Raw genomic sequence first — 288,358 nt, forward strand, 5'->3', positions numbered from 1 at the left:
ATCTGTTATTTGAATGGATTGGCCAAGATCAAAGACAAGGACAAGAGCACTCTGACTTTTGTTCTTCCCTATTGTATAAGTTAGGTGCAACAAGAAGAGATCCTTAGTAGAACACTCAGAATGATGAAAGAGAGGAGATCCGAGACTTGTGGGGAAAACAACCGCACTGAACATCCATTCATCACCATTTTCTCAGCACCCACTGTGGAGAGTCCTACCCGTGGCTACAGAGGAATGGCCCAAGATGGAAAACTGGCCTGGCAATGCCTTCAGCTACCAGAAGGATGTTACTATACGTAGTGGCAGAGTTGCAAGGCCCTTCAGATCACCAACCGTCCTCCTAATTTCAAAGAAATTACCAGCAGGTAATTTCAAAGAAAAGGGAATAGAGGCCCTGAAAGGTGGGGAGACTTAAATAATACTGCGACAGATTCAGGACAGAGCAAGAGTTGGATAAGAAGAAATGGGCTTCCTCTATTGCGGGAAAGATAAGAGCATTCAGTTACACAGCAGGAAAGCTGACCCCAGAGACTGACCAGAATAGAGAACTAAGAGCATGACACTCTCAGCCCTGTAAAGTTGTAGAAATAAGATGATAATGATGATGATAATGGTTATTACCAAATGTTGAGCAACTATTCAGTAACAGCACAAATTGTGTGTTCATCGGCTAACTGTTAATTAAACGGTGTTAACTGTTTTGCATGCGTGGTTACCTCATTTAATCTTTCCACAACACCTTGCAAGATGGCTATGAAGAAGAGCAGAGCTCAGATAGGATATGCAACTTATCCAGCATCTCAGAGCTTAAGGGATACCAGTTGGGACCACAGACCTCTACTTCAGACAGATTCCTGCAGGCAGCCACCAGCAACAGATGCTGCTAAGGGCCCTTCTGGTTCTGTGGTTGTATGTTTTTAGAATATCCAAGTCACAGCCATGAGAAGTTTTATCTTTCATCAGTGAAGTCAATTCACTTGGTAATATAGAGTTTTGAACTACGAAAACTATTATTATCAAAAATAATTACCACAGTCACTTTGGAGAAAGAACAGGTTCACATACCAAATCTTTGGTGAATTTGGGTCTGATATTTTCTATTTTCTTTTCTTTTTTTTTTTTAAATTTATTTATTATTATTATACTTTAAGTTGTAGGGTACATGTGCATAACGTGCAGGTTTGTTACATATGTATACTTGTGCCTTGTTGGTGTGCTGCACCCATCAACTCGTCATTTACATCAGGTATAACTCCCAATGCAATCCCTCCCCCCTCCCCCCTCCCCATGATAGGCCCCGGTGTGTGATGTTCCCCTTCCTGAGTCCAAGTGATCTCATTGTTCAGTTCCCACCTATGAGTGAGAACATGCGGTGTTTGGTTTTCTGTTCTTGTGATAGTTTGCTAAGAATGATAGTTTCCAGCTGCATCCATGTCCCTACAAAGGACACAAACTCACCTTTTTTTATGGCTGCATAGTATTCCATGGTGTATATGTGCCACATTTTCTTAATCCAATCTGTCACTGATGGACATTTGGGTTGATTCCAAGTATTTTTTTATTTTCTAGAGACAGGGTCTCATTATGTTGCTCAGGCTGGTCTCTAACTCCTGGGCTTAAGTGATCCTGCCACCTTGGCTCACAGGTAGCTGGGACTATAGGTATGCACCACCATGCCCGACTTGGATCTGGCATTGATTGTTTCTGTGTTACCATAAACTTGCAGAAATCCTTGCTTTTCCACAAGGTAATGACAGCAGCACTTCCCCCTTGCACTTTTCTAGCACAGTGTAATGAAATGCAATAGAAACCACAGGAAATACTGTGGTCAGGTTTTGAATCTGAGCTACCACCCTCAACCCGAACACTGTGACAAAGGTACTGTGAATTTTTTTAAAAAAAGAGGGCGACATAGTAAGGAGGTCCTGGTCTTTTTTTAGTGTAAAATCAGCCTGGGCATGATAAGAAACACCACTGGAGGAAGACTGCGGTACCTGACTCATGGCTGTTGGTTACCAATGCCTCCACTTAAACCCAAACTAAGAAAAAACCAGGGGGACCTTACCTAGGAGATCCTCTCAGCTCCCAGAAGCAGTCTGATGGAAAAGGGATGTGATAGGAGGCCTGCCCTTGTGAGAACTGGCATTTCCTACGCTTGGCATTTTATTTGACTCCAAGTTAGGTGACAAGCAGACCTTAAGTGCCTTCTGTTTTCAGAGACAAGTAGAGATTGCATAAGATCTCCACATCTCATCCCTGGATGGTTAAAGTACTGATTGCTCTCTCATTTCAGCAGGAAGTGAAGTAAGACCACCTGCACTTCTGTAAATTGCCAAGGAAGCTTGCAAAAGATACACTATGAACCCAAAATAAGTTCATACAGAAAGGAAATGTGAATGAATAACAGTAGAAAGATATATGGTTTGTTGGATACATTTTATGTAGATATGTGCTATATGCATCATCTAATATGATCTTCTCAATGACCTTATGTGGTAAGTGCCATGATGATGCCTCATTTTACAGATGGAAAAAATAGAGATGTGAGAGAGGTAAGTGTTGTGCACAAGGACACAGACATGCATATGTACACAGGGGACTAAACTAGGACTCAGCTGTCTGTCTTGTCAGACACTTGTGGGCATCTCCATCACCCCATCTCTTCCCCCACACACAAGGCGACTTTTCAAAATAACCTATTCACGTGTTCTAATTCACTTCCCTTTCTTGTAAGCATTTAAGTTTTCAGTAAAAGTTAAAAAGTCTGTCAACGATTTTCTTTTTTTGGATAATCCCACATTTACCTGTGCTACCTACAGTACCAAGAATCCCTCTTTTCTCCTTCCATAGTAAAAATAGAAGACAGAAGAGTATTTTCTAATTAATCCCAACTCTTCTGCGATAGAAAAGTGGCCCCAAAGAAATTGAAAGGAAAATAAAATTGAAAGTTAGAAGGTTTTGAGATTTGATAGGAACACGTTTTGATATTACATTGGAGTGGGTCACTGGGAAAACTGATCCATGACTTTTTAGTGAAGCTAGAAGCAAGACATGGCTTGTCCTGGTCTGGAGGTTCTGTGCCAGCCACCCCAGGGAAGGTGGACCCTTATTAGTGGATCACCTCACTCGGCCTGATTGGCAGCCCAGGTTCCAAGGCTACAGCCTAACAGTTTCCCGTAATTGTCAAAGAGCAAATGGCCACATCTAAGCTGGAAATGGTTGCACGAGATATTTTAGGGTAAACCTTAAGATTACTTTGAAAAATCAATTAAAACATCCAAAAACACACACACACACACACAAACCCTCTCTATACTATATTTTTTATAGACAGAAATGGCATATTCATGAACACAGCCCATGGAAGCAGTTTCAGATTTGGGATGAGAGACAGCCAACAGGCAGAGAGGTCTAACAAACATTTGCTGAGAGTGGCAGGCACTTCCGAGGTTGTCTTTACTCTCACAGGATTCTCCTCATCACCCTGAAATAACACTTATTCCTGCCACCATTTTGAAATTGTCGCCATCAGAAAGGTTAAGTGCTTAGTCCAGGGTCACGCTACTGGTTAATGGCTAAGTTAGGAGTTGAACCCTAGTCTCTCTAACTCCCAAATCCGACCTCTTTCCACTGTGTGAGCTTGGTCTCTGAATACTCGGTGGGTAAAGAAGTCCTGGACACGGTTCACTCTTCCTCCCAGTGGTTGTGGTCTGGATGCAGCTTCCAGGAGACTGCACAAGCTGCTCCCGGAAGCGGACTCCCTCCCAATTTCCACCCCTCCCCGCAACACCCCGGCCCAGGGAATGAGTGAAAATCAGTTGCTATTCCTCTTCTTATTCCCGCACCTGGGCTCGATTTGTTGCCAGGATTAGAGCACGCAAGCTCAGTGCTCTCAGTTGGACACTAGGGGGCGCCCGAGGCTCACAAAATCCCTGGGATCCCAGTGAGCGTCCCGCAGCCCCTGTTTGGTCATGTTAATAGGAAAGGAATAAACATGGTCCGTCCTCTAAGAAGTTTCACTTACATGGACCAAAATCTACCATGGTTTGAAAGAAACCTGGTTAAATTACTGGGACTATCCAGTAGGCAAGCTGTTTTAGACAACCTAAAGCCAACATACTTTTAGTTCAGTACTATGAGAATACTGAACGTATACAAGGACAGGTCCCCATCGTCTGATGGAAAACCGCCATCCTCGCAGCCCAGCCATTGCTAACGTCTAGGATAACCCGGAGTAACCAGAACACAGTTGATCAATGATAAACGAAATAAAAAGCCAAGTGATCAAAAATACTCCAAGGTATACAAGAAAAATAGCCCCCATATCCAAAGCACTGCTCATCTCCCGCACCTCAGCATTTGTTCACCTTTGTGGAGAGGGAACAGGCATGGGTGAAGTTGGCCACTTGGAGAAGCTGTTGTTTGTTGCACCCAGGAAGCCCAGAGAGCAGCAGAAAGAAGGGGCCGCGTGCTCTCATTTGGTGAAGCCTGGGACAGAGGCCCCAGGTGCCCGCCTCTGCGCTGAGGCCTTTCAAAGCTGTGCTCTTGGCAACAGCCTTTGAAATAACTGGGTGCTGGCAACACAGGCTTGGCATTAATATGCAAATAAGAATACTCCAGGCTCCCACTTCATGCTTTTGGATCGTTTAAAAAATCTAGCCGCTTACCATGACTAACATAAAATAAAGGGGGAAGAAAAAGTGGTACGACCTTCGCTTGGTTTCTCCCACCGACCTCCTTGTGCTGGAGCCAAAGAACTTTTCAAACCAGAGAGGGGGCTGGGGTCTCAACGAGGAGCGGGGACCGCTAAGGGCTAAGGATATTTTCACCTCCCCTCTCTAACAAAAGCTTTGGGATGAATAATAGGCACTACTCAGCTCCGTCAATCAACCTCAGTTGCTCTATTTTCACTGCTACTGAGATGTATAAAAAGCTAAAGTTTGCTACAAAGCCCCCATCGAGGCATTCAGGAAATCCCGGGGAGGCTTACTGCGGGGATGACTGCGAGCTTGCCAGGCGGCGATTGTGCCTCCTTCCTGCCGCTCTGCCTTCCGTGCCTCTTCCTTTGTTTGTCTGCTCCCCTGAGATGGGCCTGCAAGGAGACGCCCCAGAGGCAAGCACATATCTATAATAAGATGTGACAGCGAGTTTGGGGAATTTGCTGGCTATACATCATTATAAAAACGAATTCTGCATCATTACCCGTTGCTTTTCTGAGACACGAACGTGAGTGGTAAGGCTCTCCTATCCCTAGCGCTCTGAGGACAAGGGCAAGCACAGAGCAGGTGTTGACTGGCCAGGCTGCTGGCAAAGTGCCCTGCCAGTGGGAGAGGGACAATCTCCAATACAACCTGAATCAGCTGTCAAACTAAGCCTACTACAAACAGCTGAATGGTGAAGAAACAAACAACACTTGTTGAAGTCCTTAGAAGATGAATTACACCTGTTTCAACATTCCTGGCACCCTCTCAGAGGAATCAGAGTTCATGGGCATTTCTTTGCCTCGGTATCCTCAGACAGCAGGGGACTTCAAGCTTTTGCTGTAGAGATAGTGCCATGAGATGAAGAGCTGGAAACAGAGGAGAGACTATATTTTAACTGATAGCACTGAACCAGGAAGAGGTAGCTTTGCATCAAATGCAATGGGATGACCACACTAACGTGGATTTAAAAGAAATCCTCCCAGGTTCCACCTCTGCAGGCTGGTAAACAATGACCTCCATGTCGCCAGTCCACATTCACTCACCCGCACTCTCCATCTCCCAGCCCTTTATTCTCCTGCTTCTGATCTCTGGCCTTGCCCTTAGTAGAAGACACAAACATGCACCTGCTGCTTCTGTGGACGCTACCCCTTGATGGGGTTCAGGACATGCTACATCATGTCAATATGGCATCTTATGAGCACAGGGGTTCACACCTGTAATCCCAGCACTTTGGGAGGCCAAGGTGGGAGGATCACGTGAGCCCCAGAATTTGAGACTAGCCTCAGCAACAGAATGAGACCCTGTCTCTAGAAAAAAAAATTAAAAATCAGCCAGGCATGGGGGCATGCACCTATAGTCCCAGTTACTTGGGAGGCTGAGGCAAGAGGATCCCTTGAGCCCAGGAGTATGAGGCTGCAGGGAGGCCCAGGGACCAAAGGTGACCTTCCCAGGGACACAGTACCAGAGCAATACTGGAGCAGCAAGGTCTTCAGCCCCATGGGCCAAGGCTGTTTCCTGATTGAGCAGATGAGCCCATGGGTTAACTACCCTTGGCCTTTGTCCTTTCTCCCTGTTCTTGCAGATGAGCTGAGTCATCTCAGTGCCTCGGCTCCTTCACTGAACAGGTACTACAACCCCGGAGAAGTAGTGTTATCGGCATCCCATTTTATAGAGGAAGGAACTGAGGCATAAAACAGTCTGTCCAAGATCACACTGTGAATAAGAGGCAGAGGACTGAATAAGGAGGCTTCAGTGCAGAGTCACGTCTCTGCAACGTGCTCCACGCTGCTTCTGGGCCATCTCTGCGATTCAAGGCATGACACAATGGGAAGAGCCCCATACTAAGGCATAGGAAACCTAAGTCTTAGTCCCAGTTGGCCAGAGATTAGTGATGTGATCTCACCAAGTTGCCTGTCTTTGTATTTCTTAAATGAGAGATGGAATTAGATCAGTGGTTTTAACTGTTTCATATAAGACCCATTTTTGTCAATTCCATAGGGTACCCACACTGTGAAAACTATCATTTGTCAAAAGAATTGCATTTATTGAGTAATAATTACTTTGTTTTCCTTTTTTTCATGTGATTGTAAGTAGTTTATTTTGTTAGGAGTCAGATCTTATTTTCCCACAAGTTAACATAAGTTCATGAATTACATGCAACCAAAAGTCCTTGCCATTAACCCATGCAGCTTTGTAATTGGCTTTTTTTTTTTACTTTTAAGTTCAAGGGTACATGTGCAGGTTTTTTACATAGGTAAACCTGTGTCATGGGGGTTTGTTGTATGGATTATTGCATTTGTTTTCCATCTTTAACTAAGTCAAACGAGAGGTATCAGTTTCAGCAAGGTCCTTTCTAACTCCTTTTTCTAGATTCTACTCTCTGTTTTCTGCATCACATGATTGATTACTTTTCTTTCTTCATCCTAGCCATCATATCTTTTCTAATAAGTCTACCTGTTTACTTGGTTTTGTCTAACTAGACCTCTAGAAAGTCAACTTCTATATGGGCCAGGAATTCACCTGCCTATCCATCTCTGTATCGTCAGGGTCTAGCATCAAGTATGTCTTAATTTGTTGAACTAAAGATTAAACTGGCTGACTGGTATTGATGAGCCTGTTCGCTCCTGCTATTAAATGGTAAACACATCATTTCAATCTGGCTTTTTCAAGTATTGAAAATAACTTGAAGAACTCCAGTTCTGCTTTTTAAGTCTGGACACTCCATGTTGGAAATGACCAGATGGAATGACCTCTAGGCTCTCATCTGTTTCTGAAATTTCATGGTCCAGTGGTTTCTTTTGCAAAGCTGACTGGGGAGATTCTGTGAAGACTGGGCGCTAGATAGCGTTCTTCCCCACAGAAGCAGTTCATAGGGAGTTGAGGATTCTCAGGTGCCATCTGGCTCCAGACACGGTGATACTTAACTGCACTCACAATGCAGAGACTTCTAGGCAGCAAAACTTCTCTCCCTTGCTGGTAAAAAGTCAACTTCCTGTGCCATTGCTAACCTACACCCTTTCTACTCAGTTAATATACAGATTATAGAAGTGTATGATTTTCTTTTCACCCTCTCATTCAGAGAAAGATGCTTGGATATGTCCCTTTATGAAGTTAAACATTAGTTTTGTAAGACTTCGCAAATGTTCTGGAAAGCTATGCATGTAGCTGTAAAGATGAGAGGAAGGCAGGATGGGGCAAAAACAAGGGCTGAATTGTGGTGCAATTGCTGCGGAGGCCTCAACCAATCCCATAGGACACTCTGAAGCTGGGAATGATCCTTCCGAGTTGTCCCAAACTGACAGGAAGATCAAGCCATTGACTCACCACAACAGCCTGGCCTTGGCCCTGATCGTCCCTGTAACCTCAAGTGAAGCAGAGTCCTGGCTGAGGGCAAGTCCATCGAGGAGCACAGCTGTGAACTCTCCGCTGCTGGGAGATGGGAACACAGGCCCTGGAGAGGAATCCAGAAAGAGCATCGTGGTATGTCTCTAAATTTCATCTGTTGCTGCTATCATGTTCTAGCATGCTTGATTTGTGAGAATTGAACAGAACAATTTGCTGAGCCAGGACTGTGTTGCATTTAGCAAAAGATGAATTAAACTACAAATAAAAATGACCTGGCCCTCCATGAGCCAGGTTTTCTAACAGAGCAACCACTCCAAAAAGTAAGCACTAGAGGAGTGAAAAGTCCCTCAGAATTTCCAACTGTTGGAAGAACTGGAACAAGGTCAGAAAGGAGTAGGTGATGGCACAGGTAGCTGGGGTCTAGAAGACAGTGAAGACATGATACTTACAAGATGGACAGAGACGGTAATCGGGCCTCCAAGAACAATTGATGAAAACTGAATATACAGCCTTAAAATAAAATGTGGACCTAAATACCCAGAAGCACCCACTCTGAAAGATTTTTAACAAAAATTAATATGAATGGAATTAAGAGTTCTAATGGAGTGGTAGACCAAGAGCCGTATCAGTGCTAGCAAAATGGCAGAATTCATATAGCATCAAAGTGGTTCTGCTGGTGTGAGTTGACTGAAGGATACAAAATAAATTTTAAAAATCAGAGATACAAAGTTGTTCTGCAAGAGCTTTAGCACCTAATGATGTCTAAAGAAAATATGAAACCCCCTCAGTCACCTGAAGGACACTGTTATAGCAGTTAATCAAAAAGTAAAACCACGGGACCTTCACCTCTTCCCTCATTCAATTGAAGCAGTCTTCATTTTCCACAGTAGTAAATTTTCTAGGTACATCTTATAGACCTGAAAGTACTGAAAAGAAAGTTTCCATTCAAAGGAAATTTATCTTAAGATACTAGAAATGATACTAATTTTTTGTCCATTTGAAATATATAAGTTGTGCTATAACAAATCATCATGTCAAGTGTAACCACTGTCCACGTAGTTGAACTTCTGGGATCAAGAAAATATATTTAAATTGATTCCCGTCATAACTGATGGGACACATCTAACTCAACTGTAAAAGGACACATCACACAATCACCTTGCTGCTGATAACATGGCCTGGGGTCTCTGCCTTCTCCCACTGCCCCCGCTCCTTCCCCCTGCAACAGCCCTCCAGCCTGGGGCGTGGCTTGTTAGAGTAGACGTGATGATATAGGGTTGCAGCCTGTGGAACTACTGCTGGGTATGCGGGGTACTTTGCCTGCATCCCTGGTTTTTTCATTTAAGCCTTAAATGATGCCTCTTCTAAGCCATCCTCTTGTCCCCACACTCCTCCATTCCCACCCTTGGCCAAAGCATAGATTGTAACCCCTCCACTTCCCTCTGAGATTGGCCTATGGTGAGGACAGGGTTATCTCCGTATCTTCTCTCTCCCACTTTATCCAGGGGTGCTGTTTTTTCTTCCCCCTCCTCAAGTCCCTTTTTGCACTGTCACCACCCAATACTTTCCATGACATTTCCTTGCTTTGGCCAGAAGCCAGGTAAAGTTGGAACAAGTCTCTTACCTGCCTTGTTTAGTTTTGGAACTGCATTTATTCACTTGCCACCAGCCTGGGAAGTAAATATTAGGTCCTCAGCTCTGCCACCCTCTGCTATCATCATCAGCTGATGAGTTTTTTTGGCTCAGATTTTGATAAGAAAAGAACAGTCAACCAGGGTTACTCAGACCTGCCAGCTCTCAGTCTTTGGTGGCTAAACTTGGAGAAAGGCCTCATGAAGACACTTGTAAGCACACATGATCCCTCTGAATTGCTTTCTTTTCCTTTAATTTCTTCTTCAACTTTTAAAGATTGTAGAAGTTTTAAACAGGGCTCTCATCTGGACATCCTTTCAATCCACTGGAGTCTAGTGTGGAATCTGGCAGCTGGAACATAAAGAACCTTGAATTAAGCACATCCTTTGGTTTTGGTAGTGCTGTGTCTCAAGATCCTCAGCAGGGATTAGGAAAGAACTCAGTGTGCACAGCAGAACCTGGAAATTGGTGGGCTTGACTTCCTGGCAAAGTGCTGCATTTTTCCACTTTCTGTTCAGGACCACTAAACGCTGAAATGTGGATGCCTACCAAAATAAAAGAAATTCATTGTGTACTGAAATAAAACAAAGAGCCCCACAGGAAGGTTTCCTAACATTCCTCTCTCTCTGTCTCCTCCCATCAGTTACCTTCTTTCTTTTTCTTGTCCTCTTCTCTGTTAGTTTTATTCTTAAGCTCGGCTGTCAGAGGCAGCCTTTAACGGATGTGTGATTGGGCCTTTCAGGCCCCCTAGAGAAGAAGGCTGAGGGGACAGGGAGGGATGAGGCTTGGATGATAAGTGAGGAAAGGAAGAGGGGAACTTAGAGGGATGGAGGGATGGGAAGGAGGGGAAGTCCTCTTTTTGAGTCAATAGAGTCAGAATCCTTTTGCTGACCAGAAACACACATGTGATGGCTGTTTTAAGTGGAAGGAAATGATCCAGTCTTCTGAGGATACAGAATTTAAAGCTGAGCGACGTGGTACCCTAAGTTCTGTATTGCAGAAAAGGAGGCATTCTGATCTTGCAGATGAAAGGGGCATTTCTCTGATATCAAACGTTAGCACAAGAAATGTGTCCTGGGTTATTTCCATTTGTCTTTACAGACCAGTGAGTCACCTGAAGACTTAAACTTACGTTCAATGCTAGAAAGGTCAGGGGTTGTTGAAATTGTGCTGGCCCTGACTCCATGAGCTTGCTTTTCAGACCTTATAGGAAACTTGCCCACCCCCCGTTAGATGGTCTCTACTTACTTCTTCAACTCATTGACTAGTGAGCATTGCATGTCTCATGCTGAAATGCAAAGTGGAATTTATTTGTTTTCTTTTTTTTGTGTGTGTAAAATATACCAATTATTTAGATTCCAGGGAATAGCCATTGAAGAAATCTATTGTAAATGTTTTATTTCAAGACAGACTTATTTTTGCAATTGTTACCAGATGGAAGGTCTTGACTGTGAGTTGTCCGGGTTCTTAGCACATTGAACAAAGAACTGAACAAAACGCACAAAGCAACAAAAGAACGAAGTAACAAAAGCACAGATTTATTAAAGCAAAAGTACTTTCCACAGAGTAGGAGCCTGTAGGAGCTCTTGTAGGAGCGGGCTCCAGCAAGTGGTTCAAGAACTCCCCCACCCATTAGGATTTTTATTAAGATATGTATTAATTTTTATTAAGCTTGGTAATGCCCCTAGGTGCCCTTTAGAGGCCTCCAGTTGGTCACACCGAAGGATTGGCCTGTGACCAATCAGTGGCTGAAGTGGAGACTTGGCTCATGGTCAATTAGAGGCTGAAGTGGAAACTTCTGTCTTGTTATCACAGGAGCTAGGATGCATGCTGCATGCTGCTTAATGCTGCCTAGAAGTGGCTACACCTGCTGTTCTTTTGCTTATGCCTTAACCCTTGGTTAGCCTAATTCCCAATTCTCTTGCCTCACAACGACTCACTCCTTGACAATTACCTTTCAAGGAGGCATGAGAAAACCTCTAATTAGATCCATGGAGGCTGTGGTCATAAAGAAAGCCCCCAATTCACACACAACCCATGAGTCTCAGCCTTCCTGCCCATCTTCACCCTTCCCTCAGCTTGGGGGAGATCTAGGATCCCTTGAGAAACTATAAATGAAGAAGACAAAGAGGAATAAGTTAAGGAAATCAAGAACAAGTTGGGACCACTAAGCCCACCTTTTTGACCCCATCTGTGTTGGGGGTTGGGAGTTGTGGAGCTCTGGCTCCCAGGTGATCAGGCCTTGTGGTAAGGACAAGGGCTCCAACATTGCAGAGAGCCTGGCATGGAGTCCTAGTCTTATAACTTAACCTGCCACGTTCTTGGGGTATGTTATTTAATCTCTTGGCACCTAAGTTATTTTACTGAATAAAATGGAGATATGACAGTACTAGCTCTGAAGCTTAGTATGAGAACTAAAGGAAATAACGTATTCAAATGCAAGCTCCACAAGATTAGAGACATTTATTTCATTTGCACTATAACCCCTAATGCCCACACCAGTATTCTTGGTGCTCAAATATTTGTTGAGTGAGTGATATAGGTAAACCACTTAGCATAGAGCCGGAGCACAACCCATGCTCACAGCAACATAATGTTTTGCCAGAGATGCTTGCTGCACTCTGCTTCTAACCCAATCCGACATCCACCAACAGTTCTTGTATTTGGCTCTCTCATGCAGATTTGTGCAGGGGAACTGTGAGATTATGGTGGTGGTTAGAGACTTAAGGTTGGTGCTTGGAGCCTACTGAGGAGTGGGCCCAGCATGGGTGGGGTGCCAAGCTGATGAATTTCACACAGCAGGGATCCTGGAATGTTTGAGGAGAGGCCGCTGGGTGCTGGTAAAGGGGTCCACTGGGGAGCTGGCAGGAAGCCGAAGATCCAGCATGCTTGGTTTGTTTCAGGAACTTTCCCAGGACTGGCCCAAGACCCAGGAAAGGAGGACGTTTTCTTTTTCTTTTTTCTGTATTCTTTTCCCTCCTGATTGTCTGACTTTCTGTTGCCAAACCTCAGAACCTAGCCTCATACAATGAATTCTACAGCTGGGCCACATTTTGGATTGGATGGGCTCTTGTTAGCTGGAGAGAGATCTGAACTATAAGTTGACACATTGTTTCTATGAGAAATTCATTCTTAATGCCAAACAGATGATTAATGGCCCAGGTCTCAGAATGAAATCCATTCTGTCCTCTGTCCTGGAATCCAGACAAATCAGGGCTTGTCTTGGTGTATGTGTGGGAGGGGCACTAGGGAGTTCTGTCTGCATAATAAAGACCTCATAGGACCCCCAAAGAAGAGTCAAGGTAGACTATGAGACAGACAGCCCCAATGCAAAAAATTCTTAAACAGACTGGAGGGGTGCAAAGGAAGGCCAAGGATACATTAGCTCCACAACACTGCAAAAAGTTTTCTAGCAGGGGAAGAGCTCTACTGAAGAGTGTGTGTGTATGCACTGGCTTGTCTGAAGACACTCTATTGAGAGCAGCCCTCTAAGTATTGTTCAGATTCCCTCCCAGGAAGCTCTTAAGGAATCCAGTGGCATGGTCCCAGGGAAAGAAGGATACGAAACCAGCAGAAAAGGCTGAGGAAAGATGTGTAGCACTAGTTAAACCCAGAGAGGGAAGTCCCCTTTCAGTCATCTCGTCAAAGATTTACCATGCTAGTGGAAGGGTTCTCTCACCTCACCAAGAGCAGCAACTTTGACATGTCAGTATTGGGGATGGGGAGAAGACTGACCATTCAGCAGCCAAGGACTGACCTGGTCACCCAAGGGGAGGAGCCCACAAGTAGTGAGCCAGGACTATGGGTGCCCACAGCCTCCTCACTGCCAGGAGGACCCAGAATGCCCACCCCACCAATACCACCTGAATGCAACACTCTTAGCTTGTATGATTTGGGAGAACTGCAGCTATTCTTATAAAAACACTTCTAGAGAGGGGCTTCAAGATGGCTGACTAGAAGCATTTCATACCCACCTCCTGCACTTAGAAGAACCAAAATAGTATATAGACAGTCACACTTCAAATACATTATCCCAGAGAGAATGATAGAATTCAACAGATAAGTGACAGGAAACATCAAAAGCAGGGAAAAAGAAGGGAGAGAGGCAGCCTGCCTGGCCAGGGCAAGTAAGATGAATGTGCGTTCCCCCACTGCCAACCCAGGCTGTAGTCACTGAAGATGACTACACCGTCTTCAGTGGCAGTGCCTTAGCATGGATGCTGCCATTCCTCACCTGAGCACTCCACCTAGGACTTGAGGATCACCCTGGCTCTCACCTTTGGGAGGTCTGAGCACAAGCTCAGCCAATGTGGCTTCGCCCATCCCCAACTCCAGGATAGAGCAAACAGCCCAGGGTTCTGGGGATTGCCCAACCCAACCCACCACCTTGAGAACCTGAACACTCCTCCCAGGGACGTGAGGTTGGACCTAAACTCCTGGCACTACCACCTCAGCTGGTGCTGACCAGCAAAGGCCATCTGCAGGCCTGGAGACTGGCCTGCCCAGTCCGTTGGAGCCACCACCAACATCAATGCATACTGCCTGTGACCCAGAGAATCACCTTACTTCTGCTACTGCTATCACCTATGCCATGTCAGCTGTCCGATGTGCCTGAGAACCCACCCACTCACCTGGTCCATCATTGCCACTACTGGCATCGAAGCAAGCCACTTGGAAACCTAAGAATTGACCCACCAGTAACCATGAACACAGACACCATTGTATACCACCTTGGGCCAAAAAATATAGGCATACTCAGCCCACCACTGCCACCACTGTGGCCTGAATATTGGCACACTTGGCATGCTAGTCCCCAACACAACTTCACCACAGCCTCCAGTAATAACCACACCCTAACTCACTACAGAAAGCACAGATACTCCCATGCTGTTTACAGTCCAAGAAATCATACAGAGACTACCCTACTGCATGCACTCAGAATCAAAGCCACAGTATCCTACCCAACCAACACCATAGATATAACTTCAGAAAAAGTCGTCCCCTGCAAAAGTAAATTCAAAAATGAGACGAAACAACTGTTACACCAACCATTACATCAGATATCAACATAAGGACCCAGGAAACATGAAAAAGCAAGAAAACATGACACCTCCAGAGGAACACAATAATCCTCTAGCAATAGATTTTAATCAAAAAGAAATTTTTGAAATTCCTGATAAATAATTTTAAACATTGATTTAAAGAAGCTCAGTGAGATACAAGAGAATTCTGAAAAACAATATTAAAAAAATCAGAAAACAATTCAGGATATGAATGAGAAATTTAACAAAGAAATAGATATTTTTTGAACCAAATAGAAATTCTGGAAGTAAAAAATTCATTGAAGGAAATACAAAAGCTCTCGATACATTTGAAAGCTTCAACAGTATACTAGATCAGGCAGAAGAAAGAATCTCATTATCTCAGAATCCCTTTTGAAATAATCCAGTTAGGCAAAAAAAAAAAAAAAATTAAAAGAATTAACAAAGTCTTTGTGACATTTGGGACAACATAAAGCAATTGAATATTTGCATTATTGGTATCCTCAAGGGCAAAGTGACAAAGGATTAGAAAACCTATTTAATGAATAGATGAAAACTTCTCAAGTCTAGCGAGAGATTTGGTCATTCAGATACAGCAGACTCAGTAATCCCCAAAAAGACACAATGCAAAATGGTCTTCTCAATGGCACATTATACTCAGTCTGTTTAGTGTCAAAGGTAAAGAGTGAATCTTAAATACAGCAAGAGAAAACCATCTAGCAACCTATAAAAGAACCCTCAGCAGACTAACAGCAGATATCTCAGCAGAAACCTAACAGGCCAGAAGAGAATGGGATGGCATACCCAAAGTGCTGAAAGAAAAAAACAAAACAAAACAAAAACCTGCCAGCCAAGGATATAATTTCCAGCAAAATTGCACTTCATAAATGAAGAAGAAATAAAGTCTTTCCCACACAAGCAAATGCTGAGAGAATTTATTTACCACTAGACTGAACTGGGCCTACAAGAAATACTCAAGGGAGTTCTAAATCTGGAGTGAAAAAAACAACATTTACCATCATGGAAACACACAAACATATAAAACTCACTGGTAAAGTAATCACATGAAGGAGGAAGAAAAAGGACTCAAATCGTACCACTACGGAAATTCACCAGACCACAATGACAATCAACATGAGAAAAAGTAAAGAACAAAGAATATTTACAACAACCAGAAAACAACTAACAATATGACAGGAATGAACAGAGCTTCACATATCAATAATAATTTTGAACATAAACAAATTAAATTAAATTCTGAAAATATAACGGCTGAATGGATTAAAAAACATGATCCAACTCACCATACCAGTAAAGACACATATAGACTGAAAGTAAAGGGATGGAAAGACATATTCCATGCAAACAGAAATCAAAAGCAAGCAGGAGTAGTTATATCAGATAAAACAGACCTTAAGTCGAGAACAGTAAAAAACTGAAACAAAAATAAAAAACATAGGAGGTCATTATATGTTGATAAAGGGATCAATCCAGCAAGAGGGCATAACAATTCTAAATAGATATGCAGCCAGCACTGGAGCACCCAGATTCATGAAGCAAATATTACTAGATATAAAGAGATAGAGTGCAGTACAATAATAGTGGGGGATTTCAACACCCCACTCTCAGTATTAAACAGATCATTTAGACAGAAAGTCAACAAAGAAGCATTAAATGTGAACTGGACTTTAGACCAAATGGATCTAACAGACATTTACAGAACATTCTATTCAATAATTTCAGAATATACTACAATCTTTTCATCAATATGTGGAACATTCTTCAGCATAGACCATATGTTACTCTACAAAACAAGTATCAACAAATTCTGAAAAATCAAAATTATATCAAGTATCTTCTCAGAGTGCAATGGAGTAAAACTAGAAATCAATACCAAGAGGAATTTTGGAAACTATACAAATACATGGGAATTAAATAACATGCTCCTGAATGACAATCAGGTAAATAAAGAAATTAAGAAGGAAATAAAAACATTTCTTGAAACACATGAAAACGGAAACACAACATACCGAAATCTGTGGGACACAGCAAAAGCAGTGTTAAAAGAGAAGTTTATAGCATTAAATGCCTATATCGAAAAGGTAAAAAAATTACAAACTAACAACCTAACAATGCACCTAAAGGAATTAGAAAAGGAAGAATAAACCAAACCCCAAATGAACAGAAGAAAATAAATAATAAAGATCAGAACAGAACTAAATGAAATAGAGGTTTAAAGAAATACAAATCATTAACAAAACAAAAGTTGCTCTTCAAAAAATATAAACAAAATGAATAAACCACTGGCAAGACTAACCAAGAAAAGACCCAAATACACAAAATCAGAAATGAAAAAGAAGACATTACAACTGATACCATAGAAATACAAAAGATCGTCAGAAATTATTATGAACAACTATATGCTGACAAATTGGAAAATCTAGGAAATAGATAAGTTCCTGGAAACATGCTATCTACCCAGATTGAATCAGGAAGAAACAGAAAACCTGAGCAGACCAATAAAAAGTAGCAAGATTGAATCCATAATAAAAAGTCTCCCAACAAAGAAAAGTCCAGGACTGGATAGATTCACAGCTGAATTCTACCCAAGGTACAAAGAACTAATACCAATCCCTCTGAAATGATTCCAAAAAAGAGGGAACGCTCCCTAATTCATTCTATAAGGCCAGCATTACCCTGATCCCCAAACCAGACAAGGACATAATAAAAAAAAGAAAACCACAGACCAATACCCCTGATGAACACAGATGCAGAAATCCTCAACAAAACACTAGCAAACTGAATCCAATACTATGTTAAAAAGATAATACACCAAGATCGAGTGGGATTTACACTAGGGATGCAAGGATGGTTCAACACTTGAAAATCGATAAACATGATACATCACTTTAACATAATGAAGAACAAAACCATATGATCATCTCAATAGATGCAAAAAAAAAAAAGGTTGGATAAAATTCAACATCCCTTCAGAATGAAGACTCTCAACAAACTAGGAATACCTCAAAATAATAAAAAACATATATCATAAATCCACAGATAACATTGTGCTGAATGGAAAAAAGTTGAAAGAATTTTCTGTAAGAACCGAAACAAGATAAGTATGCCCACTTTTAACCAATTCAGCATAGTACTGGAAGTCTTAGCCAGAGCAATCTGGCAAGAGAAAGAAATAAAAGGCATCCAAATTGTAAAAGAGGAAGTCAAATTGTCCATCTTGTATCCAGAAGAATCTAAAGACTCCACCAAAAAACTCCTAGGTTTGATAAATGAATTTAGCCAAGTAGCAGGATAGAAAATTAATGTACAAAAATCAGTAGCATTTCTATATACCAATAATGAGCTAGCTGAGAAAAAAAAAAAAATCAAGACGGCAATAGCTACAAAAAAAAAAAAAAAAAAAAAAAAAAAAAAAAAAAAAAAGGACCTAGGAATAAATTTAACCAAGGAGGTGAAAGAGCTCTACAAGAAAAACTACAAAACACTGATGAAAGAAGTTGAAGAGGACACAAACAAATGAAAAAATATTCCCTGCCTATGGATTGGAAGAATTAATATTGTTAAAATGACTATATTGTCCAAAGCAATCTGCAGAATCAGCACAATCCCCATCAAAATACCAACACCATTCTTCACAGAATTAGAAAAAAACCTTCACAAATGGAACCAAATGGAACCAAAAAGAAGAGCTCGAATAGCCAAGACAATCCTGAGCAAAAAGAACAAAGTTGGAGGCATTACACTACCTGACTACAAAGGTACAGTAACCAAAATAGCACATTGGTATAAAAATAGACACCTAGACCAATAGAATGGAATAGAGAACCCAAAAATAAAGCCACATATTTAACAGCCAATTGATCTTTGACAAAGCTAACAAGAACCTACACAGGGGAAAGGACACCCTCTTCAATAAATGGTGCTGGGAAAATTGGTAGCTGCATGCAGAAGAAAAAAATTGGACCCTTATCGTTCACCATATACAAAAATCAACTGAAAATGGATTAAACGCTTAAAAGTAAGACCCAAAATTATAAAAATACTAGAAAAAATACCTAGGGGAAACTCTCCTGGACTTTCTTATAGGCAAAGAATTTATGACTAAGACCTCAAAAGAACAGGCAACAAAACCAAAAATAGACAAATGGGACTATAATAAACTAAAAAGATTCTGCACAGCAAAGGAAACAATCAACAAAATGAAGAGACCACCTGTTAAATGGAAGAAAATTTTTGCAAACTATTCACTTGACAGGGGACTCATATCCAGAATATATACAACAAACTCAAACAACTCCTCAGGATCCTTGGAAGAATCCGGGAAAGGTATATTTATTTCAGCGGTGGCTCAGTTCCCTGTGCTGTGATGTGAATATGCACTTCCATCTTCTCAACCTTTTCCGATTTCTATGCACAGGAATATTTACTGCCCTTCCTATCACCTTCAAATGACAGTAAAGCAAGACCAAACTTTTTATCATCTGCTCTTCAGCCTCATCATAGACAAGATATGTGTGAATCCTTTCTAAGGCCCAGACACAATCTTGTTCACCTCCGTAACCTCCTCCAGTAAAAAAGAAAGATCAGCCATTTCTATTTCGAATCATCATTTTCAACCAAGGCTCTTCATTAAATCACCCAAGGAACTTTTTTAAACACACAAATGGCTGTTCCATTTTCCCCTTCCTTCATAAATTATGATAATCATGGCTTCCATCAATTGAGGGTATATTTTATGCTAGGTGTCGGGTTACACTCTATATACACTTCCATATTGGGGTCTCACAACCGAGCCCCTTATTTTATAGAGGCAGCAGCTGCGGCTCAGAGAGATTAACAGTGGGAAGACGGTCCACAGCCTACGCTTAAAGGAGCTGGCTGGGAAATCGTCCTCTTGAACAAATTACTGTTAGGGGAACACTAGTTATTAGAGAAACAGGAATATGCACTCCCTGCTCTGCCTTAGCCATGGACAGCATTCAAGGACTGGCTATACTGGTGGTTACCTGGGACTCTGATATCTACTCATTTCTGGAGAGTTGTTTCCTATAACTTATCCCAGACTATCATGGACACAAACAAAATGAATGCAGAGGCTTGATTTCCAATCAAATTGCTCTGGATTCAGTTCCGGGAAGGAGTGGTACAGAACTGGTATGACTAAGAGCACTCAAAGCCTCAAGCTTTTTACACAGCAAAATACAACTGATTCATGACCGGGGCTTATGAAGCACACAGAAAACATCTGATAAAATACACATTTATTAGAAATTTTTCAGCAGCATTATTTCCAGTTGTTTATCTAATCAAAGTACATTTCCAAGTAATTACAATCAGTACTCAAAATATGAGCAACAAATATTTTGAGAACTCTGGAATAAAATAATCAGTAGTATATGTTTCATTCATCCATCCATCCATCCATTCATTCATTGTTCAACAAATGTGCAATATTAGCACAGAGAGTCAGGAATGCTATTTGCTATGGGAAAGTGTGTATTCCTGCCATGGTTCCTACTGTGCAGACTATACCCACTATTTAAGAGAAGAGCTGGAAGCTGGGCACAGTGGCTTACGCCCATAATCCCAACTACTCAGGAGACTGAGCTGGGAGGATTACTTGAGCCCAGGACTTCAAGATCAGCCTGGGCAACATAGCAAGACTCCATCTCTTTAAAAAAAAAAAACAAAACAAAACAAACAAACAAAGAAAAGATCTGGACTGTACAGTACATTCTAATATGAAGGTACACATTTCACCAAAGGGCCTAATAAAAAGCTTAAAAAGAATGGTTTCCCTTTCTATTCAGGTTCAACTTAAGAAATAAATAGTGATTATAATGATATTTTCATAGAAACAAAAACCCAGTTGAGGCTTTGCTTAACTGGTATTTTTTTTTTTTTTTTTTTTTTGCACCTTATTTTATGAAGACACAGATTTGGTTTCAGAAATTCAGCTACTGAGCTCCAGCTACTGGGGCAGGTGACCACCTTGAATGAGAAATTGCTCCAAGGTCCATCAAGCAGAAGAGCTCATTTAATTAACTACAAACTCAATGCAGGACACTGGCACTTAATGATATGGGATTTCCTCATAGACATCACAAATACAAATGTTGCCTTGGCAGCTAGTGAGAGAACACACATGAAACGAGTGTTCTGATTAGACAATCCCAACACACAGAAGGGCCAAACTGAATTGCTTTGTCTACCTTCTGTATTATCTGAGGAGTCTACAGTCGAGTCCAGATGTCTATACAACACATAGGGGCCCCTATCAAAATACCCATTAATCAAATTGACATGTAATATTGAACATTAATTAAGTGCTAATGTGTAAAAATGGACCCAAGAGCAGGGCCTGGACTCCTTTCCTAGATAATTTGATAGGAAATACGAGCAGTGCCTCTTCTTTAGACACAGCTAAAGGTCCCAAGTCAATTCCTTTTCTCGCTAGATCATTTACTATAATGATCACCACCCAAATCAGCAGACACCTTTATTAGCAAATTTGGTAACAGGATAATTTTTCCAAAATTTACAAATATACAATATATTTATAGTATTACCTTCAGACAACTTCAGTGCAAAGATATACATATAGTACATTGTGATAATTATTTGTAAAAATATGAGACGGCATAAGTAAAAAAAGACACACAGGATATTTCCAACTACAGGCAAACAGGGAAAAATATATTTTTTCATAAAGTACTGAATGTTAACTTTTTTCATCTGTTTGTAAAAAATATATGTGCAAAAGTGTGTTTCTAATTATTCCCTAAATAGCTGGTATAGCTATACTTCAGAGTCTTCTTTAACAAGATTTGCAGTGTCTTTAAAAGTGTCTTCTGTTGCGGAATAGGTTGGAGTTGGGTCTCTTCTCGAAGGAGGCTTAGGCTTAGCAGGGAGCGAAGGTGATGGAGGTGGGGTCGCAGCAACAGTTTCCTTTTGTTCGTTCTCCATCTAAGAACACAGCGTAACAGGAATCAGCCATTTATTATCCCAAGGTCAACATACATGGTTTTTCATAAAGAAGACTATTTGTGGCCACTCTGCTTAGAATAATCTAAGTGTGTGTCCAATTTGACCAATCACATAATTTCTAAGAAAAAATGTCTGTGCTAAGAAAAATTGTTAAAAATTACCTGTGCATAGATTGGATTTTCAAAGTTGGTAGTTTGTTTAGTTTTTCGTTTGAAGAGATTCCATTTTGTCACCTAAATAAAAAGGGGAAAACAAAAACCTCTCAGTAATGGTATGATTTTGTGGGTTTCTTTTCCTCCCGTCTCAATTTTAAAGTTTCTTCTTACTGAAGGGTAAAGCAATTTGGGACCTGGAACCATGATTCAGCCCATGTGGTAAATCGTTCAATTCCTCCTGTGGTCCCTGAACAGTAACTGAAACTCTCCGGGCTCTTTTCATCCAATGGTTTTAAATACTTCTTTGATTTTAAATTTATATATTACAGAATTTGTGCCATAGTATCTACAAGCTGATCACATGGTTACCTCAGTACAGAGAGAACACATAAAACAGACACACACAAGATGCATCTGGAGAAAAAGAGATTTCTGGGGCTGCTTGAAAATTGGGTGTGGATGGCGAACCCAAACTATAACTCTTATTCCCTAAAGTAACATTCTTTGGTCAACTCAAGAGTATCCCTTCTCCCTTCACCATTCCCTCCTGTATCATAATAATAATAATAACAAAAACATCTAATATTTATTGAGTGCTTACTCTAAGCGTTTTACAAGTTTCTGATTTTTTTTTAAGAAACCCCAGAGGTAGGTACACTTATTATCCTATATTTGCTGAGTCATGGCAAGATTATACAACTGAATTGCAGGTAGAAGGGCAGGTAATGATTACTCAGCGGACCCAGGGGCCCATAAACTGGAGAACCCAAAGAGAATCACGCTGGACCATGGTGCGTGGCCCACGCCTGACTGAAAAGTTGCCTGTCGTGCTGACTGCCAGACAAGGGAACAGACAGCCTACTCTCAACAGGAGCCGAGGCAGCCCGCAGGTTTTATGGGGTGTCTCTCACTCTGTGAAAGCAGGGGACCAGCCTGTGGAGGAGTGGGGAACACAGGGCTACAGAAGTAGAAGAGGTCTTCACTTTAACCCACATTCAAGTGAGTTCCTGCTTTGTACATAGTGTCCCCAAGGGGAACAGGAAGACATTCAGGTCAGAGCCCTGCCTCTGGGCCCTTACAGTTAAGTGGGGCGGGCCAAAATCTCTTAGATGTCATTGCTTCAAAATGAAATGGCTAACTTGGAGTTAAGCAATTACTAACAGGAGAAAAGGAATAGTGACTTTTTTTTTTTCTGTCTCCTTGGGGGATCCTATGCATATCAATGTAACTTTTGGAAAATGATAGAACTGAATTTTTTTTTTTTTAATTTTTTGAGATGAAGTCTTGCTCTGTCACCCAGGCTGGAGTGCAGTGGCGCAGTCTCGGCTCACGGCAACCTTTGCCTCCCAGGTTCAAGCAATTCTCCTGACTCAGCCTCCTGAGTAGCTGGGACTACAGGCATGTGCCACCACACCCAGCTAATTTTTGCATTTTTAGTAGATACGGGGTTTCACTGTGTTGGCCAGGCTGGTCTTGAACTCCTGATGTCGTGATCCACCTGCCTCGGCCTCCCAAAGTGTTGGGATTACAGGCGTAAGCCACCGTGCCCAGCCCGTGTTTTTAATTGTTAGTCTTTTAACATATTTATGGATGAAAGACACATTTGTGAGACTCTGGCATGTTCAAATCAACCTAGGTGATCTCACCCAAGCACCTCTACTGCTTTTAAGTCATGCTGGCTATTATCTCAGTGCCCATGACACAAGAAATACAGTAAGATCCCTGGACGTATCATGGAAGACACATTTTAGAGGGTCTCAGCCTCACTAATGTAAAAAAGTAAGAGGAGGAACCAAGGTATTACAAAGGGAAAGAGAAATATTACAAAGGGAAAGAGAAAGAAAGGACTACAATTGGTGAAGATCTGCTCTCCTTTGAAAGATCCTGTCAGTATACATTTTGTTTCTGATACCAGACATGCAGGTCAGAGGTAACAGACATGCAGGCAGAGGTTTCAGCCTCCCCACCGCAGTCACCTTCCTGCACCAGCTGGGGAAAATCTCTATTTAGTGAAGAAGATCACTAGACTAGAGATGGACTGAGAAAAAATGTTGAAAATACAAAATAAATCTGGCACTAGCTTGAGGTTGACTCAGGCTTGGAGGACCAAATATATGACATTCAAGTATCCATGTGTCTGTGGAAAGTTAATCTTCAAAATCCATTTTTAATACAGCTTAAAGAAAAAATGTTTAGTCCCTTGAAAAATATGAGACTGAAAATTCCTTTCTAGACAATATTTATGTATGTCTGTGAGTGTATGTGTGTGTGTGTGTGACATGAGAAGAAGAAATAAGGGAATTTGAGAAGGCATACAGAAACCTTATAGAGACTCTTCTCAGCATCAATTTAGCTCAAATTTTATTTTGATTTAAATGAGCAGAACAGAAACCAATGTTTAAGGTGACAGTGAGACTGCCAAGTTATCCAGATATCAGTGTTTATAGATTATGAAATTTGAGAAATAAAGATTGTATAAAATGGTAAAATTTCCAACTACTCTTAGACTTTCATTTCTTTACATTACTTCACAAAATTGGTCATAGGATCTTAGAATAGAGACATTCCAGATCCTAGTGGTTCTCAACTAAGAGTGAGTACACATGTGTTGGGGGACGGGAGGTGATTTATGGGGTCACAATGAATTAGGGAAGACACTACCGGAATTTAGTGGACAGGAACCAGAAATACTGAAATTTCCTGAGTGCATAGGACAGTTTTGTAGCACAAAGAAGTGTCCCACTCAATATGCCAATAGTGCCCCCAGTGAGAACTATTATTGAGGACTGTAGCCCCAGAGGTAAAACAGTTTGTCCAGATGCAAACAGCAATATTGAGATAGCTGCATATGCATTCAGTAAAACAAATGATACACATTAATACAGAGTTTAATATCAAATATATTTATTGAATTTTTTCCTGGAGAACAAATAGTGTACCAATTGCAAAGGACCTGCAGGCATGTTTAAGAAGCTCCATTTACTGGCATTTTTTTCTTTCAGTCTCCAGTATTAAACACCATGCCTGACACATCGAGAGCAATAACTTTAGTTAGATGATTGGTTGGCCAATAATTAATAGATGGATGATGAATGGGCAGAGTATGTAAATTCGTGCCATCTAGTGGTAAAGATCTGTAATAGCAGGAGCGGGAAGAACAGCTTAAAGGAATAAAGATGCATGCTGTAGAGAAATCACGACACACAGAGAAGAACCTTTCATCTGTATCTTTGACACAGTGAAATCTTTATTCATACCGAGTCTATTTCTCAACTTAAATGTCCCTGGTCTGAAGGTACTGGATCCAGAAGTCTACTTGTTCTTCTTTGTGACATGTTCTCCCATGTTACAAGGAACATTATTCCCAACTCAATGTTAGAATGTAGCTTTATTTGGTGGAAAGTTTTTCAATCTATGATTTTTTAAAAAATTATGTTTATTAACTGTCAACACATCTTGGGATCTTTGATCATGTCAGAGTCTCCCTTGTTTGCTTAAGGTTAATAACAACCCAGCCATCCCAAAGTTTTTCCAAATCCCACATTATTTCAGGAGTCAGCAACTTACCTGAGTTCCATCAGCAGCTGGGGAAGTTGGGCTTGTCTCTGGAACTATCTCAGAAGGGTTTATGGGACTCCCATAATTCTTATTATCCACATTTCCAGATACAGTCACCTGTGGACATATTAAAGGCCTTTACCCAATTTTGAAAGAATTCAGTAGCAAATAAATTTGCTGTAAAGTTTGTACGAACTCTGGCTCTTTTTGCCATCTTGTTCTCCCACAGACATCATCAGGCACCATTTTTATTGCATGACCCAGAGGCCAGGACTAAACATCACTCCCACCGCCCCAAAATCAAGAGCAGCAACCACTAAGTTACCTCATACCTTAGTCCTGGGAGGCAAATACAGCCCTCACTGGTCCCACTCTCACTTACTACTAGCAATTTCTACTGTATTCTCTATGCCTTCTTACTCCCACTGTTGACCAAATTTTTGGATAAAGATACTCTAGTTATATACTGGAAGCCAAATCCTAGAAGAACAGCAAGAATAATTCCCCAACCTCACTGATGAACTGAGAATCCTATCTTTGGATCTTAATAATTTCTTTGAATATTAATAAATCCTATCTTTGGAAATTAAGATTTCATAGTACTACTAAAAAGAGGCTGAATTTTTGAAAAGATGAGAATAATAGAATTAATAATCTTCTATGCATTTTTCTATAACATTCATACAATTCCAAGGTTCCCTTTTAAGACCAAATTACCATGAATATATAATAAACTACAAGGCAGACAATTCACTCCTTTTCCTATATTTTCATATTCATTACTTGTTTATTCTCAAACTTGGATATGCATTTGTATACATGGCCTCGTTTTATTTTAAGTGAAGATGTCAAATGAAATGTCATATGTCTTTTATCATGTGATTAAAGTTTTCATGTCTGTTTATCAAAGGATCAGGGAAAATGCTTTCAAGATTTAAACATTTCCGATCTTAAAATCACAAAATATTTGTAAAATAAACATTTCTAGCTTCTGTATTAAAATGTGCCATATCTCGAGTCCAAAAGGAGCATAGGTGTTGACAATGACAGTTATTCATTGTCACTAAGGCCATAGTTGTGACAAAGGAGACACATGTTCGCAGTTGACAAGCACTAGAAGTGGTGCTGCGGCTATTGATGCAGACCTTATGAAAAGTTATTCCCTTCACCTATATTTCTATTTCATCTCCCAGCTCTTCTTAAAGATGACTGAGTGACAAGGCTGCAACAAGGAAGTTTAGATATCTGCCCATCAACTCTAGAGACCTTTGTACTTTTCAGGAAAGTATCACAATAGCAAACATAAGAGGTCCCTCTCCCTTTAATCCACCTCAACCCACACGCTTGGGATGGCAGCAAGAACCAGAAAGTGGGCCCAGTCCCCAAATTCCTGTATAATGACCTGACAATTCTCTACTCATTCATTTCACAAGTATTTGTAGAGAAGCTGTGGTGCTTCAGGCACTGTGTTTACCAGGCTCCTGAAGGGACTCAGACCTCTCTTGCTCTGACACCACTCAGAATGAAAGGTTCTTGGTCAGCAGCCCCGGCATGGTTGCCAAACCTCCACCACTTGCAACAGAACAGGATTCTGATTGTTTTCAGGTCTTATGTCCTTGGTCCTGTTGCTACAGACAGGGCAGCTGCAGCACGGACCACTCACTATGCTTCCTTCCATTTGGAGGGAAGGTTAGGAAAATCCTAAGAAGACATAACTCAATAGATTAACATCCAGCGACAGCAGTAACTGAAGGAAAAGACTGTATGGTTTCTCACCTGGGTTGGCTGAACCACTTTGACAGCACTGTCTCTGACTGAGTACATTGGGTTTTCAAATATTATGGGCTGCTTCCCCATTTCCATGACAAAGTCTTCACTCTAATGGCACAGAGAGAGAAAGAGAGATTACACCATACTAATCTGGTTCACACACAAAGAAAGGTGCCTTCCTCACACCTGGAGGTATGCTAGGTGCTATGCCAAAGTTACCCAAAAGAGAACTTGCAAAAAAAAAAAAAAAAAAAAAGCCAGCAAAACACAAGGCCGTCATATGGCAAATTGTTATGCAAAGTAACATAACATGCACTCATTTACCAACTCAAGGAAACAGAAACATTTTTCTTATATCCAAATTCTGTTAAATAACTCACTTGGGAATTGGGTCTGGGCAACAGAGAAAAGGATAATGGTGGAAGAAGAAAAGAAGAATAAGGAGAGAGGGGAGGGAAAAAGAATGGATAGTATTATATTTTCAGAGAAGGAAAAAAATGAAAGATTTGAAGGAGACACAAAATTCTGAAAGTGGTTTCCCAATACTGATTACAGAAAGCCCCCTCAGCGCCAAGACTGTGGAAGCCCCCTCACAAAGTATTTCATTTGGTCCTCCCAGGAGGTATTATTGTACCTATTTTACCAACAGGGACAATGAGGGTCAGAGATACCAAGCTCCATGTCTGTTTTCACATACTTAGTATGTGGCAGAGCCGGGGTCTGGACCAATGCCAACTCTAAAATCACTGTTTATTTCATCACTGTACATTGGCAGAAAAATATAGGACACTAGGAAAAATATAGTTCCCTACTCCTTTTAAACATATAAAATGTCATCAAATAAAAACAAAATATCATGTCTTCCCCACACACCACCCTCAAAAAAACCAGAAAGCTCTTCAATATTCAAGTTAAACTTAAGACTGTTCATGATTCCAATTCAACAGCGTGGCTTAGAGCAGGGGGTAAATTCCAATTTTATTACCAATGTTTTTAGACACCTTTCAGCAACAAGCCTAATGTTTCCTAACTTGGTTTGTGTAGTGCAGACTTTATTCTGAGAGGCCTACTGCTGTACTTCAGTCTTCTCTAGGTGAATTTTATTCTTTATAAAAAGTATTTATTCTATAAATGACAACCTTCAAATAATCATTTTGAAACCATACTCACCATTGCCATTGACCTGTCAATAGAAGTCTCAGGTCCAAAACCAGACACTCCAATATCCATGTTAAGATCTGCCCCTGATCTGAAGGTCACCCCATTCCCATTTTCAGAGGGCTTGACAAGACTGCTTAAGCTGGAAAGAAGCAACCAAAATAGTGTCTTGTTATTTAAAACAACAACAGCAGCAGCAACAAAAACAACAAATACAACCTTTCGTAATATTACCCTTTCCTCCACATTGCTAAATCTTCCTTAAATGTAATGCTCAATTCCCACTCTGAATTTACACTGTCAAATATGGTAGTAAGTTCCCTTAGCTACCTGGAAACGTTAAAGCACATTCCTGAACCATGAGATCTAAAAGAAAAAGAGTCCAGCACATAGAAGGATAAAGCCTGGGCCATCACACAGCTGCCTTTTCGCTTCTCTCTGACCTGAACACCTACCAGTAGGCACAACCATTTGGACTACAAAACACAGCTTGTCACTCAGGCTTTAGAGAAGCATTTGACTAAAGTTGTGATTTGAAGTGACTGCTTTACATCCTCACTACTTTTTGTTTCTGTGGAATAGGTGAACTGCGTATTGTGCTTTTTTAACTTAGAAAGAAAACGAAGTCCTTCCCATGGCTTCCTGTGAATTACTTAGGCTTCAAACATCAATGTTCCCCATAATGAAACTGACCTTGGCAGCTTGGGCAGAGCAGGCAAAAGGGAGCCGGTTCTCCTATAGTGGAAGAATCCGGCAATTGCCAGAGCTCCAATTATGACGATCAAGAGGATTGTCAACAGCACAGCTACTGCGGCTATAGAAGAAGAGAGCAGAGAGCACATCAACACACGGGAGCCCGCAATCCTGGCAGAAACTGGGGGCTAGAAGCACTCCTTCAAAGACTGAGTTAAGTGGAAAAACTGTGACAGCATTCAGTGTAGGGGCTATGAGTAATTTCCAGGTTGCTCACATTCTTAAAACTTACTTGTTCCTGGAGAGATGCCTTTGGAAAATGCCATTTCACAATATTTTCCGGTGTAGCCGCTAGGACACCTGAAAGGAAAAACAAAATCATTCACTAGCGGTTACGTTCTTAGGCTTCTATTGCATTTTTCTGAGCGCATCCTGAAGTAGAGAGCTTTGACTGCATAAATTACGTGTTGAACAGACAATGTATCCTGCATGACTTTTGTTTATTCTGCCAAGAGAAGACAAGCAGAAAGAATAGTGCTCTGATTTTAGAAATTCACTTTTAATGGAGTAGCTGTGGCACTGATGGGGTGAGTCTGGTCACGAAAACCTATTGGTGTCTAATCTATGCAATGCTTCCTTAGAGAGTACAAATGGAAACCATGGTTATGTTTTTTTCTTTTATATGCTTTCATTAAATGCTTTTTAAAGACATCTATTTATCTTGCTCCATGTTAAGAGTTTTCTCAACACAGTCATCTTCTTTCCGAATCTTCATCCCAGTCTTTCTGCTCATTATGAGTGCCTTGTACTAAGGCAGCCCTGCAGACAGCTCTTCTCCCACAGCCCTGTTGTAATTAACAATACCAGGTGAGTTGGAAAATGCTGCTGCCATTTCTCTAACTCCTTGCTCCTCAAAGTGTGGTCCAAGACCCTGTGGCCTCACCCAAAGCTTCTTAGAAATGCAGAATCTGTGTGCATGAGAACGGAGATCTTGAACCAGATCTCCACGGGATTCCTACGCACATTCTAGCTAAAGAAGCACTGCCTCAGTTCTCTGTGGACTCCCTCGAGGGAAGGCAAGCTGGTTAAAATGTAAGAATTAGTGAACTGGTGAGGTTCTTGTATTTGTTTTCCTGGCTACTTTAAGGTCTCGAATTTCCCCAGAAGAGGCAAGGCCTATAGCTGGGACCTCAACATTCAGACTTACTTGCATTTGGGGAGGTCAGTCTCATCAAAATAGCAATTTCCTCCGTGCATGCACCTGCATGGGGGAGGCAGGTTGATAGGCAGTTCGATGGCTGCAGGAAGGGAAAGCCATGCAAGTGTTAGTCAGCTGTACTCAGCAGAGTGCCCACACCATGCAATCCGGCCCGGGTTAGGGTTGGGAGGAAGGGTGGGCCAGCCAGCCAATTAGTCTCCCTGTCAAAGCTTACCTTCCCCCTAAGTCCAGTGAATTTCCTTAAGGTCTTGGAGAGTAACATACATTTAGTGGAAAGAAAGGGGGCAGTTTATAGATTTTTTCCCAAAAAACAATGGAGAGGTACTAGACTCTGGAGCACATATATGAATAGTTACAAGAACCTAGTGGTAAAATAATCTCTTAAAATGTTCACATTCTCATTTGAAGTTTTCAGAATTCTCCATGAATCCAGTTAAAACCAAGAGTTTAATGTAGGCCCACCTGGAAACTTCAACTAAAGGCACCAAAGCGTAGTAATTGATCAGTCAACAGGCAGTCACATAGCTACACATAAAGAGATATTTGATAGGCAACTAGCTAGAGAGCTCCTGAGTTTTCAAGTCCTCCCAAACTGCCCTTACTCCAGGTCCCTGCTCCCAGCTAGGCCCATACATACTCCCAGGATATGCCTGATGGGGTATTAGTGCTTCAGTGTCTTATATGTTGAAGGTGCTTAATAAGTATAGGTCACATGTGTATATTATTTAAAGAGTCTGGATACCCTCCTGGCTCAGTCCTTCAATCTGAGTCTCTACTTAATGTTCACTGTATCAGACAGGTCTTCCCTGAATGCTATCTAAAGGAGAATCCCCACCCAATCCATCCTCATCCCTCTTCCCCTGCCATCCTTTTCTCCATAGTACCACCTGACCTACTATATATTTATTGACTTCTCTATTTATTGTCCTCTTAGAATGTAAACTCAATACACACAGGGGGTTTGTCTGTTTTGTTCACTTCTGTTACCTCTAGCACTTAGAACAGTGCCTGAAACATAGCTGGCACTCAAGAAATCTCACTGGACTAATTGCTTAATTATTATACCAAACTGAAGCCCTATATGGAATGATTGCCATCATTCGTGTGCTTACTTCGGTTAAAGTTCTTTAAAACAAGAATCTTGATAAAATCTGCTTGGCAAAAAGTTTAAATGGGAAAAGTAGTAGATGAGCTGACAACCAGGACCACACTGCTCCTACGATGTGAAATTGCATTAAGCGGCAAAACAATCTATCAACAGCATAGAACAAATCTCATAAGCCTGAAATTGTCATTTTGTTCCAAATATTGCTCGAAATATTGGATTCCTACCAATATTTCCCCAGTAGCGTTGGGATGAGTGCAAGAGTAGGGGAAGAGGGGAGACAAGAAGCAGTTTTTTTCTCCCTGGATTCATTCCCTAAACCCACCAACTTTTCAGCCTATTTGGAATGAATCAAACGGTGGTTCCTGGTCTAACTGCCTGCTCCCCCTGGTGGTAGAAGGTGGTTAAGCGTTTTCCTTTCCCCATCAGCTAAAACTGGGGGAAGTCCCCAAGGATGTGAGCCATAAAATGGGCCACTAGTGAATTGCAGGATGACTTTTTCACAGGTTTTTCCAGCACCAGATGCTAGTTAGGGACACTAGTTGTTCCCGCCTGGCTTATTAACTCCTTAAAAGCGTCACTGAAAAAAGTCTTGCCAAGAATAGATCACCCACACATTTGGGACGAGAATTAAACCACAGCTTCCTCAGGCTGGTCTTCATCTCCTTATAACATAAAGCACTTTTCAAAAGGTAGCCCTTTTTCAGTTGTCAAAACTGAACATGGTTCTCTACCCTGAGGAGCTCCAGTTAAGGTTGAGTGGATTCTGGGGCAACGGGAATCCAGCTTGAGGTAGAGGTCTTATAAAAAGTCACTCTTCAAAATGTTTTTACAAAACAACACAGCAATAGATTTAGGGGCACTGGATCTATATTTCTACAGATCTTAGCAAATAACTCTCAGCAGTCACTGGAACATGGTTCTGTTTGCCCCCTAAGTTCCACTCAGCTCTGTTTATACCTCCCACATCCCTTATCCCTCCTTCCAGCCATCCCTACTCTGCTGCAAGGACCCAGCATACAGAGATTCTTCAGACTCCTGAGGGCAGCAGAGGAGGGCTCCCAGGCCCCTGTGGCTGCTCGGGCAGTGCTCCTACCTGCATCACACTCAGTGGTACTCCCCTCTATAAAGCTGGAGCCTTGGGGACAGGCACAGCTGTATCCTCCAGGTCTCAGAAGGCAGAGGTGGCTGCAGATCTGTTTGCAAAGATTGGGCACTGGAAAGCAGGTGAGAACAGCAGTTAGGTCCTGACAGAATGAATAACCTGACTACAGACATACCCAGCAACTGGAAGTGGCTCTGCCAGGTGACAGCAGAGCCTAGGCAGCATCCCAACACCTCTAGTCCACGTGTCAGCTGGCTACTCACCCTCATTTACACTATCATCTCTGCCACCACACTGCAGTGGGATAGTCCCTCTCTGGGCCCTCCGGCCAATTTCTGTACCACTCACATTTTCTATTGGCATCACTTATCTTCTCTGCTGCCCTGAGAGGTTTGGAAGGTGGGTATCTGGTTCACTGCCTAACCTGAAAATCTACTCAGTGCTAAACAACTTGAGATGGTTCCAAAGACCAGTGAGATCCACATATTATATCAAGATTTGTCACCACCCAAATCAGGATAGATCATAACAGATGGTCTATCCAAAGTATATTGGATGTGATTTCCACCCCAACCCTCCAAGGAGACATTTCTTCTGGGTTTCAGTTACCTTAATTGCAAGAAAAGGGAATTTAGAGCAATGATTCCTCAGAATCACCTGGGAACTATTCAAAACTATTGATGCCAGGCCGGGCGTGGTGGTTGCCAGGCTGGGCGTGGTGGTTCCCACGCCTGTAATCCCACCACTTTGGGAGGCTGAGGTGGGCGGATCATGAGGTCAGGAGATCAAGACCATCCTGGCTGACATGGTGAAACTCCGTCTCTACTAAAAATACAAAATTATTAGCCGGGCGTGGCGGCGGGCGCCTGTAGTCCCAGCTGCTCGGGAGGCTGAGACAGGAGAATGGTGTGAACCTGGGAGGTGGAGCTTGCAGTGAGCCGAGATTGCTACTGCACTCCAGCCTGGGCCATGGAGTGAGACTCCGTCTCAAAAAAAAAAAAAAAAAAGAGAAAAGAAAAATTACTGATGCCCATTCACAGAGATTTAGATTTAAATTGGTCTGGGATAGAGCTCAAGTATTACCATTAAAAGCTCCCCAGGTAAGTCTAGAATCTTATTATTTCTACCTTAGCATATATTATGATTTATCCAAGGGTTGTACTGGAGTGGATAATCTTTACATTCCTTCTCAGACTAACATTCTGTGATCCTGATGGTCCGTCATTCAAGATGTAACCATAGACAAAGCATAGCTATAAGTTAATAAGACATTTTCCAAAAGCCTCCATCAATATCTATCTCATTACCATTTTGTCAGCCCTCCAGAGTGGAGCTTTTCAAATTGGAATGTGCTACCAGTCACCTGGGGAATCTTGCTAAAATGCAGATTCTGATTCAGAAGGTCTGGGGTGGGCCTGAGAGACTGCATTTCTAGCCAGCTCCCATAGGATCCCAAGGCTCCTGGCCCATGACTCACACTCTGAGTAGCAAAGGACTAGAGCAGTGGTTCTCAAAATGTGGTCGCTGAACCAGCAGCATCAACGTCACAGGAGAACTTGTTAGAAATGCAAATTCTTAGGCCACCTCAGGCATATTGCATCAGAAGTCCAACAGATGGGGCCCACGAATCTATGTTTAACAAGCTCTCCAGATAATTCTGAGGCATGCTCAAATTTCAGAACTCTTGGTTCAAACAAGATGCTCTTCTAGCACAGCTGCGCTGGGGCTGTACTCCCCACCCCCACCCCCACTCCACCAGCACTTTCCAAAGGGGCTGCCCTTCTCTGAGCATCAGCTGGCTGAGATGCTTTTCCTTCAGGGGCAGCCTCCAGACTTTCCTCCGCCTTCTCCTCAGGGTCCAGAGGTGGTAGGGAGGGGAGATGGCCTTTCCAGATGTACTGTGCCTTCCTCTCCTACCTTTAAAATGGCCAAGTGTGAAAGCTGCAAGGGCACTTAGGGCACAAAAGCTATTCTATTGGTAGGGTCTGGAGTGTTCTGGAGTATTCTGGAGAGAGGTGGTACTACTTCCAAAACAAGGGAGCCATGCCCTAGAAAAGGCATTTGCCACCCCTGTCATCTCATGGGGGTCTCAGCTCTGAGTTGCAATTTTTCAAGGCTGATTAGGGTCTCAAAATATCAGCAGACTCAAGACAACCCCGGACTCCACCCATGACTCACATGTGGGGACAGGAAGGGAGTGATTTGTCAAAGGCCACATATCCATAGCATTTAACCTGGGACTTTGGCATACTGAACACTGGGCCAAGACAGCAAGATGCTGAGTTTTGGGTTGGATAGAGTTGAACCTAAAAATTATTTCATTTCTGAGATTAAAACTCACCCATTTTTTATGTGACTTAGGCACACAAGTTACTAAATCTGTCTCGGCCTTAGTGTCTTTACTTGGGATGAGAATAAAACGTCTTTATAAGGTTTAGGAGGTCTTTATAAGGTAACTGAAGTAACAGATGTCTGAATTAACACTGAAGAGAGAATCTGACATAAGAACTTAGTAAAAGGCTATTTCCTTTCCTCACTTCCCTTTGCCTTTCATCTTGCTCCATACACTGCTGAAGGACGAATTAGCGCACAGGTAACCCGAGGAAGCAGGGCCCAGAACTAGGAAAGTGAGACAGAGAGGTACGGGTAGGAAGGCACATGACTGGCTTAGCCTTGCAATGGGAAAGATAAGATTTTTGATGCCTATGAAACCCATTTTGTGACTTGTTAACCCAACTCACACTTAGCGGGGGACTGATGTCTGCTGGATTCTGTGGCCTAGAAGTACATATCCATAACTCCAAACAACAATGAAGGCTAATACATTTTTACTTATCTGCTGGTAGTTTGCATAATTTCATTTGACCTCCAATTTTATCTTTCTTTGGTTAAAATGGTCAAAATGCTCCTCTCCCCTAGCACACGTACATATACACATACCCCTTTCATGCACCAAGAGATTAGCCTGTTGTTATCTACTGCCATCTTCCAGCAACATAGCCATTATTTTGAAATAAGGTTTCCAAGTAATGAGGAGCATCTTATACCAAAGTTGGTGATTACCTGACTTATTGTATCTGAGTTGATGAAAGATTCGAACTTGAGTGAGCCAAGGGTTCACTACCAGCGTTTTCTCTTTCTTTCCTTGCCCAAATTTATTTTGTTTCCATACTTCTCCCTTTTCCTTAGATATCCAGTATAACTGGTCTTCAAAGATGTCCAGGCTGTAAGGGTTCATTGCTGCTTACCCACAGGGGAAAAACAAAACAAAAGGTTATTGAAAACAAAACACCCACTACACCCTACCACCACTTCTAGATGTGACGTCATTCTGTTTGAATTACTCCCTCACACAATGCCTTGAAGCTCTGGGAATATTCAGGCTGATTTTAGATACATGGGACTATGAAAGTGTGCTGCACTAGGAGGTCAAGAAGATAGTAATTAAACCACATTGATGTATATACCACCCAACACCAATCATAGGGCCCTAGCTCACTATCAAGGGACTGATTTTATTGCATTTTTGGAAAACAATTTACATGGCAAGATTTTATGTTTTCTTTTGAACATAAGACATCTATCTGACCAAATAGGAAAAATGTGGTATGTGCTGGGTCATTGCAATTCTGCACAGTCTGAACAACAACAACAACAACAAAAATGTTCCTCTCCTTCTAGATATTTACAGTTGTGCATACTGGGCAATCTAGTAAAGTGAAAATGAATGTGTCCAGAAGCGGTTAGACATGAATTAACATTGGTACACATGAAACCACCTCTACTGGGGCAACCTAACAGGAAACTCAGTTATTTCAATATCTTCTCCTGAGAAGCATTTTTTTTAAGTTGTATAAAAAAAAAAAAGGATTTAATTATTGCTAATGAACTCATCTGCATTTAATTCAGCAGGTGGGAGTTGGTGGGGGTGGAGGGGTGGTATCTAAAAAACTATATAAGCCATTTCCTAAGAGCAGGGCTCCTTCTTGAGAAAACAGGTAAAGACATTAGAAATATGTTAATTAGTAATTTAATATATTACATTCTAACTCATTTCTAACCTTCCTTTGCAATGACTCTCCTATCAGTTCCATCATATTTTATGGTTTCAATAACGTCCTCCTTGAAGTCACTCCAGTAGATTCGGTCATTGTTCAAATAATCGATAGAAAGGCCAGTTGGCCAACCAAGGTCCTCGAAAACCAGGATGTTGCGGTCCTCTCCATTCATCCAGGCAGACTCAATTTTAGGTTCCTTTCCCCAGTCAGTCCAGAACATAAGCCTATAACAGAAGATTTCTTCATTGTAGCATCTCACCTGGTGGGACTTCTCCACTACGGCAGAGCACAGGGCATTACCTACAGGGAAACCAACTGTTTATCTCAGGGACCTGGGCGCTCAGTGACACCAGTTTCGTATTTTACAGAAGATGGGGAGCAAAAATAGCGGCACAAGAGCATGCGTGATTTATCCTTCTTGAAAACTGCAACTCCTTAATAGAAAATTGGCCAAAGGATGGATATTCAGACCCTTTAAAATGCATTATGAAAGCTGTTTACTCTTCAAGAAATATTATTGAAGGCCTACTGTGTGAGAGGCACTGTTCTGTGTTTGGGATCTATCAGAGGACAAAACATACAAAGATTTCTATCTTCATGTAGCTACTCTGTTGCCCAGGCTGGAATGCAGTGGCACAATCATGGCTCACTACACTCCTGGGCTCAAGCAATCCTCTCACCTCAGCCTCCTGAGTAGCTAGGACTACAGGCGTGTGCCACCATGCCTGGCTAGTTTTTTGTATTTTTAGTAGAGATGTGGTTTCCCCAATGTTGCCCAGGCTGGTCTTGAACTCCTGGACTCAAGCAATCTGCCCGCCTCAGCCTCCCAAAGTGTTGGGATTACGGGAGTGAGCCACCACACTCGGCAACTCTTTTTAAATGTGTATTTTGCATCCAATTAATAATTAATTGTAGAGCAAGGGTGTATGTAAGCAAAGATGATCTGACATTGAAGAATTACCTAGACCAGGGATTACATGATTTCAAATACCTGGAGAGGAACAGTTATGTAAGATGAATGAGGAGAGATCCTGGTTGTAAATATCAAGTGATGGGGAGAGCAACACCCTGTGTCAGTGCCCAGGAAGGCAGACCTACGCAGTGTAATCTGCTCCTCTGATTTCCAAAGCAACAAATACAGATTTTATTTCTTTTCTTAAATTTTAAATGTCAGCACTATATTAAAAAAAAAAAAAAATCTTAAAGCTCCTTGTTGTCGGCCGGTCGCGGTGGCTCAAGCCTGTAATCTCAGCACTTTGGGAGGCCGAGACGGGTGGATCACGAGGTCAGGAGATCGAGACCATCCTGGCTAACACGGTGAAACGCCGTCTCTACTAAAAAAATACAAAAAACTAGCCGGGCGAGGTGGCGGGCGCCTGTAGTCCCAGCTACTCGGGAGGCTGAGGCAGGAGAATGGCGTAAACCCGGGAGGCGGAGCTTGCAGTGAGCTGAGATCCGGCCACTGCACTCCAGCCTCGGCGACAGAGCGAGACTCCATCTCAAAAAAAAAAAAAAAAGCTCCGTGTTGTCCCAGCCAAATATGTTCTATGGGCCATATTTGGCCCACCAGCCGCTGCTTTTCAGTCTCTAGTCTAAACCAGTCATCAGGCACAGACCAAGTTTTAAATTCTACTGAGGAATGCATGGATTTTAGACAAACTGGGCTCTGGAAAAAATGCAGCCAGGGGCCTTTAAAGTCTCAACAACAGGTAAATACCACCTTGTTTGGTTTTCATTAAAAAGGACACACATGTGAAAGAAGCTAGTCACAAAGAACCACATACTGCAGGATTCCATTTGTAGGAAATGTCCAGAATAGGCAAATCTATAGAGACAGAGAGCAGATTAGCAGTTACTGAGGGCAGGAAAATGGTGGCTCAGAGGAACAGGGTTTCTTTGTAGGGTGATGAGAATGCTTTAAAACTGATTGTGATGATGCATATACAACTCTGCATATACTAAAAGTCAGTGAATTGTACACTTTAAATGGGTAAGTTGTATCATACCATACATACCATATGTGAATTATATTTTAATAAAACTGTTTTTTTAAAGATAATAAGCCAGGCATGGTGCTGTGCAAGTAGAAGGCTGAGGCAGGGGACTGCTTGAGCCCAGGATTTTGAGGCTGCAGTGAGCTATGATCATGCCACTGCACTCCAGTCCGGGTGACAGAGCAAGACCCTGTCTATATAAATAAATTAATTAATTCAATTTCATTTAAAAGTATTAAATACTCAAAACTAAGAAAACAAAAGGTAGGGAATGGAATGGAAAAAACACACAAAAGATACACAGAATGATTTTTGTCTCCTCCATGACTTCGTTTATGCTATTCCCTGAGCTTCTGAACAACCAGCCTGGCTCCTTTGCCTATGTGTACCCAAGACATCTATCCAGATTCCACGTCAGTCCCACTTTCTCTAGGAAGTGGCCCTTCTCACTCTCACCCACACTGACCTCACATGTCACATACTTTATCACCGGTTATACTAGCAGTGGATCCCAACCTGCAACATTCAATTCAGTGCTACTTTCTCCATAGAGCTTCCCCGGACCCTTGTAAGGTAGGAGAACTATCACAGTGTTTTCCAGCAGTTTCTGCATGACAATTCTCCCTTTCCATCTTTATTACAGTCAACAGTTGCTGACTAAAGGAGCATGGTGTTATTTTACCCATCTATGTAAATAAGGGATAGAAACCTATGACAAATTTATAGGTCCTTTGTACGATTCAAATGAGTTTATATATGTAGGACACTTAGAGTAGCTGACACACAGCAAGAATATAATAAATGTTGGCACTTTTCATTGCTGTCAGTGGCATTATCAGTAGTTATCATCTTCATCGTCCTTTGGACCCACTGGCAGATCTGATACCACAGAAGCTGTAAGAAGCTTTAACATATCATATATGCTTATGCTTATAAAACTTATGGGTCATGAACCTTTCAAATGGATCATGAAATGAGGAGGTTGTAGGTTGAGTCTGGAGGCCTTAGGCCGTGAAATCCTTTCTCACTCCTTTCTTACTTCCTATCCCTCCCAGGACTACACTGAGCCATTCTAGAGAGAAAGGAATTACAAAGACAAAAATAAGAATTTCTGGCCGGGTGCAGTGGCTCACACATGTAATCGCAGCACTTTGGGAGGCCGAGGCGGGTGGATCACCTGAGGTGAGGAGTTTGAGACCAGGCTGCCAAACATGGTGAAACCCTATCTCTACTGAAAATACAAAAATTAGCCAGGTGTGGTGGTGGGTGCCTATAATCCCAGCTGCCAGGAGGCTGAGGCAGGAGAATCACTTGAATCTGGGAGGCAGAGGTTGCAGTGAGCTGAGATCAGGCCACTGCACTCCACCCTGGGCAACAGAGCAAGACTCCATCTCCCAAAAAAAAGAATTTCTATGAGGGATATCAGAGGATGATCATAATATCAGATGAATTTAAACATTAGTTACAGAGGAAAACATTGGAAACAGTCACATCATTCACACCATAGAACACACTGCATCTCTTTGCTCCTAAGATATTGTGTAGATAAGATATAAGTAGCAATGACTAATGTTGAGGATGAGTCCTCATTACAGGTTAATCTTATCAGTCAAGTATTTTTCATATTTCATTGCTGAGTTTCTAAGGGTATGATTTAACATATGAATATAACACAATCAAAGTAGTAACAGCTCATAGTGTTCTACCTACAAATACTGGCATAGCTACAAAGGGCTAGACTGGTCCTGCCCAGGTAGGAACATTATTTGGGGTTATTCAAAAAACTTTTTTAAAGTGTCACTATTCTGAAGCTAAATATGTATGTAATATGTAAATACCAAGTCATTTCAGCTTAGTGATTATTCAAATAAATGTCTTGATATGTAGAGAAAAATAACAAAACTCGTTCTCATTTACACTGAGATGATTTATAGATAAACTGCAAATTGGAACATTTCTACAAATGGATAATACATATTTATACATGTGTCATTTTAAATATTTATATATTTTGGATATAAATGTTTAATTTTTTAATTAAACATGACCAAATCCCTAGCTGAATTTCAATGAATGAGTTACTTTAAAACATCTAAATGAAAGGAAAAACAATTCTGCTGAAACCTTCATTTAAAACAGTTAAATCCACAAAGAACTTTAGAGTTCAGAGCTCTAATTTGGCAAGGAATCCACATAACCAGAAAGATTCTCAGATGTGTTCTCAAAGGAATTTCCCGATCAGAAATGGTTGGTCCTATGTGATCTCAAGGGCATGTTATAATTCTTGAAACAGTCATAGACGCTCCTCCCCAAAACCTGAAGGACAATTTCAGTATAACTAGGAAAAAACATTATAAGAAACATGGAATATGATGAGAATCCAGGGAGAAATATCTAGAACACTGAAGACTTCTCCAAGTACTTACCCTAGTTTGGGATTCACAGCAATTGCAGCTGGTTGATCCAGGTCAGTGGAAATCAGCCACTTTCTGTACCTTCCATCAAGTTTAGCCACCTCAATGCGTTTATTCTTGACATCTGACCAGTAAATATGCCTGAATTCAGACGGACAAAGTTAAACAACCGCAAAGCCTAGAGTAATCATTACTGGGTAAGAGGTGTGAAGATGAGAGCATTTCATTTGAAAGTTCTGGCTGGTGAGAGAGCTGCTCAGATACCTATCATCGGACCATAGTCCTCTCTTGCGGAACTCCAGCCAAGGCGACATCTTTGGCAGGTTACACTTGGAAGAGTAAGGAATTGAGGGGACTCCTGCCCTCAACAGCCAAAGCACCTGAATCACGCAGGATCCGCAATGGAATTAACTCAATTCCAAAGACTAAACAGGAAAGTCAAATTTCCAATCTGTTTTAACTACAAGCCTGCTAAAAACACAAGATGTGGATTGTTCATCCCCAAGATAACTACCATAGACCCAGCAGTCAGACTGGCCTCTGACTGGTGTTATTATGAGACATGGGCTTCTAGGTAGAAGTCATAAGGCATCGTGGGGCTGGTGCCTTAACTCTGACTGCCCATGAGTCTATTTTCTCCTCAGGAAGGAGCCCCATTAGAATCAATAGGAACCTGGTGTCAGCTCAAAGATGAGTGGAAACAGCCTTTCAAAATAACAAACTCAACTGTCCTGCCTTATTTCCACTTCTGAGGCTGCAGGTCTCAGTCTCTTACAAGCAGAAAAAGTTCCACCACTTTCTTAATTCTCTTATTCATTAAGGCTGAGAAAGAGGTAAAACTTCAAACAAGAAGACAGATCTGCCATTCCCTGGTTGGTTTTCAGAAGAGAGTGTTAATGTCTGGAGTTCTGAGTTCCTGACTCTAGCAACAGTTCTCTAAGGCCCTGTTTCTTGACCAAAATTGCTGAAATGAGTCTCCTGTTAGCCTGCAGGCACAGCAGGACCCAATTAACTTCTTCAAAGATGCTGAAGTCTTCCAGGAACACCAGCCACATTTTTTAAAAGGTGAAAAAGAATTTACACTGAAAATAACTCTCCATTCTCCAGGAGGCAAGTGACCCCTGAACCTTCCCCATCAAGCATGTTTATGTTATTAGTTCATTTTCAAGGAATCATTATCCCACCAGTGTAAGTCAGTGCAAACCTCTTCCCTGAAGAAGGAGCTTACTAACTTCTCCACATCCGTTTGTACCTCACACACCTACCTCATAACCCTACTTAAGGTTCTACTTTAAAACCATCCAAAATGTGTGACTCTGGTCCCTGGGCTACTAGGTCTAGAAGAACAGGAGAGACTGACACCTCTATTACTCAATTCCAAAGACTAAACAGGAAAGTCAAATTTCCGATCTGTTTTAACTACAAGCCTGCTAAAAACACAAGATGTGGATTGTTCGTCCCCAAGATAACTACCATAGAAAAAAAAGTTTCATCTCAACTGCTTTGCTGGGAGAATTGTGAGGCTGTCCCATTTCTTCACAAAATGAACAGTGTTGCCATACTGAAAGTTAATTTTGGAATCCAGAACTCTGTTGGCAAGAATGCTATCCTAGATATATAGTGAATCTTGACCTGGGTGCTTTCCCAGTTTTTTTCATGGCTCACAAAGAATACAGGATATGATAATGTCTCCATGACATGCTGGGATAAGTGGAGGCAGTTGCTGGGGCTTCAGCAAGCCCAACCATTGCCCAGCTGCACTCATGGCTGAGTGTACCCATATCCAGACCCAGCCTCACTCATGGGCCATGGCGAGCAGTAGAGAACTCTAACCAGGAAAACAGAACAAGTAAGGGAGGAGTGTATGGCAAATTTACCTTCCAACCCAGTCCACTGCTATTCCATCTGGCTGCATTACATATTTCAGTTTCAGGTCAACTTCCTGCACAAGATTATTGTGGCCGGATTCAAAGTTGGGGATGTAGGCACGTTTGATAGCACCAAACCTAGAGCCCTCCCCTCGCACGGTGTAATATACAACGCCTACAGAGGAAGACACACAGGTCAGTTTCATATCAAGAGCATCAAGTAATGGAAGAACTGGAGTCTAATCAAGTGAAGCAGTGTTCATTTATTGACATCTCCATCTCCCTCCTCACTATTGTTATAATATGAATAATTCAATAACATCTGTATAATCAAACCATAAAACCCATCAAACTTGAGCTATGAGCTACAAATGCTTCAACTGAGAACTTAGTGAGATTTAGTCATCTCTATTTAAAAGTGATTCATTTAAATGTATTTCAACAAAGTGCTTATTTACTTTTATTAGGATCAAGTTCTAGTTTCCAAAACAGAATGTATAGAGATAAACCAGGGCAGGCTGTTGAGAATTTGAAAGTATACTCAAGATCAGAGGCAGTAAAGAAGCCATGTCAACGAGAAGTCCTATTTTATGTACAGACAAAAGGATGGTGGACAGCAGGCATGTTAAAAGCATAGGAAGACTGTGACTGTACAGGCATGCACTGGACACCCACTGCTTTCCTAGGTATGCACCATTCTTGAAAAGTGTATTGTATTGCATGAATATGTGTGAAAATACAACAATAATAAATCCTATATTGACATAGTTATTAATAGTTTTCAAAGCCTTTCATCTCATTCAATCTTCAAAACAACTCTCAGAGGTAGGCAGGCAGAACAAGATTACTACTTGATTTTGTAGATAAAAAACTGAGATTCAGAGAATCGTTACAATTATTTAGGATCATAAAGCTAGTAGATAAGGGAGACTGGCATAAAAGATAAGTTTACAGGCATAGAAGACAAGTTTTCTGACTCCTACCCTACTATCGTCTCCCCCAACACCAGATAGAGCCATGAGAGATTCAACAATAAGCATTATTCATCTTTTTCCTTCATTCAACTAAATTTTTTGATTACCTACCATGTAGAGTGTACTAGATGTTGGGTCAGATGCTAGGCATTTAGAGATAAGTTAGATTCAGTCTTTGTCCCCAGAAAGCAGATGTATAGAGGATAGAAAGATATTATGTGGTCAACTAGCTATATAACTTAGAGTAACATGTGCCATAAAATGACATAGGTTCAGGGTGAGCAATCATAGAACTCTGCCAGGAGGAGTGATAGAAGTTGTCACAGAGGTGGTGACATCAAACTGGGTCTTTGAGGTCTGGGTAGAAATTTTCAAGGTGTACAACGGTAGGAAGGAACAAGATCTGCAGTATCAAGGACAAGGAAATTTCAAAATACAAAGAGATGTGAGATGGTTCAGAAAGGATAAACCCCAGTGATGGGAAGAGTTTTGGAAAGAAATCAGGAAAGATTGGCTGGGATTCAAGGCCACACTAAGTCATCAGGAGCATGCTGGGTTGGAAGAGTATCCTCTTCCACTAATGCAACAAAATTCACTCATTAAACAATAAATTCTTTAAAAGTCAACACCTTAAAATTCTATAAAGTCACTTAATATCAGTGAAAGATGCCAAAGTTTATACTCACTGAGGCCTATGTCCTCGGGATCCCAATCATAATCAACAGCTTGGATATATTCCTCATCTTGAAGATACTCTGAGAACCTCTCAGATGAGAGATTATATTTTCGAATTCGGACATTGTCAGGCAGTAGCAACAAAGGAGAGCTACCTGTAAACAAACAAAGGGCTACTTTATCTGTTTGAATTATACTTTCCTTAAAGTATGATATAAAATGCACAGTATGTACCTGCCCCTTTTTTAAAGAACATCAGTTTCTATAGGAATCTGACTATCTCTGTTAATCAATAAAGTTGACTATCCAACTGGGTTACAAAATCCATGAGTTGACATTCTCATCTCCACTTCAAGTGGAATGCTAATATGTCTCTTAGGGACATTATCAGTTCTTTATTCTTTGTACTCAGTGGTAGTTTGGAACAAAGCTAGACTGAGAACCCTACGTAGAGTCCTCATTTTCACTGAATTGTTTTTATTTACTGACATCAAAACAGACAAGACTGCAGACATTCTATCTCACAAAAGAAACACTTTCATAATCTTACTAAAAGTTTACCAGAAAAGTCTCATTCCTTATGCTTTCCTGACAGATTTTATGATTCTTTTTAGCAGGTAATCAGCTCTATGACCCAATTTAGCTCCTAGTTAATGAAAAAATAAACCTGACTTGTCCTTGATTTAATTTTTTTTAACCTAAAGCAGCTACTTAATGGTGACTCATCCCAAGATGCACTGTCTAGAATTTCTTAAGTTTAATTTACTTGCATAATGTCAATTGAATCCAATTGAAGTAACTTTTAGAAGTTCATTTTATGTATTTCCTCTATCTTGACATTATGTTTTATATGAATATTCCAATTTGTTTCAGTCATGTCCTTAGTTAAAAGATTTAAACATTTAAAAATTTCCTGCTTAATTACCAGACCAACTGTTCAAATGCTTTCATTCTGGTTTTCATTCACTGTCAAGAGTGTTTTGAGGGTAAAATATTAAAGTATGCTAGTCAAATGTATGCTTTAAAAGCTCAATTTGTATGAAGAAGTTAAACAGCCATTTTGGCCATTTACTCTTAATTTACAAAATAAAGTGCTATTTTCTTAACAAGTTCCTGAAACTCTAGTACAAACTTCAAATTCAAAATAAAGACCCATGCCTCTTAGCTAGGACATGATGATTTAGATCAGGCCTCTGGAATTTGGAGTATAATACTTCTGACTTACATTCTTTCTCTGTTTTTATCAGGCCCGATTGTCAGATACTGGTATCAACTTAAAATGTAAAACTCATGATTGAAGTTATGACTGTGCCAGACTCCTTTTTGCCTTTGATCAATAGTCCATGAACAATACAAAAGGGATATGTCAGCAGAGTATCCTTGATTTGCCCCAGTTCATGAGCCTTCTTGGACTATTGGGACTCAAATCTTATTCTCAGTGGAGTGGTAGCTAGAGGGCCTTGTTACTTTCCTTCTATTGATGACCGTCCCACAGGCAAGATTTTGTTGTTGTTTCAGCCTTAAGAAAGATGACATCTTGTCCACTTTTTGAAGTTTTTATCAAGGTGGACAAGAGGCTAAATCCATTATAAGTAACACCCGGCTCTTGTTTGAACTGATGCATATTTGTTGGGGGATGTAGCTATTGTTTTAAGCTGGCAGGGGAGGAGAGCAAAGGAGTGACTAAAGAGGTGTTAGAAGAGAAGCAGCTGGCGAGTTAAATACAAAAAAAGAAAAGAAAAACTCTGAGAATCTAAAGTTTCTTTCCTCGTATAGTGTACTCAGCAGTATTTATTTCCCCCAAAAGTCAATTAATCCTGACATGAACTCATCATACCCTCAGCGGCACATCGTTTTCCAGGGTGGTCACTCATAGACGTGAAGCCATCAGCACAGACACACTCATAACTTCCTTTGGTATTTCTGCAGTGCTGGGGACAAGTCCCAAATTGCTCACACTCATTGATATCTGTAGGCAAAATAAAACCAAATATGCAACATCTGCTCCCATCCATTCCTTAGAGACCTTGCTTCTGTTTAAATCCATATTCACTAGCAATGAGGACTGAGAAGGATACAGATGAAAACAAGCAATGATACAAACATTTGTGAAACACTAAGTTTCAGATACTGTTTCACATGCTTTCCAAATATTTTCCTTGTTTAATCTTGCCAAAAGACTTTAAGAAGTATGGATGATTAAGCCCACAGTCCCAAAGCTGATAAGCAATGGAGACAGGATTTAAACTCTATGACTCTGCAATAGCAGAGCACATTTTCCCTTTCAGAAGGCATATGTTGTGTTGTATCGTTCAGTGTCCCTTCACTTCTGCTAACTAGCTTCAGGAACAGGAGTCATTGATTTGGTTTTTCAATAGAGTTCTTAAGCTTCAGGTCCAAAAGGAGCTCTTACAATCTTCTGACTATGACATATCATGAATTAGAAACAGTAAATTAAAATACTAGAAGGCATCTAAAATCACAGTCATCACTCACCATCTTGATAAGCTATCTTCTGACTCCATACCTTACAACTCATCTATGTCTGGCATAAGTAGGTGTGTATAAATATGTGCTGGTTGTTTGACTTACAATGAAAAAATAAGCCTAGTTTGTTTTTTAAAAAAACTTTGATTTCACACAGTGGTGCAATAAACAGCCATCATCACCAAGGCCTTCATCATTCATATCAATTCCACAGACTCTACTGAGCACAGAGTATCTGACAAGCACTTAGGTAGGCACTGGTCAGATAGCATGCATACAGGCGGGGGAAAGCAATTCTTCAGTAGTTCAATGACCTAGAACCACGAAACCATGGGTATGGTACCATTAAGGGAATTAAGTAGTGATTTATTTAATAAAGGGGAGTGGTGGAGAACCTTAAATGTAAAGTTCACCTAAACAGGAATTGGAAAAAATATACTCTACCTAGACAGGAGGTTCTGTCAAAAACATTGGTTTCGAACCCAGCTGTACAGGAGCAGATAAATCCTCCTTCATTTAATTGGGTACAGTTTTGCTCGCATATATTTTCAGCACATGTTCTTTCTTTTCCTTTATCTGAGAAACAAAATCCCAGCATTACAAACCAGATCAGCCACAAACAACAGTCAAGTGGTGTATCAAAAGGAGCACCTACTAGTAACCAGCTGTAGGACATCTTGAGATGACCCCTTTCCATAAGACTTTGAGAGGACAGAGGGCACTGGGGGAGTCTGGATTCCTATTTCTGATTGTGGCCTGAATACCGTTTAGATAAATGCATATGATGTTAACACCCTAAGGCAATTTTCACATTATATGCAGCACTCCCAGGCTCATCCTCAGAGCATTCAATTTTGGACTCCAGAACTATGAAGCCTGACACTCCATAGCTGTTACCACCTGCTCTACTATCTTTAATCCTATTGCATATAGATAGATTGACAGATAGATAGAGATAGATGATAGATCGATAGAGAGATAGATAATAGACAGAAAGAAAGAAAAGAAAGAAAGAAAGAAGGAAAGAAAGAAAGAAAGGAAAGAAAGAAAGAAAGAAAGAAAGAAAGAAAGAAAGAAAGAAAGAAAGAAAGAAAGAAAGAAAGAAAGAAAGAAAGAGAGAGAGAGAGAAAGACAGACAGACATGGATACATATAGATTAGAACAAAATTACAAATAGGAGGAAATTATAAAATTTTAAGAAGACTATAATTTGCCTAACATTGACCAATTGATTATATATGTATATACACACACCCACACACAAATATATATGTGTATATCAAGTGTTGACCAAGGTGCAGTAAAATACAGAGTTCTAAGTCATACAACTGCTCTTAGAGCCATAAATTAGTACACAAGGAAAGAAATTTTGTACTATGTATGTATGCATCAACGCCTTTAAAAATAGTCATACTCTTTTGCCCAGTTATTCCATGTTAATGAATTTTCCCTTGAAAAGGAATAAAATATGCAGTATAATTTATGTTTAAGGATTATAACAATATTTATAATAAGAACATTTGAAAACAACTTGAATGTATGTTCAGTGATAGGGAATAAATTATTTTATAGTATACTTTAAACTAAGACATTACTGATGCACCATTACTTTATGTAACACTAAAATAGAATATGTCTGGAACTTACACTGACATGTTATTAATTGTAAGATATATATCTTGGTTTCAGAAATGTTAAAATATAAAAAAATACATCTTAGAAGCAATAAGTTATGATTATCTACATGATGAATTGCTATGTGATTATTAAAATTTATAGTTTCAAATGATACTTTGACATGGGAAATATCTATAATAAATTGAAAAAAAGACTGAAAAACTCCATTTAGTATACAATATTTCTTAATTTTTAAAAATACTAAGAAATATTTCTTACATATACAAGTGCAAAAAAAAGATAGCAAAAGTACACAAACTTTAAAGGTTAGTTCTCTTTTAGTGATGGGATTCAAATGCTTTTTACTTTTGATTATTATTGAACTTTCACAGTAAAAAAAAAAAAACAACTCATAGTTTATTTTTGTAGAGCCCATATAAATGATCCTTGTTATTCTGATGCAGATGTTCCAGGACGGACTTTTAACAGCTCACACTTCACCCTAACACTTCATTGTTCATCATTGCCCCAAGAGCTTGTCTCTACTGATATCTATCCAAACCGTCTGGCTTTCATCCTTGTCATTCTTATCAGTTTGCTTCTTTTATCCTCCATCTATCCCCAAACCTAGGTCTTACAGAAAAACTGGTGAAGATGAACATAGATAGTAAGTGATAATGGGGGAAAGAGAGGCAGTGGTTATCTCCATTAAAGATTTAAGCTTCATCTACCTCTCAAATAAAAAGTCTCCTGGTCATAGGCTTCTGAGTATTTTTGACAAAGAGATTGTGGTATCTCCTGGTTCAATTCTTTCAAATATATCTATCTGTCTTCTATAGTATGCAATGAAGTGAACTTAATCACTCTCAGAGTCCTTTAGGGTAAATGACCATATCAGTATATGTGGTCTGAGTAGATTAAAAACACTGAGTTTCAAAAAGAAAAATAACCAAAATAAAGTACAATGAAATTCAATGGAATGCTGCCCTTGGAGTGCAGACTTCAAAACTGTACACATGAAAGTCTTATAATAAAGATCCTAGCCTTTATTATAGGAGCTCCTAACAACTACACATTGCTAAAACATCTATTTAGATTTTCTATTTTTTTCATGAGCCATTTTCAGAGTTTTGTGTCTTTCTAAGAATTTGTTCACTTCATGTAAGTTGTTTAATTTATCGCCATAAAATTTGTCATAGTATTTCCTTACTTTTAAATTTCTGTGAGGTTAGCAGTGATATCCCCTCTACATTGCTAAATGAATCTGACTTATGTTTATTAACTTGGATATCATGGAGCCAGTCACATAACCTCCATGGGTCTCCCATGCATCACTAGACTTTGTAATTTCCCCCCAGTTCTGAAATCTATAAAGGGATTAGGGGTCCCAGGAGTCAAGAATTTCTGGAGCAAGTGATCCACTGAATGAGTCATGCTTTTGTGAAGCAAGAGTCCTTAACAAGAGCAGAAACCACACAACACTGTAGGATTCTTCCTAAAATGTGATGGCTTTCTTATCATTGTTTTCATTTGAAAATGATCACCATTTTAACCCATATAACTGATTTCCCCAAACCCAAACATATGGCACTCTATTTATAAAAGAAATACCCTACTTTCCATTTTATGAAGAAGAAATAAGAACTACCAGAGAAACAGCAAGTCAATCTATCTTTATGACCACATAAATAATATTTGCAACCTGAGGTTAACTTCTTTCCTTTATACCTGATTGGTGCTAGAAAAAATGCTAATGTATTTTCATCCCCAAAAATTTGTCAAGAGAGTAGATTTTAGGTGCTCTTACTACAAAAATATTTTTTTAAAGATAACTATGTGAGACAACAGATATGTTAATTTGCTTGACTATATATAAGTCAAGTCACTATATATAAGTATATCAAAACGTCATGTGGTACACCTTCAATTTTAAAAAATAGAACAATGTGTCTCATACACTTCAGTGATGCTTTTGGAGAAGAGGAAGGAGGAGGAGAAGACAGAAGAAGAAGAAGGAGAAGAGGAGGAAGGAGAGAAGGAAGGAGAAAAAAAGAAAGGCAAATAAATTAACAGCACCCAAGAACTAGTATTTTAAAAGAGAATTCTATGCCTCAAATTATTAGTCCAGAGAAATAAGACTGAATTCCATATCACATATCCACTTAATATCCGAAAAGAGAAGCTGCTTCCATACCTGAATTAATGTTTGTGCTACTTATTTCGTTTAAAACAAAAAAACCTGCTACTAATTAAATGCCATTTGAAAAGAAAGTACTGTAGTCTATTTTAAGCCTTTTAACTGGCACAGGCAACTGAAAGAGAAACCAGTGCTTGACTACTGGACCCAAGTCCAACTTGGAAGTACTCCAAACTCCTGGAACTGCTCACCTATCAGTCTCTGGGAGTTAGAACCCAAACTTGCCATTCAGTTTTGTGAATTCTATCATGTTCAGCTTTTAAAATATTTAATCAAGTCACTTAAGTCTGTCAATAACTCCAAGTCCCACAGAAAATGTATGTGAAATAAATGGCAAGCCAACTCAATGTGGCTGGTTATTCACACCCCTTTGTAACTCATGCAGGAGAAAAACTGATAGAAAATCCTTTGGATGCCTCAGAAAAAAATCAGTTAGAGCCCAAGAAGTTGAAAGCACATGGAGCTCACTAGGATGACTAAGCCACAGGCTCCTAGAGTCTGAAGAATGGCCTCCTTCGTCCTGTGAGGAAACCAAAGACCAGAGAGGTCAGTATGTGCCCAAAGTGGTACCGCTAGTGGCAGAGGTCCAGAGGCCAGCCCTCCTAACCTGGACTCACATGACTGCTCCAATTCTGCCTCTGCCATTCTGTGTGACCTCAAGCAAGTTACTTAAGCTCTCTGAGCTCTATTACATAGACAATAAAAGCAACTCAATGGGGCTAACTTGAGTAACCCATTAAGTAACATATGTGAAAGCACTATGTGAGTCATAAATGGACTACAAAGGTGTGACTTAGTAACATGGCATTCTAACATTTCCATCAAAACATTGAGCTAGAATTGTTCCTTGGTTATGTTCATCATCCTTTTCCTACACAAAGTGCTTCCTCTACTTTCTTTCTGTTTGTTTGTTCATTTGTTTTGAGACAAGGTCTTGCTTTATTGCCCAGGCTGGAGTACAGTGGCACAATCACAGCTCACTACAGCCCCTGCCTGCACTCAAGCCATCCTTCCACCTTATCCTCTCGAGTATCTGGTACTAGAGGTGCGCACCATTACACCCAGCAAATTTTTGTGTATTTTGTTAAGACGGAGTTTCGTCACACTGCCCAGGCTGTTCTTGAACTCCTGGGCTCAAGTGATCTATCTGCCTCGGCCTCCCAAAGTATTGAGGTTACAGGCATGAGCCACTGCATCCAGCCACTCCCTCAACTTTAAAAATAAAAATAAATGTCCCTTCCCAGGTCCCCTGTGGCATTCCCTTCTTGCTCAAACACCCTCAGAAGCTTTTTCAAGTACCAAGGATACTGCATTTGGCTTAAGATTTTTTTACTTACTGCAACCCAGTTCATCAGACCAATCACCACAGTCATCGGCATCATCACACACATTGTCGTTTGGAATGCAATGTCCATTGCCACACTTATATTCATATTCCGTACAAGGTTTAGGGGTTGGTTTTCTACCTGTATGTAAGAACAAATTAAAATCAAAACTTTTTCTTTTGTGAAGCAAGATACTTCCTTCTATGACAGAGACAGTTTGTACTTACCAAATAAACAAGTGCTTCCCTACATTTCCCAGTCTCCCTTGCAGGTGGGTTAGGACCATGTGACTAGTTCTAGCCAATGTACTGTCAGTTGGAGGTGCCGTGTGTCACTACTGGGCTGAAGCAATGAAAAGCACACGTGCCTTCTCCATGTCTCCTGTGCTACTGCAACAACCTTGGAAGCCATGTGTTCCAGGCAGCACAGCTACAAGATGCAGGGAGGACTTTGACACTACCGCAACCTTCAAGTTTGTATTCCTGTTATTATTATTATTGGCAGAAATGAATCTGTGGTTATAGCATTAATTTATTTGAGGCATAGCACAAAAGGATGAAAGCCCAGAAATAAAATATTTTTTTAAAAATTTGAGCAGATTTCCCCCTTCCCCAAAATCTCTTTCCATTTCCCCTACTAAAAATGCCATTTAAAAAAAAAATGGAGGAAGATATTTGTAGCACATGGTCAAATCCCAGAATCCATAAACTTTTATTCTTTTCAAGGAGCAAGATTTTAGTCTGGGAAACCACTACCAGCCACCACAGGAAGCAAACTGCAACATTTCAATGGCTTAAAATGGCAAAGGTTCATTTCTCACTCATGTAAAGTTTAATGACAGCCTAGAAACCCTCCTCCATCCTATAATTATGCCATCAGGAACACATTCAAGGTTGCCAAGGCAGGAGAAGATCAACATGGTGGAAGCACACAGCTTCTTAACTTCCTGAGCCTGGAAATGACAGATATCCTCCTGCTCATGGTCCATTGGTCAGAACCAGTCACATGGCCCCGCTCTAACTGTAAGGGAGACTGGAAAAAGGAAGAATGTGCATTCTCATACAATTCACCCTTGTGTCACTAAATACTCCTTTACGATTTTCTTCTCATACGTGGAACACCCTTAACCCCTTCCCAAGGAACATAGCTTAGTCCATTCAGAAACTGAAATCCAGGACCTCTGCGTAATGGGCAGTAGCCACTCAATCAGTTCCAGATGTGGTTCCTCTTGGTTGGGAGACCCATAAACTAATAAACAATCGGTGCCATCTGTGCCCGATAGGTAGCGGTGGAACAGGGGCAACGCAATAGAAATAAACACTCCCATGGGAAAGAAAGAATTAGAGAGTCGTGGCAGTCACCAAACTATAGCAATTCTGAAGTCCCACTAGGCTAGGATGACACATGTTGGCACAGGACAGTCCTGATTCATGCCTGCTGCCCCAGTGGAATTATGAATAGCACCACCTTCACTTTCAAAAGCACACTGGCTTGGAAAGGAGAGTAAATCACATAGTCACTCTGGGCAGACATTGTAAAGGTCCCTTCTTTGGGGAGTGGAGGGTATTTATTGATTAGCTCATGCCTCTGCTCTGGCAGGAGCTCCTGTGTCAAAATGTCTCTCATTGTTTCTGACTCTACCCTTTGAGAGTTTTCCTTGTCTATTTTCCTCTTCAAATGGAGAGGGAAAGGGAAATATGCTCCCATTAGGACCCACACAGCTTTCTCACCCCACTTCTTGCTTATAGAAGGCCGGGAGCCCAATAGTTTTTTGTTTTGTTTTGTTTTTCTTTCAAGTCTCAAACAGTCATAGCATTTTGGTTTATCTGGTTATATCTCGCTCTCAGAAACCTACCAGGCATTTGATCTGTTTGCTTCTAGCCTGTTCTAAAAGTTAGTAACCTGACCTAGTGCTCTTTTTGAGCCATAGTTCTCGAATCTGCTTTTTTCTTTGCTTTCTTTCTCTCATATAATTCTGTCTGAACTTATTGTCACTTACATCCAATCCATGTAGAAAAACAGATGGGCAGTCATTTTATCCAATGAGGAGGTGTTATTGGGCCTTCGTGTCTCAAAGCCTTTTAAACTTCAGACTTTTACTGTTTGGGATGTAGATACAGTTGGCTTTTCTCACACAGCAAATTTCTGGGCTTTATTTTATTTCTGCTTATAAGTTAACCAGTTCTTCCCTTAGCTTCTCTCTTTCTTATACTATCTTGCCAAACTCAGGAATGGCAATCAATGCACATTACTAACATTCTATCTTCTAACCTCACTCCATGATTGACAGGTTCAGTAAGCATGTGATCTGCCTTCCAGTTTTTCTGAGGTGATAGCTTTATCAAATGCTTTGACTTTGCATAACATGATCTCCATCTTTCCTGCTTCCACCATCAGTGTCCTTGTTGCTTGCCTCCTGACTGTTAACCCAATGCCAAATATTTTATGTTTTTGATGTGGAAGTACTCTACTTCCCTCATCACTCTATGTTATTTGGAGCAATTCATACTAGCTGTTGCAACCAACAGATCCTAAAGTCTCAGGGGTGCAACATAATGAAGCCTTATTGAGCACTCATATAAAGGCCAACGCTGGTTCCACAGCCCGCCTGCATCTTGCAGCTGTGCTGCCTGGAACACATGGCTTCCAAGGTTGTTGCAGTAGCACAGGAGACATGCAGAAGGCATGTGCGCTTTTCATTGCTTCAGCCCAGTAGTGACACACGGCACCTCCAACTGACAGTACATTGGCTAGAACTGGTCACATGGTGCTAACCCACCTGCAAGGGAGACTGGGAAATGTAGGGAAGCACTTGTTTATTTGGTAAGCACAAACTGTCTCTGTCATAGAAGGAAGTATCTTGCTGGAAGTAAGCATTCTGTGGCAAAGCATTCTAATACCACATCAATACAAGAAATAGAAAGTGGAAAAATTAGGAATTTATCTTAATTTTCCCAGGTAATGTCTTTTTGGGGAAAAAAAATAACTGGAGTCAGGGAAATGATTTTCCTCACTGACTTTTTTCTAGGCAAATTAAATTGCCCAGAAAATTGGTCAACTTTCTCCTTCAATGGATAGATTTTAAAACATTTTGAAAGTGCAGAAAAAGCACAGACATTTCAATGCCTGAAATGTTAAATGCAGCCAGTTTGAAACTTCTATCTTAAACTAATATATCACTTTTCTCTTCTGGGAAATGAATTTTCATTTTCAACAAGGATATTAGATAAGCTCTGTTAACACCAGGGCTGCCTTGCTTCACATGATCTCTGCAGCTGGGCACCTGCCTAGATTAGCAATTAGCAACTCCTGAAGGCTGAAGAATGATCAAATCTTATATCTGAAAAAATAAACTATTAACTTGTGAGGTGTGGCTCAACCAGTATTTAGTGTTTGTTCTCAGTTTCTTATGAGAAAAGAGGAGGAGAAGGCTTATTAAATGTTTAAACAAAGACTGAAAAATTAATGGATTTGCCAGCATTGTGCTCAAACGAGACAGGAAGAATAGGCAGGGTTACATGTAAGCAATGCATGTGTTCGTATGGTCTTGTAAACAATTATGTCAGCAGAGATCTGCAATCATGGGCACAACTCTATAAAACAAACTGAAATCCCAGAGGTACATTTTACAACCTGCAGACCACCTGGGGTCCTTCCTTTTTCCTTCTCCCTTTTGACTTTTGCTTACAGTGCTCCTCTGTCTCATCAGTTCCATCTCCACAGTCATCCACACCGTTGCACACCTCATGACCATAAATGCAGCGATTGTTGTCACACCGGAAACGGTTTGGTGAATTACAGGGAACATTCACTGACAGGAAAGATGGAAAAATGAAATTACAAGTTAACAGTAGAATTTAAGTGTTAATATCTAAAATACTCCAGTACCAGCACCAGGCTTGCTTCATTCATGCACTCATTTACTCATTTGATTAATCAATCAGCAGATACACTATATATCCAATACACGCCAAGGTACTGTGCGAGGCACTAGATATGATGGGAAACAAGAAAGACACAGTCCTTGTCCTCATGGAACTTTCATTCTAGTAGAGAAACAGACTTTTCAAATTAACCATTCAATTACAACTACGAAACATCTACTGGGGTAATCTGACATAAGTTAGGGAGAGGAAGGCTTAGAAGAAACTTCCCATAGATTCTGAGTCAGGGAGGAGCATGGCCGGTCTCTGGACCTGAATAAAGGCCTCTGTTGCTGCAGCACAGAGTGTGGAGCACAATGGTGGCTGTGAGGCTGGACAGGCTGGCAGTACATGGGCTCTTATCCTAATAGCCAGGAAGTCATTTGTTTGATCCTTCTGATGGCAGTTGTCATACAGTGTCTAGAGCATGAGTCTTTTACTGAAGCTTTAAATTGTGTTGGATTTTCCTTCCTGAATTCCCTCACATCTTACATTTAAAATCGATATCTCACGATCAAACCCTGACACACTTGCTGTCCAGAGTGAGACCTCTAGCTGCTGCCTGTACAGCTGTGAGGTACTCAAGGGTAGTCCCCAGGTCCCCTACTTGTTTGGTACAGGGAACATGGTTCACTATACATGTACCACAAATTCAGTGAACTCAACATACATGTGGTCTTCACATGTGATCTTCCACATGGAGGATTTGGGCTGTCTGATTTTCCTTCTGCCATTGTATCACACACAGGGATCAAGAGGAGAGACTTGTAGTAAGATTGATTGAGGGGAAAAGGTCAGATCGAAGGGCTGGTTCTTGGAAGTATTGTTATTAGAACTATTGCAATAATTATTTGCTGTGAAAGGCAAGTTCAATATTATAAAACAGTGTTGGAAATTGTTTAAGGTAGCTGTGTCCCTGACTCTCCAAAGTTTATTTTTTACTAGCTATGGGCACTTTACCTTATGGAGAGAAGAGATTTCCGAAGGACTTTTTTGAAAGTTAAACATGTCTAAGATATGTCTCAAGACTCATGAAGTTCAAAGCAAAACAAGGTTAGTTCCTAAGAAGTAAAGAAAAATGTTGGGATGCAACTGTGAAATATAATGAACACTAATTAAAGTTTTCTGAGGAGAAACAAAATACTAAGACATACCATTTTCACAAGTCAAATCTCTGGGCTAAAAATGAGTAGTGATGAAGCTGGGAAAGGGGATGGAAGATGCAATGTGAACTTCCAACAGGAGTGCTTCTCAAGGTCTTGTTTCCTAGGTTAAGGGCTTTTACTTACACAAAATCCTGACACTTTAGTTTGCATCAGAATCATTTGAGGGGCCTGTTAGTGTATAGATTGCTTGGCCCTTAATTTTCTCACAAAATTAAGGCCATCTTGGGGAAAGAGCTTAAAAAGCAGAGTCTTTGAGTTAACGTCTTTCTTTCCTCTACTTCTCTTGGGCTTGATTTTTTATTTCTATTTGGATAGGGTGCATCCCATGAACCTGCATTTCTAACATGTTCCCAAATGGCACTGACATTCCTAGTCCAGGGAAGACACTTTTGAGAACTATTACCCTAGAGTTTCTCCAGTGACTCCAAGCATGTAGCAAAATGACTGAAACAAACTCTATTTTCATTCACTTCATTAAAATCAGTAGTTCTCAACCAGGGGACTAAACTAAAAAGCTAAGAAGCTTTTTAAAAATACATATGTGCAGGCTTCATTCTTGGAGATTCACTTCATCAGGTCTAAGCCTAGGGTGAGGCCAGGGCATGTGATTTTGAAATATCCCTCCTCTACTGCTACTGATATGTACCTGAATTGAGACTCACAAAAAAGCAGGGTTTAAAATGTACATATCTATATATATATATACACACACACACACACATATATGCGCATCAATCAGCAAGAGGGAATTAGATGGCCTTGACTTACCATGTTAAAAGGAAGTGACTGTAAAGATTAAGAAAGTCTTAGCATTTTCTAAAGGTGCTCCAGGAAGCTCTAGGGGTTTGGAGAGGTTACTTCCAGGGGCACCCAATGTAGGATACAGCAGGAGAGGTACAGCCCCCTCCCTACCCTTCCTCAGACTTCAACCACAACAGACCTGCCTTTATTTATGCACACTGGGTTTTCAAGCAACATTTCCTTTAAAGACATTGTTTTCTAAGACCATAAAATGTTTAAAAACATGGAGGTTTTCCCAACTTTCTCAGGTTACAGAGAGAATTGAAGCTGGAAGACCCAGTGAAATAAAACCAATGCTGATCCCGTGTCCAGTCCTAAACAATTGTACAACTGCTCTCCAGGCTCACATGCTACATGTAAGAAACACTGAGATTTGACAGACAACACCACTCCCATTCACTCCGTTTCTCTCCCTCTTACAGCACAGGTGAAGTTCTTCATCTGAACCATCGCCACAGTCGTCATCGCCATCACATTTCCAATACGGTGGGATACAAACATGGTTTTTGCATTCGAACATAGTAGCCTGGCAGTATGCACCATCAGGAAAGCGTGTAGCTGCCATGGGGGAGAAGACATATTCAAATTATTATACAAATTGACTACTTTGGGAAAGCTTCCTGCTATTTCTCGTTTGGCTCTTGCCATTATAGCCTGCTCTTCTTTATTCATCAAGATGTATAGTGGCCTTGACCTGTCTGAAAGTCGAATGGACTATGTCTTAAGGGCAGTTGTCAGAGCTCAGTTTCCAATGGCATGAATCATCCATGGCATGGACAGCACTGGACTTAGTCTCTACAGGCAAATGTCAGGACTGGTTTTACCCACATACATTTATAAAGTCCTCTTTGGCAACCACATCATCAACAATAACTATCATGGATGGTTATCACGGATGATGGTTATTGTTGATGGATCGGCAATAATGATGTATCAACAGTTTGCATTTATTCAAATGAGCCATAAAGATTCAAATCTGAGTAATCATATTGACTTTCTAGTTTTTGTAGGGAAAAGAAAGAGAGATCAGACTGTTACTGTGTCTATGTAGAAAAGGAAGACATAATAAACTCCATTTTGATCTCTCTCAGTCTTCTCAGTCTCTTGTCCCACCTGATGAGAAATACCCAAAGGTGTGGAGGGGCTGGCCCCCTTCAAGTTTTAATCATTTTTATACCCCATCATGTGACTGAAAAAAATTTTAATGCCATAAATTCAAAATGTTCTAATACCCCACCCTTGTTCTTTAAACTAGTGTATTCATTGCTTGAATATTTTTTACCTGAAATGTTTTTTTATCTAATTAATGATTTGTATAGTAGCTGATAATATATGAATACTTTGTTAGCACAAATTACTTAATATATTCTCCATTTAAAATAGCAAATAAATGCACTTGAACGGCCATTGTGAAATATATGATTATGATGACTTAGAACTCAGGTGAACTGATCATTATCAGTGCATGCTGAAGAGACAATACCTATGGCCTTTTAAACTAAGAAGTGGTAGCTGACTGATGTCTAAACTATCATATCCATACTCTCAGGTAAACAATACTACATATGTGTCTAGGGACTTACGACAATCAGCTTCATCAGAGGCATCCAAACAGTCAGCGGTTCCATCACATTTCAATTCACTGGGTACGCAATGTCCACTTGTACACTGAAAATATTCAGGATGGCAGGTCCTCATCTCTGAAGAGAAAAGATTGTCATTCTGAGAAGGCCTTGTCATTTTCAGGCAGAGATTAGGTACCTGGAGTACAGTGGGTACTCCATCACATTCCTATCTACACCCTGTGACTGGCTCACAGCAAACCCACATCTTGTGGTTAGCAAATTAATACACTCTCAAAACTCACACTTTCCCCACTCAACATACAGAGATGGAAGTACCTAGCTCCCTTCTATTAAATAATCTCCAGCTCTTAAGCTTTTCCTCAGAAATCAGAATTCCCCAATTTTCAATGTTTTCTAATTTTCCTAAGACCCAACACCAAATCAGTAAAGAGCTATAAAAATTACTTTGGGTTTAGGATTCCCTTCTCAACGATCTGACCTCTACACAAGACAGTCATAGTAGTATGTGTATATTCCTTAAGGTGACTTTCCGTGGAATAGTAGCAAGATCAACGTCTTTGTTCACAAGGCTAATGCAGATTAAAATCTACTCCTAAGAAGGGTTGATATTAAAATTAAATTTTTTAATCCCTGGCTATTTTCCTCTCTTATGACTGATCTAGACTGCTATGAGTTAAGCATAATGCATAGAAAATACAGAGCAGAAGATACGGTGTTATGCTAAGGTTTATATATTACACATACACTAAAATCATTTTCCTCTAAAAGCCTTATAAACACTAATGTGAAGCCCCTACACTGTCACAGTACAAAATTCTATGGTAAGCTTCTCAAATGACAGTTACCACAGTCCCGTTCATCTGAGTTGTCCCCACAGTCGTTGTAATGGTCACAGATCCATCGTGAGGGAATGCACTGCTGATTGACACATCGAAACTCGCTCTCCGTGCACTCCCGGGGTGCTGGAAAGGAAAGGCACCTGACCATGAGTGTGCACCAGGAATCACACACAGGAGACACCGTGTAAGCTGGCCAAAGTGCCCGGGTGCCCAGCGCCCTCCTGTGTCCCAAGCCCCAAAGGTGTTCTTGGGCAAATTATTCACCCTCCAAAACTAGACCTTTCACCTTAATTTTGAGTCTGTAAAGAATGGCCTTTATTAAGAAGTTTGTCCAAAGGTGATTTTTTGATCTCTCTTGCTTGCCCTCTCTCTCTCTTTTTTTTTTTTTTTTTTTTTTTTTTTTTTTTGAAACAGGGTCTTTCAACATTGCCCAGGCTGGCTTTGAACTCCTGGACTAAAGTAATCCTCCCAGCTCAGGCTCCTGCGTAACTGGGACTGCAGGTGTGTTCCACCATGCCCAACTTGATTTTATCTTAATTTTTTTTATTTCATGAAACTCTAGATAACCTCTTATAGGATTCATCATGAACTTTTATTAATAAAAGACAAAATGCCACTTGGATTACCCTTTTGTATAAGTTTTTAGCTAATTGATATTTGCAGATGTAGTCAGCTTCCTAAATCTCTCATTGCCTATGGCAAGTAGTGATCACTTCTTTCTTCCAAAAGATAAATAACGTTAGAATGTATTTCATTAATCAATTAGAAATTGATGCATATCATGAGTCAGTGATATACATTCTGGGCAGGGCTTCATTCAGCTTGCTTTCAGAACATACATTGAGTGTGTTCTGACCATCTAGTTTGATATGATCTCAGCCTCTTGACTTCGTTTCCTCAACCTCCCTATCCAATATCTTGTAGTCAATACCTTCAACTGGGAGAAACTAAAACCTGTCCTGTTATTTAACTATTAGCCCTCCTAAAACAGTCAGCTATTCTAGGAAGTGTAATAATGCAAATACAAGTTCTCTCTCCTCTCCTGTGAAGGCCATTTTGGGGAAAGAGCTTAGGAAGCAGTGTCTCTGGGTTAGCACCTTTCCTCTCTCTATTTCTCTGGTCCTGGTTTTCTGTTTCTATTCTATTTATCTTTTTATATTTTTCCTTTATCATAAGTCACCACAACTTTTTTGGAAAAAAAAAGTTGGGTGTGAATAAATTCGACACAGAAAAGATATACTTCGGTAAATACCTTCATCCAAAAGCTTGATTTGAAACACCTCAGAAGGAGAAGATGCTTATGTCTCTAGTGGAAGAGAAAGTAGAAATGTGCTGACCAGCAGAAAGAAAGAGATCAGACAGCTTGATATCCTACCCATTGAGGATCAATGACATAGACAGTTGAATTATGGACAAAAAGCAAACATCACAGCTCTGGTGGCACATAAGGACCATAGGACTGTGAACACTCACCACAGTTTTCCTCATCTGAGTTATCTCCACAGTCATTTTGCCCATCACACTGCCAACGAAGAGGGATGCAGTGGTGATTTTTACAGCGGAAATCCCCCACAGGATGGCATGTCCTCTCCTCTGCAAAGCAGTCATTGCAAAGACTTCATAAACCATTGGCAGAGAAATGCACAAAGTAGTATTGGCTTCCTTGTGAGACAGTCTGAGAATTGTATTAGCACACTCTTGAAGCTCCAAAGAGAGGAATGCCAGCAACATTCATGGTCAATATTCCGTCTTTTAGCTACCCTGAACCTATCCTACCGCTTGAAACTCAATCCATTCCCTTTGGTAGGAACCGTGCAAAGAATGAAATGGTATGTGGTTTGTAATTTGCAACAAAGGCCTGGTATGGGAGGCTAAAATGATGCCATACTAAATAAATATTTTGATCATATTATCTTCAGTCAATTGGACTCAGTGTCCTTAAAAGAATTTAGTATCTTCCTTACTTCTCTTCCAACTAAACCCAACACACATATTCACAGATGCTTTGGTTTCAAGTTAGACTATGACTAATCTTGACAAATTCCATTAATTTATCTGACTTTCCCATGTTACCAGAGGGACTACAGATGTCCAGTAGATAACGGGGAAAATCAGAGAGACATTCAGAATATGAAAATCCCCAAATAAGAAATATCCTAATTTGGAAATATCGTTTTTAGAGATAGATACCAAGTCTTTTCTGTAACCCCTTTCTACCAATTTCAACCAATTTATAAAATTAAAGAAACAATTTAAACTTGTCAAGTATGAGTAAGAATTCTACATCTGGAAGAAATTATGCAAGTTTCTAACATCTTAATAATGTCTTCCTCAATGACAGCATGATTTAAAATGCTATAAATTCAATACTCCCGGTAACCCTGCAAAATGCTACAAAATGTAACATGTCATTAGAAGAATCAACCATTTTTTTTAAAGAGGTAAACAAAGAAAAGATGACATGGGAAATACACTTTCATCTCTCATCTAATAAATGGCGCTTGACACGTGGACTTGCTTGTCCCTCCCTCCACTCCCCTGCAGCCCCTCCTACCACAGCCTTGCTCATCACTGTTGTCCCTGCAGTCGTCTACACCATTGCACACGGCCCACTTTGGGATGCAGCGGTAATTTGTTTTGCAGCTGAATTCTGTGAAGTTGTCACAGAGATGGGCAGAGCTCACTGAAAAGGGAGGAGGCATCAAAGTCAGAACTGAAGGTACAAGAAAGCACCTTTCCATTGTCACACTGAGGCTGTGGTACTGAGGAGTAACAATGACCATGTTACCAAGAAAACTGACTCTGGCAATGTGTGTCTGCTTTAGATGTGATCTGTTCACCATGAACAGAAAAATAGTTCCAAGTTTCTCACTATCTCAGCACCACTCATTTGTTTTACAGTATAACTTTGTGGGTGGGGTTGGGGAAGAACAGGGTTTGAAGTTAAAAACCTGGGTTGAAGTGTTAGGTCTGACACTAAACAGTAATGTGACTATCCACTTAATGTGAACCTTAGTTTCCTCATCTGTAAAATGGAACTGGTTCACACCCACCTTCCCTACCTCATAACATTTCTCTGTGGCCCAAGTGAGAAAGCAGTAGATATACAACATGTAAGTTCTTGGTATCGTATTCTGGTTGGTTAGACATTCTATGTATCAAAAGGAAGTATTAGCCACTTGAGAAACAGCGTCTGGTTCCACCTGCAAGTCATACAGCTAGCTATACTCTGCCTTTCAGTGCCAGAGTTTGCAGGGAGTGCCAAGGCAGAGCATCCCATCAGGCTGAAAAAGAAAGCTCCATGTCCTCTCTCAGTCCCCATGGAAGTTTCCTCATGTCTCCCTGCTCTGGTCATGCCTTGGCCCTCCCGTAGGAACTTACTGCATTCTTCAATAGGCTCATCTGAGTGGTCTCCACAATCATTATCCACATCGCACTTCCAGGCCTGCGGGATGCAGCGGCCATTAGCACACCGAAACTGGCCCGGCCGGCAGGTCCTGCTGGCACAGTGGGAACTGTCTTCATCTGAGTTATCCTCACAGTCGTTAAACGTGTCACACTGCCAGGATTCTGGGATGCAACGTTTGTTGGTGCACTGCCATTCATTGGAGTCACAGTGGTGATTCTCTGAGAGCAGGGACATTTGGTTATCAGCTTGGAAGGCATCAAGAATGAAAGCTCCTAACTGACATCAGTGAATCCTGGATAGCAGGATCATGATTTCTTTTTAGAGGACTTATTTCCTAATGTACTTATCAATCAGTACTACTACATGGAGCACTTCTTCTTTTGACTATTATTGTCTCCCAAATTCTTAAATATCTTTTTATTGCATAAAGACTTAAGAGATAAGAACTGAACGCCCTGACCTGTTAAGCATACCTTCCTCAGTCCCTATTCTCCTACTGGAAAATAGTCTTCAAACTTTGTGTTTGTTACTGTTATTGATGTGTTGTTTTTAGTTTGGGGGAATTTTATTTTTTGCCTGTTTGATTATTTATTTATTTTTCTTGAGACCAGGTCTTGCTCTGTTACCCAGGCTTGAGTACAGTGGCACGATCTATGTCACTGCAGCCTCGACCTCCCAGGATCAAGCTATTCTTCCACTGCAGCCTCCCAAGTAGCTGAGATTACAGGCACATGCCACCATGCCAGGCTAATTTTTTGTATTTTTTGTAGAGACAGGCTTTTGCCATGTTGCCTAGGCTGAAACTCCTGGGCTCAGGCGATCGACCTGCCTCAGCCTCCCAAACTGTTGGGATTACAGGCATGAGCTGCTGTGCTCACTTTTTTTTTTTTTTTTTTGCCTTTTAAATGGAAATGTAAATAAATATGACAACTGAGAGTCCCTGTTAAAAATGGGGGTGGAAACCTCTCATTTCCTCCTCAGTGTTAGCTCTCACAGGGGATTCAATGCCTAGCACATGGTGAAGAGCCACCAGTAGAGACAACTGATTATCTACTTCAACCATTTGCCTTGTAAAAACCTTAAGATTTCTTAAAAAACAAAAAAAAACCACTTCCTAAAAATAGAAAAAGGGTGGAGCCTGAGTTTCCTTCTAGGACTTTGAACTGGTTTTTAGTTCATGATATTCAGGAAATACCCACAGAATCATGATTGTATACAATTATACAATCAACATAGAAGTGGGGAAAAGAGGCATAAAGCAATTCAACACACCACAAAGAAGACGGTCTTCATCAGACCCATCAGGGCAATTTTGGTGAGCATTGCATAAAGTCTGTGGGCTGGTGCAGTTGCCGTCATTGCACTGGAATTGTCCTAGTCGGCAGAAGCGCTGCGGGCAAAGGGCCAGTTCATCAGAGCCATCTGAGCAGTCTTTCTGTCCATCACATTTCCACCAGATAGGAATGCACCTGCACAGAGAACATACAGCACTTTTTTAGCAAACCACCAGGGGCAACAGTTATCTGGAGAGAAGGAATCAACACTGAATTCCAAGAAATGACATGCATGAATTCTCTCGTGGCCCCAGAAGAGGATCAATTAAATCTCAGTTACAATGGTGTATTTTCAGAGAAAACATAACTTGGCAAGATAGAACAGGTTTCTTAAGATCCAAATACAAACTGAAAATGTGCTTTAAATATGATGAATAAACTCCATCCACAACAAATAATAAATAAACACAGAGTGTATGTTTTGAGCTGTGTTCTAGGAGCAGTGATTGGTTCAGATTGTTTGCCAGGGTGATATAAAAGTATTGTTTGGGAAGTTGGAGGGCAAAAGCAACTGCTGAGGGTCTTTCTCACAATAAATGTATGCTAGATTCTTAATCTCAGATATCTTATTTAATCACTACAATCGTCTACCGCTGCATCTTAGATGCTATGATCTGCATTAATGCCTCTCTCCATGCCACTCTCTAACTCAGGTCCCCTAGTCATCAATGGCCTGTGGACATTGTTAAGGAAATAATCTGTGGCCATGTTTCATAGCAAACACAAATGATCAAAAATGGATTTGAATGTGTAACCCTAGATCCCCTAGCATAGGCAGCTAAGGAGCTAGGCCGACATAGGCATGGAAAAGACAGTGAAATTCTATTACTTCTGGGGAATATTTTTCAGTATGTACTTATATACACTCTGGCTCCAACACTCAGGACAATTAAAAATGAGAAATATACGGTTTGCTTCCTTTCTATGAAAGTTTGTATATATATGCATAACAGTTTGGTTAGCAAGCTCCTTCTATTCATGGAAAATATTATCTGAAGTTGGAGGCTGAGAGTCTTGCTGTGTTCCACATAAACCAAGTTAATTAACCAAAATCTTGTCTCATTAGAAAACTCCCATCCCTTGGAGCCTTGAAGGTCAATGTCTGTACAAGGGCTAGAGAGGCACTGAGGAGAGGGGAAAGAGAGCCTTACTTTTCATTGTTAGCGCACAAGAACTGGGTGCTGGAGCACATGGGCATGCAGTAGGTGCTGCCACTCAGCTGAAGGGTGCGGAAGTCATCTGGACACTCGCAAGTGAACCCTTTTCCTCCTGGTTTGATGAGGCAGAGATGAGAACAGCCACCATTGTTGGTACCACAGGGATTGCTCACTAGTGGAAAAGGAAGAAAATATATGTTCATTTGCTTAAAGTGAATATCAAGCACAGATTAGCTGATTACACATCTTGACATTAAACTTATCACCTCTTAGAGAATAAAAAAAACCCAACTATCCTAGATTTATGATTTTCCCAAAAGTTCTTAAATAAAATGGATGATAGAATTATACAAGCAACAATCATGTGCTTTAAGAAAGCTCATTTATATGCTACCAGAAGTGAGCTATACTCACTGGTGTTTCTGACTAGAAAAGATGTGTTTCTCCAAGTCCTGGGACAGCAGGCAGTAAAATTAGCTTATATTCATTTGCCTAGACCTAGGTTAAAGTTTTAATTTCCAACAGATCCTTTATTCATTCCCACATTCTAAGTATATAGGTAACAGAAGTTTGGCCAAAAATAACGTGGATGAATAAACTGAGCATCATCTTTACTAATTTTCCAGGTCACCACTTTGAGATGAATATTTACTTGAACTTCTAATAAAAATTATATGAAGAATATTAACTTCCAGAAAGAAATAACTAAATTTCTTTATTTTGCTAATTCTCATTTTTCCTTAATTCCAAGTTTATCATATGTTTTAGCAAGACATCACAACAAAGCACACCCACAAAAACCAGTCTATCCCCAAAATATACTCCAGACCTTTACTAGATTATCTCTAAATCATAAAGTTGCTTTAATTGCGTAAAAAGGGATATAAGTTTACAATCTGATAAAAACAAGTTCTCTTACTTAAAAAACACTAAAACGCACTGCTCTTGACATTATCTTCTAGGAGATAAGCATAATATCTATTTTATACACAATATCATATGCATTTATTTAGTATTTAGTATTTAGGGCTGAAATGCCATATTTTTAATTCCTTTAAAATACTTCAGTCCTCCCATAGAAATAGAAAAAGTAAATATGGCAACATAATAACTGTTAAATCTTATCAAAAACAAAGGAAAAAAAAGATGATCTTGAAGAATTTAGCGAGTTTTAAGAAAAAGAAGAGTTCTAGGTAGTCTTTCCAGGGAAGAGGGATAAACTCTCAAGATACTTGCCTACAGTCAACTTTCAGCATATGCTTTGAAGAACACACTAACAAGTAACCACAAACTCTTTGTAAATCATAAAGTTCATGCTTAAAGACAATCATGACATGCACATAACCCAAGGCAACTATGCCAAACCCCTCAGTCACCTACTCACCAATGGGCTGCCTATATGGATGGTAAACATGGATGTCAAATGGTCTGTGTGTTGTGTTCACCAGTGTCTGTCTATTTGATCCATCGTATTTGTTTCCCTTTTCCACTGTCCTTGTATTCCAATCTGTCCAATAAATAGTGTCTTCAAAAATGGTAATAGCAAAGGGGTGAGGCAGTGACCCATCATACACTGTGTGTCGACGGTGGCCCTCCAAATCAGAGTACCTGCAGCAGTAAGCAGAAACAGTTACGTGATGGAGGTAATCCCTCTCCTCTAATGTCTTGCAGGATAAACGAATTCACAAATCAACAAAATTCTACCTCCTAGAGATAACATAAGTTCAGATCCTCAAAACTCCTAGTCTTTAATTAAAACAAAAACTAAACTTAAAGGATTTATTTGAATTGAACAAAAGATGTAGAAGTGAAAAGGCAATGCTTAACAAAATAGGAATAGTGTCAGGAGTTTAAATAATCACTAATTCCTAACCACAGCTGCTTTTCTGCAGATGAAGCTGGTATAGCTATTGTAGGTTTACAGCCTCTTATGTTGATGTTCCTCATTAACCACCCTTTTGATATCCTGGGGTGAACACCATTCTTGTTTCTTCCAACACCGTTGGAAGAAATCAGAAGACAGCAATATTGTACTGGAATTCTACCTTCTCATTAACATTCCGGAGGGGACGCTATTCTAGGAGATAGTTGGGTTCTCAGTATAACCTGAGGGGAACACAACTTAGAGGCCTGCAGGGTTAACTTTGCAAACACCAGCAGGACATTTATTATTAATCGTGCCGTGGCACCATTAGCGAATACTTTTCCAGATGAACAAACCTCCAGAGAAGGTTCTCTGATTTCAATATATTACAGAGGATCCACAACCAAATTCCCAAGTCCTCTCAGTTCCAAGGGCTTTCATTACTATGGGTCTATATCAGAAATCATTTCTAAAATAGTGACAACTTAATATTTTAAAAATTTGGAACATATCCTAAAATTCAAACAGGAGATAGAACAAGCTATCAACTAAGAAACCTGATAATGTTAGCCATGCAATGTTAAAAATATTTCCTAAAATATAATTTATGGTAACTTATAGAAGCCATAGGAAAACTTGAAGATGTGCTTGACCTCTGTTGATACGGATGCAGGTAAATGACCAGAAATCAGTCACAATCTGATTTATTTATTTATTTATTTATTTATTTATTTATTTAGAGACAGTCTCACTCTGTCACCCAAGCTGCAGTGCAGTGGCACAATGTTGGCTCCCTGCGACCTCCTCCTCCTCCTGGGTTCAAGTGATCCTCCTACCTCAGCCTCCTGGGTAGCTGGGACTACAGGCAGGTGTCACCACATCCAGCTAATTTTTGTAATTTTTGTAGAGACAGGGTTTTGTCATGTTGCCCAGGCTGTTGTTGAACTCCTGAGTTCATGCAATCTGCCCTGCTCAGCCTCCCAAAATGCGGGGACTATAAGTGTGAGCCACTGCACCTAGCCACCATCTGTTTTTTTAAAAAAATCATAGACCAGAAAGTAGTCCTGAGACGTTCCCTTTCAGTTCCTTTGTAATCTCTGTAGAGAGACCTCAGATACCTCTATGAGCATTTTTTGTCAAGAGTAGAACTACACGGCCATGCGTGGTGGCTGATGCCTGTCATCCCAGTAATTTGAGAGGCTGAGGCAGGCAGATCACCTGAGGTCGGGAGTTCGAGATCAGCCTGACCAACATGGAGAAACCCTGTCTCTACTAAAAATACAAAATTAGCCAGGCGTGATGGTGCATGCCTGTAATACCAGCTCCTTGGGAGGCTGAGGCAGGAGAATCGCTTGAACCCAGGAGGCGGAGGTTACAGCAAGCTGAGATCATGCCATTGCACTCCAGTCTGGGCAACAGGAGCAAATCTCCATCTCAAAAAAAAAAAAAAGTAAGAGTAGAACTACAGGCACAGCTCCAATGATGTGTTGGTGCATCCCAAGATGTACAAGGAATCAATTGGATGCTCTATAAAAATCTATTGCTTTATGTGTCTATGAAATATATTTCTGAACACAGGCATTGCTACCTCTCCAGGAGGTAACCAATTTAACATGGCTCATGAATATTAAAGTTTCCTTTATTCCCAGATCACAGTGCCTCATATTATGATTTGACTTTTAGACTGAAATCTACTGCCTAAATTTTATAATCCATCTACACAAATAATCTATATTGGATTGTATCAAAAAGTAAACAGAATATTGTACAACTAGAAAATTCCTTTTTTCGTCTCTAATGCTCCTGGAAACACTGTCTAAAGGTACACTGAGTGAAACCTACTAAGCTTTCAAAACCAAGAAAAATCTATAGGATCCAAAGAACAATAAAAGTCAGTTAGAAAATTGTTGAAGCTCCTTTGAACATCTTGATGCTTCTACTAATTCAATATAGGATTGCATGGAAAGCTAACTCAGCTCTCTGATGTGCCTTTTAAGAGAGGATACACACACCATGGGAAGGGCTAAGAGTATTACCATCAGTATATCACATCAAAATGGTATAAGTAAACTAGAAATAATATTTCACTGCTTCTAATTAAAGTTAATCTCTACCCTAAGAGTGAGTTAGTATCTGCTACAGTAAATTCTGCAATGAGAATGCTAAGGGCTACTTTAGTGTAGCAAATGAACCAGTTCAAGGGAAAGTTCTGGAATTGATTAATTATGCCTGCCATGAGCACAGGAAGAAAGAGCACTAGCATGTGTGCCAGGTATTCGTTCTTTTCCAGTGGCATGTCCCAAGGGAATACGGTGTTAGAGAACTCCAAACTTTTCTACACTGACTTTGGCAGCAAAATAAACATAACAGAAGAAAGGAATTTCTAAAAATAAAATTAAATTTAAAACTTTGAAATAGCTCTACTGAATGAATGGCATTTCCATGCTTTTGAATGCAACAGGCTGTTCCTGGATCGCTATCCATAAATGCTTATGCAGAAGACATTACTATGGTCCAACTAGGCCATAACTAGCAAAATTCAAACTAAACCCTCAATATGGGTATTCTTGATTAACTGTTGATTAATAATGCATATCATCTTTTTTACAATGAGTATTTTTATTGAACAGTATATTTAACACACTTAAAAAAAATTATCCTATTACCAGAAAGATGTAAATGCCTTATCATATTGGATTAATGTTAACAGACTCTACTGCTACCTAAAATACTGCATTGCACTTAATCATAAATGTGCCAAAGTATTTTAGGGAAAGTTTTCCAAATCCTTTTATTCTTTTCCTTTCCTCAAATACTAAAATTAATCATATATTTCATAGGGGAGAGCAAAGTAAAGAGATAAAAAAATTAAGATGAGTTGCACACTAAGCTGACTACCATGGGGAGAGATTATTAGCTCTGTTTTCTAGATGAAAAAAAAAAAAACAATAAGAAGTGAAAACACCAGGTCATAAACCCTGATCCATATGATTTAAAAGTTCACCCTCTTTTTACTGCACCACCCCATAGAGCTCAGCAGTTTTAGTTAGAAGGGTGACTTCCTCCCAATGACTTCCAACAAACAGGTCAGTTAGACAATAGAGGGGACTAATAGACTGGAATCACAAGCTCTGATGTTTGAAATAAACAGTCACACAATTGTTTTATGCTTTTCATGTACGTACTCTATGTAACCCAAGTGGGCATCTGCCCAGTAGAGTAGATCATTGGTGTAATCAATGGTGATGCCATTAGGCCACTCTAACTTGGTGGAGATAATCACAGACTTGTTGGTTCCATCCATGCCTACTCTCCCAATGTATGCGCGGTGACCCCAGTCTGCCCAGTAGATGTACCTGTCAGAGCAAACACAAAAGGTCAGTCCCTGATGCCAAAAGAAGTCAGTAGCCAAAATACACACCTTTTCTCCATTTAGAGAAATGGAGTCTGCATTCTGTAGAGCCCCTCAGAAAGGAAAGAGAGCTAACAGCAAATAATCTAAAAAAGATAAAGGAAGGGGACAATGTACAGAAAACGTTCACAAATAAACACAACTAACTGGATTTCAGTGGCTTTGACATAGAGAGTCCAGTAAAGAAATTGGTTTTCTAAAACCACAATTTTCTTTGCACACAGCCAAAATACATGACTCGAAAAGTGCAAAAGTGTGTCAGGGCAAAGAAAACAGAACAGCTGATGATGATGATTTGAAGAAGCCATGCTGCTACTCATTACACTAAATGATTTACCAAGTAGGAAAAGCAGAAGACAAACCCCAGCAAGACATTGGCCTTGAGATAACCATATGAACAACCTTTTTGGTAACAGAGGCGGAATAAGGAGGTGAAAGAAAAGCCCAGGATTGCAGGGAGACAATACCCATATTGAGGGTGAAGGGCAAGTCCTCTGGGATTATCAAAGCAGAAGGTGTTGTTGGCATCCACACAGTGCTGGGCCAGCATGCGGCGGTGTCCACCATTAAGTTCAGAGACAAAGAGGCCATCCAGGCGGGCATCCAACCAGTAGAGCTTTCTAAAATGAAGAGCCAGGAGTTAACCAATACAGTCACTTTGTGAAATGGGACATATTTAGCCACCCAGTTTCCTATCCAAGCTACCTGAGAATCACAGACAGTTGTTAGAAGTCACCTTTCTTCAGGCAAATGAGGGCAGGGGAAAATAGGAAGTTGGTCTTCCTGCAGTGAGGCAACAAAGGGTGCAAGACTGTGTGCAATAATTCCCACTTTAAGGTGGTGTCATGTGGACAATACTGGGGACACACCTCATTCGACGGGGCTGGTTTTACTTTCCTCATGCAGCATAAGGCACCCTCTGCAGGCAATGCAAAGGCTTAGCAGAACAGGGAAGCAGAGGTGAGTATCATGAATTACAGTTTAAACGGTGGAGTCAAGGAAACAGACTTGTCTAAGTGTGTCACTGAAACTGCACAGAGAAACTCTGAATTATGACATCCTTAAGATAAAGATTATGACACCCTTAGGATAAAGAGACATCCCTGCCTCTGTCAGACAGGCTGTCAAAATGAGTTTCTTAACCTGTGACACGTTTTACTTAATCAAACCTAAGAAGCTTTAGAAACATATTAGGATCTGTTAGAAACTGCTACTGCAAGGATATTTCTGTTATAAATATATTTTTATTCAATAAAATTTATTTTTCTTATAAGGTAAGTGTTCTTAACCCAAGGTCTTTACCCAGAATCAGAGAAGCCAGCTTTGGGGATCTGTGTACTTTCTAAAGGGGCCCATGGTTTTCACCAGAGTCTTATAGTAACCATAACCTTCCAAAGGGTTAAATGTCCCTATAATGAGAAGGTCATTTAGGATTCGATAACCAATTCCAACCAGAAGGAGAATGATTTCCCTTCCAAAAGACCTGAATGCCTCTTTGCAATAAGTACGCCCTTACCCATTCATGCTGGATATCTGAATAGTTGGGATAGTAACATCGCTTCAGGCTTGAGCAAGAAGGAATGAGTATCCATATATGTACAAGTCTTGCCAGTTAATTCACTTGGGTAAACGACTAAATCCTGATTAATAAGATGGCTATAACCTTGGATTCCATCACTAGACACTAAGAACAGTGACAATAATAGTAGCTAACTATTGAACACTTGCTAAATGCCAGGCCTTAGACCAGGGACTTTTTAAAACATTACATTATTTCAGATCACAACAGGCTTAGAAGGAGTTGCTATTATTATTCTTGTTGTATTATTATTCCTGTTGCTATTACCATTCAAGTCCTGGTAGACTGGATACCCCATAGGGCACTCTACTCTGTTGAGCTTACTGTTTTCCCATTAATTTCTCTTTATTCCACAGTCAAAAGACACCCTGTGAACAGATTCTTCTCAAGAAAACATGGAGAAGATATTCCATATCCACTACTGGAAAAATTAAGATAACTGAGAGCCAACAGTATCTTCCAATGTACATAATAGTGGTTTAAAAAGTTATATCAAATGGAAACCAAACACCCTAGTGTTGACAGCAGAAATTTTTATTAATATTGGAGAAGAAAAATTGTTGCTAATTTCAGTGTAGCTAGTATCTCAGAACTGCCCCCTACCAAAGTAAACACAACTGAGCTCCATTCTGCCTTTGTGCTTTCAGGAACATTGATCCTGGTTGTGCACCCTCCTGGACTTTCAAGAAAAGTTTACCCTACCCTCACCTAGACTTTCTTGCCCATCTTCCTCACATGTATTTAATTCTCTTCTGATCAGGAACACACCTCAATAGAGAGGAAAGTAGCTGAAATCCGAGAGAAATGTCATTCTAGCAGTTTCTGAGAGAGAGGGCTGAATGACAATATCTTATAGTTCGAATATTGTTTTTTCTGCACTGGAACAAAGGATGGTGACAAGAACAGTACCATGTTCAGTTCTGTTCCTGGAAATCATTAATCACTATACTTTTTGACACGTAGGATATGTGAAACAGGAACTGATACATACAATAGGAATGCTTAGTCAATGTTTCATTCATTATTCAGCAAGCACTCAGCACCTATGTCAGGCCAGCTACTGGTCAGGGAGAACTGGGAAGCCAACTCTCCCCACCCACTTTAGGATCTTTACCCTTAAGGGGGTCAAATAGGAGGATGTGGAGAGGAGTCCTCTGGAGGTCTAGGTTGACTGCAACAAGAATCTTTATAGCATAAGTGCCTGCAGATTGATGTCTATTGACCACAAGGCCAATTAGTTTATGCTGCCAAGAATCTGATAGATTTGATATTCAATAGAAATGTTAAGAAGTGTGGTTGATCTGGTAGTTTAGTTAAAATACCACTGGCCTGCCTTAAAGCCTGTCAGTTTCCAGAAGGGCAATCTCAAAACAAGAGTCTCGTGTTAGCCATTCTCCAGTTCTCATGACCAGCCCATGCTGGGAATGACTAGCATTGGTTGGTTTTTTTGTTTCATTTTGTTTTGGTTTTTTTTTTTTTGAGACAGGGTCTCACTCTGTCACTCAGGCTGGAATGCCATGGCATGTTCTCGGTCTCTGCAACCTCCATCTCCTAGGCTTAAGGGATCCTCCTACCTCAGCCTCATGAGTAGCTGGGATTACAGACATACATCACCATGCCTCGCTAATTTTTTCATTTTTCATAGAGACAGGTTTCGCCATATTGTCTAGGCTGGTCTTGAACTCCTGGGCTCAAGTGATCCTCTCACCTCAGCCTCCCAAAGTTCTGGGATTACAGGCGTGAGTCACTGCTCCCGGCCAATGACTAGTATTGTAAGCAAGCCTATGCACTTCAGGAGAGCAAGGGCCATGTCTGCCTTGTTCCCCTCAAAACCCCTGCTGCTTGTCATCACACTGGGCATGTGGGAGGGACTCAGGAAGTGACGACTGTGAATGCACCGGTGAATGCATGAATTGTCCCTTCATATCATCTCCAGTTAAGTGAATGGCCAGGAACAGTGAATTCTCTTCCCTTGCAATTCCTCTTTCCATAAAAATGATACTATAAATTTTAAAATAATTAGATATTCTCTTCTGTATCTCTCATTTGAGTATCAGATACAAAGCAGAAAATAAACCTGCAGAAACATTGAATGTATCTGCATATTAACCCAAGTTGAAAAATTAATTTCCTATCAACATGAAAACATGGTTAGAATTTTTTTTTTAATTTTTAACTTTTAAAAAGCTCATCAGTGTTTTCTTACCTGGAAACCCACTCTACAGCCAGACTTTCTGCAGCTGGTAGTCTGTGGTTTATGATTGTCTCCTTGTTTGTCTTATTCAGAAACATTCTCTCAATGACTTGCCTCTGTGTATCAATCCAGTACAATCTCTTTTCTACTCGGTCAAAATCTAATGCCACAACATTGCCCAGTCCTTCCAAGATGAGGGAGTAAAAATAGCCATCTATAGTTAGATTTCTCAAATAGTAACGGTTGCTAAAAATGAGATAGGGTTCGATGTTACTGTTTTGCCGGCAGGTCTTTCCATCTGGTTCTCGGAGGTAGCCTGGGGCACACTTACAGATGTAGGAGCCTATTACATTCTCACACTTCTGGCTACAGACAAAAGGCGTCTCTGTGCATTCATCAATATCAACACAAGTCCGCTTGTCAGACATAAGCTTGTAACCAGGACGACAGGAACAATAGAAACTGGTTAAGGTGTCTGTGCAGTTATGATCACAGCCACTGATCGAAGGGTCATGGCATTCATTAACACCTGTAGGTAAAAGGCAATTCTTAGAGATCCTAAAATATCAACAACCAACTCACTATAATGGCTCAAAGTCAACATTCTACTAAATAGAGCCAATTCTTAATGAACCATGCTAAGACAGACAACAGAGACTTCCAAATACTGTGGATTATTGAAAAGTCACTATTTTTCAACTTCCTCACCAACTTACTCCTTCATCAGCAGTTTAAACAACTAATATAGGAGAAATGAGAAAGAAGAGGAGAAGAAAAGAGGCTGGCCAGTGTGCTGGTCAAACAGGGCTCAGGGAAAATTTTCTAAATGCTCTGATTTGTAGCATTTTCCAGTGTGACTGCTCACACCATGGTCAAGCTCAGGCTTCCAGTGTGACATCACTGAACACGGAACCACAAAGAGATACACACATTTGCCTCTCACAAGATGGCATCAGCTCAACACTAGGTGCAACACAACACTACATGTCCCTCTGGCTGGTCCTGTAACACGTGGGCAACCTCACCCAAAAATGATCTACAGAGGGAGGAGTGCATGTTCTTATTAGTTCTCTATTCATCAAGGAGCAATAGATTAAAACTTCATGCACTGCAAAATCCATGATCCAAATATCAGACCAAGCTCTGCCACTAGTTTACCGTGCACCCCCCAAACAATTCATTTCCTGTCTATGGGCTACAGTCTTATCATCTGCAAAGAGAAGAGGGTACAGAAGATCACTAGGACTCCTTCTAGTTGTAAGAGTGAATGTTTCATAGGTTTGGAAGAGACCTAATGAGATCACTTCCTCTTCAAACTAAAAATTTTAATTTCAATTTTGTACTATTGGGAATTTAATTCTTACAGTTTAGGTAAGGCAAAATTAATTAAAATGCAATGGGAATCTATATGAATTAGGACTAAACATTTAAAACTTCCATATGATTTTTGTATAAATGTATAATATAGCACACATTTTTCTTAATTATTAAATGGTTTTTGAAACTTTGGTAGAAATTTGTAGAAGTTTTTCTTATAATGGAACAAAAGCCAGTTTTAGATGATTTTTAAATTTTTTTCATTTTTTTTCTTCAACTTTTATTTTAAGTTCAGGGGTATCTGTGCAGGATGTGCAAGTTTGTTATAACAGGTAAACACACGCCATCGTGGTTTGCTGCACAGATTTTTTTAATATTATGCCTAGATATTCTCTTCTCTACATTTCCACAGCAGTTTCTGTCTAGCATTTAATTTTAATGTTATTTCATATGAATCTTATCTTTCATATAAGGACAAAAACTACATTATATACCTCCGGGTCAATTAGGCAAATACTTTCAACGAGTACTGACGATTAACCAGTGAAATAAAGAAAACAAAATAAATGAAATGATATGGTCTCTCTCTCAAAGTATTTAAATTGTTATTACAGAGACAATACCAACATACATGAAACAATGATTACCAGGATTAAACACCACAAACAGGATGAATTGCCAATATTAAGGAGTTCAAGATGGTGCTAAGCAAAAAATACCCATGTTATGGATTCTCAACTGCTTTACTTGCGGTGGTTGGGGTGAGAGGGATATTAAACTCTCCCATTCAATTACCTGAGGACAAAAATGAAGAACAGGCCAAGGAGTCCTAGCAGAGGGATGCTTCAGGCAAAAAGTCATTACAGGGATTCAAGAGAATCAACATGGTTCTCTTCATTCTCGAGTACCTTATTTGGCAATGTTAAATGATGGCCTGAATATTTGTCCATCTTCTGTTCTCTCTAATGACTATCTAAGTAAAGAATTGGTCCAAAAAAATGTGTGTCCCCATCTTATATACCAAAAAACCTTGGTACCTTTTGCTATACCAGGAATAGTGATTTTATGGTAACTTTGTAGTTAGAGGACAGGTTGCAAAGTCTAAGTCATAAAGGGTTAAGAATCCATATTCAGTCTCCCCTGTATCCTTTCCCCAAATCCTCTGTTGTACTCACCACAGCCTTTCTCATCGCTGTTGTCCAAACAGTCATCCAGGTGGTTGCAGAGTTTCATCATCTCAATGCAGCGCCCATTGTCACACTTGAACTCATGAGGCGGACACGTGGGTTCTGGGGTGTGGCACAGGTGCATCAGCTCATCAGATCCATCTCCACAGTCATTATCCTCATCACAGACGAAGGTTTTACTAATGCAGCGCCCGTTCTGACAGGTAAACTGATTCTGCTGGCAGGTCTGGTATAAGCAGCCCCTCTCATCACTATAGTCACCACAGTCATTGTGCCGGTCACACCTGTATCATGAGATCCAGTACCACTTTTAGAGAGGTTGACAATAAACCTCAACTGTTACCCACTTGGAGCTTTGTTTCCTTCTCCATCTACCTAAATGCCAGATCAACCATTTTAAAAACATCACCAGTGTCCCACCAACATGGGACATGTACACATATGTAACAAACCTGCATGTTGTGCACATGTACCCTAGAACTTAAAGTAATATAATAATAAAAAAAAGATCACCAGTGTCCTTGGTCCCCTTTCCCCCAACATCTTCATCTACCCCACTAATCACCAATTCCAGAAGAATCCAATATTTGGCATTCCATACAACTTCCTCAGGGGCTGGCTGCTACCATTAGAAATGCTACCATTAAATGCTACCATTTAATAGCTATAGACCATTAGGAGGTCTATAGCCATTAAAAATAATTGTATTCATTTTTCCCTTAGTTGATAAACTAATTAAATACAACTTTTGTAATTTTGGTATACATCAGATCTATGAGACAGCTTATGAACACTGGCACTATCTATGTTCAACAGATAATGAGATAGCCAGTGGGTACTGGCAATGTACTGGGTAATCACATGATAAAAGTGCCCATACCCAAGTGGATACTCATAGGGTGAGTGCTACATATTATAAATAATATTATTGGGTGTGTCCTCTAAGAACACATATCTTCCCACTGGAATAACGTTTACATTGTTAGTCCTGTTCCTTCCATCTTTCATTACACTCTTGCCATCTATCATGAGATGTGAGTCTTCATGGTGATGTAAATGAAAGCAAGCTAGTAGGTTAGTATGGCACACTGGCCAAGGAAGAAGGCATGCTGTAGTACTAGAAGCTATCTCGAGACCTAACATACACAGGCATCATTATAACAATATAGTTTCCTGAAGTTCTGTGAGCCAAACTGGCCTTTCTTCTCCATATTACTCCAAGATCCCATAAAAGTTGTGATGTCTAAAGGGGGTCTCACATAAGCATAAAGGAATCTTTGATAGGAATGAACAAAGCTAATGGTTTTGAACAATTTAGCATAGAAAGCATAGGAGTGACACATAGAGCATTACGAGATGTGAAGGCAACAACAGTGAATGTGGTCAGTTTTACGACTGACCTATAACCAGGCCTGCTAACCAGCACTGCCATCCATAAACCCAGGGCCTTGTCAACATGATTTACAGCAAAATGTGTGCACATAATTGTGAAGAAAGCTGTGGTCAAGGCAGACTGGCTCGGCTCCATTTGGTCTCCCGGGAGCTATTTAACTCATTTCCAAATGGTTTGAAAACACCAGTGCTTTCCTTTCTCTAATTTAGATCCAATGTATGAGGAAAAACAAGTCACCAAGCAAATCACCAAGCTTTCAGACACTATTGCAAGTCAGTATTCTCGCTCACCACCAAATTGTCGTCCCTCAGTCTTATCATCTATGATTTTCAGCAGCATCAGTAATGAGTCAAGAGAAAAAAAAAAGTCAATAGGAAAAATGATCTCCTGTCCCACTGTACAAGATGGAGAGCACACTTTCTGCCAAGCAAGCAAGGAGATGCACACTAACAGCACACCTAGTGGAGGCTACTCCAGACACACAGATTTTGGACTTATTTAAAAGCTGATAGCTCAGGTTTTCAAACAAACAGTATTTTTTTTCTCTTCTACTATATCCCTTTCCAAGGAAATTCAGAAATCTCAAGGAAAAAAAGAAAGAGAGAGAGAGAGAGAAAGGGAGAGAAAGTGAAGGAAGGAACAAGGGAAGAAGAAAGAAAGGGAGGGAGGAAATGTTACTGTGCTGTGAGGTCATAGTAACGATAAAGGAAGAACCCAGAAAGCTCAGAATGGGAGGAATAAAGGAGATAACTTGGAGTCTGATCAAAATCAACACCTGCTACAGTTCTTGTGCCTAGAGTCTAAGCCTAGGTATTCAGAATATATTTACATCTAAGACTAATGCTATTAGCTATTTACCAAATTCACAAAAACTATAGAAGTGCAACACAATAGAACTCTTGAGCAGTAGGGAGAAAATACAGACAAAGAATTATCCACTTTAGCTGCAAAAAATAAAAATCTACACTTTACATCCCTATTACTTAAATACAAAGCATATTCTACTGCAGCTTCACTACAAAAGAAGGCAGCTCCATCTCTTCAATGTCTTTGGATTGTCAGTTCACAAACTGCCACCTCTCAGCAATGTCCACTCATCAGAGGATGAATCACGCACAGAGTATATTTTCTTGATAGCATTTATCCACTTGTTAAATTACTGCTGAGTCCCTGCTCCTTCACCTCCTCCTTCTTCCTCAGGACCACCACAATAAACACACAATCGTACACCACACTGGACTCCAGTGGTACATTAGCGCCTGTTGATGAGCCGTCCGCCCCTCCAGTCAATGGCCCCTGCGACTCTGCTGCTCTGATCTTGTGCCTACTTAGTATATCTTTCCTATTGTCTTCCTTCGCATGATGTAAACTGGCCATTCCTGTTGCTCTCAATGTGCCTGTGTGTCCCTTAACAGTCCTTGGCACAAGCAGTACCTCTTCATGGCTCCAGTTGTGCCCAAATGCCTAAGACATACTTTCACCTCAGGAAGTCCTACTATGTCAAACTCACCTTCCACCTTGAGCAAGCTCCTTTCTGGACTCCCCTACTTTTGCTAATGCTCTTACTATTCTCCTAGTCAATCAGGATTGAAACTTACAAATTGTTCTTCTTCTCCATTTCCTTCCATAATCCAAGTATTTGTTAAGTGAGATGACGAGAAGTTGGGACGTTAAGAATGTATATGAACTGTTTGAAGAGGCTCATTTGGAGAAAGAGGTAAGAAGTCAAACAGTGGAACATTGCAGGAGAGGTCCCCCAAACCAGCAGGCTGTGAGCTGAATCTGTTTGACCCACACAGTGTTTTAAGAATTTTAAAATTTGCTTCCAGCTTTAAAATCAGACTATTTCATATGAAAATCCAGATTTCCAACTTCTCTCAAAAACTGCATCAGAAAATCTGGCCTCCCAGCCCTCCTGCGTGATATTGATCAATGTCTGCATCCTTAGTTGGAGACACTGTCTCAGTTCACTCCACCTGCCTCTCCTTGACCCTGAGCCTAAGAGCCAAGCTCTATTTATCACCATGCTTATGCTGTTATTTTTCTTATAGCAGAGAAAGGAGAGTGAAACCATTCTTGTAATACCAATGCCTCTATTCCAAGTGGAAAATTAAGCAGGTCACTAGCTTCAAGAAAGAATTCTTATCTCAAGCCCTCTCCACTAATCTCCCCGGCCCCCTTTGCAAGGCCAGATTCTGTCTTTCACAGGCCCTAGGCATTTTTGCCTTCTTGGGCTCCTTCCTCCATAAAAATATCAAAAATTATATTTAATTTTAAATTGTTAATGATATTATATATTAACAATTTATTTAAGTATCTAACTTCTTTTCATTTTAATGCAGTCATACTGGTATAAACCCAGATATGTTAATATTATATATTAAAATACTTTCTTTGATGTAAAAGGTTTTTTTTTTCCTCTTGATTTTAAAAGAAATCCAAACATTTTCATAGGCCACCAAAAGCAACATGGGCCCTGGGCACTGTGGCCACTGTGCCTAATAGGTAAGTGAGCCCAGCTCCCATGGACATTTGAGGCTTGCTGGGTAACTTTTGAATCCTCAATTCACCTGAATATCTCTGGGATACACAGTCCGTAACCACAGGTGAATTCATTTTCAGAGCAAGTTCTCCTGGTGCAATTCTGATTCTCATCGTAGCCATCAGTACAATCCACATCGCCATCACAGACCCAAGACTGGGGAATGCACCTCCTTTCCGGAGGCCTGTCATTCACACAGAGGAACTCGGAATCCGAGCAATTTTGATTATCTGAAACCAAAGCATGCAAGAATCAGAAAGCACGAGAGCTCAGTGCAGCAGTTAATTCTCTTTGCTTTAATGTTACTTACCATTCTAAGGATGAAAGGAAATGGGAGGAAAACACGTAGACAAATTACATTGCTACTATAATAATAGATCATAATACAAATATCTCCAAAGGTTCCATTTTAATTGCTTTGGACCCTGGCTTTTTCAAAGAAATCAATATAATAAAACGACTCATTTATTTTTCCATAAAATACATTAGAATGGTCATACTTTTTCCCTTAGGGCTTCAGAAAGCCACGACCATTTTGTTAATTGGACACCAAACGCCTTATGTTTTGGTAACTTTTTTTAGTTTACAAAGTATAATCACATAAGCACAACGTGAGATAGGTATTTTTACACCAGTTGTATAGATGAGAAAACTAAAGCCCAAGATGGTTAACTGGATGTCTCAAAGTCATAGAACTACGTGAAGAGCTAGGGCTTCAAACCTAGGTCTTTCTCCTCCAAATTTGGTGCTTTTTCAACTACATTATAGCTACCACCCCAAGCAGTATTGGGGTGGAGAGGAAAGGCATATGCTAACAGAGTTGTCAGAAACCATGATGCTATGAGGAAAGAGATGAGATACTGACATCGAGTCATTAGTGTCCACAAAATAAAAGAACAGGTGTTTTATCCAGTCTCATTGTGGGTGAATAGGAAACAAAAGAAAGAAGGAGATGTTGGTAAAGACAGCTGGGAAAAATGCACACGCCACAATCCATGTATGTGCAGCTGTCAACCACCCACGTCCGTGGACAGGGTGGATAGAGTAAATGTGGAGTTGTGACCCACCCCCACAGTTACAACACAGGAGGGTGCCATCAGATGCAAGCAGCAGGGAGTCACTGAGTCTATTGCCCTACCATAGAAAGACATTCTGATTAATTCTTGGACTAGCTAAGACTTCCATACCCTGTTGGTAATGAAAATGATGTTCCACTTTCTACTCAAGAGGCGTAACACCCCTCCCTCCATACGGCTTTAAGGTGACGAAGGAAACTAGAAGCAGTCCATTGTTATACTGTGAAGGTTGCTATTAAGAGTGGCCAACCACTGGGTGCAGTGGCTCATGCTTGTAATCCCAGCACTTTGGGAGGCCAAGGCAAGAGGACTGCTTGAGCCTAGTAGTTTGAGACTAGCCTGGGCAATGTAGTGAGACCTCATCTCTACAAAAAAATATAAAAAATCAGCCAGGCATGGTGGTGGGCCTATGATCCCAACTACTTGAGAGGCTGAAATAGGAGGATCGCTTGAGCCTGGAAGGTGGAGACTGCACTAAGCCATGATCCCACCACTGCACTCTGGCCCGGGCAACAGAGTAAGACCTTGTCTCAAAAAATGAAAAATAAAAAATAAAGTAGCCAACCAAGTATTTGTGGGTTTTTTTTTTTCCCTAGAAATGTAGGATGTTACGTCCATTAGCCAAATGTAAGAGAAAGAAAGTAAACATAAAGTCATTTTTCATTACTCTGAAGCATTTAAGTGGATGATATCAAACACTCCCAGCATGGAGAAACAAAGGTAACATTCTATCAGTGTCCATTCAATTAAATAGAAATCTTCGATCGTACTCTCCAAACACAGAAAAACAACTCTACTGCCTTTCCCTGGAATGTGACTCTGCAGAGGAATTAATCAGCTTCACTTACGGCACTGGTGCCTTTCATCCTCATCACTCATATCCCCACAGTCATTATCACCATCACAGATCCATTCGCTTGGGATGCACCTCCCCCGATCACACTTGAACTCATCGGCGAGGCAGGTTCGCTCAGGGTGACCTGAAAAGATCAATAGCATTCTCAGTGAAAAGAGTGGTTTGCAGTCCAGGAATCTGGAGACAAGCTGGCTGGAGCATGGGTTGTCTAGACAACCTGAACCAGAGCATTATTTTATTATACACATCTAGGGTAGTCCTCCATTAAGACTAGTACCAGTGACCAACAGTTTGAGGTAAAAGCAGTCAACTGACAGTGCAAAGCCCTAATTATCTTTGGTGACTAAAATGAGATACAATATTCCCTTATGGGTATGGTAGAGAAAGAACATTTCTTTTCCCAGGAAAGATAGGAATTAACTACTATTTCACACGTTTCTATTTTAAAATCTACTTTTCATCCAAAACCATTTTGTTTCGTGCAAACTCTCCCTGGCCTGCACTCCCCATCCCCGCTTCCTTGCTCCCTTTCCTTCTTTCCATAACACTTACCACCATCTTTCAACATACTAGACAATTTACTGATTGATTGCCTGTCTCCCCTCTTTAGAATATTAGCCCATTTGGGCAGGGATTGTTGTCTTATTCACTGGCACAGCCCAAAAGTTCCTAGAACATGGCTGTTCAATAAATACTGAATGAAAATAAGTCACTCTTCCACTTCAAATTAGCCATCACTGATTCAGATTCTTTAACCCTAACCCCACATGTTCCTATTTAACTAATCAAGGTGTCATAGGCTCCCAAACCCAGGGTGTACTGGAATTAGCCTAAGGCGAGAGAAAATACAATTGCAACTGATAAAGACATAGCCTAATCATAACAGTAAGAAGAAACAGGCTCTTTTAGAAGCTGCTATGAAAAGTGTGTACATTGATCCAGACCTATTTTTTTTGTTGTTGAGACAGTCTCACTCTATCACCAAGCTGGAGCACAGTGGCGCAATCTCGGCTGACTGCAACCTCTGCCTCCCGGGTTCAAGTGATTCTCCTGCCTCAGCCTCCCGAGTAGCTAGGACTACAGGCACCTGCCACCACGCCCAGCTAATTTTTGTATTTTCAGTAGAGACAGGTTTCACCATGTTGGCCAGGACGGTCTCGATCTCTTGACCTCGTGATCTGCCCACCTCGGCCTCCCAAACTGCTAGGATTACAGGCGTGAGCCACCACACCCGGCCTGACCCAGATTTCTTGAAGAGATATATCCCCTTTGACACAGCAGCACCACTTGTGGACATCTAGACTATATGGATCTTTCTACATGTGCACAAAAAGGTTTCTAAAAGGATGTTCATCCTGGCACTGTTTTTCATAGTGAAAAAATGGAAACAACCTAAATGTCCAACCACTAGGAAAAGGATAAAAATACATGGAGACCATTCATATTTCAAAGTATTCTTTGGCAGTGTACAGGAATGAGGCAGGTCTGCATTTGCTGACATGATATTAAGCTTAAAAAATAAAAGCTAATTGCAGAAAATATGTATAGTAACACCCCATCTGTTTTTTTTTTTAACTATATATCAAGATATATAAAAGTAAAGTAAGATATATAAAAGATAAAAGTAAGGAGAATTCACACCCATCCTTAATAGTGATTATCTTTGAGGAGTGAGGGGATTGGAGAAGGATGAAAAAATGTAAATTTTACTTTTTTGCACATCGTATTATTTCTTTAAAATATATTTCTGAATATTATTATTTTACTACAATGAGGACATATTCATATGTAGGTTATATGCTTAAATTTTATTTAAATAGATCAGGTCATTGGTACTCATTGCTATTACTATGACTCTCATCACCATAGAGAAGTTTAAAAAGTCATATTAATTCTTCATATATTTGAACCAATAATTCACACATTTGAACCAATCTCTAAGACTATTCTACTCATCTGGTAGTTATTAATTATTTTCTCTACAGGTCCTCAAAACTCTATGTGTCCTTTGCTTTCTATAAAACTTTCAGTGTTGGGGAAAAAGAACTTAGTGAAGCACTCCATATACCACTCTCCAACACAGAATTTAAACCTGAGAGAAAATTGGAATCAAAAATAGTTCGACTTCAGCTATAAAACTATACTAATGATCCTAAGAAAATATCCTGAAAATAAAATGTTTTAAATGTGGTGTTAATATTTACTGCAACAATATATACAATAGAAAAATAAAATAAAAGAAACCTAATGTTTAATAATAGAGGCAGTCAACTTGATGATACTATAACCACTCAATGGAATATTATGGTCATTAAAAGGAGTATGAAGACAAGGATGAGCAAACTTTTTCTTAACTAGGTAGTAAATATTTTAGGTTTACAGGCCCTATGGTCTCTGTTGCACCTACTGGACATAACCATTGTAGAAGGACAGCAGCCATAGATGTTATGGGGCTGCATTTGAGTAAAATGCTATCTATAAAGACAGGCACCTGGCCCACAGCCATAGTTTTCTGACTCCTAAATAGCAATATGATTTATTGACAGGTTTTTTAAAGCAAAGTAGAAGATTGTATTTTTATATTTTTACAACGATGTAAAAAATGTGCACGGATATAGATTAGAATTTGTGAAGGCCAATAGCAGACTCCAAATGTAAACAGGGCATAACTGTCCCCAGGAATACAACCAAAGGCCCCTGCAACTTCTTGGGCCTCTTGTGCACAGAGACAGAACAGGAAGAGGATGCATGCCCCTAATATGCCCCTTCCGCAAGTATATTACTCCAATCACTTTTGGGTCTTCTGACAGCTTTCTGGGCCAGCACTCAACCAAATTCAGAAACTTCAATTGAGAGTCAACTAAAATTAAGTTCTACCAGCTAAGCACTGTATTAGGTGCATCACCAATATAATTTCATTTTATCAGCATCAATCAGCAGCTTCCACATCCTGATCAGCTCCCCACACCGTGCTCTGCACTAACAGGTCTTTAATGAATATCCGCTGAGCAGTGTCAGCATTCCAGATGAAAGCTAGGACAGGAAGTGCAAGCATTCAGCAGTCATGACCCTGGTCTGTATTTGAAGTGGTTGGAAGAGACTGAAGTTGTCTAGCTGCATCGTGATGTTTTTCATGCTTGCTTACTCTCTTACCGCAAGAGGCAGGTTCATCAGAGGCATCAAAACAATCTATTTCCTGATCGCAATACCAATGTTGAGGAATACAGCGCCCAGATGTGCATTGGAACTCACTGCTGCTGCATGTGTGAGTGGCTGCAGGAGGGAAAGAAGATAAAACCCATGAGCAAAACGCAAGCATGTTCCCATCAGTCTTAACCTGCCTCTATCTCTGAGCTAGATAATAGTTACCAAAAAAGGAAGACTGAGCCTGGAAAAGGGGTGTTTGTGTAAGCTTTCTGTGGGGAGGGAGAAGTACAGGAGACAGAAGGAAGTCAGTCCTGCCCCAATTCCCCAATTGTTTTTTCTGGATTCCAGAATTCAAAAAAAAAAAATTGTATTTGTTAGAAATACCAAAGAACTATCTTTGTGATAAATGAAATCACAAATTATAAGTCTTGGTTTTATTTTTTCTACTATAATGTAAAATTAAATAAATTCCATTGCAATAATAATTAAAAGCAAAACAATAATATGACCATATCTAAGTTCCCTCCACACACAACCTTTTAGCCATGTTAGATAATAATTCTAGAAAGTTGGCAAAGTTATCTTCTTATTCATCCTTGGAATACCAGACTTTTAGTTGAGTAAGTGGGAACTCTGCCTGTGTTTGAACATTGACTCTTTTCTCAAGTAACTTTAGGTAGCTCTGGTCATATGCATTTTCCAAATTGTTATGTGGGTGCACATCTAATTAAAGTCTTGCAATTATTCTGGTCTATGAGGCTCTCTTGCTTTGGCCCCTGATATCTGATGATTTGCCAGAGGAGAACCGACATGGAAGCAGAGGTCCCCGGAAAGTCAGCAATAACTCCTATCTGTCTAGCCCTATCTGGTGGCGGCATCCTGAATTCTGCTTCCTTGTGCTGCTGTTATTACAACAGATTCCTCTTCCTGTGCTGTACCCTAGCTTGGTGACAAATAATTATGATGTCCTTTGGTTTTCTTGGGAGGAGACCATTGACAAGAGTTTAACTACATATACCCAGAACAGGGAAGGGCAATCACTAAATCCTTAAATTATGTAACTATTTATAGTAATAGTCTCAAAGTTATCAAACTTAAGAAAGGCTTTTTAATTTGAGCTATAAATACAGGAAATTGTTTGAATGAACCAAATTGCTAAATATGAAATAGAGATTTCTGAAATTCAAATGTACCTAGGAGATATAAAGATACTTTCAGTTACTGGTCAGGCACGGTGGTTCACACTTGTAATCCCAGAACTTTGGGAGGCTGAGGCGGGTGGATCGCTTGAGCCCAAGAGTTCCAGACCAGCCTGGGTAACACAGCGAAACCCCATATCTACAAAAAATACAAAAATTAGCCAGGCGTGGTGGCACATGCATGTAATCCCAGCTACTCAGGAGGCTGAGGTGGGAGGATGGCTTGAGCCCAGCAGGCGGAAGTTGCAGTGAGCTGTGATCATGCCACTGCACTACAGCCCAGGTGACAGAGTGAGGCTGTCTGAAAAAAAAAATTGTTTTCAGTTACTAATAGCCACTATAATAATATTAAGAGTAAATTATAAAGGTTTAACAGGCAAATTCTGCCTAAGTAGATGAAGGTGAAAGGCTTTCAACACTGGGAGAAATGGCTCTCCAATAGTAGCAGATCTCTGGAAGAAATATTCGGGGTCTGGGAATTCCAGCCAGGGAACAGAGAGAAAGAGTTTCTCATACCCATGCAATCACATACGAAAGCAGCTGCCTACCACCTCTACTTAGAAGGTCAATGTGAAATGACAATTGAAATCAGCCCAGATACGCAAGCTTCATATTTTTGTATTAGCTCACAACGTGCATCTCTGGAACAATGGAAAGAAAAGCAGTTTTATCTTACTCACTGCAATAAGTAGGGTTTTCATCACTGTTATCTCCACAGTCATTGTCTCCGTCACACAAATAAATGCGAGGAATACAAATATTTGAATTCTGACATGTCGTGTATCCAGACTGGCAAGTGCGATCAGCTTGAAAAAGACAACCAGATAAATATTTGGAATATATCCATCAAATATGTATTATGAACAGTATCCATGCTAACAGATCTATTGTAGAAATCAAACCACTGGGAGGGCGGCATTTTCAAAGCTATCAGAAAGGCAAGATTCATGACACTTACGTTACTTATAGACTCTATAGTAAAAAGACATATTTCCAGCTGATACTGGGGAGAAGGGAGAGGAGATACTGATTTGTAACTTAAATCAACTGTTTTCATTAGTTAATAGTATCAACGAGAGTTCCAACTCTTGGTAAAATAAACTATGGCATTTCCACACAATGGAGTAATATGTAGCTATTAAAGGAATAGAGAAGATTTCTATATACTGATAAGTAATGACAGTATGATCTTCAGGATATATTGTTAATAGTAAGAAAGCAAGATTCAAAACAGTAGGCTATCTTTTGTGTAAGAAAAATGACAATATAAGTGTATGTGTGTGTGTAGCAAGAGAGAGATGCTTCTACTAAAAACAAAAACAACAAAGAAAAGATAAACTAACAAAAATTGTCATCTCTCTGGATAGATTGAGAAGAGTACAGAGGAAGCAGAAAGGAGAGGAAGAAATGAAGGACTTCTGTAAATGCACCTCGTCATGTAGTTTTAACTTTGGAACTATGTATGTTATTTTGAACAAATAAAATCAATAAAATAAAAATGAGAAAAAAATATTTAGAAAGAGCAATAGATGAAGCTAACTATATATCAAGTTGATAGAATAACCCTGCAGAAAAAAAATTTCAAGTATCTCTAAAATCAGTATTTTGACTGCATATTTCTAGTGGGACATAATCTAAAATGCAAGAAGAATCTTGCATTTAGTAGATTTAGTGTTAATAGTATTATTTGAGTGGTTATAATAATGTTGAAATTATTATAGGCATTTTGAAATTACTATATAATAAAACAAACAAGTAACTACATTCATGTCAAGAGAAACCATGATTTTAAGCATGAGAAGAGATGTGATTATAAAATCTAAAATGTAAACAACCTGCAATCTTAAATTTAAATGAGAAATATCAATAAAAAGTTTTTTCTGGCCAGGCGCGGGGGCTCACGCCTGTAATCCCACCACTTTGGGAGGCCGAGGCAGGTGAATCACGAGGTCAGGAGATTGAGACCAACCTGGCTAACACGGTGAAACCCCATCTCTACTAAAAAATGCAAAAAATTAGCCAGGCATGGTGGTGGGCACCTGTAGTCCCAGCTACTCAGGAGGCTGAGGCAGGAGAATGACGTGAACCCGGGAGGTAGAGCTTGCAGTGAGCTGAGATCATGCCACTGCACTCCAGCCTGGGCGACAGAGTGAGACTCCATCTCAGAAAAGGGAAAAAAAAAAAGTTTTTTCCTTAAAAGCTGTATTTCCTAGCTCTGACCATTGAAAAGGACTAGAAGCAATGAAAGCTAAGTAGGAATGAGCACCTCAACCCTGTGATAATTTCTAAGAATCACAAAGGGAATGAGGTCTCCTTGGAAAAGTGGCTAATTCCAGGACTGGGACAGGAAATATAAGACAAGCTTGAGCTATAAGAAGATGGATTGGGGTCATGTCAAAGAACAGAAAATCCAACTTAAGGACTCCCATTGGCCTAAGTTTGGACAACCGGGCACTAAAAAGAACAGTTGACAGCACTGTATTAAAACTTATCAAATACATAAAGATCAAAGAGTTCAATATAATACTAAACTAAACTAAACAAAAACTTAATTATCCTGTGTCATCAACTCATTACTCTGAAAATTGACAAGCAAAAGGTATTTATCCTGTAGATTATAATTACCCACAAGAGCTGACAAGGGAAACGTCTTCTTTATCAAACTTCAGCTAATAAATGTGGCAGGAATACTATAATTTTAAAGTGCCCATTTCATAACCCTTAAAGAAATAATGGGTTTATGGAACAACTACCCATAGATGTTAAAACCATTGGGTGAAAGGAGGATGGGAGTTTCATAAGAGAAGATTCAGGCTGACGCCAGAATCCACTTAAAGTGGGGCAACCCAACATCATGTGCCTCATGAGGTGATGCAACAGGAAACGCACAGCTCCACCTCTGAAACACTCTTACCCAAAGAATTGCACCTGTTACGATCAAAACTCTAGGTCTAAATACCAGTTCATAGGAAATAAGAGGGATAAGATAAATTAAATGGATCAATTATGCAATTAGTCAAATCCAGAATGTGAGATATTCTACAGGACAAATCACCCAATCTTTCTAATGAATCAATGACATTAAAAAGTGGGAAGTGTTGTGGCATAAAAGAAATTGAAGAATTATAACAATCAAAATCAATATGTAGATCTCATCTGAACCCTAACTTGAACAGAGTAACAGTAAAAATACATTTTGGGGATAAGCGACAAAATCTGAACATGGACTAGGTACTCAGGGATATTAAGTAAGTACTGTTGATTTTGCCAGGCATTATAACAGCATAGTAGTTGTTTTCCAAAATATTATCAGTGAAGTGCATGTCTAGGAGTCACTTTAAAATACTAGAAAAAAGGAGAGAAAAATGAAACAAGATTGGTAGTTGTTGATACTTGCTACCGTGCCTAGCCAAAAATTTACATCTTAGATAAATACTTCGGTTTTATCTTTTTTGGAAAGCCTTTGTTTTTATATAATAATTTCATCTCCCATGATCCAAGACTTCAGACCCAAAATCACAATAAGCACTTAAGATAAACTTACGGCAATTTTTCTCATCTGAAGTGTTATTATCATGGCAGTTGTCTACACCATTGCAGACAAACTCACGAGGTATGCACCTTCTATTATTGCACATAAACTCCGTGGTGGCATTGCAGTCCCTGAACAGGCACCCTGCCTCATCACTGCCATCACCACAGTCATTGTAGTAATCACAGCGGTAAGAGTATTGGACACATCGCCCATTGGCACAGGTGAAGGCTGTCGGTGAGCAGGTGTGAAGTGCTAAGAAGAGGAAAAACATGAGAACAAACCCTCTTGATTAAAGCATTATCCTAATTTTTAAAAAGATACAATTAAATAAAAGGGACACTTTGAATTTACCTTCCAAGGCAAAAAACGCTGCAAAACGGACTGCATGCAAAGTGAGATAACACTTTTAATTAGTTAGATTAAGCAAAATATGTTGCATACCTTTTTTAAATAAATTGTTTTATGTACAAATCAAGTAATTTCAGCACAAATCAAAGTCATTCTCTCGATAATCTCAATTTATCTAAATCACAGAAAAGCAAGCAATTATAGTTTATTTCAGGAAAATAAAAACTCCTAGCCCCTATCACAGTCTGCTAGGAAAAGGTAACCAACCTCAGAACTCCCTGAGAAAGTCCACTGTGTTTTACTCACTCTATTCAGATGGAAGCTGAGGATTGGAAGTTATTTTCATAAAATTATTGAAATAATGACCTTTGTGCTATGAAAATTAGTAAAAATGATACATTTCCTTAGTCCCAAGCTAAGCCAGGCTTAGCATGCACCATGTCTCATGCTAAGGGTTTTTTACATATTGTTTCTCTTACTCCTCACAAGAACCCTAGTAGTAGCTCCATTTTACAGATGAGACATCTGAGGCTTGAGATATTAAGTAACTTTCCCAGGGCTATACAGATTACAAAATACAATCACCAGGATGATGACTGTGCTCATGCTCTTAACCACTACAGGGGTGATTTAACAGAAACAGTCTGGATTATAAGAGCAAACATGTTTCAGCTCTACCAGGATGCCTAGGCACACAGTTCGAACCCATTCACACACAGCTGGATTCCGTACCAAACACTTGACATCAAGATGCCATTAGCTCCTACCAAAAGCGCCAAGAGCCCAACTCACCACAGACACTTTCCATCTCATCACTGCCGTCCCCACAGTCGTTGTCATTATCACACTTCCACTCTTTCGAGATGCAGCGCCCATTGGAGCAGGTGAAGGAAGATGCACCACATCGTTCACCATTGTCCACAATGCAGTGCTTCCTGTTATTGGCCAAATACCAGTTGCCCTCATGTGGACACTGGCACTCAGCACCATTTGGACCTGAAGAAAGATAATCCCAGAAGAAGCAAAAGATGGATGCAGCCACCGTTCACATTGTCCCCTACACAATAGCACTTGCAACAGCTTCTACATTAAATGCTCCCTAAGACAAGCCATGGAAATTCTGCCCATTAACCTTTTAACTATATTCTGAGTTACTTTTCCATCAAGAAGAGCAATCACCAATTTCTAATAAATGTGCCGATTCCTTCTAAACAACAGGAAATATCAACGTCTCTTCTCAGCAAAATTTGCAAAGCAACAACATCAAAAGGCACATCTTCCCATGAATTTGCTGTTCTTTATAAAATGCACAATGAAGCACATATGATCCCACCCGCAAATACCACCAGAAATATTTCAAACTATAAATAATACCTCTTAAGCAGAAAATGTACATCCTTTTATAAGGAAGGCAAGCTCATTGACAGAATTCCTAGTCAAGACATGAAGCTGGGCAGCCAAGCCCTTCATCTTTCTTTCTAACTCCATCAAGCTTGTATTTAAAATGCCTTCATAAGCTGAGCACTGTGGCTCACACCTGTAATCCCAGCACTTTGGGAAGCCGAGGTGGGCGGATCACTTGAGGCCAAGAGTTTGAGACTAGCCTGGCCAACATGGTGAAGCCCCATCTCTACTAAAAATACAAAAATTAGCTGGACATGGTGGTGTACGCCTGTAGTCCCAGCTACTAGGGAGGCTGAGGCAGGAGAATTGCATGAACTCGGGAGGTGGAGGCTGCAGTGAGCCGAGATCCTGCCACTGCACTCCAGCCTGGGCGACAGAGTGAGACTCCATCTCAAAAATAAAATAAAATAAAATAAAATAAAATAAAATAAAATGCTTTCATAAAAGGGCTCCATATAGAATAGAAAGGAAGCCTGCCAAGTCTTCTTCTCAAAATATAGTCCCAGGTCTATTTTATAAATTACCCTGAAATCAAGGAGAATTTGAATTTTTTTTCTCCTGTGAGAACTTCAGCCTTCCTTACCAATTGTATTGTGATCATTATTCTCCATGTTTTAATTTTCATGGTCAATGCCTTACCTGGTGCACAGATATGGCTGCAGCCCCCATTAAACTGTTCACAAGGATTGTTACACTGTTCTTTCTGGTTCTTCACAACAGTGTTGATTCCCCTGGGCTGGGAGAGCAAATTTGTGGTCATTGCAATCTGACCTGACCCGTCATATTTGTTAGCTCGGTAAATTCTTTGTGTGTACAAGTCAGTCCAGTAAATATACTGGCCATAGAGAGTCAAGCCGAAAGCATGAACGGCTGCATTGACAATGACTTCACGATCCATGCCCGTCAGAGTGCTGCGTTCAATCTTCTGCCTAAAATGAAGCAAAAAAAAAAAAAAAAAAAATTAAGAAGTTGAAATCTCAAATGAGTTAAGTTTTCAACTGGCAACCCAATACATGTGCCTCATGATTGTTTACACAAGCCCCCAACTTTCTTTTCAAGTGGGGCATATGGCAGCTAGAAATGTTTCTTCTGGAGATGGGAGGTCTTGTTTGCTTATCAAACAATAGACTTTATAAAATCATTGACTTCCAAATATGAATAGTAATCCTGAAAAAGGAACCGGGTTGACATTAGAAACAGGAAAACATGAAATAATCCATGTAATGCATGGAACTCAGTGTTGAGCACATAGCAGATTCTCAATAAAACAATAACTTTTCCATCCCACTTCCTTAGTGACTTTTTCGATTTGACATTTATTGAGTACCTTGAAGCATTTACCTAGAATAATCCAAGCTTAGACCCAAAGTATCACTGCTTTGTTTCAAATAGGAGAATAAACAAAAGATCAGGAGGTTAGGAGCTTGGCATCACAAGACTAAAATTCCAAAGAAATATGCAAGGAAAATGTAAGATTCCTAGTATGTAGACACCAGCTATAATAAACAAAATCATTTCATCCCTTCAACTATTCCATTAGGATGACTGGAATGTGAGACACATGGGGGGTACTTGGAGAAGTTACATACAAAATTAGAGTTGACAAAAGGAAAATATTAAGAAATGTGCTGAGGAGAAGCTTGCCAGAGAAGAAAGGGTCTATTTGAAAAGATGACCAAAAGTCAAAGAATAAAGAAAATACTTTTCTAAAAGACATTGAATGCTAAAGCCCAGAAAAAATCTTAATATCAATGGGCATTTAAAAGTCATTCAGATTTTATGGCAGTTACCTAGGGCCTGCAGAATGTAAGTTGAGTAATTTCATTTGTAATTCTAAATTGAGAAAATACATTTATAATTATAGCTGAAATTACAGATATATTTAGCAATGCACCTTCAGATGTCTTTTAGTTCATAATTATTCAATGCATGATATAGATAAATTTTCACAGGTATGTTCACCAAGTTACAATATAAACATAGTTCCTAAAACTGTGATTCTATATTTTGGCAATGTCTATCTGGCATATTATCTTTTCATCACATGATGCAAATCCCTCTTCTTTGGAAATGGGAGGAAAAACTCTTCTTAACACCCACATGAGTAACCAGAGACACCTACAGACTAGCGTCCACCCAGTACAGAAGGTCCTCCTCATAGTCCAGAGTCAGCCCACTGGGCATGACCAGGCTGCTGTTCACAATGGGTACCCGGAAGTTTCCTCCCAATGTGGCTCTCTCGATTTTGGCATGCATATCCCAATCAGCCCAGTACAGGTACCTAGTCGTACAAAAGGAGTCAATAATTAATTCACAGGGAACCTCATAGTCCTTAAGAAAAAAAAGAAAAAGAAAAGAAAGAAAAAAAGGACAACATTCTTTAATTGCAAATTGCCAGTAACATGGCAAAAGAAACTCCATTTCTACTTACACAACTCATCCAAAAGGGATCTATTGAGTCAGGGTGTTGACTTCCTAGTATGTTGCCAACCTTTCTGCCATCAAAGGGAGCTACACGCTGCACCCTCCTTCCCAGGTAAAATCATTCAATATGCTTTCACCCTTGGATCTGTAGCCATGGTGTTATAAGCCCATAACACACTGGCTATCTATGAACACAATTTCAGGCCCCACTCTTTCCAGAAATAAGCAGACAGAAATATAACAAAGATGATGGCATACCCTTGGCAGGGATCTAACACAATTGCTCTTGGTTTTGGAACGCGGGCTATCACAGTGCGGTTAGACCCATCTTCAGCCATGGAATTAATCGTCTGGTTGAGGTAGTCACTGTAATAAATTCTTCTAGTAATCCAATCAAAGGCAATGCCATCAGCAGTCCCTATACCTGGACACATACCGGCAGACACACACACAAGCACACACAAAGACATTAGAGTCTCATATGCATTGGAAACACTCAGTCATCCATGTGTGTTGACCCCATTGTGTCTACTTGCAGGATAAGCAGCACCTGGAGTGCACTTACCTGAAGCAATGACAGTTGGAGTATGGATCCCTGAAGACAGGCTGACATAGGAAATCTGTCCAACTCCAGAGGCTAAATTTTGTGTGAAGTAGATTCTATCACTTACACTGTCATAGTCTAGAGACATGACAGTTCTTTCCACATTTATTGTTTGGAAAGGTGGGCTATGGTTTTCAGGGTCCAAGTGTAAGCTTCTCAAGGAATTAGACAAAGCAAAGATGAGGAAATTTTCTGTTGAAATGGCACAATTCTTGCCATCACTTTCTAGGGTCCCAAAGGCACAGTCACATTTCGGGGTGTACAATCCAGGCAGAGCAAAGCAGAGATGAGAGCACCCACCATTATTTTCCAAGCAAGGGTTGTTGTTGACCTCTGCTGGTGACTGGGGTTGGACTTGCTTGTCAAAGATGGTCACATCTCTTAGCCAGTTGATATTGTCTCTTATCACTGTGGGTGGGTCTGTGTTCTCTGGTTCCTTGCTGGCTTGGAAGATTTTTTTCAAATTCCTATCTACCCATATGATAGAATTTCCAAAAACAGTGATGCCATAAGGAGTTGGGTAACGACTGCCGTAACGAATCACCTCAGAGTTCTCTCCATTGATACGAATCCTTGCAATTATATCTAAAGAATCATCAACCCAATAAACGTAGCCATCGCTTCGGTCCACTGCCAAGCCCCGTGGGGTGACAATGCCCTCGGACACAAGCACAGTTCGATTGGTACAGTCAAGGAAAGAACGCTCAATCTTTGGTCTCTGCCCATAGTCAGCCCAGAAGAGGTATCTGTTCTTGGGATCTACAACGATATGCCTAGGCATGTCCACTGTGACTTTAAGAAGAACACGGCGGTAAGTAGTATTGATCCGCAGAACTTCTATCAGTGTTTCAGAAACAAAGGCATTGGTGAAATAAAGATTTCCTATGGGAAAATGAAAGTGCATGCTGATCAATGGAGAACCAAGAAGAAAAAAAGGGAGAACTTTCCAAATTCAGAACAAAATGTATAAGGTTGAAGTTTGGGTCACTATATGTTGTCTTTTCCAAGATGATAAATAAATGTCCCAGTCTAGGCTTTGAAAACTAAATTCTTACTCCTAGGAATTACAGAGATTGCGTCTTCAAACTTAGAGAGAATGTGCCTATCTTCAGCTTCTAAAGTACATTAGAATTCATAGCAACATCATAACCCACTTTCTACTGAAAGGTATATTTTCCAGAATGTCCCCCCTTTTCTACCTGAAGCTCTAAATGCTCAATACCAACTTGAAACACTCTAAATATACATTTTCATAGGACAACTTCTACCCCAATATGATAAAAGTAGCAAAGAGGGAGCACCAGCAGCATCTCAGGTTGTTATTGATGTTATCAAATGCTCTTTGTGCTTAAGGTTAACATGAAGTTTTTCCTTAGTCTTTCTAACTAATGTAGGTGTGTTCATCCCATGGGCCTTCTAAAAGTGACCATAACAAAAGTCCATTTCCCTTTAAGCCTCATGTAAATGCTAGAATAAAAAGATAACTTTGTGAAGATAGTATAATAAGTAGAGAATGGTCGCAAATTATTGATTCCATGTAGTTGAAAGCCTGTTGTTGAACTATCAATGCTAGTACCAAGACACACATATTTTGTTCCTATATCAGATTCAAACCGCCTCTGGAGAAATCAGGCCAATGTGAAATATGTTACTGATACATTTTTTCGTTACCTAACTCTACTTGCTATGTATGTATTTGCTCATTGCCAATCCTTTAATCCAGGGTTGGCAAACTTTTTCTGTAAAGGGCCAGATAATAAATATTTTAGGCTTTGCAGAGCATATGGTTTCTTTAACAAGTACCCAACCCTGCCACTATAACATGAAAGCAGCCATAGACAATACACAAATAAATGGGCATAGCTGTGTTACAATAAAACTTTATTTACAAAAACAGGCAACAGGCTGCATTTGACCCACAGACCCTAGTTTGCTGACTACTGCTTTATCTATACCCTCAGAAATAGTCATTTCTAATCAGGAACAGGAGTTAGGAACCCAGTTAAAGCTTTATTTAACCATACTACCATATTTACTTTTTGCAATAAACTCTTACTATATAGTACTTAGATTTTCATAATACATGTTAATATTCCCCCCCCTTTTTTTTTTTTTTTTTTTTTTTGAGACAGAGTCTCACTCTGTCACCCAGGCTTGATGGCAGTGGCATAATCTCGGCCCACTGCAACCACTTCCTCCTGGGTTCAAGCGATTATCCTGCCTCAGCCTCCTGAGTAGCTGGGATTACAGGCACACACTACCATAGCTGGCTAATTTTTGTGTTTTTAGTAGAGATGGGGTTTCACCATGTTGGTCAGGCTGGTCTCGAACTCTTGACCTCAGGTGATCCGCCTGCCTCAGCCTCCTAAAGTGCTGGGATTACAGGCATGAGCCACCACGTCCTGCCTACATGCTAATATTTTTAAGTGATGCCTACTTACCAAGCTTGATCCAATGATACTGATTTTATGTAGAATTGGATTATATTCCAAAACATATAATACCACTAATTATGAGTGGTATTTTTACTCAAATGAGTGATAAAAATGAGTGGTTATTCAAGCTTATGTGCATGAATCAATACAACTAAGTTAATGTAATACTGGACCAAGTACTTAAAAAAATTACTAATAAAATATCTCATTATCTAAGTGATTTTTATATATGAATAAAAGGAAGCAATTAAGAATTTGGCAACTAAAATTGCTCAGCTTCAAAGTAAATGAATGCAGTTCCATAGTTTATATTTTTATATCCCTTTCTCTTGAAAATTTAGAAAATTTCTAATGCAGAAATCAGGTGCATATCTAAGTGTAAAAAAACCAAATCCAAATAATTTAATATGTTAACCATTTTTGTCTTCAGATTATGTTAATAACAGAAGAAAATGATAATGATTAATTTGTTACGAATCTGTAAACTGAAACACCATATCATTTATCAAATAGACACATAGCTTAATCTAAATTCAATGTATCTTAAATCATCTTAATAATTGTCTAGAAAAACAAACCTGTAGCACATGGAGTTAGGCTAAACTTTCGAGCATAAAATAAGACGACAGAGATGCAAATCCATTAAAATCACCATACAGCTTATATACCTGCTACCCAATCCACTGCAATACCCCGGACTCCATTTTCTCCTATTCCATGTGTAACAATGTTCATCAAAGAAGATCCATCTGGTTTAATTCTACGGATCGCATTATCAGATGTCACTGAGCTGCTAAAATCACACCAATAAACAAAGCCAGAGGACACATCCACATCCACATGCAGTGCATTTCGTCCTGGAAGTTAAGAAATGATCATTAAACAATGCTGTCACTGCAAGTAGAACTTTTAAATGTCTGCCCTTCCTCTCAAACCCTCATTCCCAACCCCCTGCTCTGAGCATCTCCCCATTACAAAATGAAACCCTTTTTTCCCAGTTGCAGTGAGCAGGCCTACAACCCACATCTTGGTTTCTAATACTCTTTCCCACAATAAGGAGCTCTGGCTCCCGGGAGAAATGCTGGTTATAGATTTAGGCAGGGAAGGTACAAAGTGAGCATGAAACATCTTATTGTACCAAGAAACAAGGTGTACACAGAAGTATACAGGTGCTCACTTGAAGAGGCTCCCTGGCCAAAATGGATCCACTAGAACATCAAAAGAAGGATTATAGTAATTGATTGTAACACACTGAATTTAAAAAATAAAAATTTGACCCCACGATGATAATAAATTTTTTAAAAGATAAATTGGGGAGAAACGAAGAGCTTTCCTTTATAGAAGAATATTATCTAACAAATATAAAGGGAATGCTAGAATAAGAAAATCACCATTTTGCAATCTTCAATTAAATAATCATTTCAAACAAGGATCATCAATGGCTGCCAAAACCAAAGGGTAAAACGTGCTTGGGAGCCAAGACATTCACAGGGCCCAAGTGTGACTGCATAGATTTCACCCAAATTAAGAAGGAAAAAAATATACCTTTAAAAAGCAGCAGTGTAGCAGTGACCACCTTAACCAGTGATCAAACTCAAACGCCACTAAGAGCAGGACAAGCTGACATTATGTTCTTCCTGATAAGATTCTGTATCAACTAACACAGCATAACCTATAAAGTATTTTTGCTAAATGTATTTAACCTTGATCTAATCAAGCAATTAGACCTAACTTCCATTTCATGAGAACTACAGGGTAAAAAATGAAAGACAGGCTAAATATTCTGACAAATCCTCAGTGTGGGATTCTCAAAGACAGCAGGTCTGCCTCTTTAAAACATCAATGTCATAGCAAAAAGCTAGAGGCAACTACTCCAAATTAGAAGAAACTAATGAGATATTCCCAGTGCAATGCATGAATCTTGATTAGATCTTGGATGGAACAAAACAGCTATATATAAAATGTTGTGAGGCCAACTGGAGAAATACGATTATGAATATTTAATAATGCCCTTTGAAACTGTATGCTAACATATGTAGGGGTAAAGTGGCATGGTATATTAAAATTTATTTTCAAAAGGTTCATAAAAATGAATGTGAATGCATATGCATGTACACACACACACAGATTGAGAGCTCAAATGTGATGAAATGTTAACAACTGTTAAATCTTGGTAAAGGATATAGGATATTTGCTAAATCTTTCAACGTTTCTGTGTTTGAACTTTTTTTTAATGAAAAGCTGGGAGAAAAAACGATTGAATTTGTCATATCTGTTCAAGATGATAACTTAGATCCATAACTTTTTAGATATGGAAAAACAAAGAGGAGTCATGAGTCCACGGGAACATGACCATCAGGCAGGAGGATGTGTGGGACTGGAAGCTCTCTGACTCCTTTCCCCTGGTTCATTTCTGTATTTTCTGACCATCTCTTCCAGCCCTTCATTCACTTCATCCTTTTTTCCTTCCTTTCTACCCTGTATTTCTATTTTTAGCCTGTGACATTCTCCTAGCAGTCTTAGAAAATTCTTAGTTCCTCCTGTGCCAAGGTATACCTAAAAACCTTGGTTCATCTAGGAAGCAAGTGATCATTTTATACATTCAGAGTATGTAAGCACAAAGTGCTGCAAAAATAGGATTACTAAAGAGGGACTAATACTGTGAACTCTTTTGCTTCAATTCACCAAATATATATTAATAAATCATATTTGTGGACTATTTCATTACTATATGAAATAATAGTATACCTTCTACCGTAAATCTCCATTAGTAGCCAGAAATAAAGCACGGTTCTTCAGAACACTAACTCTGTAGTACTTCTTGCAAACCCATGCTACATTCTATATTGCTCTAGGCCTGTGGTTCTTAGTGTGATCCATGGGCCAGCACCATCAGCATGCCCTGGGAGCTTATTAGGAGTGCAGATTCTCTGGCCCTACCCTAGACTACAAAATCAGAAAAATCTGGCAACGAGGCCTGGCGCTGTGTTGCTGTGAGCCCTCCAGGTGATTCTGAGACACATTAAAGTTTGAAAAACACTTTAGGCTGTGCCAGTTGATTTGAAGGGAAAGGAAAGCTTCATTATGCACTGAATCCAGACATGAAGAAATGTTTTCATGGCACCAGGGATTTCAACCTGGTGCCAGATGAAGTCAAATCTTACTTATATTGGAGTTGGCATACCTTGGCCTGCCACTGGCACCATGGTTTCTGAATGATCTGACAATTCCAAGCTAAAGCCCCTGATTGCAGACAGCATTGAAACAACAATGAAAGAGTTATATGGAGAGCAGGACCGATTATCAGGATTGAGTTTAAATCCAGTGGCACAGGCGCAGGAAAACAATCCTCCTGGTACAGGCAGGCAAATCTGCTGACAGGCATTCATGTTGTTGCTACAGCCATTTGAGGATTCCGCAGTATCTAAACGAAAACAAAATCTGTTTGTAACTTTTGATCCTAGCTACTCGCCACCCCATCTCAAATTTCTTTAATTGGGTCACCAAATAATTTATTCTAAAAATTAATAACCAACATATAGTAGCTGAGCTAATCTAAAAACAATATTGGAGAGACTAGAGCTTATACAATAACACCTAAAGGTATGAAACCAGTAACCCAACTATTGTATAATAGTTAGGTAATGGGGCTTCAATTGTTTTTTTCTACAAATCATGTGAGGATTACGGAGGTCAGTATATAAATCTGTTCATAATTTGCCTATGAACTGGCACTTAAAAGAATACGTTCAGTTACATGATCAATAATGTGATTATTTGTTTTTTAAAATATATGAAATAAGAAGATTTAAAGAATAATCCTTGAATTAATGGCATTCCCAGTGACCTGGATGAAACTGGAGACTATTATTCAAAGTGAAGTAACGCAGGATTGGAAAACCAAACATCGTATGTTCTCACTGGTATGTGAGCTAAGCTATGAGGACACAAAGGCCTAAGAATGATACAATGGACTTTAGGGACTTGGGGGAAGGCTGGGAGTGGGGTGAGGGATAAAAGACTACAAATAGGGTACAGTGTATACTGCTCATGTGATGGATGCTCCAAAATCTCACAAATCACCACCAAAGAACTTACGCATGTAACTGAATACCACCTGTACCCCAAAAACCTATGGAAAAATAAAAAAATAAAGAATATTCTTTATAGGAATAAAAAATTAATTTTTATTGCATGTGTTTCTTTCACATGCAGTTAAAAAAAAATACCTAGTGACAAACTTAGGTTATAGGACAGGAAACAAATTGTTTGATCATCTTTGGCTGAAGACAAAAGCTATAAAATACATCAAAAAATACTACCTGTATCATAACACTAATTTAAAGGGGTAAATCAGAAGTTAAGATTATCTTTTTTAAAAATGTTGAAATAGGCAACATCCAAAAGTATTCCTTTTAAGACTAAAAATTCCATCCCATTAACACTTTTCCAGCAGGCATCCAACTAATATGCCCTGAGCACCTTCTATGTGCCAGGCACTATTCTAATCACTGAGTATTGAGCAGTAAACAAGACAGACAAAATGCCTGCCCTTATGGAGGTTATATTCTAATAAGTAACACAAAAATAGAAAACAGATAATATGTCAGGGAGCTCTGTGAAGCAAAAGCAAAGTAAGGAATTGAAAGTAATGGAAAGAGAAACGGAATAAACTTACTCTAAAGTCAATCGGGCCTTTCAGATGCCAAATTAGCCCTTGGCACTTAACCATGCTTAAGACTTCATTATCATTTTTTAAATATTTTGGGTAATTTCAATTTGCATGCACGTGTATGTACATGAAACTCTGTGTGGGTGTGTGCTTACAAATGTAAGTTATGTGTGAATATGCATTATACACCCACAAATGTATTTCAGTGACAAATACTTACTGCGTCTGTGATAAACTCGAAGACCCCTCAGATTTGGAACATTATCTCTCAAGACTATTTTATTGGCCCCAGTGGCCTTGTCAACTCTTTCAATGACCTCATACTGTTCATCAGTATAATAAAGGAAAGAATCATAGACTGCAATTCCCCAGGGGTGGGAAAGCTGGTGTACCAGGATCATTCGATCTGTTCCATCCACGTTTCCTCTTTCAATCTAAAGGATCGGAATTTTCGTTAGTTTCATGGATTCACAGTGAAATTTTTGAATATTTAAACATTAATATTCCCCTAATTATAATGTCTCACATTTATCCAGCTCTCTATCCCTTACAGAGATTTTTCACATCTACTTTCTGATTTGATCACAACTACACCAAGCAGCAGGTCAGGAAAATGTCACTGTGCCCATTTCACTGATAGTGAAGACAGAGCTCACATGAGTCAGTCAACCTTTTCAGGTGGCATGGGGAAGAAAAGGGAGCTAAACCACTAGTCTCTGCATGTGATATTCTGGTCAAAGATGTACTCAAACATCTAAGTGTGAGCCATTGCACAGGAGCCGACTCACCCTGAGTTTAACAGCTTCACTGACAATTTATGTAATAGAGATTGGAAATATGCCCCCAAACAACCACAGAGGACAGCAAGACGGGACGCGGCCAAAAATGGTGCCATTATATTGGAACAGATAACAAGCTTTAATCAAAATGGCTTTGGTAAACTGGAAAAGAACCACAAGAATAAAGTCCCTAAGGGAAAATGATAAGTAGTCAGTTTCTTCTGGAAGAAAAATGAAATATAGATGTAGCTGGTTTAATTTCACTCCAAAAACCTGCCTCAAGTGCCTGCTCTGTGCCAGGATCTGGGCTGGGTATTGGTGAGAGACACAAAGTGTTGCTTTACTGCCACGGCTGGCAAGGTAGCCCAGCAGTTACAAGAGTTGTTATGCCCTAGAAACTGATCAAAGTTCTAGAATTTAGAACATAAGGAACATGAGCTTGGAGGAGCGCTGCAGAGGGAGCGGAGACCAGGGCCAGATTAGCTGAGCAACCTCACAGAAGTGTTGGGAGCTAGTCCTCAGGGCAAGGCTCCAAGCTGAGCCATGATCCAATTTGCTGACTGTGGCTTTATGAAGAAAACATGTCTCCAACACGAAAACAGGTTTCACCACTGAAGGCCATGCCTAGTCAAGGCCAGAGAGAGGTTGCTCAGAATGGTGGAGGTGGCAGAAAAGATCTGGGCATGAGTGACAGGCTGAGGATGGATTGCAGGATTTGGTGATGATTAAACCAGGAGAGTGAAGGAGAAATAAGGGAACTACACTAGGAGAAAGGTTGGAGAGTCACACCACTAACAAGCTCGCAGATTCAGAAGCTGTGTCCTATCAGATGTGCGTACAGAAACCATACCACGTAGCAAGAGCTTCCTCATCACTGCACACATGTATCCAACTCTGCAAAGTGTTTTCACACACATCATCACTTCTTTTTAATCTCCAAAGCTTACCATCATTATAGGTCCATATTTGGAGTGAAGTTAGTACTTGTTGAACAAACAATGAACTGAAAGCCAAACCTACTGCACAATATTATGAAAAGCATCAATGTCAAGGATCTGAAATAACTACTGTTAAAAAGCAAGGGAGAGACTAGCATATATTCAATTCAGCACCCAAAGCAATGCTTCATCAATAATTATTATTGAGCACCGTCTATGTGCCTAGCCCCAGCTACATAAGCACAGCAGTGAAGGTCAAATACTATTTCAATGAGCGAATGAGACTTTACAGTTTCTGCTTCTTATTGTAGAACATAATGAACCCAACCTTGGAGTTGAAAATTACCACTAAAGAAAATTTCACATGTGTATTAATCATGTTAGAATATTAGAGAAGAATGTGTAGCTATGAGGGAATGCTGAGCTCAGAACCTTGCTACATTAAATAAATATATACATACATACATACATACATACACACACACATAGGTAGATACATGGAATATGCCTATATCCTATACAGGTATATAAATTCTATATTTTATATAGAATAGATATATATTCTGTATTCCATAAAAATATATTCTATATTCTACAAATATAATAGATATATATTCTGTATAGCATATATAGCATCTATATAGATTCTATATACCATATAGTATAGATATATATTCCATATTTTTCTCATATATATTCTCTCTCTATATATAGGTGTGTATGTATATATTCCCTATAATTGGAGAACCCATAGTACTTTCAAAGAAAAACACTGAAATCACCAAACCATGAAAGAAACGGCTCTGAAAGGACAAGTAAAAAATGACAAATGGAATTAATTTGTCCTGAAGAAAAACAAACGTTGGTGGGAAAATTAATAAACATTACCCTACAGGGAAGTATGCACATACTGTAAAGAACTGAACTTCAGCTAGGGGCAAGGTATGTGCAAGGGAAAGAAGTTATTGGGAGAAAGGGCAAGTTACCAAGTAAGATTGTTCAAGAACCACTGCCTGACAGCTCAGAACACTCAGCATCAGCTATGCCAGCTCAGCATAAAGACCAAAAACTGAAAGGGTGCTCATACCACTCCTCTTCCAGTGACTGCCCAGTAGAGTTTCTGCTCCTCGATGTCAAGGGTGACACACTCCAGGTGTTCGAGGTTCCCAGTGAAGAGAGTTTTTACAGATGTGCCATCCATGTTAGCACTGGCAATCTTGGCAGGAACCCCACTGTCAGTTCCCTGGTCTGACCAGTACAGCTTCCTACAACCATGAAAAACACCAGCATGTAACAAAACAGAAGGTGGATTTGAGTCAGTGACATAGATGACAATGTGTATTACTTGTCCTCAAGATGCTCACAATATAATGGGTAAAAGCTGAAAATCAATATCTCATTGCATACAATGTGGAGGGGTATTTCACCAGTGTTCTACCAATGTCAGTATATTTATTTCTTAACTATAATCAGAGTAGAGGCCATTTAAAATGGTGTCTGGAATAAGAGGCTAGCGTTTCCCACTGGCAGCTGAACCTTTAGCAAGGTCAGATGTGTGGGAAGCTTATGACAAGGAAGAAGCCTACATCAATAATCCCTCCATCTTCAGTACATAGTGAAGGCCAAAGCTAATATAAAAAGCTGCCAAGTACACTCCCTGATCACTTATCAGGCCTCATTCAGTTCTTCTCCAAATCACCATCTACCACAGAACCAGCTACTTAATTACCTAACCTGATTTCTGTGATGAAAAATGCAAAGACTTTTGAAAACTGACACAGAAAATAGGAGAAATGATGAGTAACACTTTTCTGTGAGAGTGGAATCTCATTATCATGCTGTTATGGAGTCAGGAAGACTTCTTTTTTCTTTCTATTTCACAGCGATCATGTACACATGAACCATAATCACACAGCATTGCCAAACCCATGATATGTGAAAAATGTATTAAAGTATATGAAGGGCTGCTTTCCATTTCCACCGAAGAAAAACTTCTAGACTTGTACCCAACTTTTAATTCCTTTTGGTTGCACCTCCTTCTATATCTTCAATAGATAATCCTCTTACATTCTTTTCTGAAAAGTCCTCAAACCCCTTCATTTAAATAATCTTTATTCACCTACCTCTTCCACCACCAAATCAATATGCCCATCCCTTGAATTTCATCTTCAACTCTAAACTTCTCTGCCCCTAAGTTCTCAAACTGAAATGCTCTGCTTTGACCAAAAACTCATTTCCTCCTTGCTTTAATTTTTCCTATTAAACTTATTTTTTGCCCTTAAACCCTGCCTGAGCTCCCAACCCTCCAGTCCCTCTACACCTGGACATCATATGTAACCATTTCAACAATATTCTTATTTATTCTTTTGGGCTCCCACTGTGCCTAAGCTAATCTCCAACCCTGGGTTTCTGCCATTTTTTTTTTTCTTTCTCCTCTCCCATTTCAGGTTACCAAGAATTTCATGGACATAGCACAAAACTTTCGTGAATTCTGAGTTCACTAAAAATTTAAGTTTCCTAATCTAAGCTGAGGATTCTCATCCCTAGCAGATTTTATATCATGTTCCCCATATTGACTCTTTCAAGTCATTCCTGTTCTTCATAAATTTCTAATTCCTTCCCCATAACTTTCACTCTCAATCAATTATTTCTTCATCATTGATCTTTCATCTGCTGCTAAAGAATACGCTCAGGTTTCTCTATTCTGAAAGACATTTTCCTGTTACATTTTGACCTACAACTTTATCTTTCTCTAACTTTCCAATACAAAACTCTTAAAAGAGTATCCACATTTCCTCATCCTCCTTCCATTCTTTTAACTTCTACTATCTCTATTGAACATCCTCTCTCGAATACCACCAGAGACTCTGTGATCGCCTCAGCTCTTTATTAATGATCATCCACAAAGATATTTTTCTGCAACAACTGGTTCAGTAACATTTACCACAACTTTCTCAAGACTTTCCCTTCACTGAGAATCCAAGACATTAGATCCTCAAGTTTCTGTCTTTTTTCTCCTCCTATGTCCTCTGACAAAATTCTAAGCTCTTCTAATCATCTCCCAACCCAACTGGGTTGCTCTTAGTCACTTGAACAAACACTCTATTTTCTGTCCCTTTGCTCCTGACCTTCCATCCTTCATATCACATGATATATCTTAAAAGCTAGCTCTGCCTAGTGAAATTCTAGCTATGCTTTAAGATCCAGTCCAAATGATATCTCTTCCACCAAGCTGAAAGGTCGCCTCTTTATAGCACTATCATCCCAATATTGTTAGCCTCTCTTATGGCTCTTAATCATATATGAACCTGGGTTATTGTTCTTTATACAGGGGCCTTACCCTCCTTACTAAGCCATAAATCCTTAAGGTTGCAAAGGTTGCAAATTAGGTCTTTAATCCTTGTATCCACCCTCGAAACTCCCCAACATGGCCCCATGAAAGAGACTGCTTCCACTTGCCAAAATTAATGTCTTCCTCTTCTCTCTAGGTAAATAGGTGGACTGCATGTCCTTCTGTGCAGTTAGCTGTGGTCACGTGACCCAACTGTAACTTAAGGGGTGTGAGCAGAAGTGGTGTGCACTACTTGTAGGCCTGGCTCATAAAAACCTCCCAGCAAATTTCTGAATGTTCTTTCCTTTACTGCTCAAAAGATGCTGATACTTAGAATGACCTAGGAAGCCTCCTACCGAAGATGGCAGAGCATCCATCAGCCTGGGTCCTGGAATGACTATGTAGAGTAGAGCTTCCTCCCATCTTCTGCCCAAACCCCACTGCCCATATAAAATACAAATAAATTTCTATTTTCTTTGAGCTATTACATATTTTGGAGTTTATTTGCTCCGACAGTTAGCCTATCTTAACTAATACACCACCCAAAAAGGTGCACAATGCAGAAATGTCTGATAAATGAAAAATAAATAATAAGTGAACCTGAGTTTCAAAAGTAGAATTTAAAACCTAAGATGGTCCTTCTTCTAGAAAGAATAACTGAAAACTAGTACAAGCCAGCAGGCACAGAATAGAATGTTTGCTTCTTGTGCCGTTTAAGAATTGGATTTGGTTTCCATGTCATCCTTGTCTGAAACAGCTAATACAAATTACTTCTCCAGTGCTCTCCTAGGCCTAAGAATCTGATGACTTTCAAACATTAAGCCAAAATCCACTTGGAATGATGTGACAATCTCTTTTTTAAAAAATCAATGCTTATATTTTACAATTCGTTATTCTGGTTTATAATATGGTATAGTAGATCAACAGAATGAAATAGCCAATCAAACAGACCAGAAGACTCCAGCTGACATCCATTAAGTCCATTTTCTCCTAACTGGTCTCCCTGGCCCTGGCCTCTCTCCACATCAATCCTGACCAATTTTTCTAAAACACAAATTTGGTTCTATCACTCCCTTCCTCAGAATTCCTTGCTGGGAAGAGAAAACCAAATACTACATGTTCTCACTTGTAAGTGGGAGCTAAACATAGACCACACATGGACATAAACATGGGAAAAATAGACACCGTGGACTATTAGAGAGGGGAGGAAGAGAACAGAGCATGGGTTGAAAAACTAACTATTGGGTACTATGCTCACTATCTGGATACAATATACCCATGTAACAAACCTGCACATGTGACCCCTATATCTAAAATAAAGGTTGAAATTTAAAAAAAAATCCCTACTTGCTCCTTATTACTCAAAAGAATAAAGTTCAATTCCTTAGCATGATATTAAAGGCCCTCCATGATTTGTCCCCAAATGACCTTATCTACTGTATCTCCCATGTGGTCAACAGCTCCCTACTCTAAGCCTCTGGTTCCAGCTCTCCCCACAATCATGCTAAGTGCCGCCATACTTCTGTGCCTTCATTGCTCCCTCGGCCTCAAGAACCACTGCCTGGTTGCAACCCATTCTCCGCCTACTAGAAGGCTTCTCATCCTTCAAGGTCTATTGCAAATGTTACACATCCCCTTAGAGCTTTCCGTGTCCTTTCAAAGTCAGAATATATTGTCAATTCTTATAATGCTATTTTAAAATTCCTAAAAGTCTTGCTTGTTTGGAATTAATTTTAAATCCAGTGTTGTTCATTTGAAGACCACAGAATAAAATATAAACAGTATCCTGCACACTAAATACAGGTCAGAGCTATTTCTCTTTCTCACTGAGCTCCATTATTATTCAAATGTTAACATATGAAATCAGAAGATGTCCTAAATTTGAAATCTTCCATTTTGTCAGACCCTGGCATTAACAAGAACAATGTTGCATAGAAGACATGTGCCATTTATGAATACTCACCCACGAGTAGGATCAACAGTTATGCCAATTGGAAAGCCAACTCCAAGAGCTGTCCCATCATTGGCAATCAGTGTTTTTCTGTATCTGATATCTCCGTGGAGTGTCAAAACCTATAGCATAAAATAACTTATTAGAACTGAGTTTCATAAGGGGAACCAAAGGAAACTGAGATGAAGGAGAACTTATATACAAAACAAATTCCAAAGCACAATTAGGGATGAACGAGAGAGGGTTTGCATGAGATTTCAGATCATCTCTATTGCACTTCAGGGAAATGAGGAAATTAGCTCAATAGACAAGGAGAGTAAGAGAAGTAAAATCACCTCCCAAGTTCCTACTTCCAATTCACCTAAAATTTCAGGAGGGAACATTTTTATGGATAAAAGGAAGACTCAGTTGGGAAAACATACAGAGCCACTGCCTGAAGAAACTGCAAAAATCCTTCAGGAAAGCCAAGAGAAATCTCTGGAAGAGACAAATGAGAACCCACAGCTTTCCTGCACCCCGATGACCAGGCCGTGGCACTTAGTGGCCAATTACTGCCAACACAGTCAATCAAAATAGTCCAAATTTACTCAGAGGTACAGTGAATTCTGTTCCAAGTCAACAACCTAAGCTGAAACACATGAGCTGAAATCTCTGCCCTGCCAGGTCCTGACTGTACAACCTGAGGCAAATAAATTCACCTCTCTGAAATTGATCAGTCAAATATGGATGAAAGCATTATCTTCTGCACAGACCTCAGTCTAAGAGATAATACAGGTAAAGCACTTAGCACAGCACCCAGCACAACTGTGTTCAATAAACTTATATTGTTTAATTGGTCCATCTACTGGTCACATACTATGTATGAGGTATTGGAGCAAACATTATTGTATTTGATCCTTACAATTCTGTGAGGTAGATCCCATCATTTTTCTCAATACAGATGAAGAAAAAGAGGCCTAGAGAGGTTTAGTGGCTTTCCCAAGGCTGTTTGTGATTATTACTGTTACAATCGCAGTGCTAACAGGGCCCTGATACAGCACATAGAAATATGGTTTATTGAACTAGAAGGAAGTTTCTTATTGCAATGAAGCTATTTTAATACGTACCTAAGACAGTCTAAGAGACAACTAGTAAGAAATCAGAAAATGCCTGTTGATTTTTGCATTAAGGTTTTTCTATAAAATTGCTTTTCAATACAAATAGATTATCTGTGATTCTCCATCTGTTATGCATGTGCACACATGCACACACATACACACACACACACACACACACACACACATTCTTCTTCTCTCCCTCATTCTTTTCCCTAGATTTTTTTCTCTCTATTGTCTGGTATCTTTCACTCCTGCTTGGACTAAGGTAACTTTTCTTTTCTCAGTTTGCCTCTTTCTGCTACAATTTCTCTCCTTTTCCTACGACTAAGGATCTCTTTAGTTCAAAGTTCCTTTTCTTGTTTTCTGGAATATGCAGAGCTCTCTCTCACATGGCCACTCTGTAGGCTTCACAATTCAGCTATAAAATTTCTTTTAGTGGATGGGCGCACAGCTACCCCTAGTGGATAATAGTTTCTTCAATGTTTCTCTTATTTTCAAGTTGGAGTTAAACGCGAACTACTCTTAGGCAGGAAGGCATATTATACAGGTAAACAGAAAGTGAATACGATTCCTATTTTCTTAATTAATCCAACAATCACCTGGAAGAATTACTTACAATTTAAATGACCCAAGGGGAAACACCAGTAAAACCATTAAAAGGGCAATTTGCCCTTGGGTCATTATTCTCATAGGTCTTTTTATTCTCATAGATCGATATTTCTAAAAATATCGATCATTTGAGGGAAACAGCGCTCTGTATTTACAGGATACCTCCGTGTTATGAAGTACTTTTACTTATTCAGCCATAAATTCCACTGTACAGATGAGAAAACAGAGGCTCAGAGAAGTTAATTTGTCCAAGGTCAAATAGTCAAATAGCTCATGAATAGAGAAAATGCAGTGCTGTCCCCAGTCACAAAATGCATTTCCATGTTTCAGGGTCTTTATTCTACTGTTTTTCTCTGCCTGGGACACCTTTTCCCTATGTCTTCATTTGGCAGAAATAAAAACAGTCGTCCCCCCTCATCCCTGAGGGACACATTCCAAGATCACCAGTGGATGCCTGAAACCTCACATAGTACTGAAGTCTACTATGTTTTTTCCCGCACACACACACCTACGATAAAGTTTAATTTATAAATTAGACATGGTAAGAGATTAACAATAATCCGAAAATAGAACAATTATAACACTATACTGTAATAACAATTATGTGAATGTGGTCTCTCGCTCTCTCGCCTTTTAAATATCTTATTGTGCTGTACTCACCTATTCTCAGACCACTGCAGGTAACTGAAACCTCAGAAAGTGAAACCCTCGGATAAGGAAGGATGTATTAGTCATCTTTCAAGACTCAGCTCACAAGCAACCACGAACGGGAAGTCTGCATGCTCTCTCCCCTCACTTATACCTCTGCCTCCAATCACTAGCACTTTATATTCACTGGCCTTATCACACTTATGACACTGAAGCACAGGTATTTGTTTATGTATCTATCTCACAGATATGTCAGCTACTTAAAGAGAGAAAAAAAAATATTTTATTCATCTTGGAATATCCAGGACCAGCTGATCCATAGAAAGCATTTCCTAGTGCTCATTAAATGAATGAATAAAATAAGCAAGCAACCCAGATTCAAAGCCAGGTCTTTGGACTCCAAATCAGAGTATCTTTCCTCTGTACCTCACTGCATCGGGGCATAATAAGAAACTCTTGGTTCATGTGGTTAAAGTGGCCTTACCAATCCACACACACATGCATGCTCAGTTCTTCTCCAACTGGCTGCTATTGCAATTGTACCTAACACTAATGGGAAAGACATGTTCCCTGCTTTTGGAAAACTATCAGTTTAAAAGAAAAGAACCCCATTTACTAATCAAGAGACCAAGAGATAAAATAAAAGCATATTAATTGCCGTTTGGAATTAAGACAGCTTTGCACTGGGTGGACTCTAGAGAGATGTGAGTTTCGTAGTAAGTGTCTTAGGCAGTAAATGTTGTCTATGTTTAATGGGAGGATGAGAGTTTTAGTTGAAATCATGAAAAGTATTTTCTGCCACTGTCAAAGAGGGTTAAACCAGTCTGGATTGCCAGAGTTGTAGTTTATAAAAGTGCAAAGAGAGAATACTGCCTGGGAATTAGAGCAGTGAAGCTGACCATTTAAGACAATCTCTTAGCTTCTGTGGGCCTTGGTTTCCTATGTTAAAAAAAAAAAAAAAAAAAAAAAATAGAGCTTGAACAGAGGAGTCTCCAAGGGGCCCTTCACGTTAACACCTGGTGATTCTACCCAGTTTGAGATATTTGTGCGTACTGCTAATTTCCCTCTCATCACGAATGGCTACCACACCTGCCTGCCCTCAGGAATGTTGCGAGGATTAAATTAGATGCTAGTGAAAGATCTTTGTAAACTCAAGCACTGTTCCAGCGAGAGCTCTTTTCTCTGTCTGGGACACCTTTTCCCTATTTCTTCATTTGGCAGAAATAAAAACAGTCGTCCACACTCATCCATGGGGGATACATTCCAAGATCACCAATGGATGCATGAAACCTCAGATAGTACCAAACTCTACATAGGCTGTGTTCTTAGTCTACAGAGAGTGCTTTTTAGTGTAGATAGGTGCTCTAAATTAGCCACCAGGCTGCTGTGTGCCTTCCTCATCTTCAGTGTCTTTCTGAATGCTCCAAAGAAAAACCAGCTTGCCAGCTGGTGCCCACCTAAAGCAGTGGATTGTCAGGGCTCTGCTAACTATCGCCCACCAAAACCTTCTCCTTGCTTTGAGAAGTTTCACTTTCAAAATTATTATGAATTAATAATCCCTTCCATGTTTTATCCTTCTCTCAGAGTGGAGCAAACCAACACTAGTCAAGTTACCTCTGACTTCCTTCATGTGATTTCATACCTGTGCCTCATCTAGAATTTCTTCTGGGAATTAGAGTAAAAAGAACATTTATCTTGAAGAAGAGAGTATCAGAGGAATTAGAATCGAGTTTCTACTTTCTGTTTTGCTGTTAGAAAAACTGTACTGGAGCCATAGAAAGATTTCCATCTAAGAACAAAGGCAAACTATAAATTTGGTTGAGAACTGAAATAGCACTGAAGATTAGATGAGGAAACATAGTAAAAATTCCCTGCTTACCATAATCTTCCCTTTATGTTGATTCCCTATGTAACTTTTATTGATCTTCTTATATATTATTTTTTAAATTACCTAAAATACTTTTATAGCAACAAGGTAGTATTGATAATTAGGAGGAAACAAAATAAAGCAATAGAAAGTTCAAATAATTTATTTTTGCCAGCCAGGCACGGTGGCTCATGCCTATAATCCCAGCATTTTGGGAGGTTGAGGTGGGCGGATCGCTTGAGGTCAGGTGTTCAAGACCAGCCTGGCCAACATGGTGAAACCCCATCTCTACTAAAAATACAAAAAATTAGCCAGGCATGGCGGCACACACCTGTAATCCCAGCTACTCAGGTGGCTGAGACAGGAGAATTGCTTGAACCCAGGAGCTGGAGGTTGCAGTGAGCCAAGATCGTGCCACTGTACTCCAGCCTGGGTGACAGAGTGAGACTTCGTCTAAAAAAAAAAAAAAGAATTTTTTAAGGTGGTTTTCCTCTTTCACTTCAGAGACTTTGATAGTTAACACTAGTATTTTTTCCCTTTTTCTTCTTGCTTAAAAATGATTCCAAAATCCACATGAGATCTATTCCTGATACTAGAGTTTACATCAGTTTAAATCCAATGTTTGTGTAAATAGTATTATGGAATCATTACCTCAATTGACTGAGTTCTAGGATTGGTAGAATAAAGATTTCTTGAAACCCAATCTAAGGCCAGGTTCATAGAAGGCCCCACCATAGATATAGAAGCAAACACTGTCCTGTTGGTGCCATCTGTCTTCACTCTGTGAATTTCACCCTGGAAAGAAAGACAAGGGGAGGTGAGCAGTTCCAAGGCCATGGCTCCTACATAAGAACCCTTTCTTCACCGTGGCTACGGCCAGCTGCTGTATTTCTTGAATACTCCTTACACTCAGAGGAAAGGCAAACAAAGGTTCAGCACCATTGGGTAGGCTTCAAACGATTTTTCAGTGTGTCACTGGAATACACAAGGCTTACCATTCAAGTTATCTCCAGTACTGGCTACAGAGATAGTTCTTAACTACCACAAGCATATGAGTCATAAGAAAAACCCAAGTCACAGATGTGAATCAGAAGGCTAGGAGTATATTTTGTATATGGGTGACAAACACGAAACGCAAAGATCTTTCTTCTCTTCCTCCTTTATAGTCTCCTTGCCCTTTCCCTATTCTTAACAGGTTTTTTCCCTGAAGGTTGAAGAAAATGTCCTATGAGGAAGAGAACTGGAAAAGTGTTCATTCTTACCCTAGAGGCAAATATTCTAAAGGAAGGCCCCAGAACCACATCAAATGCTTTCACTAAATTCCCTTAGGGAACTACTACTTTTGTCTTGAGTTTTGATCGTTTTTATATTCGTCAAATATTTTCTACTAGCTTAAGACTCCTCTAGGGAGTTGCCTAGTATTTGTTGAGACCTTAATAAATCAATCCAATGCATAATCCCAGCAAGCATTGTGACTGCTGCTTCTTGGCATGTATACTGTGGTCAGAAGCAGGTAATTCAGTGCAGGGCAAATCATAGGCACTTCTAGAAAATACTTGGTGAATAAGTAAATAATACACAATAGCTTAAATTTGTTTCTCTTTCTAAAGCTAAAGAGTTTTATGATTTTTGCTCCAGACCAAGCTCACATTTATACCCCTCATTGAATCAAAAAACTTAGGGATAAATTTATTTCCACATCGTTTCCCTTTCAACAAAAGTTTGCATATTAAAAAAAATTAGTGCAGGCAGGCTCTTCAAGAATAAATTATATACTTTGAATGTTATTCAAAACTTACTGGATTTTCAACCCAGTAGATGTATTGCTCAGCGTCATCAAATTCAACATCTAAACCATTCTGTATCCCTGCTATGGGGACCATAGCATCATTGCTCTTCACATCAGGATTAAGGGAGATTCCAAAAATTATATGTTGCCTTACAGTTATTAAGAAAGGTTGATCATCTGTGAAAATAGAAGAATATCAGTCAAAATCATATCCCACTATTCCCAGACATTTAGAGTAATGGAAGGCAGTAGCCTGTTACCATCATATGGGCTAAAATGACTTTGCAGCATTGCAGCAATAAATACAATGTACTTCATCAGACAAGCATGGGCCTTTTACAGGGTTTCAGTGGGCTGCTGGACCACAAGACCTCCAACCCCACATGCAACACTGTCTAGACTTTTTCAAGGCAGGTTGGTATTTATCTTACTCTTCACTGAGTCCTTACACTGATAAACCACCCATGTTTGCTAAACCTCACAGACAGGAGGTTCTTCCACTTCTACACACAGACAAACCTCACTAACACTGATCTCAGGGAAAGGAGAGTTGAGTTTTGAAAAAAAAAAAAAAGTGAAAAAAATCATTTAGACTATTCTTGTGAAAGGCAGCTTACTAGTTTTAAGAATGTTCAGAAAATAAAACAACACTACAAAGTGTTGCCTAGTATTTATTGAGACCTTAATAAATCAATCCAATGTATAATCCCATCAATTGTTACTTGAGTAGTGTCTCTCTTCCCCATAAGATTTTAACTCCCAAAGGTCAATGACTGTGTCTGATTTGCTTATTATTGTGTCCCAGGGCCTGGTACTCAGAGCCTGGCATAAAATATTTGCCCAATAAATGTTTGCTAACTAAATGGATGACCACATGACTACATTAATGTAGAAGTGAATATGTAAATAGTATCTTCCAAAGTTCTCAAAACTGTCTACACATTGTAATTTAAACATTCCCATAATATCTTAAACTATCAGTTCACTTAGCCACCTTAACAGATAATAAAAGTTCCTTTTTCAGAAACAATTTAATCTTTATCCTGATCCCCATCAAGAGTGGGGTTTTAAAATTCCTCTCTGAGAAAAGGAAAACTTCTGAATCTAAGTTTTGTGTTAAGATATATGTATAAGATACATCACATATTAAGACAAAGTATAAAATGATTAATCATTACATAACTTTCATAAGCTAAACATGACGTTTTCATTATTTTTATAATCTGGGAAACTTTCCATCTTTAGCAGGATGACTTGGTCATTTTTTCTTCACTTATTTTCACATCTCATTAGCTTTTCCTTGTTCCTATCATTTCTATTACTGAGAAATAACCCGGTTTTTATTAACTTAGGACAAATTTAAATTTAGTCTAATGTAAATTTTGCAACTAGTAATGCTTTACATTTTTCAAGTACTGCAACGTATAGTCTTCCACAACAAGCCTGCAAAGTTGTTTTCAGCTGGAGCAAATGAGATTTGCAGGAGCTCTGTGACTTCTGCAGGAAACAGTAATAGGAGATGGACCCTGGCCCATTCACTTCCAAGCCCTTCCTCTCTCAGCTGCTCCACATTGCCTCTCTTCTGAACAACTGCAATTGCAATAAAAATCGCCTCTCATTGATTGAGAATGTGCGCCATACTGCATGCATCAGGTAAATATTTCCCTTAATTTATCTCCCTCAAGTTTCCTAAGTTTGTTTGTCAGACAGGTCCTCCCTCAGTTTGCAAATAAGACACAAGGAAATCAAGCAATTTAAACAAGGTCACACAACCAGGCCTCCTGGACTCCAGAATCTACGTTTTTCATCACTACATGGCAAATACCGCAGGCCAGGTACTATTTATTGAGTATCAAATTACCACTCATTTCATTTGGTTTAACTGCAATTAAAAAAAAAAAGCTAGATTATGAGTTTCAGCTGTACCAAGAAATTATCTTGCGATGACATTTAAGTATGTATTGATTATATGTTATTAATGTTCATTGGCTCAATAGAAACAATACTTCTGTCCCAGTTTTATGGGGGACTTTAAATTCTGACTCACTCAAAACCTGATTCTGCCCTTTTGAATGGCTCATCTCCCTTTGCTTAATTGGAGTAATTCTCAACCAAAGCATTGTTTAGGGCCTAAAAACTTTGCTTATCTCATCCATCATACATGGGCCTTCTTGACTCCTCCATGGCACTCTTCCCTTAAGCACCATCTGCTTCTACTCCTTCCTGGGGATCATGTCTCAAGCCCTTTATCTGATAACTGCTGGTGTACTGAGAACATTTACCACCGATGAACATTTGCAGGCAATGGACCAGAGAGCATGATCTCCTGTAACGCTGCGCTGGCTGAAATTGTGAGCGTCATGGTGGGGGATGATGCCAGGGGAGTAACAGAAAGGAAGTGGCCAGTAAGACAACAGGTAGCACAGGGAGGTGCCTGAAAAGTGCTATATGGAAAAGCAAAAAGAATTGATTTCACACACTGCACACATATCTAAGGAGCAAATGGGTAAAAAACAGAGGACTGGGGAAGGAACAAAAATGGATATTGGAGAGTTTGTCATTCACTCAACATTTACTGAGTGCCACCATGTACCATGAAGTGCCACAGGCAATAAGCATACATCTACAGGTAGAGGCTTTATCGTCAAGGAACATAGCATCTAGAGGGCAAGACCAAGTATACGAGCCCTTACAATTCATTATGACAATGGCACGAAGGGGTAGGCACAGAGGCATCTAGGGTTGCATGGAAAGGAGTTCAGGAGGTGGTGACAATTAAGTAGGTCAGTGTGTCTCTGTTTTTTGAAATTAAAGATCATCTCTTCATTTCTATTTTCCATGTCATAATCCCATTAATGTTAGTGTCAGCAGAGTCATGAAGACATTATAGTCAGGAATGGGAAATCAATGTTGTAATTGAATGACAATATATATGATCCCCAAACCTAGGTCCTCCTTAAGTCATACCCTGCACAAGCTGATCAGCACTGCAGCCTTCACTGGAGCAAGGACAAGGAGTGTTCTCTTATCTTGCACAAAATCACTGAAGCAAGTGCCTTGTGCCCGAGACTGAGTCCGAAGTCTATTTGTATTTGGAGTAATTTTAGGGGTGCTGAGGTGATGTTTGGCTTGAGTTTTGTTTGTTTATTTGGTTTTGGCATTGTGAGGAATCTATTTTCTAAAGAATTTTAAAAGTCTCATACAGAGAAAGCACTCACTAGAACATAAAATTAGAAATAAACAGAACCATCTCATAATTGCCCTATCCAACTGTAACCACTATTGGCACTTGTGTGTTTTTGCTTCCAGACTTTTTTAACGCATGTTTTTACAGGGCCAATATTGTGCGATATCTGCTTATTTTACTTAACAGTATCACAGAAGCACTTCCACATATATTCCAGCCACTTAGTAAACACCAGTTTAAAAGCTATTCAACAGTCAAATCAAGTAAAATGTTTCCACCTATAAATGTTAACAAGTTTTCTAAACTTCTTGTTGGGAAAAAAGACGTGGAAACCTTTTTTCGGTTAACCTATACTGGCAATCAGTTCCTCAGCGAGTGCTCTGAAACCAGCAGGGAAATCCTAAGAAAAAGTTCCTCTTCAGTAAAGTCAATCCATGAGAGAACCACTAGTGGAACTATCTGTGAAGCAACAAAAGGTGCTATTTAAAATTAACACTTGTCAATCATCATCAGAGTAATATTGATTACACCAACCCCCAATGTGCAGTTCAACAATCTTTTTGTGCTGAAAGAATGCTTTGTATCTGAAATGTCTACAGTCCAGTTTAATCTTCTCCTGAAAGACTCTAGGGACACACTAAATTAAACAATGTCAACCAGGATTAGGTACATAATGAGTCTCTGAGGAAAAATGGCAAATGCCAGTCCCTCTGTGAGAATTACCAATAATTAAAATCTTTCATCATGAAAGTATCATTGCACAATATTACATGCTGATGGAATTTGCTTTTCAGTAAGCCTACATCTGCATAATATCTAAACACTAAAAGTTTCCTGAATTTAGTATATATTTTCCATTCTAGATTAGGACTAGATTCCCTTCTAGATTACGACTCTATTATCTCTTAATTTAGGAATATGTGATAATTAAACATTTAAGTTGAACTTGTCTACAACAATTTTCATCAGTATCAAAATATATTCACTCACTTCACTGAGAAATGAAAGGGAACTTGGGTTTAGAGTAACTTCTTAGATTTTTAAGCAATAATAAATTATATTTTTAAGTGTATTATACACAAGTACACACTCCAGAAGAAATCTCTTTTGTGAACGAGCTGCAACTTTTCCTTCTTTTCTTACTCCCTTAAGTACTTGGTATAATCCTCCACATACTCTTCAATCGACCCAATAAAATATCTCTAGGATGACATAAAGATTAAATTGCTCAAATAGTCACTTGTAATATCTCATACAGACACAATTCTCCTTCTTAAAGTATCAGATGGTAATAGTAACAGTACTGAAACTGGAGTCAGAAGACCCAGGCTAGAACACTCATCAACTATTGGTTATAAGAATGAAAATGAGACGATGGAACCAGGTGCAGTGGTTCAGGTCTGTAATCCCAGCACATTGGGAGGCTAAGGCAGGTGGATGGCCTGAGGGCAGAACTTGGAGACCAGCCTGGGCAACATGGCAAAACCCCATCTCTACAAAAAATACAAAAATTAGCCAGGTGTGGTGGTATGCGCCTCTAGTCTTATCTACTCAGGAGGCTGAGGTGGGAGAATCACATGGGCCTGGAAAGTGGCGGCTACAGTGAGCTATGATTACACTATTGCACTACAGCCTGGGCATCAGAGCAAGACCCTATCTGAAAAAAAAAAAGAGTGAGAAAGAGACAATGGACATGAAAAATGAAGCTGTACACAAACATTGAGAATGTTTACTTCTTAGGTGCAGAATTTGGAACTTCCCATTACCATGGCTTGTCAGAGAAGTCTAACTGTACCCAGGTGAGAGAAAATGTGAGGTTACAGATTGTTCAATCACATGCACAGATAACATTAGTTCCATATACAGAAACTACATTACAACCAAGGCACTCAGTGACATCACCCCATACAACACACATCATTCTGCAGACACCTGAGGAATCAAAGGACACAGCACACGTTCAGTCGCAATTGGGTTTAGAGTTTCCACTGCTTGGCACAAACTATGACCAGATCCGTCTTCAGAGTACACATAATTTGCATACTATACCTCTCAAGCAATTCAGGAGATCAGGAGACAGACTCCATCCTGAAGGACAAACACAGGAGTAAAAATGGGGCCCCTGTGAGGAAAGCAGGCACAGATGGCTGCAGCGGGAAAAGGCACATGGATTCACAGCTGTATGAGAAAGAAAGAAAGCACCAGTGAGTGGAAAACCACCACATTAAAATCAAAACAGAGTCATGCTCTTAGCGTCCTCCCAGAGGCCTCAGTACTGAGGGGCTTAAGTACGTCGTTACCTCTGTTGTTTTCTTTTGTTTTGTTTTCACTGAACTACTTACACTTTCAACTTCCCTAGCATTAGGCTTTCAACTTAGAATTCATAACGGGCATGAGAGAGAAGAATGACTCGAGGTTACAGATCAATCCAGTCTATAACTAGATTATGAACAAACAGCCACTGAATAATCTGGAACTTGTAATAGAAATATGATGCCAAGTAATCTGTCTCCTTGCCTGACCTAAAAGAGATCTTTTTGCATTAAAATAAAAGTTGTGTGTTTGATGTGTGACCTTGTAGTTTACCTAGAGTTTTCCAGATTTGGTTAGATAATAATCTTTTCTTTTTCTACTGATGATATCTCTGGGTGTCTCTGCACCTTGAAAATCAGGATTCTGAGTGGCCCCCCCACAGGATGTTCTATAGTCCTGTGTATTCTTATCACACATATCATGCTATTAATAGATTATTAATCCATCATTCACCAGAAAAATGGTAGGTACTCACTGTATACCAAACACCATTCTAAGCACTGGGGACGCTATAAAAGTGGAGTATATATTCGAGCAAAAAGGAACAGAACTAAACTGAGAGAGACAGCGAGAGAGATTTCAGAACATGAGGGTAAAGAGCAAAAGAATTATGAGGGGGTGGCTATTTTAGGTAGCGTGGTCAATGAGGGCCTCCCTGAGAAAGTGACATTTGGGTAGAATCCTAAATGACACGCTAAGCAACTCATGCAGAGATCTGGAAGAGAGATGTTCCAGGCAGAGGGAAGAGCTAGCGCAGAAGCTGAGAGGCGGGAGTCGCCTGCTGTGCTTTTAGACCGTAATGAAATCCAATGCGGCAACAGCGAGTGGGAGAAGAGAACAGGGAAATAGCAGCGACCACATGCTGAAGTGTGTGAGAAACAACGGCAGAGTTTTGAGAAGAGAGGGTTAAGTGAAGATCAAGTGACTTATTTCCCTCTCCCACCAGAAAGAACAGTACGGATGCCAAATCTTTCACCTAGCCACCCATACCATGCACTTTAGGACGGCTCGTGCTGGCTACAGCAGAGCACCTAGAAGGCAGTGCTGCCATAAAAGTAAGCTAAAAGTAAGCTGCTTTCAATCACAGAGTGGTAGCGGTAAGAGGATCAAAGGCACTATCTGTTCTGTACTCCACTGGTCAGCTGAGGAAACGGAGACTCATGTGAGGGTCACAGAGGTAGTAGCCAAATGCTGAAATGATATAATTCAGATGTGCTGTTGTTATATCCAAGGTTTGAATTTTCCATGGTAAATAAAAGTAATGGCAATGTCAGGACTGGGGAAAGTATAGAGTGGGATGGTTTGTAAAGAGAAAAAGAAAATGTATTGCCCAAACAAATGGGTCTGTAACAGTGTGCATTTAGCATTCCCAGCGTCAGTGTTTTCCAAGCTACTCCCAGGCAGGAGGTTTCTCTGTACCACTCACAATTTGGTTGTTTCGAAGGATGAACTGCAACAATCCCAAGGGGCCATTGAATATTATACATTACAACTGACTGATTCCCTCCATGCCACTTGTTGGCTCGCATAACCCGACGAGTAGCACGGTCAGTCCAGTACACAGAGTCTTCAAAGAGAGTTAGAGCATAGGGATGCCGTATAATCTGTGAGGCAGAAAAGAACAGTGAGACCTCATCCAAAAATCAAAGCCAAGGTGCACTGAGTCAAAGAGGATATGTGCTCAAGCAGATGCTTTCCTTTAGCATGTCATTATTAAATAAAAACACAAGGAAGTCATGGTACAAAAGAGTGGCAAAAAATACACAATTCATCCTATATCCCACTAAACCATTCAAGATCCTTTCACATACACATGTCATTTATTCTTTATGTTTGTCTTGGTAATTACAGTGGGCATCTATTTTACAAATGAAAACAAAACTGAAGCACAAAAAGCAAGATGACTTATCAGGATCACCTACTAGTTAGAAGTTAGATGGAACTAGAGAGCTTAGAGACTCCTCATCTCCCACTCCCACACCCCAGACTTCACTCCATCATCAGCACCCTTGTGCCTGCTATTTCCACTGTCTTGTGCTGCCACTCACTGATTCACATCAATCTGTTACAGTTTAGGTGCATCTTTCCTTCAAGTCACAGCAACCATACAATGGCAATTTTTTCTTTTTTTAAAATTATTTTTTATTTATTTTTTTAAATTTTACTTTAGGTTCTGGGATACATGTGCAGAATGTGCAGGTTTGTTACATAGGTATACGCATGCCATGGTGGTTTGCTGCACCCATCAACCCATCATCTAGGTTTTAACACTCACATGCATTAGGTATTTGTTCTAATGCTCTCCCTCCCCTTGCCCCCCACCCACCGACAGGCCCCAGTGTATATGTTCCCCTCCCTGTGTCCATGTGTTCTCATTGTTCAACTCTCACTTATAAGTGAGAACATGCGGTATTTGGTTTTCTGTTCTTGTGTTAGTTTGCTGAAAATGACGGCTTCCAGCTTCATCCATATCCCTACAAAGGACATGAACTCATTCTTTTTTATGGCTGCATAGTATTCCATGATGTATATGTCTATCATTAATGGGCATTTGGGTTAGTTCCAAGTCTTTGCTATTGTAAATAGTGCTGCAATAAACATATGTGTGCATGTGTCTTTACAGTAGAATGATTTATAATCTTTTGAGTATATACCCAGTAATGGGATTGCTAGGTCAAATGGTATTTCTGGTTCTAGATCCTTGAGGAACTGCCACACTATCTTCCACAATGGTTGAACTAATTTATATTCCACCAACATTGTAAAAGCATTCCTATTTTTAATCGGGTTCAATAATAGCTCTTTGATAAAATATGTATTTTCTTTATTTTCCCATTTAACTTGTGAAAATAAATTCATTAGAATTTATTGAATAAAAAATATTACATAAAGAACAGGACTGAGAAACATAAATCTAGTTAATTTTTTTTTTTTTTGAAAACAGGGTCTCACTCTGTCACTCAGGCTGGAGTGCAGTGGCACAATCACAGCTCACTGCAGCCTTGACCTCCCTGGTCTCAGGCGATCCTCCCACCTCAGCCTCCCAAGTAGCCAGGACTATAGGCACACACCACCATGCCCAGCAAATTTTTTTTTTTTTTTTTTTTGTAGAAATGGGGTTTTGCCATGTTACCCAGGCTGGTCTTGAACTCCTGGGCTCAAGCAATCCACCAAACCTCAACCTCTCAAAGTGCTAGGATTACAGATGTGAGACAATGTGCCTGGCCAAGTTAAATTATAAATTTTTACTTGACAATTTTTTTTTTTTTTTTTGAGACAGACTCTTACTCTGTCACCTGAGCTGGAGTGCAGTGATGCAGTCTCAGCTCACTGCAACCTCTGCCTCCCGGGCTCAAGCAATTCTCCTGTCTCAGCTTCCTGAGTAGCTAGGACTATAGGCATGGACTACCACACTGGCTAATTTTTGTATTTTTAGTAGAGATGAGGTTTCACCATGTTGACCAGGCTGGTCTCAAACTCCTGACCTCAGGTGATCCACCCACCTCAGCCTCCCAAAGTGCTGGGATTACAGGCGTGAGTCACCACGCCCGGCCACTTGACACCATTTTTAAAGGTATAGAAGCAACAGATTCACATCTACAGCTCAACTAAATCACATGAGCTATAAAAATCCTCCCTGGACAAGGCACAAGCTGACCATGAACTGGAATGAAAATATTCATTTTCCTGTTATTCATATGGGATAGACTGCGTCTCACTGTTGCTGGTATTTCCTGGATTGACCTGATATTGTCTATGACACAAAAATCAATTTTTTAGCTTTTCTGATACTCGTGTGATTTCTACCTATCCACAACTGTAGTTTTAATTTGGTTTTCCTCACCACCAACTTACCAAATCACTGGCTATCACCTGTCTCCGATGGTGTCCATTATAATCACAAAAGTCTATGTAATCAAGATAGGAGTCCATGAAGTAGAGCAGTCTGTTGGGGTAGTCAATAGTTAAGCCGCAGGGCCAGAAGATCTTGTCCTGGACAATGACAGTGCGCATGCTGCCGTCCATGCTAGCCCGCTCGATGCGAGGGTGGTGGCCCCAGTCAGACCAGAACAATAGATGCTCACTGGGAAAGGAAACGAGTTACCAGTTGGAGGGGATGTATTTAAATATTTAAAATAACTGTCATTTTAAATAATACAACATCCTGTTTATGCCCTGCTTAAAATAAATAATCTCTGGTTCAGAATATGTGCACAGAGTTTATTATTTCCTCTAAGCATCACAAAGTAAAACTGTCATAACACAATCACAACCCATCTGGGTATTTTTATAATATTTCATAAAACATGTAATACATAATGTCATAATGTAGTACATTATGACATTGAAACGTCTCAATGCCAATTCATGTTTGTTTATAATCCACAAATAGTTGATCTAGAAAAATCCATCTGTCCTTGTTTGTCTACCCTGTCATGTTTTTAGATAAGGAAATCAATTTATTCTTCATCACGGATTCATCATAAATTTCACTGGTGTGTAATACTTTACAATATCTAGGAAGTCAACATCACATTGAACATAACTTGCCTAATTTGCCGCCCTGCAGCAAAGAATCTAAGTTATCAAATATAAGTAAATTCAGGGAGAGAAGCCCTCAAAGATTTCCAAACACATGGGAGAATTTGTCTACCTTCCCTTTAGGACCAGTAGGCAAAAACTGCCTTCCTTATATGACTTAAAAGGGAGCTCTCATAAACTACATAAAACTGAAGCAGAAAAATCCAGCTTTTTTGCTGTATAATCATGAGTTATCAAAGTTACATCAAACTGGCCCCTCTATGGACTATTACTGCATGCAGTAATTAGAAACTTAATTTTTTTTTTTTTTTTTTGAGACAGAGTCTTGTTTTGTCACCCAGGCTGGAGTGCAGTGGCATGATGTCCGCTCACTGCAAGCTCCGCTCCCCCAGGTTCATGCCATTCTCCTGCCTCAGCCTCCCGAGTAGCTGGGACTATAGGCGCCCACCACCATGCCTGGCTAATTCTCTTTGTATTTTTAGTAGAGACGGGGTTTCACCATGTTTGCCAGGATGATCTCGATCTCCTGACCTAGTGATCCGCCAGCCTCGGCCTCCCAAAGTGCTGGGATTACAGGTGTGAGCCACGACGTCTGGCCAGAAACTTAATTTTTAATTATATGACATTTTGAAAACTGTATTGCCAAGCTAATAAATCAATGTGATCTAAAAAAAAAGTAAACAATCAATTGCTCTTATATACTTTATGAAGAGGATAATTCAGATGAAGGAGACAGCAATACCCAGTTGGACACCTACCATGTTTAAACAAGGGATCATTTTAAATTTTGCAGATCAGCAACATGCATATCAGCTACATCATGTTATTGTTGTTTTTCCCTCATCATAACCATGTCAAGGCAACATAATTTAAAAAAAAAATTCTTACTTCATTCTGGGATCTAATGCTAGTCCTCTTGGATTTGTTAGGTTTTTACTAATCAGCACAGTCCTGTGGCTCCCATCAATTTTGGAGACTTCAATTGTTTCCAGAGCATAGTCTGTCCAGTAAAGATTACGACCTACCCAATCTATTGCAATAGTTTCAGTCAAGATGATGCTACTGTCAAATACCTAAAGACAAAAGTGAATAAAGACTGATTTCTAGAGCATATAAATGAATGCAAACATGGATATTATATAAAAATCTAGATTAAAACATCTAACTTGTCCTATAGTTACTTGTCAGGATTAGAAAATTTTGTCCTCTCATGTAGCTAACCACCAAATCAACAGTAGGGTTTTCCGAGAAAAGTATACAAGATTTTGTCCCACTGAATATTCTAAGATAACTTCATTGTTGGGTTAGTGCATAGTTTCGTTTTGGTTTCAAAAGTTTTTGCAACTAAGCAAAAGCTCTATCCATCTGCTTAGTTGGCAACATTACGAAACGTTATAGTGTTTGCATGCAAAGAATAATATCTCTGTTAATTAAGCACCAATAATTACAAAATAAAGTTGTAAGAGGCAGAGGAAATGTAACTATCAGGAGCCAAGAAACTGAAATTCTGGGAGATGGATTGAGAAATATCACTAAATTAAAGTTAACAAAAGCAACCCCTTAACTTTCCTGCATTTTCCTCTGCTCTCATCCACAAGAAAAGACTGCAAAAGGAAACTTAAAGACATTGTGAGGTCTCTGCATCACTGACCTGGAATTCAGAATCATACATCTGCCTTCAGAGGCCACCCTCCTATTGAAAACAGCCATAAATTCATAGTTATGAACATGCAAGTCTCTTGGGTGTTATGTGGCCCAGAAGGTACCATGAGAGCTACCCGGATGAGGTAGGGCCTTCTCTCACTGGTGAATAACAGCAAACAGACCCAAGACAGGGGAACTAGCCAGGCCAAAGGTCAACAGAAATGTACTTACTACTCTTCTGTCCGTTCCATTTTGAAACGCACTCCAGGTTTTACCCTGAGTTGCATCAGACCAAAAGATACGACCACTAATTGAATCAAAATCAACAGCTACAATGTAAGAACCATTCTCGACCAATGAATAGATATTGTGGACCTGGGAGGTGACACTGTCGGCAATAATTTTGTTCTGACTTGCCACAAGTAACAGCAGATTCTCAGATGCTGTTCAAGAAAAAAATGCAAAAATTTCAATGATACTGGGAGAAAACACAAAACAACTCTTTAAAACATTTGATTCAATACTTTTGGTAACAAAAAGAAGGTGTAATTCCAAACTATAGTAAGTTGGTGGGGAGGGGAGGAAGCCCCGTAAGAATGATTTTAATCACTTCATTCTTAACCTTAATAGTTAGCTGGTTTTCATGAGTCCTTAAAATAGACTATTTCCTGGGTTATATTTAAATGTTTCTAAATACTAGTCTAAAGGAGACTATGCTTACATTCTTCCTTTTACTGTATTTATTTTTGTACTTTGTTTATCTTCCTTACTATTTAATAGATTGTAGGCTTCTGGACAGCAGGAATCATGTCTTAAATATTTCTGTTTTCTGAGGCTCTCAACTATGGCAGAGTTCTAATTCTCCCAACACCCCGTCTCTTCTTTTTCTTTTCAGTAATAAAGCATGCCAAGTTTTAGCTTGGCACAGACTCTCCAGCCAGAGACATTTCTCTCCCTCCACTGAAGTTTGGATGACCCCATGACTAAGTTCTGACCAATAGGATGTGAGTAGAAATTATGAATCAAATTTCAGGTCACATTCTAAAAAAGGAAGCTGCTTGCCTTCCACTTTCTCTTTCTCTGTCCTACTTTCTAAGAGAAGCTAAAGCCTGGAGCATTGGAACCCTTGATGTAAGTCACACGATGAGGATAACAGAGCAGACCCATGCCGTGGACTGTCTGACATCCAGACTCCTACTACATGTAAAAGAAAGAAACTTTCTGTTTTTGTTTTAGCTTCCTCTATTTGGTCACTTTGAAAGTGGTCAAATCAATGTCATAATACACAGTAAAAATCATTTTCTTATAGCAGAAACTGAATTAATATTGGTTGAATTCAATTAATGTAACATTATATAAAGATGCTTAACTATAGTATAGAAGTCATTTTAAATGATATGAAAGCCAAAGACTTAAAAAATCATTGACTTGTATATGTTTTAACCTCTATTTTCCAAAATACACCAAGATTTTAATGTGTATTACCCCATTTAATCCTCACAAAAAATTGAGGTTTAAAGAGATTGCATAATCTTTCCAGGATTCAAGTCGATCTAACTCCTAATCAACATTGTCAAATGCCTACATGTGCCATTTGATTTTAAGCTCTGGGATGTGCTGATAAACTGGCTAGGGTTAATTCAGCAATTACCTGTAACTTTGCAAGTCCTCCCATCACTTTCTAACATGTAGCCTGTATCACATGCGCACCGGAAAGAACCTCTCATATTGTAACAGTGCTGGCTGCAAGAGCCTGGAATATCACATTCATCTATGTCTTCACAGGTCTTAGAATCATTGGCAAGTAAGAATCCCAATGGACATAGGCATTTCGCCCCAAAGGGCTCTTGAACACACTCGTGAGTACAACCACCATTGAAATCTGAGCAGCTGTTCCCATCTAGAAAAAAAGAAAGAGAATAATGAAGAAAGAAAATCAAGAATCTTTGCTTCTTTGATTCACTCTTATGCAACATTTATTATGCAGTCTCATGCCACCTTCAATACAATGCCCAGACAAGAGCTAAGTGCAGCATTCACTTGGGTGAGTTCCACAGGCTGTTCGGGGTTTGCTCTAATTTGCCTGAGGATTTACCATCCTTCATATCTATTGGAGTATGATCACCTTCTTCACTACAACCCGATAGTATAACTCCATTTAATGCAATGAGAACCCTTGGGAAAATATTGTTGACATCAAGGAAGAAAAGTGTCATTGATAGAGCATGCAAAGACACCTAAAATTGTTTCTCATTTTCCGCCTCTGAAATTCTTCTATCTATACAGAAATGGAAGACAGACAAACATTTAAGAGAAAAGACTAGAAAATCTATGAAGTGAACAAATCAAAGAGGAAAGGTCATTGAAACATTAGAGTACACAGATCCAATAACACATCATCATGCCTTAGTTTCAGGGCCAAAATGAAAATGCCTAAAGCTACCCTAAGACAGTTCACATGCCTGGGGATGCAAACGCCCTCTATTTCCATGTGTACTCTAACATATTTGTAAGAGTCATAACACAGACATGCATTAGAAAGGGAAGCGAGTTAATATAATCAGGATGTTTTCAGAACAAACACAACATATATGAAATCATAAGAATCTGAAATACTTCACAATCATACCTGGCTGGGGTTCATCTGAGAGTGAGCATTGATTAAAGAGGAAAGAAAGAAATGACAGTAATTAGGATTACATGCCAATCACAGCACTTTAATCACAGCAACACAAATCCCTGGACTTCATTTTTTTGTGACAAGTTCTGATTGAAATTAGAAAATATTAAAGTTAGAAAAATTAATAAGCACATTGCCAACAGAACCAAATTTAATTTGACAATCTAATGGCCTCAATTTAGTCTCATTTTTTGAAACAAAGACATAAAAAGAAGTAAAAACACATAACCAAGTACAAAAGATTTAATCAGAAAATTATCCATTGGTGATGTATTTGAATTCAATTATGGTTACCCCCTACACAGATGTGAACTCAGAGAGGAACTGAAATCCTTCCTACAAAGCTACACAGTGACTGTGACAATGGTGATGCACACCAGGCTACTGTTCAGAATGAGTTTATGGCCAGTAAACTGTGGTCAGGAAACTTACTGCAAAGTGGGGACTCATCTGTCCCATTGGGGCAGTCAAAGATGCCATCACACACTACACTCAGATTCACACAGATGTTATGGCCAAGACACTGCCATTGCCAACTAGGACAGCGAAAGGGCTGAGTAGGGCAGTCCTTCTCATCACTCATATCCCCGCAGTCATTGTCCCGATCACAGAGCCATGCCCTGTGGATGCAGTTTCCGTTGTCACAGTGGAAATATGATGAAGGGCAAGTCTTGGGGACACAGGCATTGTGCTCATCAGATCCATAGAGGCAGTCTGGATGCCCATCGCACTCCCAGAAGTTCGGGATGCAGATGCCATCTTCTTGGCACTGAAATTCATCTGAGTGGCACATACCAGGAGGCCTGGTTGCTAGAAGGAAAACATGGGGAAAATGGGCTTGTGAATGTAATTTGTGATCCCTTTTATAGCCTACACTTAGAGGAAATTATTTTGGATCCAACAGTAGGTTTATAGTAATGACTATGACCAAATTAATATTGAAGGCTAAATGATATAGAGTCTTCTCCCACATCTTAGTACATGGAAACATTTCTGTGGCAACTAGTGCATCTGACAACAAACGAAGTACAGAATGCACAACTGCTGACTGGCAGATAAGTACCTGTGTCAAAAGAACATTCTGTTTCCTTTTCCTGTGTTTCTAATGTTCTTCCAATTGCAGATTCGATACTAAAGTTTATCTATCTTTCTATGAAAGAATCACTAGAACATTACAATACAGCTTAAATAGCTATGATTACTTTGAACTTCATGTGTTTAATATCATGTTTGGGTGTTACTATTTTCCCTCAGATGAACTATATCCAATGAAACCAGCACACACTAAGTAAAACTAAAGGTAATGGTAAATACTCAATTCTTTGCAAACTTTCCACTGTTCATCGAGCAATCCTGGAGAGATAGGTAAGAACCGCTTCCCTATTTCATAGGGGTAAACCAAAACTCTCTACCAGGGATCTCACAGGGCAACAGCAAGCCAGCACCAATTGACAGTTTAACCTCAGTTCATCACAGAATTTTATGTTTTTAATGTGAAACAGGAAAATTAGTGATTAGGAATTTCTAGATGTTGTGCAAACTATAAAGTGTATAAGCATTTTATTTAACTTTTCATTTTAATCCATGGCTTTTTACACTACCTTTCTGATGCAGGAGGAAAAATCATGAAAATTTACTTTTTATGGTCTGAAACACCATTGTTCAAACAAATAATCAACTCACTGATGAGTTTTTGCAAGTCTAAAATTCATTTAAAACGAAAAGTGGGCAAATAACAAATCATGTGAGTATAGGTTTCCAGTCCGTGAAGATTATAGATCCATCAGAATTATATTGTATGAAGTCCTACTTGAATCCTCCAACTGGAAGAAATTTCTCTTCTCTGAACCTCCATAGAATTTTGTCTGTGCCATTTCTAAGACCCTTGTAACTGTCTATCTTGCTTAATTGTCTCTTGCCTTCTATAATCTCCCTTACCAGAGTCTAAGGACAAAGGCCAAAAATAACATCTTAGCAGATATTCAACACATAATAGCACAAAGAATGAATTCATCAGAGTCAATACTAAATACAGCTCCATACCATTCCTACACCATGATTTGAGCTCTCTTCTGAAACTTAAAAGAAACCAGTAAAATATCTTTATACGGAGTAGAACCTCAAAAGTTTAAACCCACTAACGTGGGAAGTCCTAAGAAAAACTAAAAATAAAAACAAAAATATCTAAGGAACATTTAGCCCATCTAAGACGCTATTTGAAGTGTCCATTTATACAACCACTTGATTCGCTAATTACACATTATATGGCAATGTCTACTCAATTTTACTGTATGTTCAATACTGCATTCCTTTGAGGATACTTTCCCCCAGTTTGTCTGAGTTAGGGAAAATGTGTGGCAATATCAATATCAATACTGGCAAAAATGAAATGACCCCTTTGTCTGAAACATGCTGGGTTTGTGTTACTTACGACAGCCTGCTTCATCCGAGTTGTCACTGCAGTCAAAAACACCATCACAACGATTCGTGACGCTAATACATTTATCCCCACTGGCACACTTGAATTGAGAAGCAGTACAGTTTAATACTAAGAATGAAAGAGAAAAGCATTAGAAATTAACTCAGGGCTAAAATGACTAAACACTGAGATTTTTGTTTTTTGTTGTTATACTTTAAGTTCTGGAGTACATATGCAGAAGGTGCAGGTTTGTTATACAGGTATACATGTGCCATGGTGGTTTGCTGTACCCATCAACCCATAATCTACATTAGGTATTTCTCCTAATGCTATCCCTCCCCCATCCCCCACCCCGCAACACGCCCCGGTGTGTTATGTTCCCCTCCCTCTGTCCATGTGTTAACACTGAGATTTTTCTAAATAAACACTGTGAATAAAAACAAAAGCAATGCACTTACCACAGCCAACCTCATCAGATCCATCAACACAATCCTTGTCCCCATCACAGACAAAAGATAGGTCAATACATCGATGGTTGGGGCAATTAAACTGACTAGGCTGGCATATCTCTGTCGAATCTAATGTCATCCGAAAACAAAACCAACAAGTTTATTTCCTGTGCAACAAGTACCAGAGTCAAACTAAAAATGGCTAAATAGCTACAGAAGTTATCTCAATTGTACATGGGTTCAAAATTCTTTCAAATCAGCCACACTATCAAAGTCAGCTAAGCAAAAGAACTCAAAACTAGGATAGGTTTTAGAATTGAGAATAAAAGATTACAGGGCAGAGTCAGAAACTGTTATTACACCTTGGAAAATAGACCACATTTAGAAAGTAAGCATCATGTGCTTGGACTGGGACTACATTTAATGAATACTACGAAGTCCATGACTCTAGACCAAAGCCAAGCAATGGAGCCCAATTAGGCAACAAAACCAGCATGATCCACATGCCTAGTAGCAACAGTGTGTAGATAGACCCCCCAAACTGGATGTAAAAGTCTAAACAGAACAATTCTAAAAACCAGGGTCCTATCTTGCTGTTAAGACCATAGCCTTGGAGTCGGATGCAGTGGCTGGCCCCACCCAAAACATGAAATTATATTAAACACAAACTTACAGGGTATGAAAGCTAGAAGGGATCTTAAAGCTCATCTATTCCAAATGATAGTGACTTGTCTAGTCGTGCAACCAGAACTAGAACTTAGCCCAGGGAACTATGCTCCATCTTAAACTATTATTGAAGACATGAAATAAAACAACAAGCTAAAGGAAAGCAGAACTGGCAAGATGGAAAACAGGTGGATAAGATCAATGGAAATTTAAATTTTCTGTGCCTCTTTATTTTGATGTCTTTTTGCTTGTACTAAATGAAAAAGAAACATCAACAGCCAAAGGTCTGGATATGTCTATGTGACTTTTAATATTGTTTTAAATATATAAATAGATAGTTGAGGGATTTTCACTTTTTCAATTCCTATCTGAATTGAAATGTTTGGCATCAGAGGCAGTCCTTGCTTTGCTTCCATAGAACTCAATACTTACAGGTGGACTCTAAGCATCCCATGTGCAGGCACATGCCTTTATCCTTATAACCTAGCGATACAGAGATTGACAAGTGGAATAGAAGTACTAAAGAGACAATGAAAATTGTATGAGCCTTAGAGGAGAGAATGCTAGGCTGTTTGGTTGTTGAAGTCTATTTACAAGGCTGACCAACCAAGAGAAACCAGTTCAAAACTTACTGCAGTTCTTTTCATCAGATCCATCCCCACAATCATTGTCTGTGTCACAGACCCAGTTCTTTGAGATACACTGGTGATTATCACAGGTGTACTGGGTGTCAAGGCAGGAAGCAGGTGCGTGGGTGGGGCAGTTGTGCTCATCACTGCCATCCACACAGTCGTTGCGCTTGTCACAGCGCCAGTGTGCAGGAATGCACTCCCCATTGCCACAGGTGAACGCCGAAGATGAACAGGTATTATCTACAATAGTAACAAACTGGTTATGAACAAACTCATTTTTACAGACTTTTAAATGAGTTCTTGCCTCGTAAAGGCTCAGTTCACCTTTTATAATGGAGGCATTGTATATAATAAGGAGAAATGTTCATCAAGTGATGTCATCATCATTAACATCATTATTAGCTGGCATTTATTTGGTATTTATCATAGAAAAGGCATTTTTCTAAGTTATGCACACACACATCATATAAGTTTGCTTTAAATCCTCACAAGAATACTATAAAGTACATATAATTGTCTGCATTTTACAGATAAGGAAATTGAGGCTTTGAGAGATTTAGGAACCTGCCTATGATTCACACTCTGGTTGGACTGACTCTAAAGCTCATTCTTAACTTTCAAGCTGTTACTTCCTCCAACCACAATTTCAAATTCAGACTATAGAAAGCTTGAAAATGTGTCATATGAAAAGTGCAAATAGATGAAACATTAAGGTAAAATGTTGTGCTCTTAGAAACAAGAAGATAATACACAAAAAGATGAACATTTAAGAAATTTCAGAAAAATGTACAAGTGAGCACTTTACTCTTTCAAATCTGTCACTCCTCTTTCTCTCCAAAAGAAAAGTTATTATTAGTATTAATTTCGCCTTGATAGAGATTTCTGAGATTTCAACTGTCCTCTATCTTTTTTTTAATTTGAATGTAATACTTTTGCCTTCTGCAATAGTGTTTATTAGGCCTCAAACTATATAGACTAGATTACCATCAAAAGAAGAATATAAAGGTTAAGATCACCATTTCATTTTTAATTTATTTTACTATAACATGGGGGAAAAGGAATATAACACATGATATTTTCCAAAGGCTATGATTGCAAGTAGTTATTCTGTGATACTATTGCCTCAGTTGCTGAAGGTTAGGTCTAGTTTATTTTCGTTGTTGTTGTTTGTTGGCTTATTTTTTTGAGGCAGGGCTTCACTCTGTTGCACAGGCTGAAGTACAGTGGCACAGTCTTGGCTAACTGCAGCCTCAACCTCCCCAGCTCAAGCAACTCTCCCACGTTAGCCTCCTAAGTACAAATGTTTGTATTTTACAAATTTTGTGAAAATACAAAATACAAATTAGCTGGATGTGGTGACATGTGCCTGTGGTCCCAGCTACTTGTAATTTTGTTGTTTTTTTTTTTTTTTTGTATTTCGTAATTTTGTATTTTGTAATAGCCCCAGCTATTTGGAATTTTGTATTTTTTTGTAGAGACTGGGTTTCATCATGTTTCCCAGACTGGTCTCAAATTTCTGGACTCAAGCAATCCTCCTGTCTCGGCCTCCCAAAATGCTGGGATTACAGGCATGAGCTACCTTGCCTGGCCAGATCTAGTTTATTTCGATTTGACTTTTTGAGGAGTTTGCCAAGACATAATGACTGCATTGGTCCAAACAGCCAATGTCAAAGAAAAAAATTGTTGAAGATAGTCTAAATCAAGGCTAGAAACCATCCATAACATTATGAATGAAATTTCTTGCTTAGCTTTCTAAAAGCCTTCAAAGTACTTGTCAAGAATCTGAAATTCTAAAAGATATTTTTTCCCATATAAATAGCCCAAGCTTTTATTTATTTTCCTTAAAGCCCACCTCTACTCTATTCATCCCAGGAAATATCGCCAGTGCACAGCTACTTACTAAGTGTGCCACATAGTTGCTCATCACTGTTATCATGACAGTCGTTGACTCCATCACAGCGATAGTAACTGGGCACACATCTGCCATTTTTACAGGGGAAGGAGAATATGCCACACTGCTCCGTGGGTGGTTCATTGGTTGGGTCCCCCTCGCATGTCAAGTGATTGGAAGCCAGCCTCATTCCATAAGGGCACCCACACACTCGCTGGAAATTTGGCACTGGGAAGCAGAAGTGGCTGCAGTCACCGTTAGGATGCGTGGGTTGATTACAGGCGTTAGAACCTGCAAAAGCCAAGCCCCAAGGGAGTCAGTCATGTACATTTTCACTAGGTGGGTCACGGGTTTGATTTGTGAAGGAAAACAAACGGGACAAAACATTTTTCAGACCCAATACTAAAAAGTAGCTTCCTCTTGGAAATCAACCTGCCAAATACAACACTCCATTTAGGTAAGGAAAAGTCCCAAAATGTGTTTTTCCTGACAATGTTTAAGGCTAGCAGCATTGAACAGAGATTCAAAGTCTTACACTCTTAGATTATGTGAACGACAAGAATATAAAACTATCAGGAGCTAGACCTTCAAGTAATAAGTACTTAAAAAGAACAGGAGCCACTATAACAAATAAATAAACCCATACCAAAAAACCCAAAAAACTGGGCAATCTCACCAGTCTGGATGTTGACATCATATGATTTCAAATGCAGTATGTAAGCAATGCCACTTCGGATAACTGTCATTTCTCCACCATCTGCTTTCCTGACTCGGATAATGGCACCCAGTCTCCAGTCAGTAAAAAATAAATGCTCTGAGAAGAAACATGGGTAGATTAATATTTTCAGTCACAGCTAACTTATAAATAAATCACTTGAGAAAATGCGATAGGCTTGTAATGCTTCTTGCAGATATGATCATCTCCCCCATAAATATCTGTAATATGTTTCTGTTACCATTTTCCATGACTTGTTACACCCTAGTAATGCTCTGTGGAAGTCTGTATGTTAATAATACCAGGGTTCAGGTTCAGGCAAGCACATATGGAGTTTTATGATGGCATTTAGTAGCAATTGGGTTTAGTTCTGCATAGGTAATAGTGAAAATAAGAATCAGAGAATTCTTCTACAGAGCAACTCAATGAGGCCTCACAGGTCTGCGCCCGCTAAAGCACTCACCTGCTGAGTGCTCTTAGGCAAATACTACACTTTGTGAAGGAGACAGTCTGAATCATTCCTGAGATCCTTCCCAGGTCAAACAGTTCATATTGTATGTTTTAATGACAGCGCTTATATTGTATTTTTTCCCCTTGACTTAAATAAGAAGCCGTTGAGAAGGAAAAGTACAGGTCTAGATCAAAAAGGAACTTTTATTGTATGTTTGAGGATCAATAAAAATCTCAACACAAGTGTGCGTTCACCTATAACCACACTACTAATGTTCCATGATGCTCAGAACAGTAAGAGAGAGGCAACGTAAGATTCTAAACAACAAAAATTTAATCATGTTCACTTTACACTAACTACTGCAGCAGGAAAGTAAACATATTTTTAAAAGAAAGAATTGCATCAACGTGGATTTTCTCTTTAATGATAGTTTAACTAGAAAACCCTAATTAATCAGAAAATGCTTAAGATGACGTAAATTTTATTCGACCAATTTCCTTATCCGTGCTCTAATCAATGACCAGTCAGTCATTGGACTCCCTAAATCTTTCTAGAAACTGGCAATCCCAGTCCCACTACTCACAAAGGTATCCTAATATACTTGAATAAGTAAGGACTTCAATAAATCTTTTAGTTCTGTGTGGTGCACAATCAAGAAGATCTAGCCCTTTAGTAAAAAGGTACACAATTTCTCTGGTGTTGCACAACAAAAGAACTTTCCAAAAGAAATTCACAATAAACGACAATGTTGAAAGAAACAAATAATTATTGCTATTTTGGGAATGTTGTGTTGCCCTCATGGGTATGCATTCAATTTTTTTCATACTGATGAAACCAAAAGATACTAAAACTACATTTTCTTGAATCCCAAAACATCCCATCCCAGAGCAGAGAAAATTCAACATTTTTATGTTTCTATGTGACAGCAAATAGCATGTGTCTGACATCATTAGTAAAAGGGAGTAAATGGATGGCGGCGGCAGGAGGGGGACGGGAGGAGTATTTATAATTAACTCATCAAAAATCTCATGAGCATTTTTTAAATACCACATACTCCTCCACAGATAAACAGACAGCAGGACAAGATATGCAATATACTTACTAACTATTCATTCCACACATACATTCTATGCATGTGAGAAAGTCTTTGATTTATAGTGAGTGTCTAGTCTTTTCAAGCACTATGTTAATTATTCAAAGTAGGAGGTTTCAACCAGGGACACAACTAGCATATACACAGGGCTTTTGGTAGACCTAAACAAAACATGACCCCTCTAACTAGAGTAATCATGGTTTGTCAAACAGACCCAGGATAGATTTCAGTCTCTCCTCACCCTCTTGGCCTAGCATTTTTATGCAGTGCACAAGCTGTACAACCATTCACAGAGCTCCTGTTTTCAAGACTAAGCAAACCACCTGTTTCATGGTACCAGGCTATATTCTTATTCCCAGCAACTCAACTCACAACAGCAAGCCTACGCTCAAATGGTGAGCTGAGAAGGCAGGCGAGCATTGGCTGTGCTCATTGTGACTGTAGTTCCCCAGAATTCATGTTTCCCAGCAATTTTCACTAGTAGCATGAAATTATTTGGAAAGGTTGATGAAAAAACAATTATGTCTCACTGTTCTTCGTAAAGCATAACCTAACACTTCCATAAAACAAAGATGATGTCAGTTCTCCAACATTTTGAATAAAAAAGTTTCAAAGCCATTCAGTGAATATATAGTTGATGAATACTTGTAATCGTTTTTTCCATAAGGATCTCTAATGAGATTCTTACAAACACTGGAGAATAATGAAATGCACAATGATGACTATAAACAGCTCTTGCTGTTTTATTCTTGAAAATGAAGGCAGTAATTTACTGTTTCTTCATGTGAAACTTGTATAACTAAGTAGTTGGGATGTTGAATGGTATAATACATGTAATCTACAAAGTGCTACACCCATATACATTGTCAACATTATACAAATATATGCAAAACAAAAATCACACTCTAAAAATGAAATACAGCATCAACAAACCGAATGTTTTGTCTATATATAATAGCGCTATTTAAAATTTTTTCATTTTAAAGTGGCCAGCTTTTCTGGGATTGTGAGAATGCCACATGAGGATGAGTTTACTGTTGTAACTTGCAATATGTAAAAACAATACATACCTTTATTGCTTTAAAACATACCTCCAAAGATGGCAAGTCCAAATGGATGTGTCATCTGCTCTATGTGGCCCAGTCTTCTTCTGTCTAAACCATCAAAGGTGCTGTGCTCAATTTTATCAAAATAGGCATCTACCCAGTATAATCGTGAAGCACTAAAATAATAAAATGTTTAATTATCTCTTATCCAAAAACTATCAGAGCACCCTTCACACAAAGGGCATTCAGAAACAGTAGGGTCAGTTCACACATTTATTAAACAAAGTTTTTAAAATTTAAATTATATTTATTAAAAATTTAATAGTTTTATGTCCCCCAGAAAGAGACAGCTACTTTCATGAAGTGACTTTCAATCAATTGTCTTAGAAAACTTAAAATGTTGCTATCTTTGAGCCAGAAATTTTATTTTCTCCTTGTGAAATCAACAAGTTAAGAAAAACATTGGTAGTAATCTATGTTTAAAAAGTTAATATATTTCTTCCCTTTTTTTCTCCCATAAGTTACTTTGGCATTTTCATCTTTATAAGCTTATTTACTCTATTCCTTTTCCTATGTTCCCAGATAGATCATCAATTTCTTGAGATCCATATCTTATACTTTCAAAGTTCTCCCAAAGTGCATGTAAGCAAATGTGCATTTGTTGATTAATTGACTCCAAAGATTTCCTAAACTCAAGACGTTCCCTGTAAGAAATTACATACAACCTACAGTTCATCAAATCTGTACCCTACTTCCAATGGGGCTTGGGACCCACCACCCCCATCGTAAGTTTCCACTAAATCTTATCATTCAGCTTTCTCTAGTAATTTTCTCAGAATACTCATGAATTAATTAGTTTTCACCCCAGCAGTAGCTGGCCAACTATGTTTATGTTCTTTGTGTTCTTATTCAATATCCTTTTCCCATCACCAATTAATTATTTAAAATTCCACAAGGGCAAGCAGTACCAGTTTCCTTACTTCATCGTATCACCCAACCTGCCTCATTATGTGTTCTGCAGTAAAAGGGAACTAAGTAACGGGGATGATGATGCCGACTTACGCCCAATCAATGGCCAAGCCATTGGGCCATCCAAGAGTAGTGTTTACTACAGGCAAGAGGTGAGATCCATCACTCCATGCTCTCATAATTTTAGCAGGACGGAACCAATCAGTGAAGAATAGATACCTAGAAAAAGCAGTAGTAAGTCAAGGCTGTTAACACTGGGACAAACTACACGATTTCCAGAGATTTAGAACAAACAGATTCTCCAGATACTGCAATTAATTTCATTTTCTTTATATGCTATCGAGCTTAACATATTTAGTGTATAACTGACATAATTGTCAGTTAAAATTTAGTTGTCAACATGTAACCAAAGTCACAAACACAAATGGCATTTAAATGGGCGTTGAGAGAGGAGAACTACTGTCTTAGATTTTAGGACCTAAAACTATTGTCACCCAACGTATTCTCTAACAAGACACAATTCAGGTTACCTATTAATATTCCATGTTGTTAAAATAAAGTAATAAACAACAAGCAGAGCAAGAAAACAGATTTCAATCTCTTTCTCTCTGGATTAAACATTCAGGATCTTCTAGTCATTCTTGCATAAGAAATTGATACATTTGCAGGAAACCATTCATCTCAGATGAAGAAAGCATCCAAATCAATGCAACGCAAACAGTATCTGACCAAGGCATTTTTTCAATATTCTAAAGAGTGGGAAAAAGACAAGTCTAGAGGCAAAAACAAACAAACAAACAAACAAAACACCTTTTTCTCTTTTATGATATCCAGAGGAATCAAAATTAGTGTTTTCCAAAATGTAACTTTCTGAAATGTAACTACTTCATATCATTTTAAACAAGAGTCATCAGGAAAGGAACTCAACAGTTTTTCAAAACCAAAGGCCAACAGTTTGAGTTAAGACAAATCCATTTAAAAAATCAACTGTTTAACTTGCTATAGGGCAATGAAATTTCTTATCAATAATAACATCAGTTTTGAAATGTGTCTCTTTTATTATCTTACAGAGAGAAAATTAAAGCAGACACTCTAGATGCAGCAAACAGACTTTTTTTAGGCACACAGGCATTCCAGTCAGACAGGTCTGGAATTTGAATACTGACTGTTGCCTAATAGCTGCGGGCTCTTTCACAAGTCACTTTATCTCACTGGGTCTTAGATTCATTCTCTCTAAAATGGGTATTTACACATACCTCCTTCACAAACTAGCTTTGGGATCTGATGAGATTATATACCTAATGGAAGCACAGGGATGGATGTTCCCTGGGTAATCAGGCGTTAGTGAGTTACCGGCCATCTTTTTTATCATTCCACTCATATACAACACATAGCTCAGATTTGTTCTAAATAAACACAGTAGCTGTTAAACATATGTAAATAAGAAAGGTAAGAACCAAAAAGGAATTCTGTGAAGTCTTCTGTCTTTCCTTGTTTGGCACCACCATTTATAGAACGGTAAAACATGAAACTCTGTGGTCTGAAAAACTTTTTATTCTGAAAACTACTGAATGATTAAGCAAGTTTTGCTAAGCTTATATCAATATATTAAAGCAGGGAAAGAATTTGGATCTTTCCTGTCAATTCTGTTGCCTATTCACTCCTTCGCTACTAAATCTCTATCACATTGTTTGGTCCTCTGCAGCTGTGAAAAAAACTACACTTCAGTGAAGACTGGGAAAGCCAAAAGTTAGAAGAAATGTTTTGGGTTTAAAAACAATTTTTTTACTCCCACAAAATAAAGCTTTTTGAAGGAAAAAAGAAATAAAATTTAAGGTGATTTCAACTTATGCGGTTCAATCTTATATTTGCTGAACTTACCAAATTCCTAGGGCATCATTTTTCAATGACTGTAAAAGACATACAGTTTCAAGCTCTTAGGAAAACATGAACACACTTACCCGGCAAAAGGATGAACTACCACTGATCGGGGGTTATTTAAATACTGAACTACTGTTCGTCTCGTTTTATCAGCTAGCCTCATGACACTGATACTTTTGTAATGAGAGTCTGTCCAATAGAGATTCTTTGAAATCCAATCGAAAGCCAAACTTTCAACATTTTCCACCCTGTTAGCTGCGAGAATTTCTCTTCCTGTAAGTTAAAATATGGACATGTTTTAAACTAAGTATATTTTGTAAGACATCAATTTTCCTACTAATGCATATTGAAATTTTGTGTCAGAGTTGGAGCATATTTCAGGAACACATGTGGAATTCTTTTTTTAAAAAAAAACTCTGTAAGCTGCTGAGCAGTAACATGAGATAAACTTAGAATCTATCCATTCCTCAAACTTTGGATCTCAAAGAGTAGATATGATACTGACAAACAGAACCAGGAATGGTATGGCCTGGATTTACTCCCGTGTGCAACCTTCCAGAAAAAAATTTCTCACTGCAGAATATCTGAAGAAGAGATACCTGAGTTCACCTACTACCACCGGGAGACGGCTCTGATAAGCTGACACCACCAGGTACGACCTGAGGGTAACCTTGAGGTATCACCGCCCAACCCTCTCATCAACAGTCTTCCACAGTCACAAAGTTGCCAAGTTTGGAAAAGACCAGCAGAGATACCAGAAAGGAAATCAGAACTGATTTAAAAACAAAAAAAAACAAAAAAAAAACACACTTTCCTCTTTATGGAGTTGTTATGCCTTCTTTTCCCCTCTTTTTTCTTTTTTTCACTAAAGAAAATCTGAATCAGAATAAACAGCCATACCTCTTTCTTTTGCGGTAGGAAGAAAAAAAAATCTTACTACTTTTTCTCTTCATTTATACAGCAAATTGTGAAAAGAAAGTTCTCTGTGTGATAGACAACCAACTATATATTTAGAAAACACAGTATTGCTAACACTGTTAATAATTACAGCTTAGATTAAATGAGCACTTACTAGGAGGCAGAAACTGGACCAAGTACTCTACATGGATTCATCCATCCTCACAGCCACTCAATCAAATAGACATTAGTATCGCTCCTATTCTACAGACGAGGGAACCAAGTCAAAGAGAAGTTAAGCATCTGGAAAAAAGTGTGGACACCACCCTCAAGGTAATTCATAGTGAGGTGGTGAAAGTGGAGGAGGCAACTAGGCCAAGAGACAAAAATAAGGGTAATGGGTGCTGAGATGGAGAGATGCATAGGATGGTATGAGAGCACAGATTCCTAATGGACCACATGGCAAAGCGGAGGTTTGGGTGGTTGACAGAGACAGAGACTGAACACTCCACATGTTCTAGGAGTGTGGCTGGACGTTAATGAGTTAATGATAGAGGCTAAAGGAGAGGGAAATGTTCATGATGACCACCAGGTGGGGATGGGGCACTAAGGAAGGGGTGAGTGGTCATGTCCTTCCTCTAAGGCATGTGAGAAGTTGGATGAGGCATCTACTTAGACACGTTGGTTTAGAGGTGATTGTAGGATATCCAGGTGACGTATCCAAAAGGCAGCTGGCACTATGGGTCTGAACCTCAGACAGAGAACTTGCATAGAGGTTTTTATCATGACCTACAGAAAAGTTTGCTTGATCTTTCCCTCATTCCCCAGGTTGGGAAGAAAAACACTCAGTAAATGCACTCTTATAAAAGTCTCCCCACAATTATTTATAGTTGCTACATAGATAGTAATCAAAGGCATGAAAGGTGTGAAATTATTCAGAGAAAGGAGGACCAATGTTGAACAACAGATTTACAGTTTTTTATAGAACAGGCAAAAAAGAAAAGATCTCCAGGGTACACTAGAAAAAAAAAATGATCAAGAAATAGAAGGAAATCCAGGAGTATGCTGTCATGGAAGAAAGAATTGTTGAGAGAAGATGGCCGAAATACCAAATACAGAACTGAAAGGCATTATTTAATTTAGCAAGAAAGAGACTAGAGGTGACCAGGATGAGAGGGGTTTCAGCCACCTGGGGGGCAGATTGCGAGAGGTGAGTAATCAGTGAGAAATGTGGAAGAGGGGATAGTAAAGTGCAAATCAATCTTTCAAGAAACTTAACCATGAAATATAGAGAAGGACTTATCACTAAAGAGGAACATGGAGCGAAGGGTAAGTTGCATATTTTTTTAGGATGGGAGAAACTTGAGCATATCTGATGATAGGGAAGTCAGTAGAAAAAGAGAATTTGGAAAAGAGAAGGTATCATTGATGGAGGGAGTTTTCCTGAGGGCTTCATTCAGCTAATCCTGACTTTTAATATGATTTCCTTTTATTTTTCTTTTTCTTTAGAGACAGGTCTTACCTAGGCTACAGTGCAGGTGGCACAATCATAGCTCACTGCAGCCTCCAACTCATTACCTCAAGTGATCCTCCCAAGTATCTGGCACTACACCACACCACCACCACATTGGTTAATTTGATTTCTGACTCATTTCCTGAATATACTGTGTACTCATTCAAGAAGAAAAAAAAAGAACAATGTAATGCCTCCCTCACCAAAGCTTACAGAGTCAGCATACCACTGATGATGAAGAATATTTTAAAAGATTGCTCAGCATATGGACTTGAAGTTTACCAAAAATACAATGAGAATTCCAGATCAACAAAGCAGAAGGAAGCTGACCTGTGGAGGTGCCTATGGGAGACCTGACCTGCGTGCAGCTGAGAAACCCAATACTACCTTTTGCTGAGCACTAAGCTCAATTGCAGTTCTCCAAGCTCAATTGTAGTTCTCCAAGCTCAGTAGGCCTGATTCTAAGTCCTCAAAAAAGATAATTTCTGGTTCAAAATAGCAGATTGACAAACCAAACATGTTTATCTCCTCTTTCTACCAAACGCTACTTAAAAGACAGTAAAATAACAGCAGATGAGCAATTCCAACAAATATTTTAAAAGTAAGGTATTGGAGGAGTGATAACTCAATCAAGAAGGGGAAAATGCTACAAACTAAGTGTCAGCAGAAGACAGACACACACCCATATATGCAGAAGCCTCAGTGCACTCACACTCAGAGGCACCAGGTCCTAAGAAAGACAGGGGCAAGGAACTAAGGGGCTCAGATAAAGTCAGGAAAAGGAGCAATCCAATGCCTAGGTCCCTCCCAGATCCTGAGTGTCACACCACTCCTCTATCTCCTCTAATGGACCACAGATTTTCTTTCTGGAGGAGCTGAAGCAGAATGGCTATGGGTTCAGAGCACAGTCTTCAATGGAGAACTGAGATGGACGTGGAACTGAGTACAGGAGGATTATAGGAATACTGAAAGGGTGCCCTCAGCTCCCTTTCCTCTGCCCACTCCCAGAACAGACCACCATCTCCCCACATCTTCCCCTTACCCCAAGAAGGAGAATGGAGGCATCTATGAAGGAGAAATTGATCATCTCCAGAAAAGACTCACTAATGCTGCCTTGGGGAGCAGTCTGGTAACCAAGCCACCTCCCTGTCTGAAGCTCACCAGCTGACAAGGCCTATCCACATGTACAGACTTTCAGGTCAGGTTTTATAACCTCATCCTAAATACCAAACTAGCAACTCAGACATTTGGAGAAAGCTTCCGTCACAAAGAAGAAAGGTGAAAAGAAATCAAAAGGAAAAGGAATCCAGAGAAAATGGAAACAGAGGAAGATTAATTTTTAATGTCATATCCATATCCATATCAAGGTCATATCCACAGAAATGGTACTCAGAATGGCACTGGACTCAATGCTAGATATTAGAGGTCACTGGAGCAATGTTTTCAAATTCCAGATTTAAATTAACTTGCAACCTGTACCCAGCCAAACAGTCAAAAGGAGAGCAAAATAAAACGCTCACAGACATTCAAAGACTCAAAATATATGCCACCTACTTATGCTTCTCAGGAAGCTATTATATAACATGTTTCAGCAAAATGAGGAAATAAATCTAGAAAAAGAAATAAATGGCCTGCCACAAACAGAAGGTCCAGCACAGGGGAGTGGCAAAGAGAAGTCAGAAGATAAGAGCCGTGCACCAGGCCAGAGAAAACAAGTCCCAACCGGAACACAGTATAGGGGTCTCAGAAGGAAAAAAAATATATAGGCTGTTTTCTGTCTTTGTACAGGCATTTGATAGAGCTATTGGAGCCTTTGGGGAAAATGCATGATTGTTATATTTTAAAACTAAGCAAATGAAGATGTGGCAATTGTCAAAAATTGTCAAGAAATGTCATCCTAGAATTGGCTGAGCAGTGAACAATATTTATATTCATATTATGTTAATAATATAAACACACATTATTAATGTAACCAAAAGTATAATCTAGCTTTTTAAGGAGAATGGGGGGAGGGAACTCAGAAGCTGGGACAGAAGAAAGCAAAATGCTCACCTAGAATAAGGAAGTAAATACCAAAAATGATAAATCAAGAAATAGAAGTATAAACAAAGCATTTAGAAACATGGAGACAAACAAAAGAAGAAACAGTCAAAAGAACTGTTCCCTCCCCAGAGCAGGTCTGGATTGGGGACAGGGTAGGGTGGGCAATATGGCTTTATATTGAGAACAGATATAATGGTATCCAACATTTACTGAATATTTACTGTTTTCTAGCCATTACTCTAGGTGTTTACATGTATTAGCCAAAAATTCTCTCAACAACCTTATGAGCAATATATGACCTGCATATTTTCCAGATTAAAAAATTGAGGCATAAGGAAATTGAGTAACTTGCCCAAGGTTACAAAGCTAGGAAATGTGGGAAGCTGGAATTCGGAAGTAGGTAGCATAGCTCCTAAGCTGGCCCTCTTAGTTGGTATGTTATATTGCTTACAAATTGTATTACTAATACAAGCTGAACCATTGGCATTTACCTAGTCCAGCATTCCTGAAGAGATGTCTTCCCCTTTAATCAATCTGGCTACTTGAGTGTGAAAAACAGCTTCTAGTCAATTAATCTGTTAATGGCTCTCATATACTTGACATTCCTTTTTTGTTAATATTGGTCATTGTTAAAATACACACACATTCATAACTCTTTTTTTTTTTTTTCGAGATAGGGTTGCACTCTGTTGCCCAAGCTGGAGTGCAATGGTATGGTCATAGTTCACTGCAGCCTGGAACTCCTGGGCTCAAACAATCCTTCCATTGCAGCCTCCCAAGTAGTGGGGACTACAGGTGCATACCACTATGCCTGGCTAATTTTTTTCTTTTTTTGGTACAAGTGGAATCTCACTATGTTGCCCAGGCTGGTGTCAAACTCAAGCAATCCTCCCATCTCTGTTCCCAAAAATAACTTGTTTCTAAAATAAAGGAAAGGTGTTTGTTTTACCTTAATCCATAAAAAAGCAATAAATTTATTTTCTCAATCTAAAACTATTTAGGAGGCTTTGTAAAGACTCTGCTTAAAAATTAGATACCGAGTTTTAATTATCAAGTTATAAGTATCACTGCGATAAAAAGGCAAAACATGCACACACACACAGAGAAACGTTTCTCACCTGTGCCATCAATCTTTTGTTTAAAAATCATGTGTTTTGACATATCTGAAAAAAAGATAGTGCTGTCCTGGGCATCAAAATCAATCCCAACAAAGAAAGAAGGATTCCCCGAAACTGGAACCATGACATCTTCCTGGGTAGACAAGGTGAACGGGATCCCACGAATAGCAACTTGGGATGAAAAAATGAGGAAATTCTGAACAGCTGTAGGAAGAAGAACACAGCACAGTCAGCCACAGCATGGTTCTTTCCCCTCCTCCCAAATTCCAGATAAATGTATCCACAGAGCAAACTTTAAATTATAAAATATAATTCTGAAATAAATGTAAAAATAAATTTTTTGAAAGCATAGTTAGAAATAATAGAGGGAAGAAAAAAAGATAAGCATCTATGAGGGTGATAGAAGTATTAGAATCTTCCTTCTTCCTAAGAAATGTATCCTTAACATTTATTTATATGAAAAATGATATCCATATGCTTAATTTATAAAATAGTATTAGCTGAACTCTATAATAATTCCATAATAATCCTCAAGTTGGATTAACTTCTGCATAGAGATCTACACCAAGAATCTTACTGTAGATACCAAGATAATTAACAGCAATCAGGAACATAAAGATATAAAGGAGTGAAAGCAGGGAAGGAAGGGGAGGGATAAAGGAAATAGGTAAGAAGAAGTAATGTTTAAAATCAAATAGGAGATTGTGACAGTATGTCAGGGAATCAAGAAGATGAAGGAGGTATGCCCAAGACGAAGATAAAAATTGCAGGAATGGAATTTAAAAGCAAAAGTATTAGACAATGCACTATTGATATAATAGTTAGAAATACATGGTATTTTTTAAATGAGGGTGATTTTTCTGAATCTAAAACTACCTAAGAAGTTAACACATTTGTCTGGTTAGAATAAAAGAATTTATATACTACGCTAGAAACAGCAACATCTGGAGAGCAAGAATTTGTCACAGGCACAGAAAGGAGAATTGTACAAGTGAAAATAAGAAAAACAAATATTACCGGAGTGCATTTCATCATTAGCTAGGGCCCAGGCAATGGCTTAAGTATGAATAGATGTATAAGAAACCAAAGAGGAAGAAAGGAAACCTTCAAGGTAAGAATGAAATCAGGAATATGGAGGCAGATACAAGAAAGTTTGAACTGAAAGATGAAAACCTGTGTGAGGAACCGAGCTACCCCAATGCTCAGGGGTTCACTTTGGAATACAGAGAGAGAAAAAAAAAAGCCAGATGGGATTCAGATGTGATTACCTGGTTGAAAGGGGCGTACGTGGTGGTCTAGGAGAAGTCAAAGTGGGGAGAAGTACAACTCTTCCCATCAAAGTGAAGGCTAACATCTAAAGTGGAAAAGGTATACATGGTATAGAAGAGTTCAAAGTTCAACCACATGGAATTTCAAGACTATAGTTAATAGGAGAAAAAGGTTTCAGGAAACAAACAAAAAGGAAAGGGAACCCAAGAAAACCTTAGATATGGGATTAAAACAAAATCCCAAAAGACAGAAATTTACATTTTTGAACATAGCTCTGCGTATAGTAGAAGTGGTGCCTACCAAGGAAGATGCTCTGTGGGCTACAGAAAGCTTATCTGCAGTGAAGAAGTTACACAGGGAGCTGGTCCAGTTCAAGAACAGCAGTTAGTCTAGTTACAGGTTTGGACACACATACACCTGTGCCACCTGCCAACAACGTCCAAAACAGACTTCTTACCAATGCAGTGGCGCTCATCTGTATCCAGCTGGAAGCCAAACGTGCACTTGCAACGGAAACCCAAACCATCATTATCTGTTCTGTGGCTGAGGACACAGACCTGCTCACAGCCCCCATTGTTATCTTTACACGGATTGGTCGCTGGAGGGAAAAATGCACAGGGTTAAATTGCAATTAGAAATGTGTAATTATCCAAAACACGAAGCCACTTCTAGCCCTTTCACCTATAGGTGAAATAGAGTAATGGATTAGCAACGTATTGAAAACATTACTACTGGTTACTACTGAATACATCCACATCTGGCTACATTAGCCCTCCCAATATCACTGCTGCTCTCCTATCCACTCTCCAATTGATGGTGGCAAAAAAAAAGGAAAGGACTCCTTAAACTTTCTCCCCTGCCGGGCGCGGTGGCTCATGCCTGTAATCCCAGCACTTTGGGAGGCCGAGACGGGCGGATCATGAGGTCAGGAGATCGAGACCATCCTGGCTAACACGGTGAAACCCCGTCTCTACTAAAAATACAAAAAATTAGCCGAGCGCGCTGGCGGGCGCCTGTAGTCCCAGCTCCACGGGAGGCTGAGGCAGGAGAATGGCGTGAACCCGGGAGGCGGAGCTTGCAGTGAGCTGAGATCGCGCCACTGCACTCCAGCCTGGGCGATAGAGCGAGACTCCATCTCAAAAAAAAAACTTTCTCCCCAATAATTATGTCAGAGTATGTCTGCTATCCTCCATGATTAGAAATAACTGCCAAAAGAAAACCCATACTTCACTGCTTTTTTGCCATTTGTAGGATATAATAAATATTACTGGACGCTTACTTTGTAAGTAAACCAACTTAATAACCAATAGCTCTAAGAGGTAAGCATTAGTCCTCCAATTTTACAGAGGAGGAAACCAAAAATCTAAACAGTTAAATAACTTGCCCAGCATTATTCAGTAGCTAAACAGCTTGACTGGGATTCAAAGCCAGATCTGATTCCAAAACCTTAAATGTCTGCAACACAAACCAGTTAATACTTCCAAAAGCCACTCTCAAAGTAGTGACCTTAGGAAGATCAGTGCCACAACTAGAAATTTTATATCTGCTTTTAAAATTGTCTTCTTAGCCTTTGACTTTCTTTAAAATATTCTCTTTATCTTCTCAGGTGGATTGATTTGGTGAAACAATAGGCAGATGTCATTTTGAGCCAAATAATGAAAATAGTAATTTTAGTGATCACATTGATCATTGATCTAGTGGATCTAATGTGAGGGCAGGTGTGAGGTTAGTTGTGAGTTGAGTGTAAAAACTATTCCAAATAGATATTTCCAAAAATGTTTTCAGATAAAATATCTATTTTTAGACAAATATATATTTTCCCAGGATGATGACACTGAAGGATATTCTTCTAAATGTGTCAGTTCTAGCAGTTGGGCTTTTGTTAACTGCATTACTTTGTAGTCTTTCTTCATCCCAAATAGATCCATCACTTAACATGAGAGTTTTAAAGCAAATCTGTTTTCCTCTAAATTATTATTCACCAATATTAAACCTTCTACCAACATAGCGTAGTTTATGTTTATTTTTCTTTGATCCATAAGCAAATACAGAAAAGAGCCATATACAGTCCAGATAGACGTATCAAAGCTCAAGCTATAACCTGGAAACATAAACAAAGCTTACGATAGGCCAGGTACAGTGGCTCACGCCTGTAATCCCCACACTTTGGGACGCCGAGGCAGGAGGATCGCTTGAAGCCAAGAGTTCCAGAAAAGTCTGGCCAACATAGTGAAAACCCCATCTCAGAAAAAATAAAAAGAAAAAAAATACGTGGTAAAATAACAGACGACTAAGCAGTGTCTGAATCAAAATATTTCTTTTTTTTAAATAAGTGACCAGCCAAAGAGACACCAAACCCAGCTGGCCTATGACAGATTAATCAGAACCAAAGAACAGGTGACATACATATGCAACAGAGAAGAAGAAAAAAATGGCTCTGACATTGCCTAAAATGGACACTTAGACATGTCATTTTCTTCTATGTGACCTGTTTCCTTAACTGTAATATTAGAAGTTTGAAATAGATGTTTTTCCCAGTAGAATAAGGATAGGTATTTTGGTTTGGTTTGTGAGCTGCTATAGCCCCAAGCATCTTTGCAGGTGCCAATAAACATCTGTTAAATAAATCTCTAAATTCCCTCTAGATTTGGCATTTAACTCTGAAATACATCAATTTCTCCAGAATGCTCCTAATCTGTAGAACCAGTTTCAGAGAGTTTAACACTCCGGGTAACCAACCCTTCATATACTTGAGAATGCCACCCAAGTCACATGAGACCCCTCATTATTAACTTCCAAAGCTTTGAGAAAATCTTTCCACCAAGTCCAGTACCAAGCACGGTTACCACTGTTCTGAGGCTTACCATAGGGCTGTCTGAGGGAATGGTAAACAGTCACTCCATAGGGTCTCAGGGAAGCCTGGTAGTACACTTGTGGGTTGGTCTCTGCGAACTTGTTTGCCTTCAGCACGGCCATCTTTGTCCAATCAGTAAAGAATACCTGACCTTCAAATAAACTTATTCCAAAGGGATGAGGAATGAGGGAGCCTCCATGAACTACAGTCTTCCTGTTATAAAAGACACATATATATCATACAATTTGTTAGTTTTGCTTTATTATAATTAAAGCTGTAGTTAGTTCAATTAAATGCCTGAAAAGCTAAGTAATTTCTTGTCACAAATACGGAATAGATAGAAAAGATACATTTTAGATGTATACATATTTCCATCTACATATGATAGAAGGATTTTCATGTTGTCTCTTGGAAAAGACACTTGAGACTTACATTTCAGTCCCAGTCAATCCTTTAGCTTGTCCTAGACTTTTTTGGAATTTACTGTTTTCCCTTTTGATCTTCATTCCTTTTAGGTTGCCCCACATCTAAAAGGCTAAGATGTGAAATAGCATGTTGAATACCATAGGTGAAAGAGTATTCCAAGACTTTGGAAGTCTGGGAAAGATGCCTTCGCCAATTATTTTCCACTGCACCATTGACCATTTCCTAGCAATTAGGGAGCAGGACAGTGAGTGGTAGGATTAAAGCCTCAGCAAATGCCCAGATCTGCTCCTGACATCACTGTAAGGAGAGCAAGAAGCAATGCCACTACCACTGTTATGCATCTGCTTGATGGAACTATCAACTGATCATACTTGTAATGAAGGCCCAAAGCCACTTAACTGGGAAGAAAATAGAAGTAAAATTAGGCACTAAGCAAAGAGAGGAAATCAACAACATGACTACGTTGTTGTTGAAACAACCCCCCATGACTACGTCTCCATAAACCATGATTCAGTTAGACACATGAACAGAGTGAGGCAGAGGATGGTTGATATGGGAAAACTCTTATTTTCTTTATTTTGGCGTAATACAAAGACCTCAAAGAAAAATATTAGCATACCCTGATAACTAAAAAGGACAATAGAGCTCTAAGAAAAGACTTGAAGATATTAAAGCTGGGAAACACACTAACGGGGAGTAAACAAAGAAACCTAAGGTGGCAGGTTAGTGCACACTTTGAAACATTCCACAATGACACGGTACATTAAGAATAGAGAATAGTTTCTTTTTCAGTTAGCAGATTCCAGAACCGTGAATGCCACCTGCTGGCAAAGTGAGAGGCAATGACTTTATAATTTCAGCTGTACTTGTGAGCTTTAATATTTCTTTGATGTTTCTTCACAGCCAGAAAACCACTCAAATCTTTTCGAAACTCCATTGATTTTTATCTTTTATGCTTTACTTTTTTTTACTTGAGCAAAAGTTAGACTATATAATGTAATGCTAAAACATCCCAAAGAGAAAAAATTTAGGCAATTTCACAATTATTTTATGTGACTTATTGGGTTAGCTAATTTTTACATAAAATGTATTCATATTCTCCTTATGGAAGCCAGTTTCAGTGATAGGAAGTCACCACATTAATACCCAATCACTTCATTTAACGAAGCAGAGATTGTTCTAAGGATATATAATCCAGTGGCAAACTGTGATATTATCCTTACAAAATGGAAACCTAAGAGGAAACAAAACTATAATATTGCTTTCGTTGAGAAAACATAAAATCAAGTCATTGGGAAAAATTAAATTAACTAGCCTATTTGCTGAATCCACCCAAGAATAATATTTTGGGTCAAAATTTGAAGAACATGTTTTACCCAATTTTTGAAAATACCAAAAGGAGAGGATCTAAAATAGTTTTTTTACATTAAGTTATAGTTAGCTTTAATCAGAGTACAAAGACGAAAAAAAAAATGTGCCATATTCAGCCAGGTGTAGTGGCTCATGTCTGTAATCCCAACACTTTGGGAGGCCGAGGTGTGCGAATCACTTGAGGTTAGGAGTTTGGGACAAGCCTGGGAAACGTGGTGAAATGTTATCTCTACTAAAAATACAAAAATTAGCCAGGCATGGTGGTGTATGCTTGTAATCCTAGCTACTGGGGAGGCTGAGGCAGGAGAATCACTTGAACTTGGGAGGCGGAGATTGCAGTGAACTGAGATCGCATCACTGCACTCCATCCTGGGTGACAGAGTGAGACTCCATCTCAAAAAAAAAAAAAAAAAAAGAAAGCCATATTCTGCATTCAAATATTGCCGTTTAAGTATCTTTGTACACCAGGTAAAAGTACAATACAAAGAATTTCTCCTTGAAATTTGACATATATAAGAACAGAGTAAAATCCAATTAATTCCCAGTAGGCAACATCGAATACCTAATAAAACATGCATTTATTGGAGGAAAGTTAGAAAATTAAAAGGGAAAGTAATCTTGAGAAACAAAGCACAAATGAACTCTGGAGTAAATGAAAATAATGTGCATCATCTGGAACTAGGTGAGTAGTTGGAGAGGAGAAATCAAAGAACAAACGCTGGAGGTTATAGTTAATGAGGGTTTACCTCTTGCGTTATGGGACACAAGAAAAGTTAACAAAACAGAGCAAGTCACTTCATGCAAATATCAGTACAAAGGTCATTAAAGCTATCATGTCAACCAACAAAGCAATATTTTCATTCTGGTACTTTGATGTTTCTCTCCAACCATTTTATGCACTTTCCCCACAACTTATAAAACCATAAAGCCATACAAAATACTTCTTACCTTTGAATTCCATCGTAAGTTACAGTTTCAATGTAATCAAACCGAGAGTCAACCCAGTAAACACGCTTCGATATCATATCCAGAGTTACCCCAGCAGGCCATCCCAGCTTTGTTTTCACCAAGTCTTTACGGTTGCTGCCATCCATGAATGCCCTTTCCAACTTAGGTTCCCCAGAAAGGCTCTCCCAATCTGAGAAAAATAAATAACTACAAAAGAAAAACAGAAGATGAAAGAATCTGGTATTTTACAAGTTTACCTGGGAATTTTTTTTAATAGTGTATTTGGATCAATGGAAATTTTATCCCGCTGATTAGAGAACCACAGTATAAAGCAACAGGGAAATTAAGTATTTTAAAGAGAGAGAGAGAGAGACTGTGGGGGTCAATCAGGAGAGTCAACAGTTCCAAATAGCAACTACTATGATGCACTAATATGGTAGTCTAAAAGTTCATATTCAGCCAGCCAGGCACAGCGGTTCATGCCTGTGGTGCCAGCACTTTGGGAGGCCAAGGCACAAGGATTGCTTGAGGCCCATATTTCGAGACCAGCCTGGGCAACATGGCAAGACCCCATCTCTACAAAAATTAAAAGATTAGCTGGGCATGATGGCACTTGCCCATAGTTTCAGCTACTCAGGAAGCTGAGGTGGGAGGATTGCTAGAGCCCAGAAGTTCAAGGCTGCAGCATGCCGTGATTGTGCGGCTGCACACCAGCCTGGGCAACAGAGCAAGAACCCGTCTCAAAAAAAAAAAAAATCATATTCACCTTCTGAACTTCCTCCTCTATTTCCTTTATCTGTCCTTTGCTTCTCTTTTTTACACCCAGGAAAACTTACAAATACCTTTTAAAAGAAGCTATCAAGCCATTTTGCTCCTCAATTTTCCATTCTGAAGCACAGACAGAGAACATTTCCATCATTTTCAAGAAGGATAGCTGATATAATGAAGTAGAACTGAATAATCATCATTCACCAAGACTAAAATAGCCTAAAGCTTATCCAAGGGTCCTAAGACCCAATTGTGAAATTCTAGGAGAAAGCTACGTCTCCTATAACACTTCTCAAATGTGAAGATTGGGAAATTTGAATTTAAACCTGAAGAAAAGCATTATCAGTGATTCTGGGTTGATTCAGACTGAACAACTTGTAATGAGATATTAGCATTGATATCTCAATCCCAGCCTGTATCAAGAAAGTTCTGAAAGGAGTAGTTCCAACCTGCTTTCCTGTCTTTAAAAATCTTTACAGCGAATTCATGTTACTCATCTTAAAAATAATGAAACATAAGTAATGTTTAGTTGTAATAATAATATTAGATTGAGTTAGAACACAGAATCCAATCTCTTAGCTAGGAAAATGTGGCAAACACTAAGAATAAAGTTCATACCCCCAAAACAACTAGTATTTTTAGTACACCAGTAGGTGTGTTTGGGTGACATGTCCTCACATAGGATTATATTTAATAAACTCTCTTAAAGCTTATAAAAATAAGGGCACAAAATAGACATGGGTTCTAGAGTACAGAGCCTAAAAGAAATCAGAATGAGCCTTCGATTAATCCAATTGATGTTCAATGTATAGAGGGAGAGAGAAAATTCTGAAAATACAGGAATCAATATGTTTTCACATCACTTACCCAACAGTTGGGTCCACGGCAATTCCTCTAGGATGCCCCAAGTTTTCAGTTATAAGGGTAACCCGGTAGCTTCCATCCAAATTTACCATATCTATGCGGTTGACCTTGGTTTCCACCAGATAGATTTTATTATTAACCCAGTCCACAGCCAGGTTCTCTGGGGTTTCAACAGAAACATTGAGAACCTCTTGGATATTTAAACCATGAATGTCAACTGAAAAAACCTGAAAGAAAAACCAAAATTATTATATTTCCTCAGCATCACTAACTACATGGTTTGTTTTGATTTTTTAGTTATAATCAAACCAGAATTGCTAAAAATCTAAATTCTCAACTTTTAGAAATTTCATGCAAGTTATTTAAATAAATGAGAATTGTATTAATGGTATAATAAAATGTAAGAAGAAGAAATAAATAAAATTCCATAACGCTTTAGGAGTTTCTGAAATTTATGTTTCAAAAATCTCCATTGCATTACTCCAAGATGAAATTAAACCCATCACACTTTCCAAATAAGACAGTGGAACAAAATTTTGGCCATTAAACAAAATACTGTCAATATTTGTTACTTGATCCCGAATTACGGTTCCATTTAGAAGATGCAGGTAAAAATCTGATTTTTATCATCCAGAAAAGCAGTGTGCTTTTTACATTTTAAATGATCAAATTTCAAAAATTACCACCAAATATCTATCCAGTTTTGAAAGAATGTCTACTATTTCTTTTAATTAGGCTCTTGGACTCCACTTCGAATAAAATTAAAAGTTGCTCAAGGCTAATCCATATAATAGACTGCTTTGTTTAAGAGGTCACATGTAATAGTATAGCATGGAAAAGGTGCTGATTAACATAAAATATCTCAAGGGCCTTTTTTGTTAGAAAACAAAGGAACTTTCCCCTCTACTCCCTCTAAAAGTGAAAAGCTATCAACACTTTGTGCTCAGGGTTCCATTCAGCTCCTGCAATTTCTATTTACCTTATTTTGCACAGTGTCTGTCCAAAAAACTCTTTGCAGGTGATAGTGGAAAGCCACACCCACGGCCACTCCACGATTCTGAGACTCCACTAGGATCCGGAAGCTCCTTCCATGAATATCACCAATTAACAAATCCCGACCATTGGAGAAGATAATGGAGGCCTCGCCAACTAAATGTGAAGAAGGAAGGCATCACCACTCCTTCAGGTGAGCAAGGATGGTGAAGTAGCTTACAACTGATATGCTTTCTGCTTTTTCAAATGCTATCTTCTACGTTGTCTTACCAGATTTTAACATAAACCTCTGAGGCAGACAGATAGCTATCATTCTATCCATTTTACAGAAGGGCAAATTGAGGCACAAAAAGGCTTAATGAAGTGTCCAAAATCTCAGTAAGTTAGGAAGAATTTGGTAAGAATTCAAGCATCCTGGATACTAGTCCAATGCACTTTCAACGACACTGAGGAGAGTATTTCTCAGATATTTTCAAGACTCCTTGATGATATGGGCTCCTTAGCCCCATGTGCAACTCTAGATTTTGTTAAACACAGAAGACATTTTAAAGATTACCAGGAAATCACTCTGAAAAAGATGGTAATGGTGGTTCCAAATCTGTCTGTATACTCACAGGTATGCAAAATGATACATGAACAAGGTATTAACTGCAGTCTTATTGGCAATAGCAAAAGATAAGGAATGATATAAAAGTTCATCAGTAGAGGACTAGTTAAACAAATTACGAATGTCAAAAAAAAGGAATATTATGCCATTATAAAAATAATAATAATAATTAAGGCCAGGCGCAGTGGCTCACATCTGTAATCCCAGCACTTTGAGGGGCTGAGGCAGGCGGATCACATGAAGTCAGAAGTTCGAAATCAGCCTGGCCAACATGGGGAAACCCCGTTTCTATTAAAAATACAAAAATTAGCCGGGCGTGGTGGCGGGGGCCTGTAATCTCAGCTACGCAGGAGGCTGAGGCAGGAGAACCACTTGAACCCAAGAGGCGGAGATTGCAGTGAGCCAAGATCTTGCCATTGCACTCCAGCCTGGGCAACAAGAGAGAGACTCCGTCTCAAAAATAAATAAGTAAGGCTGGATGCAGTAGTTCACGCCTGTAATCCCAGCACTTTGGGAGGCCCAGCACTTTGGGTGGCCGAGGCGGGTAGATTACAAGGTAAGGAGATCAAGACTATTCTGGCTAACATGGTGAAACCCCATCTCTACTAAAAATACAAAAATTAGCCGGGTGTGGTGGCAGACGCCTGTAGTCCCAGCTACTCGGGAGGCTGAGGCAGAGAACTGCCTGAACCCAGGAGGCGGAGGTCGCAGTGAGCCAAGATGGTGCCACTGCACTCCAGCCTGGGTAACAGAGCAAGACTCATTCTCAAAAATAAATAAATAAAAATAAATAAATAAATACATACATACATACATACATAAATAAAATAATTAAGAAATAACTTCATGTGCTGATATGGAAAGCTCTGGAAAATATCTTAAGCACATTCACAAGATGCAGAACTGTGCTTATAGTTTACTACCATATATAGATATATAAATACAGTTAAATATCTATATTTGTACAATCTTATTTATTCATTAAGAAACCTCTAGAACTGAAATGAAGAAACAGCAATTACTCATGGGAAAGAGGAAGTGAAAACCATGCAGAGGGGAATAGGTATGGAGCAAGGCATCTCACTACGTATCTTCTTATAATTTAAAATGTGTGAACATATAAATATGTTACCTATGCAAAAAATAAACAAATTGAATTGTTAAAAATCCGCTGAACCTAAAAATTACTACACAGCAAATCAGGTATTTCTATGCAAAAACAAGTAGAAAATGGGCCATTCTTCAGTCATGGGAGCAGTTAAGTTTCAGAAGACATCAAAGACACTTCAAAATCAAGTGTGAAATAACTATTGGAAAATAGGAGTTTATATTGACACCTTCGTCCGGAGAAATCGACAGTGACAAAATGCTTTGGAGCCCTCATCTACGTTTTGCGGATTTTCTCCATGACTTTTCTCTACTACTATTTACTACTCTCTACTTTCCATACTCTTACATTGATTCCAACAAAGTACCCAGAATGAGGGCATTCAAAAAAATGTTAATCCAAATTTAGCATGTCCATTTGGAAATACCTCTAAATTTTGCAAGAACACTGCAAAAATTATTTCTGTAGATAGTTGTCACCTACTTTTGTGGTAGGTAATTAATTAAAAGTCAAATGTCCAAGCCAATCAAATGTAGGCAGAGCATTTATTCCACAATTAAAGGTGGGTGACATCATAGCCTAGGTCAAAGTAAACAAGCAACCAATTTAAAAATATTAATAATGGTCACCATTAATTGACAAATTGGTCCTTAATAATCAAAGAATGAAATTAATGTTGACCAATTTTTAGGCAGCAGGAGCCATCCCTGATTTGTAATGATAAAGCCCTCCCAACAGCATAAATGCTGATAATTCTGCTGTCATCAGAAGGAAGGAAAGAAGCTATTAGAATCTGTTTCTTATTCAGAGATTCAGGTGTCCATAATTTACTCACAGGAATCATTAGCTTTGCAATGCTGTCCACGCTCCAAGATATACCCTTCTTCACAGTGGCACAGGTGATGGCCAGGTCGGCTTTCACACTTCTGGTCACAAATTCCCCATATCTGGCAATCATCAAACTCTGCCATATGGAAAATACACATTTGTAGTCAAGGTTATCAGCATTTATTGAGCACTCTCTGACAAAAATCCTAGATAAGATGGCCAAGAATGTGGTGTTGCCCATGTCTAAATAAACAGCCTCTGGAGTTAGGCACAGGTTCTCAGAATTTATAACAGCCATCTTCATGTAAGGAAAAAGAACATTTACATCATTTTTTAAACCTACATGAAGGATAACTTTACAGAAAATGCACAACACTTCCTGAATTCATAGCCCTATGGCATTGCATTTCATTTATTAATGTTAGTTTACAAATATATAAACTTTGGTGTAAATGTTTCCCTTTAATACTATGCTTTCCAATATGGTAGCCACCAACCCCCTGTGGCTATCTAAATGTATCTTTAGATTAATTAAAATAAAATAAAATTAATAATTTGCTTTCCTAATCACTTGCCACATTTCAAGTGCTCAATAGCCACATATGACTAGTGGTTACCATGTTAGAGAGTGAAGATACACATTTACATCACTGCAGAAAGTTCTATTGGACAGCACTATTTCTGAATAAAGTAAGACCTGCCTATAGACAGTCCCTCAAGAAGACACAAATCTATGACTGCAATAAAGTATTTGGAAAGGTCTATTTACCCAGTTCTCTTTCCTCTGATATCAAAAAATTATAACCAAAATTAAATTGAACTTTTTTCAAGACATCAAAAATTTCTTCTCCTCTACTTATTGGTTAACTTATTATTCACTCATTTAATAAGTGTTCATTGAAAGTCCCTTATATGACAGAGCTCTGTTCATTACCAGTTCTACTGTGTAAAAATACTTCCACTATAATTGACATAAACAATAGAATATGGAGGGGAGAACACAACAAAATATTAAAAGAGTCTTTCTTAAAGACTATAAGTCTTCAGGGGTGCAGAAATTGTCTTATCCTTTGTTCATCTGACTTTCCAAGTCCACGTCCACTCTCCATCATCCTTCACTCTGCTCTCTTCCCTGGGAGGATGGCCTATGCAAACTATAACAGTAGAGTTCCCACACCCTCTGGTTTCAGGAAGTTCTCAAGTAGATTATAATTTCTGAAACCACTGCACTCCCAAGTCTAGAATTCTCCAGAGCTCTATGATCTGATTACATTTGCAGCAAACTGTCAGAACTGTGAATTAGGTTCAACCATTCCTGCTGGGTGGCCCACCATTCCATAACCCACCAAAAGCCCAAAAGCCCAAGGTTCTTTCCTTTTCTTTTCTTTCTTTTTTTTTTTTTTTTTTTTTTTTTTTTCAGACGCAGTCTCGGTCTGTTGCCCAGGCTGGAGTGCAGTGGCACAATCTCGGCTCACTGCAACCTCCGCCTCCCAGATTCAAGCAATCCTTCCACCTCAGCCTCCCGAGTAGCTGGGACTACAGGTGCACACCACCACACCCGGCTAATATTTTTGTATTTTTAGTAGGGACAGCATTTCCCCATGTTGGCCAGGCTGGTCTCAAACTCCTGATCTCAAATGATCAGCCTGCCTTGGCCTCCCAAAGTGATGGGATTGCAGGCATGAGCCACCGCACCCAACCCCAAGAAGGTTCTTCTAATAATCCCATTTCCCTGCAGATTAAACATAACAACATGAGCCAGCATACCTATCTTTCCAAAGACTGTGACTAACCAAAGGAAAAAAACCCAATCCGATCTGGACACTACCAGATTGAAAGGCCACGTGAGGGTGTGAAATGCCCTCACTGATGATTCCCTTCTGTCCCCTCAACTCAGCCCTGAGAAAGCTTCACCTAAGGCTTTGCCTCAGCATGAAAAGAAGTACAGGACATTCTCCCTCAAATCCCCAGAATGTCATAACTTCATTTTGAATGCAAGATCCATGGGACTACATCTAAGGATTTGGAGTCACTCTGAGAAGAAGTTCTGATGTCAAACAGAAGGAAACCAAAGGTGGAGAAGTCATAACTAGGAATACTCTAGCACAAATGCCCTTCCTATCACCTGCACTACAAGTGGTTTAAAGATTTGAATGAGTGGGCCAGGCACGGTGGTTCATGCCTATAATCCCAGCACTTTGGGAGGACAAGGTGGGAGGATTGATTGAGTCCAAGGGTTTGAGACTAGCCTGGGCAATATAGCGAGGGTTTATCTCTACTAAGAATTAAAAAAAGAAAAAAAAAAAAAAAGGCCAGGCATGGAGGCGCGTGCCTGTAGCCCCAGCTACTCAGGAGGCTGAGGTGGGAGGCTGCAATGAGCAGCGTGATCAAGCCACTGCACTCCAGCCTGGGCAACAGTGAGACCCTATCTCAAAAAACAGGATTTGAATGAGTGTGTAAAATTGCTGTCACTTTTGTGACAATAAGATTGTATCCTTGGATCACTATAGAGAAATATGAAAGTTAATTAACATCCATCAGCAGCCAGAGTGAAGACAAGAAAAATAAAAGTAGAATTGATGGTTTTCATGAGAGTAGAAAAGATAGTGGAAACCACACAAAACACTGAAACACTACTTTACAATCCCCCTCTCACTCCAATACCTTTATCTATTTTCTTTCCTTTTTATTCTTTGTCTCCTCCCACCAACAAATACTGCTGTGAAAATAATTCAAAAACCCCTTTTTAACTGAGACCCCCTTGGCCACCCTCTGATCCATCTGGCTGTGTGAAACCCCACCATGCTGAATGACCTCCCTGCCCTCACTCTGCACCACGATGTCATTCTGTCAACAAACAGCATGTCCTGTCAATCAGAAACAATGAGCCCAGTAAACTGCTTCAGCATGCCTCAGAGCTTCCACTGCCAGGTCAAGACTACCAGGGGCAGATGAATGGTAGAAAGACACAAGATTTCGTGTCAAGATTATTCAATGTTATTCTTGATTACCACCGAGGTATTCACTGGGGAGCCATGTCTAAGATAATAAATGGTACATAGGTTTCCAACACCTGAAGCCTCTGTAATGTGTCACCCATGCAGAGGATTATAGCCATACAGAGAGTATTTGTTGAAATGAAATGCTTGAGAGAGCAAACCAAAGCAACAATTCCCCTAAAAATTCAGCTCAGCTGAAACAAGAGTAACTGGTTTCCTAATGTCATGTATTTAAAGAGTTCTCTATACAGAGAGAAAAATAGTCTTCTTTGAAACAAATGTGAAATAAATGTTAACCCAGCCTCAAAACTCAGAGGCAAATGACACATTCTTGAAGGACAGCAAAGGTCACAGAAAAGGTCTCTGCAGGTGGCAGGGGGCCTCATATTCACAAAGGCCCTCAAATGTAGACTTTTGAGGTTATCTCCAAATGAGGTTGTCTGTACTAAAGTCCCAGAAATGCGCTGGCGGGAATGAAAGAAGATGTCTGTTGTGGAACTTAGAATTAGTGCCCCAGTATTAGAACACACTACTTCCAACGTGTTATTAATGTGCGGTATGTTCTCTAATCCTGAAATTATCTTGTGCATGCATAATGCAATATTCTGCCTTACATTCACTAGTAGGTTAAATGCAAAATTTTATCAAACAACAACTTTGTTATGACAGCCTTTCACTTTGGAAGGGGCTATTGAAAATTGAAGTGGCCTGAATTTCTGACATTTAGGAAACCCTAGACATTTGGAAATACAACCCAAGGCTCACCACAGACTTATATGTTGGAAAATATGGAAAATGTGTTATCTGGGCTCTAGGGTGGAACAAAAAACTGAGAACAGATTGTGGGGCATCACAAGACTGAATCAGGGATTCTGAAAGAACAAATCACTTTTCCTGAAAGGACTTCATGGCCTATCAAGTTTCAACTGTAAGACAGCTCAGCCCCAACTCCTCTTTGGGAGTTGATAAAGGAAAAAGAGAGAAAAGCTGATGTAATACTGAGAATGTGGCTTCTGGTATTTCTATTGGAACTTCTTTTCTACAAAGAGAAAAGGAAAATGCCTAGAGAACTAAAAGGCTGGGAATGGGATTGGCAGCTGGGTAGAAGTGAAGGGGGGCGAAGGAGCCTGACATTTGCCAAAGACACTGGAGCGGACTCACACCCACGGACGAGCCCCACTCTGAGTAGAAGCGAGGCTGCCCCTCTGCCCAGGGCTACCTGAAATCCAGGCAGGACTCCCAGAGTCAGGTCACCACCCAACCAATAAGGGCACTTGTGTGAAAAGTATCTGTACATTACTTGAATGCATCCCTAATATAATGGTAATGATAACAATAAAACACAAAAAGTGGCCTGCAATCTTATTTAAGGCCAGTTGCAGATCATAACTTTCATGTATAAAATATTTTAAAATGATTAGAAATGCGGGGGCCTTCTTAAATTATTCCAGAGTTCACTTAAGTCACTTGATCTTAAAGTACCTTGTTGAATGCAGTTACTTAAGAGGAGCAATTAGATGGGCAACTTTGGGACTTGGTCCTGATATTAAAAACCTACAATTACCTACTATGAACACAAGGAAAAGCTCAAATGGATTGCTTTCCTGGATATGAAAATCCAGTTTTTCTTGGCATATGATAAGTAAGTGAGCCCAACGATTATAGTTTTCAGTAACGCTGAGGAGCAGACTTTCTCAAGAATTTCAAGTTTAATTTGCAAACCAGAGTTTATTTCTGGTATCAATACATTTTTCTGTTTGCTAGCACTTCTGCTGAAAATAATAATAATAATAATAATAATAATAATAATAATAAAATAAAGAAAAAAAGAAAGGTTTTTCTGGCTATGAGTAGTTATTAAGATTAGCCATATTTGACAAAGTATAATTATGTTGGAAGCCATGAGCTGAGACTAAAGAGTTTGAATAACTTCATTAGGTTTATCTAAATTCAATATTTTATTATCAAATTTTACCAAAGAGTTCTAAAATATTAACATTTTAATATTTTAATAATATTAAAATAATAATTTCAGAAGAAATACTTTTCTAGGAGCATTTCTTACACATTTCATGTTTGTTTTTATCCCAAAAGCCCTAAAGAATATCTCATATTTCTAAGGAATATCAAAAGAATACAAATATCCTGGGAAAATTCTGAATCACTTTGGAGACCCATAGAAGACTACCAAATTTAAATGAATAGTTTCAATTGCCTTCCAGATGCCTTTTCCCAACAGCAGTAAAAACAGTTTTCTTTAAACCTCTGTGATCACTTCCTGCTAGTATGTTTGTTGTTTATGTGTCAAAAATCAGATTGAAGGAAAAAAAGATCAGAGCACCAAAAACTCACTAAGAAAATGGAAACTGATGATAGTTGGCCATGTCTAATTCTCCCATCCTAAGACCCCATCCTAATCACAGTGAGATACAAAGATGGCATCAAAATAAAAAATCTCCCAATGGGAGAAATCATTTCTGAAGTCAGAGAGGAGAGATATGAGGAAATAGTTGGTGTACCGGTATCTAGTTTAATGCCAGCCACCATCTGGAAGCATCATGATAAAGAATCTGCTCATCTTGAATGACGGTTCCAAGTGGATGTCACAATCAGTGGAATGAGTAGCCAGCCCAGCATAGGCACTGACCCACCAGTGTAGTCACCTGAGCAATGACCTGGTGATCCTCTGCTGTGACGTTTGTGCATCCTGGAGAAGAGGCTGCACAAACAAGGAGCAAAGTAGGGGTGCTTGCTGGGCTCAAGCAGCAGCTATCTACCGACCTCATGGAAGTAGTTCAGTATTCAGTAACCAGAATGGCTGCACCAATCCTGATGCCAAATACTTGAAAAGAAAACAGAAAAGGACTACCACCCCCAACGAGTAGTGGATAGGTTCCAGGTAGCTAGTCAGCTCACTCATGACAGAACCACTCTTTTGCCCGGTACACCACACCAAACCTTCTCAGACTTAAAATTCCCTATTTGCCAGGTTTTCTGTGAGGTCTGGGTTGCTTTGTTATGACAGACCATGACGACTCTCCACAAGTGCAACCTCCTTGATGTCAGAGATCAGGGGACCTGTCAGTGTACTCTAATGAAAGAAAAGTAGCCCCACCCCCCCATCACTTACCAACACAGGTACGGCTGTCATTGTGGTTGATGGTATAACCTGGGGGACAAAAACACGCTCCTCCATAAGGCGTCTCATGGCACTGGTACTGGCAGTTCAAGGCAGAGCACAGAGTCGTACCTAAACGAAGAAAAGAACTTTGTTAAATGAATGGTGACCTCTGGACAAGACTGATTAACCTAATAGCTTCTTTTTCCATCAGTAGCAGCTAAGTAAGCATGTAGTAGATGTACAGAAAAATCTGTCACCCTTCAAAGCTTACTGCAAAACTTGGCAATAAAAGCTCAACTGAGACAGGATGACTGCTTGAAGCCAGGAGATCAAGACCAGCCTGGGTAACATAGCTAGACCTCATCTTCACAAAAAGTTAAAAATAAAAACATTAGCCGGGCACAGTGGCTCACACCTGTAATCTCAGCACTTTTGGAGGCCAATGCAAGAGGATCACTTGAGCCCAGAAGTTTGAGGCTGCAGTAAGCTATGACTGCACCACTGTACTCTAACCTGGGTGACAGAACAAGAGCCTGTCTCGAGTGGAAACAAAAGAAAAAAGAATAAAAGCTCATTTTTAAAGTTATAACTATGTCCAAGTGTAAGTCATTATAAGTCTTATTTATGAAAAAAAAAACAGGTCGTGCATGGGTCTATCTTTGTGTCTACACAGTAAAAAGGGCTAAGAACTCCCAAGTGACTGAAGGAAGAATAAGCCCTAAAAGTATTAACTGTGGCTGGCTTCAAGAGATGGGATTTCAGGTGATTATATTTTTTTCTTTTGGTTAATTTTTATTTTCCAACTTTCATACTGTGACTACACATCTTTTACTAATTTTTGAGTCTTTTTAAATGGGCTCCGAAATGAAATAGAGAAAAAAAAACCATAGAGGTATCTGCCTGTTTAAATATTGTGTACAATTTTTGTCAGGAAACAAAAAATAACCTTGGGGTTGCAGTTACATGGGCACTTCTAGGCAACCACAAATTTAGTTAGAGTATATTATTGATGAAATCAAGGTTTTAAATGGTATTCCCTTATAAGACAGTCAGCTGTCCACAGAGCTGATGGGTTGTTGGTGGGGTGCATATTCTACAGTCACAAAAAAGGAGAAAAAAATGCCTAGTTCCAGTCAGTTTCCTCATAAATGAATGTGGACACACAAGACATAATCAAACAACACTGTGCATGGCCAACACCAAGTTTTGCCATTGGAGAGTAACTCAAAGTATGTAACCCAGGAACCAGAAGCTTTTTTTTTTTTTTTTTTAGTACAGTCAGACAAGGCCTTTTTCCATAAGTATAAGCCAGGTAATAAAATCTCCAACACATCTTTAAGGTCATCAAAATTGCCACTGAAACAATCCTCTTTGTGTGTGTGTTAGGGATTAGGGACGGGGAGTTGCTCCAAAAATTGTTAAGCTCCTCCCATCAATAGATGGAGTCTATTTCTTCCATCCACTCTGGGTTTGGCCAAGTGTCTTGCTTTGAACAATAAGACTTGAGCAAACTTGGCATAAGTAGAACCTTGAAAGTACTTGAGCCCTAGGGTTTGCTCTTTCAGTCTCTGGGTCAACAAAGCTAGGCTAGACCAAGCTTTTACTGCAACATCCTGACGTTTGAGTGAGCTGATATAGGCCAGAGAAACTACTTAGTCAACCCACAGAACTGTGAGAAATAAGACTACACATTTGTCAGTTTAAGCCACTAAGTCTTGGGGTGCTTTGTTACGCAAACGCCAACAGATATACTGTATTTGAACATCTGTTCTAGAAAACAGAAATATCTTTACCTGAAAGTTACCCAGGTAAATGCCTATACTCACTACAGTATTTTCCAGTAGTAGTACTGTTTTCATCTTCTCTTCCTGGGCAATCTAAAATCCCATCACAAACTTTATAAATGGAGATGCATCGTCCCGACTCTGGGCAAGACCATTCTCTTGGGGAACATTTATGAACACCATGAGAACTGCTTTCTGTGGGGGAAAAAAGAGAGAGTTACAGGCCACAGGGGAGGTACAGCAAGCTCTTTTTCAATCAGTGGTTAAAAGGGGATGTAGAGCAAGTTGGACAAGAGAAATCTATAACTGATCTACATTTTACAATAAGTTAGTGATTTCTAACTCTGCCACTAGTCTTTTACTGAGATTCTAAGGACAGGCATAATGGAATTACTCCACTTTCCCTGGAAGAGGCAGCCCCCAGCCGGGTTATAAGAGTAAGAAGCAGATACGGGTCTCAATTATCAACAAACTAGATTCATAATCCCCTAGGAAAAGATGCAGTTATTTAAATCCTGAATTATCGAAGTAGGGCCATCAAGTTAGGTCCAGAATTACTTGAGTTTGTGGTTGGGCTTTTTGATTTGCTTTGTTTATTTAGTGAAATGTCAATAGTATAAGAAAAACCATAACCCAAATGTAGAAAAACCACTTTCTGGAACATAAAAACATAAAACCATGTTTTATGCTCCCAGAACAAGCATTTCCCTTATCATACCTGGGATTGGAATGGTGCAGGTAACTTGCTGTAGGGTGTGGGTATTAGTAAGGGCTAAATTGTTGGAGGTGCTGCTGATGATATCAGCAACATAAAAGGGTGAATATCAGTAACATAAAAGGGTGAATATCACTGGCAATTTCTTTCTCACAGAATCTTTAAGCACTTCCCTGGATAGTAGCTTCTCCTACACTTACCAATCCCCAGCTCCACCCCACATGTTCCTAAGGTGGCCTCTCTTTCACCACTGAACGTCAGTGACTCATTTGGGAATCAGAATTTACAAAACCAAAACAAAAAAATAAGCTGAACTGTTACCAAGGTTCAAAGTCATTTTTAAAGATTGTAAGGTCTAAGACAAATGACATTTTCCCTATTTTCTCTCCTTCCCCAGCCTATTAATTTTATATAAGTAAATCTATTTAAAACGGGCAGTCTTAAAGGGAGAAAGTCAGACTGAGATATAGAAGAGGGAGAGACTGTCCTACCTATTTTGCCTTAAAGATAGAAAGGAGAGGATTATAATTTAATCTGTATTTGAGTTCTGAATCTTCTTAGGAAAAGTTAGTGAAGTCACCTCCTTCTTCCCCACCCACTAAGTTCCTAAACAACTCCTTCAACTCCAGCCAGTCCTGAGGCTTGCTTGTCACACAAAACTTTTAAAAAGGAAAGGAGAAAAAGCAAGCACTGGAAAACACTTGAAGAAAATGCTTTTCAGTAGGAATCTCTTCCTCTCCTTACCACATCCATCTTCATCTCCATTATCTTTACAGTCATCTTCTCCATCACAAACCCAGTTTTGATAAATGCATCGGCCACTGGGGCAAGTGAACTGGTAACCACCGCAGGTCGGATAGTCTGGAACAAAGCAACAGCTGCACTCCAAAGACACAAATCACCTGGAAAAACTCAAAGTGCTCTCACCTCAGTGCCTAAGCAGAACTATCTCTTAAATATCTTGACAAAAATTTTAAAAAGCAGGAAAAAAAAAAGAGAGAGAGAAAGAAGGTAACAGCAGCTTTGGGTCTAGGAAATGAACTCAGATGCCGGTTTCTGTTTTTCAAGATTAAACATTAGATCAGCCTGGGAAACATGGTGAGACCTCATCTCTACCAAAAACACAAAAAAATAAATATATAGCCAGGCATAGTGGTACATGTCTGTAGTCCCAGCTACTCGGGAGGCTGAGGTGGGAGGACAGCATGAGCCTGGCCTGGGAATGTGGAGTTGCAGTGAGCTGAGATCGCAGCACTGCACTCCAGCCTAGGTGACAGAGTGAGACCCTGTCTCAAAAAAGAAAAAAAACTAAAAATTAAAAACAAGATGGTTTGCAATGTGTTGGCACAGAACAGAAAATGCAGACAAAGATGCTGCAGACATGACAACATCCAACGTTCTCATATTTTACTACAAGCTCTGTAATTGCTAATCTATGACCAAATGATTCTGAGTCAACCATTCCATGATGTCACATTCTCTATAATTCTCTGTCACTAAAATAAGCCCAGGTTCCAGAAAGGAAGCCAGGCATGACTCATTGAAAATTAGGGTGATATCAAAAATATTTAACAACACCCTAAGGCATGGGTACCAACCAATCAAAAGAGGTATGGAGGGAAATCATACATTCTAGTAAATAAATCACCACAAAAAGCTGCCAACTTACTGGAAACAGTAAAACTCTTTCATGGAGTCTTCTAACTTTATCATTCCAAAAAAATAAGTGGAGGTGGCAACAAGCAGACAACAGCATGGACATAAAAGCAAGGTCAGAGTGAAGAAGTGGAGGCAAGGAAGCCACCTATACCACACTGAAACTTTCAGTCTGGGCGCGGTGGCTCATGTCCATAATCCCAGCACTTTGGGAGGCTGAGGCGGGCGGATCACTTGAGGTCAGGAGTCCGCGACCAGCCTGGCCAATACGGTGAAACCCCATCTCTACTAAAAACACAAAATTAGCCGGACATGGTGTGCATGCCTGTGATCCCAGCTACTAGGAGGCTGAAGCAGGAGAATTGCTTGAACCCAGGAGGCGGAGGTTGCAGTAAGCCAAGATTGCGCCACTGTACTCCCGCCTGGGCAACAAAGCAAAACTCCATCTCCAAAAAAAAAAAAAGAAAAAGAAGAAAAAGAAACTTTCCTGACCCTCCAACTTTAACGCAGTAGAAATTTCAAAGTAAAGAGGAGAGTTAGAGCCACTCCTAGGGAAATTCCTTTCCCTTAAAAACACTTCCCTTACTCGACTACCAAGGTTCTCAGAGGTACGGGTCATTTGAGAATGCAGTGATACAATATATCCTGTACCCCTGGAGCCTAAGGAAAGAAGGCAAACTGTCCATCACCAGCCCTTTACATCTACGCAGATCCTTGAAAGATAAAGGAGCCCAGGTACAGCAACACCACAAAGGCTCGTGTCATGGCCCCTAGTGACCTTCTGATTCCATCTGCCATCAAATGTAGTGACTCTTTTCCTTGAAAAAAGCAGTACATTGGTGGGGGAGGCGGGGATAAAACAAAACCAAACTGAAACAGAACAAAACACTCCCAAGAACATGACCCAGCATAAAGAAATCACCGTACTGCAAGCATGTTCATCACTGCCGTCTTGGCAATCACTGTCATGGTCACAGACATAAGCGTGAGGGATACACTCTCCACTGCCACATGAGAACTCATTGTGCAAGCATATCTCAGCTGCAACAGAAAGTTAGGAAGGGAAAGAAAAGAGAGAAGTTAACTCCATTGTAGCCATTTAATCTCAAAGGAAGATCATCTCCAGTTTAAGAAGGGATTCTTATTAAGCAGTGGTGTGCTGGTAAATGTTTAAGAATCAGTTATCCAGGAACAAAAAGGCCCTGGTTTGTAATGTTTGCCGATTTCCAGTGTGTAAATACTTCTACCAACGGCTGACTTCAAACTACCAACGTGAATTCACTGAAACTGAACTTGGGAAGAGATGCACATAATTGGCTCTCTCAAGCCAGTGTAAACCAGCTTCAGCACACCACTGCACGTCTTGTGCGCAATACTTACTGCAGTTGATTTCATCCGAGGAGTCCCTACAATCAACTTTCCAATCACACTTCTGACTGGTGTTATAGCAGGCTCCATTGTCACAAGTAAGCTGCTCACATGTTGGGTATTCTATTGTTTAAAAAAAAAAAATGGAAACAGCAAACAAACCTTAAATTTCCTTCAGCAAACATTTATTGAGTGATTACTATATGCAAGTCACTAAATGCTGAGCACATATTGATACACACACACAAAAATATGCTCCCTGGCTTCATGGAGAGTACAGCTGGACAGGGGAGACAAATATTAGTCAAATAAGACACAAATGGTAAATTACAAACTGGGATAAGTGCTAATGTGGAAAGTACAGAGGACTGTGAGACTGCATAGCAGAAAAGTCTCCCCTAAAGAAGTGACTTTTGAGCTAAAACATGAAGAATGAGAAAGAATTTAACTTTAGCTCAAAATGGAACATTATTTTACATAATACAAATAACATCCCAGGACACCGCACAAGCTTGGAAGAAAGAAAGGCCATTTCTTCCACTGGGGGTTGGAGAAAGAAAGCAGGCCTAGAGTTCAGGAGCCCTGGTGGCCCAGAGGTACCACTCAGCAGCTATTTACTGTGACTCAAGCTTCATGTCCTGTGTTTCTACTTCCCTATCTGCACATTTGGATAATCTACTGCACAGGGTAGAGGGGCCTGAAAAGACCCTGTCTGGTGAAGCATGTTGAAAAGCATAATGTGCTCTCAAAGCACAAATTATTGTTGCCATGTTATGTACATGCGACCACCTCACTGCTACTCACTGGACCTGGTTTTCTAGGTCACAGTGGAAAATCAGGAAGTCCTTTACAGGAATAACATGCTATCTGTCCCTCCTCTCTACTTACCAGATTTGGACCACCTGTCTCTGGTGACTTCTTACTGGAGGCTTTATTCTGTGGATTGTTGATCTCTTTCCCCCGTGACATAATGAAACTCCCTGAGATTAAGGATCCTGTCTTACTCATTTTAGAATCCCCAACACTTAGTACAGGGGTGGTGGGACATTACTCACTGTGCTCAAGAAATGTTCAATATTGCTATTATTTATCACAGGTGAACATTTTAGTCATTCGGCTTTTTAAAATATTGTGAGGTGCTGCCTTTTATGGCCTTTGAATACCCTCCTTTTCACAAATATGATATCTTCCTTGGTCTGACCATCTTTTTCATGAAAGATAATTTTTGTATTGATTATCAGGTCATCTTCTGATTTCTTTTTAACAAAGGAAAAGGTATGTCTTAGTTAACTTTGAGTCTCAATTTTGCACTTAAGAACGCAGTTTGAGATTTTATAGAGATATAAATATATTGAAGATAAGTATTTGGATAGTCCCAAGTCTTTTCAAGCAGAAGCTGTGTACAAAATTCTGTGCTGAAACTGTACTAAACTTGTGCCATGTTAACAACTTGCACTTTTTAAAAACGGACTCTCCAATGATCTTTTTTTTTTTTTTTTTTTTTTTTTTGGTATAGTAAAGGAATAAGCCTAACCCTTCTCATCTCCAGAGGTTCAAAGTTAGTCTCTTAAGTGTCCTTAAATATCTCAATTGCCAGAGTTATGTATAGTCGATCATATGTTAAAATGGAAGGCGTTTTTAAATAGCTAGTTATAATTTAAAATTTTTTCTGAATTTTATTTTGTTTTTTAATAGTCCAAAAGTGAGCCGGTGCCTAGAGTTATTGCTGTCTTTCCTTGCTGAGAAGACATGCCTTACAAATGTACCTTCAAATGGGTCACACAACTCTCCCTTCAAGTAATGTTTATTAATTCTGCTTTTGAGAGATGCAAAAGACCAGGTGAGGCCAGCAAGCAATTCCTTTGCCCTTGTGAGCCAAATAGCTCCTAGAGTCAATGTGTTATCTAGCCTTTTAAGAGCAGCAGCAAGCAGGAGAAAAACCCATAGAAAACCCAGCTCTTTGCAACAGATAAGCTACCTGTCAGGAGGAAAATTAATCTGGGCTTGAACAGCAGCTACTTCATTTAAGGTGATAATTATAAAGAATCTGGAATAAGTGTGCTGGGTGGCTCTCTCATTTTCCTCATCCTGCTTTTTGAGAACCAGTGCCAGAAAATTGAAAGGAAAAGGATTAAAACAGTAACCACTGACATGACTAAAAGTTTACTGACATGGCCCATTCCCCACCCAACAAACAAGGCCAGCTTGATATCATCAGGGAGGGGATTGTGATGGCCAGAGGTCAGCAGTTCGACTTTTGAATGAAGAACGAACAGCTTTCTTGTCTCCATCCACACTGATAAAGAATCTCTCTCAATCAGCAGGGGACCCCTCTCAACCCCTGCACACCTTGATCTCTTCTGTGCATAGTTAACCTGAGATGTATACTTACAGAAAAGATTGCACAGAGCTCCCTAACTCCACAAAATACTGAAAATACTTGGAAATTTGTTTCCAAATGGTTTTCCCTCTTTGGAGATCCACACAGAGAGAACAGGTCCAAACTGTTAACACTGACCAAAGAAAGAAATGAATGGATTCTACTATCATTGCTAAAGATGTTAATGAGTTTCAATCTACTCCAGAAAACAATAAGTCACAATCCTTTGAGCTTCCAACTGGGAGATATCTAAAATCTTATTTTTTGGTTTATTTGCTTGGCAAGCCTGAGTCTAACCTTCTTCCCAAAGAGCAAATCCATCATGTGGCTAAAATGTCCTGCAAGATTTTAAGTATAGGGTAAAGTGCAATACGAGAGGAGACCATATAAAAGAACACCAAGGAAACTCTTATTTCTGAATTTGGTTTTAATGGAAAGATCAACAAGTAGCTATAAATTAAGCCTCAGACCTTTAAGGTTTTTCTAACACAAAAAGGTGAGAATATCCTTCCTCACACCACTCCTTTCTTCCCCTTTCTTTATTTCTCCTGGTCCCAAATGATACATGTTCAGATTTGTTACCCCATAATTGGGAGCTGCCCCCAAAATATGCAGATAAGAGTTTTCATATTTTTTCACTGTTAATGATTTGGTTTGGAGCAAGAAAGTTCCATGCTATAGTTCTGTTTACATAATCAGGGAGGAGGGTGTAGAAATGTAGTTTGAAGACCTTGTAGACCTCTTAGAATGGAACTCATTTTAAGCAGAGTATCATACAGCAGAATAAGATACAAATATAAGGGACTATTCATTATTATCTTGACAGGAAGACTGTAGACATGTTTTATTCTCACAATTTGACAACATGGCTGAAAAGAACATAGAAAAGACTATTATTATGAAGAAGGGATCTTAAAAGTAGGTTAGGAAACTTAAGCCAAGATTGGGAAACACACACACACACACACACACACACACACACACACAAAAGAACTTACTGATACAAGTCCAGCCCAGACACCTGGGACTTTTCAAGGTCCTAGAGTTGTCCTTTATAAGTTACTTTATGTTATTTACTCTGGCTCCAAGACAGATTAATCCAGTCAATGTAATGATTTGCCAGAAAGAATCTACCAGTTTGGCCACGAGCACTTACTTGCAAGTACTACCCACAAAGTTGAACAAGCAATCATCATCATCATCATCATCATCATCAATAACATATGTTAAAAACTATGTGCCAGACATGTATCAAAGTACTCAATATGCATAAACTCATTTCATCTTCATAACAACCTCATGAAGTAAATACTATGATGACTCCCATTTTATAGAGGAAGAACTTGAGGCATTAAGAGGTTAAGGAATTTGAGAGAGATCACATAACTGGTAAAGTTGGAGAGCCAGAATTCAAATCCAAGCAACTTGGCTCCATAACCCATGTTACTAACCACTGCCACAGATACAACTACCACTTATAGGCTGCAGAGTAAGTAACAGGAAGAAGCGAAAAATTAAAGAAGAAAGAAATTGAATGGAATGGTATTAGGAAGTTCTTAAAAGAGATTTTGACAAGAAAAAGAAGAAACCCAAGAGAAAGGAGGGAAGATTTTCTTTCTGCCAGTCAGTTTCCCATCCACATTAGGAAAAAGGGAGAAGTGAGGCCAACTCCAGTTTCCCACAACTTATGGCATAGTCAACAAAGTACTTCAGTATGATATAATCTAGGAATTCTAGGAAACCTACGCAGGAAAAACAACTTTCCAGAAGGAGTACCAGGAAAAACAGGAGAGTCAATACCAAAAAACAGGCCACAAAGTTAAAGTCTCACAAAGGTACGACCACCACTCCCCAAGCTCCCATTCCTGGTGAATTTCAAGTCCCTAAAGTGACTGCCATCATGGACTAGCTCCTAGGGAGTGTAGCAATATACAAGGAAAAAAACAGAGAAGTATTTCCTGCCTCTGTCCAAAAGTAATTTGAAAAAGCTTTCAATAAAAAGTTATATAAAACCAGATTTATTAAAAACGAAATTCAGGGAAAAAAAAAAAAGAAAAGAACGAACAGAAGAAAGAAAAGGAAGGAAGGAAGGAAGGAAGGGAGGGAGGGAGGGAGGGAGGGAAAGAAAGAAAGAAAGAAAGAAAGAAAGAAAGAAAGAAAGAAAGAAAGAAAGAAAGAAAGAAAGAAAGAAAGAAAGAAAGAAAGAAAGAGGGAAGGAAAGAAGGAAAGAAGGAAAGAAAGAAAGAAAGAGGGAAGGAAAGAAGGAAAGAAGGAAAGAAAGAAAGAAAGAGGGAAGGAAAGAAGGAAAGAAGGAAAGAAGGAAAGAAAGAAAGAAAGAAAGAAAGAAAGAAAGAAAGAAAGAAAGAAAGAAAGAAAGAAAGAAAGAAAGAAAGAGGGAAGGAAAGAAGGAAAGAAGGAAAGAAGGAAAGAGAGAAAGAAAAGAATTCAGCACCTTGGAAAGAGAAAGAAAATATGGTCATCCCAAGGACTAGTAGAATTGAACTAACATCAAGTTTAGTCTGGGTGGCTTTCAGGAAGCCAAAGCAAAAAGAGAAACAAACTAAATTATTTAGTTTTACTTAGCTCACTCCCTTTGTACTAGCTGGGTCTTAAGGCCCAGACTCCTTGCTGGTCTCTATCCACGGCGACCTAATCTTAGCCCTCAATTAGAAATGTGCCTGAGAGCGTTGCTGCAAGGATTCCAGATCCACAGCACTACCTTCTTCCCATATACAGAGCTGTCACCAAAAACTGCAAAGGAAATAAAAACTGACATAGTTCCAAATTCCTTTAAAAAAAAAAAAAAAAAAAAAAAACCTCACACAATCTATATTACAAAAGTGACCAAGCAACAAGATGGAAAAATGTGCATCAAATGTTCCAAGGAATAGTACAAAGAAGTAAGATGGCTTCTAAGGGGTAAACAAATGTTTATAATGTACATCATGTTTAGTGGCACTGGGCTACATGTTTTCATTGAAGGCCAGACAACACCATGGTTCCATACCTTAGTAGTTATTCCCAGGGACCCACCCGGGCAGAACAAAAGACAAAATCTAATCAAAGACAGGAAAACTAGCTGCACCCAGCATTATAAGAGTAGCCACTTTCCAGTCACTAGAAATGGTGTGGTTCAGCCTCCCTGCTGGAAACGTAGCCCCAAATAATTTGAGTACTTATCAGTAAATCGTTGCTGGGTGAATGTTATTCACTAGAAACCAGTTATTCTACAGAGTGATGCCTTCGTCTTAATTAGAATTCTCTTGTGTTCAACATATATTTATTGAAATGTGACTTCACAGATACTGTGCTAAGAATTAAATTAAAAGATAAACAAAATTACAAGTGAAGTAGCAATTCCCACAGCATTTTATTAATCAATCCATGCAAAAATAATTATTGCACACCTATAGGTGTGCAAGGTACTAAAGAATGAAATAAAATCCCATTTCTCCTGGAACTGACATTCTGTTTGGGAGAGCGGAATTAGAGCTATTAAAGTAAAAGTAGCAATGGGAAAAAAAAAAGTTGCAAAAATAGAGCTGGGTAAAAGGTAAAGAGTAACTATGGGGACTAGCTCTCTGAGAAGTGACATTTGAACAAGAACTATTCGGCTTAGCATAATGGCGGTCATTGGTAGCATTGAAAGAATGTTTTCAGGAGATTGGTGAAGATGAAGGACTATTTTCAGTGAGTTCTGAAAAAAAGGACAATCAGTTGGATATATTACACAGGTTAAAAAAAAATTTTTTTTAAAGAAAGAAACAGGACAAGAGTAAATGGAAACAGCCGTTAACGACAATGCTAGGAAACTCTGTTGTTAAAGGGAGCAGAGTAATTGGCAACAGCTAAGAAGGATCTTAGGATCTTTTTAAAGACGGGGGATGTTTATAACATCCTTGTATGATGGAAACTAAATAAAAGAGAGTTTTCTCTCCTTCCTCCAGGTTTCAGGGCTCTGAATCCTATCTCAATTGTGAGAATGCTAAAAAGGTACATCTGTGATGTGACAGGTAAGATGGGGTCCTTTGGAGAGTCGCCTGCTTCTTCTTTCTAGCTTCAGGGAGAGAGAGAATAGCAAGGGCAAGGCTCATTGGGCAGCTTAAATGTGGAACTGAGTTTGAAGAACATGTTCTTCATGCACCCTCACAGTCCACAAAATGACTTTAAGCATCTTCTTTATTCCCCTCCCACTGTTCCCTCAGCTGGAGTTTCAGCAGTTAGAGATATAAAGAAAAATGTTTAAATTCTAAAGAGCAGAAAGTCAATAGAAATAAAACTTCTGGGACAAAGCAGCCCCAGTTGCAGGCAGACCAAATACTGCTGATTACCGGCAAGAAAGCCTTCATTGTAACAGGGATTTTACCCTTTCTTTGGCATTCCTAAGTAACAAAAGAGAAGTGCTGCAAACCAACGATAATTAGCAATAGTTTTATTCACACCAAAATCATTCTAATATGGTGCTTGAAAAAGCAAAATAATCTTTTCACTTAACAGAAAAAAAAACTGTACTATTTTTGAGCAACTGAAAGTCACTTCAACATATTAATTGAATGACCTATAATTGCTGCATTGTTCTGATGTTTATCTTAGACCCTGCATGAGTGGTTTTTCCTTGATGCTAATCCCATTAGAAGTAAAATGGACCACAGTTTTGAATCTCTCTGTTCCTTTAAAAAAAAAAAGTTAATTGACAAGCTGTTTAATATAAGATGCCATTTTACAGATGACCAGATTGAATAATAAAAGAACTAAGGTTGAAAATGAGCTTTTACCTGTTTCGCACCTATATATACATACATACATACATATATATATATTCAGAAATTTTTCTAAAAGGGTAAAATAACCACCAATACCTTATGCATATAAAGACGAAGCAGACTTTAAAAAGACCAAACGCAATAAGAATCTCTCATACTATACCAAATTTATCTCAAAAATAATCTTTTTGTTGAGACCCTAATACCCTCGCCTTCCTCACCATCTCAACTATTCTCTCACCTCCTCTCTCCCTGCCTGCCTCCCTGAGAGGACTCTTACACACCACTCTTTGTTCTGTAAAGGAATGCCTGGAATGGACACAAGGTACTGTGTCTTGGAGCTCAGTGTCTTAATTTTAGAAGCTTGAAAGGGTATGAACTACAATGTAGGGGTCTGGAATGACAGGCAGGGCTATGAACTACAACATCAAGCTCCCTAATCCTTTTGAATATTGGAGGGAAGAATTGAGTCCTTCTTTGGAGTTTTTCCAACATCCATTACTATTTTTAGGTAGTTTCCAGGTACCTAATATATTCATTCCTATAGGCCATTCTATTTCTGAGAAATAGAAAAACAAAAGCCCCATTCACAGGCTAATTCTAAGTTTGTCCACAAGTAATGATTTCCATGCATCGTCACTGCAGAAATAATAAAGTGTCATGTCTCATGAAGATGATTTCTGACTAAGCCTCACTTAATCTTTGATCACATGAAAACATTCTAATTTAAAGCAACTAATAACAGCTGTTAGATACCTAATGCAACATTTAAAATAACTAAGTACTGCTATAACTAAATGGATTTCAGCAATGATCATCAATGGCTACTCACATCACAGACAGCTAGCTATCCTGTGTCTCCTAATGAAAATACACACATTTACATAAAAAGTATTCTTGCCTTCCCTTGTTTCCGCACCCCCCCCCCCAAGAAAATCCTTACACCTGTTCAGTCTCCTAAATTAGTGGTTCTCAACTGGATGATTTTGCTCCTGGAGGACATTTGACAATGTCCAGAGTCACCATACTTGGAACTAGAAGATAAATTAAGCCCTATCTCTACTATACAACCTCAAACAAGTCACTCTTCTCTCTGAAATTTTCATTTATTCATAAGACATTATAATAGTGCCTGTTCTATTGTCCTCATAAAGTAACCTAACAGTAACAACTAGAATTTAATAATGCTCTGAAATTTACAAAATGCTACAAAAATAACATATGATTTATCATTATTATTAATCAAAAATATCTTCTTCATTTGCCTCAATGAAGAACCTACTGTGTGCTTTACAATTTTGTGACAATTTTGGATTGTCACAACTGGGCAATGCTACCGACATCTAATGGATAGAGGTCAGGGATACTGTTAGACATTCTACAATGCACAAGAAAGAACTGTCCGGTCCCAAATGTCATTAGTGTCAAGGTCGAGAAACCCTGCTCCAGGTCTAGCTACTAATTGCCAGGAAATACAGAGGACAGAGAACATGTTAAAGGACATCAAGGGACACAATGAGCACAGCCCAGACTGTGGGAAACTCCAGGACAAGTGACCTGGGTTTTTTTTTTTAACAAGTAAATTGCAAGGGGTAAAGAACAGAAATAGAAGGAAACCCCACAAATTGAAAGGCTTATGAGACACATCAACTAACTTGAACATAAATATTTTATTTGGACTTCGATTTAAATAATCAAACTGTAAAAAATAACAAGATGATTGGGGAATTTTAAAAACTGGCTCGATGTCTGATTATTTTAAAGAAGAGTTGTTTAATTTTTAGGTGTGATAATGATATTATGTTTATGTTTTAGTCCTTATATTTTAGAGACAAATACTGAAATATTTACAGGTGGAATTATATAATGTCTAAGAAATATTTCAAAATAATGGGGAGAATAAAGAGAATAAATAATACTAGTTATGAGTTCATCATTGATGTAATTATTTGGTGCATACAAAGGGGTTCACTATACAATTCATACTTCTTTTGTATATGTTAAAAAAAAAAACCTTCCATACTAAAAAACGTTTAGACAATAATATGTAAAAATAATAAAATAGCTAAGTAACCTTTAAACAAAAATAAGTTACACATTTCTATTTCTAAAGCAAAATCTTTTAAGAGCACAGACATACGGTTGAGACCTAGGTTAAAATCCTGGCTCCCCTACTCTTACATCTTGATAATCTTTACACTCTCTGTAAAACAGAGTTGGTCCTCATACCCCCCTTGCAGCATTGATGTGAAAAGTGGGCAAGATGGTGGCTGGTGCTCGGTGACTGGCAGTTCCCTTTCCCACTTTCCACAAGAGCTTTAAACAAAGAAGGAAAACAAAATGGGACCACTCCTGCGACCCGTCCCCTATACTAACATTTTCTAAGGACTTTGATCCAGGCCATTCATTTCCTTCCTGTACATATCTGACTGTGACCAGATCAAAGCACTAACAAAGAATAAGAAGATTCTTTTCTACCTTTCCCCTGATTTCTGAGGTTTTTTTTTTTTTTTTTACACTCCTTTATAAATGAAACTTAGCAATCAATAAACAAGGTAGAGGGAAATAGGAAAGAATACCTCATTGCAAAATCCCTTACATGCATGTGATTCATTTTAGGCCACAATGTGCCCTGAACGGTTCATAACTTACATGATTCTAGAAACAATAAGCCAAATTTGGTTTTCTTTCCTTAGTGAATCATTATTTCACCAACTATTTGTACTTAATTTTTTTTAATTAAAAAAAAAACTTGATTAAAATCTCCTGCCCAGATATAATAGCTTACAAATCTCACTTCCTCTGCTTCATTCCCTTTTACAGCAGCTACTTGCATATTCGTAGCCTGCCAGGTTTTTGCCAGAAGGTTCACTGGCAAAGTTGTGAGCCGGTTGTATTAGTGACTTTAGACTTGGCTGCAAACATTCTGTTTCAGCTGACTTTTATTTTCCCCAAAGTAGCAGTTCCTTTAGTCCCACTGCATTTGCAATGAAGCACTCATTTTCATCTACTTGTAAATAAGGGATAAAGACACAGACTTTTGGCTGGTGGTCTCTTAACTCGTACAAGATAGGACTTTCTCCTTCTGTAAATAAAGCCCTCCATGAAGAGCAATCACCATACTTGGAACTAGAAGACAAATTAAGCCCTATCTCTACTATACAACCTCAAACAAGTCACTCTTCTCTCTGAAGTTTTCATTTATTCATAAGACATTATAATAGTGTCTGCCCTATTGTCCTCATAAAGGAACCTAATAGTAACAACTAGAATTTAATAATGCTCTGAAATTTACAAAATGCTACAAAATATAACATATGATTTATCATTATTATTAATCAAAAATATCTTCTTCATTTGCCTCAATGAAAAACCTACTGTGTGCTTTACAAAGCACTGCAAGTAGAATCCTTGACCCCTGAACTTGCTATTCTGTGGCATCCAGACACACGCTACCATCTCTAAACTTGCCAGAGTTTAGTCTAAATTATTTGCATAATTTCCAGAGTGAAGGTAAATCCAAAGTGGAAACACTGTAATCTCTTTCAAAAAATAAAGACACATGCACACGTATGTTTATTGTAGCACTATTTATAATAGCAAAGACTTGGAACCAACCCAAATGCCCATCAATGATAGACTGGATAAAGAAAATGTAGCATATATACACCATGGAATACTATGCAGCCATAAAAAGGAATGAGTTCATGTCTTTTACAAGGACATGGATGAAGCTGGAAGCCATCATTCTCAGCAAACTAACACAGGAACAGAAAACCAAACACCACACGTTCTCACTCATAAGTGGGAGTTGAACGATGAGAACACATGTATACAGAGAGGGGAACATCACACACCGGGGCCTGTCAGGGGGGTGGGGGTCAAGGGAACGGAGAGCATTAGGACAAATACCTAATGCACGTGGGGCTTAAAACCTAGATGATGGGTTGACACATGCAGCAAACTACCATGGCACGTGTATATCTATGTAACAAACCTGCACATTCTGTACATGTACCCCAGAACTTAAAGTAAAATAAAAAATAATTAAATAGATAGATAAATAAGAATATTTAAGATGAAAATTAGAACAGAACTATACTAGGAACTGTGCGAGGAAATGGAGAGACAAGGACAAATAGCACAGACGCTTCTCTCAAAGAAAAATAACATGCAAGGAAAAAAGCACTGGAGAAGCATCTTTTTTAAAAATGCACCATGTGGTCATGGTATGGATGGAAGCATAGGTCTTGCCTTTGCACATATACAAGTATGTCTTCCATGAATAGTACAGTTTGAAACGTACAGTGACTAGAAACAATTCGCTTGCCATAATCAACGTATGTTAGCTCCTACCCTAGTCACGGCACCATACTGGGAAGTTTAACAAAGTTTACACAAGATAGCTCTTTTATCAGAAAGCATAAAATCAACCATTTGTATCAAAGGAAGGAATTTAGAGACAATCCAGAGAACTAAAATTAAATCAGAATTATAAAACAATAGAGGCAATATCCTGTGAGAATAGGCTAAAACCTTGAATTTTCAGTCGGAGACATAATAACTGAAAATAATAACTGAAAAGTTTATGATCAAGGTTTCTAAGGCACACGAAAATCTGCTCACCAATTAACAGAATACTGGGATAATTCCTTGAAGTTTGAAATACAAATTTAAGAGCAAACAAAAGGAAGTACAGTCATGAACCGCATATGGCTCTTTCGGGCAACAACAAACAGGATGGGCTACATGTACTACGATGGTCCCCTAAGATTATAATACCATATTTTTGCTGTACCTTTTCTGTTTACATATGATTAGATACATAAATACTTAACATTGTCTTCCAATTGCCTATAGTATTTAGCACAGTAACATGGTGTGCAGGTTTGCAGCCGAGGAGCAAGAGTAAATGCCTAGGGTATATACTGTTTACCCTGGGTGTGCAGTAGGTTAGACCATCCAGGTTTGCTTAACTACACTCTATCGTGTTCACACAACAACATAATTGCCTAACAACACGTTTCTCAGAATGTGTCCCCCTCATTAAATGACACATGACTATATCTTTACACAGCACCTAGTAAACTTATGAAATGCAGGAGTGCACTAAAAGGCCTGTCAGAAATATATATATTATATATATATTAAAAACATATGTAAACATATATATATTAAAAACTCAAGGAACTTATGGAAAAATTCATAAATGATAGACTTGTAAGAGCTTTTAAGAGAAACTGGGGCCAGACACGGTGGCTCATGCCTGTAATAACAGCACTTTGTGAGGCCGAGGCGGGTGGATCACCTGAGGTCAGAAGTTCAACACCAGCCTGACCAACATGGTGAAATGCCATCTCTACTAAAAATACAAAAATTAGCCAGGCATGGTGGCACACGCCTGTAATCCCCGCTACTCAGGAGGCTGAGGCAGGAGAATTGCTTGAACCCGGGAGGCGGAGGTTGCAGTAAGCCAAGATCACGCCACTGCACTCCAGCCTGGGCAACAAGAGTGAAACTCCTTCTCAAAAAAATAAAAAATAAAAAAGAGAGAGAGAAAGAAACTGTGGTATGGCTGAGATTAAAGACAATTACATGGACTATAGGACTGGCACAGCAGAATAATTCCTATCTTCTCATATCCTAACAGTTCTATAGAAGCCTCGAAAGAGGAAGATTGTTCTTTACTTACCAGTTACTACATAATGAACTATAATTGCACTTTCTTATTTTGGTGTGGTAATATTTATACATTATACATAGAGTACTATGATTTATATGTCTTATTTTGTGGTGATCAGTTACAGACAGACATAGTATGCTGCTGTTATAGGAAAAGCCATTTTCAAAATGTAACACTTTTCCAAAGATAATCTGAAAAATGTCGAGTCCATAAAAGCAGGAAAACTAGTGAGAAATTTGACCTAGAAACTTACTATAGCTGTGTAATAACAGTTAAAATTGACCAAACTAGATTCTGTACTCGATGTATTTAACTATCCTTCCTGTTGGAATCTATGTTCATGTTAAAAGTTTCTTACCATAAAAAATACAGAAACTTGATGCACTAAGGCAGGACACTCTTAGAATGTCTTGTTAAAAATAGACTCTTATCAGAACATCACCCCTAATCCACAAAAGAATCTGCCAAGAGATTGCAATAACAAGAGGCATATTGTAGGCATTTATGTCCATCAGCAAATCTAACAAATTGATTAAAATGTCAAAGGGACAAGGGTGAAACCAAATACAGTGCAAGGACTAAAACAGACTCACGGCAGTCATTCTCGTCAGCTCCATCTGGGCAGTCTCTGACGTGGTCGCATCTGTATTCACCTGGGATACACTGACCGTTGGAGCATGTTATCTGATGACTTGAGCATGTACTTTGTGCTGTTAAGAGAAAAAATTATTACTTAATTTATAATTATTGCTACACACAGACTAATCTATTGGCATTAACAAGGATATTGGAAAGCATAAAGTTCGTAGGGACACAAGATAAAGTACCTGACTACCACCAAGCTGAGCTTACAATGCAAAAGCAAAAGTATAATATTATCAAAATGCCCAGAGAATAGTGTCCACACTCAAGCATGCTACATACACAATTACATTATCAACATGTGTAAAGAATACAATATAGATTTTTAAACTATATGGTGAAAAGGTTAATGAAATAAAAATTTTGCAGATATAGGTATTAACCAAGGACGGGCAAGGTCCCCCCAACCCACCCATTGAAATCCTAGTATAAACAAGAAGGAAATACACCAAAGCTTTAATAGCAGTTATTCCAGAGTGGTGTGAATATGAATATGAGTGATTTTATTTTTTCTGTATAGTTTCCTCTATTCTATAAACTGTTTACATTGACCATGTATCAATTTTATAAAGAGGAAAAAAAAATTTTAAGCTAGCTTGATTTTATCCCATGTTGATTAACACAGGTAAAAGCAGGGCATCATCAGTTCATCAAATTTGCTTCCAGATAAAACAGATAAAATCCAGTGAATTGATGCCCACAAGCATGATGTGAAAGCTATCCTGTAAATCTGAGGCAGGAATTACCATAACATGGTAACATTATCTTATCGTGGGATTTTAAATCATCTACATACAAAGAGCTTTGGGGGTAAACGTGATCCTCTAAAAATTATAATATAATCCCCTGATGGAAGAAAAAATGTTTGCCCTCAATTTTTACAGAGCTTTTTATACTTACATATAGTATAGATATTTAGGTTCAGCAAAACTTGGTTTTCTGATAAAATTAGATATCTGTTAAGGAATGTACGACCAAAACTTAACATGAAAAACCTTTTCAAACAACAAGTAAACCTGGCACTATGGCTCCTGCCTGTAATCCCAGCTACGGGAGACTGAGGCAAGATCACTTGAGGCCAGGAATTCAAGACTAGCCTGGGCAACATAGTGAGCTCTTTATATCTTAAAAAAAAAAAAAAAAAAAAAAAATTGGGCACAGTGGCTCACTTTCAAGTAGCTATAGTCCTAGCTACTTGGAAGGCTGAGGTAGGAGGATCACTTGAGCCAAAAAAATCTTCTCTTTTTATGTAGTTATAGTGAGCTATAATCACACCACTGCACTCCAGCCTGGGCAGCAAAGCAAGACCCCTGTCTCTAAAAAAAAAAAAAAGAAAAATGTAAAAGATAAGTAGACAGTGACAGTTTTCAAGGTGGTACTTGAAAATTCAAACATAAAAAAATTATCATATGATAAGATATTTTATAAAACCATAATTAACACCCTTCTCCATGCTTAATTGATTATATCTTCCTTGTCATTTTGTTCCTTCTTTCTGTTTAATTAATAAAATAGTGTCATATAATTCTGGAATAGCAAACAAAATTTTTCCAGTCAGCCTATTTCTAACACTAAATAATTTCATATTTTCTCTAAGTACCTTATACCTGTGGGTCCAATTTTACTTCTATTAATAAAGGTAGAATAGGTAGATTTTTCCAGAAGGCACTTAAATGTCTGAATTATGCCCATGGCAGAGAGACAATTTTATCTGAAAAAGGTTAAAGAGATTAATACTTCCTCATTAAATTTCCATATAATTTATTTAAGTATATATTGCCAATTTTCACATAAAATTAAAGAACTTTCTTTTATTCCCGAGAAGACAAGTCATGAGTGTCTCAAACAAAATATGAAAAGAAACTATGTCAGGTGTCAGTACTATTTCAATTACCTTGGCTTTCTTCTTTACATCAAGCCCAAATAATTCTAAATTTTGTGCTTAGGTTTTCAAAGGGCTTACGAAGGAGCAATTAAAAGCTCATTCAAATGTGAGGAAACAAATTAAAATTATATAATTCCATCAACCAATCTAATGCTGGGATTCATCTGTTCATTAATTACACAAACATCTGTTGAGGGCCTATTATGTACCACACAGTATAGCAATATGGGAATCTGCAAATGAGTAAGGCACAATCCCTACCCTCAAGAAGCTCATAGTCTTCTAGGGGATACTTTAAAGAGTAATTAGAAAACAGTTATGAAAGTGGACTATAGGCACACAGGAATGATAGAACCATCAATCTGGGAACTTAATGCACTCTGGGATGGGAACATGCATGGGGACCGTTTCCTTGAAAAAGTGATACCTCCCTGGGTCTTAAAGAAGCAGCAGTCAGGTAGGCCAAAAGCAAAGAAGAACCATCTAGCACTGAGCATTCAGCATTCAGGCAGCTTGCACAGACACAAAAGGCTAGGACACAGCATGGCACGCCCACAGGAACTGAAAGCACTGCTGTGCCCAAGTGGCCACTTCAAGACAAGAATAGCAAATGATAGACATAGGAAAATAAGCACCAGCCACATCCTGGAAGCCACTGTAAACCATGTTAGGGAATTGGAACTTTCTCCTGGAATTAATGGAGAGCTACCAAAGAATCTTAGTTAGATCAGCATCAGTGTCAGAGAGAATCTAAGGATGCACCGGACTGGAGGCAGGGAGGCCAACCCAGAGGCTACTGCTGACACCCAAATGAGAGATGTTGGCAGTGGGAGCAGAAATAAAGAGATGGGCCAGACATGGTGGCTTACACCTATAATCCCAGCACTTGGGAGGCCAAGATGGGTGGATCACTTGAGGCCAGGAGTTGGAGACCAGCCTGGGCAACATGGCAGAACCCCATCTCTGCAAAAAAAATACAAAATTAGCCAGGTGTGGTGCCATGCGCCTGTAGTCCCAGCTACTCAGGAGGCTGAGAAGTGGGAGGACCATTGGAGCCCAGGAGGTCAAGGCTACAGTGAACCATGATTGCACCACTGCACTCCAGCCTGGGCAACAGAGCAAGACCCTGTCTCAAAAAAAAAAAAATCTGTCATTACAAAAAAAAAAAAATAGAGAGAGAAATAAAGAGATGAACTTTAGAAATATTTATAAGGCAAATTAGGCAGGAGTTGGTGATTCAATGTGGGCAGTGAAAAAGAGGAAGGAATCAAGAATAACTTCCAAGTTTCTAGCGTGGGTGCTTAGGGGATTGTGATAGCCTTTTCATGCCAATTGATTATATAGTTCATGTCACTTACAGCAATCTTTCTTCTTCATCTAATAAAAGTTTCATTATGAAATATGTTTCACAAATTCAATAAGTAAAAGAGCTTCCATCTGCCTATTTCCGATAATTTAAGACTGATTTTGTATTTTCTGCCAGTGCCTCATAGTGGGTTAAATGCTATTTCCATTAACAAAGATAAAATATGTTGCCTAGCAAATATAGAAGGAAAATCCAGTTCAGGAAGGAAGATGATTATTTGCAGTTGGGACACCTTGAGTTCAAGGCACCTTGCAGAGGTTCAAAGGTAGTTGAGTATAAAAGACTGAAGTGTGGACAAAAATCTGGGTTGTAAACACAGATTTAGGTCTCATCAGGCCACAGAGGGTCACTAAAATCATGAGAATGGTGAGACTATCCTGAGATTATCTAGAATGAGAAAAGCTGCTCAGGGCAGGACTCTGAGCAACACCAATACTCAAGGGCTGAGTAGAAGAGGAAAATAAAATGGAACGACCAAAGCAGCTCAAAAGAGAGCCAGGACTGCTGGGAGTCATGGCAGCCAAGGGAGTGGTGTCAAGAAGGAGGAATGGTCTCCAGAGTCAAGTGCAGTCAAAATGCCCATCCAGTGTGACAAGGAAGGAAAATGCCCATTGGCAATCAGGAGTTCTCTGGTGACTTTAGTGAACACAGAGGTGGCATATTCTGTTTGTGGTTAAAAGATACCTAATGGAGAATTTTTATATCATTAAAAATGGGAGAATTGCCTTATGAAACCCATGGTCATATAAAATGATATGCAATATTGTTTTAAAATGACTGCTATAAACTTATCTCCAGCCTCTTCTCCCAAGCAGTTGCCTTAGTAGTTCCAATCCCCTCTGTATTATTATTAGCAAAGGGTCATCCACCACACACTGAATCGCAAAATAAAGCTCAGCTTTCTTCCCACTCTGTGAGAGGAATAAGGGAAAACAGACTCAAAGCTATATAGCCAAAAGATGAGCAACCCATCATTTACGCATTTAGTATCTATTTATTAAGAACCTCCTCTCTACCTGAGAGAATGTCAGGTCTTCAGGATGCAAATTTTGAGACTTGAGCAGCTTTTACACAATCAAGAAAGGCCGATAGGATAAATATGGCAGAGCAAAAAAGCAAGGAAAAACTGGATAATGTTACTGAGCTGGGAATTAATCAACCCTAGAACAATCCTACAGTTAGGCTTCTTATTATGTGAGATAATAAATCCCCTTTTTGTTTAACTTTTGTGAGTTGTGTTTTTCTTTCCTTGCAGCTAACAACATCCGCAATGATACAAGAATGATTTTAAATTATACAAATATCCTTAATAGAGAAAGGAATGGAATGATACACATGAGAGACAAATTGCTCACAGGTCGCCATCTTATATTTACCCGACATTACTCTCATCTGAAATTATTTTCAGGCCAGGCATAGTGGGTCATGCCTATAATCCCAACATTTTGGGAGGCCAAAGCAGGAGGAGCCCAGGATTCCAGACCAGCCTGGGCAACGTAACAAGATCGTATCTCTACAAAAAATTTAAAAATTAGCTGGGCATGGTGGTGCACACCTATAGTCCCAGCTACTCAGGAGACTGAAGCGGGAGGACTACCTGAGCCCAGGTGTTTGAGGCTGCAGTGAGCTGTGATCGCACCACTGCACTCCAGTCTGGGTGAGAGAGTGAGACCCTGACTCTAAAAATAATAATAAAATAAAAATAAATAAAATAAAATTATCGTTAAACCTATTAAAACAATTTTTCCAGTTTAATCTCAAAGAAATTAGAATTTAAAGGTTTTTTTCAAGGTAACTGAACCAAACCACCTCAATGTCCAGGGATGCCTCAGTTGCCAAGATCCGCTTCATTGCTACTATTTTCTTTCTTGTTCCAATTCATCCTATGGTGGCTGCGGCAGCAGTCACTGAAGTAACCACCAAGAAGCCCTCCAACAGACCTACCTGCTTCCACTAAGTCAAAAAGAAGAGAGTTTAATATTGGGGCAGACGGGGTGGAAGGTTTGAATACAAAGTATGCCACAGAGCCAAAGGACTCATTCAGCTGTCAACCACACACATGAAGACACCCAGCTATATACACCAATAGATATTTGGTTTCTTTCTTGAGCATAACATAATCAAAATTAAAGACTGGGAACCTATCTCATTTCCGAATTGCTGGGGTATATTCATAATTCTTCAGTACATCTGTACTTTCAATATCATCCAACCCCTGAATGAGATTGCTGGCATAGGTTCCCTTATGATTTAAGGCCCCGCTCCACATTTATAAAGAATCATCCCATTGTGTGTAACCTCTTTGTGACAGGTTGGGTTTTAGGTGTCCACAAAGCCAAGCAAGATTCCTCTCCAAACACTTACAGCAACCTTGATGTTCATCTGAGCCATCATCACAGTCTTGATCTTGGTCACACACCCAGGAGTTGGGGATGCATTGTCCCTCACTCTGGCACTTGAAATAGCCCTGCTGGCAGGTCACGACAGCTAAAACAAACCAAAAGAGAACTCATTATGGCAATCATCCTCCCCACTATACTAGCAAGCAATGCTTGTTCCAGAAGAGCGTATCATGTCAACTGCTCCTCAATTTATTTGAAGGCAAATAGTAAACAACCCTTATACTAGAGTCTGTGGATGCCAGAGTTCACTTTCAGATAAACTCAGCAACAGCATCACAGCAAACTCATGAACCAAAGCAACTTAAAAACACAGAGAATAAAACAAACAGCAGACATACACACAAATTATGGTAAAGGTGTTAGATTAAAAGCTTCACTCAAGTAAAAATTAACCATGAGTTATTGTTAAACTATTTGTTTCATAATAACTAATAGTAAAGTATCATGATGAACTGGAAAATTCATGAGATTTGGAAAAGAAAATCCAGAATCAAATAATTATTATTTCCATGATTTACTTGCTTTAGGATCTTTGGCAGGTTCTCTGAACCTCGTATGCATCATAAAATGGGGACTATACTCATCTCACGGTTTGTTGTGAAAAATAAGTTAAATAATGTATGTGAAAGCACCAAGTAATGTTAGCTGCTCTCACTATCGTCATTGGTATTGTTGTTATTGTTATTATTTTTACAGGTCAATAAAATATAATACAGGTAACAATCTCTGAAGAGTTGTTGGCATAGCTGTTCACTTATTCCTTTACCCCAGATACACTGCTCTTGCCTTTTTGCTTTTATTGTTTAATTAAAATGAACTCAGTAAGCCCAGTGGAGGCAAACAGTTAGCACATGATCGTGTCTCTACAAATATAGTTTAGTCCCTTGTTCAAAGTGTAGTCCGCAAAGTAGCAGCATCAACATCAGCAGGAAGTTTACAGAAACGCAGAAGCTCAGGTCCCACCTCAAAACACGGAATCCAAATTTGCACTTTAATGAGCTCCCAGGTGATCCATTTGTGCATGAGCGTTAGAGGAGCACTGTACAGGACCCAGTCCTTACCCTTCCTCCCAGTTTCAAATGCGTTGTCATCTAAATGACACACCAAAGTTTGACCGCTATGGTATGCCATAAGATGGCCAACAATTCCAAACAAAAATTTTTCACCTGCTTTTCTGATTTTTGAAAGAAAACCCTCATTAGTTCACCTGCTGAAATGAAGGAAATTGCAGATGTATGATTGATCACCTATGAGAAGTTGGGAAGAGCAATGGGATCTGTGCACAGACTTACCAACTGTAAGAACTTTAATAAATGACTTAACTTCTCCAAGTCTCAATTTCCTAATCTGAAACCTACCTCAGAAGATTAGTGAGAAAACTAAATGACAAAATGTATGTGAACGTCATTTAATAATTAATTAGATTTGAGGTTTACTACATTACCATATTTTTAAAATTTTTTAAAACTAGAATTTTTAAAAAACATAAATCACACGAACCAATTATGTGATTTCTTTTGGGTAATTCCAACAAGTTACTCTACATCCTTTACATAAAAATGGACTCCTCCTTGACTTACAAATCATAGTAGTTCAGATAACATTATTTTTTGTTTGTTCTTATGGGTGCACAAAATTCGCAGAGTGAATATCAGTAATAATCTCTTACAGGCTTCAGAAAACTGCACCCAAATATGTTTCCATATTGAAGTTGTGGTCAGGGATAAGGGTGAGATAGAAACTAATATTCTTTCATCAATGTGAATTGAACCCCTACCTCAGAAGGGAATGAAATCATTGCTAATGCCACCAGTTCTCTATTTAACCACACAGATCTCAAAAGACTTTGGCCCAGACCTGACTCTGTCACTAAAAGGCATACTCTTCTCTTTGTTGCAGGTGAAATCACCACGAAGCACTTACGTTACTCAAAATAGAACTTAGCCTGGCCCCTCCTCACTTACCACAACCAATTTCATCCGTGTCATCTGAACAGTCTTTGGTCCCATCACACCTCCAGTCTGCAGGGATGCAATGCCCACTTCCACAGCGAAAATGCTCACTGTCACATTCTGCAATAACAGACAGAAATTTTAAAAACTTATGCCATGCAGATATTTAACCAAAGAAATATAAATTTTTGATAAAAATGAAAAATTATTCAACTAATCACATAATCAAAGAAATACAAATTAGAAAATTAGGAAAACATTCTCCCAATGATAATATAAAGATATTTATTCGAATATCCACAAGAAGAGAGTGATTTTCATACACAGTTGATTAGTGTATACCTTGATGGAACTCATTGGGAAAGCTGTTTGACAACATGTATCTTGCTTTTTAAAAACACTTGATCTTTAATTTAGTACTTTTACTTCAAGGATTTTTTTCCTAAGGAACAAATCAAAGAAGTAGACAAAAATGTATGTATAAAGATTTTCATCACAACATTATTTGTAACAAAGGAAATTGCAAACCTCCTAAATGTCCAACAATAAAAGGATTATATTTTTTTACATCTCTTTTTGACATATTAGTAACTTATAAAATGGTTATGGAGAAATTCTAAGTACTTAGATAAATACTCATAATTTAATGTAACAAAAACAAGGATGTAAGTTTTTACTGATAACAGAGTTACATATGCAAAGAAAAAAAAAAACAGCATAAAAAAGACCAGAATGTTAACAGTGCTTATCTCTGATTGATAACATCATGAGTAACTTTTCATTTGCTTGACTATACTTTTTTGAGTTCCTCACCTTATTTTTTAAGTGATTTTTTATTACTAAATCATATACAGCAGGTTATGACCTTTCATTCTTAGATTCAGACTAATATTTTGTCTTAATTTTTAAAAATTAAGTTATAACTTGCCAGATCTATAAGCTCATCTCTGCAAACAATTTTTTTAAACCAAAGAGCCAAAAACAAAACAAAACAAAATCTCTGCAGCCAACCAGAGTATACAAACTTGACACCAAAAGTTTGACAGCCCAAGTGGCAGTGATAGTCCCTAGTGATACTGGAAGGACAATATAACTTAAACAAGCTCATTTCACTGAATAAATATATCCTGTGATTTTCCTAGGTCTCCCCAAGGGACAAAGTTCCCCAAATACCTGGCCAGTGACCTTCCCAAGCATTATGTGCCACACAGAAAAATTTTTCAAAGAGAGCAGCCACTACCAGCCCCACTTAAAGACTCAAAACTATTTTATTCTTTCACAAACTCATGGGATAAAGGAGCAATTTTTGGAGTTGGAAGAATAATTACATCTTCCCCATGTATTTAAGCAATCATGCTAAATTACCCATTTCAATTTTTAGTTAATTAACCAAAATTAGGTAAATATACAGATCAATTACCTACTCCTAAAATAAACAAGCAATGTGCTGTCCTGATTTGTGTAAATGCAGGCATATCAACAGCATGACATAAACATAGTTAAGTGATCTATTTCTAGGGTATATAGGCTACTTTGTTCATGGAATGTTCAAATCTGATTGTCTGGTAGTGACATCCTGATTTATAATGTATGCTGCAAATGGTCAGAAACTTCGCTTGGCTAAATGGTGGTACCGAGTGGTACAGGAGTACGTACACCCAAATACCTTCTATAGACTAATGCATGATGGTGGTTGGTGGTGCAGGTCTGGGGTTGGTGGTGCAGGTCTCTTATCAACTACCTTTAAAGCACAACAACCTCCCTTGCAAAAATGCCCCTAAGGAATGTACAAATTCACTCTGGAATCCCAGAACTTCTCATTGGATTTTGTTCTACAAAGCAATATTTCCATGGGAGATTAGGGGCTTTGGAGGTTTAGCTATTAACACAACATATATTAAATCACTTTTATCAATTAGGTCTATTGTTAGTAATCCAACATAATACATTTGTAAGTTCAGTGTATTTGTCTCCCTTAGTATCTGAGGTTGTAAAGGTAGTATCTTCTGGTTGAAAAATTATAACAATCATAAAGAACAGTCCTCTTACAGACAGTTTCATATTGCTATGGAGAAAAGAAAAGTATAAACGTAGAGACTGAGTACTCAGGAGGAAATTATCAGAACAATATACATTGCCTGTTTTGAAAATATATATAATTAATGCTATTTCTTTAGCAACTTTTATTACAAGTCCCATTTTTGAGGAGTGGGGTGGGGGGACTTGTTTGTTTTTGCCAAGCTAAAATGCCAAGTTAAACACATCATGAAAAGAACACAAAATAGAGACCCAAAAGTCATTTTATAAAACACTTTGAAGTCAGTTATTTAAAATCACACATGTGAAAAATGAAACTAATGGGGAAATGTTGCAATTAAGTAATTTTTATAGGCAGTGATTTTCACACTTGATCTCCTCACTCCATTATCTAATATATCAAATCCAATTTACTCAGTTTATCAACAGATCTATAATTCATTTGTCAAATTCACCTTTTCAGTAGTAACTTCGATGCCTGTTTCTAACTCCCAAATGACTATTGTTTGGAAATATCTCTCCAGAAAAAACAAACTGATACTTTATCATTGCTGGCTGACCTCTCAGCAATCAGCCAAATGCTTCACTGGCCTCAGAAGCTCATTCTCTCATAAAGGGAGTATGTGTTGTTTAAAAATAAACCAAATATAAACCACTAGTTTAAAGGTCTGGATTAGGTCTAATAACAATTGCAAATGCCCCTGACTTCAGTTGGTCCATATGCACTTTATTTTAAGTGTTTTGTTTTAAATAAGTAGCCTTTATTCACAAGCCCTCCAAAAGTTTTATCTAGATATTATCTACCTTTTCGTTATTTAAGTATTTAAAGTTTAAAAAAAAAGTTGGGGGGGATGATTTCACACACTGGAGCCACCCACAGGGAGAAAAAAAATCTACATAGAGCCAGTTTTAAAACTTTGTTCAGAAAATAGTCTCAAAACTGCCATATTCAACCAATCCAGTTTTAGCCAAGAAGTAACCTTGCAAACAATCATTTACGTAACTTTAAAACATTCTCCAGGAGCCTCTCTGGTTTGGGGGCTGCCTGATTTAAAAAAAGAAAAAAAAAATTCCCTCTAGTAAAAACCAAGGATGAAAGGAGGAAAATACAATCCACATTGAAATAAAAATGTTTTGTTAAGAACCAGGCAATCATCGCAAAGGAACCATCAGAACCAAATGAACACCCTATCTCTCAAGCACTAACCCCTGCCTGTCCCATGAATCAGAATAGATGATGCAAAGATGAAAAGAAGTACTCATATGGCGCTTAAATGGCACGCACCATTCTAAGTGCTCTGCCAACATTAGCTCATTTAATCCTCATAATAACCCTATGAAATAGATGCTGTTATTATGAACATTTTGCAAATAAATAAATTGAAGCACAGAGCAATTCAGTAACTTGCCCAAGATCCAATAGCAAATATGTGCAAAGCAAGGATTTGAATCTGACAGTTCTGATTCCAGTATTCGTGCTACTTGACCACTACTCTATGTTCCCTTTCATCAAAAGAAAAAGTTTATTCCACTAAACTCAAGAATGAATGGAAAAAAGTGATCCCCCAAAGCTGCTCTCAGTTAACATTAACTGAGTTCATTATTGGGCTGGCGTAGAATCCATAGAGCTCATATACTTCAGTTGGAGAAAAAGAGTAATCTACTTGGTGACTAACATAGCATTAAAAAATTATTGGGCTTCGGAAACATTGCAGCAATCAAAAGCAATGCAAAAAAAAAATTTAAGCGTTTTGATATCTGTAGTAAAATTTATATTAGACATAGGAATAAACTTGTTTCCCAACCTCAACCTCATAAAGAGCCCAAAGCTAGGGAAAAAAAAAAAAAAAACAAGAGTAATCCTTTCTTCATAAGTAGCCATATTCCAAGCTTCCTGGGTAAGTGTTGGACTAAGAGTGTGTTAAGATAAGATATTAGAGTAACAGATAGCGCCCAGAGAAAAGAAGTCATTTGCCTGTTTGTTTTCCACAGCAAGGAAAAATGCTGGATTGAGAACATTCCTCTGTGTCATTTACAGCCTCTGGCACAGCACCGGGTGCTCATGGAATAGCTAATGCATGTTCGTCAGGAAGTGTAGAATTCTCTTTGTAAAACTCAGCCTGCTGAGACCATTATGTATCAGAGATATAGAAAGCTATCAGAACAAACAATGAGACTTTAAATAGAAATTTACCATCTTAAATCCATAGAAAGAAAAATGGAATCTGGAATAATCTGAAAAAAGAGGAATATCTAGAAGTTTTTATTAAAAAAAAAGAAAGAAAGAAAAAAACATTGAGTCATATTAATAGCAGTTTCATTCTTTTACCCTTTCCTTGTAAGTTTCCTTTTTCTTCCATAAATTCTCTTCTTATAAGATAAAGGCGAGTAGTAGTCAATGGAACATTGTCCAAAGTTAACAGAGTAAGGTAATTTCTATGGCAAATCCTATTTCCCCGCTAGATCCTCTTAACACATACTGGTCCTTCCAAACAGTTGGTCTACCTGAGGAGGTACAGTCCTCTTTTTAAAACTGTGTATGACTAAATCACATTTTAATAGTCCCACCTTCACTGAACTCAAAGAAACAAACAAATTTAAGAGGCAATTCCTTAACTTATCCATAATTTTTGCTTCACTTTTTCTGTACTTAATTTTGATTCCTTTGGTATTGATAGACACACTTCTGATATTCATAAGTTGGCCGACTGTTCACTACAATTCCCATACCTTGCCCACATAAACAAGGCCAGTCCCCTTTTAAAGATTTAGGGTCACTGGCTTATTTCCAAAATTTTACACTATAGTGATGATAGCCAAGAATAGCAAATTATATGGAGCACCCTACCCTGTCTAGTGTCAAATTGATAGAATAGTCAAGGATTCAGTTAATGAAACTGAAACAAGACATGAACAGCAAACCAACCGACTGTTCTCTTTCTGTGCAACATTTTAACTGCCTGGTTTTCCTTACAGATCACCAAATAGGTGGCAGGAATTCTTTTGGTTTTTTTTTTAATCCAGTTTACAAACCACTGAATAGACTGCTTTGTCCCAATTATTGTTTCAGAGCCCTGATGTTTTCTTAGAGGAAAACAATACTATAAGGACATTTCAAGAAGTCAGAGATTTGGGGACAAAACCCACAATGCAGTTTGATGCATTATCATGTAGGCATAATTTAAGTGCAAAAATAAATGAATAAACAAATAAGGACAAAAAGAATATGATGCCAGATTCACTAAAGCCACAAATAAATTCATAACTACTATGTGCAGTTGTCCGAGGATCAGTGGAAGAACAAAGAAAAATAAGATATGCTTCCTTTTTGACAGAGCCTATAAGTTTAGTGGGGGCAACAGTGATTTATATGTTATAAATTAAATATCCATGCAATAACAATAGCTGATACTGTTTAATGAGTACCTACTATGTGTTAGACAATATATAAAGCTTTATAGATATCCACTGGATCCTCTTAGAACTGTATGATGTGAGATTTATACTTATTTAACAGAAGGGGAACCTGAGCCTCGGTGACATTAACCAACTCACCCAGGGCCACAAAGGTAGAAAATGTCAAAGTCTGATATAGCCCCAGGACCTGTGTGACTCCAGAGCCTGTACTTATTTCATCATTTCATGTCCTGCAAAGCAAATGACAGCATCTGTTCACCCAGAACTTGCCAGCAATATTTTAAGTGTTCCCCATGCATTACCTTACTTATCCTCACAACAGCTTTGTGAGATGGTATCAATGGCCCCATTTCATAGATGAGGACAACGAGACTTGAACAAATCTCACAGCTAGTAGGTAGTGGAGCATGGATTTACACTGAGGCAGTCTGACTCCAAAGCTATGCCATATGACAACAGACAATTTGATTCCAAATAAGCAATGGATATAATAAAAAACAACTGGCCTTGGGGGAAAAAAATAACACTGCAGGCTGGTGTCATCAGAGAAGTCTTCATGAAGAATTATAAGACTACATTGGGTCTTTGTGAATGAGCAGGATTTGGGGAGGTGAAGAGGGAGACCAGGCTTTGTCTGTAGGGTCAAAACAACTTGACAGGCCAGGCGTGATCGCTCACGCCTATAATCCCAGCACTTTGGGAGGCTGAGCCGGGCAGATCACTTGAGGCCAGGAGTTCAAGACCAGCTTGGCCAACATGGTGAAACTTGTCTCTAAGAAAAAAAAAAAAACTTGACAGAAGCTTAGCATGGGTGAGGGTCTAATAAGTATGGCCCACGCAGTGGGGACCTCTTGGAGAGTGGTAGGCAACAAGGCTGAGAAGATGGAGAAAAAAGAGCTTTGAGTGCCAAGCCAAAGAGTGACTATCAAATGAGTATGAGGGTGATTACTCAGGAAATAACTGTGTTAAAAGTGAAGGTCACTCTGAGTAGGTAAAGCCTGAACTAGCATGCAGACTTTGACCATGAGAAGAGCTTGGAGCTCCACTTCAATCCCCAGAACCTCACCACAACCATGAGCCCAGTGAGCAGGCTGGTAGGTGCTTCACCAAGAGGCTGCTAGCAGAGAAGGGTCTCACCTTGCAGCCCCTCCAGCTGCCCCAGGAGGATCCAAAGCAGGTCTACTTGCATGGCAAACTACCAACAGGTTCCATGAGGCAGGGTCCCCAGTCCCTGGGCTACAGACCGGTACTGGTCCGTGGCCTGCTAAGAACCAGGCTACATAGCAGCAGGTGAGAGGTGAGTGAGCAAGCATTATCGCCTGAGTTCCACCTCCTGTCAGATGAGTGGCTGTATTAGACTCTCATAGGAGCACAAACCCTATTGTGAACTGCACATGAGAGGGATCTAGGTTGTGCATTCCTTATGAGAATCTAATGCCTGATGAGCTGAGGTGAAACAGTGTCATCCCAAAACCATCCCTCCCCCACCACCTCCCCATTGTCCATGGAAAAATTATCTTCCATGAAACCAGTCCCTGGTGCTAAAAAGGTTGGGGACCACTGCCTTAGGGCATTGCCAACAACATCCTAGTGACCATCCCCCACCATCCTTTCCAAGCTGGACGTGTCTGTGTATCCAGCCCACAGAATCCAGTCAGCTCTCAAGATAGTTGATCTCAAAGATTACTTAAATATTTGCTTAGTAATTAAAATAATGTGCCTTTCCAATAACCAAATGGCAGCAGAATGAGATATACTACTTGAGCAGCCTCTCAATTCTGAGCAATGAGAGATTAAAACTGAGCCATTTATAACTGAGCTACCCTTCTCCGTTCCCATTTAAACACTAGTCACCTGTCTTTCTCCCCTGCCCCCAAGGCTCTCACATCCCGCTTGTTTTTTCATTACGCACCTCTCACCTCTACAATCAGGCAGTCCATCAGCACTACAGAACATTATAAGCAAAGTCACACTTCTCAGAGGTTCTTCGGAGGATGCTATCGCCATTTAGGTTGGGATAATTACTCACTTTGCAGAACTGTCCTGGGCAAAGCAGTATGTACACCATCCCTGGCCCCCACCTGTGGAACACCAGTAGTGCCCTGCCACATCACTGTGACAAAAAACACTCCCAGGCACGTCCATGCCACTTGAGAGCGGCAGTACCACCCCCAGTGGAGAACAACTCAGAGCCTCTAAGCAGCTTGGACAGTCAGAGCTCAAAATTATCTTAGCCCACATGAAAGAGACCATAAAAAAAAAAACCATAATAAATTCTTCCCTTCTAAAGATAATAAAATTTCTTAAACAGCAATCCCACTCCTCCCCACCCATCAATAAGAGCACCTAGGATTGGGCAATTGCACGCTGCATCTGCTAGTACCAGCAACTGGAAACGAACTCCCCTCGGAGTGTGATAAAGAATCTAAGTTCCAGAAAGGCCTGTTTCACCCTGGAATGCTCCATTCCATCACACGTCCACAGGTCTACCCCTTCAAGGGGAGGGGACCACACTGGAAAAACACAAGCATCTGAAATCCTCAAGTAGTTCGTCATTAACATAAAGGATTGTGGCTATGAAAAACAGTCATAAACACATTGCGTTATGATGCAAACTTTTCCCATCCGTATTCATTATCAGAGCAAAAAATAATAATTTCTTCAAATGTCCTCTCCCCACCCCAACTGCATACACTCACAAAAAAATAAAAATATAAATTGACAATCACTCAAGTGCCCAAACATTCAAAAGAATGTCCAAGCTTTTACTAAGGACGCCGAGCAATGAAAATTTCCTATTAGCGAGCATCAAAGCACTGAAACTGTATTTGTATCAGTCTTTTCTGTGCTCCCCCTGAATAGCTCATGCAGTGCTTCCTCTATCAACTAAGTCACTGAGGTTCCTAAAGAGGAACCTTCCCTCCACATGGAAGGAAACTAAGCTCAGGACCTTCATCTCCTCTGCCCCCGATCCCCACTAGGGACTAACTGGTTATTTACATCTTTCATGGCAAAAGAGCTACGCTTACAGGATGTTGAAAAGAGCACTATCCAAACAGAAGAAAATTTAAGATGGCCTGTCTGCCCAGGTAAATAAGGATCCAATGAATCAAACTACTTGCAAGAATAGCATGCCCTTCAGCACCTGATGACTTAACACACCCTGTGCAAAAACTACAAATCATTCCCATTTCAGAGCACATTTTCAGTCCCAATCACCCAGAGAATTCCTATATGGCTTTTTGATTAGCAATATAAATTACTGGAAAATGGCTGAGTGGACTCAAACACTAAAAAAGAAAATGGACATTCATGAGAAATAGATGACAAGAGAGACTTTAGAAAGGCAGCTTTCTTGCCTAAGGCTTTTGAATGGTGTTTCAGACTAGCATTAATAGATAGCATCAAATTAGGGTTTTTCTGATTAATTAGGTCCAAGTGTTGAACCATAAATCAAATTGACATGGATATGTTAAAGCTATAAGCATCACTTTCATTTTGGTCATCTTAATAATCAGATGAGATCACCAGGTTATCAAATGAACGATAGTTTGATACTGCAAATTATGACAATAGCAACAAGAAGAGAAGAAATTGACCGTCAATTGGTAGATTTGGTAATTCCCCATAGCCATAGGCTAAATTATTTATAACTACTAAATGGGCCTTCTTGACTGAATCATACAAACACCTTGCTGTATTCCTTCTCCCTAACTCCATGTTATTTAGTTCTTGACTATCGCAATAGTTACAACAAGCTCTAAAGACATGAGAAGAGAGAGAAGAGGCAAAAATAGAGAGAAAAGAATAAGGGAGAGAAAAAGAGAGAGGGCAGAAAGGAGAGATGTTAAGGTTAGCGATCAGTGTCCAGACACTAGATTTCATGAGACCTAGCATCTTGCATTCTAACCTTGGTTTAAATGACACCTGGCATCTTGCACCTCAACCTCAATTTGGTACAAAATGGCAACTCACCCTTATTTGGCTACGGCCCAAATTCAGACCGAAGCAGTATGTAATTGCTAAGTGGGCTTATAAGTCACAAGTTACATGATAGGAACTAAATAACCTCCATTCTAAATGTGTAAATTTTCAGAAAGTAGAGATCAGGTATATACATAAATATATATACACACACACACATACACACACACACACACACATATAATTGACTCTAACGAAATCAATGCTTCAACATCAATAAGCAACTCTGACAATAGCTCTTATCAGAAATGTTTATGTTTGGTGATGGTGAGGCTCCTGCATTGTTATTCACACAAACACTATACTTTATCCACAGTTCATTCGTTAGATGAATAACTGAGTTGCACACACAGGCATGCCTCAACCTTGACCATTTAGTGATGGGCATGTATGGCTTCTGCCAACAGAGTAAGAATTTTCTTAAACTATTAAGAAATATTGTGCAGCAAGAGTGCCAAAAAGATTTCCAACAGTAAGTTTAAAAGCCTCTTCTTGGGCAGTAAGTACTGATAAACATCTAGTAAACTGAAGTCAACATTTTTAATAAAAATGTAATATGTCATTCCCTTTTTTAAAAACTGGTTTTGCTGCTGTTTTACACAATATTTTTGTATTTTTCCCCTTTAGTGACAAGTTATGCCTTGGAAAGGATTTTATAAGCAGAAAGTTCAAAATTCTCCTGCCATGACCTGGATATATGAAATATAAAGAACAGAACAGATGAGATGAAGTGACCTCTGTATTCCCATGGCCTGTTACAGGACCTCCTAGTACCCAGCCTACCCTCAATAAATGAACTATATATGGTGTGTTAGAATATATGTGTGAAACCAAGATGATGTCCAAAAGATGACAAAGATATCTACAAGGAAGGTAGAAGGGAAGGAAGAAAAGAAGGAAGGAAGGAAAGAAGGAAGGAAGGAAGGAAGGAAGGAAGGAAGGAAGGAAGGAAGGAAGGAAGGAAGGAGAGAAGGAAGGGATGGAGGGAGGGAGGGAGGGAGGGAGGGAAAAGGGCTACAAGAGTACATCTTACCCTACAATCAAAAACTGTAATTTGTATTAGAAGCAATTTACTAATATAGCATAATCATGATTTTAATTTCCCTATACAGAAACAAATGTAACAGCAAATCATTGCCTTGTAAATCTATAAAGAAGGACCTATTATATTTGCAAATACTCTCAGGGTAGAATGACACTAAATTTCCTGTGTCTCCCCTACTATATTGCTTTTAACAGACTGAGCAAAAAGAACTTCAGAACATGCCTCACCAGCAGGTTATCTTTACGCCAGAAGTCCCTTGGCCCTGGTTTGTTATGCCTGGGCTCAAATAGCATGAGCAGGTCTCCAAACCACTTTCAGGCTCTGCCAATGTCATCACTTCGTGTTATAACGTGATTGTGATGACTTGAAACAATCCAATAGCTTGTTGACACAGAATCAACAATATTACATTGTCACCAACTGATACCCACATGTAATAAAGTGGTGTTCAGGTTTCTGCACAGACATGATAAATTTATAATGTCCCCATATTAGTAGCAACATGAATAAAATTACAAGTTTATCTGCAATGATTGTCAGAAATGGAAGGAAAAAAAGCAGAGTATATTTCCTAAGATTTTGCCTACTCTGTGCTTTAAATATCATTAGTAATTACAGTAAAAAACCGTTATCACTATTATAAATATAAAATCTTAGAATTTTAATGCTAAAAAAAAGTATGGCTTCAGTAATAAATTAAACCAGAAAGTGTATACAATAAAATCTCTACTAACTGACACACAAAAATTAAAGCCATTTGCTTACTGGAGTTTTGTTTGTATTATACTTTTTTAAAAGGCAATTAAATAAAATAAAATGATATTAGAGAGTTGGTCAAGAATAGAGTTTTCAGAGACCATCTCAATTCTGAGTGTTGGGTACCTATAGTTACAGTCTTGAATTAGCATGAATGAGTTAATATGCAGAACATGGATCCATAGGCATTATAATAATTAAGTAAAATTTCAATTAAATTCAGTAAGAATGGCTAAAATGAGAAGAATAACAATGGAAAAAACAATAGCCAAAAAGCCAAGAGATGTATGGCTTTCAACTCTGGCAAAGCACTGACTGTCCCTATGTCATTCCAGACTCTAAGTTCCATGAGGGAACTGTTTGTGTCTCATTTACCACTGAACCTTCACTCAATAAATATTTGTTACTGAGCTGGTTTAGCTTGATGAACTTGAATTTAAACTGATACAGTATGCAGTTTTCTTACCTACAAAGTTTCTGACCTGCAAAATCAGGTTATGGTGAAGATTAAAGAGGTCCCTGTAAACCTCTGGCACAATGCCTGAAGCACAGCCGTCCCTCCATGAAAGGTGGCTCCTTCCGGGGCATTGCCACCACTCATCTAACATTCTAAGAGTTGTTCCCCTACTATCTGACTGAGAGAAACTTTCAAAATCTAAGCCACCTTCCTTGGTAGGATGCTCAACACTGAAAGCACAGATGGTGGTGGTTGCCTCCACTGGCCCAGTCTTGGGTCAAGGGCAAGAGTGAAAATCAAGATTTATTCTAAGAAACACAGGTCAAACTAGAGTCAAAAGCAAGCTTGCTCCCAATTTGCTATTTTCTTGTTTATGTATTTTTATGTTGATTTTCTCGTTTATATATTTTTCTATCTTCCTACAATGAGCATTTTTATTATTTTGTCTATTGTAAATCATTCATATTTCAGGTGATCCTCTGGAGTTTTACATGAAATACTGTAGGTGTATAATTCCAACACCAAAAAGAAATTAATGATAAATATACAGGCTTTCCTAGAATGGACCTTAAGTCATTATACTGTACATTAAACTTGGACATCGTTATCTTTCTATTATCATAAAAGGATTTCTGTTAACCTCAACTCATGCCTTGGCATAAGCCATAGAATTGAGGACATAAAGAAATTCAGGATTAATCTACTGAAACCAAGCTAAAAAGTTTTCCATTTAAAAAGTCTGGCCAGCACAGTAGCTCATGCCTGTAACCCCAGCACTTTGGGAGGCCATAGCAGGAGGATCTCTTAAGCTCAGGAGTCCGTGATCAGCATAGATAGCAGAGAGAAATCCTGTCTCAATAGAAGAAAAAAAAAAAAAAGGAAGTTCAGTGATTCTCCAGGTCCCATGTTTAAAAGAATTAACTTCAAATTTTTCCTAAAAGCATTAAAGGCCAGGTGTGGTGGATCACTCCTGCAATCCCAGCAGTTTGGGAGGCCAAGGTGGGCAGATCACTTGAGGTCAGGAGTTCAAGAACAGCCTGGCCAACATGGTGAAACCCCATCCCTACTAAAAATACAAAAAGTTAGCCAGGCACGGTGGCGTGCACCTGTAGTCCAAGCTACTTGGGAGGCTGAGGTGGGAGAATCTCTTGAACCAGGGAGGCGGAAGTTGCAGTGAGCCGAGATAGTGCCATTGCACTCCAGCCTGGGTGACAGAGTGAGACTTCATCTCAAAAAAAAAAAAAAAAAAGCATTAAAAATATTCACTATCCTAATTCTCTAAACTTTCTCTTATATAACAGAAGAATGCATCAAATGTAAAAATATTCTTTGACTAAAATAACATATAATAATTCCTTTCTAATTCATTCAAAGAAAAACTTAATATTATCTTAAGTTGCTACCTTATTTCTGGTTGAATAAGAATAGATTTACAGGCCGGGCGCGGTGGCTCACGCCTGTAATCCCCGCACTTTGGGAGGCCGAGGCGGGCGGATCACAAGGTCAGGAGATCGAGACCACGGTGAAACCTCGTCTCTACTAAAAATACAAAAAAAATTAGCCGGGCGCGGTGGTGGGCGCCTGTAGTCCCAGGCAGGAGAATGGCATGATCCCGGGAGGCGGAGCTTGCAGTGAGCCGAGATCGCGCCACTGCACTCCAGCCTGGGGAACAGAGGGAGACTCCGTCTCAAAAAAAAAAAAAAGAACAGATTTACATAAACCTAGACATCCTGCCCCTGCAAAAGAAGGAATGAGGCCAGGCACAGTGGCTCATGCCTGTAATCCCAGCACTTTGGGAGGCCGAGGCACTTGGATCACTGGAGGTCAGGAGTTCAACACTAGCCCGGGCAACATGGTGAAACCCCATCTCTACTAAAAATACAAAAAAATTAGCCAGGCGCGGTGGCGTGCACCTGTAATCCCAGCTACTCAGGAGGCTGAGGCAGGAGAATCACTTGAAACCAGGAGGCAGAGGCTGCAGTGAGCTAAGATTGGGCTACTACACTCCAACCTGGGTGACAGAGCAAGACTCCATCTCACACACACACACACACACACACACACACACACACACACAGAGGAATGAAATACCCCATTGCCATGACCCCACTCCTATTCTTTTTCAGTAATGAAACAGAGAGACCTTACCACCCTCCAAAGTATTCTCCACTGCACAGAGCAAACACTCCAAACTAAATGCAACCCAACAAACAGGTACTGAAGCTCTGGTAGACCATTTATCTTTGCACTCTTAAGGCAGAATAACATTTGTCAGGAAACAAGCCCTCTTGTCCACAACCATTTGGCTATCCTCAAGCAAGACAATACCACTATCCCATCTCCTTCCAGAAACCAAGAAACTAAAGTCAGCCAGTTCTTCCTTGGGAAGAGTTATGTTCACTCTGTTTACTATAAGCACTCAACACTTCACAACGTTTGGTGAGTAAGGTTACAAAGAGGGAAAAGCAACTTAAAAGGCTGTTCTGATAGTCCAGGAATGAGACGATTAGGGCCTTATCTAGTTAAATGGTCCCACCTCCGCCTGACTTCCCCCACCCTTGTCTAAAAATCCTTTCCTTCTCTCTCCCTCAGATCCCCATAACATGGCCAGAATTTTCATGGCTCGTGACCCTGACCCCAAAAATCTGCTCCCAGGTGAACTTACTCACAGGAAGGTGAGTGATTCTTAAAGCCTTCTACGGGTATTTGCACTTTAAGCAGAAAACAGAAGCCCTCCAAGGAATGAATTTTCTAATTGTGGCATTTTAGGTATTCCTAATGCCTAAATACCTTCCTCACTAGCTTGATGGAGCAGATTGTAGGGGAACAGAGTATCTTATCAGGGCTCCTAACATCGTACCACATAGGTTGTGGTACCATGTATAAGGCCATCTTTGCTAATGCCAGAAACCTCATCAGCAGTGAGATAGCATTTTTCCATAAAAGCACAGGCCAGTCCAAATACAGTCAAAGGGCCTTTCAGGAGAATTTGGTGACATCTCTGGATCAGCGCAATGTATTTTAGATTAATCTGGACTGAAGAAAAAGGCCCTAAGGAAATATTGCAAAAGCAATGACTCCAAAGGTCTCAAGAGAATCCATTAACACATGAACATGATTAATGAAACACTGTCATTTGGGTTCTGTTGTAAACTGAAAGCCCTTATTCTACTATTTGTAACTCAAAGAACTCCTTCCACTGGAAACAAAATATTCATCCATTCCACCCAAAGTGGAATATATGTGTATGTATGCATGTACATCTACATATGTGCACACAAGAGAGCCCAATGTTACCAGGCGTACTGATCAAGAAACAGACTTGAGGCCAGGTATGGTGGCTCACACCTAAAATCCCAACACTTTGGGAGGCTGAGGCAGGAAGATCGCTTGAGCCCAGGAGTTTGAGACCACCCTGGGCAACATAGTGAGAGCTAGTATCTACAAAAACAAAACAAATTAACCAGGTGTGGTGGTGCACACTTGTATTCCTAGCTATTCAGGAGGCTGAGGTGGGAGGATTCCTTGAGCCCAGGAGTTTGAAGCTGCAGTGAGCTATGATCATGCCACTGCACTGTGCTCTAGCCTGAGTGACAGAGCAAACCCAGAGCAAAAGAAAGAGAAAAAGAAATAGGGAAGGAGGGAGAGAGGGAGTAGGGGAGGAGAGGAAAGAAAGAAAGAAAGAAAGAAAGAAAGAAAGAAAGAAAGAAAGAAAGAAAGAAAGAAAGAAAGAAAGAAAGAAGGAAGGAAGGAAGGAAGGAAGGAAGGAAGGAAGGAAGGAAGGAAGGAAGGAAGGAAGGAGGAAGAAAGGAAGGAAGGAAGGAAGGAAAAAAAGAAAGAAAGAAAGAAAGAAAGAAGGAAAGAAAGAAAAGGAAAGAAGGAAGGAAGGAAGGAAGGAAGGAAGGAAGGAAGGAAGGAAGGAAGAAAGAAAGAAAGAAAGAAAGAAAGAAAGAAAGAAAGAAAGAAAGAAAGAAAGAAAGAAAGAAAGAAAGAAAGAAAGAGAAAGAAAGAAGGAAGGAAGGAAGGAAGGAAGGAAGGAAGGAAGGAAAGAAAGAAGGAAAGAAAGAAAAGGAAGGAAGGAAAAAAGAAAGGAAGGAAGGAAAAAGAAGGGAGGAAGGGAGGGAGGGAGGGAGGAAGGAAGGAAAGAAGGAAGGAAGGAAGGAAAGAAGGAAGGAAGGGAAAAGAAAAGACAAGACAATATGCATTCCAGAAGGCACACTTCATAGAGTGCTCACTTGGCCATGTGTTTGTTTACCATCACTGGATTAACTCAAGAAATTTCAGTAAATTCGTCCACCTATTGATTCAACTACTGCTACATATGAAATAATTATTTCTCCAAGTATAACAGTCTGTATTTTCCTTCTTCCATTCTGCCCAACATATCTGAAAGTCAACAGCTTTTCCACAGAAGGTTAAGAGATAAAATCTGGATAGCCAGATGGCTGCATACTACGGGGAAACTATTATAATATTACAGTAGGGCGAGGAAGGGGAAGAGCATGCGAAGACTGCTTAGAAGCCAACTAACCGTTCAGGGTGAAGTCCCTCTAGTCATATACTAGGGGTTCAAACCACTGCTTCACCTCTTACTAACTCTCTGACAGCCATTTTAATTTCTGTGCCTCAATTTCCTCATCTAAAAATGGAGATAATAAGAGCTCTTACTCATAACATTAATATGAGGGTAGAGTGAGGATTATGGGTCTGGCATATCAGTAAGTGTTTAATAAAAACTGATTACTGATACTATTTTTAGGTTAGTGTTTTCTGATCCTTTAAACTCCAAATATTGTCTCCCTCTGAATTCTACAGGCTTCTTTTTGCTTCATAAATATTTGCTTATATAAGAGTTTATATATATATACGTAGCTCTTCTATATTCATCATCTGCTACCTGGTTGGAAAATCTATTAAAATAACCTAATTATGTAGCTCATTCCCCCAAAAGCTAATTTAATACAGAAATTTGAGTATTTTATCATTACTAAATTTTATAATTACTTTTATTTTACACTATACTCTCTCCTCAACTAAATCTTTCTGATGTCTGAGATTCACAAAAGAACAACATATCCATATTCAAGGTAAAATTGAACTAGAAAAATAAAACTTAATTCACAAAGATAGTCAAGTTTATAGGCACACATCCATTCCACATACTTTCAAAAATATATCACTACTTAGTGAAATAAATTAACTCTTTGCTAAATTATTTCTCTGGTTGATACTAGCTGTGTTTTTAAGACATTTTCAACAATTATATTTCAAGGGTGTTTAAGAAATTTAGTAATAATTTAAAAACACATTTAATAATTTAAATTATTAAAAAATTATTTTAATAATTTAAAAAATAATTTAAATAACATTAACCAGTTGCCTAAACATAGCTATCTTAATCCAAAGAAGTTGATAGTGACAATATTTATTGAATCACTGAGTCATACAATATAGAATTACTAACCCGTTACTAGTATCTATGATTTTAAAATTCTCCTCACTTCACTCTGATAAATTTGGAAATTGTTTCTGACTTGATGACATTTTGAAAAAGGCCAAGCATGGGGGAAACAGAGAGACCACATCTCACAAAAGGAAAAGCCCAAAGCTTTTCAAAATGCAGACTGCTAAGGGTGTTGTCACCATAGCAACCCTCGGGTAAAGGGAATTCCAATATGAAGAGACCAGAGAATAAGCAATTTCAACCTCAAAAGCACAAACTTACGGATACATCTATATGGTATGCATCTGTACTATATAAGGTTAAAGATTAAAAGTGACCTTAAAGTTGAATTCCAGCATTCTTTTAGTGTATACGATATATCTACAATTTCCCATCTCTTTGAGTCATTTAGAATAAGTTTTATCCTTCTTCATATAATAGTTCCTTAAATATCTGGAGAGCTAGCCATTGTTCCCCTATTCTTCTCTTGTCCAAAAGAAACATCTCCAGTTTTTCCATCATTCCCCCATGACATTGTTTCCAGTGTTCTCATCATTCTTGTTTCTCTCTTTCAAATAAGGTTCAAATTTTCTACGCCTTTCCCAAAATGTGGTACTCAAAGCTGAAGAGAAGATGCCCAGTGTCACCCAACCATCTTTGGCCAGGACCAGTCGTGGCATACTTTAACATTCATTTCCCTCTTCCTCCTCAGTAATAGAATCCAGCATTACTCAGGTTAACCATGTGCTGAGCTTAAAAGCTACATTTTCCAAACTTCAGCCAAATGTGATCATAGGACTAAGTCTTAATTGATGAGATTAAATGCAAGCAGTAGTGTTGTGTGGGACTTCTGGAAAGTCTCCTTTAAACAGAGAAGGCATATCCTTCTTTGTCCTTCTGCAATACCACTACCTGGCATAGAGAAAGGATGGCTGTGGCTATACCAGCCATTTTGGACAATGAGATGACTTCAGGAATGGCAGTCACCCGCAGAGTACAGTGGAGCCTGAGTCTCTAATGGTATCACGGAAGCACCAGACCAGCCTTCTACTGCTGGTTATGTAAGAGAGAATTAAATGTTTGTCTTGTGCAAGCCAAACAAAATCCTCTCTGCAACAGGAGCCCAGAGTAGAGCATGCCTATTACCTCCCCAACGTGATGGAATTTACTATAACACATGTTGTTCTTTTGACTTTCTATTAAACAAAGATTTCTTGAGTGCCTGCTTATGCCTGGCACTGTGCCAGACACAAGAGCCCAGAGGAGCTAGGCATACTCTTAGCATCGGTGGTCCTATTCTATGCCTCTCCCAAAATGTGGTACTCTTCTAGAGGAAAAGATAAAATACATACACAAATGATTGTATCTCATGGCATGATGAGACATGCTGTAAGAGAGGTTCAGACAACATTCAGTGGAGATCAAGAAAGGTCCTGTACAGGAAGGTGCATTTAAGCTACAGATAGATGGATCTGAGAGGAGGAGATGCCTCACAAAGGAAACATACTAGAACTGGCACAGAAACAGGGAAGTGCAAGGTATGTCCAAGAAAAAGCCACATTCCTCATCAATGTCACTGCACGTCTTCAAACGACAAAGATCGTACTTGAGGCAGATTCACTTTTATGTGAGGTAAAAAAATAAAAATAAATTTGCAAGATCTATGACACCCTCTAAAGCCACTAAGTGCCTCCATAGAGTCAATTCAATTCCCCAGACATTTATGGAGTACCAACTGTTATTCCATCAAATAAGAGTTTCTTCCAATCTACAAAGCAAAGCCATCCTAATTTTAAACAAATTTCATCCAACATTTTCCATATTTTAAAAAAATGCTTGAAGGTGATAACTTGTCAATATTCTGCTAAACTGGCAGAAATGTTTCCAGGAGGTATATTCTGATATTTAACAAACTATAAAGCACAAAGTAAATGTGGTTCTCCTTTTCCTCTTAGTATTGATTAATTTAAATTTACAAGAAAATAAAGCATGTGGGAAAACAGAGCATTAGAGTCAAATATGTGAGGCCCAGAGCCAAATATCCTACTCTGCCTCAGTTCACTCATTAGTAAAAAGGGGATAGTAATGGTATCTACCTCCCTGGACGGTCATAGAATGAAATGCTACAGCTATGGTGACTATATACCAGGCATATAATAAGTTTCAGTGTATGACCGCTCTTATTACCAAGAGCGTCCCTTCCTGCCTCTCTATTCACTTCCTATCAACCAAGATGAGCTCTCAACAGAGGCACTACTGGCATTTGAGCCCAGACAATTCTTTGTAGTATGGAACTATCCTGTGTATTGCAATGGTTTAGCATTCCTGTCCTCTGCCCTCTAAATGCTGGCAGGGATACTCAGGCATAGTGACAATCAAAAAGTGCTACTACATGTTTCCAAATGTTCCCTGAGGGAGATGAACCAACTAGGAATCAATGAACTAAAACAAAGAAAATATCACACACCTTGCCCAGATAGACAGCAAGCTGGAAATTTTTCAGGCAGGAAAATTTAAAAAAAAAAAAAAAAACCATTGCATATTTATGGATGTAATTAGCATACACACACATTGAAAAGACATGTCTAATATTCCCATAAATAAAACATACCAACTTATAAAACAAATAACAGGAATTATCAAAAACAGCAACAAATAAAAGCTTTCTCTTTGTTCCATGGTGACTCTCTCCTTTTCTCATCACTTCCAGGTGCACAAGTCTAGTTCTGCCCTCATCATCTGTCACCCAGATAATCCCAGTAATCCTCTAACTTAACTAGTTCATCTGCTTTCTCTCATTGCAGCAAGTATTCTTTTTACAAAATGAAAGTCTGATCATTATACTTCCCAGCTTACATTTCTTCAAAGGCACCAAAATTCTCAGCTTGACATACAAAATCCTCCACAGTCCACTCTCCCAGCTCCTTCAAGGCTCAGTTCGTATGGCAATCTGTGTGGTCTTCCTTGGCCCTTGGTCCTCTCAGGCCTAGCTGACTACATCACTGCCTTTTCTGTGCTCCCAAACTTCTATTATAGACCTCTCACCCTGTAGCACAATTGTTTATTTGCATGTCTTATTCATCTATGCATGTCAGTTCCTGACAAAATATGCTTGCAATAAATGTGTGTGAAATAAATACATCAGTAATTATTTTAACTGTAATTATTAATCAAGTCTAGCTTGACAGCTTTCGCACCTGTTGAACATCTCACTACCCTTTTTGTTGTTTCATGAAATAATAAGAAACTCTTACAAGAGAGAAAACTCTTCACTGACTGTGATTCTTACATGCTTTGCCTAAAACCTCTCACAAAATCCAGTGCTCCTCTTCAAGTATAGTCTTCCCTGGGCAAATCCTTCTCCTTGCCCAGAGGACACATCTGACCTCCACTCAGACCCATGTTTCCATCATTCCTGTTCTCAGAGTTATAGAGACATCATCAGCAAGTTCTGCATAAAACCAAGATTACAGGAAGCATGCACAGGACACCTAAAATGGAAACACTGGGTCCACCAAAGTTTGAACTTCTTGGCAACTTGACATTTGGATCTGCGCCTTCAAGACCCGGGAGGTGAAGAACCAAACATTCTTGGGGGAAGAAAGGCAGGTGGCAAGGCCTGTCTTCTAACAATTTTTGTCTAGTAGTTTCATCTCCTTTAAAAAGCTGTATTTTTCCCCAGCAATTTCTATGGATAGAGAATCTGACAAGTGGTTTCTTTATTTCAAAAAACCACAGCATGGTGGCTGCTCTGCTGCATGACCTAACCAAGATCTGGTCAACTATGAATGATTTAATATCAGGTTCCCTGTGGAGCCAAATGTTTATTGAATGCTCAGCAAGTGCCAGGAACTTGCATGTTCACAATGTTCTTTAAATATTCCCAGGTACCTGTAAGGTAGAAATTACTAATACCCATTGTATAATCCAGGAAACTGAAGCTCAGAGAGCTTTAGGGGCACACATCTGGAAAGCAGTCAAGCTAAATCTCTCGAGCTCTGATTCCAGACTGTGTCCCAGTACCAGAAAGGGTTTGGCCACAGGTTAACTATGTCCAGGGTAGATCCTGCTGAGACTGGAGATCCTTAGGGAAGTTGGGAAGGAGTAGTGGGGGTATGGCCAGGAAGTTTCTATAATAATAGGAAGAGCCCAAAATTTTGCTTGGCAGCCAGAGATTTAAATTTACAACAGTGGCTTCAGCTCAATTTCCCAACTTAGTCTACCCTTAATATCTTAAAAGAAGCCATAGAAATTTTCTCTTTATAAAATGTGAGCACAGCATAGAATTTTTGCAAATACACAAATATTGACTAACTCCTCAAAAGTTATTCAAGATGCCTTCTTGAAGCAACCATAAATAACCCTATATCATCCGTCCTACAGTGAAAATCCTCAGAGAATGCAATAGCATATTCAGGGGCATAGGATATGGTTTTATAATTTTCCAGTTCATGTTTCTTTCTTTTTTATGATTATTATTATACTTTAAGTTCTGGGGTACATGCGCAGAACGTGCCGGTTTGTTACATACATATACACATGCCATGGTGGTTTGCTGCACCCATCAACCCATCATCTATACTAGGTATTTCTCCTAATGCTATCCCTCCCCTAGCCCCCCGTCCCCAACAGGCCCTGGTGTGTGATGATCCCCTCCCTGTGTCCATGTGTTCTCATTGTTCAACTCCCACTTATGAGTGAGAACATGCGGTGTTTTGTTTTCTGTTCTTATATTAGTTTGTCCAGCTCATATTTCATTGGAGACAAAGACATGTAAGTTATGTAAGCAGGGAAGAGAATTTTCGATTATAAGGATTCTAAAAAGTAACATTTTAATTGTATATTTCTGTGGTATTTTTTAATGCAATCAAGCTTTACAAATGAATGCAATCAATATATCCCAGTATTTTGTGAAATTCCCTCTAAATAGAGCATGTAAGATACCCATTAAAGTTTATTTTTAGCTAAGAGCCAAACCCTGTTTCATTTTATTATACCCCTCATCGAGTTTTAACTTAGAAAAGATAAATAAAACAAGACATTAAGTGACTTAATAATAAAAGCCTATCCTAGAGTGTGTTTCAGGATTACTTTCTACACCCTCCCCAACCACTGCTCTCCCTAAATCATTCTTTCAAAATGTGCTGAGATGAAAGAGCAAAGGTGTCTAAAGCCTGACTTTTCCTTAAAACCATATATTAAAAGTTTCCCTGGTGTGCTCCTCTCAAACTAAAACTGGCTTATGATTAAGAGTAAGAGTGGCAGGGAGGGAATGAGATGAGAAGGAAACACTCTCTAATTTGTCATCAAAAAAATAAATCAGAAAATAGCCTTTAATCTTAAGAGTACAATTTACTGATTTAGTCATTTATTTACAAAATTGATGGAAATTGTTAACAAGGAGTTAATTGATTTAAGTCACCTGATTACCACAGTTAATTAACCACACTGACTTAATCTTCTTTGAAAACATCAACTAATCATTTCCCAGGTGTCAAGGGGTAAATCGTTAAATAAAAAATAAACCTCTGTCCTCCTCTTCAAGAGAGATTTCTTGAGTGTGTTTTCTTTACGGATTCCAATCTAGCAACAAGCCAAGTTTGGGGAAATTTTGTTCTTATATGGCTATACTGAAAGAGCTGCCATCTTTCCAGAGTTTTTTCTCCGTTATAATGAAGGAAAGGCAGTCTTACAACCTTACCATGTGTGTCATTTTGAATTGCTTCAAAAATGAGCAAGGAACACTGCATAAATAAAAATGAACAAATAAAAGGCAATGGAGACATTCATCTGGGAAAGTCAGTTTTCAAAAAAGGAACCTAAAAAACACTTTATTGGGAGGGTGTGACTACAAAGGAGTAGCACAAGGGAATTAGTGGGGGTGACTGAACTGTTCTAATCCTGATGGAGGTTGTGGCTACACAAATACATACATGCATTACAATTTACAGAACTGTACACATACGCAGCAATTTTAGCCTATGGTAATTTTTAAAATAAAATAAAGCACTTCATAAAGGCCAACTCTCTTTTTCACAGACAGAAAAATGGAGGTTTGACCACTTGGCCCCACCTCAAAAGGAAAAGAGGGGGCGGTCAAAAAAAAAAAACCGAGCAATGTTAGGGAAACTCAGAAAAACATCCTACATGACTCTTGTTGCTCTTGTTCTGAGTTAGCAGAACCATTGCTTCTCTTCAAAAACCAAACAAAACAAAAAAGTCAACTGTCTTTGATCCACCAATGTGCCCATAGAACAGGAAGGCCCTGGAAGGAACCAAAGTCCCAGGTCACTGTGACAAGTCACACTTAGACCTCCTAAAGGGAAGAAGTAACTACAGCTTTAATAAAACCCCATCCTTCTTCCTATCCCTTTCTCCTTCCTTCAATCACGGCAAAATGCTTGAAAACTAAATCTGGATTACAGTGGGATTTTGTTGCACATAGTCACAATCAGCAACAACTATTAAAGACCCTTTTGATTTCCCTTACAGGGAAACGAAAGTGTTCAATACAATACGATCCTTCTTAGCCCAAGTCCCTCTTGGTGCCATGTTCTCTCGTCTGCACTGTTGGGTTTAATTATTTACAGCTAGAAGCATCTAACTTCCACTGTCTTTCAGTTAGTACGTTCAATTTTTAAACCATGCATTTTGTTTTTCACTAGAATCTTAGCTTTCAATGATTACTTAGCAAATTCTTTCAACACCTCACTGCACCAAATATTAGGGAAGAAGTAAATTCTTATATCAGAAGTGACCTTGAAAAAAAATGCAGAATTTTGGTACATAAAAACCAATCATTTAACAATTGACTTAGGATATGTGTATATTCAACTTTATGCATTTGCAAATCCTTTTTTTATTACACAGTAACTTAAAAGAAAAACAGAGCTAGGCACAGTGGCACACACCTTAGTCCCAGCTACTCAGGAGGCTGAGGCATGAGGGTTGTTTGAGCCTAGGAGTTTGAATCCAGCCTGGGCAACATAGTGAGACCCCCATCTCTAAAACATAGAAATTTAAAAAAAAAAATTTAAATAGAAAAAAACAGGATTCCCTATAGTAATCATCACGGCCTAGACAAATTGTAACTGCCATGTACATTAAAATCCAAGGGTCAATTCTCAAACTTACCAGGCACTGTTGAATCCCCAAGGAATGGTTGATAGAGTCTTACAACTGTGTTCCTTTTAAGGACAACTTTTCCTTTTGTTGTAACAACTCAATTTCAATTGCTAACTAGAGGAAGGACAGCCACACTGGAAGTGTGTAAGTTCTATCTTTGAGGCCCTCCTAATAGATCACAGCTGAAATTCCCCATAAAGCCATTCTAAGAAAAAGCACAAGCATAATAACCCTTTCTTCCCCAGAAAAGGGAGTTGGCTTATTTTCAAGACTATATCGCACCTCTGGTACCTTCTTTCCCTCTTTCCTCCCCATTAAAACATACCAGCTTTGTGTCTTCTTCTCTCTGAACCTTGCTCTGACAAACATTTACTGTGCGTTACTATCTCAACTAACTAGTTTACCCTACAGGAGTGAACATTTCCACATTGTAATAGGGGTTTCAGGAGGAAACAATGTCTTACTCTGAAGAACTGACTTTAGTAATGACAGAACAGAGATCTTTGGCCATAGTGAGAGATACTTTGGGGCCAAGAAGCCTTTAAGCACACCCAGCACGCAGGAAATGTCTTCTCCATCTCTACAACAGCAGTCTTCTCTGGGAAGTAAAGAAACTCAGCTCTCACTTGGTCGTTCATTTTTTTCTTCAATGACTTTAAATAAGAGAACTTAATAATTTTTTCATTAATAGTAAACAACAACAACTTCTGAAAATCTGTGGATGACTGCTGTCCCTACTGGAAGGTTAGAATTGAACTCTCTGATTAGGTAAGGGTCCTTTGAATTAAAAGACATATAATTATAGAGGAAAATAAAAGGTGTTCCCAGATAATGAAATAGTAGTATAGGAGAAACCCAGCAGCAGACAGAAATCAATCTGTACCTAAAAAGTACAGTCTTCTAGTCTTCTAGAAGGAAGTGGAAATATACTCTGTTCAACAGTAAGCTGTTTTGGATGTGGTTTATGTTGAGGGACTCTCTCTATACTCTGCAGTACATAGTTACATCATGCCTAGAGCATGATAAGGCTGCAACATATGTTGAATGAATGAATGAATGAATGAACTGCCAAGACTAGCATTAAAATGTCCAAAAGTTGGGTCGCAATGGTACCAGCCTCTAAAATGAGGTCAGCTGATCATAATATGAGAAATTAAAAGAGACTTCGTTTGATTACGTACAGAGGAAATATCTTCTACTTGCTCCAAATTATCCATGGTGGCAACATATGCAAATAAGAGTTCTGGGTTCAAATGTTGGTTCTGCCACTTAGTAAATGAATCACTTTGGGTAAATTACCTCACCTGTCATTGTTTTGGTTCTTTAGCCATAAAAGTTTTACTGTTACTATATCAGTAGGTAAACTAATACCTACAAAGCACTTAGGCCAGTGCCTGGTATAGAAAGCACTCAAATAATTTAGTCATTTTTATTGTGGCTTATTTCCCAACTTCTCTACTCATCTATGTGTGGAACTCCATCATTCTCCTGCCTCCAACTTATTTGTTATGTATGGAGTCCTCAAAAGAATGGGGACTGAAATGAGGGAGACTATGCCCAGGAGACAAGTGGCCATGGGTCCTTTTCAGCAGTCAGGGGCCCTCTTGGGCTGTGCCCATTTTTCCTTCATTCATCAGGAACAAGACTCATGAATGTCCTGACTTGACATGTGATGTTCTTTCCACCACAATCCATGCTGCCTCCCTGAGTGGAGAAACCACTCCCCTCTTCAACGAGGGCCTTTTGTTTGATCAAGGCTGTTTTCACTGTGTCATGGTCTCAGACAGCTTTCTTTTGTGTTCTGTTTAAATACAGAATGACAGTCCACTAACATGAAGTCTAAAAATGTTGGCTTATCTTTTTGTAAAAGCTACTGTATCAAATCTGTCCTAAAAATAGCAGAATGACCCATTCTGTATGTACAGGGGAATTCTCACAGGGTAACCAAGTATCTGGGATGCAAGTTACAAAGAAGGAGGCAGATTCAACTACTCTCAAATGCATTGGGAATCACCAGCAGGGCGGGAGTGGGAGGCATTGGGGTGGAGAAAAGGGGGGAGTGAAATGGAGAGAAACAGCGTTGCTAAGCCACTTGCTTTGATAGAGACAGCAATTTTCCTTTTTCTCCATCAGGACCCTGACTGGGCCTCCAGGGGCCTCGAGGAATTAAGAGCTGGTAGTACCAGGGAATGGTGATGAGCTGAGGATGCCCCTTCTTAGCACCCATGGTGGCATCTGTCCATTCATTTATTCAATGCATATTCACTTATTTAGCCCTTTTCTGGACACTAGGGAAAGCAATGGATAAAAGAGATGAAAATCCCTGCCCTTGTGCCATTTACATCTTAGGGAAAGGAAGATAATAAGTAAGGAAATAAACAAACAATTAAGTTACATACCTTATGTCAGATGGTGGTAAGTGCAATGGAGAAAGTAAATCAGGAAAGAGGAGATCGGGAAAGAATCAGAGAAGGCCACACTAAGAGGGTGACCTATGAGCAAAGACCTGTAGGAGGAAAGGAAGTAAGTCATGCACCATCTGAGGCAAGAGCACTCAGGAAAAGGGGGAGCAAGCACAAAGGCCCAAAAGTGCTCATCATGTCAGGGAAAACAAGGATATCACTGTGCCTGGTACACTGTGCCTGGGGAGAGGAGAAGGAAATGAGGTCAGGGAGGTGATGTGAAGGCCAAATGGTTAGGGTCTTGTAGATCATAGTAAGGACTTGGACTGTGACTCTTCATGAGATGGAAAGCACTGGTACACCCAGAGATGTGCCATGCAGCTTCCTCTTATAGGAAGGACCAGCTACGAGGAAGGACTTTCTTCCTCAATCAGCTCCTTTGGGGTCTGCCTCAGCTATAGAAAGCTACCTGTCCATGGTCGTGTCCTTCCAGGACAGGCCACATCCAGTGACTAAGCAAGGCCATTTCAGCCTGACACAGGACACTCTAATAGGCAACTCTTGCTCCAGAGCTTCCTCTGGGTTGACCAAGGGCTGCCAGAGTTCAACTTCTTCTTCTGCCCATCCTGCTTCCTCCCTTTCCCTTCACAGGCATTGATCTTACTAAATATCATATACTCCAAGCTGCAAACAGTGTCTGTTTTTGGGCAATCCAACTTGTGTATGACAGAAACCATGGAAGCCTCTGAGCAGAGGGGTGCTGTGATCTGACTGATGTTCTAAAAAAGTTGCTACAGCAAGGAAATCAGTATGGAAGCTATTGCAATCATCGAGGCAAGAGACAGCAGTCGGTTGAATCAGGGTGGCAGAAGTGAAGATGGTGAAAAGTAGTTGGATTCTAGATATATTTTGAAGATCAAAACAATGGGATTTTCTAAGAAATTCTATATGGGGTAGAAAAGTAAAAGAAAAGTCAACAGTTTGAGGCCTGAGCAAGGATGAGGAAGCCATTTGCTGAGATGAGAAATTCTACATGGAAAGCAGGTTTGGGCATTAGTGGAGATCAGGAGTTCATTTTTGGACATGTTAAGTCTGAGATGACTGTTGACCAGCCAGGTGGACATGTCAAATGAGCAGTTGGATATATGGGTCTAGACTATAGGGTAGTGGTCTCGATTAGATTCATAAATTTGAAAGCTGTCAGCATGTACCTGGTAAAGAAGTACATACGGAGTCCTCAAAAGTATGGGGACTGAGGCCAGGCACAGTGGCTCACGCCTGTAATCCCAGCACTTTGAGAGGCCAAGGGAGGAGGATGACTTGAGGTCAGGAGTTTGAGACCAGCCTGGCCAGCATGGCAAAACCCCATCTCTACAAAAATATAAAAATTATCCGGGCATGGTGGTGTGTGCCTGTAATCCCAGCTTACTTGGGAGGCTGAGGCAGGAGAATCGCTTGAACCTGGGAGGTAGAGTTTGCAGTGAGACAAGATCATGCCTCTGCACTCCAGCCTGGGTGACAGAGTGAGACTCCATTGAAAAAAAAACAAAACTATGGGGACTGAGATGAGAGAGACTATCCCCAGAGGACAAGTGGCCCTGGGTCCTTTTCAGCAGCCTGGGGCCCTCTTTGGTTGTGCCTATTTTTCCTTCTTTCTTCAGGAACAAGACCCATGAATGTCCTGACTTGACATGCGATGTTCTTTCCACCACAGTCCGTGCCGCCTCCCTGAGTTGGGAAACCACTCCCTGCTTCAAAGAGGGCCATGAGACAGGATGAGGCCACCAAGGAGGCAGTGTAGCTAGAGATGAAAACAGGTCAGGGAAATAGACAGGAACAAGCATGAGATACCCGGGGAAGGCAAGCAAGGAAGAAAATAAACCAAGAGAATGCAATTTCTTGAAAATCTAATTGTTTCAAGGAGGAAGTCAGGATATACTGTGTCTGATGCTGCTAACCAGTTAAATAAGACCAGAGCTGAAAATAGATCATTGGATTTAACAACATGGAGGTCATGAGTGACTTTGACCAAAAAGAAAAACCTAGCATGGATGGGGGCTAAAGCAAAATGGCATGGATTTGAGGAAAAATTGAAAGGTAATTACAGTGGATATAGGCACATCTGTACAAGAATTTTACTGTAAAGTGGAACAGAAAAAATAGAGTGATAGCTAGAAGGTAATGTGGAAGAGAGGATATCATAAAAGAAAGAGGGGACAATTGCAGAGAGGTGAGAGGGAATGGGATCTAGAACATGAATGAAATGGTTGGACTAAGAGCATGGAAAATTCTTCCAGTGTAATAGGAGGAAAGACAGAGGATATAAGCTGAAGTTCAAATGATGATGGCTGAGTTGTAGAAGTTTATGGAATTCTCTTCTGGTTGCTTCTATTTTCATAGTTTTAAAAAGCTCACTCTACATCTGAGCAGGTGATGTCAGAGGTTTGAGGATAGAGGAGAAGATATAAGGAAGCAGGAGAAGCAATGGACAGGCTAGGAAGCAAGTCCTAAGCTTGAGATTGGCTTCATGAATGTCAAGCAAGGCTAGTCAGTATAGTTGTGTTTTTCTCCTGCCATATTTGGCTACAGAGATGCAGATGTGGAGAATTGGATTTAACCACGATCAGGGTCTTGCCAAGCACAACAGAGCCAGATAAAGGGGCCAAGCTGCTGAGGGTGTATGTAAGCAGGGAAGTGAAATTAATCATGGCCATAAAATATAAGCTGAGGAAGTAAATAGGTGAGGGATTTGAGGGACGGTGAAGAGGCGGCAGGATCAACAAACTGTAAGTCCCCATGAGGTCAACAAATAGTTGAGGCTAGGATACAAAGGAAATGAGCTATGACGTTTTTCAATACTCCCGTTCCAAACATGGAACAGACAGCTTCTCTAGAAGCCAGTGGGCTGTGACAGCGGTGCTCTGAGATGAATTCCTGACATAGGTGAGAAAAGATTAGAAGACCTGCAACAGTTATTTACCTCAACGAATCTAATGAATCTAATGTTCTTAGGAGGGTCTGGGGAGAACTTCAAAGGTGACCAAGGTAAGAGCAAAACATAACAATTAAGACACAAACAGTGGCACATTTAGGGAGAGGTTCAGGACCTGCCACACTGGCCAAAAATGGAGGTGGCCAGGAATGAGGGCGGTACTTCATGTCACCCTCAGACTTAAAAGAGTCCTGTCCTTGTTGTAGCTACCTTGTAACATTCCCATCCAAAAGAAAGAGATTAACAGAGTATATTTAACTGCCACTGAAGAAATTTGCAGTGGCAAGTCAGTTCATCTGTAAGTCTGTTTACAAAACTGAAAAATGAGAGGGTACCTAGATTAGATGTTCCCAAAATGTGTCCAGCCCTCATAATCACCTGGAAACTTTTAAAAATACAGATTTTCCACATTTTCTTTATCTAGTCTATCATTGATAGGCATTTGGGTTGGTTGTGGCACATATACATCATGGAATAATATGCAGCCATAAAAAATAATGAGTTCATGTCCTCTGCAGGGACATGAATGACACTGGAAGCCATCATTCTCAGCAAAGTAACATAGGAACAGAAAAACCAAATACTGCATGTTCTCACTCATAAGTGGGAGTTGAACAATGAGAACACATGGTCACAGGGAGGGGGACATCACACACAGAGAGGGGAACATCACACACCAGGGCCTGTCAGGGGGTGGGGGTAAAGGGGAGGGAGAGCATTAGGACAAATACCTAATGCATGTGGGGCTTAAAACCTAGATGAAAGGTTGATAGGTACAGCAAACCACCATGGCACATGTATACCTATGTAACAAACCTGTACGTTCTGCATATGTATCCCAGAACTGAAAGTAAAATAAAATAAAATTTTTAAGAATGCAGATTTTCATACCCCTGCTTTAGTAAGAGTGGGTTTTAAGAATCTATATTCTTTTTTAAGTTCTTCAGGTGATTTTGATGATATGCCAAGTTTGGGGAGCTAGCTGACTTTATCTAGGGTCCTTAGAAATTATAACAATCTGTAAGTTATTGTGATGAAATAATACTTTCGAGAACATAACTAAAACCTTCTCAAAGTTGGATTCTCCTAGATAGGATCAAGGAAACATGTAGCCCCATTTGCCCTGGCAGCCATATCAGAATCATATGGAAAGCCAGACTGCACACAAAGGTGAAACTTAGGGGGGAGTAGGGTCAAGGAAAACACAAAGAAAGAGAACTGGAACCCTGACTGCACCTCCCCTGAACCCCACTCTGCCTCAGTATTTTTTATTCACATAAGCCAACAAATACCCTTTATTGTGTAGGCCATTTTGAGTTGGGTTTTCTGTTTCTTGCAACAAAAAGTATCCTCCACACCCTTCCCCACATCAAAATTAAACCATGCTAGCATGTATCACCTCCCTTCTAGTGAGATTAAAATGTGTGTAGGATTGCCATATTTCTGATAAAATACTTTCATTCTTAAATTCGACTTTAAGAATTCCCTGATAAAATAAATGATTTTGGCTGGGCATGGTGGCTAGCGCCTATAATCCCAGCACTTTGGGAGGCTGAGGCAGGAGGATCATTTGAGCTCAGGGGTTTGAGGCCAGCCTGAACAATATGGAGAAACCCAATTTCTGCAAAAAATACAGAAATTAACTGTGCATGGTGGTATGTGTCTGTAGTCCCAGCTTCTTGGAGGGCTAAGCCAAGAGGATCGCTTCAGCCTGGGAAGTTGAGGCTGTAGGGAGCCATGTTTACATCACTGCACTCCAGCCTGGGTGATAAAGTGAGACCTTGTCTCAAAAAATAAAGATAACGATTTTGATTTTTTCAACCTTTACTCAGGAAATTTTCTCCTTGTTAATGACATAAAAACCAAAGAACTGGGCCCAAAGTGACAGGCAAATCACTGACACTATAAGACAGAATATTTTTATATAGGAATCCAAGAACGTCCAGCATAACAGAAGTGTAGCTACTTTCCTTTTTGTCTTTTTCAGGTTTCCTCAACACCTTCAAAAGTACATATGCTGTTACTTAATGTGAATCAGTAGATCAGTGAGGAAAGACTTATTTTCAAAGTTACTAGGAACCTTCATGTGTTATTGGCTGATAGGACATAAATTTAAAGGAGACCTTGGATATTGCTTACAAACTTGGATCTCAAGATCTGGACAATAAATGCGCCATTGTATCCATGGTAACAGTGGCTTAACTATTCAATGCACAGAATGGTAATTACATTTCCTCCTTTCATTCATTTCTCACTGTTTCCAGTAACCTTGGGGTCAGGCATGACCTGAGGGCTAATGACCAAAAGTGAAACTTCAAATTGTCTAATCTGTCATTATCTAGGAAAGACTTACATTTCTTTGCACTGAATTTCAGTGCTATCCTAAATCAGAAGTGCCCTAATATAAAAGTTAGCCATCTTACTTTTAGAATGAGAATATCTCCATTTTCTCAGCAAATGTGATTAGAGATAAGACTTAAATTAGAGACCAACAAAGTAATCATCAGCAAAGAGTACATATATCTGGCATTTGTGAATTAATCCAATAAGGTGTGATGGATACCTGTTCTACCATTTATGAAAGAAGTCCATAGGTGAAGTGCTAAGGACACTCAGATATGCACCAAGATGGATTCTGTCTCCACAGAAGCATCTTAACCTGTCTCTAAACTCTTTGAGCTTCTTTCTCTCTACCCCATCCTTATAGCCAAGGACTAGTGCTTGGAAAAGGGACAAAGTCTTAGGAACATAAACATTGGACTGAAGTAAATTGGAAAAGGAGCAGGAACCTAAGATTCATTAAAAAAAAAGAAAAGAAAAGAAATACTACACTGGACTCAAGGGATCTTGTAGTCTGATCTCTCAGTTCATTTTCCAGAACTTTCCTGTCTATCACAAAGCTCTCCTCCAAATAAGAAAACTTTAGGATCCAAATAAACCTTCTAAAAGTCCTTCTTTCTCCTGTTCTCCTTCTAAACTTAAAGTTGCAACATGGTCACATGGGCACAGATCACCGTGTCTTTTTTCTTAATGTTTCCAATACTTTTCTCCTTTCAATTCTGTAAGTTACCCCAGGGCTGCCAGCTCTTGAGAAATTTCTGTAGCTTTTTCAAGTGTGTCTTCACATGTAAAATGAAAATAACATCATCAGTCAATTTTATTTGATAAGGTATACTGGACACTTTTTATTTTTGCATCCCAGCATCTGTTCACCATTCTCCCAATAATTACCCCCATTTCTCTCTGGACTCCACCCCTTAGTGCACGATCTCAAAGACTGAGAATATAGCCCAGGCTTAAGCCATGGGAACACAGCATGACCCAGGATTCAGTGGTTGGTTCTTCAATGAGCTTATAACCTAAGCAGAGCCCCTGAGATGCAACTGAAACTTTTGCTGGGAACAGTTAAGATAAAAACTCTTATTCTTTCCCAGTGGACATGATCTGATAGGAGGTGGCTCCAGAGCCACTGACAGCCACTTTACATCAAAGGAGAACATGTTTAAGAATGGAGTCATCTCAGAACCAGGAGATGGAAAGAAAAACAAGATTGGCATGACATAGTTTGAGCCTCCATTTTTTGTTAGGTTGAACCAAATGAAATTGCCAATATTTGACTATTTCTGCATAGGAAAAAAATCAATCTCAAATGGATCAACCTAATTATCTGTATCTTTTCAACTATGTATTTATTTTCTTTGAGACAGGGTCTCGCTCTATCGCTGAGGCTGGAGTGCAGTGGCGCGATCACAGCTCACTGCAGCCTCAACCTCCTGGGCTCAAGGGATCATCTCACCTCAGCCTCCCAAGTAGCTGGGACCACAAGGACACACCACCATGCCTGGCTAATTTTTTGTATTTTTTTTAGAGATGGAGTCTCACTATGTTGCCCAGGCTGGTCTCAAACTCCTGGGCTCAAGCAATCCACTCACCTCAGACTCCCAAAGTGCTGAGATTTATAGACATGAGCCACCACACCCACCCTCAACTATGTATTTCAATAAATCCTTTTTGGCTTCAGGCAGTTTAACTTGGTTTTGCGACATTCACAAACATAACAGTACTTGAATAATATGTGAAGTTGTGGTAGCCACTATAAGGATGTAACAACATGCACAGATGCATCATTCACAGACCCACTTGTAAAGAAGATACCAAAATACTGCAATACCTTCCTCCCCTCAAGTTTGGCAAAAGTAAAATTCTTGTAAAGGGTAATAATGATGAATGGAAATATACATCAGATTTCACAATTTATTAAATGTTTCACATTCATTGCCTCTGCATAACCACCCCGTGAGGTAGATATATACCAATTTTACAGATAAGAAAACTGCCCCAGAGCACCCAGAGTGTGTGGTACTGGATTTCCTAGATAATAAAGGGCAAAGCTAGGCATCAAACCAAGATCCTCTAACTTCAAAATCACAAGCCCTTCCCACTTCATCTCAAAACGCTGTAACTGTCAAGAAATTACTTAGGAAACATTTGCATTAGGAACATATGAAGAACCACAGAAATGCTCTTGACATTTCAAAACAACTACTATCTGATCATTATCAAAAAGCATCCCAAAACTCTGTTGCTGAAACATCTCCAATCTTTCTAATGCTGGTGAGATCCTGGGCAGGGTTATTAGGAATGAGTCAATGACTATTTCAGAATCTTAAATGCAAAACTGCAGTCCATTTTAATTGTGAGATATCTAGACACCTCTTTTCAGTTCTCATCTTCCTTAATCTTTCTGTAGTATTGATACTATTGACTCATCAGCACACTGTTGATATTTGCGGGCACCTGTAGTCCCAGCTACTCGGGAGGCTGAGGCAGGAGAATGGCATAGACCCGGGAGGCGGAGCTTGCAGTGAGCTGAGATGCGGCCACTGCACTCCAGCCTGGGCGACAGAGCGAGACTCCGTCTCAAAAAAATAAATAAATAAATAAATAAATAAATAAATAAATAAATATTCATGGAAAAAATAAAATAAACATTCACAGAATACACAATAGTGGTAAAATTTTTTTAATTACTCAAGACTATAAAGTTAATAGGATATGATAGAACCATTTGATTTATACCAAAGGTTCCATTGAGCTTATTTTTTCCATGCTAGAATAGGGCTTCACAATTAACTTTTTTAGTTGCTCTAGATTCATGCAATCAACCTTGAGAACCCCTTTCCAATCCATTCAACACTCTTTCGTAAGCACCTCTACTTTCTTTTTTTTTCCTTTTTTTAATTTATTTTTATTTTATTTTGTTTATTTACTTTGAGACGGATTTTTGCTCTGTCGCCCAGGCTTGAGTGCAGTGGCACAATCTCAGCTCACTGCAACCTCTGCCTCCCGGGTTCAAGCAACCCTCCTGCCTCAGCCTCCCGAGTAGCTGGGATTACAGACACGCGTCACTACACCCAGCTAATTTTTGTATTTTAAATAGAAACGGGGTTTCACCATGTTGGCCAGGCTGATCTCCATCTCCTGACCTCATGATCCTCCCGCCTCAGCCTCCCAAAGTGCTGGGATTACAGGCATGAACTTTCTACTTACCTTGTTCTAGCTACTAGGACTTAACAGAAACTCCAAAGCCAGTATGACAATGCACTCGCTTCTGATTACACAGGAAGTACATCTAGGATCTTGGTATCATTATTTTTACATGGAAATTTTAAATTTTAATTTAAAACGTTTAAAAACCTGTCAGTGGCCGGGCGCGGTGGCTCACGCCTGTAATCCCAGCACTTTGGGAGGCCGAGGCGGGCGGATCACAAGGTCAGGAGATCGAGACCACGGTGAAACCCCGTCTCTACTAAAAATACAAAAAATTAGCCGGGCGCGGTTGTGGGCGCCTGTAGTCCCAGCTACTCGGGAGGCTGAGGCAGGAGAATGGCGTGAACCCGGGAGGCGGAGCTTGCAGTGAGCCGAGATCGCGCCACTGCACTCCAGCCTGGGCGACAGAGCGAGACTCCGTCTCAAAAAAAAAAAAAAAAAAAAAAAAACCTGTCAGTGTTCTTACAGTGCCTGACTAGAGAACATGAGCAATGATTATGACCTAATAATTACCTTTAGTAAGACAGAAAACCTAGTCTTATAGCAGCCTGCACTACAAAACCCAAAGATCTTCAGGAATGTGCTTTGATGGCTCAAGAATTTGAAAAATGGATCTGGAGGTATGGTCTTTGGGAGTAGGGGCACTGACATGGCATCAGTTCTGGACCAGGCTTAAAGCACATGATACATGGTTGTAATAACCTACCACAGGATTCCTCTTTGACCTGGGACAGGTAACCCATCCAGTTGTTTAAGATTCATCTGCTCATCAGACCGTGCCTTATCTGGTAAGTCAGGATTCCAAAAGGAATCTAGAAATCTCAACCAACCAAACAGGCTGGGGACATTCAGAAGGCATGAATCTAAATGGGGACATTTAGAAGGCATGAATCTAAAAAATGGTCCACTGCAAATTTATATCTTAGCTCTATCACAGGCTACATGTCCTTCGGCAAGAAACCCATTAACCGCCTTCCCTTTCATCCTCTCAGCCCCTTTCTTTTCCCTCCTGGGCTAACTGATTATCTGTAAGAAAAAAAAAATGCAAGCAGACCAGTTGATATCTAAGGTTGCCTCCAGCTGTAAAAAGTCTGAGTTTCTATTAAAATGAGACAGGTGCATGACTGAAGGGAGTTCAGGCAGAAGTCTTATGAAGACTGGTAAAGAGAAACTTTTTCAAATAGAGAAAGAGAAGCCAATAACTGTGAAATGAAAGCAGCAGTGAGGTTCCAGAGTTATGATGGAATAAAAACAATACATGTTTGCTATTGCCCCCACAATCCTTTTAAACATATAAACTTCATGTGAAGATGCAATTGTCATAAAAGCTGATACAAGCTCTTAAAAACATTACCGCATTTTTATTGGATTAAAGAATATAATGTTGGGCCAGGTAAGGTGGTTCCTGCCTGTAACCTCAGCACTTTGGGAAGCAGAGGTAGGAGGATCATTTGAGGCCAAGAGTTCGAGACCAGCCTGGGCAACAGAGTGAGACCCCATTTCTATTTTTGAAAAATAAGTTTTTTAACTTAATAAATAGAATACAACTTTGTTTAAGGCCAATACTATTTTCTCAAAAAAAAAAAGAAAGAAAAGAAAAGAAAAAGAAAAAGAAAAAAACTTCCAATCACATGCTAGGGTCTGAGAAGTCTTCAGAGAACTGTTAGTGAAAAAATACGTAAAGAAGACTTTCCTATGTATACTTGAAAATTGGAAATATGAATAGGAAGCAAAACAATATGTTACTTTAAGTGTTGATAAATATAATAAAAATATTATATTTTTAGATTATTTTCTAGTTTATTTTCACTGTCTATACACTTTACACCATGCTAAGCACTTGGCATATTTTATCTCTTTATGCTCACAAGATGTCATTGGGTGAATTCTCTTATTATCTTGTCAATTTTGCAGATAAGCCATCTGAGCTATGCAAAGTTGGTTGACTTTCCCAAGGTGACACAGCTAGAAAGTGGTAAAGCCATTGTTGGAACTCAAACAGTTTGACTCAGAGTTCAGGCTCTCCAAAATGTTTTTCTTGAAAAGCATTACACAAAAGATAAGGAAAATGCAGATGTGGTATGATTTTTTTCAAAGACTAAACATAGACTACTCAGAACTTTTTGTTTCCTCCAATTTTTAGTGATGTGAAGTTTGCCGTGGTAGCCTACCTAAAATGTAGTGCTTAAATAAAAGCTCTTACAATCTCATTGGATTTTACTTCATATATTAAGTCAGGATCATTACAACAGGATTCTAGAAATCTCAACATATCAGGCTGAGGACATTCAGAGGAAATGCATCTTAAAATGATCAAGTAGGAGGACTGGGAATGAGAAAACTTGGGTTCAGTTCTTAGAAACCTGAGGAGAGATTCTGGAAAAAGATCCACAGTTATGAAGCAGCAGGTGGTAAGGAGTTGCATATTGCCCCTCAGTTTCTTTAGGAACCTCACACATGGACAGTAACTTAGGGAGCATGACATTTTTTGTACAAAAGAAAAAAGAAATTGGGCCAGGCGCGGTGACTCACGTCCGTAATCCTAGCACTCTGGGAGGCCGAGGCGGGCAGATCACTTGAGGTCAGGAGTTCAAGACCAGCCTGGCCAACATAGCAAAACCCTGTCTCTACTAAAAATACAAAATATTAGCCGGGCATACTCCCCAGGGCTTGTAGTCCCAGCTACTTGGGAGGCTGAGGTGTGAGGATCGCTTGAACCCGGGAGGCAGAGGTTGCAGTGAGCCGAGATTGCACACTGCACTCCAGCCTGGGTGACAAAGCGAGACTCGGTCTCTCAGAAAAAAAAAAAAAAAAAAAAAAGAGAGAGAGACAGAGAGAGAGAGAACATACACTGTGTACTGTAGCAATTACAGACTCTGAATTCAGAATCCCTTGAGTTCGCCATTTTCTAGCAGTATGAACTGAGACAAATTACTGAATTGCTCTGTGCCTCCACTTTCTCATCTGTAAAACAGTGATAATAAGAGGACTTACTTCCAAGGGATATTATGAAGATTAACTGAGTCAATAAGTATAAAGTGCTTAGAACAAAGCCTGCAACATATATGTGTATGATGGGTTACTATTACTATACACATTATTATTATATATTATTATCATAGAATGGAAGATGGATGGGTGCAAAAAACTATCAAGAAGAGTAGGTGTTGGTTATTTAGTGACTAAACCATCAACCCAGGAAAAAGAATATCTTTTTTGGTTGTACAAGGGCATAGATGAATCAAGGTAAGATTTCCTTTTGCCAGGCACTGACAGGACCATATAGTAAATCCTATAACTATATTTAGGACATGAGATATAACCCTAAGCATTGTGCAAACTCTGCACAATAGTAATAAAACCCTCTTTCTGTGTTACCAACACTGAGAAAGGGTGTTCAAAGGAAGATTATTAATGATCTCTCCCTGCCTCTCCTGCCTTTCCGAAGACTTTTGCAAGACCCGTGGGGTTTGTTAGCGTTTCCAAACTTCTTCCCAGGAAGTCTGAAATGGGTGCTGCTAGGAGTTGCTGTATAATTACTTACTTGATTCCCTCTAAGGAGCTTACGCTAAGAATTGAGGAAAGAAAGCAGATTAACCATTTGAATACATGCCACGGCCCATCCACAAGCCCTCCCCTCACTCCTCCGTAAATGGGGGCTTCCACATTCCCCACCCGTCAACCCCAATATGTGATCCAGGAAAATCAATTTATTGCTTTGGCTAATCCTACAACAATAGGGGTTTCATTTTCATTGTAGGGCAATTAAGTTGTCCGACGGGAGGGAAGGAGCAGGAGGGGAAAGGGGGGACTCTCCCATCCCCACAGACAGATTAGTCCCCGCGGTGGCAGCAGCGTCCCCTCTGTCTGTCTGGTGGTCGGTCACACGCAGCTCCTGGCTGCTACCTAGCAACGCAAAGCCAGGGGGAGAGCTCGCCGGTTCCAGCCTCCTCCTCGCCCTTCCCATTCATCCTCGGTCGGGTCTCGGTCTCTCTCTCTCTCTCTCTCTCTCTCTCTCTCTCTCTCTCTCTCTCTCTCTTCCTCTCTCTCTCTCTCTTCCCCCGCCCCAGTCGTTCTCTCTCCCCTCCTTCTTTCCTTATTCCTCTATATTTGCTTTTCCTCTTCCCTTCTTACTACTTTTATTCTCTCCGTTTCTTTCTCCCTCTCTTTCCCTCTTCTCTGTTTCTGTTAAAACATAAACTCTCGGACAACTTGAGAGAAGTTTAAAGCACTTCATACCAAAAACTATCTGCATTCGATCCCCAAAACTCTGGCCATGCAGACGGGCCCCATTCATCAACACAAAAGCCCCCAGCTCCCAGCTGGAAAGGAAAACTTCAAGAAAAGACTCCAGTCCCTCAGCCGCTCTCGGCCAATCCCACCTCCCGGCCTTATCTTGGCTCGTAAATGATCTGTACGGTGAGAGCGGTCTCTGGGGGTCACCGCGGGACCAAGTTTCACCAGTGGTGGGAGGGGTGCTCTGGCCCGCGGCCCTGGGCGCGCGAAGGGATCCCGGGAGGGGCGCTGCAGGTGGAATGCTGCGCTCGGTGCAGAGCCCGGGACCGCGCCGCCCAGGAGAGAACTCCGCTTGGGAGAGCAAGCTGCAAACCGCAGAGAACCTCGTTCTCCTGTAAAGTGCTTTCCAGGAGGGTAGGACAAACGCCCGTGGGAACAAAGACAGGGTCTCCGTGGGGTGCGCTGTCACCGAAACTGGCGGGGCTGCTTTCTCAAGTTTGCTGCCGCTCAGTTCGTGGTGAGCGAAGGAGGGGCGCTCCCGCTCCGGGTTCGCGAAGCAACCTGAGCGCCCCACCGGGAGCAGCTCCCGCGCCGCCGCCAGGCCCTAGCCTCTGCCCGGCCGCGCTCCCCTCCGGCCTCCCGCGGACCCGACCCTGCCACAGCCGGGGAAGTGGGCGCTTCACGAGAAGCTCCGGCCGGGGGCTTACCTTGGCCACTGGCCGGCGCTAGGCAGGCGACGAGAGCCAGGAGCAGCGTGCACGCCACTGCTGCCGGCCCGCGATCCATCCCCGCGACGGTCCCCGGCCTCGCCGTTCCTTCCCCGGGAGGTGGGCGCGCGTAGCACACCGCACCGGCAGCGCCTCTGCTAGCGAACGCTCCTTTAGGTCTGCACCTCCGCCAGCTCCTAGTGACCAAAAGCCTGCACCCGCGCCCGAGGCATCCCGTTTTCTACCCGCGCCAGTCCCCACCCTCCAGACAGTGCATAAAGCCCTTTAGACCCGACCGCCCCGGAACAAGCATGCGGGAATCCAGCGGGCAGGCCCCCTGCCGCCCGGCCCGCCCCCTGCACTTTGCAGCGCGGGGAGGAGTGGGCACTCGAACACACGCGCACTCACACATGGACACTCCACAGGCGTGTGCACACTCACACACGCACTCATACAGCCGCATGCACTCCTAAGTGTCACACCAACTGACACAGATTCACAGATTCACTCATACACGCCAGTCACACACGCGCGCACATTCCACAGTCACACTTCCACGCCAACATACATAGTCCCCTTTAAGCGTGCATACACGAGCACACTCCGATGCGCACACTCTCACAGGCACACTCACACGTGCACACGCGCTGCCCTCGCCTCTCCGCAGGGTTCGCCGGGCAGAGAAGCCGGCGAGGCGACTCACGGGGAAATCTGCACGGACGCAGTTTTACTAAATGAGCAATGGAAAAGAATGGACGAGGAGGAAAGTCAAGAATAGAGAAGAGAAAGAAAAAATAAGAAATGAAAAAGGAAAGAAAAACCAGACAAGTGGAAATGAAGGACAGAAAGAAAGGGAAAGAGGCGGAGGTAGGGAAGAGAAGGAGTAAAGAGCCTGCTGGATGGAGATCTGTGACCTTCATTCCTGGCCTGATCTCTCTAGGCTCCTTCGGATATCCTGGTTTCCCCTGATAGGATACAGGCTGCTGAGATGGGGTGCTCTGTGTTTTTACAAATTAGAGAGGGAGGTGGATCTTTGTTGGGGAGGTTGGATCCTTATTTAGCAATTATTCAGCACCACATCTACAGGTGTCATGGCCAGATCGCGCTTCTTACAAGTCTGTTCATTTTGAAGCAAAATTGAAAAAGCGCGAACGTCTTCTCCATGCTTCCGGTACCCCTTTATAAGAAGAAACACGAGAGGTTCAGGGAACCCCGCGACTCCCTTCTTTGGGGCAGCTTTGGACAGGCTGGCAAGCGGCCCAGACCCCAAAAGCACAAGTGGCCTTACACCCGCCCTCAGCGCGCGGTCCTCAGCCTGTACGTGACATCAGAGCCCACGGGAGGTGGGGAAAGGAGGGCTGATGCGACTTATTTCCCGGTGTTGGGGACCCTGTGTGAGGAGGGGCTGTTTGGGGACCTGAGGCCATCCCATCATTTCCAGCTCCAGCCCCTGAACCAGCGCGGCGGCTAGTCCCAGGCGCCGGATCCTGGTCCAAGAAGTCAGGAGCCCTTTCCCTCCAGAGAGGGAGCCGTGACGCAGGGAGGAGACAGCCCTGAACGCACGTGGTCGCTGGACAGGTTCCCGCTGCCTCCCTTCCCCGGGGGCGAGAACCTGACAATTACTGCCAGCGCCTTTTCCCGGGGCACGGGTCTTCTGGGGTTCTGCTGACCCCAACAGTCCGGATCGCGTAGCTTTCCTGGGCTGCAGTGGTAGGCGCAGCTTTAGGTGTGGGGGCTAGGGGAGGGAAAGGATAGGTGTTACTTTGGAAAGACAAAAAGAGATAAATACACACAAAAAGAGAAAACTTAGGCTTCAAGAAAAAAAGGTGGAGTGGGGAGCGTTGTGGGAAAGAGTGGGAGAGATTCCTGGATTGGGAAATCCATGGGTCTGTGCTCTGGCCAAAGTCACTGGATCTCTATTTGCCTCCCTGCACAGTGTTGGGCGCTGTGCGGCGCGGAGGAGACAGGACTGGGGACAAGATAGTTGGGGGCTGGGGAGGGAGGGGGCGACCCGACCCGAGCGGGAGGAGGGAGGCGGCGAGGGGGCGCGACGCTGCACTCCAGTCTTCGCGGGTGATTTATGCCGGTTCCGGGCGGCCGGGGCGATGGTACGAGACCGCGCCGGGGTCAAGCTGGTCCGACGCCCGCTGAGGCCGCGCTGCATAGTCAATGAGCGTCCCCGCACCTCCGACTTACAAAGAGCGGCCGCCGGCTGGCGGGAGGGAGGACCGCGAGTGCGGGAGGGGCTGAGCTCCCTACAGAGCGCCCGTGGGCGCGCAGGCGCAAGCGTGTGTGTGTGTGTGTGTGTGTGTGTGTGTGTGTGTGTGTGTGTCCTTTCACTGTAGCAGCCAGGGCTCCAAACATTCCTTTCTGTACTGAAGAGTTCCTCAATTGTTGTTGTCTTTGTGCTCCAGTGTTGCCAACTTACTGGAATTCCTGACGTGGTTGCACAGCAGGGCTCAGGCTGACCGTACTAGCCAGCTGCGTTTGTGTAATGGGCCGACCCCGCCGTTAATCCCAGAATAACGCAGAAGAGGGGAAAGGAGGGAGGGAGAACGGGAGGTAGGAGAGCAGAAAAGGGTAGGGATGGGGGACCACCTAGCGGAGCACAGCCCATCATTCGAAGCACTGTGTATGTCGACCCACACGCTTTTCCACTAGAACAACCCATTTTCTCAATGCAATCCCCAATCCGTGACGTTTGAAAACTGCCTACACCATGCATATGTTTATCTCTGGCATCCATACCTGAGAATGCCTGTTGCTAGATTGGGGGGATTAAATCTATGGACCAGTACCTGGGAAAGCTCAGGTTAATTCAGTTGCAATTTAAGCCAGCATCGTTTCTCTATAATGCAAAAAGATAATTTCTTTAGTTTTCACATTTCTCTCTCCATACACGTATAGAGGACTTTTCAGAGCAGTCAACCAAAAGAGAGAGGGGAAAGTGAAACCAAGAAGCTTCAGCACCACCATTGCCCCAGAAGCCAAGCTGAAATTTACACCATTCTTGACTCCTCCTTCTTTTTTCCACCCCCATGCCCAAACAATCATGAAATTCTGTTAACTCAAATTCATCAATCCACTCATCAATCTGAATTACAGTGAGAGCCTTAGAATGAGCTCCTTGCTATCAGTTATGCCCCCTCCCATCTATTTTCCATTCGGCAACCAGACAATTCAGCTCGGTAGTTCTATCAAACTAGTGCTTGCAAACAGAGGTAATTACCCTTTAGAGAGTAATGAAATCAATTTAGCAGGTCAAGGCAAGAATTATATTCAAATGAAATATAACAACATAGAAACTAAAATAACTTTCATGTGGAAAAGTTATGTATAACTTTATAACACTACTGTTTCTGTGTGTGTGTGTGTGTGTGTGTGTGTGTGTGTGTGTGTGTGTTTCCTCCTGAGTGCCATAGAGCCAACTGCCCCCTGAACAGCTCCAATCCAATGTCCTAAGACCTCAAACTCAGCAGGATGGAGCCCAAACCAATACACACACACACACACACACACACACACACACACACACACACTATGTCACCATGTAAAATACATTTCTCATATGCATCTCAGCCAGAAAAGTTTAAGGTATCTCCCCACAAATTACTTATTCATTAAAAAGGGAAAAAGCGACTTTAAGCAGAAAAATATGGTAGATATTTTAATATGTTTCATTATTATTTAAATATGATAAGGTTAACAGATCAAAAAACAACTGCCATTGAAAATATAGTTTCTTATATTCACAGATCCCAAGAGAGGGAGTACACATCTTGCCACAAGGTACCACACAGGGAGGCAGAGGGCAAGGGGGAAAGCGTGGGCAAGCTCCTTTACTATGGTTTCTACCTAAAGGAACAGACAAGGCAGAGTAAGCAGGTTTAGGATTGACTAATTTGTATTGATAAAACAAGCAGGAGGTCAAGGCAAGATGACTGATCAGTCAGGCATATTAACAGATTATCTAGAACAAAGTGTATATGGCATATGCATGCAGGACAGATGTTAAAGCATGAAGCTTAGGCCCAGCACAGTGGCTTATGCCTGTAACCCCAGCACATTGGGAGGCTAAGGCAGGAGAATCACTTGAGGCTTGAGCCTAGGAGTTTGAGGCTGCAGTGAGCTATGATCACGCCACTGCACTCCAGTGAGAACCTGTCTCTCTCTCTCTCTCTCTCTCTCTCTCTCTCTCTCTCTCTCTCGCCTATATATATTAAGGCATTACATTTACAGAAGTTAGAAATGTGGTAAATACAATAGACTCTACATTGAACCAAGGAATCAAAGTCAACGCAACAATCAAAACTAATATAAGACAAACTGACATCACATTCCTCCTGGTATGACACACTCTGAAGGATACAACAGCACTTCTGTGGTATTACTGTGCATGCCCCAAATCTAAGCAGGAGAAAACATCAGTCAAATCAATGTTTTCTCATTTTTTAGAATGTCCAAACTGAGGGACATTTAAGTACTAAAGTATAGTATTTTCAGTATATTTTGTATACTTCAAAAATGGCAAGGTCATAAAAGACAAAGAAAGGCTGAGATATGCAGTTTAGAGATATGCAGCGCATGACCCTAGGGTGGATCTTGGACTGGGAAAAAAGTATCTCTAGAGGATGTTATTGGGAAAATCATATATGCATGCCCTCAGAACTCTATTTACTTCCCTCAGCCCAGCACTTGTCATATTTGTTGTATTCCCATGGCCTTCTCAAAACTCTTCCCCTCTGCAGCCATAATAATCTTTTTTAGTCATTATGCCAACCATACACTTGCCTGATTACAACCTTTCAATCATTGTTCCATTATTCCACAATTAAATGCAAAATTTTTAGCATAGCCTACAAACCCTTGCATGATGGGGCCTTTGACAATCTCTCAAACTTTACTTGACAGTTCTGCCACACTGGCCTCCACTTGGTTCCTCAAACATGTACTATGTGCTTTTGCAGCCTTGAAGGTGTGATTAAGATATGTAGGTCACCCTCCCAAGACTAATCCAGGAAGAAGTTGAATCCCTGTATAGACCAATAACAGGCTCTGAAATTGAGGCAATAATTAATAGCCTACCAACCAAAAAAAGTCCAGGACCAGACAGATTCACAGCTGAATTCTACCAGAGGTACAAGGAGGAGCTGGTACCATTCCTTCTGAAACTATTCCAATCTGTAGAAAAAGAGGGAATCCTCCCTAACTCATTTTATGAAGCCAGTATCATCCTGGTACCAAAGCCTGGCAGAGACACAACAAAAAAAGAGAATTTTAGACCAATACCCCTGATGAACATCGATGCAAAAATCCTCAATAAAATACTGGAAAACCGAATCCAGCAGCACATCAACAAGCTTATCCACCATGATCAAGTGGGCTTCATCCCTGGGATGCAAGGCTGGTTCAATATATGCAAATCAATAAACATAATCAAGCATATAAACAGAACCAAAGACACAAACCACATGATTATCTCAATAGATGCAGAAAAGGCCTTTGACAAAATTCAACACCCCTTCATGCTAAAAACTCTCAATTAATTAGGTATTGACAGGATGTATCTCAAAATAATAAGAGCTATTTATGACAAACCCACAGCCAATATAATACTGAATGGGCAAAAACTGGAAGCATTCCCTTTGAAAACTGGCACAAGACAGGGATGCCCTCTCTCACCACTCCTATCCAACATAGTGTTGGAAGTTCTGGCCAGGGCAATCAGACAGGAGAAAGAAATCAAGGGTATTCAATTAAGAAAAGAGGAAGTCAAATTGTCCCTGTTTGCAGATGACATGATTGTATATTTAGAAAACCCCATCGTCTCAGCCCAAAATCTCCTTAAGCTGATAAGCAACTTCAGCAAACTCCCGCATTGCAAAGACAATCCTAAGCCAAAAGAACAAAGCTGGAGGCATCATGCTACCTGACTTCAAACTATACTACAAGGCTACAGTAACCAAAACAGCATGGTACTGGTACCAAAACAGAGATACAGACCAATGGAACAGAATAGAACTCTCAGAAATAATACCACACATCTACAACCATCTGATCTTTGACAAACCTGACAAAAACAAGAAATGGGGAAAGGATACCCTATTTAATAAATGGTGCTGGGAAAACTGGCTAGCCATATGTAGAAAGCTGAAACTGGATCTCTTCCTTACACCTTATACAAAAATTAATTCAAGATGGATTAAAGACTTAAATGGGCTGGGTGCGGTGGCTCAAGCCTGTAATCCCAGCACTTTGGGGGGCTGAGACAGGCGGATCACGAGGTCAGGAGATCGAGACCATCCTGGCTAACACGGTGAAACCCGTCTCTACTATACTAAAAAGTACGAAAAACTAGCAGGGTGAGGTGGCGGGCACCTGTAGTCCCAGCTACTCCGGAGGCTGAGGCAGGAGAATGGCATAAACCCGGGAGGCGGAGCTTGCAGTGAGCTGAGATCATGCCACTGCACTCCAGCCTGGGCAACAGAGTGAGACTCCATCTCAAAAAACAAAACAAAACAAAAAAAAGAAAAAAGAAAAAACACTTAAATGTTAGACCTAAAACCATAAAAACTCTAGAAGAAAACCTAGGCAATACCATTCAGGACATAGGCATGGACAAGGACTTCATGTCTAAAACACCAAAAGCAATGGCAACAAAAGCCAGAATTGACAAATGGGATCTAATTAAACTAAAGAGCTTCTGCACAGCAAAAGAAACTACCATCAGAGTGAACAGGCAATCTACAGAATCAGAGAAAATTTTTGCAGTCTATCCATCTGACAAAGGGTTAATATCCAGAATCTACAAAGAACTTAAACAAATTTACAAGAAAAAATCGAATAACCTCATCAAAAAGTGGGCAAAGGATATTAATAGACACTTTTCAAAAGAAGACATTTATGCAGCCAACAGACACATGAAAAACTGCTCATCATCCCTGGCCATCAGAGAAATGCAAATCAAAACCACAATGAGATACTATCTCATGCCAGTTAGAATGGCAATCATTAAAAAGTCAGGAAACAACAGACGTTGGAGAGGATGTGGAGAAATAGGAACAGTTTTACACTGTTGGTAGGACTGTAAACTAGTTCAACCATTGTGGAAGACAGTGTCGCGATTCCTCAAGGATCTAGAACTAGAAATACCATTTGGGTCAACCATCCCATTACTGGGTATATACCCAAAGGATTATAAATCATGCTGCTATAAAGACATATGCACACGTATGTTTATTGTGGCACTATTCACAACAGCAAAGACTTGGAACCAACCCAAATCACCATCAATGATAGACTGGATTAAGAAAATGTGGCACATATACACCATGGAATTCTATGCAGTCATAAAAAAGGATGAGTTCATGTCCTTTGTAGGGACATGGATGAAGCTGGAAACCATCATTCTCAGGAAACTATCACAAAGACAGAAAACCAAACACTGCATGTTCTCATTCATAGGTGGGAATTGAACAATGAGAACACTTGGACACAGGAAGAGGAACATCACACACTGGGGCCTGTCATGGGGTGAGGGGAGGGGGGAAGGATAGCTTGAGGAGATATACCTAATGTAAATGATGAGTTAATGGGTGCAGCACACCAACATGGCACATGTATACATATGTAACAAACCTGCACGTTGTGCACATGTATCCTAGAACTTAAAGTATAATAATAATAAAAAAAAGAAAAGATACATAGGTCAGAGAGGTAGAGGTCATGGAGTTGCCTCAGTTCCTTACAGCTCTGTAGATCTAGATCCTAACCTAGCATATCCTTACAAAAATTCCCCCTTTTGCTTGAATAAGCTTGAATGGACCTCTGCCCCTTGTAAAACAGAGCTGGACTGAAATGATCAACAATTGCTAAAAAGACATCATAAGGCATCTCACCTACTAGTCAGCTCCAGTATTTATAATGCTTTTTTTCTTGAAGCCTTTTAAAAAATAGCAATAATAACTTTGGACTCGCCAGCCTGAGGACCAGGTTCTGAGCCATAAATTAACAGCATATCTCTGGTGTGTAGCCAGGGCCAGGAAAGCCACAGCAAGATCTAAAGGGACAGCCAGTGCAACAGACATATTTTCCACAAACAAAAATGAAGACAACAAGCATAATATCACAAGAGAACCCTCTTAGTTTTCAAATAAAGTTGTATGACAAGTCTTGGCAAAGGTTTAAAGAAACAACAGAGACTCTAACAAGTCTCATTGATTGAAAAATAGTTAAATAAAATTGAGGCTTCCCCCCGCCCCCCCCAAAAAAATCCAAGATATAAAGACACCATTGCAGGAAGACCTGGGATTCAGTTACCTGGGGCTAAGGCCATCACAAATGCTTCCATCAGTCCCTGATCGCTAGCACCAGAGTCAAGACGCTGTGCAGGGAGACTTCAGAGTAACAGCAAAGCAGACTAGGAATACAGTTAAGAAAGTCAAAATTGTTAAACTTACCACATTTAAATTCTTCTCTCTCAAGAGCAGTTTATGCCAGTAAAGATCAGTGAAAACATCTGGCTAGATGGGTCTTGAAGGCCAGAAGACCAAGATGATTCCATCAGTCTCACTGTTCCTCTCTTATCTCAGAGATTGTGAAAGTGCTGAAGGTATAGAAAGGCATATGATAAGGAGTAGTATATGCAGGAAGAAAACACCTATATTTAGTCAGAATGTACATAGGATCCTTCAAGTGAAATCAATGAGGACAATTACTTCGAGGTCACCATTACATGTAAATCCAGTCTTTGGTGTTCACAGGTTTGGGAACATGCACCAGAATTCAGCCAAGCTCCCTATCAAAGGCGTCAGGTCTATCTTGTTCATCACCAAATCTCCAGAACCTGGCACAGGACCCAATACATGGAAGGCCCTCAGTAAATGTTTGGTGAATGAATAAATGAAATAAGACAGCACAAAGTCTATATTTGGCGTCTGGCATTTCAACCAAATCAGAATCTAGATATCGAATAGACTTTACAGGATACAATGTATGCTGAAGTGATCTTGCTATCTTGAGTACCATGGAAAAACATCCTCAGAGTATTTCAGTCTGAATTTCTCCTTAGTCATACTTGCCTTCAGGACCTACAGTTAACTTTGCAATGTGAGTTGAAATAGGGCAGTATTTCTCTAATGTCCGTAGAGGACTTTTGGCAATATTTGGAGACATTTTTAATTATCACAACTGAGAACTCCTGCTGTCAACTAGTGGGTAGAGGCCAGGGATGCTGCTAAAACATCCTGCAATGCACAGAACAGACCCCACAACAAACAATTATCTGCCCTCAAATTTCAATAGTGCAAGGTTAAGAATCCCTGAAAGAGAACAATCAAATTTTAAATATTTTGACAACAAAGTATTTAAGTTGGATTTCAGACCTAGAGCTCAAGAACAAAATTATAAAATCCATTTAGAAACCACTTCTGCTAATTTCCTTTTTCTAGTACTGGACAATACAGTGGGCAAAGGACTATAATTCTGTAGATGAAAGTTCAGTCAAAAGAAACAGACATATCTCACTTACAGTGGGAGCTGAACAATGAGAACACATGGACCCAGGGAGGGGAACAAAACACACGGGGGCCTGGTGGGTGGTGGGAGGCACGGGGAGGGAGGGCATCAGGATAAATAGTTAATGCAAGCTGGGCTTAATACCTACGTGATGGTTTGATTTTGATGGGTGCAGCAAAGCACCATGGTACACGTTTACCTATGTAACAAACCTGCACATCCTGAACATGTATCCTAGAACTTAAAATAAAACCAAATAAAAAAGAAACAGACATAAGATGCAGCATGCCAAGAAGCATTTCAAAATAGAGAAGCTGCATATTGGTTCCTATGCTTCATTGATGTTCAAATGCAAACTAAACAAGAAACATATTTCTTTCCCCTCTCCTCTCTGGTTGAACAGCTGCTATTTCTTCCTCAAGCCCCACCTCAAATATTTCCTTTTTGGTAGTGAAACCTCCTCCACCTCTCCCAGAGTGCCTCTTTCTTTTCTGTAATCCTATCCCACCAAACACTTACCTTCATTAGGATTCTCAACATGTGAAATAAATTCTTTGATTACATTTATGTTTCCCCCAATAAACTTTGTACTTCATGGTCTTCTTTTTTAAAATAAATTTTTTGGCCGGGCGCGGTGGCTCAAGCCTGTAATCCCAGCACTTTGGGAGGCCAAGACGGGCGGATCACAAGGTCAGGAGATCGAGACCATCCTGGCTAACCCGGTGAAACCCCGTCTCTACTAAAAAATACAAAAAACTAGCCGGGCGAGGTGGCGGGCGCCTGTAGTCCCAGCTACTCGGGAAGCTGAGGCAGGAGAATGGCGTGAACCCGGGAGGCGGAGCTTGCAGTGAGCTGAGATCCCGCCACTGGACTCCAGCCTGGGCGACAGAGTGAGACTCCGCCTCAAAAAAAAATAAAAATAAAAATATAAAATAAAATAAAATAAAATAAAATAAATTTTTAATTGTAGAATAGATTGACTGAAAATTCAAAGATAGCCCAGAGAATTCCCACATATCCCACACCCAGTTTAGCCTATTATTAACATTTTAAATGAGTATAGTGCATTTGTCACAATTAATGGGTCATTATTACTAATTAGAGCACATGGTGTGTTCAGATTTCCTTAGTTTTTTACCTAATGTACTTTTACTGTTCCAGGATCCCATCCAGGGTACCACAAATATTTAGTCAGCCTGTCTCCTTAAGCTTCTCTTGGCTGTGACAGTTTCTTGGGCATTCCTTGTTTTTGATGACGTTGGCAGTTTTGAGGAGTACTGGTCAGGTATTTTGCATAATGACCCTTACTTGGGATTTGTCTGATGTTTTTCTCGAGATTATATTGGAGTTATGGGGCTTTGGGACATAACCAGTAAGTAAAGAGACATTCTCTTCATATTAAATCAATGGTAGATATTATCAATATGACTTAAGTCATGATTTAGGATAAATTTACATCAACCTTGATCACCTGGCTGAAGTTGTGTTTGTCAGGTTTCTGCATTGAACAGTCACTCCTTTTTCTTTCTTTTTATTCTGTACTTTTCAGAAGGAAGCCACTGTGTGCAGCCCACTGTTTAGAACTGGAGAGCTGTGCTCCTCCTCCTTGCAGACACAGTGAAGGAATTCTTCTGTATGGATAGATTTGTCTGTTTGTTCCCATTTATTTATTTATTCAATCATATATTTATATCAACATAGAATCATAGATATTTATTATATAGTTTGGATTATAACCCAATACTACATTATTTTATTGCTCAAATTGCTCTAGCATTGGCCATTGTGAGCTCTCTCAGTTGGTTCCTGTGTTCCTTTGACATACCCTCATTATTGTGGGGTTTGGGGGCATTTTATTTGTTTCATTGTTATTGTTTTATTTTGTGTTTTAGCACTTGCTTGCTTTCCAGCACAGCAAGTTGCCCCAGGCTCATCTTCTATATTCCCTGCACCAGTCATAAAGTCAAGATCTACTTTTTATTCTTCATTTTATGAAGAATGAAAATAATAACCAAAATTTACTGAACATTCACTATGTGCCAAATATAAGCTAAGAATCTGGCATGCATATACTATCTGATGTTAAACAAAATTCCAGCTGATTAGTATGTAACCTAGAGACCTTGTTTGTAATGAATTGCCTGGGGAAATAAATTGCCTAGGGAAACATTTTATCTTTTAATCTTAGGATGGGAAAGCCTGCCTAAGTAAGGCATGAATGCTTCAATCCAAAATGGAAAGGATTGCTAATTTTGTCTACATAAAAATCAAATGATTATGTAAGGCAAAAAACACCGTGAACAATGTTCAAGGACAAACTGAGAAAATACTTTTCACATCTATGACCTAAAAAAGGTTAATATTTACTAATATAAATAAGTTCTTAGAAACCAGTAAAAAGTTGAGTATCCCACTAGAAAAATCATCTGCAAGCACAGTAGGAGCTAACATTTATGTGGTGCTTATTAGGTGCTAGACACAACTCAAAGTGCTTTATAAATATAAACGCATTTAATCCTCACAGCGACCCTATGAAGTAGGCACCATAATTACTCCTATTTTACAGATAAGGAAACTCAGCCCAGAAATGTTGGTTGTGATTTTTCCCAAGATCACATAGCCTGTTAGCAGCAGACCTGGAATTTGAACCCAATCTGATCAGCTCCAGATTATCTAAGCTTGTACTATCCTTGAAAGCAGATCCATGGTACAAAGACTTGGATGTATGTAATTTATTGAGAAATAATTCCAAGAAGCAATAATGAAGGACCACATAGAGTGAGATGGGGAAGAGAAAAAACTAGGTAGGAGTGCCATATTCATGACGGTTAATTTTTTAAATGCTTCTCACAATTGTCCACTTGAGGATCAACCAGGAGTAGTATTTATTCACCAGCCCCCATACCCTACTGGTTAAGAGTTCTCCTCGGGGCATCAGGTTCTCTGTATCTTGGGGTATGCATGTGGGCTTACTCAGTCCACCAGTGTCTACAGCACCAGGGAAGCTCTAGGGCAAAAAGTGACAGCACATCCCATGGGTACCTGGAGCATAATGCTTCCAGTATAAAGTGAGTTGAAGCCCCATTGAGGAGCCAAGTGACCAGCAGTTGTGATACTTTAATGGTTTGTGGTACTCACTGGTGGAATCATTCCATGTAGGAATCAGGACTTCTAATGCAGCAGAGCCTAAGATGTCAGGAATGAGAAGCAAATTATTGAGCTGATGGTGGGAGGCACCAATCTTTCTTCCACTTTGGGGGACAACGATTCATATATCTATCATATGCCACATCCTAGAGGACAACACTCCAATCTCACCAGTTTTGTCACTGAACTGGTGATTTAAATGAGAAGTTATCATTCCATCACTGTATTTAGGTGGCTGCTTCTAGGAATAAGGTATAAGTAACACCAACGCATTCCAAGGTCATATACTGATGTTACACCTCCTTCACTGTAAATGCGTTGCTGGTGAAAGCAAACTCATATTCAGAGTATCTGTCGATTCTAGTAAGGACAAGTCACTTCTCCCTTCATATGGAAAGGGTCTGATGTAATCAACATTCAACCAAAAAGCTGATTTTCCTGTTTCTTCTCATATCTGCATTGGAAATTTGTCCTTTCCTGGGAATTTTTCCATTTCACCAAACTTTTCAAATATACTGCCATCAATTTGTTCATTATATTCTCTTATCTTTTGGGGATCTGTACGATTTGTAGTATTATCTCTCTTTTCATTGCTGTATTGGCTATTTGCTGTCTTTTCTCTCTCTTTCCTCTCTTTTCTTTAAAGCATTGTCAATTTTGTCAGTCTTTTCAAAGAACCATTGTTTTCATTCAATTATATTTTTGTTTTTTGTTTTTTGAGACAGAGTCTTGCTCTGTTGCCCAGGCTGTAGTGCAGTGGCATGATCACAGCTCACTACAGCCTTGACTTCCCAAGGCTCAAGTAATCCTCCCTCCTCAGCCTCCAGAGTAGCTGGGACCACAGGTGCATGCCATCACACAGCTAATTTTTAAATTATTTTTGGTAGAGACACAGTCTCACTATGTTGCCCAGGCTGGTCTTGAACTCCTGGGCTCAAGTGATCCTCCTACTTTGGCCTCCCAAAGTGTTGGGATTACAGTCATGAGCCATAGCACCCAGCCCTATTTTTACTTTATATTTCATTTATACCTTTTGTTCATTATTTCTTTCTTCCTACTTACTTGGGATTTATATACTGTAAACCCTACCTATTAAATTTTTATTTCAGTCATTACGTTTTCAGGTCCAAAATTTCTATTTGAATTATTTTTAGAGAGTGCTGTTCTCTTGTGAAATTCTCCATTTTGTCATCTATTTTCTTGAACATGGCAATCCTGATTATTTTACTTTTATGGGGCTTTTTTGTTTGTTTGTTTTTTAAGAGGTGGGTTCTCACTCTGTTACCCAGGCGGGAATGCAGTGGTGCAATCATAGCTCATTGTAAGCTTGAACTCCTGGTCTTAAGCGATCCTACCACCTCAGCCTCCTGCGTAGCTGGGAATACAGGCAAGCACCACCAAACCTGGCTAATTTTTTAATATTTTGTAGAGATAGGGTCTCTCTATGTTGCCCAGGCTGATCTCAAACTCAATGATCCTCCCATGTCAGCCTCCCAAAGCATTGGGATTAAAGCCATGAGTCACCACTGCTGGCCTATTATGATTATTTTAAAGTCTGTACCTGGTAACTCTTGGATATGAATTGTCACTATCTGTTGTTTTTGTTTCTGGTCCTTTCATCCAAGGTTCTGGTATGCCTGGCAAATTTTAATTGAATAATTTCCATTGGATATGAAAAAGTTATATAAGTTTTGGATGATGCTATCTTCTCCAAAGAGGATTTCTTTTCCTTCAAGCAGGCAGTTAGAATAGAGGTAAATCCTTGATCCAATCAGAATGAGTTGTCTCAGGGCTGGGTTCCAGTCTTTTTGAGAGCTGAACTATTTCTGGTTTGTCCTTACTCCTAGGAAACAGGTATTCAAGTATCTCAGTGGAAACATGGAGTGTGGCCCAGGATTGTGTCTCTTCCTCGTTAGGCTCTGAATTCCAGTGTTTAGCTCACCAGCACCATGATACTTTCAAAAGCTCTGATTAATTTTTTAACATCTTGGTTTCCACATTATATTAGTAATGTTGCTTACACATTTTAAGTTCTTTGAGGAAAAAAGTAGCAGAGAATTTTAGGCTTATCTTAACTTTCTTCTCTTCTAAATCTTGGTCTCTCAAGTGCTGGATATCTCGTTGCTTTCCAATGCCTTTATTTATTTTTTTAAATTTATTTATTTATTTATTTATTTTTGATATGGAGACTCACTCTGTCACCCAGGCTGGAATGCAGTGGCACAATCTCGGTTCACTGCAATCTCCGCCTCCCAGGTTCAAGCAATTCTCCTGCCTCAGTCTCCCGAGTAGCTTAGATTACAGGCGCCCACCACCATGCCCGGCTAATTTTTGTATTTTTAGTAAAGACAAGGTTTCACCAAGTTGGCCAGGCTGGTCTCAAACTCCTGACCTTAGATGATCCACCCGCCTCAGCCTCCCAAAGTGCTGGGATTACAGGTGTAAGCCACCGTGCCCGGCCTCCAATGCCTTCAAACAATTATTTTATATTTTAAATTTGTAAATCTTTTTTCAGATAATTGTGGCTATTCTCTGATACTACAGCAAAACTTGATAAGTGGTAGTTTCTTAAAGGTTCATTGCAATGTGAAATCTGAAACCATATCAATGAACTTTTTATCCTCAGTTATATTAAAACCCATGGATCTATCTTTCATTTTAAATGGTTTTGTAACATTATGCATTGGTCACTTGAAAACTATTAGTTTACTGTTAGCCAGTTCTTCTAAATGTTGATATATTTCATTATAGAATATTTTTGAAATCACACTTGTTAATATCACCAAACGCAACAAAAAATTATTTAAGTATTGTGAAGCTATCAAACTTCAAGTAGCAGACATAAGTTTTCCAAAATGCTAATTTGTCAATTGAAAGCATAACGTGTTCTGCCTAATGATTTCAATACATTCTGTTGTTACAGGAACCTCTTTAGTAACAAATACGCCAAAAAAAAAAAAAACCTACTGTATTTGAATATATTGCAAGACAATATTTGGATAATATGTCATAAAAGCTGTAAATAAAAATTTACCTAAACTAGGCATGGTGGCTCACACCTATAATCCCAGCCACTCAGGAGGCTGAGGGAGGAGGCTTGCTTGAGTCCAAGAGTTGGAGGCTGCAGTGAACTATGATCTCACCACTGCACTTCAGCCTAGGCAACAGAGTGAGACCCTATTTCTAAATAAATAAATAAATAAAATTTACCTATACTCTTCAAAATGTGTACATTCTGTCAGCATAAAAATGACAACTTTAAAGTAGTATTTAACCATAGAAATACCTCAACCTGAAAGGCAAATTATACTAAATTTAAAAGTTTGTTAACTATTCATATATGAACAAGAAGGAACAATAGAGACAAGGCTTCCCATGGCTAGTGAGTGAAGACTGGAACCCAGATGAAAACCAGTCAACTGGTTTTCACTTTCTATTGTAAGTAGACAATTGCCGCAGCTACAGAAAAAGAGAAAGAGTATTAGAACTAGAACCTTACAATTTAATACTTTTTAAAAAACAACTTTATTTGCCTTTCATACAACCATTATTGATAAATTGGCTCTAACTTACTTGCCATGTCATTTCAATTATTAGAAATCTAAAAGGTCAGCTTATTATAAACATTAAACATTATTTTTCTCTTCATAATAATGTTTTAAAAATCAGTTTGCAAAGTAGCATATATTATATGTACTATTAAGTTAAAGCACATGTGTGTTGGGGAGTCTGTAGAGGGTGAGAAAGGTGCGTGGAATCAAGGCCAAAATTGTGCTCTATGCTCAAAGAATGTTCACTGAAACAGTAAGAGTTTTGCTCCAAATGGTAGACTTTGGGATGATTTTTTAAAAAGCTTTTCTATATTGTTTAAATTATCTGCAGCAAACGTGTTTTCTTTATGAAAAGAGAAAAAACAATTAAGTTACATTTACTGTCCATCATCTAGTTTCCAAAGTTTGTTTGATCACCTATATCACTCTTCATAGCTCAAGAACATTTAGGAAATTTCCAATTTCCAATATTTGGGTAATTTTCAAAGTCACCAATAAGCTGGTAACACTGCCAGAACCCAAACAGATATTCTAAACTAGGGTTCATATTATGTTCCTACTGGGTTTTGTTTATTGGTTTGTTTGTGGTATTTGTTTTGAGTTTGTTTTTTTCACTCCAACAGAAATTACAGTAGAGATTGACTTTTCCAGGACCCTTAAGGAAGCTAAAATAAGCCCTTTCCCCAAAGTCTCTGGGTTGACATCTCATGACACCTCCAAGCTTCTCTTGAAAGACCTGTAGGATTGACATTTTCCCCTTAAGATAACACCCTAAATTTGCTAATTTGTTGTCATTTTCTGAAACCACAAGATCCTTCATTTAAATCTAGCTTATAATGAAAAAAAAAATGGGCACCTTAATGGAGGGAAATAGTGAGAGTATTAATTCTTTTTCCCATTAGATAACAAATTGGCACTGGTCTTCAGCAATGGTGAATGCAAAATATGTGAATGGCAAAACCATGAAGTTCTCTATTTAGTTCTCAACAGACTGTAACTGATCTTGGCTTTAGAACCCCCTTTCTTCTCTTCCCCTAGTTTATGACTGTCCTGACTCCATAATTCACAGCAATAGCAAATGTTAGTCAGCAAAAGCCCTCCTCAACATGATCCAGCTTGTGATTCTTTAGAAACATACTTTCAACGGTAGGAGGAAAGGCTTTTTGAATGAGTAATGTCAGAATAAGTACAGAATCTGAGGTTTCTAATACATTTGCTTAGGTGTTAATATCTTTCATTCTATCTGTGTGTACATCTTATATATTCTTCATGAGAAATAACTTATTTCTTTCAGAAAAACAAAAACAAAAAAAGCTTCTCAAAACTTTCCTAAGGCACAAAGACTTAGTTTTGTGACTATAGTGAAAATCCTGAATGTGTAAAATCCTGAAGACAAGCTAGAAAGGACATTTCAGATGGTTAAAGTTGTGATGCCCTGGATATAGCCTGTATACATTTACCAAATATCTACGTGACAGGCACAGAGGTTGGAGAAATTTCCCTATGTTTTTAAGGATTTATGACCTAATAATACAACACAGCCTGATAAATATAATCAATGTATCCACAGAGTGTTAAAGGAGCATAAAGAGGGAACACTTAACTCTCCTTTGGGAGCAAAAAGGAAGGATTGGAGAAAAAGGTTATCTATAAGCTGAATATTGAAAGGTAAATAATTCATATGGCTGACAGAGGAACAATGAATATAATCAAAGTCATTTATTTAGTGCATTATAGTTCTCAACAACTTTATTTAATAGACATTTGTATCTATCTATGATATCCTTGTCACATATTATTTATGTCAAAGTTCTTATCTTTTATACGTTTTTGGAGGCCAATGTTACAGACTCCAAAAAAATTTTCATTGATGCTTATTAGATACATAACAGGCCCTAAAAAGTTAGAAGTCTTAGAAAATGGTAGCTCTGCAAAAAGGCAATTTAGAAACACCCTTTAAATATGTATGCACTGGCATATTATTCAGTCCAAAATTCCCCTACCTATTCAATAAATATTTTTTAACATTATTGGAAAATTTATGAGAAAATTTATGGAAAATTTATGGAAAAATTATGAGACTCCTAAAGTGACGGCTTTAATATATTCTGATGATTTTAGCTTCTTACTGAATTTGGTAGATTTTCTAGACCTGGATAAAACAAAATGCAATGAATGAAATGGACAAATTCCTACAAGTACACTAACTACCAAAACTGACTCAAACAGAAATAGAAAATCTGAATAAACCTGCAACAAGTTACGAGGTTAAATCAGTAATTAAAAGCCTACCAACAGAGAAAATTCAATACTTTACTTGTGAATTCTAAGAAACATTTACAGGAAAACTAACGCCAATCATTCTCAAATTCTCCCAAAAAAAATTAAAGAGGAGGTCAGGAGATCGAGACCATCCTGGCTAACACAGTGAAACCCCGTCTCTACTAAAAATACAAAAAATTAGCCGGGCGAGGTGGCAGGCGCCTGTAGTCCCAGCTAGTCAGGAGGCTGAGGCAGGAGAATGGTGTGAACCCGGGAGGCGGAGCTTGCAGTGAGCCCAGATCGCGCCACAGCACTCCAGCCTGGGCGACAGAGTGAGACTCCGCCTCAAAAAAAAAAAAAAAAAAAAAACTAAAGAGGAGGAAACATCTCCCAACTCATCCTGTGAGGCTAGAATTCTCATGACGCATGAGCCAGATAAGAAAAAAATACTATTTAAAAAAAAGACAATTACAGGCCACAATGTCCCTTATGAATATAGATATAAAAATTATCCACAAAATACTAGCAAACCAAATTTGGTAGCTTATTAAAAGGATTACATACCATGACCAGGTGGAATTTATCCCCAGAATGTAAGGTGACTTAACATTCAAAAATCAATCAATGTAATACACCACGTTAAACAAGGGAAGGGAGGCAAAATAAACAACATGATGATCTCAGTGGCTGCAAAAGAAGCATTTGACAAAATTCAACAATGTTCCATGACAAAACACTCAAGAAACTGGGAATAGAAAAGAACTTCCTCAACATGATAAAACTGGTATAGGAAAAACTCGCGGCTACCATCATACTCAATGGTGAAAAAATTAAAAGCTTTTCCCCTAAGATCAAGAACAAGAGAAAAGTGCCCACTTTCACCATTTCTATTCAACATAGTACTAGAAGTTCTCACTAGAACAATCAGGCAAGAAAAAGAAATAAGAGGCATCCCAATGGGAAAGGAAGATGTAAAACAATCTCTATTCAAAGATGATATAATTTTGTATGTAGAAACCCATAAAGAATACACACTCGCCCCCGGCCCCCCAACACACACACACTGTTAGAGCTAATAAATTAAGTCAGAAAAGTTGTAGGTCACAAAATCAACACACAAAAATTGTTTGTATTTCTATACACTAGCAACGAATAATCTAAAAGGAAATTAAGAAAAAAGTTCCAGTTACAATTGCATCAAAAAGAATAAAATACCTAGGAATAAATTTAACCAAGTAGGCAAAAGCCTTTTATGCTGGAAACTACAAAACATTGCTGAAAAAAATTAAAGAAGACACAAATAAATGGAAAAACATTCTGTGTTCATGGATTACAAGACTTAATATATGGCCAGGTGTGGTGGCTCATGCCTGTAATCCCAACACTGTGGGAGGCCGAGGTGGGAGGATGACTTGTGCTCAAGAGTTCAAGACCAGCCTGGGCAATATAGTGAGACCGCATCGCTACCCACAAAAAAATTTTTTTTAATTAAAAAAAAAGAAAAGCTAAGTGTGATGGTGTGCACTACTCAGGGGGTTGAGGTGGGAGGACTGCTTGAGCCTGGTGGGTGAAGATGCGGTGAGCCAAGATTGTGCCACTGCACTCCAAACTAGGTGACAGAGTGAGACCCTATCTAAGACTTAATATGGAGCCAGGCAAGGTGGCTCTCACCTATAATCCCAGCTACTTGGAAGACTGAGGCGGAAGGACCACTTGAGCCCAGAAGTTTGAGTCTGCAGTGAGCTCTGATCATACCACTGCACACCAGTCTGGATAACAGAGCAAGATTCCATCTCAAAAAAAAAAAAAAAAAAAAAAAAAAAAGGCAATATGGTTAAGATGACAGTACTTCCCAAAGCAATCCTCAGATTCCACGTAAACTCTATCGAATGACATTTTTTATTTTGCAGAAATACAAAGCCCAATCTTAAATTTCATATTGCAAAGGGACCCCAAATAGCCAAAACAATCTTGGAAAAGAACAAAATTGGAGGACTCACATTTCCTGATTTCAGAATTTACTACAAAGCTACAGTAATCCAAACTGCATTTGGCATAACTATAGACATACAGATCCATGGAAAAGCATTGGGAGTACAGAAAAAAACCCATGCATCTATGGTCAATTAGTTTTCAACAAGGGTACCATGACCATCCAATGAAGAAAGAAAAGTCTTCTCAACAAATGATGATGACACAATAATGTATCTATACACAAAAGAATAAAGTTGGATCCTTACTTCATGACTTCACACCATATATGAAAATTAAAAATCGATCAAAGACCTAAGATATGAAACTATAAAACTCTTAGGAAAAAACAGAGAGGCAAATCTATATTACCTTGAATTTGGCAATGGTTTCTAAAATATGACACCAGGAGCACAGACAACAAAAGAAAAAAATAGATAAATTGGACTTCATCAACATTTTTAAACTTTGGGCATCTAAGGCACACTCAACAGAATGAACAGTCAACCCACAGAATGGGAGAAAACATTTGTAAATCATATATGTGATAAAGGTCTAGTATCCAGAAAATATAAAGAACTCCTACAACCTGACAACAAAAAGACAAAATCCAACTTAAAAGTGGATGAGGAAGCTGGGCATAGTGGCTCACACCTGTAATCCCAGCACTTTGGGAGCCTGAAGCGGGTAGATCACCTAAGGTCAGGAGTTCGAGACCAGCCTCGCCGACATGGTGAAACCCCGTCTCTACTGAAAACACAAAAAATTAGCCAGGCATGGTGGCGCACACCTGTAGTCCCAGTTACTCAGGAGGCTGAGACAGAAGAATTACTTAAACCCAGGAGGTGGAGGTTGCAGTGAGCCGAGATCACACTGCTGCACTCCAGCCTGGGCAACAAGAGTGAAGCTCCATCTCAAAAAAAAAAAAAAAAAAGACAAAGAATTTGAATAGACATTTATCCAAAGAAGGTATATAAATAGCCAAAAAGTACATGAAAAGATACTCAATGTCATGAGTCATTAGTGGAATGCAAATCAAAACCACAATGAGATACAACTTCACACATATTACGATGATCATAGTAAATTAAAACCAGAAAATAATAAGTGTTGACTGGATGTGTAGAAACTGGAATTTTTGTACATTGCTGTACAGGCACTGTCAAAAACTACTTGATGGTATCTCAAAATGTTAAACATGGAATTATGATATTACCCAGCAATTTCACTTCTAGGAATATAAGCAAAAAAAATTGAAAACAGAGACTCGGGCAGATGCTTATACACTGAAGCTCATTTTAGTATTATTCACAATTGTCAAAAGGTGGAAATATCCCATGTCAATTAACAGATGAATAAGCAAAATGTTGTATGTACATACGATGGAATATTATTCAGTCATAAAAAGGAATTAAGCTCTGACATATGCTACAATATGAATAAATTTGTAAAACATTGTGCTAAGTGAACTATGGTAAGCAGAAAACATTATGCTAAGTCAGACACAAAAGGAGAAATATTAAATGATTGTACTTATGTGAGATATCTAGAATAGGCAGGCCGGGTGTGGTAGCTCATGCTATAATCCCAACACTTCAGGAGGCTGAGGCAGGAGGATCGCATGAGCCCAGGAGTTCTAGACCAGCCTGGGAAACATGGTAAGACCCTGTATCTACAAAAAATAAAAATTAAAAATTACCCAGGTATGGTGATGTGTGCCTGTAGTCCCAGGGGAGAATTCAGGAGGCTGAAATGAGAGGATCACTTGAGCCCAGGAGGTCAAGGCTGCTGTGAGCTATGATCAAACCACTGCACTCCAGTCTGGGTGATGGAGCAAGACTGTCTCAAAAAAAAAAAAAAAAATAGAATAGACAAATTCACAGAGACAGAAAATAGAATGGTGGTTACCAGTGTCCATGAGGAAGGGAAAATGGGAAATTACTGCTCAATGGGTACACAGTTTTGATGATGAGAAATTCTGGAGATAGTGATGATGATTTCACCTTGGGAATATGCTTAATGCCACTGAATTGTATATTTTACAATTGTTAAAATGACCACAATCAAAAGAAATTCAAACAACAATAAAATGGAAGTCAACAATAGATATGCAGCTTCACTGCACTTTCTTTATGTAGAAGATCTCTCTATTTGGCAATCAACATAGACTAAAAAATATCTTCAAACCTTCTCATGTTTTTTGTCTTCCTTAGGGACAAATTCCAAATTTCTTGCTCCCTTTTTGCAAACTAAGACAAACCTCTACTCACTTACTTTTCAAAAGCAAATGTGTAATTTGAAACATTTCCCCTCCAAATGAACTCAGGAGGTTTTTTGGTCAACCTCCAGGTGGAGGGATGACTACCTTACTCATTTGGCTCTTCAATGGCAATAGTATTTCAATGGGTTAACTCTTCATATAAAGAGGCACAAGCAAAACCCATTATTTGTTTTCACTTCCACAAACTTCTTTGTATGGAGTTGAAAAAATAAAAGAATAAATGAAACGAATCATAAACACTCAAGTTTTCTGATTTTTGAGTGATGAAGGTATGGTTTTGTTTTGTTTTGGAACAGGGTCTTGTTCCATTGTCTAGGCTGAAATACAGTGGCACAATCATAGCTTACTGCAGCCTTGACATCCTGGGCTCAAGTGATCCTCCTGCCTCAGCCTCCTGGGTAGCTGGAACCAAAGGTACACACGACCATGCCTGGCTAATTTTTTTTTTTTTTTTTTTTTTTTTTTTTTGTAGAACCAAGGGTCTTGCCATGTTGTTCAGGCTGTTCTCAAACTCCTAGCCTCAAGTAATCCTCCCACCCTGGCCTCCCAAAGTGCTCGGATTAGAGGTATAAGCCACCCACGCCCAACCAGCAGGTATATTTTCATTTTATTCCACATCAATTCAACAAATAACAATTGACTTAGCTATGACATGAAAGGTTTTGAGGCAGGCATTGTAAGGGATAGACACAACATTGTTTAATATGTCATTCTTGACTTGCAGGAACTAATAATTTTAAATAGAATTCAGCAAACTATAGGCCAAATCCACCAACTTCTGGTTTTAGTACAGCCCACAAGCTAAAGATAGTTTTTATGATTTTACATGATTGAAAAAAATCAAAAGAATAATATTTCGTGACATGTGAAAATTGTGTGAAATTCAAATTTTAGCGTCTAAAAATCAAGTTTTGTTGAGCACAGCTACACCAGTTCATTTATGCATTGACTGTGGCTGTTTTCACACTGCAACAGCAGAATCAAGAGTTATGACAGAGACTATACAGAGACCATACAGCCTGAAATATTTACCACCAGACCACTTACAGAAAATGTTTACCAATACATGATCTAAAAGGCAAAGTGAAATAAATAGCAAATAACAGCAAATTCAGGGAGAATGGGTTAAACACCATGTGAGTGACACCTACCCTGTGCTGAGTGTTGGGGGACCACAGAGAACAGGGCAATCAAAGAAGGCATCATGAGGCTGGCTTTGAAGGATAAAGAGTTTCAATAAGAGACAATCCAGGGTCTGGGAGCAGCGGCTCAAGCCTATGAATCCCAGTACTTTGAAAGGCCAAAGTGGGTGGATCACTTGAGGCTAGAAGTTTGAGATCAGCCTGTCCAACATAGGAAAACCACAAAAACACAAAAATGAGCTGGGCATAGTGGTGCAAGCTTGTAATCCCAGCTACTTGGGAAGCTGAGGCATGAGAATTGCATGAACCCGCGAGGCGGAGGTTGCAGTGAGCCGAGATCATGCCACTGCACTCCAACCTGGGCAACAGAGCGAGACCTTGTCTCAAAAAAAAAAAAAAAAAGAAGAAAAGAAGTCAGAAAAGAAGATTCTAAATTAAGGGGAGGGTTTGCCAGAGAAAGGAGAAGGAAAAAAATAAGCCAGAAAAGGCTATCGGCTTAAGACACCCCAACTCTACAGTTAAAAAGAATTATTGAAAGCAAAGAATAATTTGCTCCCATTTGTTACCTGCTCTTTATTGCATTCTACAAGTCATGAATAGTCACAAACATCAAATTTTGAATACAGTAGCACTTTAATTCTCACTCAACACTATCATCTGCAATTCAGTACATTCTAAGAATTATTAGAGCCAAGTGCATTAAAAATTGTATAGTCTGAGAAATGGAGTGCACTTGGATTGAATTGATCAATAGCCATACTACTGCAATTTGAATAAAATGAATAAGAACCTCTATGATTTATTTCTCTTTGAGTAGATGTGTCATTCTACCCCAAAAAATGCCCAACATTTCATGTGTATATTAGTGTGTCAAGTCTATACCTGTAAGTGTGGTGGCTTAAAAGGTCATTAATAAAAATGTGTCAATTCCCAGAAATCCTGTATGACTGCCAAAGTAGATGAACTGTGTCAGTAATCCAAAGGTCATAAGCCCTGCAGCTTGATGGTCACTAAGTAGTCAATTTTTTACTCCTTTGCCAAGGTGTTTTCTTAGTTTAGAACCGTCCCAGAAAATCTCTCTTAGGAAAAAGCAAGGTTCCATCCAACCCTTGGACCCTGAGATGATTAAGGTAACTGTTTTACTTGATAAACCGTGAAGGAGGTTAGAAAAGGAAATGTTTAGCTCTTGCTGCTGCCTTTGTACACATTAAAAATGCACAGGGCTTCATGGACAAGCTTGACTGTGCTGCTTTGCCAAAGCTGGGGCCAGGCAGCACTTCCCAAGGGAGTCTTGTTGGTGTTATAGAAAGACAGTATTTTCAACAAGTTCCTCCAAATTCTCCCAATAATGGAGCCGATGAGCCTACCACAGACAACCACCAATAAGAGCTATACTGCCTGAGTTTAAATCCCAGTTCTATTCCCCCAGCTGTATAACCTTGGCAACACAACCTTGGTTTGTAACCTCCTTGTGATTCAGTCTCTTCATCTATGAAATGGGAATAATACTAGTGTTTGCCCCACATGGTTTTGATGAGAATTCATATTCAGTAACCATCAGTTATTATTATTGTGGCTCCAACATGAGTGCCCTAGGAAATCAAGGTACCCACTCTTTCTTCCTGTCAAGGAGTCCTTAGTGTTTCCCAAGGCCCATTTTATTAGTGACTCCATGTATCTCACCATATAGTATAAGCTTCCACTTCTGTGCAATTTATTTGCTCACCACCCTTCATCCATTCCCACGAAGTCCTTTGTGAGATGTAGTAACTTCAGCCTCAGAAAAGGTCTGCACTTTTCATTTACAAGATGGAGGAACAAACTAGAACTCTTATTATTATAGTTATCTATCTATTACTGAATAGTCTAGCTGGAGACCATCTGAATGGTATTATATTTACAGCTGAGGTCTCCACAGTTGAGAGTGGGACTATAGATTCCCTTAAATCTTCCAAGGATCCCAAGACCTGGAGGCACTTGTTCAGTAAGCTGATATTCCTCTGGCCCAAGAACTAGATATGTGACTAGAATAAGAATCAGTGACAAAGACCACTAACTGTTAATACTCAAGAAGTCTCATAAAAACAAACCTAAAATGGTATGGAATATTTGTTGAAGAATAGTCCATGAAAAATAAACTGTTTCAGAGGAACTTCATTAAAGATTGAGGTTTTGTACTTACTTATCAGAGACCTAATACAATGTCTAATTTCAAACCTCTTCAGTAAAGATGTTTTTTGGTTTTTTTGGTGGGTTTTTTTGGACTTATGAAGTGTCAAAGATTCATTTGGGTCAATGGGTTAATTCTGATGAAAAGAGAAAGTTCTCTTACTTGCTTTAGAAGCTTTATAGCACTACATCAGAGTGGATAATAAATAACTAATTTGTGTCTTTGGGGCTGCTGTAGACTCATCAACAAAAAAGAAAAAGAATGCTATTTCCCTGTTTCCATCCGAAAAATACAGCCAGGTCTTTGTGTTTTGAGTTTTGGGTTCCTTTGCCCAGAAGAGAGAGAGAAGAGTGTTCTACGTGTTTCCTAAGCTGCCTTTTGGGAAGGCTCAGCCCATCCAAGGAAATGATATTAAAGCATCTGTGCATCCAAGGAAAGGAGAGGCTTTGCCTGGACTCTCAAATATTGTTGGGTCCCTGAAAGTCTGGCAGAGTAGAGGAATAGGATTCTACTAGAGGGTAAGCCTACACCAGCTTCCTCAAAATGCCCTGTATGTTGAAGGGAGCTGGGCACATGGATGCCTGAGGAGGACCAGACCCTTGGGAATAGCAATGAGGCTCTCCACGGCCAAACTTGTAGAAATGAGAAATATTCTCAGTGAAGGACACCTGGAGGTGAACAGTGAAGGACCAGGACATGGAAAGGGCATCAAGTAGTGGGAGGAATAAATTGATAATGGTGACCACTATGGTTCAAAGACCCAGCTCTCCTCATCATGTTTCTAAGGGTAGGGTTCTTGCACAAGCCAATGGCAGATGAATGATTTATATTGAACTGTTTATCAACCTTGGCAAACTGGAATTCAGAAATCGATTCAATTTTATTTCAAAAAATCAAAACAAAGTGATGAATCATTATGGAAAAATCCATGCCTGTTAAAGATTTTTTTACTCCTCCACAAGATGGGAATAATAATAATAATATCTATCTCAAAAGCTATTAGATGGCAAAATGAGATATACTGTGTAGAGTAAAAAAGTGAACTTCAAAGGTTTCTGGTACTGTTATAGATACCCTTAGACATGGTTAGCACGGACCTTCCTTCCCTTGCTGGAGTGCTGACTAACCATTTGCCATCTCTCTCTCCTTTGCACTCAAATAAGTGAAGGTTCAGTTTATTGCAGCCAGCAAGAGTAGTTCTGTGAATGTCAGGAAAAGGAGACAAACCAATGGCCAGGCTTCTGCTCTCTTGAGATTTACTTTTCTTCCCCATACCAACACCCAGTGCTAACATAGCAGAAGCCCATATTGATGTCCAGGTACCCTAGACCAATTAAATCAGAGTCTCTGGGAGTAGGGCCTGAGCAGTACTAATGTTTAATATCTTTCAGGTGATTCCAGTGTGCAGCTAGATGGAGAACTCTGACCTTGGGGATGTTATTGTTTAGACAATGTTAATAACTTTGTAGACCTGGGCAGAAAGGATAATTAAAGGAAGAACTTGAAGCAGGTTGAATTTTCAGGCAATTGTAAGATTCCTATTAGCTTTGTTATAAATTTCATTTGTGAAATATGTGCCTGTAAAAGAGTTTTCTAGGTCAACTCTATTTTTCTAGTCCAGGCAAGTTGACTTATCTCTTCTTGCAACTACTGCCCCCTACACCCACCAAAAAAAGGATTCTTAATCCTTTCCTGTGATTTCTTGTTTGTTTTTGACATTTCTCTTATAATCTACTCTAGGAATGGCTTCTGAAGTTACGGTGACTTTTAAGCATGATTATAGTGAAAGCAGAAATCTAGCCAAACAATGTAGGAAGTTTTATTCAGCCTGAAAGCCACCACTGTGACTCTTGGAAAAAATATATTAGAGGGGAAATGGTTTGAAATTCTGACTCCTGAATTAGGCACAGTGGCTCACGCCTGTAATCCCAACCCTTTGGGAGGCCGAAGCAGGTGAATAACTTGAGGTCAGGAGTTCGAGACCAGCCTGGCCAATGTGGTGAAACCCTATCTCTACTGAAAGTACAAAAATGTGCCGGGCAGGAGGCTGAGGCAGGAGAATCATTCAAGCCCAGAAGGCAAAGCTTGAAGTGAAGATAGCACCACTGCACTGCAGTCTGGGCAACAGAGTGAGACTCTATCTCAAAATAAAAAAAAGAAAAAGAAAGAAAAAGAAAATTCTGGCTCCAAGACTAAGAGGGACAATTGTGAATTAATTAATTGATTGTAGCTAATCGGATAATACAGATAAATTTAGATGTGTCTAAAATATGTAAATGAACTTCTCTTTTAAGAATTTTAGTAAATGTTCTGTAACAATTTCTTAAAAGTAGCTCGGAGATTTCTTGATTAATAAAATCTTTTGTACCAGAAATAATTCCTGTGATACTCCTCACAACAGCCCTCTACGGGAGCCGTTATTGGCTTCTATTACCAAACAGGAAGTAGTTTAAGAACATTTAAGCAATTTGCCCCAAGTTCCAAGATGTAGGAAATGGCAGAACAGGGATTGAAGCCCAGATCTGTCTGATCCAAAGTCTAGACTCTTGACCATGAAGCTCTAGGGTCATTCTAGCTTTTTGAACAACTGTACCAAAAATCTTCTGCTTCCTTCAAAGTCTTATCTTACCCAACCCAATCCCTGCTTCAAAGAGGAGTCTCAAACTCAACAACCTACTGGGGGCCAGGATGCTAACACAAATGAGTTAATATGGGCCATACTTAAGAAAAAACTCACATTGTTCTACATGTGTAACTTAGCTACTGCTCAGCTTCAGCCAATTGTTTTCCTGGAAGAAATTAATCCTAGAATTACTAGTTCCCCTAATTCTGTAACAAAGGCAGACATCTGGATTTTTGTGAAAAACATCCCAACTTTTAAATGTTGGCAATAAATTTACTTGCTTTTTAAACAACATTACATGGTACAACACTGAGCAGGCTAAACTATGTGAGCCATAATTTGAGAGAAAAAAGGAAACGCATTCAGTATCTTCTGGGAGAAAAAAAAAAAGGAGACACATTCAACATCTTTTAGTTTCTGATAGATATCAGTTGGTTTAGATGCAAGTAAATGACCTTCTAGAAAACACAGTTAGGGAAAGGGGCAATGTCCACAAGTCCTTGCTGGAAAAAAAGCTCAGCTCATTAACTAATCAGTCTTAGTTATACATATACCATGAAAGATAACCTTTGATGATCTTAAATCAGACTGCATGCCTTGATGACAAGGGTTAGCATATAAAAATACTTTGTACCAATTACTGCTAATATCTCCTTTGGCAACAAATTCACTGGAGTGATTTAAAACTAAATCCAAATCGACTCCTTTATTTATGACAAAAGCTCTCTTATCTGCAGTGGACCAAGGAAGCATTATCAGGTTTGGAGGCAGGTTTTTGTTTTTCCCGCAGGAATGACAATGTAAATGAAAAGCCTTCCAGTTGAGTTACAGCAAAAAGGAAAAAATTCCTATTTCCTACAATCTCTTTAACTTTGGCTCTCAGATCTCTGAACTACAGATAGGGCTGGAATGTAGAGGCAGACTGGGAGTAACAGTGCCAGAATCTATTCAATGGATGTGCTTCTAGGCATATGACTTTTAAAAAGAAGTTTCCCAATATCACTCAATGGAAAAAAAGAATTATTATTTACCTTTGGGACCTCAAAACAAGTACTGAGCCAATATTTGTGTCTCTGTTTCATTTATACCAGCCACTTGCATTAGTAACTATAGTATTTTAATTAGTCTTTTTTTGTTTTCTCCTCTCAGCTACATACAATTTTTAAAACCATAGTTATCTTTGAAACTTTGTCACTTAAACTCTTTTGGACACAGCTGCATTTGTAAAGGCATGGCTTTCAAATAATATACACTAAAAGATCAAAAGAGTGAAAGCAAAGAACAAAAATGTGTTAGAGGTTCATTTTCCCTTTGGATTTATGTCTAATGCAATTACCTCATTTTCAAGTTAAGGAAGAATCATACTCCTTCTATCCAAATGCAACTTTGAAAGTCATTATTTTGTGTAATGCCCAACATGAAGCTTGATACACAACGACTAGAGTGTGAGAAGGAATTGCTGAACTGTATGGTAAAGATTTTGTAAACTCTAAATTTTAAAAAATACTAGGTCCAAATATTTGCTCTTTGAATTTTGGTCTAGTTTTATCTACTCATAGGTGTTTTTTGGTCTGTCTTGAAATGCATAGAGCTGGGACCTAGGTGTTTTTGCGCACTTTAAATAGGGAGCCCACAGGCTGTTGCCACTTTTTAATGTTTCAACTATGTAAGGAAAGCATTTTTCATTCCTAAAATTGACCTACATATTAAAGACAATAAATATTTTTCTTATTCCCACCAGCAAAGGAAAAGTGAAATTGAAGGAATTGTTAATACGCTTCAAAAGAATTTTTGAGCAACTCTGGATGCAAAGAAAAAGAGTAACTTCATATGGTGAGTTGTCATATTAAAAAAAGAAAAAAGCATGCAATGAATGGGAATACAGAACCCTGAGACAACTATCATAATATTTCTAGAAAGCTGATAGCTGTTTTCAGATTTTCTATAATTAATTTCAGTTTTAAAAATCTATAAAACTGCAAGGGCTGCATTTACTCTGGTGGGCCATTAAGGATGCCATATTTTCCATGGTGAAGCATTAATTGACATTTTTAAAAGTAGAAATCTATGGCAGAAGATCAAAGAATGAGAAATTGGTGGTAGGCTATGGTCAGTTCCACATCAATAGCATGCAGCCGCCTCCTCCTTCTATTTCTAGATAAAAACCCATTAATTCCCACTCCCTTCTGTGTTAACATTCATTTCAAGAAAAATACGTTTGGACCTGCCTCGCACACACATGCCATTCACACTGTAAGGAGCAGAAGTGTAGCAACAGACTGAACATCTGAAATAGCTCTGCTCAATTCGGCTGTACATCTGGCACCTCTGCCCCTCCTCCATCCACCTATGAGGTCTTTGCAAGATCTTGAGGAGGACTTATCACTCCCTTTACTGCCTGGGGTGAAAAGAAGATCAGATAACGGCACATAAAAGGTTATACAGTGGCCAAACAGGGGACAAGCATTTCTAACCCTGAGCTCATGGCAATAACCAGAAACCTACAGGTCCCTGTATTTTTCCATATGGTTTGAACGAAAGATTCCCGTGGGGTAGATTTTTATCTGTTACATTCCTGAAATAAATTTGCTGATTTGGGAGAACCGATTTCCAGGAAGGAGTAAAAGGACCGAGGTGCATAATTATGACCCTTCTAAAATGTGAGCCTCTGTCCTACCACTATTTGTTTCAATCCTTCCTTTAATGTGGGTAAAACACAGCATCTCAAGGTCTTGCATAGGCGTCACCTAGCCAATAGATACACTTCTAAGTGAGCTTTTAAAATTAAAGAGTAAAGCATATACACAAATCATCAAGGACAGAGTTAAACAAATTTTTCATAAATTAATCTATTTAGCCAGTACCAGATCAAGAAACAGACCATAGTCAGCATCCCAGAAACTCTCTCTTTTTTTAATTAATTAATTTTTTTATTATTAGACTTTAAGTTCTAGGGTACATGTGCACAACATGCAGGTTTGTTACATATGTATACATGTGCCATGTTGGTGTGCTGCACCCATCAACTCGTCATTTACATTAGGTATATCTCCTAATGCTATGCCTCCCCCCTCCCCACCATCCCACAACAGACCCCGGTGTGTGATGTTCCCCACCCTGTGTCCAAGTGTTCTCATTGTTCAGTTCCCACCTATGAGTGAGAACATGTCCAGAAACTCTCTTCATGACCCTTTTGGTCACTCCCATCCTGCCAGGGTAACTAATATTCTGACTTCTAACCACAGAGATTCATTTTAGGAAATATAGTTTTAATGCAATTGAATTGTATCTTTTTGCATACTTGACTCAGATAAAATCTGCAGATATGTATCGGACCAACTTACTTGTCCCAGACATTTATTATTTAACTATGCTGAATTCTGCATTGCAAATACCATTTTGGAACAAAAGACCCCAGATTTAGTCCTGTTCTGCCACTAATTAGTTGGGAGAGCTGGGAAGAATCACTTCCCCATTTTGGCCCTTAAATTCCTCTTTGTAAAATAAGTACATTTAACTAGAAAAGCTATAAGCTCTCTTCTGAAAGAACATACTCTTCAGAATGGAAATATTAAGGACATATTCTTTCAATCATATGTCACTTTCAATTATATTTATATAACACTGTACCTATATACCTTTCTTCAAAGACAAATATTTATGAAGGCATTGCACATGCAGCACTACAAGCATATCTGGGGTTCTTGCCCTCATTCTGTTTCCAGTCTTGTACTAATTCAAGCAAAGAAATTAATAAATACTTAATAATGGAGCGAGGGAACCATGGGACTGAATATTTATGGGTCATTAGATGACCTGTCTCGAAAGGACAAAACCCAAGGAAATAGAGGTGCTTACTTAACAGGGCAGCCTGCCCTATCTCTAGATTTGGAGAGATCACTTTTCCTGGACTCAGTGGGAACTCTTTCTCTTCCCAAAGTACTCACTGCCCTTATCTCTCCCTAACAAAATCTGTTAAGTTTATTCTCATTGATGTGTAAATGGTTGCCAAGCCTTAATGTTCTCTTTCACAGAAGTGTTTACACTTACCAAGAATTTTGATTTTAAGAAGTGAATCTCTAGTTAACAGAATTTCACATATCAGAGTCAGGGGAGTAGTTCTACTTTTAGACAAGGAATAAAGTCATCCCACATAGGTAACTATGAAAGCAACCTTCTCTCCTAATGTTGGTGCTCCTATTAATTGAGCACTTACTATGGGCCAGCTTTGTGCCAAGCCTTTTACACACATTATCTCATTTTTTTTCCACAGGCAGTATCATTATTGTTGTTTTTATTTCACAAATAAAGAAACTCTTAGTGTCCAGCCCAAGGGGACAAAACAAATAGCACTAAATCCTTCTTTGCATGTCTGAAAGGCCTATTTGACACTGGGTTTAGCAGCAGTTACCCACTAAAAGCAAAAATAGAAACCAGAGGCCAGAGCTCTCCAGCACAGTGCCAGGAAAGGAACTCACTCTTCTGGATCACTGGTGATGGAGGTCTGAGAAGCAAGGAAGCAGCCCCTTTTTTTCCTGTTGGTTGCACCTCCACCCCTCCTTTGTGCTGGACACTTTCAGATGCTGCATTCGTGTTTTCAAGGCCTCAATACATTACATGGCAGCCAGACTCTAAAGGCCCATTGAAACACTGCTCCAGAAGGCCTGCGGAGCACCCAGCTAGCAGCCCTGACTTAACATCATTCCTAGCTAAGATGTTTTTGGAGCTTTTGAGGCCAACAGGGACCTCAGTTGCAAATCAAGGCCAGCTTCTGTTCATCCAATCAGGGGATAAAACATCCAACACCCATTCCCTTCTAGACACAGAGCCAATCATTTCCCTTAACTCTTAGGAGGCAGTGCGAAGAATCGCTCCAAAGGGGCCTGTTTTATATCATTTGTAGAATTACAAAGCCCTGAGGCTTTTTGAAAGCCCATTTACTGACCAATGGTTCTAACTACTAGGCTGAGAAACAGACCACAGCTTGGTAACAGGTATCCCCCAGCACTTCACACCCAGGATGTCACTAACGATCCCCAGGGACATGAAGCAAGATTCCGCAAGTGCTCAAAACCAAACGAATTCAAAACCGAGGTAAAACCACCCGCAGTGCCCGGGCTGGGAGGGGAAGTTGAAACCCAGCAGCAGAGTGCAACAACTCCAGAAAGCTAGGACTCATCGGCTACCTGTTGAAGGTATATCTCAACACATCATGATTACACTGGTTTTAGAAAGAGTACTGGCATTTTGTCCAGAACAGTTTGAATGTCAGTCCAACATAATGGAAGGTGAATTTGCGGCCACAGCAACATACAATAATCACTGAGACTCGTTTGGGGCATCCCTGTTTACGGGATGAGAGATTCGAGTCTAATCTACTGAATTCGGAAAAATACAAATATGCTCAATTCAGTTAAAGAGCTTAGAAGTAAATGAAATCAAACTGCATTGTTTTAGCCAAATGAGCGTTTTTAAAAATTTTATTTACAAATATCCAGCTTTATCTAATTTTATGGTATGTTTTCTTCAGGGCCCTTACCATGCTGTGGTGTGTCCCGGAGGCCATGATATGGCTGTGGCCATGGCTAAATGGGCCACCAGCTTCCAAGGAGATTTGTCAGCAAGTGTAAGATAAACAGAAGTCAGAGATATGTTCAAGATTGTTGGAGGGGTTTGGAAGGAGGAGGAGGAGAAGGGGAATCAAAGAACTTGCAGACCATGAGAGGTGAGGACGTCCAGCTCCTCTGCGTTCCATTTCCTCTAATCTGGATTGGCATGTCTGACCAAATTCTTGCCTTTGCTGCCACTTATAAAATCCTAAAAGATGAGAACATCAGGGCACTATTTAATGTCTTTTTTAAAGTATGGCCTCAATTCAGAATGAGGCAGATCTACATTAACTGATTCAAAGCACTGTCCAAGATGCTTTATTAAATGTAAAAAAAAAAAAAAAGTCTCAGAATGGCATGTTTACTATGCCATTTGTGTATTTAAAAAGAGAGGAGCTATGTAGACATAAATGCTTATGTATGTATAGAGTATATCTAGATTCTGGAAGGATGCACTAGAGGAGGTAATGGTAAGGGAACTGTGAGGCTGAGAAATCCCCGTAGATTATATAACCTTCTGAAGTTTCACCTTTTTCCTAGTTTAAAATGGTAATCATATAATAAAACACACCATTTCACTAAAAGAGCTAGATTTTCCAGACCAATATTTGATATATGGAATTTTGAAATGTTACATAGTCAGGACTGTACAGAAATCAAGTCACAAAATAATGTCTTACACAGCTGGCCAAGCTTACCCCAGAATGAATTTTTTTTTTTTTTTTTTTTGAGACAAGGTCTCACTCTGTCACCCAGGCTGGAGTGCAGTGGTGTGATCACGGTTCAGAGGCCTCAATCTCCTAGACTCCAGTGATCCTCCCCCGTCAACCTCCTGAGTAGCTGGGATCAACAGGCCCATGCCACCATGCCTGGCTAATTTTTATTTTTGTTTGTTTGTTTGTTTCTAGAGAGAGGGTCTCACCATGTTGCCCAGGCTGTTCTTGAACTCCTGGGCTCAAGCGATCCTCCTCCTTCAGTCTCCCAAAGTGCTGGGATTATAGGCGTGAACTACCACGCCCAGCCCAGAATAATTTTAGAACCGTAAATGTCAGTGCACTTTTGTTAAAGATGCTTCTTTGGCTGCTATTTTTAGTCTTTTCTTCCTCCTCAGATTCTCTGAAGATTATAATCTTCACAGTAGTGGACTAGAAATCACAAAGATTTTAAGAGAGAAAATGTGTCCTATTAGCTATAAATAAAATCACTCCCCTAACTCTCTGGGGAGAGAATGAGGAAGAAAAGCTGGAGTCATAAAAGAGTGTTCTTTCCTTGTGACTGTGGATCAAGATTGACACCCAGTGGCCAGATAGAATCCTTTTTTTCACTGACATTCTTGCTATATAATTCAACATTTCTAAAATGTCCCTTTATGTTTTAGAGGAAAAAATCATTTAAATCTGTGATGTTTACTGAAAGCGAACTGTATCTTAGACAGCCAGGTTAAATTAGTAGGTCTTGTTTCATACATAATTAACAGGTTTATTTCTGTATCCTCTCTGTTTGCATTTTTTCCTAACATTAAGAAGCAATTTTCACTCGGTTGACAAAACAATGTACACTAAGTCCTGTGGAAATGCAACTTTAAGCAAAATGAGGTACAATAGTTCTTTGAATAATGCCTTTTTTTTTTTTTTTTTTTGAGATGGGAGTCTCACTAAGTTGCCCAGGCTGATCTTGAACTCCTGGCCTCAAGAAATCCTCCTGCCTCAGCCTCCTGAGAAACTAAGATTATCGGCATGAGCCACCATGGATGGCTTAGTTATAATGTCGATGAGAAAAATAAAATTGGTTTTGTTATATCTTATTTTGCTTGAAGTTGACATTTCCAAGAACCTATTGACAACATTGAGGACCTAATGTATTCAATTTCTTTTTTTTTTTTTTTTTTTTGAGACCAAGTCTCACTGTCACCCAGGCTGGAGTACAGTGGCACGATCTCAGCTCACTGCAACCTGCACCTCCCAGGTTCAAGCAATTCTCCTGCCTCAGCCTTCCCAGTAGCTGGGATTACAGGCATGCACCGCCATGCCCAGCTAATTTTTGTATTTTTAGTAGAGACGGGGTTTCACCATATTGGCCAGGCTGGTCTCGGACTCTTGACCTCAGATGAAGCACCTGCCTGGGCCTCCCAAAATGCTGGGATTAGAGTTGTGAGCTACTGCACCCAGCCATGATGAAGTTAATATTTTAGCAAATAAAACTAACATGTTTAACACAGATTACCAAAGACAAAAGTAGTGAATTTAACCTCAAAGTCCAAATTCTAGCTGGGTAATCTTGAGCAAGTCTCTGAATTTTACTAAATTTCAATTTCCTCCCCATTGTGAGGATTAAATGAGATGCAAATTTAAAATGCTTATCTTGGTACCTCCATGTATGTTATGAAATACACACACACATACATATATATATATATACACGTGGTAGCTATTTTCTGATAATTACTACCAGAAAAAGCAAGTTTGTGAAAGTCAAACCCATATGAAGAATATATCTCTTCTTGAATCAACTTTATAGTACCTAGTTTAATGCAGAACAGTGGCCCCAGATAATCTAAAAGTATAAATAATTCAAAAGATCAAACAATCTAAATAGGGTCATTTATATCTGGATTTGTATTATACTTTTTTTTTTTTTTTTTTTTTTTTTTTGAGGTGGGCTCTCACTCTGTCATCCAGGCTAGAGTGCAGTAGCAAGCTCATGGCTCACTGCAGTCTAGACCTCCCAGGCTCAAGCAATCCTCTCACCTCAGCCTCCCTAGTGGTTGGGATTACAGGTATGTGCCACTATGCCCTGCTAATTTTTGTATTTTTTTAGAGAAGGGGGTTCGCCATGTTGCCCAGGCTGGTCTCAAAACTCCTGGGCTCAGGTCATCTGCCCACCTTGACCTCCCAAAATGCTAGGATTACAGGCGTGAGGCACAGAGCCTGGCCTATTATACATTTTTAATGGCCTATTTACTGTCACAATCACTTTTTTCTCAAAAATTAAAATTAGATTAAAACTCAAAGCTCTCCACACTCTTGGATTTTCAGGAAAGAAAAAAACATTTAGTACCTACCCTTCAAACCTCCATATATGATGTGTGTAAATTAACTTAATTATAAATCACATACACATGCTATGTTACTACATATTATGTACATTGTAAAATATGTCCCCAAATAGAAATTTTTCAGTATAAGATACATATAAATCAAAATGAAGGCAATTCCTTTCTCCCCCTCAATGGAGTATCTTGCACATGCCTGAGGTGGGTACCCCCTATTCTGGAAGCTATTACCCTAACAGTTCTCTGACTCTCACCAGTAACGGGGAGAGAGACAAACTGGTGATCTGGCACAGTGGAAAGAGTAAGGGCTTTGATGAACCCAATCCTGCATTTGAAAACTGTGGTTTCATTAGTGCTGGTGTGACCTGGGCAAGAGTCCTATTCTTGTTGAGCCTCAGGGTCCTCTTCTGTCAAAGGAGGGTGATGATACATACAAATGATATTGTCCATAAAACGCAGTGCTTGGCATGGTATTATTATCACTTAGAGCTGGAAGACGCTTTCAAAAATCACTTAGGGAACTAGGACTAGAAAGATCCAGTCTCCTGGATTTTTAAAGCCACACAGCTGGCTACTGACAAATCTAGGACCACCCTGCTCTCTTTACTGAGCTGATAGGCGGTCTCAAAAAATGTACTGTCAGACAAGGTTTCTCTGGGACTGGAAATATAAATGCCATCATGAAATTTTCCCCACTCATGGTTACTCCATGGGTAGGCTATATAGAGAAACAATTAATAGTTACACATGTACAGTTGTTACTAAATGGTTTTTTAAAACCACAAACCACAGAGAAAAATATATCCTATTACTAGTGTCAAGAATTAAATATATTTTATTTTAAAATCTATACAGTGGGCAAAGCTCTGGTCCAAAAGGAATGCTACCTAGATTCTAGCCCCAATTGTGACATGGACATGTCATTTGACAACTCTATATCTTATTTTGCTCATCCATTAAGCAAGAATGATATTACTTACACTTGTTGCAAATTAGCATGCAATAATATAGGTTAGGGAAAGGATTCTACAAATAATTGTCATTATCGCTACTGTCTCCCCAACAATGATAAAATTATCTCACACACACACATACACTTGAGAACCAGTATCCTCCCAGCCCAAAGGCTGATCCCTTTAGAGAAGAGACCAAGGCCCACTCTGCTAGGCAACAGGTGGTCAACAACAAAAAGCATGGACGTTTGCTGTCTTCTCTGATCCAAAGACAGAATGTTCGCAGGCATGGACCCACTCTGAGCTATTCCTTATCAGCAGCCTTAGGACCTCTGACCTAGAGACCGGGTGGATGGTTTGTTCCATCCACCTTTGGAATCTCAGGTGACCAGACTGCAGCATTTCCTATCTGACTAAGACAGCATCTGCTTTGGCTCACCTGTTTGGAGCTCTAGTCCTTTACTAGGACTGATGCCCTGTTAGCTAAAAATAGGTGCCATATTTTGGGCCTACTGCTATGCTGGGTGTTTTGTATATGTTATTTCCAGTCCTTACAACAACCTATGAAGTGGCGATTATTATTTCATTTTACAGTTATGGAAACTGAGAGCCAGAGGTTAAATAGCTTCCCAAAGTCAGACAGCTAGGAAAGGAAATGCTAATCTGGCTCCAAATCACATGCTCTTTCTAAAACATTTCCCACCCTGATTCCCTGTCTGGTTCCTGCCTGATCAACCCTCAGATTCTGGACCCTATCTCCTTTACCCTTGAGGGGTGTTGCCAGGAACCACCGTACTGGCATCCATTCCCATATTCTGCTTCAAGACTCACCTACTAAATGGAGCATACTGGAGCTTACTGGAGTGTTCAGTATGATACATGCATGTACCCAGATTTACTAACTGCCTGACAATCCCATATTGCTACACCCTTCAGGCTCAGGGCATCGTGTTGCACAGCCTTCCTGCATGCACACTTCCATTTCTCTCTCGACTCAATCTCAGTGTCCTCCTGTTTCATGCCAGCCAATGTTCTGAGGTTCCAGCACGCTTCAAAGCAAAGCCTATTACCCTAGAATGATAATTTAAGGAACTGACAAATTATTCATTACCTTGGAAAATACCGTATTTCATCCAGATGGATAACTGGGATTCACCATTAAGGGGGTAAAAAAAACCCACAGTAGACATCTAGGCTTGTCTTTAGAGGCAAAGCAGTCATTTAGATGGAAAACATCTGTGAGTAGCAGAAGTCTTTTTAATCTCCATAGATATAAAGGAATCAGTGTGAGAGGGTATCCCCCAGCCCATTTTAAACTCAGGGACATTGATATGAAATCCCAGTAGAGGGCAATAATCCACATGAAACGTTAATGAGTTTTCACTCTAATTCTCCAAGTTCTGAGAAATGGAAAAAGCTCCACAATCAAGTTTTTATAGGTATTTGGAAAAGATATTTAGAAAGCACAAATTAACTATGATATCCTAAGAGGGAGTTTTGTGGATCTCACGGAATGGGAATGATGCCATACATTTTGTTACAGGTCACTTTGCTATAGACTTAAAGCCCTGACTTTAAAATAAATACCCTGTGCTTCTCATGTGCTGGTGAACATAGTTATCTTTACCTATAATTCCAATTATATAAATGTATGAATCAAGTTAGCAAAATTCAGACCAATAGCCAAGGTAAGCACAGGGTCTAGCAAAGTGGCTTCAACTCCTGGTTAAGTATAGGCCAGGCATGGTGGCTCATGTCTGTAATCCCAGCACTTTGGGAGGCCAAGGTGGGTGGATCACTTGAGGTTAGGAGTTCAAGACCAACCTGGTCAACATGGAGAAACCCCGTCTCTACTACAAACACAGAAAAGTTAGCTGGGCATGGTGGCACATGCTGTAACGCGGCTACTCAGAAGGCTAGGGCACAAGAATTGCTTGAACCCAGGAGGCAGAGGTTGCAGTGAGCTGAGATCACACCACTGCACTCCAGCCTGAGTGACACAGCAAGACCCTGTCTCAAAAAAAAAAAAAAAAAAGTGTGACTGTGTGTTTTCTATGAGGCATCTGTGCAGCAACTATTTAAACAACTATTTAAACAACTATTATAGATGGAGGTAACTCTGTTTCCCTCACCAAGAGAGTGTCCAGAGAAATGTGCCAGACCCTTGTGACACCTTTGCTCTCATTAGACTTTAACATGTGATCACACACCACATTTCTCTCTCTTTTCCTGTCTAAGAACTGAACAAATATCAAAAGCGGACTTAGTTTGCTGTAAAGTGATTCAGCGAGGCAAGATGGATGGGGTACAGTTATTCTTCAACAAGTAACCATGCTCCACATGTTTGGCATTGTTTTCTTCTGTGTCAAGAACTATGGTGGGGAAATGAGGAGCTGGTGGTCAAAGGTACAAACTTTCAGTTATCAGATGAGTCCATCCTGGAGATCTCATATAAAACACAGTGACAATAGTCAGCAATGCTGCATCGTATACTTGAAATTTGCTAAGAGAGCAGATCTTAAGTATTCTTGCCACACACATACACAGACAAAACTATGTGAGGTGATGGATATGTATTAGTTTTATTGTGGAAATAATTTCAGAATATAAACGTATACCGAAACATCACCTTGTACATCTTGAATATATATTATTTTTATTTGTTAATTATACCTCAACAGAGCTGATGAAGAAAGGAAACTGAAGCCAAATACTTCACCATATTCATGAGGAATGGTAGTAAATGCTCATGGCAGCACTTGTGCAACAGCCAAATTGCTAAGAGAGTCTTAAAGGGTAGAGATCAGAACTAATTAGTGTCAGTGCCCTAGCAAAACAGCTAGAATCTACTCAAAACTTCAGACTTCAAAGAGGACAGAAGTTGGTTTCCACACAAGTTCCCATCAATGTTGACAGGGTCATGGAAGTCACCTTGTGTCAGGTGTTGTTCATGACTTACTGCTATAATATTGTGTGTTTAGAGATTTTCATGCAAAAGAACCACTCGGATTCTTCTTAATTTGCAACCAAGAAACATCAGGGGTCTTCCAGTTAAATACAGAAACTGGCCCTTACACTTTCCTAAGCCTCTAGTGGAGATAGTCTCTCCTTGATGTCATTATAAAGGGACTCACTCTGGATGCACTGAGGCCCAGGTATGCACAGGTGGCATTGCCTGTTGTAATTTGATGTTGCAACTCTGGTTCTTTTGTGCTCCTGTTGTCCTCTGGTTCAGTGACAGAAGGGTGGGCTGAGTGAGTGGCTGAGGGATCCCACAGTAGTTTTGCGGCTATAGGGCTTCTCTTGTCCCAAGCCTGTACATTCCTTGACTTTTTTTTTCCTGTTGCCCATATATGGCAATTGAGATAATACATGTCAAGTGCTTATTACTAGTACTCGGCACATAACTGGTCAGTAAATATTAGCTATGATTAATTATTCCTTTTTGTCTAAGAACTGTAGCTTAGGTGAGGATCAGAGCAAATCCACTGAGCTTCAAGGGAAAGAAGCAATAAATTTGATTAAAACCTCATAATTCCATGCCAAACCTCTGCTATAATAATCACAGCTTTATGTCACTGGTTAGCAACACATGAACTGCCAGACACAACTATTTGACAATACACTGTGAAAGTCCCAGACACCAGGAGGAAATCACTTTTGTGAACCCCAGACAAATAGGGATAGGAAGGGCAAAAGGAGACAGGGCTCATCCTTACATGTCTGAGATAAGAAATGTTTCCAAGAACGTTCTAAAGACCCTTTTGCATCCTTCATACAGCTCCTGCTTTGATAAGTTTAATCACTAGACATTCTTTAGGGCTGCAAAAACTCAGATAAGATGTTCTCTGAAGAACACCTGCCCAGTAATGGCACCTCCACCAACAAGCTGACAACAACTCTGGCTTTGAACCTCCAGATCCAAAAAACTCTTGTTTCTAAGCATCTTATGGAAATCTACTTTTTCCTAATAAACTTTTCCCTTTACTCTTCCCTTACCATATGCACTGGTACCTTGCCATTTCATGCATTCGATATTATAATTCTTACTTCTATTCCTGAGTAAACCCAACATATTTAGGGATAGTTTTTTCTATTGTTTTTTTTTAGGTTACCAACACTGTAAAAAGATAATTCCCCAAAAAAGGTAAAATCATACTTCCATACAGATATAAAAATGAAAATACATTAAAGATTTTAGGCTGGGAACAGTGGCTCATGCCTGTAATCTCAAGACTTTGGGAGGCCAAGGTAGACAGATTGCTTGAGCCCAGAAGTTCAAGATCAGCCTGGCCAACATGATGAAACCCCACCTCTACCAAAAAGTACAAAAATTAGCCAAGTGTGGTGGTGCACACCTGTAGTCCCAGTTACTGGGGAGGCTGAGGTGGGAGTATTGCTTGAGTCCAGGAGACAGAGGTTACAGTGAGTTGAGATGGTGTCACTGCACTTCACCCTGGGTGACACAGTGAAACTCTATTGCAAAAAAAAAAAAAAAGATTTTATTTAACTCAATGAAAAAACTGGAGATATGTTATACCCGTTTTTGACTATACCCAAAGGAGAAGTCAAGAAAAAGCACAAATTTATATGGAATAAGGAAATACTGAAACTAATGCACAAGTGAAGGCAAAACGAGCTTCCTCTACAGTGGAGAGCATAGGCAGCAGAACCTTTACTGCACAGAACAGAATTTGCATGTCTATAGACAACAATTATTTTACATTGTCATTAGTTATCTACAATTTACAAACCTGAATATAGCTCCCAAAGAATCAAAATCAGATAACATGAAATGGTGTCACCTAAACAGTGCACAGTTTTTCATCGAAGCACACATTTTTCCCTACAACACCTATATTTATATCACGTTGCAATTAAGGAACTAACGGCAATTGATCTACACGGTTGTCCAAGTAAACAGTCTGAAAGAATGGTGCAAATACCAAAGATCTTTCAAGGAGGTTGGCCAGTAAGACCAAATCAAATTGTCTCAGTCTCAAATCATTAAAATGTCACTTCAGGTTCAGTAATAGTAATAAACACTATTATATGTCTAATTGTCCACATAGTTGGTTTCAGAATGATGATTCAACCATTAGATTACATGTTCTTTTAGGAGCTACAGCCCAAAGCTGTTTATTTGGATCATTGCTCTATCTACACCTAAACTTCCATCATTTTTTTTTTTTTTTACCAATGAGTAGGATCTGTGGAATTGGATAGAAAAAGAGCCCCCAGCACCTTAAGTGAGATAATGATAATTCTTACATATATTGTCCCAAGTTCACGTGGCATTTAGAATTGCTATCTTGATTAGTAATACAGATCTTCCCCTAGCATTTCCTCTAGTGCCATTTGGCTTTGACTATTATTTAGTTTCATTTTATGTTACTTGGCTTCACCAACTGAGATTTCATGAGTCTACTAAGTGAAGGAAGCATTAATTCCTCTCTAGTCACCACAATTGCTACAATGGAATCAACTGATATTTCTATACCTATTTGTACAACTCAGAGACAACCTTACAAATGGTACACATGCCCCTCTTCCTTGTTAACCAAAGGGAGACCAATGGAAATAAGTGTCATGGGTCTGCCTAATAATGGTATAAGACAAAATAATATTTTTAAAATATTCAACTGATGCAGTTTTGGTCTCACAATCCCTAGTAATTCCTGGTTTCCCTGAGGCTTTCTACTTAGCTAGCCTAGAACAAAGAAGACAACTGAGTTGCTTTATCAGCTCACAGAAGACACAACAGTCTGAAAGCAAAAGCCAAGGGATTGAGTTGCAGGTGCTTGAGAAAATACCATGATGATTTTGTTTTGAATTGCAACAGGATTTAACTAAAGGACTAAACATAGAGTTTTAGGGTAGCAACAGCAATGATGCAATATAGAAAGTAAGGGCAGGCCGGGCACGGTGGCCCATCCCTGTAATCCAGCACTTTGGGAGCCTGAGGCAGTGGATCACTTGAGGTCAGGAGTTCAAGACCAGCCTGGCCAATGTGGTGAAACCCCATCTCTACTAAAAATAGAAAATACTAGCTGGGCATGGTGGCACACACCTGTAATACCAGCTACTCAGGAGGCTGAGGAACGAGAATCGCTTGAACCCAGGAGGTGGAGGTTGGAGGTTGCAGTGAGCCGAGATTGCGCCACTGCACTCCAGCCTGGGTGACAGAGCGAGACTCTGTCTTAAGGGGAAAAAAAAAAAAAGAGGAAGTAAGGACAGTCTTTTACCTCTATAAGGAGGGTAAAAGACCTTCCTAGGTTGGAGGAAGAATGGAAGTTCAAATGTAAGTAAAAGGTCTGCTTCCCACTTCCCTCCTCCTTTCACCCTGGATGAAATTCAGGAAGTTCCAGACTTTTCTGGTCATTTCTAGATAATAAAAAGCCCAAATGGTCACATCAAGTTGCAGACAAAGTCTCAATTTGGGAAATGAAAGTGTTCAATCCCAGGTATTAATAATTACCAAAACATTGGATCTGATTTCACAGTTAAATTTCACCCCTCTTTCAACTGTGGTCTTTGTAGGCAGGTAACCAAAGAATGGAACACAATGCTATATTCCCAGCCTAGATTTCTGCTCCTTCTCTCCTATTTGCTATCTTGCTAGCTGTGTTTTCTGACTCTTCAAGGGCCAAAGCAGAACGAGGAAAGAAGAAAAAGGGGAGTGGGAAGAGGAGAAAGAAAGTTTTTACTTGGTTGGGACTGTCATAAGATGGTCTTTGCTCTCTGGTCTGGAAGATGCCTAAAGCTTCCCCTTAAACTTGTGGTCTCTTTCATGATTCCCTTCAGAAGTCCTTACCAGGAACATTCAATTGTGATTGTAGTTGTGGAGGGTACATTTTCCTCTGGCTAGCTGCTCAGCCCTCAGCATTCCACAATCCATTCTCCATCTTGGGTTTCCATCACCCAGTCCAGGCTTGAACAAGATTTAAAAGAGCTTCATTCAATAAAAAATAAATACATAGGCCAGGCATAGTGGCTCACATTTATAATCCCAGTGCTTTGGCAGGGGGTCAAAGTAGGAGAATCGCTTGAGCTCAGGAGTTCAAGACCAGCCAGGGAAACAGAGTGCGATCTCGCCCTAAAAAAAATAAAAATAGGCAAGCATGGTGGTGCCTGCCTGTAATCCCAGCTACTCAAGAGGCTGAGATGGGAGAGTCACTTAAGCCTGAGCTGAGGAAGTTGAGGCTGCAGTGAGCCAAGATAGCACCACTGCCTTCTAGCCTGGGTCACAGAGCAAGGTCCTGTCTCAAAATAAATAAATAAATAAATATTAATTACAACTTAAAAGTTGTTTGTTTGTTTGTTTGTTTAAAGAGCCCCAGGCATGCTTTCTCTCCCAAGTGGTTGCATCTGGTCAAGGAAGCATGCATACATCTGTTGCCTCCACCTCAGACCAGCTGAAGGGTCCACATTTCTGCCTTTTACATCTCCCAGTCAAAAGTCGCCAGTCCACACTCCACATCCCTCAATCGCATAAGCCACATGTGATTCTAGTTGTGGAGGGTACATTTTCCTCTGGCTAGCTACTCAGCCCTCAGCATTCCACAATCCATTCTCCATCTTGGGTTTCCATCACCTAGTCCAGGCTTGAACAAGATTTAAAAGAGCTTCATTCAATAAAAATAAATACATAGGCCAGGCATGGTAAGAAGATTCCTGAGGAGTTCTTCTTATCAGGCTTAAAATGAGGGAAAGGAAGCCAGCGAGAGCATACAACAGAGTTCTCTTCAAAGACATCCTCTATCCAATCCTCTCTTCCCATGTCCAACCCTATCCTTTAGAACTTCCATAGGAGAAAGGTCTAGAAATTTCCCTTGAAATTTTAGAAATCCTGCTGGGTGATCACATAATTCACTCTGGCATCTGGCATTTGTCATTTTAGGATCTCAGCTTAAACTTCCATTTACAGATCTTACTACAAGTGTTTATTTACTACTATTAGAGGAAACAAGGACCAATTAACAAAATAAATTCAGTTACAGAGATGGAAAGAAAGTTAAATATTAACACATCTATGTTACGACTACATTTTGTTTTTGTTTTTGCCTTTTTTTTTTTTTTTTTTAGGGAGTCTCACTATGTTGCCCATGCTGATCTCCAACTCTTGGGCTCAAGTGATCCTCCCACCTCAGCTTCCTGAGCAGTTAAGACTACAGGCGTGTGCCACCACACATGGCTTATGACTAAATTTTGACCCAGCTTTATTATTATTTTCCCTGGGCACTGCACATACATGTAGTAGAACAGAGCCCTGAAACATGGGGGACCTCGAAGAACCCAGGAGAAACAGAAATAAACTCTCTGACCAAGAGAGAAAAAGTAATAGAGTGAAGGGACAAATAACAAACAAGTTGGCAACAAGTTGAGCACAGCAAAAAAGGCTGGTCTCTGCTCCACAATATCTGAGGCCTCAGATGGGAAGACTCAGTTGCTAGGAATGACGCTATGGTGGGAGGGGCTGGAATCATCATCTGGAGGTGTCTTCATTCATGTCTGGCAGGTGGTGCTGGCTGTCAGCCAGGACGTTAGCTGGGACTGAATACTAGAGGTGGCCTCTTCACATGACCTGAATTCTCCCACAACATGGCAGCTGGGAATTTGCATGATGGCTCTGGGTTCCAAAAGCTGAATCGACATCACCCTTCTTACCTAGCCTCAGAAATTGCACAGCACACACAGTATCACATGGTATCAAAGCAATCGCAGCCAGTTTTCAAAAACCATTATTCCATCCTTGACCATCACTTGAATACATACAACAAGGTCTTAAGTGCACATCTATGTTTTTGTCATCACTTCCCCATTTGAGTCATCAGGCCAAAAAAAGGGAAGGCTTCTCTGACACTAAGCCTTCTGCTTTCCTCCACTTCGATCATCTCACTTGGCCAGGTACACACACAAGCACATACATTAATTAATTAATTAAGCAAATCAGCTTTTTTGTTGTGCTTAAGATACAGGAAAACTGTCAGAGTTAATTTTATCTTTGGTTGCAAAGGGAGGGAAATCTTGAATTATTCAACAAATTTAAGCTTTTGGTTTCTCCACCTTTCAGAATAACTTAGCAAGCTTTCTGTCAATTATTTTACATCAATTGATTCCATTTTTTTTTTTTGAAACACCATTAATTTTTACCCTAGCCATTGTTTCATGTCATACAGTTATATAAGCAATATTTCAAGATCAGTGTTCTTTATAGTCCATAACAGAAAAGTAAAATACCTAATTGATTGGCACTAAAAGAAATATTTTCTTCTTTAAAAAAAATATATTGTTAATAGCCAAGTGAATAATGACTATTTCTAAAGAAGCTGAGAAACATGTATTCACTCTGAGACATTTTTCTTTAATCTTTGCTATGATGGAAACACTAGATTGTGTAGAAGCTCTTTACCAACCTTAAAAGAAAAAATCTTTTTCTGATTCTATATTTGTTTGGATTGAGAAGCATTTATCCTACATCCCTCTTTGATATAATGGATGCACATAAATCACTCTAGTTTTTAACAAGCCCTCTTTTGTGGCATCTTAAGGTATATCATTTGCTGCTCCCTAATTATCAGTAGACCCTGAACCTTTTAAAACTCTGTCTTCTTGTAACAGAGGAAAGGACCCAACGCCATGTGGGATAACTACCCCACCTGCACAGCCACGAAAAAGGCAATAAGAAAACACCTAGAACCTTTATTTAGTAAATTCAAGAAACTCTTCTGTGGTTGCTTCTATCAGATTATGCAAGTATAATCCAGGAATTTCAACCATGTTCTTGATTAACACTGATTAACAATGCTAAACAGCATTGACAGTGAAAAGGAAGAAACACAAAATGCTCCAAGGTTATCAACGCTGATTTGGGGTCATTTATCCCAGGGGCATAAATTTATATCTCACAGGAGAGTTTACATTTATAAGACTGGTTTAGAAATAACTATGATATAAGGCCGGGTGTGGTGGCTCATGCCTATAATCCCAGAACTTTGGGAGGCCAAGGCAGGTGAATCACTTGAGGTCAGGAGTTTGAGACCAGCCTGGCCAATAGGGCAAAACACTGTCTCTACTAAAAATACAAAAGTAACTGGGCATGGTCACGCATGCCTATAATTCCAGCTAGTCAGGAGGCTGAGGCAGGAGAATCGCTTTAACCCAAAAGGCGGAGGCTGCAGTGAGGCACTGCACTCCAGCCTGGGTGATAGCATGAGACTCTGTCTAAAAAAAGAGAAATAGCTATGATATAAAGCAGAATGTGACGGCTATGAGAGATTGCTAATGCTTTGGGGATTAAAAACCTAAAAGCACATAGGTTAGGGGAATCATAAAAAGCTTCATAGAAGTGGCTACACACAGACTTAAAAACAGCTGCTTAGGGTTCTACCCTTAGATAGAAATGAATGCTCAAGATTTATCAGATATTTTTGGCAGACAACAACATGAAAGAGAGAGAACAAAACAAGCAAACCATATGAAAGGAAAAAAATCACAGAAAATTCAGAGGGAGGGAAGAGGAGGGGGGACCTGATGCATGAAAGAAAATTTACAAAGAAAGAAAAACTTACAAAGAATAACCTCAGAGAAATAAGAGAGGATGTGTCCTGAAAAAAAGAATAGGGGCTATGAAAACAGATAATCCAAGAATAAGACAGAGCTCTTGGCAATTAAAAAATGTATGCATTCAGGGTGAGGTGCAGTGGCTCATGCCTGTAATCTCAGTGCTTTGGGAGGCTGCGGCAGGAGGATTGCTTGAGCCGAGGAGTTCGAGATTGCAGTGAGCTATGATAGAGCCAACCGGTGCCCTGGGTGACAGAATGAGATCCCACCTCTAAAATAAACAACAACAACAAAACCTATTCATTCAAATTTTGAAAATAAAATAGAAGGGTTAGAAAATAAAGTCTTCCCAGCATATAGAAAGAAAGAGAGAACAGGGGAATGGATAGAAGATGAAAAATACAAAAGATAACCAGATTAGAAGATCTATCCTGGTTATTGAACATATGAGTATTTTCCGAGAGCCAGGAAAGGAAAAAAATATTAAATGAAAGGAAAAAAGTTATAATCTAAGAAATATTTCAGGAAAACTGGTGAAGCTGAAGGACACAACTGTGTAAACTAACAGGACTCACCAAGCAAGCAGCACAATTAATTTCAAAAGTTTCATTCCAATAGTTTCACACAATGACTGACTACTGAGGATGAAGTGAAAATCTGTTAAGTCTTCAAAAAAGAGAAGGTCACATACAAATGGACAGATATGAGAAGGGCCTTGAACTTCTCAATAATGACCTTATATATAGAAGACAAAAGATCAGAAGTCTTAAAAATTTCGAAAGATAATGACTTTCAACCTAGAATTTCAATCTAGAATTTCATACCTTATCAAGCTTTAGAGTAGACTAAAAGCATTTGCAGATGCACAAAGACTAAACACAGAGAAAGCTAATATTGTACAGCAAAATAAGCAAATGCATCAAGAAAAAGAGAAATCGTGCATCCCCCAAAAAAGGTTATCTAATTTAGGAATGAGTCCAAGAATAGTTTCAGGATGACAACTGACCTAGAGAGCAACTGGTTCAGAGTAAACCCCGGAGGGCTCCAGGAAAAAGGTTCCCAGAAAAACGAATCAAGTTAGATTATCTGACATGCTCAGCATTTGGAAAACAAGTGAGAGAAATCTGACAAATCTCCTGGAAAAAATTAAGGTTAAGTACTGGAAAGTATGCAAGTGAAACAAATGTTGCAATCATCAAGACCAGTAAAAATAAGGACAGGCCGGGTGCGTTGGCTCACGCCTGTAATCCCAGCACTTTGGAAGGCCAAGGCGAGTGGATCATGAAGTCATGAGATCAAGACCAGCCTGGCCAAGATGGTGAAACCCCATCTCTACTAAAAATACAAAAATTAGCCAGGTGCGGTGGCAGGCACCTGTAATACCAGGTACCCAGGGGACTGAGGCAGGAGAATCGCTTGAACCCTGGGTGGCAAAGGTTGCAGTGAGCCGAGATTGTACCACTGCACTCCAGCATAGGTGACAGACTTAGACTCCATCTCAAAAAAAAACCAAGGACAAGAAGTGTTAAAGCAAAGAAGTTATATCATAATACATTATTTGACTCAAACGTGAACAACATTTATATATTCTGATAATGTTATCCATGACTATCAATTGAACCAAAAATTGTGACATAATTCTACCATGAGGCTGGAATGCTGTTTCCTTCCTTCCCTCTCCTACCTTCCTCCAGCTAGATTTTATTCAGGTATCTACCATTTGCTGCCTCCCAATGTGCTTTAGGGGAGACTGATCGTAACCTCAACCGATCAGTTAGCATACTAGATTAGAGTAAGTCCAATTAGTCCCAACCATGACAATCCCATTCCCTTTACTTGTGATTGTTTAGGAAAAGGCAAATGACCTAAGTCTGTTCAGGGGCTTCTTAAATGTAAATGCAAGAAGAGTCATTCTCCTCTTCTTCCTCTGGATACTGTCATATGCGGAAAAGACAATTAAATTTGCTGCCACCCTCTAGCAATCATGAGGGCAGTCGACCTGAAGACAAAGTCAACACCCCAAGGGTAGCAGAGTGAAGGTCAAAAGTACCTGGGTCTTGATGATGCCACTGAATTATCCAACCTTGAGAGGCACTGTCTTCAGACTAATGTTAAGGGAAGATAATAAATTTCCTTATTAAACCACTACAGTCAGAGTTTTCTAAAAATCCTCACTTAAAAGTATTCTAACATTCTAATTGCCAGGTGTAGTCAGGTAGTGAGAGTGCGAAATACGTATCTATCATGACAGGAAAATATATAATGTACTATCTAAAAGTGTTAAATCTATACTGTAAAGAGCAATATAAATCCTACGTTTAGAAACACAGAGTTACATACTTACAGAAACAGCTAAAATAGTAGGGAGTGGGTGCTTTTAAGGAGCAGGACTAAGAGTTGCAGAGAGAGGAGATAATATTCGATTGTTTTAGTTATGGGAGTGATTATTTTGATTAAGATAAATAAGCAAGCAAATAAAAACACAAAAAGTAATTTTCCAAGGTTACACTAAAGAAAGGTTCTCCATATGGCTATCAAAATAGCTATTGACATCCCTCAAAAAACAAACCAGCTAGGCTTCAAAAAGCTAATAGCCTCATCATAACTATATTGATCTTACAGTGTCGGTTACCCATGGCTTAAACTGGGGAGCAACTTCGATCTTTTTACCTGCATAATGGAACCCTCAGATAATTTCAGACAAGATTAGAACAAGGTGATATGAGCACTAGGTGACATGATGAGCTCTAGGCTGAGGTTACATGATTCTTTTTTCAAGTTATTTGGTGTCAAATTCATTCTTTTTTTTTTTTTTAATCAAGAAAAATATCTTCCAGCTCTCATTTGTCTATAATTCAAATATGAAAGTTTACTATCAAGGTCTCAATATGGTAAAGGGCTACCTGCAAATGAAAAAAAGATCTTTACCATCCTGGGCAACATAAGGAGACCTTGTCTCTAAAAAAAAAAAAAAATTTCAATTAGCTGGGTGTGGTGGCTTGTGCCTGTAGTCCCAGCTCCTCAGGAGGCTGAGTCAGGAGAATCACTGGAGCCCAAGAGTTTGAGGCTACAGTGAGCTATGATCATGCCATTGCATTCCAGCCTGAGCAATAGAGCGAGACCCCATCTCAAGAAGAGAGAAAGAAAGAAAGAGAGAGAGAGAGAGAAAGAGAGAAAGAGAGAGAGAGAGAGAGAGAAAGAGAGAGAAAGAAAGAAAGAAAGAAAGAAAGAAAGAAAGAAAGAAAGAAAGAAAGAAAGAAAGAAAGAAAGAAAGAAAGAAAGAAAGAGGAAGGGAGGGAGGGAGGGAGGGAGGAAGGAAGGAAGGAAGGAAGGAAGGAAGGAAGGAAGGAAGGAAGGAAAGAAAGAAAGAAAGAAAGAAAGAAAGAAAGGAAGGAAGGAAGGAAGGAAGGAAGGAAGGAAGGAAGGAAGGAAGGAAGGAAGGAAGGAAGGAAAAATATGTTTGACAAACTTTTATGATTTTATACCTATTGAACAACATTACAGTAACATGAAGGAAGCTGATTTTTGGTGGTCAAAGATGGAAATATAAGATGTTGTAGGTGGGGCCCGGGTAATGAAGGGGGACTGTCAGTCTGTCAAATATTCCAAATGACTTCAATTTATTCATCTTTTGACTTTTAACAAATTAACAATCAGATATTAAAATTCACATATATTTCAAAACAAAATTTAATCATTGATTTCAGCCATTGGAACACCAAACTTTTACTAAATTAAATAATGAAAATGATTGATTAAAACTGGCTCCCTTCTTGTTCCCTAATCACCTCTTGGTGAGGTGAGCCTGGATCTATTGTAGGAAGGAAGTACAGTCACTTCCTAGGGTGGGAGAGAACCAAGGCTCTGTGATGTTAACAGATCCTGGACCAACCATTGATTAATAACACTTTACCCTTCCATGCCTCGGTGTCCCCATCAATAAAACTACAGGCAATCACTTCTGACATCCAATTTTCAAATATAATATTTAATAATTGTGTGATATTTTATAATTTGGGAACTTTTCAGTCAAATTGGAAATAGACCTGTTTGGTTTTCTTTTCTATAAGATGGCAAAAACATTTCAATGTAGACAGATTCTGCAGGGTAGGATCTAAATGTAAATCCTTTTGGAATAGAAAATGGGAAAGAAAACCCAGATTAAACTCCTCTGCATCTTAAGTTCCAAGTTTAGAAAATAAGGACAGGCCGGGCACGGTGGCTCACGCCTGTAATCCCAGCACTTTGGGAGGCCGAGGCGGGCGAATCACCTGAGCTCAGGAGTTTGAGACCAGCCTGGACAACATGGTGAAACCCTGTCTCTACTAAAAATACAAAAATTAGCCGGGCGTGGTGGCATGCGCCTGTAATCCCAGCTACTCGGGAGGCCAAGGCAGGAGAATCGCTTGAACCCAGAAGGCAGATGTTGCAGTCAGCCGAGATAGCGCCACTTCACTCCAGCCTGGGTGACAGAGTCAGACTCCTTCTCAAAAAAAAAAAAAAAAAGAAAAGAAAAGAAAATAAGGACAAATGGGGAAAAAATGGTCTTAAGGGGAAAAAAAAAAACCAAAGCCTACCTTTTTTCAGTCACTCTGCATCATGTGCAGTTTTGTACAAGTTTGCCTGGGCCACAACATCCCAGTCTGAAAATGGCTTTGCATCAGAATGATGGTTCTCCAAGTCTTATGTCACCATATTGTGTTGAAAATTATGTTCTTATTCTTGGCTTTCAAATTCTAATGCAGCCTCTTGAAGATTTCCTCATTATCTTTCAAAATTTCAAGAGTCACAAGACTATCTTGGTAAGGAGATGCTTTCTGTGCACAGAGGAAGGCTGTAGATCTGTCTGGGGTCCTTTGACACCCTGGTCTCTTCAGCCAATTCAGTATTTATAGCAGGGTCTGAGTCTATAGTAGTTGGTAAATTATTTCCTATTTATCTAGATTAAATTTATAAAGATCATTCCCTAAAACACTAAAAATGGATCCCTAAGATCTCAGTGATACACAGCTTGGTATTCCCCATGGAATCCACCACAAATCCCAGAATATATTTGTGGTTTGATTGTTTATGTGAATGTAATTACTTGTATTTCTCAGTACAAAAAAAGAGTAGTTGATACGACAATTTATTTTCTTGCAATGAGAAAATTAAAGATGAAGGATACTTAATGAGCAAATTGTAATAGAAAGTGCTCAGGTGTTCACTTTACTGTATGTTAGCTATAAAGTGAAAAGGCAAATTTGAATACTTTCAAAGTATTCTTTTCCCTGCAGAACACTAAATTGTTAAAAACCATTTATTTTTACTTTGGAAGATTAAGCATACAACAATGACTTAAAGTTAGTAACTTCTTCTGTATTTAAATATGTCACAGACAAAAATAAAAGAATTTATTTCACTTTTTTGGAAGTGGGGTTTTGCTATGTTGCCAGGCTAGCCTCAACCTCCTAAGCTCAAGCGATCCTCCCACCTCACCTTCCCCAGAAGCTGGGACTGACTACAGGCATGCCGCCACTGCACCTGGTAAAAGGATTTCTTTTAAAGCCAATGCTTCTCATGTGAGCAAGAGACCACAAGAAGTATACTTATTTTGGGAAGTTGCTTTCAAGTATAGCTCATCTAAGGGAGTCCATTCCTTAGTTACTATCTTTCTTTCCGGTCAAGAAGGCCCTGGAGCCCCTTTTTATCTAAACATCTTCACACAAGTTCTTTCAGCTGCCAGGAAAGCTTATCCCTCGTCCACTTCCCACTCATTTTCCCCTTTTTTTAATTTCAGTTCTCCTTCAGATCTCAGTTTTCTCCTCCAGAAACCCCTCCATCTCCTCCTAAAAAGTCTCCATGTGACACACTCTTAAAACACAATAGGAATCAAATAATTATTTCTGTGATTGTTTCCCTTCACTAGACAATAAATTCCATAAATACACGGATTGTGTATATTTGATTCAG

The 288,358-nt window shown here is 39.5% G+C and overlaps 1 protein-coding gene and 1 pseudogene across 1 annotated transcript; one reads left to right on the top strand and one right to left on the bottom strand.

The window, feature by feature from the left end:
* Window positions 1-8,486: 8,486 nt before the first annotated feature.
* LOC123568017 (ubiquitin-conjugating enzyme E2 variant 1-like) lies at window positions 8,487-8,866 on the top strand (annotated as a pseudogene).
* Window positions 8,867-19,987: 11,121 nt separating this feature from the next.
* On the bottom strand, window positions 19,988-233,780 carry LRP2 (LDL receptor related protein 2). Its single transcript, XM_005573401.5, has 79 exons — window positions 233,567-233,780; window positions 193,428-193,535; window positions 191,426-191,548; window positions 185,762-185,878; window positions 172,355-172,465; window positions 171,902-172,015; window positions 170,063-170,179; window positions 168,646-168,798; window positions 166,829-166,948; window positions 160,707-160,835; window positions 158,143-158,312; window positions 157,167-157,390; window positions 155,532-155,738; window positions 152,797-152,999; window positions 150,390-150,530; window positions 148,664-148,867; window positions 143,173-143,365; window positions 141,305-141,430; window positions 140,288-140,418; window positions 137,614-137,751; window positions 136,947-137,228; window positions 135,047-135,286; window positions 133,758-133,877; window positions 133,312-133,428; window positions 131,313-131,690; window positions 129,852-130,100; window positions 128,432-128,643; window positions 127,445-127,629; window positions 125,870-126,098; window positions 123,441-123,618; window positions 121,751-121,879; window positions 116,525-116,691; window positions 115,377-115,520; window positions 110,517-110,626; window positions 106,310-106,487; window positions 103,726-103,939; window positions 102,018-102,257; window positions 99,502-99,690; window positions 96,360-97,280; window positions 96,053-96,218; window positions 95,493-95,651; window positions 94,010-94,299; window positions 92,759-92,962; window positions 91,628-91,870; window positions 88,764-88,889; window positions 86,891-87,010; window positions 83,730-83,861; window positions 81,834-82,035; window positions 77,859-78,154; window positions 75,379-75,895; window positions 72,061-72,213; window positions 71,367-71,537; window positions 67,702-67,925; window positions 66,312-66,489; window positions 65,099-65,295; window positions 63,799-64,044; window positions 62,972-63,100; window positions 61,891-62,010; window positions 60,424-60,540; window positions 59,576-59,692; window positions 58,413-58,550; window positions 55,791-55,913; window positions 52,115-52,243; window positions 47,408-47,539; window positions 46,314-46,445; window positions 44,488-44,631; window positions 42,837-43,002; window positions 40,972-41,100; window positions 36,555-36,775; window positions 35,557-35,733; window positions 32,485-32,604; window positions 30,272-30,362; window positions 29,357-29,424; window positions 29,065-29,185; window positions 28,384-28,513; window positions 27,220-27,321; window positions 25,453-25,560; window positions 21,892-21,963; window positions 19,988-21,709 (listed from the first exon to the last, which is right to left on the bottom strand). Exons 1-79 carry the CDS (start codon window positions 233,643-233,645, stop codon window positions 21,542-21,544), a joined length of 13,968 nt encoding a protein of 4,655 aa, XP_005573458.3. The 5' UTR covers window positions 233,646-233,780; the 3' UTR covers window positions 19,988-21,541.
* Between the last annotated feature and the right edge of the window lie 54,578 nt (window positions 233,781-288,358).

The sequence above is a fragment of the Macaca fascicularis genome, chromosome 12, assembly GCF_037993035.2.
Source record: "Macaca fascicularis isolate 582-1 chromosome 12, T2T-MFA8v1.1".
In the NCBI taxonomy this organism is placed as follows: domain Eukaryota; kingdom Metazoa; phylum Chordata; class Mammalia; order Primates; family Cercopithecidae; genus Macaca; species Macaca fascicularis.

Bases quoted from the DNA above. Each gene is read 5' to 3' on its own strand.
- LRP2 (XM_005573401.5), bottom strand. From the start codon at position 233,645: ATGGATCGCGGGCCGGCAGCAGTGGCGTGCACGCTGCTCCTGGCTCTC. The intron at 123,619-125,869 runs GTAAGTTGGTGG...TCTGCCTCACAG, and splicing joins AGGTGATAGCCAGTGATTTG to ATTATACGGCATCCCTATGC. The intron at 96,219-96,359 runs GTAAGTGCACTC...GTATGTGTCCAG, and splicing joins TCCAACTGTCATTGCTTCAG to GTATAGGGACTGCTGATGGC.